The 230,465-nt window shown below is 39.6% G+C and overlaps 2 protein-coding genes and 1 long non-coding RNA gene across 3 annotated transcripts; 1 reads left to right on the top strand and 2 right to left on the bottom strand.

Moving 5' to 3' along the window:
- Nucleotides 1-4,646: 4,646 nt before the first annotated feature.
- SHCBP1L (SHC binding and spindle associated 1 like) lies at nucleotides 4,647-41,986 on the bottom strand. Its single transcript, XM_043567869.1, has 10 exons — nucleotides 41,423-41,986; nucleotides 39,586-39,735; nucleotides 29,692-29,906; nucleotides 28,389-28,475; nucleotides 27,865-28,083; nucleotides 18,487-18,592; nucleotides 8,611-8,764; nucleotides 6,700-6,950; nucleotides 5,829-5,951; nucleotides 4,647-5,017 (listed from the first exon to the last, which is right to left on the bottom strand). The coding sequence occupies exons 1-10, from the start codon at nucleotides 41,849-41,851 to the stop codon at nucleotides 4,769-4,771; spliced, it is 1,983 nt and encodes a 660-aa protein (XP_043423804.1). The 5' UTR covers nucleotides 41,852-41,986; the 3' UTR covers nucleotides 4,647-4,768.
- Nucleotides 41,987-95,111: 53,125 nt separating this feature from the next.
- On the top strand, nucleotides 95,112-225,697 carry LAMC1 (laminin subunit gamma 1). The gene is made up of 28 exons (XM_043568381.1): nucleotides 95,112-95,963; nucleotides 179,277-179,581; nucleotides 184,148-184,278; nucleotides 186,367-186,533; nucleotides 189,593-189,781; nucleotides 190,548-190,665; nucleotides 192,053-192,151; nucleotides 192,241-192,377; nucleotides 192,985-193,107; nucleotides 193,199-193,388; nucleotides 193,699-193,811; nucleotides 196,225-196,446; nucleotides 196,566-196,754; nucleotides 202,394-202,639; nucleotides 203,117-203,270; nucleotides 203,875-204,017; nucleotides 204,974-205,152; nucleotides 206,206-206,362; nucleotides 210,496-210,701; nucleotides 211,102-211,181; nucleotides 212,708-212,845; nucleotides 213,595-213,739; nucleotides 215,482-215,631; nucleotides 215,885-215,999; nucleotides 217,232-217,431; nucleotides 218,544-218,702; nucleotides 220,956-221,055; nucleotides 222,649-225,697. Exons 1-28 carry the CDS (start codon nucleotides 95,549-95,551, stop codon nucleotides 222,903-222,905), a joined length of 4,827 nt encoding a protein of 1,608 aa, XP_043424316.1. The 5' UTR covers nucleotides 95,112-95,548; the 3' UTR covers nucleotides 222,906-225,697.
- On the bottom strand, nucleotides 169,486-175,090 carry LOC122476098. Its single transcript, XR_006295389.1, has 2 exons — nucleotides 174,682-175,090; nucleotides 169,486-174,525 (listed from the first exon to the last, which is right to left on the bottom strand). It is a non-coding gene; the product is annotated as an uncharacterized LOC122476098 (long non-coding RNA).
- Nucleotides 225,698-230,465: the final 4,768 nt, after the last annotated feature.

The following is a 230,465-nucleotide window of genomic DNA, read 5'->3' as shown; positions in this document are numbered from 1 at the left end:
ACTACTTAGTGATAATTTAGCTTTTAGGAAAGAATCTACTTGGGAACTAATTAGGGTGACCAACTGTCCCAGTTTACCCAGGACTGAAACATGGAAACTACTAAAACTGGGAAAGTACTGTGCAAAGTGGAACAAGTTGGTCCCCGTAGGATAATCTTAATGGGAGATCATTCAGGCATTTCCAAACTTTGAAATCACATATTCCCTTCAAACCTAGAAATTATAGAGATGTTAAAGGAAATTATATAATCCAGTGTTTAACACTTCTCACTTTGGTAAACCTATGTAGTATCTTGCATACTAACCTATAAAAATATGAACTATGTATACTTAGTGGTTATTTTTAATACTTTAGTAATAATTGAAATGATTAAAATATTTTATCTTTGGGGCGCCTGGGTGGCGCAGTCGGTTAAGCGTCCGACTTCAGCCAGGTCACGATCTCGCGGTCCGGGAGTTCGAGCCCCGCGTCAGGCTCTGGGCTGATGGCTCAGAGCCTGGAGCCTGTTTCCGATTCTGTGTCTCCCTCTCTCTCTGCCCCTCCCCCGTTCATGCTCTGTCTCTCTCTGTCCCAAAAATAAATAAACGTTGGAAAAAAAAAAATTTATCTTTTTAAAATAATAGGAAGTACAATAGGATTTGATTAACCCTCTGATATAAATAAAATCTAAAGTTTTTTGACACTAGTAATAGTTCTAAGCATTTCCAAATTAAATTAGTATGCTAATGATAGCTGTCAATGGCTTCAGAATTTTATTGGTAAAAGTGCACCTTATACAAATGCAAAATCTAAAAAATGATAAAAAATTTTTGTAATGTTTGGTATTAAAATAGTTATAAGTTGCCCGAGTTTTCTACAGAACAAATGAGTGTTCTGTAGAAAAAGCAACATAATTTTGTTACAAGACCACTTTAGGCTTCAGTTTGAATAGTAAAGAATATGTGAAAAGAGACTTAAATATTACGCATGTCAGTGGTCAGAAGCTTCTGTGGCCTGAGAGGCTCCTTTGAGAATATGATGAAAGCTGTGACTCCCCACCAGAAGGCATGCACAAAATTTTTTACTTAAAAGTTTCACTAGATCACAGACCCTTCAACCCCCTATGTACTTCACTTTAAGAACACCTGATTCAGTTCAATCCACTGAAGTATACTACTATATTTGTATAGTCTTCTCGTCTTTCATTTTAATAGTTTGGAAAAATTATACCCCTGTCCTCAAATGTAATGTTTTCTGGGTGTAGCTGTTGAATCTAGAAGAGAACCCTTCGGGGCATTTGTCTTGCAAGGAATGGCAACTTTCTCCTATAATCAGAGCAACTTTTCTGTACCCCGTGCTGCCAGAGGAATGCCTTTCCGTCCTTTGATTTGTAGCCAGTTTCACTGCTGCTACTTTGTAAACTGACAGCAGGCTTTGGCATTGTGGGTCCCATTGTGCTCTTCAGTTGAGGTTCTACCCTTAGCTGCTACTGGCATAGTAATGAAATGGGAAGTTTCCACTCCCACTGCCAGTATTACAAAAAAGAAAAATGAGGTTCAAACTCATCCCTTTTCATTGCACACGACAGGCCGCTCATCTAACCTTGATTTGATCAGTCTTTGACCTCTAGAATCCTAACATTTTCATCCTCAGCAACTTTGATGAAATGTCCTTAAAAAGTCCTGGATTGTAAATCTCAGCCTTCAGCACAGGCAGAGACGCCCTAGTATCATTCTTTAAAACTATTGGGGCACCTGGGTGGCTCAGTCGGTTAAGTGTCCGACTTAGCTCAGGTCATGATCTCGCAGTCCATGAGTTCGAGCCCGGCGTCGGGCTCTGTGCTGACCGCTCAGAGCCTGGAGCCTGTTTCGGATTCTGTGTCTCCCTCTCTCTCTGACCCTCCCCCATTCATGCTCTGTCTCTCTCTGTCTCAAAAATAAATAAATGTTAAAAAAAATTTTTAAATAAAACTATTTAGCAGTTACTACTTAGGATACATGGTACTGTATGGGATGCAATGTTCCTAAGACCTGAGGCCTATATTCTAAGAAATTTACAGTGGAGGGGCACTTAGGTGGCCCAGATGCTTAACCAACTGAACTACCTAGGCATGCCCCCCCTCCCAAAACAAATGTAGTTTTAACATTGTTTTTGATACTTAGTCCAATAAGAGCCTTAGGTGGTCTATGTAGATAGTAGGGAAAAATTAAGTTTATAGCCAATTCCTGATTCATTTCCATTTATCTGCTGGGAACTGGAATAAAGTAAGACAACACAATAGCACTATATTATATAGAATTAGGTTCAATTGTAGGAGACCAGGAAATCCAAAGTAAGAAGTAAACAATACAGAAACATTTCTTCCTCATTCAAGAAGTCCAGAGGTAGTCAGTATAGGGTCAACAGATATTCCATGTTGGTTTTCATGGTAGGGCTGGTAGGTAGGTGTTCATGTTAGAAATTCATGTTTCTTCCATCTTGTTTTACCATTGTATGGTTTCCATTCAGAATCACCACATGGGCCAAGATAGCAGTTGTTTCTCAAGCCATTACATTTGAATTCCACCCAAGCAGAAGGGATAGGACCTTTCTACAAAGTTGTGCACATTATTCCAACTTGCATGTCTCCCTCCAGCTAGGATCTAATCACCTGGCTACACGTAACTGTAACTGAAGTTAGGCATTATGTCTAAATTGGATGGCTGGCTGGGGTGCCTGGGTGGCTTGGTGGTTTAAGCATCTGACTCTTGGTTTCAGTTCAGGTCATGATGTCGCGGTGGTGAGATCGAGCCCCCTGCCCCTGACGCTCCATACTCATCATGGAGTCTGCTTGGTGTTCTCTTTCCTCTCTCTGCCCCTCCCCTGCTCATGCTTTCTCCCAAAATAAACATTAAAAATAAATGAATTAGATGGCTTATGTTCCCTCTAAAATAGGGGTTTCATTTTCTAAGATACAAAAAATGGCCTTTTTCACAAAGCAGAAGAACCATGGATTTTTGTTTATAAAAGGAAATAAGCACTCAGCCTCAAACACTTATCTTCCTTCCTTAATTTGACTTTTACTGTGTGTTGCCTGTAACTCAGCGAAGGTGACTGTTGCTGTAGAGGATCTCTTGAGGCTGAGAGTTGAATAAGGCAAGGTTATTCTTCAGTTTCATCAGTAGCCTTTTTATTCTTTTACACAAGGTCTTGTTAACTGGGTGACATAATTTAAGGTATTGTCCACGGAGGCTTTAACAAGAACAGTCTTTCTATAGTGAATTTAATGAGCTATAAGAGGAGGAATTTTCCTTTCTAATCCTCTTCCTCCACTTCCTTGTTTTGGCTTCAGGAAGAGGTGATGGACAAAGACAGGATCTTTTGAGAGTGAGCAAAAAGCAATAGCTTTGTAAGAGCACACTGCTCACTCACGGGTCATCTGCCTTTTATCTGTTGCTGCCGTTGGTTTCCAGTATATTTCTCTTTTTTCCTATGCTCACTTCAGAGTAGTTTTTTTTTTGTTTGTTTTTGTGTTTGCTTTTTTTTTCCTCCTATTCTCATGTCCCTAAAGCATGTGAAAGCATTTTTTAGATTTTCTAAGAAATTTGATTGTTCACAAAGTTTTCTCCCTCCTTCACCTTCCCATCTCTCCTTTCCAATGTAACAAATGACCACAACTTTAAAGGTTTAACACCAGTTTATTATCTTACACTTATGTAGATAAAAGTCTGACATGGTGTCACCCTGGGCTAAAATCAAGATGGTGACAGGAACTTTCTGGAGGCTTCAGGGGAGGATTTGTTTCCCTGCTCATTTGGGTGGCTGGCAGGATGCAGTTTTTTGCAGTTGTAGGATTGAGATTTGTTTCCTGGATGGTTGTCAGCTGTGGGCTGCTCCCAGCTTCTAGTGGCCTACTACGTTCCCTGGGTTATGACTTCCTTCCTCCACCTTCAGAGGAGGCAACAATGGATTGAGTCCCTCTCCTGTTTTCAGTTTCTCTCGCCTCTCCAGTTGCACCACCCTGACCCACCCTCTTGCTTCCCTCTCCCACTTTTAAGGACAAATGTGACTAGATTGCACCCACCTGGATAATCAGGGACACTTTCTTCATCTCAAGGTCCTCAACTTTAATCACACGTGTAGAGTCCCTTTTGCCATGTAAGGTATGTATTCACAGTTTCTGGGGATTAGGGTGTGGACATCCTTGGGAAGGTCATTATTCTGCTACCACTTATCTTAACCAACTTTCTGGGTCAAAGGCAGACAAATCCTAATTCTCCTCAAAAGAGATTTAAAAAGTTTCCTCCAGGGGCTCCTGGGTGGCTCTTTCAGTTAAGCATCCAACTCTCGATTTCAGATCAGGTTGTGATCTCAAGATCATGAGATGGAGCCCCGCGCCGTGGGCTCCGTGCTCCTGCACCGAGCAAGCATGCAGCCTGTGACTGTCTCTCCCTCTCCCTCTGCCCTTGCCCATCTCATGTGTACACGCATGCACGCGCTCTTGCTCTCTTAAGAAGATGAAAACACATTCGTTTTGGAATTAAATAGTGATGATGGTGATACCTATCAAAAGTATACTAAATAGTGTGGAAGTATATACTTTAAAAGGGTGAATTTATGATGTGTGAATCATATCTCAAAGCTGTTATTTTAAAAAGTTAAAATGAATCATTCAATGAAAGCATTAGATGTTTAAATATTTTTTAATTAAATAGGTTTTGAATTTAATTAAAACTACCATTTCTGTGGGATATGAGATTTACTAAACAAATATCTGAAATATAAACCGTTAACATAAATCCAGATGCTTTAACTTGTGACTATTCTGATATCCCCCTTCAAGTTTGCTTCTATTTTATTGTTACTCATCTCCAGGTTCAGATTCTGCATTACCCTGGAGAGCATACTGTCGTCTTTTTTATCCCCTGAAGCTGCCCCTTTGTTGAAGGCTTCTGCTACGATAAAAAATTGTTCAGTTGGTTGAAGAATGCTTACACCATAGCCATTGTTATTGTAAATATGATTATTAGTCATCTTCAGTTTTGGTGTTGGAAGAACCTGTTAAATTATTCAAGGAAAGGAGTTTTTCAATAATTTCTATAAAAATAAAATATATGAACTCTAGAATTGTTGGGTTTACACGTGTCTTTAAAACAACTGAATCTCAGTTTTGAGCAAGTGATATTTTCTTCAGACTAATTAATGTAACATTAACTACAAAAATATTTACTGCAGAATTACTAAATGAAGTTTTCGGTTTAGTTTATACAGTATCTCATGAAGCTTTTAATATAAATATGAAAATGATTTCAGGTATAGAAAATGATAAATTTTCAAGTAATATAAAAATAATTTGAAATATTATATGTAAACTAGAGTTCTAAGGAAAAGCTTCATTAACTATATAAGTCTAGAGAGGGACCTAGACAGGTAGAATTTGTGAAAGTAGAAAGGAATGGGAAGGCTTTTCACTTATAAATTACTGCTATTAATGTTTTAATTGGCTAGCTTAAATTATTTTTACAAACTCTGGAAGTAAGATTTAAGTATTTCTTAATATATTTATTTTTTTATTTGCTTTACTTTCTAAAACATATTACAGATCTGCCCAATGAAAAATCTAAAACATTTTTATAAAAGCGTTCTGCTTTATCAAAGTTATCTGCTAAGAATCTAAGTTGAAATTATTACATTATAAACTAAAATTGTTTTATATCAGCCATCATTTAAGCCATATTTTTAATTATCTCTATTCTTTTCCAAATCAATGATAACACTTAAACTAAACTTTGTCTAGAAGTAGTATTTTGGTATCTTTATGATAACTATAATTCTTACAACAATTCTATACTACGAGATATGATAATACCTTCATATTAACTCCACCTAAGGTGCTTTTTGAATTATCACTGGTTCTGAGGTTATTACAGTGATGAATTTCATTCCTTTCCAAAATGGCTGTGCTCCCAGGATACAGTTCAACACCAGCACCCTGTAAATGAAAAGCAAATAAAACAATCTCAAAACACACATATACCTCTCCAAAATTATCTTCAGATTTGAAAATTGTAATTCTATGTCAGCACTCTCAACACACTAAGTTACAGAAAAGTATATGATAGTTTGTGTGTGTAATGATTTATTGTAGAGATAATGTTAGAAACGTTGAAAACTAGTACTGTTAGAAGATCATTGGGCCTAGAAGGAGGGTTGAGGTCACTAGTCACATTGCTCTCCCACCCAAATGAAGCCTCGAGAAGGGAGCCAAAAATCTCTTCAAGCAATTCTTTCCAGTGTTATAAAATTTTACTTTTATATACTCTAAATCCCTCAGTGCTGCTGAAAGTTAGTGAAAATTAAGTCATTCTATAATAGGGTCCTATTATTTTTACCCTTCCTTTATTTAATCTTGTTCAACTTTCCAGTCCTTTAATGAGCTTTGTGATTGTTATTTGAAGACTTTTTAAGTAAACGGTTAAATAACTGACCCATGATCTGTTTTACAGCCACCAATTCCTAGATTTTTAAAGAACCACACTTAAAGCAAATAATTGCTTACTTTGGATTTAGGCAGTTTGCTTTCCCTATAGGTACTATGATGCTGTGTACTTGTCCTGATTTTATCAGTTTCTAAGCTTGATTAGAACTCAATTCAGGGATGAAGTAACTACTATCCTTTGCACACTAAGACACTCAGTTATCTATTGTCAACATAAAGCTGTTTTTATAAAATGGACTACCTGGGCACCAGTTATTTCACTGTCTGTGATTGTCAAAGCAGCCCCTGTCAGAACACACACTCCTGTTCCTTCACATTTTAATACACAGTTTTCTAGAGTCATGTGACCAGACTCCACCACCACAATACCATCAACTGTGCCTTGTTGTATCAAAGATAGATGCATTAGCTTCACATTATCAGCTTTAGACACCACGAAACTGTCATGAGAAGGCTCAGATGTAATCATAATTTCCTCTCTTTTTCCAACTCCTGATTCATAGAGACAAAAACACATAGTTAAATCAGTGATCCCAAAGTTTAAAGTCCTTTAGTCATTCGGTAATACTTGCTATTACTAAGTTTTTCTTTTCATGTATTTTTAATAAACAATATGTATGTAAGTATCAGGTTGTTAACTAATAAGATACTTAACTATAATGTAATCTTTTTGTCCATTATTTTGATGCCATGGTGGGAGAATATTGGTTTATAATCAATAGAAATGTACCGATGGTATTTATTCAATATACACATTCCATAATATATTTTCCAAAATTTCCCATTACATAATCAGCAGTCATTTACAAAATATCTAAGATATAAAAGCTGTCTTACCATAACCTGGTTTTAAAGCCATAATAAATTACCATAACTAAAAAAGACTGGCAGAGATTCGTGAATTAGGTTAGAAGATTAATGCAGTCACGCCCACAATTTTGATCTAGGGTAGTCAAAGCAATCATCTACATTTAACATCAATCCAAAAAGAAGGGGTTGAATCTTCAAGAAGACTATAAGTTTTAAAAATTAAAAATATGTTCCTTATTACCCAAAATATTACTGGGTACAGTCATCAAGTTCTAGTGAAATTTTTGCTCAGATTTTTAAAAAGTTTATTTTGAGAGACAAGCAGGGGAGAGGGGCAAAGAGGGAGGGCGAGTCCCAAGCAGGCTTCACGAAGCTCAGTGCAGAGACTGATGCAGAGCTCAATCTCATGACCATGAGGTCATGACCTGAGCTGAAATTAAGAGTCACTTGCTCAACCATCTGAGCCACCCAGGCACCCTTGCTCAATTTTTGGACTGATAGGCAAAGCTTAAGTCACCTCATTCTTTTCTTTTGGCCACACAGTAGGAATATCCTTACTTCAATGTTAAAGGGCAGAATTAAAGTTACTAAATAGGTTCAGAACCTGAATGAAATTTAGTAAATTCTACTTTTCTTTTAAGATCTTGTTTGTCAATGTTTATTTTTTGAGAGAGAGAAAGAGAGACGGAGTGCAAGCAGGGGAGGAGCAGAGAGAGGGAGACACAGAATCCGAAGCAGATTCCAGGCTCTAACCTGATCTGTCAGCACAGAGCCTGATGCAGGCTCGAACTCACGGACTACAAGATCGTGACCTGAGCTGAAGTTGGACACTTAAACAACTGAGCCACTCAGGTGCCGCAGTAAATTCTATTCTTCTATTTCAGCCAAGTCTGCATGTGAACTAACCTTTCTGAGAAAATGCTGAGTATATTTTAATATAGCCTTACATTGCGTTTTCCTACTAAAGTCATTAGAAGTGCAATACAGACAGAAAAACTAGTTTGAGTAAAAATATAGATGGAGCAAATAGAAAATATTACAAACAGGTTTTTTGTTTTTTTCTGGTTTTGATCTTTTTTAGACTCTGTGCGTGTAGTGCTACATTATCAGGGGAAGAAGTAGTCTCATTGTTTTGCTCTGGTACATTATGCCCAAATAATGTCATCTGTACAGGCAATATACTCATGAACAGATGAGAAAATCTTAATTGTGAAAGGGCACATAAGGGATTTTTGTGTTACATAAACTCTTTAACAATTTCCAATAATTTGATTAACCCATGCTTATACAATTTCTCCAGTATACGTTGCTATAAAAAGACTGTAAAGGATGCCCTGCTAACCCTTTATAATGATGTCATCAGTCAATAAAGCAAGATTTACAGCTTGATATTCTCCTGGAAAAATAACTACTGTATCTCCACTGTAACAACTATCCAAAGCCAAATCCAAATCATCATGCTGTTGGAGAAGTGTGTCTGAAGATAAGTCCTTTACCTGAAAAGAAGAAAACAGTACACTCTTTAACAATGAATTAAATTGAAAACAGGTCATTTTATTAAAAAAAATTTTTTTTAATATTTTTTTTTTTTGAGAGACAGAGTGCTGGGGCAGAGGGGGGAGTGTGAAGGGCAAAGAGAGAGGGAGACACAGAATCTGAAGCAGGCTCCAGGCTCTGCTGTCAGCACAGAGCCCGACACGGGGATCGAAGCCACGAACTGTGGGATCATGACCTGAGACGAAGTTGGATGCTCAACCGACTGCCCAGAAAGCAGGTCATTTTAATCAGTTAACTTATTGGTAATGTGCTTTTCTCAAAGACTTATGGTGTATATTACACTAATATACTGTAAATACTCTGTCTTTATGTTCATTAAATGTTCAAAGTATTAGTCCATCAATTAAGGGAATGATGAAATGAGATTTTCTTTACAATCACTAATAATTTTACAGCCTTTAAATACTGTGTGCCAGAAGTCATATTTTGAGCTTAACATGTTACCTCCTATGCCTCACAACAGTTATTTGAGGTAAAGTATTATTCTTCCCTTATCAGGTGAAGGAAATTGAAACTCAGTGAGATTAAATGATTTGCCCAAGGACACAGAGTGAGTGAGTGGTTAAACTAAGCTTTAGATTCAGGTCTTTATGACACCAGATCTCTTTCTAATATGCTACTTTATTTTCTTTAACTCAAACTAATCCTACAATTTTGGAAAATCAACAAAACTTTATATATTAAATATTCTAAAACTAAAAATAAAAGGTGCCAAGAATTTGCACGGATAGTAGAAAAAAGGAGAGAACTTCTTTATTAGTGCCATTAAGAGTGAGGTACTTTAGGGGCACCTGGGTGGTTCAGTTAGTTAAGCGTCTGACTTCAGCTCAGGTCATGATCTCACACTCTATGAGTTCAAACCCCACATCAGGCTCTGTGTCGACAGCTCAGAGCCTGGAGCCTGCTTCAGATTCTGTGTCTCCCTCTCTCTCTGCCCCTCCCCTGCTCATGCTCTGTATCTCTCTATCTCAAAAATAAATAAAAACATTAAAAAAAAAAAAGTGAGGTACTTTAGAAATAAAATTTGAAAACTAAAAATATATTCTGAAAAAGCCTATTCTTTTTTTCCCAATATTAATGGCATTACCATTCATATATCTTTTTTCTTATAAAAGTGGAACTTACAAAAAACAAGTGAAAGCATAACAAAAATTGAAATTTTAACCTAAATAAAATGTATTTCATAAATGTATTCATTTATTCATAATACTAACATGCCATACCATACATGTACATGGCTTTGAATCCTGACTTTTCATTACAACATATTTTCCCATGTCTTAAAATATTTTTTCAAAGCCTAATTTTTTTTATTTAAAGTAGGCTTCATGCCCAGTGTGGAGCCCGATGTGGTGCTTGAATTCACAACCCTGAGATCAAGGCCTGAGCTGAGATCAAGTCAGACGCTTAACCAACTGAACCACCCAGGTGCCCCTGAAAGCCAAATTTTTAATGATTACATAATAATGCATCATATGGGCATATCACAATTTATCATAATTTAATTATAAAAGATTTCAAGCATCTTGGATACATTTTGATAAATTGCCCTCCAGAAAGTTTAATTAAAATTTGGTTTGAAAAAAAATAAATAAGATTTGGTTTGAGAACTCATTTTGCTACAAACTCATCAGCATGGCTGATCATCATAAAATATTTTACACTTATAAAATATTTGCCAGTTTAATAGGCAAAAATCCTCACTGCCTCATTTTAATTTCCATTCCTTTGGTAAGCATGAGTGAATATTTTTTCCAGATACATATGAAACTCATAATCTTTACCAAATCAACAAACCAGTATATTCATTTGGGCGTGTATTCTAAAAACTTTGGTGGCAGAGAGTACAAGGATTACCTCTGTAACTATTTTGGAAGAACTCTAGATTCCATCTCTTTAATTAATTTATTTTTTTCATAAAAATAGGAAACACAAGAGAGAAAAGTTTGATGGGGAAGATAATTTAGTTTTGGTGCCAGTTAATTTGAAGTACTGGGAGTCACTAAGTAGAACTATGCAGTAGACTATGCATATAAAAGTCTAGAATATAGGACTGAGATGTGTCTAGGTAGAAAGATCTTGGAGTTATTTACATATAATTTGAGCATAGGAATGGCTAAGATTAGCTACAAGACTACATAAAGAAGAAAGATAGCACTCCAGGACAGAACACTGAGAAACATTTAAAGAATAGGCTAGCTCAGTCAGTAGAATATGTGGCTCTTGATCTTGGGGTTGTGAGTTTGAGCCCCACATTTGGCGTAGAGATTGCTTAAATGAATAAACTTTAAAAAAAAATTAAAGAATAGGGAGAAACAAAAGAAGATCTCAAAACTGAGGAGTAGCCAAAGAGGTAGAGAGAAAATCGGGAGACCAAGATGTCATGAAAAGAGGTAGTTGATCATGTCAAATGCTGAAAGGTTAAATAAGGTGGTAATCCTTGAGTTGTGCTTACTGAATTTAGCCACAGCTTCGTCCCACATTGACCACAAGAGCATATGCACTGATATCCTGGAGGCAGAAATAAGATCACACTGAGTAGAGGCATGAAGGTGAAAGAAGTAGAGACAAGTGCAGATAAGTACTTCAAGAAATTTTGCTCTGCAAAAGAAGAGATAGAGATGTGGTATTTAGGATACATATTGTTTTGTTATTAAAAAAAACAATTGAATATGCCTCAATGCATTTAGGAAGGAAATAGTAGAGAGAAAGATATAAAAGAGAGGTGATGTCATAGAAATGATGAAATAAAGAGCTCCAAAAACTGGATCTTACACTGAAGCAAATATTAAGTTGGGGGGGGGGGGGAAAGAATCAACATTTTTGCAATCCTGGAACCTAACCAAACACGGCAACCAAAGGAGTGCTTAATGAAGAGGCTGTTAAAATTTGGTAAAAAGGTGTTGTGTTTTTGCTTACCTGCCTACCATCTCCTATTCTCCAGCCTGGCAGTGGAGACAACAGCCTATGTTTCTGTGGCTTGCTGGAGCAGGCATGGGGTGAAGGCAGTATGGAGCTTTTTCTTAAAAAAAATAGTGTGGCTGTGTATTTTGACCTGTCAGTATCTCAGGAGGGACTGACAAAGCTGATTTTTGTTTCACACCCCCTTCAGGAATGAGCGGCTTTATAGGCATCATCTGATGAAAGCATTTAAGATGCACTCTACTTATAGCTGTCTGCGGCAAAGGACAGAGGAAGGGGCAAGGAAAAGTCTGCACAGGAGGACGTTGAGGAGGAAGATTTTTTGGGGGGGAAAGAGCTGCCTCATACACTAGGAAATCCAAAGTGAAATGCACATGCCCAGGGCTAGATATATGCTCAGAAGAGATCTGAAAGGACCTTGTGCTTTTCTTCCCACTGATCACTGGGCCTGTGAAAGCAAGTGGTGAAAGCCAAGGCAGAGTTGTAAGCAGTCTGACTTAGCTTTGAAAGAGTCCCTTAGCTCAGAGCTAATGTGCACACTGGGAGAGATTTTTGGTTTTGTTTTTGTGTTTTAGCTGTAGGTGTTTATGGAAATCTCTGTCAGGTCTTTGGCTACCTGAGTAGTCACTTCAGTAGTCACTTCAGATGTAAATAGGTTAAGATTACCAATTAAAAGACAGAGACTGGTAGAATAGATAAAGAAATATGACCCAGGGGTGCCTGGGTAGGTCAGTTTGTTAAGAATCTGACTCTTGGGTGGCTCAGTCGGTTGAGCATCTGACTTCAGCTCTCGTCATATCTTACAGTTTGTGGGTTTGAACCCTGTGTTGGGCTCTGTGCTGACAGCTCAGAGCCTGGAGCCTGCTTCGGATTCTGTCTCCCTCTCTCTGCCTCTTCCCCATTTGCACTCTGTCACTCTGGCAAAAATAAACATTAAAAAGGAAAAAAAAAAATCTGACTCTTGGTTTTGGCTCAGGTCATGATCTCATGGTTTGTGAGTTTGAGCCCTGTGTTGGGCTCTGTGTTGGTAGCACAGACCCTGCTTGAGATATTCTCTCTCTCTCTCTCTCTCTCTCTCTGCCCCTCCCAGCTTGCATTCTCTCTTCCCCCCCCCCCCCGCCTCAAAATAAATGAATAGACATTTAAAAAAATATATGATCCAACTATATTATCTCTACAAGGGAATTACTATATCCAAGGATACAAACAGATTAATACTGAGAGGATAGAAAAAGGTATTCCATACAAATAGTAAACAAAGGAGAACTATGGTGGTTATACTAATATTAAACAAAATAGACTTTAAACCAAAAACTGTTACCAAAGACTAAAAGGGACATTATTTATTGACAAAAAATTTTAATTCATCAAGAATATGTAATAAGCATATATACACCAAACAATGAGGACCCCAACATATATGAAGTAAACATTAACAGAATTAAAGGGAGCAATAGTTGGGAGACTTCCATACTCCTCTTATGATAATGTTTAGAACATCTAGATAGAAGGTCAATAAGAAAGTAGAAGATTTAACACTATAACTTAGGTAGACCTGACACACACATATATAGACCTAAACATATATAGAGAACCCAACACAGAAGAATACATACTTTTCCTTAAGTGCACATATAACATTCTCCAGATACATCATAATTAAGCCACAAAGCAAGTCTCAATAACTATCTTCTCTGACCACACAAAATTAAGTGAGATATTGATAACATCAGGAAAACTGGAAAAATAACAAACATGTAGAAATAAAACAACACACCTTTAGACAACCAATGGGTCAGGGAAGAAAACCCAAGGTAAATTAGAAAATGCTTTGAGATGAATGAAAACAAAACACAACATACCAAAATTTATGGGATGCTGAAAGCAGAGTTCAGAGTGAAATTTATGGCAATGAGTACCTACATTAAACAAGATCTCAAATTAACAACCTAACTTAACATCTTAAGGAACTAGGAAAAGAACAATTTAGATTCAAAGCCAACAGAAGAAAGGAAATAAAGATTAGAGAAGAGGTAAATGAAATGGAGAACCAAAAAACAGTAGGATTAATAAAACCCAAAGTTGATTCTTTGAAAAGCTCAACAAAATTGACAAACCTTCAGCTAAACTGACTAAAAGAAGAGGGATAAAAACAGAAATACTCAAGCCAGAAATGAAAGTGGGGACATTATTACTGACTTTACAGAAATAAAAAGCATTATAAGAAAATATGAATAACTCTATACCAACAAATGCACCAAAGCCTCCTGCTTTGCTTTGCTTTTTCAATACTACTTTGGCTATTCGGGGTCTTGAAAAGACAATTTGGAATGGGATACCTCTCTTTCTCCTAGATCTGGAAGAATGGCTAATATTTAGTTTAGGCACTGGAACAAGTACTTATTTTTGCCAGGAATGATTGAAAATCCAGAGTGTATGGAAAGAGCCCAAATGTCCATCGACTGATGAATGGATAAAGAAGATGTGGTGTGTGTGTATATATATATATATATATGTATATATATATATATATATACACAATGGATTCTTACTCAGCAACAAAGAATGAAATCTTGCCATTTGCAACAATGTAGATGGAACTACATTGTATTATGCTAAGCGAAATAAGCCAGTCAGAGAAAGAGAAATATCATATGATTTCACTCATCGCATATGTGGAATTTAAGAAACACTATAGATGAACACAGGGGAAGGAAAGGAAAAATAAGATACAAACAGAGGGAGACAAACCATAAGAGACTCTTAAATAAGGAAAACAAACTGAGGGTGGCTGGAGGGGAGGTGGGTGGGGAGATGGGGTAAATGGGTGATGGGCAATAAGGAGGCCACTTGTTGGGATGAGCACTGGGTGTTATATGTAAGTGATGAACCACTGGGTTCTACTCCTGAAACCAATACTACACGGGATGTTAACTAACTTGAATTTAAATGTAAAAAAAATAAAATAAAATAAAAATAACATCTTAAAAAAAGAAAGAAAAGCCAGAGTGTTCTAAACCTAAAGACAGTCATCACAATTTGAGAACTTGGAGAATAAGCAAAGAGGTAAGGACTCATATTTAATTTGGTTGACTAAAAGGATATTTATGGCAGTAAGTGAATAAAGAATACAGAAGGACTAGGGATGGGCTGTGTTCAAAAGACAATAAGTTCAATAGAACTGCTGTATGTTACCAAGACATCCAGGTAAAGATGCTTACAAGGACATGTAGTGATGTTGGTCAGCAGAGAATACAAGCAAGAAAGGAAAGAGAAAAAATAATAAAGTTACTGAGAAATCATTGTGTGCCAGGTACTACTAGGTTTATATGTAACATCTCATATCATCCTCAAGAACTCCTATAAGATAGTGGTAGTAGTTTACTACTAACATTTATTGAGTACTTACTATGTACTGGGCATATTCTAAACATATTACAGATATGAATTCATTTAATCTTCACATATAAAATATAAATAAGAAACACAAACACTTTATAAATGAGGAACTAAAGCACAGATGGGTAAGTAACTTGTTGAAAATCACATAACTAGTAAGTGGCAAAGCCAGAGTCTGAATCCACAAAGTCTGGCTTCAGAGCCCATGGTCTTCATCATCATAATATACAGTTTTGACCTCTCTCTCCCTATTTTCGGGGGCTTTTTAAGTTTTTATTAAATTCAAGTTAGTTAACATAAAGTGTAATATTAGTTTTAGTTGCACAATATAATGATTCAACACTTCCATACAACACCCAGTGCTCATCACAAGTGCCCTCCTTCATCCCCATCACCTAGTTCACCCAACCCCTCACCCACTTCCCCCCTGGTAACCATCAGTTTGTTCTCTATAATTAAGAGTCTGTTTCTTGATTTGTCCTTCTTTTTTACCCTTTGCTCATTTGTTTTGTTTCTTAAATTCCACATGAGTGAAATCATATGGTATTTGTCTTTGATTTATTTCATCTAGCATTAAACTATCTCCTTCCTATGTTTATAGCAGCATTGTTTACAACAGCCACATTATGGAAGCAACTCAAGTGTTGGCTTGGCTGTCTAAATGCTTGGTGTGTTCATATATATAATGGAGTATTATTCAGCCACAAAAAGAATGAAGTCTTGCCATTTACCTCTCTTTTTAAAGCACTCTGCAAATAAGGAAATTGAGGCTCAGAAGTTAGGCAGCTTGCCCAAGATTACATAGTTATTACGTGGTCTCAGAAAGGCCACTTAAACCCTGGGCTCTCTGACTACAAAGTCTATGTCTTTTTACTATAGTACTTGTGAAGATCACCAACATAGAAATGGTGAAGCACGGATAAAACTTTAAGAAGAGAACACAGAGCAGGAAGAACTTTGAGTAAAGAATCCTCAAAGTTAAGAAGGTTAAATTAAAGGTTATGTACATAGCTCTGATGACTATCAGATTAAAAGATGTTGTCCACCTCAACAGTACATCTAAAACAAAAGATCTAAGCAAAGTGGAAGTTGATGATGCTGCCATCTCAGAGGAGTCTTCCTCACGATAATTATCCAGGTCTGCAAAATTCATGGATATTTACTTACACAAATGAAGACAGGATTGCAAACCACAAGATAAAAAAGAAATTTCTGACGCTCATATAGGAAAATAAAGCCAGAAACAGATTTAAAAACAAAAAAAAGGGGGCACCTGAGTGGCTCAGTCGGATAAGTGTCTGACTTTAGCTAAGGTCATGATCTTACCGTTTGTGAGTTCGAGCCCCACACTGGGCTCTCTGCTGTCAGCACAGAGACCACTTTGGTCCCCCTCTCTCTACCCCTCCCCTCAAAAATAAACAAACATTAAAAAAAAGATAAGTAAAAATAAATATGATAAAGTGAGGCTGGAGATAGAAGCAAAATCTATACCTTTTTATAAAGATTTTTACAAAGATAGTTGGTAGAGGGGCGCCTGGGTGGCGCAGTCGGTTAAGCGTCCGACTTCAGCCAGGTCACGATCTCGCGGTCCGTGAGTTCGAGCCCCGCGTCAGGCTCTGGGCTGATGGCTCAGAGCCTGGAGCCTGCTATCGATTCTGTGTCTCCCTCTCTCTGTGCCCCTCCCCCGTTCATGCTCTGTCTCTCTCTGTCCCAAAAATAAATAAACGTTGAAAAAAAAAATTAAAAAAAAATATTAAAAAAAAAAGATAGTTGGTAGAATAATTAATGTTATTGAATAATCTGATGTAATAAGCAATGAAAAGAAAATTAAATTTTGCTTAAAATAATAAAAATGGGTATGATAGTAGACAAGACCAGTATAATAAGCCAACTTTATCTCTCACTACTCTCCTCTTAGGTGTTAAACACCATCCTTGCTGGACTTCTTTCTATTCTTCATATATACCACACTCTCTTGTCAAACATGCACTCATTTACTAATTCAACAAAACTGCCATGTACCTACCATGTGCTAAACACCATGCTGGGTGATCGGATGAATGGTAAACATAACACACCTTGCTCTCAAGAAGCTCATGTTCCCATAAAAGAGACATTTTATAGACAGCCACAAAAAGTATTAAACACATAATGATAAGGGCAAGTGCAAGGTGCCATGGGAAAGGCAGTGTAATGTATTCTGGAAGGTTGAGAAAGCCTTTTTCTGTGGAAATACTTAAATTGAGACCCGAAGGATTTGAGTAGCTCTGTGAAAAAACATGGTGTACACCAGGATGCTGAGTTAGTGAAGGAGAACAGAAGTGGGTATATGAAGGATATGATTAGGATAATTCTCAGAAAAGTGTGACTAGCAGCTGGATAGATGGTGGTGCCATTTATTGGACCAGAGAGCTCTAGAATACAAACAGGCCAATGGACAAGATCATGAATTTAATTGAGGACATTTAAGTAGATGTACTTATGAGATAATTAAGTGGTGATAAGCAATAGGCATTAGAACATATATGTCTGGGGCTAAGAACAAAAATCTGGGCTATGGATACACATCTTATATTATCAGTATATATAATCAAAGTCATGGGAAGAAATCAGATAAATCATTTTAGGGGTAATATACAGTGGAAAAAAAAAAAGCAAGTACCAAGCATTTAGAGGACAGAAGAAGAAGAAGAAAAAAACTATAGAGACTGAAAACCAGGATAGTAACAGAAGACAACAAAAAAGAATATTTCAAAGAGAGAACTGTGAAATGCTAGGGAGCCATCAGGTAAGATGGAAATATTTACTCTTAGACTTAAAACATTTTTCCCTCTTGGGCTCAATAAATTTATGCTCATCTTTCAGTTTTCTGCTGAGTTATTTCTTCCAGCTAGCATTGCCAGAATTCCTAATTTTGACTTATATACCTATCCTATGTACATCCTGTACATCCTCCTATCATAGCTTTTATCATTCTGTGTTTAACTGTAATTGCCTGCTTACGTGTCCATATCTCCACAATTCAAACTTCTCAAATGTATGAAGAAGCAAGACTGTGGATCTGGTTCAAAGTTGTATCTCCCTCAAATTCAGTCTTTCTCATATTTGTTCCCTATCCTTCTCATAGCTACTAAACATAGCACCCAGCAACAAGGTCTGTATTCAGTAAATAGTTGTTGACATTTATTTAATACCTATTATATGCCAATCACTGAAGTGGATGTAATGGGAGAAACAAGGCATTAATGTCAGACAAGAACTTTACCCTCAAAGAACTTCTTTTCTGATTATATGCAACTACAACTTAAATGAACAAATAGAGATAAAGTGTATTTCTTACCATGTCAGTAGTTATCACTTTTGCCACAATATGTGTTATAGTCTTTCCAAAGTCTCTTTTTCCCTTCCTGCGCCTTAGGATTCTTGGAAAGAAAGGTCCATGAACTCTAGAGTTGAAAACATTTATTTATGATTAAATTAATCAGAAAAAAACTCAAGCTATACTTACTTAGAAAATAAAACGTGGCACCAAGCATCTTTGAGAAGTAGGCTTCGCTATTTTAAACTCTTTGAGAGCAATGAGCAACTTGAGAGCAATTGAACGATTTAACTTTTAGATAACTGAGTATTTAAACCCTTGATCTCTAAAATCTTTTCATTTTCATGGATTGTATGTATGTATGTAACCCATTACAATCAGTACCTGTCACCTCAACTCTTCAATACAGTAGAAAATTTTCCTGATTGCACTTTGATAGCCCACTGAACTGTGGACTCACAACAAAGCAAAGGTGGGTTATGTCTGCGATACTAAGGCATAAAAATGTGTAAGGACATGCCTAATTTTAGATACTGTGTTCAAGTAACAGAATGTTTTGTTTCAAAGGATATGGCCTCCATAGGTATGTTGGCTGTGGCCTCCCAGCACAACAATTCTAGCTTCTCTCTGAGTTGTGGGGTTTTGTTTGTTTGTTTGCTGTTTAGCACTTCTAATTAATTCCACTCTTTCTCTTCTTTCTGCTCTTCTTTACAATTCCCGCTTCCTATCACTTAATCATGTTAAGTGTCATCAAAAGAAAGAAAGAAAGTTTGAGTATAATTTATCATTACTATCAGCCAAAAGGGACACTCCTTATCCAATAGATGTAGACTTACTAATCTCCTTCGGTGTCATATTTTGGGTTCTCTGAAGCACATTATTGTTGGATACAAATGGGATGCAGCTTTCGTACCAATATTTTTCATCTTCAAAAGTTTCATTGAATATTTTAAAAGTAAACCCAGTCAGCATTTCTATACCTGTTTAAGTAAGTGGTTATGATCTTGAGAAAGAGAACCACTCGCACGTTTTTTCACCATATACCTGATCACCAGCTGCTCAAAGAGTACAGCATCCTATGTTCAAGAAATACAGTAGTTTATCATGTAAATCCTAGTTTTAAAATCAAAAGTATGTATCAGTGTTTTTTTTTTAAGTCAAATCTATTAAGGTATAATTTACACAACAGACACTCATTTTAAGTGAACCATGACATGAGGTTTCACAAATGTGTACACCCACTTAACTCAATCAAAATAACACAATATAGAACATTGCCATCACACTGACAGGTTCCTTCATGCATCGTTGCAGTCAATCCTCCACACCTATTCCCAGGCAACCACTGATCTACTTTCTGTTGTTAGATAAACCCTTTCTTGGGAGTTTTTAAATGATATTTTAAAGTGAAAACATATATGAGGTACTTTTGTGTCTAGCTTTTTTCATTCAGCCCATGTTGAGATCGATCCATCGTATTATTTTGTGTATCAGCATTTGGTTTATATTGCTGTTTCATTATTTGATTTTCTGTATAGAAGATCGTGTCATCTGCAAATAAGAGATAATTTTATTACTTCTTCCTTTCCAATCTGGATGGCTTTTCTTTTTCTTGCCTATTGCTCTGGCTGGAACCTCTAATACAATTTGAACAGAGATAGTAAGAGCAAACATCCTTGTCCTCTTCCTTGTTATCTTTCCTTAAGATCTTCCTGATCTTAGGAGGGAAACATCCATTCTTTCACCACTAGCTATGATTAACTTAAAGGTTTTTCATAGATGGCCTTGAACAGGTTGAGAAAGATCCCTTCTCTTCCAAGATTTTTGATAATTTTTGTGATGAAAGTGTTGAATTTTGTCAAATTCTTTTTCTGTATTAAAAGGTGCAGCTTTTGTTTTTTATTCTATTAATATGGTGCGTTATATGGATTCCTATTCATTTGTTAAGCCAATCTTACAACCCTGCGATGAATCTCACTTAGTCTTAGTGTCTGATCTTTTTAATGTATTGCTAGACTCAGTTTGTTAGCATATTCCTGAGGATTTTTGCATCTATTTTCATAAGGGATATTATTCCATAGGGCTTTTTTCTTTTTCTTGTGATGTCTTTGTAGTTTTTGTATCAGGCTAATAGTGGCCTCACTGAATGAGTTAGGTAAGTGTTCCCCCTTCTATTTTTTGAAAGTTTGTAAATAATTGGGTGTTAATCTTTGAAATGTTTGGTAGAATTCACCAGTGAAGACATCTGGTCTCTGGTTTTTCTTTGTGGGTAGTTTTTAATTTGCTAATTCAATCTCCTTACTTGCTATAGGTCCACTCAGGTTTTCTTTTTTGGCTTGAGTCAGTTTTGGTAGATTGAATGTTTTCAGGAATTTGTCCATTTGGTCTGGTGATCCAGTTTGTTGGCATGTAATGGCTCAGAGTATTCCTTAGTAATCCTTTTTATTTCTGTGCAGGTTTTTATGTGGGTGTAAGTTTTCAACTCAGTTGGGTAAATACCAAGTAGGAGCACTATTGCTGGTTCACATACTTAGACTACATTTAGCTTTTAAGAAACTGCCAAACTGTCTTCCAAAGAAGCTGTACTGGTTTTGCATTCCAATCAACAATAAAAGAGAGTTCTTGTTCCACATCCCTGCCAGCAGTTGATATGGTCAGGGTTTTTGTTTGTTTCTGATTTTGTTTTGTTTTTGGATATTAACCATTCTAATAGGTAAGTTATGGTATCCCATTCCTTTAATTTGCAATTCCATAATGACAATGATGTCAAGCATCTTTTTATGGGCTTTTTTTTTTTTAACCAGTTGCATATCTTCTTTGGTGAGGTGTTTGTTCAGAATGTTTGTCCCATTTTTAATTGGGCTGTTTGTTAGGATGAATTTTAAGAGATCTTTGTATATCTTAGATACAAGTCTTTTATCAGATATGTGTTTTACAAATGTTTTCTTCAAATTTTTGGCTTGTCTTTAATTCTCTTAACAGAGTCTTTCACACAGTGTTTTTAATTTTAATACAGTCCAATTTCTCAATTTTTTTCTCCCACAGATCATACTGTCAGTGTTTTATCTAAGAACTCATTGCGAACCCAAGTTCACCTACGTTTTCTTCTATGTTTTCTTCTAAAAGTCTTACAGTTTTATTTTACAGTTAGGTCTACGGGTCACTTTGAGTTAATTTTTGTGAAGATGTAAGGCCTGTGTTTAGGTTCATCTTTTTGTATATGGACGTTCAATTATTATACAGCATTATTTGTTGAAAATAATATTCTTTCTCCACTGAATTTTCTTTTCTCCTTTGTCAAAGATCAATCAACTATGTTTGTGTGGATCTATTTATGGACTCTATTCTGTTCCATTGATCTATATGTTTATTCTTTCACTAATACCAGGCTTTCTTGATTACTGTAGTTTTATAAGAACCTTAAAAGTGGGTAATATGAATACACCCTCTTTATTCTTCCCCAATACCGTGTTAGCTATTGTAGGCTTTATGCTGTTGCATATGAATTTTAGCAATAGTCAATACCTACAAAATGGCTTGCAAATTAGGATTGCATTGAATCTACACATCAATTTGGAAGGAATTGACATATCAACAATATTGACTCTTCCAATCCATAAACAGAGAATATTTGCCCATTTTTTAATATTTTTTCTGTCATCATAAGTTTTGTAGTTTTTCCACATATAGATCCTATATATATTTTATTAGATCTGTGTCTGATCTGTACCTAAGTATTTCATTTTTTTTGGCTCTATTATGATATTTTTAAAATTTCAAATCATTTGTTACTGGCATATAAGAAAACAATGGACTTTTGAATATTAACCTTGGTATACTCATTTATTAGTTCCAGGGTTTTGTTGTTGTTGATGATATGATGATGATGATTCTTTGAGATTTTTTATGTACACAATTATGTCACCTGCAAAGAGTTTTATTTCTTCCTTCCCAATCTGTGTATCTTGTTATTTCTGTTTCTTGTCCTGTTGCATTATCTAGGATTTCCAGCATAATATTAAACAGGAGTAATGAGAAAAAATATCCTTGTCTTATTCCTAATATTAGGGGAGAAGGATCCAGTTTCTCATCATTAAGTATTAATGTTAGTTATACGTTTTTTGTAGATGTTATTCATCAATTTGAGGAATTCTCCTCTATTGCTTGTGATGCTTGATATATCAATTATTGAAAAAGGGATGCTAAAGTTTCTCATGTATAATAGTGGATTTCTCTGTGTTCTTGCATTTCTTTCTTTTTTTTTTTTAATGTTTAGTTTTTTGAGAAATAAGAGAGGAGAGTGCAAGTGGGGGAGGGGCAGAGAAAGAGGGAGACCCGGAATCTGAAGCAGGCTACAGGCTCTGAGCTGTCAGCACAGAGCCCTATGTGGGGCTCGAACTCAAAGACCTCGAGATCATGACCTGAGCCAAAGTCAGATGCTCAAATAACTGAGCCACCCAGGCACCCCTCCATGTGTCCTTGCATTTCTATCAGTTTTTGCATTACATATTTTGATGCACTGTTTGTTGGATACATACATATTAAGCATTGCTATGTCTTCTTCGAGAGCTGGACCCTTTATCATTATGCGATGCCCTTTTTTGTCCCTGGTAATTTAACTGGTTCTTTCCAAAGTCTGCTTTGTCTGAAAATAATATAGTAATCCAGCTTTTTAATGGTTGTGTTAGCATGAAGTTATCTTTCTCTGACCCTTTACTTTTAACATTTCTAAGCCTTTACATTTAAGGTTGGTTTCTTAGAGATGACAGATAGTTGGATCTGGTGTTTTTATGCACTTTGACAATCTCTATCTTTTATGTATTTAGACCATTTGCATTTAAAGTGATTACAGATACAAGGGAGGTGGGTGGGGAATGGGCTAAACAGGTGATGTGTACTGAGGAGGACACTTGTGATGATGAGCACTGGGTGTTTTCTGTAAGTGATGAATCACCAAATTCTACTCCTGAAACCAATAGTATATGTTAACTAACTAGAACGTAAATGCAAATTTAGAAAAACAAAAAACAAAAAAACCAAGTGATTACTGACATAATCAAATTAATACCTACCATACTTCTAATAGTTTTGTTTGTTGTATTTGTTCTTTGTTACTTTTCCCTCCTTTTCTGCCTTCTTTGGTTACAGTTAAGCATTTTGTGATTTCACTTTCATCTATTCTCATCAATTATTTAAAAAAATTTTTTAGTGTTTTCCTTATAGACTGCAATATATATTTTAAACTAATCTTAGTCTACCTTCAAATAACACTAAACTACTTCATATATAATGCAGGTGCCTTTTACAGAATATTCCCATTTCTTCCCTTGGTATGATGTTACTGTCACTTATTTTACCAATCCATACGCTACTATCACCCAACTACTATTTATACCATCATAACTACTATTACTTTAAACAGGTATCTTTTCAATCAGTTGAGAGAAAGAAAAATAAAAGATTTTAATTTACCTTTATTTATTCTTTCTCCAAAGTTCTTCCTTTTTATACATAGATCTGAGTTTCTGACCCTTAACAATTTTCTCCTCTCTAAAGAACTTTTCATTTTTCTTGCAGAATGATAAACTCCCTCAGCTTTTTTTTTCTTTTTGTTTACAAGAGCTATTACCCTTTCACTTTTGAAAAATAGTTTCACCGGATATAGAATTCTAGGTTCGTAGTTCTTTCTTTCAATGCTTTGAATATTTAACTCGTCTCTCATCTTATTTTCATGGTTTCTTATAAGAAGTCCATTGTAATTCTTACTCTTATTCATCTGTAGATAAGGTGATCTCTTCCTCCTCAGTTTTTTAATGTATGGTTTTCTTCAAATATGAAATGCCTATAATATAGATTTTTTTGGTATTTATCCTGCTCAGTGTTCTCAGCTTCCTGGATCTATGATTTGGTGTCTGCATTTAATTTTGGGAAATTATTTAATTCAAACCATTCACCATTATTAATTCAAACATTTCTGCTGCTGCACTTGCTCTTTTTCACTTCTGGTATTCCAATTACACATATGCTGCACCCTTTGAAATGGTCTCACGCTACCTGGATGTTTTGTTTTTTCATTCTTTTTGCATTTGTATGAAAAAATTCTGTTGACATACCTTCAAAAGCTCACTGATTTCTTTCCTCAGTTTCATCCCATCTATTAGTAAACCCATCAAAGGTATTCTTCATTTTTATTTACGGCGTTTTTGATTTCTAGCATTTTCTTTTAATTCGTTCTTAGAGTTTCTATTTCACGCTTACATTATTCATCTGTTCTTGCATGTTGTGTCCTTTTTTCATTAGAGACTAACATATTAATTACTTTTTTTAAATTCCATCTGATTAATTGCAAAATCATTACTGAGTCTGGTTCTGATGCTTGCTTTCTCTCTTCAGGCTTAATTTTTTCTTGCCTTTTAGCATGTCTTATAATATTTTGTGGAAAGCCAAGCATGATATATTGACTAATAAAAACTGAAGTACTGCTTGCTGTAGCTGTAGGTATCACAAGCTTCAAAATCCTATGGTTTCCATATTTTTGCCTTTGAAAACTCCTCTTTAGACAAAGTTTGTATCTTGTAACTTTTTTAGGTATAATTCTGTTATTTTACTGGAGCCTGGCCTGGTGTGTTGTAAAGTAAGGTGGAGAGGAAGTGTTCTATAATCTTATGATTAAATATTAGTTTTTTAGTGGGTCTATGTCCCTGGGCTGTGACCTTCACAAGTGTGACGTTCACAAGTGTTTCTTAGTGCCCTCTTCCCAGAGAAGAAGGCTAGAGGGGACTGGAGTCAAGGAAATGCCCTTTCCCTAGGTGGGCAAAGGCTCTGGGAAAGTCTTTTCCCCTGGTAAATAAGTCTTCGTCATGGAGGTGGTCTGGGTGTATTTCACAATGGTAACTTTTCCCATCCCCAACCAGGGGCATAATGGGATTTTTCTTGGCTCTTCATCTGAGAACTTAGTGAGATTCCTGGAGGCAAAACCACAAGAGAAGTAGGGTGTCTCCCTAAGAACTACAGCCCACCAGGAGTTTCTCACTTGGGTACTGGTCCACATTCAACCTCCAGCAGTTTATCAAAATTACCCATGTAAGTGTTCTTACAGTTTATGGCTCTAGGGAGTTATCTATTCCAGGTAAGCAGATCTTGGCTGTGACTCTGAATTTACTTCTCTCCCCAGATTTCACGGTAGCAACTTGTCCTGTGACCTCAGTTTTCTTATGGGTCCAAGAAAGTCATTTTCAGTTTCCTCAGCTTTTTTTGTTTTCTTGTTTCTTGTTTTTAACTCATAAGCTCTTAACATGTCAGAGCTACATCTGAAAATATTTGGTTCTTTTTTAGTTTCCATTTATCTATTGAGATTCTCTGTCTACTTATTAACACCAAGTTTTCCTATAATTCTTAGAACATATTTATAATAGCTGCTTTGAAGTCTTTGTCTGATAAATTCAACATCTGGGCCCACTCAAAATCTGATTTTATTAACTATCTTTTTTCCTGGGTATGGATTCTATTTTCTGGTTTCTTTGCATGTCCATTAATTTTTGGTTGAACACTGGAGACTTTGGAAAATATATTCTCATAACTCTGGATTGTGGTATGTTCTTCTGAGGATTGTTAGTCTTGTACTCTAGCAGGCAATTAACTTGCCTGGGCTCAAAATCCAGCTGAAATATCTGTTCAGTTCTTTCAACCTCCATGATTCAACTACATACTTTTTTTTAAAGCATTGTTCTCAAATTTCTGTCCCCCACCAATGCTAGTATAGTTTAGTGGTCAGTCAAGAATTTGGGCAGAGTTTGTGCTCAAATTCTGGATCTGACCCCTTTTGCAACTTTCTTCTCTCAGGATATTCCACCTAAATTTCTAGCTGCTTTGCCAGCCTTTAACTCTGTCCTTTGCCACCTTGTCATAGTAGGACTTCATTTTTTGCTGCCAGAGCTATGAGAACTGGTGATCACTCTCAGACTAAAAAGCAAATCCCCACTTATTACCTATTCCAAGGATAAACTTTTCTGGCTGCTGCCTGCTTTGGTCATTTTACAGTGCCTTCAAATAGCTAGATATTTTAATATATTTTTGTCCAAATTTTATAATTGTTATCCATGAAAGGGTTTGACCAGTTAACTCACTCCACCACTCCCAGGCCTAGATTGTCTGTGATTATAACTTTTAAGATGAAAGAACCCCATTGTGGCCCTATGCCATTAGAATCTAAAGTCTAGTGATGTTAATTTGTATTCAAATCCAAATTTGTTGAATCTGGATTTCTAGATAAGTAGAATTAGATTTCAAAAATCTTACCTATATTGATTTCCCAAAGTAATCCCAAGGTTTTGTTACACAGGAATCCCAATAACAACATTAAAAATAGGGACTAAAATGGGATTCTTGGGGCGCCTGGGTGGCTTGGTCGGTTAAGCGTCTGACTTCGGCTCAGGTCATGATCTCACGGTCTGTGAGTTTGAGCCCCGCGTCGGGCTCTGTGCTGACAGCTCAGAGCCTGGAGCCTGTTTCAGATTCTGTGTCTTCCTCTCTCTCTGACCCTCCCCCGTTCATGCTCTGTCTCTCTCTGTCTCAAAAATAAATAAACGTTAAAAAAAAATTAAAAAAAAAAAAAATAAAATAAAATGGGATTCTTAATGATTAAAAAAATAAGTCAAATTTGAAAGAAAATACAAAAAGAAAAGATTTAGGCTAACAGTTAGTTGCTAGACATGTAAAGTGTGGCTCAAAATTCATAAGGCAAAGAATGCGTACAAGTGGGATACATTAAGAAGGGGTTTAACAATCTAGTATGAAATAGTCAGAAGTCCTTTGGCCCTGTTCAAAATTTTCCATTAATTTTGAAACCATAAGCAAGTATTCCTATTTCCCCTGTATCTAAAACAAAGACAGGAATATATACTTTACTGCATAGTAATGTAAAAATATTTTAATACATTTTGAAGTACTCTGGAGAATGATGCTAGTTAAATCTACATTGTTTTATTTATCATAAAAACAACTTATCAACTTAATGTTGGTTAGAAAAGAAGAAATTATGCGGCAGCCAAATTAACCAACCTTCTCCTTTACTTTGCATATTATATGTGGTGGAGATCTGCTTCCTCTTTTCTTAGGTTCTGGCCAAAATCAAGAAGGTAAAGATGAAAGATAAGGAAAGAACTAGATTGATGATACTTTTTTAAATCTGAAATTCCAATGATTTCAGTGAATTCAGTTATATAAAAATAATTTTCCAATACTGGTAGTTGTACTTTGTTCTTATCTCAAAAATTGGACATCTAATTTTATAATCTACTTCAATCAAGGGAACATATGATATGATATGATATGATATGATATGATATGATAAAAGAATGACCATGTCATCTTTTTGTTTAAAATGGAACAAATTATTACCGGAGGCGTAAATCTTCCCACATTTTCAATAATCCACACAGCATTACTATCTCATAGTATTTTTTCCAGCATTCAACGGTCTCTGCTGCAGATGGATCTTCCTTAATATTGCTCTGATACTCGATGAGTTCAACACGTTTATTTTTATACTTCTCCAAAGTCTTTTTGAAACGTTGTGCAATAGGACCAGGTATGGTTCCATCTTGTATATCACACCACCTGTAAAGTATCAACATAATTACAATGTTTATCTTACGTAATGTGCTGAGTAAGTTTTTTTTTAATTTTTTTTAACTTTTATTCATTTTTTGAGAGACAGAGAGAGACAGGGCTTGAGTGGGGGAGGGGCAGAGAGAAAGGGAGACACAGAATCCAATGCAGGCTCCAGGCTCTGAACTGACAGCACAGAGCCCGACATGGGGCTTGAACTCAAGGACCATTAGATCTTGACCTGAGCTGAAGTCAGATGCTTAACCGACTGAGCCACCCAGGCGCCCCGTGAGTAAGTTTTTAACTATACTTACAAATTAATTCTTTCTTCAATCAAAGCAGTATAATTCTCACAACTTTCTTCATCATCCCAGTCTCTCCAAAGAAAGTCATAAAAAAACCTATGATGAATAAAATTAATAAAAAGTGATCAAAAAGAGCCAATACCATGTATAGAATTAAAAAGACATTCTCATGTCAGAATTCTTTATATGAATTCTAAGAAAATACATATATATTTACAATTTTTAAATGTTTTATTTATTTTTGAGAGAGAGAGAGAGAGACAAACAGAGCATGAGCAGGGGAAGGGCAGAAAGAGGAGACACAGAATCCAAAGCAGGTTCCAGGCTCTGAGCTCTGGGGCTTGAATTCACAAACCATGAGATCATGACCTGAGTCAAAGTTGGACACTTAACTGACTGAATCACCCAGATGCTCCAGAAAAATATTTTTAAATAACCTTTCAGTGAACTAATATAAAAATAAAACCTTTATTTTTATTTTATTTTTTTTAAGTTAATTTGAGAGAGAGAGAGAGAGAGAGCGAGCAAGTGGAGAAGGGGCAGAGAGAGGGAGAGAGAGAGAATCCCAAGCAGGCTCTTCACTGTCAGTGCAGAGCCCAGTGTGGGGCTGGAACTCCCAAACCATGAGATCATGACCAGAGTCAAATTAAAGAGTTGGACATTGGGGGCTTGGGTGGCTCAGTCAGTTGAGCATCCGACTTTGGCTCAGGTCATGATCTTGCAGTTTGTGGGTTTTAGCCCTGCGTTGGGCTCGGTGCTGACAGCTCAGAGCCTGGAGCCTCTCAAAAATAAATAAACATTAAAAAAAATTTTTTTATTTTAAATGGACAGGGGCACCTGGCTGGCTCAGTCAGTGAGCACGTGACTCTTGATCTCAGGGTCATGAAGTGGGTGTAGAGATTGCTTAAAAAATAAATAAACAGGGGCGCCTGGGTAGCTCAGTCGGTTAAGCGTCCGACGTTGGCTCAGGTCATGATCTCACGGTCCGTGAGTTCGAGCCCCGCGTCGGGCTCTGTGCTGACAGCTCAGAGCCTGGAGCCTGCTTCAGATTCTGTGTCTCCCTCTCTCTCTGACCCTCTCCCGTTCATGCTCTGTCTCTCTCTGTCTCAAAAATAAATAAACATTTAAAAAATTTAAAATAAATAAATAAATAAATAAATAAACAAAAAAACAAACTTTAAAAAAAAAGGACAAATTTAATTCAGCAGTGAGTAAAAATTAAATCAATAACTATTATAAAGTTCTTATACACTTACATATTAACTTTTTGAATATGATAATTTTAACGTTAAGAGGTAAAAAGGTCAAATACCTTACAACTTCCAAGGCCAAAGCAATATCATGATTATCAGAATCTTGACCTTCAACAGGGTAGACTTCCAAGAGAGGTACACTGTGCTCCAGTTCTTCCAAAATCTCATTGACCAAACCCCTTGGAATATTTGCAATATTAGAAGAAAAGGGCTCAGCAACAGATACAGTAACTTTGAAACAAGATGATGAGCTTTGATGTGGTTTACAAATTACCTAAGATAAATATTATAAAATCTGTAGTTACAAATCAAAACAAACCACAAAGATTTTTTCCTCACACGATGTACTTACAAAATTTCTTCTTTTAAATTTTATGATTCCTTTAACCACACACACAAAGTCATTATAGATCAATATTAAATAAAATAACACAATTTTTCAAAGCCCACATTTTTTTAGTTCCAGTATAGTTATCAGTGTTCTATTAGTTTCTGGTGTATAATATAGTGATTCAACAATTCCATATACCACTCAGTGCTCATCAAGATAAGTGTTAATCCTCTCCACCTATTTCACCCATCCCTCCACCCACCTTTCCTCTGGTAACCATCTGTTTGTTCTGTTTGTTCTGTATAGTTGAGAGTTTTTTTGTTTGTCCCTTTTGTTTTCTTTCTTTGTTTTCTCTCTCTCTCTTTTAGTTTTTATTTATTTTGAGAGAGACAGAGGGAGAGTACATGAGAGCAGGGGAGGAGGGAGGGAAGGAGGGAGGGAGGGAGGGAGAGAGAGAGAGAGAGAGAGAGAGAGAGAGAGAGAGAGAAATCCTAAGCAGGCTCTGCACTGTCAGCACAAAGCCTGACTGACGTGGGGCTCGATCTCATGAACCATGAGATCATGACCTGAGATGAAATCAAGAATCAGACACTTAACTGACTGAGCTACCCAGGCGCCCTTCTCTTATTTTCTTTTTTTTTTTTTTTTCAACGTTTATTTATTTTTGGGACAGAGAGAGACAGAGCATGAATGGGGGAGGGGCAGAGAGAGAGGGAGACACAGAATCGGAAACAGGCTCCAGGCTCTGAGCCATGAGCCCAGAGCCCCACGCGGGGCTCGAACTCACGGACCGCGAGATCGTGACCTGGCTGAAGTTGGATGCTTAACCGACTGCGCCACCCAGGCGCCCCTTATTTTCGTTATTAAATTCCACACGTGAGTGAAATCATACAGTGTTTGTTTTTCTCTGGCTTATTTCACTTAGCATTATACTCTCTAGATCCATCCATGTTGTTGCAAATGGCAAGATTTCATTCTTTTTTTTGTGTGTGTGTGGCTTCATAATATTCTGTTACGCACACACACACCCACACATTGTCTTTATCCACTTATCTGTCACTGCACACTTGACCTGCTTACATAATTTGGCTATTGTGAACAATTCTGCAATAAACACAGGGGTGAATTTATCCTTTTGAAGTAGCGTTTTTGTATTCTTTGAATAAATACCCTGTAGTATGAATACTGGATCACTATTTCCATTTTTAGTTTTTTGAGGAACCTCCATACTGTCTTCCAATGGCTGTACCAGTTTGCATTCCCACCAACAGTGCAAAAGTATTCCTCTTTCTCCACATTTTCATCAACACTGTTGTTTCCTGTTTCTGATTTTAGCCATTCTCAAAGGTGTGAGGTAATATCTCATTGTATATCTCTGATGATGAGTGATGAATATCTTTTCATGTTTTCATGTCTGTTGGCCATCTGAATGTCTTCTTTGGAGAAATGTCTGTTCATGTCTTGTGCCCATTTTATAACTGCATTATTTGCTTTTTGAGTGGTGACTTTTATAAGTTCTTTATATATTTTAGATACTAACCCTTTAGCAGAAATGTCATTTGCAAATATCTTCTCCCATTCATTAGGTTATCTTTTAGTTTTTTTGCTTGTTTCTTTCACTGTACAGGAGCTTTCTATTTTGGTCAAGTCCCAATAGTTTATTTTTGCTATTGTTTCCCTTGGCTCAAGAGACCTATCTAGAAAAATGTTACTATGCCTGATGTCAGAGAAATTACTGCCTGTGCTCTGTTCTAGGATTTTTATGGTTTCAGATCTAACATTTAGGTCTTTAATTCATCCTGAGTTTATTTTTGTGTATGGTGTGAAAAGAGGTCCAGTTTCATCCTTTGGCATGTTGCTGTCCAGTTTTCCTAGCACAATTTGTTGAAGAGACAATCTTTTTCTCATTGCATATTCTTGCCTCCTTTGTCAAAGATTAATTGACCATATAGTTTATTTTGGGGTTTTCTATTATATTCCATTGATCTATGTGTCTGTTTTTGTGCCAATACCATACTGTTTTGATTACTACCACTTTATAAAGTATATTTCGAAATCTTGGATTATGATACCTACAGTTTTGTTCTTCTTTTTCAAGATTTCTTTGGCTATCCAAAGCCAATGGAATTTATAGTTCTGTACAAATTTTTGGATGACTTATTCTAGTTCTGCGAAAAATGCTATTGTTATTTTGATAGAGATTGCATTAAATCTGTAGATTACTTTTGGGTAGTGTGGACATTTTAACAATATTTGTTCTCCCAATCGAGAAACATGGAATATCTTTCCATTTTTTGTGTCATCTTCAATTTCTTTCATCATTGTTTTCTAGTTTTCAGAGTACAGGTCTTTCACCTTCTTGGTTAAGTTTATTCCTGGGTATTTTCTTATTTTTGGTGCAATTGTAAATGAAACTGTTTTCTTAATTTCTCTGCTACTTCAGTATTAGTGTATAGAAAAGCAACACATTTCTGTATACTGATTTTGTATCCTGAAACTTTGCTGAACAATCAGTTCTAGTATTTTGGTGGAATCTTCAGGATTTTCTATATATAGTATCAAGTCATAAAGTTTTACTTCTTTCTTACCAATCTGGATGTTTGTTATTTCTTTTTGTTGTCTGATTGCTGTGGCTAGGACTGCCAGTAATATGTTGAATAAAAGTGGTGAGAGTGGACATTCATGTCTTGTTCCTGACCTTAGGGGAAAAAGCTCTGTTTTTCACCAGTGAAAATGATGTTAGCTCTCGATTTTTCATATATAGTTTTTATTGTGTTGAAGTATGTTTCCTCTAAACTTACTTTGTTGAGGGTTTTTATCATGAATGGATATCCTTTGTCTTACTGATGTTATGTACCACATTAATTGATTTGTGAGTACTCAATAACACATCCTAGGAATGAATCCCACTTGGTTGTGGTAATATTTTTAATGTATTGTTGGACTCAGTTTGCTAATATTTGGTGAGGATTTTTGCATCCATGTTCATCAGAGATATTGGCCTGTAGTGCTCTCTCTCTCTCTCTTTAAATTTTTTTAAAGTTTATTTATTTATTTTGAGAGAGACAGACAGCATGAGCAGGGAAGGGGCAGAGAGAGAGAGGGTGAGAGAGAGAATCACAAGTAGGCTCTGCACTGTTGGCATAGAGCCCGATGTGGGGCTTGAACTCATGAAATTGTGAGACCATGACTTGCGTCGAAACTGAGAATCAGATACAGCTGACTGAGCCACCCAGGTGCCCCCCCCCCCTTTTTTTGGTATAGTTTTGGTATCTGGTTTTGGTATCAGAGTAATGCTGGCCTCCTAGAATGAATTTGAAAGCTTTCCTTCCTCTTCTTCTTTTTTTTTGGCGGGGGCGGGGATAGTTTGAGCAGAATATGTATTGTCTCTTTAAATGTTTAGTGGAATTCACCTTTGAAGCCCTCTGGTCTTGGACTTTTGTTTGTTGGGAGTTTTTTTGATTACCAATTCAATTTCATTGCTGATAATTGTTCTGTTCAAATTTTCTGTTTCTTCCTGCTTCAGCTTTGGTAGGTTATATATTTCTAGGAATTGATCTACTTCTTCTAGGTTGTTCAATTTTTTGGCATATAACTTTCCATAATATTCTTAGCATCTTTTGTATTTGTGGTGTTAGTTGTTATTTCTCCTTTTCTATTTCTGATTTTGAGTTCTCTCTGTCTCTTTTAATGAGCTGGCTGAAGGTGTATCAATTTTGTTTACCTTTTCCAAGAACCAACTCCTGGTTTCATAGATCCCTTTTATTGTTTTTTTTTTTTTTTTAGTTTCTGTTTCATTTATTCTGCTCTAATCTTTACCAACTCCTGCATTCTACTTGCTTGGGGTTTTGTTTGTTCCTTGTCTAGCTCATTTAGGTGTAAGGTTAGGTTGTTTGAGATTTTTCTTGCTTCTTGAGGTGGACTTGTATTGCTATAAACTTCTTAGAACAGCTTTTGCTTCATCCCAAAGATTTTGGATGCTGGTGTTTTCAATTTCATTTGTCTCCATGTAATTTTTTATTTCCTCTTTGATTTCTTGGCTAACCCATCATTGTTTAGTAGCATGTTATTTAACCTTCAGGTATTTGTGGTCTTTTTAGATTCTTTCTTGTGGTTGATTTCTAGTTTCACAGCATTGTGGTTGGGAAAAGATGGTATGACTTCGGAATTTCTGAGACTTGTTTTGTGGCCTAACATGTGTGATCTATTCTGGATAATGTTCCATGTGCATTTGAAAAGAATGCGTATTCCACGGTTTTAGGTTGGAATGTTCTGAATATATCTGTTAGATCCACCTGGTCCTGTGTGTCATTCAAAGCTACAGTTTCTTTTTTGATTTTGTCTGGTAATCTATACATTAATGTAAGTGGAGTGTTAATTATAATATTACTATCAATTACTTCCTTTATTTTTGTTATTAGCTGTTTAATGTATTTGGATGCTCCCATTTTGAGTGCATAAATATTCATAATTCTTATATCTTCTTGGTGGATTGTTTCCTTTATGATTATGTAGTGTCCTTTGTCTCATTGCAGTCTTTGTTTTAAAGTCTATTTTGTCTGATATAAGTATTGCTACCTGATTTATTTTCACTTCCAGTTGCATGATAAATGCATTTATGTCCCTTCACTTTTATCTGCACGTGTCTTTAGGTCTGAAATGAGTCTCTTGTAGACAGCATACGGATGGGTCTTGCTTTTTATTCCATTTTGTCACCCTATGTATTTTTATTGGAGAATTTAGTTTTTTAACATTCAAAGTAATTATTGAAACTGGACCATTTTCTTATACCATACACCAAAATAAATTCAAAATGGATTAAAGACCTAAATGTGAGATCTAAAACTATAAAAATCCTAGAGGAGAATACAGGCAGTAATCTCTTTAACATCAGCCATAGCAACTTCTTTCTAGATATGTCTCCTAAGCCAAGGGAAACAAAGGCAAAAATAAACTATTGGGATTTCATCAAAATAAAAAGCTTCTGCACAGTGAAGGAAACAAGCAACAAAACTAAAAGGCAACATACTGAATGATAGAAGATAATTGCAAATGACATATCAAATAAAGGATTAGTATCCAAAATATATAAAGAACTTACAAAACTCAACACCCCAAAACTGAATAATCCAATTAAAAAATAGGCAGAAGACATGAACAAACATTTCTCCAAAAAAGACATTCAGATGGCCAATCGATACATGAAAAGATGCTCAGCATCACTGATAATCAGGGAAATACAAATCAAAATTACAAGAAGATATCCCCTCACACCTGTCAGAATGGCTAAAATCAGCACTACAAAAAACAACAGGTGTTGGTAAAAGATGCAGAGAAAGGGGAACCCTCTTGCACTGCTGGTGGGAAAGCAAACTGGAGCAGCCACTCTGGAAAACAGTATGGAGTTTCCTCAAAAAGTTAAAAATAGAACTACTCTATGAACTCTGTGATCCAGAAATTGTACTGCTAGATATTTACCCAAAAATACAAAAATACTAATTCAAAGGGATACATGCACCCCAAGGTTTATAGCAGCATTATCTACAATAGCCAAATTATGGAAACAGTGTCCATCAATTGATGAATGGATAAAGAAGGCGTGGTATATATACACAATGGCCTGTTATTCATAAAAAAGAAAAAAATCTTGCCATTTGCAACGACATGGATAAAGCTAGAGAGTATTATGCTAAGTGAAATAAGTCAGTCAGAGAAAGACAAATACCATATGATTTCACTCATTTATGGAATTTAAGAAACAAAACAAATGAGCAAAGGGGGAAAAAAAGAGAGGGAGACAAACCAAGAAACAGACTCTTAACTAGAGAACAAATTGATGGTGACCAGAGGGGAGATTGGTGGGGGGATGGGTTAAATAGGTGATGGGGATTAAGGAGTGCACTTGTGATGAGCATTGGGTGTTGTATGGAAATGTTGAATCACTATATTGTGTACCTGAAACTAATATTACACTGTATGTTAACTAACTGGAATTTAAATAAAAACTTTAGGGGCACCTGAGTGGTTTAGTTGGTTAAGCATCCAACTCTTAATTTTGATTCAGGTCATGATCTTGTGGTTCGTGAGTTTGGTCCCATATTGGGCTCCGTGCTGACAGTGCGGAGCCTGCTTGGGATTCTCTCTCTCTCTCCCTCTCTCTCTGCTCCTTGTTTGCTTGCTCGCTCTCCCTCTCAAAATAAATAAATAAACCTTAAAAAAAAAGTTAAAGATTCTCTAAGCTTACTGATAGTGACTATACATGCTTTATATACAGATGTTTAAAAATCAACCATAATCCTATCAACAAAGGTAAACAACCACCATTGACCTTTTCCAGCTTCATTCTACATACTTATATAAGTTACATAATTGGATCGCACTGCATATCTAGTTCTATAATCTTTTATCTTACATACACATTGAGCACTTTCCTAAATCACTAAAAGTTTTTTGTTAATATAAGTTTTACAACTACATAATATCCTATCTTATATCATCCTTTATTTGACCAGCATCCTATTATTAAAGTTTTATGGTATTCCCAATTTTTAATTTTATAAATATCACTTTGATCCCTCAATATATAAATCTTTTTCTGCATTTCTGATTTCTGTAGAATAAATTTCTAGAAATGAACTTTTTCATTTTCATTTTTATTTATTTTTCTGTAGGGGGGGTCTATTTATTTTTATTTTTTCTAGCTTTATTGAAGTAACTGAAATATAATGGGTGAACTATTTTAAAATTCTTAATATATTTTGGCAAACTATTTTCTTTCTTTTCTTTTTTTTTTTAATGTCTTTATTTATTTTTGAGACAGAGAGAGACAGAGCATGAGCAGGGGAGGGGCAGAGAGAGAGGGAGACACAGAATCCAAAGCAGGCTCCAGGCTCCCAGCTGTCAGCACAGAGCCCGACATGGGACTCAAACTCATGGACTGTGAGATCATGACCTGAGCTGACGTCGGACGCTTAACCAACTGAGCCACCCAAACGCCCCTTGGCAAACTATTTTCTACAAAGGTTATAAAACAGTTTCCTTAATTTGTGGAGCACTTTGTAACCAAGATTGAAGATATGCCAGATTTCCTTCCAATCATATGTTTCCAAATTTTTTCCTTGTTATTGTGTGAATCTGTAGCAGGCAGAATAATGGCCCTCAAAGATATCCATGCCTTTATCCTGGGAATCTGTGAATATATTACTTTACATGGTAAAAGGGACTTTGCAAATGTGATTAAGGTTAAGGAATTGAGATGGGAAAGTTATCCTAAATTACCAAGTTAGGCCCATTCTAATCACAAGTCTTAAAAGACATGCACCTTTCCAACCTGCAAAGAACCAGAGAGATACGGTCTGAGAAAGACTTTGAAGTTGGATGAAGGAGACAAGTCATGGAATGCAGGCAGCTCCTAGAGGCTGGAAAAGGCAAGGAAACAGATTCTCCCCTAGAGCCTCCAGAAGGGAATGCAGCCTTGCCTACATCTTCATTTTAGCTTACTGGGCCCATGTTAGATTTTTTTCTATAGAATTGTGAGATAATACATTTGTATTGCTTAAGCCACCAAACTTATGGTGAATTGTTGCAGCAGCAATAGAAAACTAATAGAGCATCTAAAGAAAAAGACTCAGAGAATGAGGTCCGTAGGAATAATTTATTGTGACTTCAGAACAAGGAGAATTATATAGCACTGTTGATACTTCAATCCAAGTAAGATTAAAGAAGCAAAGGCAGACAAAACAATGTCTGAATTGTGCAGCACTACCTTAAAAAGGTCCCAAGAGCTAGCTTCACTGCCACATTATTCAAAGAATTAGAATCTGCCAATATACTATTCTGCTTTTCCCTGTGTTCTCCCCATTTTCTTCCTATCTTTCTAATGATTAAAGGTCTTTGGCAAACCCCTAGCAGATTCTAAAGCAACCTATCTGTGATCCTGCTTGCTACTTTTGGAGTGGAAAAGACAGCAAATAATCAATGGATTGCATGTAAAACCTTAGAACTTGATAGAATTTCTAGGTAATTTTAAGGATCTTTAAAGGTTTTATAGAGTAGAGCGTCTATCATGAAGTGTTGAGAAAAGCCAAGCCAACCATATGCTAGAATACCATCCTCTTTATTTCAGTCAGAAATGCCCTGCTTTAATGTGATGTGTGTATCAGGCTTCCACATAACTTGACTAAAAAAATCCCAAACTTATGCTACCAATATATATATATATTTAAGATAATGATATAGTACTACCTCCTCTTATTTTATCCACATGAAAAAGTCAGAGAAGTCATGAAAGTTCCAGGGAAAAGCTACACAAAATCTGGAGATAAGCAAACCTCAAAGAACACTAAAAACAGAACATTATTGAAAAATAAATCCCACGTTTCTATTATTTTTTTTGTAGTCTCTATGATTGAAAATATGCCATTCTTTATCTGTAAAAATACCACTAACTTACTTTTCCATAGAACATAGAATTGAATTGTTTTCAGGTAGTGTGCAATGTAATGAATTTCAAACACAAATTTTTCTTGTGACCAAAACAGCAGATTTGAAATATCTGAGGCAAGGATACCATTTGTGATTATAGATATTAACGTCTATACAAGGATAATTAATCTCTAAGGGAATCAAACTTATGACATCAAATATGCCACAATATTTAACCTATAAAATAGACTTAAAAAAGCAAAATCTTACCAGATGAAGTGTTGGAAGTTGATGCATTATACTAAAAGGGTACCTTTTCATAGGAAGAAATTTCAAATTTTACCAATAGTTTTCTGATCCACTATTTCTGTCCTAATCTAACTAACCTCATAATTCAGATAAATGAAGATTAAAGGGAAATGATGGGAAAAGGGGGCCCAAGTCTGTTACAGCCTAAATTACTAATTTTAAAGAAATGCACTTTTGAGGGGCACCTGGGTGGCTCAGTCAGTTAAGCATCTGATTTGGGATCAGGTCATGATCTCACGGTGCGTGAGTTCAAGCCCCACGTCAGGCTCTGTGCTGACAGCTCAGAGCCTGGAGTCTGCTTCAGATTCTGTGTCTCCCTCTATCTGCCCCTTCCCCACTTGCGCACTCTCTCTCCCCAAAATAAATAAACATTAAAAAAAAAAAGAAATTCACTTTTGTTATTTAAGCAACTGAAACTAAGCTAATAAATATTGTCTGATACAGTAGATTCCATTTAATGATTAACTGTGCACAGGTAAATGGATGCTAATATCCCCCTTTCTTTTTATTTATATTTTAATTTTTTTATGTTTATTTATTTTTTAGAAAGATAGACAGAGTGTGAGCAGGGGAGGGGCAGAGAGAGGGAGACAGAATCTGAAACAGGCTCCAGGCTCTGAGCTGTCAGCACAGAGCCCGATGAGGAGCTTGAACATACAAAACTGTGAGGTCATGACCTGAGCTGAAGTTGGACGCTTAACCAACTGAGCCACCCAGGCACCCCAACTTCTTTTTATGCTATTAATTTGCTTAGAAACTTAAAATGGACACAATCTTTGTCAATCTCTGTTTACGTATCAAAGCAACAAATTAGTAAGGTCATATTTTCGTCATAAAAAGAACTGATAATTTCACTCAAAAGAACAAAGATCAGGTAAAAATTATTTACCTCAACCAGTATACCAACAAAAGGGATAGAAGCTTCTTCATATTTCACAAAGAATAACTCAGGATTAGTCTTCCAGACGCCAAGCCATTTGTCTTTCAACTTTAATTTTTCTGACAGATATTTACTCATAGCCCCATCAGCATCTTCTGCCTAGCAAAAGAAAAAAATATATATGTAGAAGGATATGTATAAATATTTTTACTGATTTCTATTTATTTATTTTTTTTTTTAATTTTTTTTCAACATTTATTTATTTTTGGGACAGAGAGAGACAGAGCATGAACGGGAGAGGGGCAGAGAGAGAGAGGGAGACACAGAATCGGAAACAGGCTCCAGGCTCTGAACCATCAACCCAGAGCCTGACGCGGGGCTCGAACTCACGGACCACGAGATGGTGACCTGGCTGAAGTCGGACGCTTAACCGACTGCGCCACCCAGGCGCCCCTACTGATTTCTATTTAAATATGGGACCAATATACCCTTACATAACTTTAAAAACCTGGAAAGTCATAGATTTTAACTGAATTTATGTTTACTGGAAATATCATAAACATTAAAACCTTAAAAAGATCTATTCACTCAATAGAGTCATTCAGTGCTGAGACATCTACTTGTTATTTATATTTAAGTAATTTGTTTTATTAATCCACTGAGGAGGAAGAACTGCAATTATACCCTTAAAAATAGTAATTATCATATTAAAAATAGCAATTATTTTTTGAACTTTAGAGATATAATAACCTATTTAAAACATATTCATACATAAAAATTTAAGACAGCACTCCACTCTATAAACAAACAAGCATATTAAGCATTCAATAAATGCTGCCCATTTGATTTTTTAAATTTCAATTCAGCTACCTCAACTACTGTGAAACTCAGTCATTACACCTCTGCTTAATGACACAATAATTTATATATATAAACGTTTTTCAACTGCCTTTCAGAGACTTCATCTTCTCCAACCCTCAGTATCAGATATAATTAGGCCATTAATAGTGTCCTAGTTTTATTGTAATGGTGTTTTTATTTTTTTGTTTAAAATTTTTCTTAATGTTTATTTACTTTTGAGAGAGAGAGAGAGAGCGCGCAAGTGGGGGCAGAACAGAGAAAGAGGGAGACACAGAATCTGACAGAGCCCGACATGGGACTCGAACTCGTGAACTCGGACATCATGACCTGAGCCCAAGTCGGATGCTCAACCGACTGAGCCATCCAGGTGCCCCGCAGCCCCCACAGGTTCTTTACCTGCCCCATCCGTTGGAAATTAAGTTTCTATTTTTCAATTCTGATTATTATCGGTGCAATGAATAGCTTTGTACACAAAATCTCTTGCTATAACTTAAAAAACAACAACAAAATAGGTTAGAATCATCTTTGCTCTAGTCAGTGTTGCCAGGTACCGACGGATCTTGGATCCGAAACACCATTCCACATCGCAGACTCACGTCTGGGAACCGCGAAGTGTAGACCTGTTCAGTCCGGGAGCCACAAAGTGTCGACACGTTCAGTACTGTCCGGTGGAAGTCAAGGCTAAGTCATCGTATCTCAAATCGTCAAATGGGAAAACGTAAGCTGTAAACCTGGGCACCGGTGAGGCCTATCGATCTCCGGGTGTTGGAAGCTCCCAGAAAGCTGGGAAGCGCTCCACCGCGCCGCCCCCCTAATCGGTGATGGCCTTTGGGACGGAACTCCTAACGGTAACGCGCTGGGGCCGGGCCGGGTGCCCCGGGGAAGGCGGAGGCCCCGCCGACGCCGAGTCACCTGAACTCTGGGAACCGCAGGCTCTGTCGGTGCCCCGCGGGGAGGACCCCGCTTCCTCGCGCCGGCCTCTCACCTTACAGCCCTGCAGCACCTCGTCGCAGTAGAGCGCCACCTTCTCGTCGCGCCACATCCCCCTCATGGGGAACATGCAGACTGGGGGCAACGGCCGCGCCTCCTCTTCATCCTCCTCCGGCACCGACAGGAGGGGCTCGTCCTCCTCCACCTCCGCCCCCTCCTCCTCCTCCTCCCCCACCTCGGCCCCCTCGGCCCGGCCTTGGGCGTGAGAGGCCGGCAGGAGCTGCAGCCGCCTCCGGGCCGCCTCCCGGCCCGCCTTCGCCTTCACCGGGCGCGGGGACGCCACCACCGACCGCACCCGGGATGCGGCGCTCTTCAGGGTCCCTACCGCCCCGGTGGGCGCGGACACCCCTTTCTCGCCTCGCCTGTCGGGGCTGGCGGTCCGGACGGAGTCCTCCGGCCCGGGAGCCCTGGCCCCCGACGCCATCTCCCCACACCGCAAGGGCCGGCTGCGGCCGTTGGCCGCTTTTCCCGCCCGGAGCCCGCTGGCCAATGGGCCGGCAGCACCTGCGGAGCCCGCAACGAGCGCAGGGACCTCGAGCGGCGCCAGGCAGGGGTGAGTGAGGTGGGGGATGGGGTGTTCGGGTGGGGGTGGGGGCTGGGGGGCGCGGCTCGGGGCGGGAGCGGGGTGGGGGGACGCGCGGGGTGCTGCGGGGCGGGGCCGAGGTGGAGCGTGAGGCACTCGTCGCGGCGCTCCCGCTAGATGGCGCCCCCACGCATAATGCTCCCCCTACTGCGCGTCGCCGTTCCCCGTGGAACCACCCGGTGACAGAATTCTCCCCGCAGGGCCCTCCTACGTCTTCAGGGTACTTGTGAGTCACCCCCCCTCCCCCCCTCCCAGGTCATCAGGACCTAACTAATACACCTCCTACCACCATACACACACGCGTGTCTGTGCAAACACAACCAGAAAGAAAATTTAGTTTTTACACTGGAGACCATAGTACCTGTGTTCATAACCAAAGGACACTCAAGTGACAAATCCAGAGACCTAGATTTTACCCTATCTAGTCACACGGGTCCCAAAAGAAAGCTTGCTTTACATTTTGAACAAGACACTCATTTTCTGTCGCAAAGGATACGTTAGTCTATTTTCATGTCTCTGCTGTGCTGCTCAAAATTCTCATAAACGATTATTTTATGAAACCGTTCAACTAGACTCAAATTTCCAGCTGGAAATTTTGCTGTGTGCAAACTACAAATGCCCTCACAGTAGAGGTCTGCTCAAGATAACGCATTTTGGAGAAGAACAGAGACCACTGGTTTCTGTTACATTACTGTTAAAAGTACATGGATCCAGTTGGAATACTTTCTGTTTACACTCCAGCCCTGAAGTACTGTGCTAGGGCCAACAGCTCCCACAAAGAACAGCATTGGGAAAACACCTGCCTCCCTTCACACTTATCTGGAAGGACACTGTGTTAAGTTTGGAGTTTATTTTGAGGAAAATATTAGTATTCATGTTACTGTAGTTCAGGGAGTAATTACAACATTTATCATGTTTTGACTCTAAGTTTATTCCTTTTCTCAGGAGTCTTGGATTTTGTTTAAAATTGTACCTAGCCACAGATTTCACTCACCACAAGTAAAAACTAGATATGCTAGCATTTCTTCAAAAGCTTCCAAAACAAAATCCCCCAAAAACAAACCAAAAACACCCAAAAAACAAAAACCGCACACCACAAGCAAAGATTTGTAGAAACCTACTATGTGCCAGGCAATGCATAGATGCCAAAGATATAGAAATAAAAGACAGAATTCCTATCCTCATAATCTTTTCTTATTAAAAATTGTTTTTTAAATGTTTGTTTTTGAGAGAGAGAGAGACAGAGTGCAAGTAAGGGGAGGGGCAGAGAGAGAGGGAGACACAGAATCGGAAGCAGGCTCCAGGCTCTGAGCTGTCAGCACAGAACCCAAAGCAGGGCTTGAGCTCATGAACCGTGAGACCATGACCTGAGCCAAAGTCCGAAGCTTAACCGACTGAGCCACCCAGGTGCCCCTCTCCTCCCCTTTAAGGCCTTTTCCTTGCCAATAAAATGGTGAGTAACAGTTTGTGGTGGAGTTTTGCTGCTGAGGTAGTGCCTGAGGCATACCCCATCAAGGTTGAATCAGCATCTGCCTTCCTACAGCAGTTAAAACAATTCTCACATTTTATTAGTGCTTCTAACTAGCAGGGCTTTGGGTGGTACATGAGGCCTGCTCTATTCTCTGTCTTGGGGGGTAAAAACTCATTTCCCCTCTTTTTCTTTGGAGGCTTTTCCTTGAATTGGCTTTTCCTTCCCACTGAAGTGTTGGTTGTCGATCGGGGCCCCAGGTGGAAAGGGCAGGCTGCTGCCAGGTGTGTGTGGGCTCAGGACTAAGAGGTACAAGAGAATCTGTGGTGCCTGCATACGTGGGCTAGTGTCCACACCGGGTTTCATGGCCAGAACCTCTGGTCTTGTTTCTTACAAAGACCTGGCTATGGCAGGGGGGTGCCTGGCTATGGCAAAATTGAACTTGAGAAATCTAAGGTCCTGGACATCTTTCTTTATCTCTTGTTTCCAAGGATCTGACCTGTAGCCATTGTTCTATCTTGCTTCACTTCAAATGTCCTTCCTGCTTGTCTCAACCTGTCAAAATTCTCCTAGGCCAGATTCCAATACATATCTCTCTTCAGAACTAGCATTTTTCTCCTCTGTGCCTCTCAGAGTACTTTCTGCAGTATTAGACACACTGAAAACACTTCATGTACAGGGACAGATATTTTTTATCCCCGGTACTTAGCACAGTCCTTGCACATAACTAGTAAAAGTTTTAAGAAGTGTCCTACTACAGGAGTATAAGAAATATTTTTTCCAACATCTGAGTTGAAATGTGTATATGTTTTCTCCTCCCCTAAGATGTTACTTCCTTGATACCCACTCAGGATCAGGTTCTACTCATCTTTACGTCCGCTGCGGGACTTACATAGCATGTGGATTAAATTCTACAGATTAATGTGAATATTCACAGGCTGTTAACTGTCTTTGTGTTGGGCTGTGTGGGGGAGCTCTAGGTTAAATCCACAGGCTGTCTCCAATATACAAATGATGTAAGTTACAAAAGCTTTGGGGCACCTGGGTGGCTCAGTTGGTTAAGCGTCCCACTCTTGATTTGAGCTCAGGTCATTTTGGAGCCCAGCCTCAGGCTCAGCACTGACAGTGTGGAGCCTTCTTGGGATTCTCTGTCTCCCTTTCTCTCTGCCCCTCCCCAACTCACATGTTTGCATGCACATGCTTGCTCACTGGCTCTCTCTCAAAACAAACTTAAAAAGATAAATTACAAAAGCTTATTTTAAAATCAGAACTCATTATTGTCTATCAGAAAAATGTTTCTTATCAAACCTTCTTCTCTTCCTAGGTCACTATGAAGCAGAAAGTAGGCTTATAAATTCTTATAATCTTTCAGTCCCTGAACAGTAACCCTTTGAGATCTTTTTTTCTTTTTTGCTCTCAGTGGGAAAGAACAAAGCACTGATAAATAATAATAACAGCTGGCCGTAGGCAAAACAAAAATAGATAAGACTCACTGACATCTCAGAGATCCACCCAGGTTCAGAGTTCCCTTGATGTTTCATTATTATCTAGAGTAGGGACTTGGCGTCAGTAGAACAGATCTACTTGATAGAAGTACAGAGATGTAGTAGGGCCTGGAGTGTAATAAAACTAGCTCTGGGACTGGGGAGATGTACTGGAGAGACATTAGAGACCTGGTGGATTCACCTTCCTTTCCTCCTGGTGATGATCAACATGAATTCAGGGGACGGGCTGGGACCAGAATTAAGAGGGACTGGGGCAGCAAAGAGAAAAGAACACTTTTTTTTTTTTCATGTTATAGTTATGTATTGCTCATCCACTTTGGGCTGGCATTAGGTGCTGGGGATATAGCAAAAAACATAAAAATCTCTGAGCTTACATTCTGAATGGGGAGATAAAAAATAAACAATTTTTTAAAGTAAAATTCCCAAGAGAAACAAAACATGTCCACACAAAAACTTGCACAAGAATGTTCAGAGCAGCTTATTACAATACTCAAAAACTGAACAGAACTCAAGTGTCCATCAGTTGATAAACAGAAAAAGGAAATGTGGTGTAATCCACACAATGAAATATTATTTGGCCATTAAAAGAGATGAAGTACTAAAAACAAAAAGAAGAAGAAGAAGAAATGAAGAACTGATACACACAACGTGGAAGAACCTCGAAAACATGCTGAGTGAATGAAGTCAGTCACAAAAGCCCACAGAACATATGATTCCATTTGTATGAAATGTCCTGAATAGGTAAATCTGTAAGGACAGAAGCAGACTAGTGATTGCCTTGGACTAGGGGCAGTGGGATGGTTTGAGGGGAAATGGGAACTGATTGCTAATGGGTCCAGGAGTTCTTTTGGGGGTGATGAGAATGTACTACAATTGATTGTAATGAAAATTGTACAACTTTGAGAATACACTAAAAACCATTGAGTTGCATGTGTTAAATAGGTGAATTGTATGGTATGTGAATTAAAGGCAATTTGGAAAAGTAAAATGTATAGAGGTAAGTGCTATGAGAATGATAAAAATATATGGCAGGGAGCAGAGATGCGGGAGTTTGTGAGGGTAGGGCTGGGGATACAATTTTCACAGAGTTGAGAGGGGAGGTCTCACTCGTAGGTGGCATTTGAGTAAGGATCTAAAGGAGGTCAAGAGGAAAATCTTGGACTTTGGTAGTTGCAAGGGAAAGAAAGTTTTTTCCATCACCCAGTTATTTCCGGAGGGCAATTCAGGTATGTGGAACACAGGTAAATAAGGAGTAACTACAGTTTTTGAAAGTCCATAATACTACTAACGTATTATCTTCATGTTTCCTTACACGATAAGCATCTAAATAGGGCTGACGTTGGTCAGAAAACACTAACTGGGTACATCGGGGGATTCAGGAATTTTCGAAGTTTTGTATGACGGAGATTGTTTTTATCGTTTTGGATAGGATTCTGCGAAATGCTGTTGTATTTATTTGTTTTTCCATTTGTTTTTCTCGATTGAATAAACAAATAAATATTAATAAGCACTTCATTCAGCAATTTATTCCCAACTACTTTAAATTTTCCTCTCTTAGGACACTAACAGTTCCCTCTTCCTTAACTCTGTGACCTTAACTTTGAGAACAAATACTCTGATGGGACCCCCCTAGGTCAGCGCGGCTCTTTTGGAAGGCATGTAACTCCTCATTTTTGGCCAGAAGAGGGCACTAGAGAGCTTTTGGGCTGTTTGAGGGCCCCAATCCCAAAGGGCTAGGTGGAGCCTAAAGTGATCCTTTAGCCCAGCCAGCTCCAGCCCTGACTCAGAAGCAGACTGCACACCACTTTGCTGGAGGACAAGCGCAGACACATTTCTCTAATGTCTCACACTTCTTTAACCACACACGTGATGTTCTGCTACATCTTCAAGCTTTGGCAGTGTGTACTAACTCCCTGATACTTGTTTTGTGCTCTATTGTTTTTAGCTCTTTTTGAGGGAAATACAAGGTTGTAATTTAATTTTACATTAATCACACACACACAAAAGAATCACCAGACATGTTTCATGGCACATGGATTCCACTAAAGAGAGGCAATACAGGATATGGACAAGGAATAGCCTAAAACCACTGACAATACCTTCCCTGGTACAAAGCTAATGGCCCAAACTTGCCTTAATAATGCTCAGAAGTCTTACATTTCAATCTAACAGTAAAGGACACTAAGAATGACAATGACAATAGCTAATTAGCCTGTATTTTGAAAAGTACATAGATATTTAATAGTAGGGCAAATATTTTAAATTGATGATGGCCAGTGTAAGATACTCATTCTCAACCACTGTTGACAGGAGTAGATATTGTTAAAGACATTCAGGAAGGCAATTTGACAAAATCTTTCAAAATGTTCAATGTGTCTAACTTCAGTCCAGAATGCCATCTTTAGACATCAGTTGCCCAGAAATGCTGGTATATGTGCTTAAAGGTATATGTAATAATTATAGTGACGATAATAACATTTAGCACTTAATAGGTGCCAGATAGGTTGAAGAACTCTACATATATTGACTAATGTCATTCTAAAAATAGCCCAGCGATCCTCACTTCATGATGAGGAAACAGGGAGAGAGGTTAAGTAACAGCCATGAGTGTTGGAGCCAGGATTCAAATACAGGCAGTCTGACTAAAGAGTTTATGCTCTTAATCAAGACACTATGCAGTACAGGGTATTTACTGTAGCATTGCTTATAATAGTATAAAACTGGAAATGATCTACCTACGTCTGGTGGAATGCCTAAATCACTGATGATACATCCATTTTATCCAAATGAGGCCAATCTAGATGCCCTGACTTAGAAAGAGCCCCAAAGGCATATGGTAGGGAAAATGGGCAGGGAGGGAAGCAATTCTCAGACTAATGCATATAATATGATCCCATTTGTGGTTTTTTAAATTTCATATTTGTATTTGGACATATATACAAGCATAGAAAAAGGATGGAAAGACCTACAGACATCAAACTGTACTAACTGTAAGGAGGACAGTGGTTTTGAGGACGGGGGTGTTTGCAAATGGGAAATTTCACGTTTTACCCTGTGTAGTTCTGAATTACTTAAATGTTTAAAAATAAACTATATTTATACACTATAGGAATACCCTTTCAAAGAGGGAAAATGATGTGGGTAACAATAGAAGGTAATCTTAGCAAGCCGTCCAATCCACCCCTTCACGTCACAAATGAGGAAGCTGAAGTCTTAAGAGGTACAATGGAGCGTGTGCTGTTATATGTGCAGTGGCTGAGCTAAGCTATCGAGGCTGCCAGCTTGACTTCTGCCCCAGGGTTCTTTGCGTTGCACCATTTTGCCTTTACCCTGATAAAACGTCTGAAAATGATATGCACTGTCTTTAAAAAAATTTTTTTTTAACGTTTATTTATTTTTGAGAGACAGGCGTGAGCAGGAGAGGGGCAGAGAGAGGGAGACACAGAATCCAAAGCAGGCTTCGAGCTCTGAGCTGTCAGCACAGAGCCTGATGTGGGGCTTGAACCCACAAACAGTGAGATCGTGACCTGAGCCGAAGTCAGACGCTTAACCAACTGAGCCACTCAGGTGCCCCTGTTATACACTCTCTTAATGTGATTTTACAGTTACGTTTTATCTCAGAGATTTGTAATCATCTGGTCTTTAAAAAGTTTCAGGGGCGCCTGGGTGGCGCAGTCGGTTAAGCGTCCGACTTCAGCCAGGTCACGATCTTGCGGTCCGTGAGTTCGAGCCCCGCGTCGGGCTCTGGGCTGATGGCTCGGAGCCTGGAGCCTGTTTCCGATTCTGTGTCTCCCTCTCTCTCTGCCCCTCCCCCGTTCATGCTCTGTCTCTCTCTGTCCCAAAAATAAATAAACGTTGAAAAAAAAATTAAAAAAAAAAAGTTTCAGAAGGTATATAATGTCAGTCATTAGATCAATGAATATTTATTAAATCAAATAATTAGATATTACTAATTAGATGCTTTTTGTTACATGCCAGGCACTGCTGTGATGCCTGAAAATACAATGTTGATCAAGAAAAAAAAAAAGAAAAGGTGTCGCCCTCAAGAATTATGGAAACATGTTCACCACATAACCATATATGAAAAACCCCCAAAACATGAAGCTGTATATGCTGGAAGAAAATGCACAAAATTGTTAAAGGCATTGTCTGAGGAGTGTTAGGGTGTTTTGTGTGGTTCTTTACAGATTTCCATGTTTTATTTTTTCCAGAAGTTTCCAATTTGCATGTATTTCTTTCACAGTCAGAGAAATATATTTTAAAGAATCAAATAGCTCTTTGTCTGAGCTTGAAGCATGTTGAATTATATGAAAAGGGAAGAAGGTCATTATACTGGAGGAAATGAAATGTTTCCGGTGGGGAAGAAAGGCTTGGGCAAGCTGTTTTATCCCTGACACTAAACTGTGATTCTATGGAATTCTCAGAGAAAAGGCTTCTCAAAGGGCACTGCATGGAGGTGGGAGACATCTTTTGTCACACTACCAGCGAGAATATTAAACAATATACTTCAGGGGAAAGAATACTAGAAGCCAGGTACACACTAGCGGTTTAGTCCTCAGGCTTTAGAGACTGACACCTAGGCTCAACCCCTTTCTCGCTGTGCAACCTTGAGAAATATACTTGCCTTTCTGAACTTCAGTTTCTCCATCTATAAGTGGAAATAAGATAGATATCATATCATTGGGTGGTTATGAGAGTTAAATGAGATAATGTATATAAAAAGTTCAAAATTGAAAACAAAAATTAAAAAAAAACAAAACTTAAAACCATGGTTGTCACATAGTTGCGCTTAGTTTATGTTACTAATTCTCACTTCCGTGACCATCCCCCTCACCCCCACACACAGTCCACACACATATTAGCACTTGCACACTAAAAACACAGGTTATGCCAGAGAGAACATGTCGTCAATGCTGTTTCAGGCAGTCATGCAAATTAGTTCATTTACCCTAAATTGGACTAGAAATAGAACAGCCCTACATATTAAAATATAATGATAGGGAATGAACCCCATGACCTTTCCTTTCACATTATTGCTCAGGTGTCCTCCCTGCCCATAGAAATAGGTCCTGGGATGCCTGGCTGGCTCAGTCAGAAGAGCGTGCAACTCTTGATCTCGGGGTCGTGAGTTTGAGCCCCACATTGAGTGTGGAGATTACTTAAGACAATGAACTTAAAAAAAAAAAGAAATAGGTCTTAACATTTTACTATATCTATTGCTTTATTTTTCAAACTCCTTAAAAGTAACCAGTAATGGAAGGACTCTGAAGAACAATGGTCACATAGTAATATAAGAGAGTTTAGCCCCAAATGCCAGAGGTCCCAAATAAGCAAAGGCTTGGCTGCTCCCCTGACATGTAACCAGCCCAGCTATCTAATTTGAAGAGACCACATGGGCTCAGCATGGAGGATACCCATGGCACCCGTGGTGACTTAACCCTTACCCACTGTCCAGCACCACAAGTTTGGAGCTTCAGCACTTTGATACTTTGAGGAACCATTTGCCGAAGACTGTATCTTTGTGTAATAATGCAGCACGTGCTAGATTTTGAAGGAAAGTAAAACAGTTCATTAAACTACCAGTGAAATCATAAGATCACTTTCCAACAAGTAGTTCGACTGCTGAGAGCCATCTCGCAATCATGAAGGAAGCCAGACTGATGCAAAGCCAGCACAAACAAGAAACAGAAAGAAGGAAAGCCAGAGCCCTGATCCAACTATGCCTGAAGCTTGGAACCACTTCTGGACTCCTCAATTATATGGGCCAATAAACCCCAATGCTTTTTAAAAAATAATGGATAGTTTAAAAAACAATGGATAGTTCATATTGCATGTATTAGCGAAGCAAACAGATACTCAGTAGAACAAGTGAGTTTCCTATTCTGGTTTTGAAAACTTAGGGAGCATGAACTTATGCAGAGTCGCACCAAAGTTTTTGCAGTAGTGTGTTTGTTCCCCATCACTAGCAATTCCAAATTCGATTTCTTTTGGAATATGTTTTGGAATCTTAACTCAGATTCATTTAATATATATTACAAATCTAAGCCGTAGGTATGTTTTACTGGTGAACATATTTCATAAGTCAACTTATTGGTTGGAGGTTTGGAAGGCTCACCAAGTGAAGGAATTGCTGCTGGGTAAGAGGTGCCAGAGCACCGGCTGACCTGGGGCTCCTGCCAGATCAGAGCCGGCTGAGGGAACAAACACTGTTTCTAGGGTGTCACTCACCCATCTTTCTTCTGTGGGATTTGTTGCTGGAGGGAACATACCAAGCACTAAGGAAAGGGGAAGTGAGCTACATTTTAGATAAGGAACTGTTTGACTTAAACAGGATTTCTCCATGCCCTTCTCTTTGATCTCGGAGAGAATAAGAGGAAAGAAACATGCCAGTGGAGAGGTAAATGAGAAGAGCAGCCATGTCTTTGCCTCATGAATGCCGAGAAACTTGAGACATTGAATACTTCTAACTGGCTCTTGCTTGTTTAGAGTTAAAAAGCCCCCTTCCCCAATAGTAATGGAGAATTGGAAAACTCCAGGCAAGGCTAGTTCAAAGCAGGTACCAATTTGACTTATCAATGTAATTCATTTTATCTTGTAGCCTTGAAAAGTTAATGCCTTTTTAAAGAAGGTAGGATCAGAGGGTAAATAATGGAATGGCTTGAGGTATAATGATTGGGGATGGCTTGGGACATACACCCCCTCCTGGGTATAAAACAACCGGAGATTTCATTGCATTCGTAATCAAGTACATCTCCCCAGCCAAGAATTGAAAGCACTCCATGAATTGGTCCATGTTTCTTTTCTAGCCTTGTCTCCTTATCCCATACCTTTCATGCCATTTATTACCTTTGGGCTTTTGTTCAAGCAGCTCCATTCCTGCCTGGAATTTCCTCATGTCTCCCTTCCCCTAGTATCTGCCCTGTATCACAGTTGTTCATGTGTTTATCTTCCATGCTTGGTTTCCTGCTCAGAATGCAAGAACCATGCCTCTTTCAACTTTGAGCCTCCATCTATGAACTTTGCACATATTTTATATAGATCGTAGACTCAGTGCCTTCCCATTTTCTTATAGTATTATGTACTACCCATAATAATAGTTCCCCTTTATTCACTCAAACACTTTTTTAATGTTTGTTTGTTTGTTTTAGAAGAAATTCTTTTATTCTGATAAAAGGCATCTAAGAAAAACCTATAGCTAACATAATTCTTATTGGTGAAATACTGAATTTCCTCCTAAGATTGGGAATGTGTTCAGGATGTTTATTTTTGAGAGAGAAAGAGATGGAGCACAAGCAGTGAGGGGCAGGGAGAGAGGGAGACATAGAATCTGAAGCAGGCTCCAGGCTCCGAGCTATCAGCACAGAGCCCGATGTGGGGCTTGAACTCACAAACTGCAAGATTATGACCTGAGCTGAAGTTGGACACTTAACTGAGCCATCCAAGAGCCCCATATTCACTCAAACACGTTTTTTTTTTTTTTTTTTTTTTTTTTCAACGTTTATTTATTTTTGGGACAGAGAGAGACAGAGCATGAACGGGGGAGGGGCAGAGAGAGAGGGAGACACAGAATCGGAAACAGGCTCCAGGCTCTGAGCCATCAGCCCAGAGCCCGACGCGGGTCTCGAACTCACAGACCGCAAGATCGTGACCTGGCTGAAGTCGGACGCTTAACCGACTGCGCCACCCAGGCGCCCCTCAAACACGTTTTTAAAAGCTCTACATATATCAACTCATTTAAAGCACACAACACTGCTATGAGGTTGGTTACCATTATTATTCACAGTTTATAGCTAATAAGTAGCAGACAGAGATTTGAATCTAGAAAGTCTGGTTCCAGAAGAGTCTCATCTTTTCTGAGTTTGGTATCTACATGACAAGAAGATTAAATCAGAAATGACAAGCTGCTGGTTTTTTCTACTGTCTTTTTTTTTTTTTTTTTGAGTCTCAGGAAGTCTTAAATATCAAATCATTTTATCTGGAAATCTTGTGTAAAATTGGACTGGAATGACTTCAAGACAGTAAGATATGGATTGTGTTTTCAAATGGCATTTTTATGAAAAATCTAATTATTCCTTTTCAGCATCCAGAACTCAACCTAAGTCCCATCATCCACAGCTGTACCACTGTGAGCAAAAATCCAGGGCCAAAGAGAGACTGAGAGAATAAATACTCCTGGAAAGTTGTTTCTAGCCAGAAAGTAAATATGGTCAAACAATGGAGCATGGTTGTGGTATTTTTCAGATATGAGCTGAATTCAGCATGGTGTGTTACCAAGCTGAATTTACTCAGCACGAAATGTTCCAATTCACAGGGAGATGTGGGGAAGAACCCCAGTTTCCTTTACTTGCAACTGGAAATTTTGGAGGAAGATTAAGTTCAAAAGTTATTTTCCTCAGTCTAAAGTTTACTTTTGGGTTTTAAGGACTTCGTGGCTTCTCAGGACATCAAGGCAAAGCATGCTTGCCGTTTTCACTGTGAAGTTACACTAACTCCAGTGGTTTTTAGCAGCACACAGTATAAGGCTGCCTTTGTCAGCACGCTGTCAGAAATAGACGTGATTAAACCCTACTCAAGGTCTGATGTTTAACTTCTTAAAGTAAACATTTGCAGATCACGGTGTAGGTTTTACATATGACTTCAGGTGAAGAGGTAAAAGTATTAATGGTAAACTACACATTTATGTGGTCAATGTGTCAGTTCCCTACCTTAAAGGGTTGAAAGTGAATTAAAACTATGAATGAAATCAGTCTCTCAGGTTCTCAACTATACATTTGTAATAATTTCAAGAAAAATGTAATGACATAATTTCAACATGACACTATGATTTTTGAAATCTTAAAGTCTGCAGCAGAAAACTACAAAATCTTTAAAAAGTTATAAAAACATTTTAGGTTTGTTTTTTAAATTTCTAGGACTCAGTAGGAATCCAAACATTCTAGTAAGTTGCTAGATTTCTGGAAATAATTACCTGCAAGGAGATTAACACCTCTCAACTAGTCAATGGCCCAGCTGTATGCTATTGTTTGTTGGTAAAGGAGCTATTCATTCATAGAGCTGAACCCACCAAGCCAAACAAAGAGACTCTTGGTGGATGTTCAGGTAACCCCAAGCCAAGAAAAAAGGATTGCCTCATTTCCTCAAGGCTGAACTTTTGATCAGTGCTGTGTGGTCAAGCTACAAAGCTTTTAATGGCATTTCGGAAGCCACCACCAAATATCCTCCACTAAGGAAGCAGGGTAACAAGATCAATGGAGTCAGGCAGGAATTTAAGGAAATTCGCCTCTATTACTACAATATGCATTGAACTCTTTTTGACATCAAGGCTGATGAATATTTTACAAATAATAAAAAAGTATCCACTTTGGCAAATCTGAGGGCGTGATATGGGTTCGTTCATAACAAGCTTTTCGTAACTAAAATGCGGTTGAGTTTGCAAGATGCTGGGGTACAAGAGAGAAAAGATTGACAAAGCTCGTGTTCCTAAGGACCTTATATTCTAGTGCTGGAGACTGACTGTAACCATCTTTTTAAAAATATATTTTAACTAATTGTGATTAGTGTTTTGAAAGAAATAGGGTACTTAGGAAAAGATAACAGAGGGAAGCTAATTAAATAGGGTGATCAGGGAAGTCCTTCCTGAGCTGGGGACTTTTAACCTGAGATCCAAAAGATGAAAAGCCATTCATGGGAAATCGTGTAGGAAGAACAATGTAGGCAGGGGCATTTTGCAATTGCAAAGGCCCTGCAAAGGAAAGGGCCTGGCATGTCATAAAAGAACTGACAGAATTCTCAGATGCCGGAAGCATCAAGACCAGGGAGGGTGGCATGAAATGAGGTTGGAACGATAGGTGGATACAGGTCTTAACAAAGAAACTTTTCTCAAAATATTTCACTATAGGAAATATATCTTCTATCACATTCAGTAAACAAAACAAAATGCACAAAACAAAACCTACTCTTACAATGTATAATGCCTATCACATGTTCTATTCTGTTCTATAATTTTATTTTCAAATGCTGATCACTATTGGGGCACCTGGATGGCTCAGTTGGTTAAGTGTCTGACTCTTGATCTCAGCTCAGATCATGATCTCACAGTTTGTGAGTTCAAGCCCCACATCAGGCTCTGCGCTGCAGGCATGGGGCCTACTTGGGAATTTGTCTCTTCCTCTCTCTGCCCCTCCCCTGCTCATGCTACCTCTCTCTGTCTCTCAAAATAAATAAATAAACTTAAAAAAAAAAAAAAAAAACCTCACGCCAAAATAAAATAAAATGCTGACCTTTACCTACTAAATTGATTTCCTGACCGACTAATGGATTTTTGCAAAAATACAGATAAAGTTCCTTGTAGGCCAGGGTAAAGAGTTTGGAAAATTATTGGAAGTCTTTAAGGAAGGGGGAGCATGATTAATAAATAAAATCTTTTTAGCTGCTGTAGGAGGAATGAATTGAAAGATTACAAAAATGGAAGTGTGAGGATCATACATGATATTATTGCAGAAGCCCAGGTGAAAGATAATAGTACCTTGGGCTAGGGTGGTGGCAATCAAGATGAAGAGATATGTTCAGATTCAGGACATATTTTAGAGTTAGAACCTACAGGACATAACGATGGATTGGGTGGGTGAAAATGAAGGAGAAAGAGGCATCAAGAGTTAGTCCCAGGCTTCTGGTTTTGGTAACTGAAGAATGGTAGCACTATTTATAAGGATGTGGGGGACTGGAGCAGAACAAGGTATATGGTGAAAAATAAAAAACCCTACTTGAAACATATTAAGTTAGAGGACTCTGAGTCATCTAAGCAGTGAATTATACAGCTGGAGTTCGGAGAAGAAAGCTGAGGATCATTAAAATTAGGGTTTTAAACAAATAAGTGGTATTTAAAAAAATTTTTTTTTTCGACGTTTATTTATTTTTGGGACAGAGAGAGACAGAGCATGAATGGGAGAGGGGCAGAGAGAGAGGGAGACACAGAATCGGAAACAGGCTCCAGGCTCCGAGCCATCAGCCCAGAGCCTGACGTGGGGCTCGAACTCACAGACCGTGAGATGGTGACCTGGCTGAAGTCGGACGCTTAACCGACTGCGCCACCCAGGCGCCCCCAAATAAGTGGTATTTAAAGTCACAGAAATGGATGGATTCATCTAGAGAAGGTATGGATATTGAGGAGAAAAGGAAGGGCTCAGGAAGGACTTCCAAGGAGCTCCCCTGCGGAAAAGTGGGATAGAGGGGTTAGGAGGAGCTAGCAAAACCGATCAAAAAGGACCTACCTTGGAATATGAGCAATGTCAGCAGAGTGCACTCCCTGAAAACCACAGGGCAGAGTGTTTCAAGGAGGGAAAAGCTGTGTTTGAATACTGTTGAAGAACCAAGCATAATGAGAACAGAAAGTTTCCCATGTGGCACTATGGAGGCCTTTGGTAAACTTGACAAGGGTGTTTGAGTATAGTTGAAGGAACAAAAGCTATATTAAACCCTATAACCAAAATTTCCACTCCTCAGTTATTGGAAACAAGAAACTCTTGCATGAGTGTACCAAGAGACTCCTACACAAGATGGTCATTAACTACTTTCTCCTACACAAGATGGTCTTGTGACAGAGCTACCCAGGGGCCCCTCGTATTTAGACTTTTAATCTACCTAGAATTAATTTTGTGACCTGCTGAAATTCTTTTATTAATTGTTAAAGTTGATCTGTCATTTCTTTTGAATTTTTGCATACACAATCATGGCATCTCTGAATAATATGTGTCTTATTTCTTTCTTTCCAATCCTTTTACTTTTTCTTTCTTTTTCTTTCCTTATTGTACTGGTTATGTTCCCAGTTCTATGCTAAATAGAAGTTGTAAGAATGAGCTTCCTTGTTTACTACAAATCTCTGGGGAAAAGCATCGAAACTTTCACCATTAAGTTAGATGTTTAATGTATGTTTTGATAAATATCCTTTATCATATTAAGAAAATTCTAGTCTAGTTTGTAGAAGTTTTTCCTTGTTTAAAATCATGAGTGGGTATTGAATTTTATGATTTTTTTCTTTTGTATCTATTGTGATGAACATTTGGTTTTCTTCTATATTTTGTTAATTTTCAAATGTTAAACCATTCTTGCTTTCTTGAAATAACTCCAACTTGATCATAACGTATTATCTTTTTATATATCACTGGGTTTGTTTGCTAATATTTTGTTTAGGATTTTGTATATAGTTCATCACAGACATCTGTGATTTCTTTCTTTCTTTCTTTCTTTCTTTCTTTCTTTCTTTTGTTATATGTCCTCGGTTTGGATGTCAAAGTTTGCTGGCCTCATAAAACAAGTTGGGAAGCATATATACTTTTTTCATTGTCTGGAAGTGTTTGTAAGGTATGTTATTTCTTCTTTAAATGTTTCATAAAATTTGCTGGTGAAGCCAAAGGGCCCTAGAATTTTCTTTGTGGAAAGGCTTAAAATTAAGAATTTTTTTTTAAGAACTTTTTTTTTATTAGATTAAGACTTGGCTAAATTGTGTTTTTCTAGGAATTTGTTCATTTCATCTACGTTTAAAATTTTATTGTCATAAAATTGTTCATAATATTCTCTCATTGCTTTTTTAGTGTCCATAGTATCTGTACTGGTATCCTTTCTTTATTTTCTAATCTTGGTAATTTTGCCTTTTCTTTTCTTAATGAGTTTTCCTTAAATTTATCAATTTTGAGTTAAAGAAAATCAACTTTGGCCCTATCGATCCTTCTTTATTCTGTGCTATTTTTTATTTCTCTAAGTTTTGCTCTTATCTTTATTATTTCATTCCTGCTAATGTGGTGGAATTCAGTTTGCTCTATTTAAAAAAATTCTGAGATGTGTACTCAAATAATTAACTCTGTTTTTTCTTCATTTCCTGTATATGCTTTTGCTCATATAAAAATTTTCTCTATGCATGGATTTAGCTATATCCTATAAGTTTTCATATATGGTACTTTTATTATTATTTGATTCAGATGTTTTCTCATTTTAACTGTGGTTTATATTTTTTAACCCATGGGTTAATTAGAAGCATTTTGCTCCAGGGGCGCCTGGGTGGCTCAGTCGGTTAAGTGGCTGACTTTGGCTCAGATCATGATCTCACAGTCCATGGGTTCGAGCCCCGTGTCGGGCTCTGTGCTGACAGCTCAGAGCCTGGAGCCTGTTTCAGATTCTGTGTCTCCCTCTCTGTGACCCTCCCCCGTTCATGCTCTGTCTCTGTCTCAAAAATAAATAAATGTTAAAAAAAAAAATTAAAAAAAAAAGAAGCATTTTGCTCCATTTCTAAATATTTGGAAAATTTTTTAGTTATCTTATGGAATTATTTTTAGCTGTGTTTCACTATGATCAGAGAATATACTGTGTGGTTTCAGATTTTTTGAAATTTATTGAAATTTGCTTTATGCCTAGTATATGGTCTATTTTGGTAAATGTTCCATGTGCACTGGAAAAGAAAGTCTGTTTTTCAGTTGTTGGGTAGAGTGGTCTCAAACATCAATTCTGTCAAGGTGCCTGGGTGGCTCATTTGGTTAAGCGTCCAACTCTTGATTTGGGATTGGGTCATGACCTCACAATCATAAGATTGAGCCCTGTGCAGGGCTCTGTGCTGGGCATGGAAACTGCTTGGGATTCTCTCTCTCTCTGCTCCTTCCCCTCTCCTGTTTGTGCACATGCTCACTCTCTCTCAAAAAATAAAAAATAAAATAAAATAAAATAATAAAATAAAGTAAAATAAGATATCAGTTCTGTCAAATGTGTAGCTGTGTTGTTCACACTTTCTTTATTCTTATGGGTCTGTCTGTTCTACGAGTTGCTGAGAGAGCTGTGTTAAAATAGCCCAGTGTATTTGCAGATTTGCTATTCCTCTTTTTACTTATTTCAAATTTTGCTTTTTGTATGTTGAGGCTATGATATTAGTTACATACATATTTAGAATTGTAGTATCTTTTTGGTGGATTTCCTCTTTTATCTTTACAAAATATTCCTCTTTAGGTGTAGTAATATTTCTTGCCTTCATGTCTGCTTTGTATAATACAAAAACAGCTACATTAGCCTTTTTTGATTAGTGTATGATTTATCTTTTAACATCTTTTTATTTTCAACCATTCCATATGTAGCTAAGTTGTGTCTATTATAAGCAGCATATATTTATATATTTTAAAAAAACCCAGGGGCGCCTGGGTGGCGCAGTCGGTTAAGCGTCCGACTTCAGCCAGGTCCCGATCTCGCGGTCCGTGAGGTCGAGCCCTGCGTCGGGCTCTGGGCTGATGGCTCAGAGCCTGGAGCCTGTTTCTGATTCTGTGTCTCCCTCTCTCTCTGCTCCTCCCCCGTTCATGCTCTGTCTCTCTCTGTCCCAAAAATAAATAAATGTTGAAAAAAAAATTAAAAAAAAATAAAAAACTCAGTGTGTGAATCTTTGTCATGTAATTTGATTATTTAGACTTATTTACATTTAACGTTCTCACATTTGGGTTTAAATATAGCATGTTAATACTTGTTTTCAACTTTTCTTACCTATTCTGTGTTCCTTTTTCTCTCTTATTTTCATTTGGATTAAGATTTTTTTATTTCATTTTTTCCCCCTCAAATAACTTACTGATTATATATTCTTTTGCTGTTCTTCCAGTGGTTGCCCTGGAGACTACCATATGCACTTTTAGCTTTTCTTTTCATTTTTTAACTTGTGGTACAATATACGTAATATAAAATTTACCACGTTAGCCATTTTTAAGTGTACAGTTAACCGGCATTAAGTACTCACACTGCTGTGCAACCATCAGCACCATCTCCCGAACTTTTTTCATCTTCCCAAACTGAACCTCTGTGCCCATTAAACAATAACCCTCCATTTCTCTCTCCCCCCAGGCCCTGGAAACCACCATTCTACTTCCTTATATGTGAATTTTGACTACTTTAGGTAGCTCATATAAATGGAAGCACACAGTGATTTGTCCTTTTGTGTCTGGCTTATTTCACTTAATAAAGCCAAAGTTCATCCATGTTGTAGCATGTGTCAGAATTTCCTTCCTTTTTTGGGCTGAATAATCTCATCATATGCATATATGACATTGTTTATTCATTCATCTGTTGATGGACGCTTGGGTTTTTTTCTTTTACATTTTATTTTTTCATTCTACTGCTGAAAAACACTTGGGTTTCTTCTATCTTTTCTTCTGCCCATCTCTTCTTTCTTCTACCATCTGTCTTCTTCTGTGGCTATTGTGAATAATACCACTGTGAACACGAGTGTACAAACATCTTTCTGACTCTGCTTTCAGTTATTTTAGGTATATTCTCAGGAGTGGTATTGCTGGTTCAGATGGTAATTCTATTTTTAACTTTTTAAAGAAACTCCAGACTTTTCAAAGCAGCTGCACCATTTTACATTTCTACAACAATGCACAGGGTGCCAATTTCTCCACATCTTTACCAACATTTGTTATTTTGTTTGTTTTTTTGTTTGTTTTTTTGCTTGGTAGTAGCCATCCTAATGGTTATGAAGTGTAGTTTTTAATCTTTTGTTGTTGTTGTTGTTCATTTATTTATTTTTGGAGAGAAAAGGAGGGAGAATGTGAGTGGGGAAGCAGAGAGACAGGGGAGAGAGAATCCAAAGCAAGCTCCTGTCAGCACAGAGCTGGATGTGGGGCTTGAACTCACAAACTACAAATTCATGACCTGAGCTGAAGTCAAGAGCCAGACACTTAACCAACTGAGCCACCCAGGTGCCCCTGTAGTGTGGTTTTGATTTGCATTTCCATAATGATTAGTGATGTTGAACCACTGTTGACCCTTTAAAGTTTCAAATATGTAACTTTTACTTCTTCCCAGGTAATGGAAGGACCTTAGAACACTTGATTTCCTTTTTCTCTCTTACTGCCTATGTGCTACTATGTAATTTAATTCCAGATATATTTTTAAATTCCATGAGGCATTATTATTGCTTCATAAATTCACTATTGATGTATTTTCCTGAAAATAAAAGCTAAGAAACACGCTCTCTGCCACATTTGCTATCTGCTCTCATGTCCGTTTTTCTCCATTCCGCTGCTTTTCACCAGGATTGCATTTCCCAGGCTCCATTCCTGATTGATCTTGTTAGATTCATACAAATGGGAGGCACAGGCAAAACACTGGAAGGTAGCAGAAAGGGAGAAGTCAAGCAATTCTCCTTTTTCTCACTCTGCTTCAGGTAATATCTCCAGCAGTCACTCCCTGTGCCTTCTCTGTGGCTGTAGTTCCTACTGGGTGCCCCTCTTCTCTGGGATCCCAGCATCCACTGGGCACTTCTTACTGTGGTTCTAGCCCCATGATGCATGGCCCTGGCCTCTAGGCTCTGATAGGAACTCCCCATCCCATTGCCTCTGCCAAACCCTGGGCTGCCACACTGTCCTTGTGAGGCTTCTCAGGGCCTTCATCATTTACATAACTCTCTGTATTAAAGTCCTTTTGTTCATAGTTCTTAGAGTAGTTTCCATTTCCTGACTCTACGAAATACATTTGCTCACCACAGTATAGCGTTAAGAAGCTATTCAATAGTTATCCTGAACAGAGATCCAAAAAGAGGAATGCAATAAGGTGTGTGTTGATTTTAATTCTATTATAAACCTCGGAAGCCTCAAATCAATGTTTGCCAAATAGGAAAAAAATAAATACGTTGGTATTTAGGGGAAGGAAATGTTATTTTTAAGAATCTAAGCTACATATTTAAAACAATAGAATGCTTAAAAAAAACACCTTAAGAATATATAAAAATAAGCCAGTTTCCTCTGAAATACTGCATTATTTCCTTTATGGAAAAAAAAAATAGGTTAATACCTACCTAGAAAATTAAAATATTCAATTGTGTTTTTAAAAACAAATTTTAATTTATTAAGTTTTAAAATTTTTATTTAAATTAGGTGATAAAAAATTATGGGACACTCATTATGTGCTAGGTAAGTATTATGCAGCATATAGAATGAATAAGACAAAAATAATTCAAAAGACAAAGCAAAACACAGGAAGAAAAAAAAGCGCAAAAGAATGTCTGGAAAAGAAGTTCATGTATAAGATTACCCATCACTTAAATTAAATTTAACTAACATTTATATAATACCTATTCTATTTTATCATGGAATCAGAAGGAAGATTTAGTGTTAGGATACTAGTGATATAATACTGATTTCATTGTTTACCACTTTCCCTTTTACTCCCCCCATTTTTGCGACACTGGACTTACTGCTATTCTTTGAAGCATGCAGCAGAGACAATGCAAGATAATACATAAAAATAATACATAAAATACAAGTATGATATATAAAAATAACAAAATATATTGATGATGGGTGCCAAGTTCCTTAATTTTTGGAGATGCAGATATGGAAAAGGACAAAACTAGAATGAACACTTTGGATTCAATTGGAATTAGAAGTATTGGTGTGGGGGCATCAGTTAAGCTTCCCAGTTTGGCTCAGGTCATGATCTCGCAGTTCGTGACTTCCACCCCCTCATCAAGCTCTGTGCTGACAGCTCAGAGCCTGGAGCCTGCTTCAGATTCTGTGTCTCCATCTCTCTCTGCCCCTCCCCCTATCATGCTCTCTCAAGCTCTCTCTTTCAAAAATATAATAAACATTAGAAAAGGGGGGGTTGCACCTGGGTGGCTCAGTTGGTTAGGCATCTCAGCTCAGGTCATGATCTCATGGTTTGTGGGGCTCTGTGCTGACAGTTCAGAGCCCAGAGCCTGGTTTGGATTCTGTATCCCTTTCTCTCTGCCCCTCCCCCCGCTCATGCTCTGTCTCTGTCTCTCGTAAATAAATAAACGTTAAAATTTTTTTTTAAAAAGTATTGGTGTGAACTCACGGATTTCAATGTGTATAGACAGATATGAAAATACATATAAATATAAGATACATATATTCCCTAATTTTGGCCTAGAGCAGTAATGCCCCTCCCCCACCCAATACCAATAAGCGTACTAACTATCCAGAAGTTGACTTCCAAATACTTTTCCCCACTAAAAGGAATCAGGACTCTTTATAAAAATGGCTAATTCCAGAGTTGTTGCAGGGAAAGTAAAAGATGAGTCTGGGATATTTTATTATTCCAGACAAAAAAGAAATACTCAAGGAATGATGGGGACATGCCAAAAGGACACAGAGGTCAATTTGAACAGAGTTACCATTAGCTAAAATGGGGACCATACGAACATCAGAATGATGCTTGTAACAGGTTATGAATCCATGAGTCCACACTGATATAAATTAACAAATAAATAAGTTGAAGATTTGGTGAAACTTCACATAGTCTCAAAGTACCACTTTATAAAATGCTTATTAATTATATAGGGAAAAAGAGTAACTGTTAAGTGGAGAAGACTAGCAGATATCACCTTAATCAAGTGATCAGAGTTAAATGGAACAAATAAGAATTCTGTGTGCCTGGACTGGATGGGATGAGAACAGAGCATCACTCCTGGGATGTTCCTAACAAAGGTTCAAATACCTGAGACAATAATGAAATCTCAGACAAATCCAGACTCAAGGGAATTTTGCAAAATAACTTGCCAGTAATTCTCAAAAATATCAAGGGGCACTTGGGTGGCTCAGTTGGTTAAGCATCTGACTTTGACTCAGGTCATGATTTCATAGTTCATGAGTTCAAACCCCACGTTGGGCTCTGTGCTGACAGCTCAGAGCCTGGAGCCTGCTTTGGATTCTGTGTCTCCCTCTCTCTATTCCTCCCATGCTCATTCTTTGTTGCTCTCTGTCTCTCAAAAGTAGATAAACGTTAAAAAAATGGAAAAAAAAGTATCAAGGTCATGGAAGTGAAAGACTTAAGGAACTGTGGTACTGAAGGTGTCACCACACATCACTAGTAAATGTAGTAGGTGATTCTGTATTGAATTTGTTTCCTATGAAGGAGATCATAAGTTAATTTCCTGATTTTGATTGTTATATTGTGGTTATGAATTCATAAAGTATTCCTACTGTTAGGACATCAAGTCAGAAATTTAACTCCGAAATGATTTAGGAAAAAGTTCTTTGTAGTAAATCTGCAACTTTTCTCTAAGTTTGAGATGATAGCAAGATAATATGATGTATTCAAAGAAAAAGAAGGCAACACTCTCAAATTCTCTGTGTCAGGAATTCAAGCAGGACTTGGGCAGTTTTTGTGTTCTGGGTAGCCAAAGCAAGGGTCACTCACTCAGCTTCATTCAACTAGAAGCTGTGCTAGAAGTTCCAAGATAGCTTTACTCACTGGCTCCTCTGTGCTCCTCCGTGTGTGTCCCCATACCCACCCTCCACAGTGTTCCATCATTCAGGTGTCTAGCCCAATCTTTCAGTCTGATGGATTCCCACAACAACAGAAGAAACAACTCAGCCTTTTTAAAAAAATATTTATTTATTTATTTATTTATTTATTTATTTATTTATTTAGAGTGAGAGGGGAGGTGCAGAGAGAAGGAGAAAGAGAGAGAGGGAGGCGGAGAGAGAGAGAGAGGGAGAGAGAGAGAGAGAGAGAGAGAGAGAGAGAGAGAGAATCCCGTGCAGGTTCCTTGCTATCTGTGCAGAGACCCATGTGGGCTTGAACCCATGATCCATGAGATCATGACCTGTGCCGAAACCAAGGGTCAGTGCTCAACTGAGACATCCAGGCACCACACAGCGAGGCCTTTGAAATCTTCTTCATCTGGCTGGTGGTTGCATAGGTGTGTTCACTTTGTAAAACTTTCATCAGACTATGTACTTAAGATTTTTGTGTACCTTATAGTGTGTATGATATACTTCAACAAAAGAAGTAAAAATAACTTACAGTTATTGTTTTTACTGTTCTAATTGCACATCCTCCTTTTTTACCTTTCCAATTAACAACAGGTGATAGGCAAATTCTTCCTGGATTGAAGCTAAGAAAATAACATAGGCACATGTATTTGATGACCTTCCTTTCTAAATATCTACTAAAATAGTCTAGCAAATATAAAATGGATATGTTTTACGTAACCCTGGAAAATAAAGACCTATCCCACCTGCATATTTCAAAACTCTAGGAATTTTCACTGAGCTAACAGAAGCATGAAAAAGGAGCACTAACTTGTTGGCAGTTACCTTTAACCATTCTTTCTAGGGAGAACCAGAGAATGGCTTTGACTCATATCCTTTTTGCTTGCTAGGAGAACTGGCTGGTTCACAAATATTTATTAGCCTCCCACTCTGGAGGAAACCTCTTTACAGGTTTGCCCCCAGGGAAGGACGTGCCTGGTCCTGTACTCAAAACCACTCAACAAGAGGAAGCCTGCTTGGAAACTTGCTCCAGGGAGATTGCAATCTCTGTAGCCACAGGCTCTGCTCCTGCTCAAAAGAAGGAATCTGAGAATAAGAAAGAGAAATATATTTTAAACAAACCTAGTTAAGATAGATTGTAACTGAATGAGCACCAATTCATGGAAAATTAAATCTCATAATGGAGAACAAAAAGGCTGATGGAAATTATTAGATAAAAGGTAAAACATGGAATGCAGATGTAAGTAATCTAATGTTCTGTTCTGTATTGTTTTTTTAATGCGTTGCCAGAAATAAAAATAAAACAACCAAAAGAAATTTATAAATAGATGCTCAGACAGGATCACTGAAAAAGAGACATACAGCTAGATACATTCTGATAAAATTTACAGATTTCAAAGGTAAGGCAATTTTATATTCTTCAGGAAAGAGAAATACTTATGCACAAAAGAAAGATAATCAGACTGATAGTAGATTAGTCCAAATGTTCACAAAGATGTACTAAGAAATATTAGAGCAAATTATGGGATGCCTGGGTGGCTCAGTCGGTTAAGCATCTGACTTCAGCTCAGGTCATGATCTCACAGTCCGTGAGTTCAAGCCTGGTGTCCGGCTCTGTGCTGACAGTTTGCAGCCTGGAGCCTGCTTCAGATTCTGTCTCCCTCTCTCTCTGCCCCTCCCCTACTCACACTCTGTGTGTGTGTGTGTGTGTGTGTGTGTGTGTGTGTTTGTCTCAAAAATAAATAGACATAAAAAAATAAGAATTAGAGCAAATTAAGTATCTTTTCATAGAATTTATAGGTTAAGTCTTGGAGGAATGAAAAACTTCACAGTATTTAGTCTTCCTCTCCAGGAACATGATCTATCTCTCCACGTGTCAGATTGTCTTTTGTGTCTTTGAGTAAAATTTTATAGCTTTCTTCATTTTGGTCTTGCTCATGTCTTGATAGATGTAATCTTTGGTATTGTATGGATTTTTCTGGGTGTTTGTTTTGACATTGCTTGTTTATTTTTTTCATTATATTTTCTAAGTGATTATTACTAATACATATTGCAAAAAATAATGACCATTTTTCTATCCCATTTCAAAATTTATATTGCATTTTTCTTATCTTATTGCATTGCTTAGTGCCTCTAGTACAATGTTGATACTATTCATCTTTTTTTTCCTTACTTGAATGGGATTGCATTTAATGTTTTGCCATTAAATATGAAATTCACCAGAGTCTGGTAGCTGACTTTTATCAAGATATATTCCTGGCTTACTAAGGATGTTTATAGATACGGAATTTTTATTGAATTCTTTTTTTGTCATCTTTTGAGATAATCACTTTTATTTAACTTTAATCTGTTAATGTAGTGAAACTTAGTATTAGATTCTGTAAAGCTGATGCATCTTTATATTCCTGTGATAAACCTAATTAGCCAAAAGATATTCATCTCTTCATATACTGCAAAATCTAATTTGCTACTAATTGTTTAGCATTTTTGCATCTTTGTTCATTAGTGAGACTACCTATAATTTTATTTTTGGTGTGCTATAATTGTATTTTAGAGCTAAAACTGTGGGTATGCTAGATTCATAGAATGGGATGGAAAGATTTTTTTAAGCACATATTCCTGAACAGTTTGCACAACATAAAAAGTATTTAAACTATGAAGAAATTGTATAAAACTCATTAATTTTTTTAGAGTGATTCTTTGACAGATTCTAACTTCTTCTAAGGTTTTAATGTATTTATTGTTTCTACTTCTTCTTAACTCAAAAGTAACATTTCTATAGTCCTAGAAAATCATCCATTTCAAAGTTTGTCAAATTACTTTTGCATAATAATTAACAATATTATCTGAGGGCATCTAATCTTGCTTTAAGCAGTTGTGTCCCTTTCTTGTTTTTAATGGTGTTTAATGTTTTGTGGTCATTATTTTCTTGATTGTTCTTACCAAAAGTTTTTCTATTTTATTGATATTTTCAATGAAGCAGCTTTTGTTTTTCTCAATTGAGATTACATTTTTATTTTTGGTTTTGGGTCTTATCAGTTCATTTCTTTGTTCTTCTTTTTGTTTTAATTTAAAAAATGTTTTTAACATTTATTTATCTTTGAGAAAGAGAGAGAGACAGCATGAGTAGGAGAGGGACAGAGAAAGAGGGAAACACAGAATCCGAAGCAGGCTCCAGGCTCTGAGCTGCCAGCACAGAGCCTGACGCAGGGCTCGAACCCATGAACCGTGAGATCATGACCTGAGCCGAAGTCGGATGCTTAACCAACTGAGCCACCCAGACACCCCTCTTTGTTCTTAATTATTTATTGTTAATTATTTGGGTATACAGTAAAACCTTGGTTTGTGAGCATAATTCCTTACAGAAACATGCTTGTAATCCAAAGCCCTTGTATGTCAAAGCGAATTTTAAGAACCATTGGCTCAGTTGCCATCATGTGACGCTTGGCATCACGTACTACTCCTATTGCAAGACATCACTTGTTTATCAAGTTAAAATTCATTAGAGGGGTGCCTGGGTGGCTCAGTTGGTTAAGCATCGGATTTTGGCTCAGGTCGTGTTCTTGTGGTTCGTGAGTTTGAGCCCCACGTTGGGCTCTGTGCTGACAGCTCAGAGCCTGGACTCTGCCTCAGATTCTGTGTCTCCCTCTCTCTCTGCCCTGCTCACATTCTGTCTCTCTGTCAAAAATGAACAAACATTAAAAACATTCTAAAATTTGTTAGAAATGTTTGCTTGTCTTGCAGAATACTTGCAGAACAAGTTACTCACAATCCAAGGTTTTAGTGTATTTTGTTATTCTTTCCTCTAACTTCTTCTTTTATTATTTTTTTATTTGAGTGAGTGAGAGAGATAGAGCAAGTAGGAGAGAGGGGCAGAGAGAGAGAATTTTTTTTAAATAAAACCAAACCAATTTTTTTTAGGTTCATTTTTTATTTTGAGAGAGACAGAGCATGAGAGCAGGGGAGGGGCAGAGAGAGGGAGAGAAAAAATCTTAAGCAGGCTTCACTGCTCAGCCTGCAGCCCAACACAGGGCTGGAGCCCACCACCCTGGAATCATAACCTGGAGTCAAATGTTCAAACGACTGAACCACACAGACACCCCTTTCCTCTAACTTCTTGAGTGGAATATTTAATGCCTGTGTTTTATTTCAATTTTTTAAAATTGTCATCAAGGTAATACATACAAATCAATACATGATCAAGGAGTACTAAGGGCTTATATCAAGAAATAGTAGCTTTGGTGGCCGGCACCAACTACAGGCAGCCACACCTATCCCACCTGTCCAGCCACGGCTGGAACTGGGAGGAATGCCACCTGGACAGAGGGGCCCAGGCTGGGAGGCTAGCAGATTATTGGAATGAACATGAGAAATGGCTGTATCCTGTCCTTGTGTGCCCTCCAGCCTGATGTAGGTGCTCCAGGTGTATCTGCTGGACCATTGGCCTGAGGCAGGAACCTGGAAGCTTCCAGTGCCCTCTGCTCCCCACCCCTGGGGCCTACCTCACAGACCATGCAGTGCCAGCAGGTCTCCACATGGTGCTTGCACTAGTTGCAGGTGTAGACAAAGCAGTCCTGGCTCTGGGTGTGCAACCCCACCAGCATGCACATGGTGGACCGCTGGGCTCTGCAGAGTGAAGAGAACTCCAGGTGCTTGTCCCTCATGAAGATAAGGAAGGTGTCCCGCCTATCCATCAGATCGCAGGGGACGAGGGGTCAGGATCAATGATGGGAGGCAGGGAGCTGGTGGCAGGGCCGGCGATGAGACGGCTGTGAAACAGGCCATCTCAATCTGACTCTGGAACAAGAGGACCACATGGCACTGGGTCAACAGCAACAAACAGGTGAGTCAGGCTGGATGCCAGCAAGGCTGGTGATGCTTGAGTTAATTTACAACCACACAGAGTTCCCGATACAGCCCTTGCTTTCTCCTGCTTGTAAACCTCTGGTGTCTTCTCTGAAAATGATACAATGGGCCTAAACTCTATGTATTATCTTCCCACTGAATAATTCCTTCAAAATAAGTACGGTCTAGGTCAGGCACAGTTCGTGTCCAATGGATATTTCGCCTCAAGGTGGTCTACTCTAAAATGCAATCCATGGTTGAATCTCAATCTAATTGCAAGGAAACAAGTCAGACAAATCCAAGTTGAAGGATACTCTACAAAACGATTTTTGGCCTTGACTCTCAACAAAATGGTCAAGAAAGCTGGGAACTGAGATGTGGAAGCTCAACCTAATACAAAATCCTTGACTGGAGCACAAGGAGGTCTTCTTTCTTAGAAGGTACTTACTGAACTACAGATAAGGAAGATGTATGTAGCAAAACCTTAACAATTGATGAATCTAAGTGAGGCGTATGAAGGGGGTCCACTATGCAACTTTCCGTAAGTTTGAAATTTTAAAAAGTTGGTAGGGGTGGGAAAGATAAAAAAGCAAAACCTTCTTAGTTCTTGCTGCAGAAACAGCAAAATTTTTGCTTATTAAAGTTTGAAAAGACACAACCACCATTAATTCCCAGAACCATTAGTGTAAAGGCTACAACAGCAAGCTGGTATTGCATATCTATTTTACATTAATTAGTTTATAACTGTAAACTCTTATTAAACTAAAAAATGTAAAATGGTACCTTCAAGAGATCAGAAACTTGTGAGCAACTGCTATACAGCTCACTATATTCTACCAGTTTTGCGGAGACCGAAAATTGATGCAGACTGGCAGTCACACTTAAGATATACTGGGCAGCAGTGTTTGCATAAAACAAGGGTCTTAAGATAAGACACATTTCTAGAAAAAGAACATAGGGCAAGAGAGCACACCTCTCTAACAGATGCCAAAAATTAAAAGCATCAAGGGAGGACTGTGAGATGTGTTTGACCTTGTAATGTTGGGTTTAAGACTATGGCTCAAAGAAAGCACTCATAAAGCGAGGAAGAGCAATTAGAAAATATAATGTACAGGAAAGCATTGAATCTAACAAGTGGGGAATGCCTGTAACAACTCATTCAAAGTAGAGATGAATAAAACCATCAGGTGACCAAAAAAAAAAAAAAAAAAGAAAGAAAAAAGAAAAATAATAGCCTTTTCTCTATCACCAAATATAACTCCTTAAGAGCAGACACTTTCACTTTTCAAACTGTTTTGTGTTATTCATTTCCATCTTTTGAAATTATACTTATGTTGCTATTTCTTCACTTACCCATTTCAGACAGAATCTATAGATACCTACTATGGTAGTTGAGAATTTACCTCTGTACTTCCCTTTTTCCATTCTCAAAAAATTTTGTTAACCCAGGATCCAACATATATGTCATTCTGATGTGTAAATATTATTCACTATTGAACAAAATAATGTACTTTGATTATGTGTCCTTTCTGTAAATCTTTCTGGTTTTTCTGCAAGTAATAATTGCCTCGTTTTTATTTGCTTAAGTTTTTTCTGTATGTAGCTCTGTAGTAGTTTCCAAATACTACTACCATTTACTTTTCCAAAACACCTAGCAGGTTTTCCAAATGCTCTATCACATCAGATAATTTATAAGTTCCACTATTTTGCTTTGGTGCCCCAAAGTCCACCATCCTCCTACTCTGATATGAACCAATTTGCCTCTAGGCCTGGTGTGTAATTGCTAAGATGAGTATTTCTTTGTCATTCGCTTGTCGGAGATCTCGTATTTCCCAGCTCCCACGTGTACTGTTCTAGATGTTTAACAGTCTACAGAATATACTCTAGCTAGATTAAGCCCAAAGAAATTTACTTGATCTGTACAATCATTGAAAGAGCTGAAGGAGGAATCTCTAGGCCAACCTTTTCGGACCTCTGCCAAAGTCATACCATAAAACTGGGTAGTGGCTGACTCTGCCATGTTCAGGAAGCTGCTTCCACAATGGCTGGCGTGAGAACCAGGCCATTTCTGCCACATTACAGTTGCCCCCCAAAAGCACCCTGATAAATCAGGAGGGTCCCTGGGAATCAGTGTGCCACAGCCATGGCTGCTGGCTCTAGAACCATATCTCCTCTGTACAATGTGTATCAGTCTCTATCCTCACATAATTCAGGTCCAAGTCCCATTCTTTCAGAACGCATCTGCTAGGCCTAATGCACACAATCTGCATCTGGAACCTTAGCTGCAACTTAAATCTAAATTCTGGTATGAATGGCTTTCTGCTTTCCAACCTCTGCATTACAGGAAGGCATTGTGGGACAAGGGTAAAATAGGTGTTGTGCAAACCATTCTACAGCAAGTGTACTAGTCCTCTTGGACTAGTTTCTTCCCATACCTAAACCTTCCCATATCCAGTACCATACCTTCTTCCCATTCCTAAACTTCCAAGGACAATATATTCTCACTTAAAACAGCATAACTATACTTTGTACAAATGAGAACATCCTTACCATTTTTCTAAAAGAGGAGACCCCAAATCTTCTCAGTCACTGCACCCATCTGGGTGATACTCTTTCTTCCTCTAGTTCAGTCACCAACCTCTCTTGATAAACTATGACATGTGGACTAAACAGAGTCACCTCTATCAACACACTTTATATAAAAGCAGAGGAAAAAAAGGGGAGGGGGGAGGAAAATTAGTCATTATGTAGATTCCTGATTCAGATGCTTGATTTACAATGGGGTTATGTATGAATAAGCCCATTGTAAGTTTAAAATATCCTGTCAAAAATTCATTTAATACACCTAACCTACCAAATATCATAACTTAGGCAGTCTACCTTAAAAGTGTTCAGAACACTTATATTAGCCTACAGGTGGCCAAATTTTCTAATGCAAAACCTATATGTTTTAAATAAGTGTTGAATATCTCATGCAATTTATTGAATACTATACTGAACGTGAAAAACAGAATGGTTGTATGAGTATAGAACAATTGTGAGTGTGTTGGTTGGTTCATGATTGTGTGGCTGACTGGGAGATGGGCTCACTGCTTTGCCCAGCATCACAATAGGGCTGCAAACTGCATATTGCTGGCCTAGGAAAAGATCAAAATTCAAAATTTGAAGCATTATTTCTTTTTTTTTTTAGTGTTTTTTATTTATTTTTGAGAGAGAGAGAAAGAGACAGGGTGTGAGCAGGAGCAGGGTACAGAGAGAGGGAGACATAGAATCTAAAGCAGGCTCCAGGCTCAGAGCTGTCAGTACAGAGCCCAATGCAGGGCTGGAACCCACAAACCATGAGATTGTGACCTGAGCTCAAGTCAGACACTCAACCAACTGAGCCACCCAAGTGCCCCAAAATTTGAAGTATGATTTCTACTGAATGTGTAACATTGCTTTAGCACCAATGGCTTTATAGTTTACTCAGTAAAAGGTCAGAGCCATACACCTGACTATGGCACATATTAACTCACTCAAAAGTGCAGATAGTCCTGCTAAATGTTGTGCCTTTTCCTCAAAGTAGAGTTTTGTTGTTGTTTTTTTTTTCAAAGTAGAGTTTTAAGGTACATCATTGTATCTTTCCTTTTGGAGGGACTATTCTGCTATGACTCAAATAATTGGAATCTTTACTGAGGTAGCAGGGCTGTGCATTTTTATGGGATTTATCTACCATTCTTTGGCACACATGACGTCTGCTTATCAAGATAATGAAGGTGCACTACTGTCCAAATTAGTGAAAGCAAGCTGTTTTTAGTGTTCTCAGCCTAGAGAGAAAAAAATACACTTATCAATGAATAGCTGCATACATGATATAGTTTTTTTTTTAACGTTTATTTTATTATTGTGAGACAGAGCATGAGCATGGGAGGGGTAGAGAGAGGAGGAGACACAGAATCTGAAGCAGACTTCAGGCTCTGAGCTGTCAGCACAGAGCCCAACGTGGGGCTTGAACCCACCAACCACAAGATCATGACCTGAGGTGAAGTCGGACACCCAACCAACTGAGCCACCCAGGTGCCCCCATGATATAGTTTTTTGATTTGACCCAGTAAGGAGACCATAGGTACAATTGTCTACTCTTCTCCTTTTTTTTTTAAAAGTTTATTCACTTATTATTTCTGAGAGAGAGAGGGCACCTGTGGGGTATGGGCAGAGAGAGAGAGGGAGACACAGAATCTGAAGCAGGCTTCAGGCTCTAAGATGTTAGCACAGAGCCTGATGTGGGGCTTGGACTTATGAACTGTGAGATCATGACCTAAGCTGAAGTCAGACACTTAAGCGACTGAGCCACCCAGACACCCCTTCTTTTCTTTTTTTTTTTAATTTAATATTCATTTTATTTTCTGAGAGAGGAAAAGAGAAAGCAGGGGAAGGGCACAGAGAGAGGGAGACAGAATCTGAAGTGGGCTCTGTGTTGACAGCAGAGAGCCCAATGCAGGGCTTGAACTCACCAACAGTGACATCATGACCTGAGCTGAAGTCAGACGCTTACCCCACCGAGCCAACAAGGCACCCACAACTCTTCTTGATTATGCTGATGATACCAGGACCTATCTGTCTTCAGCCTCGGCCAATGTCAAGTTCAATGGAGATAAGATGGGGGACTACTATATCTTGTTTGTTTCAAGTCTTTTAAACCTTTTATAGCACTGATTTCTAGGATTCTCTTGGGAATGGAATGCAGTATTGCTTTTGATTTGCTGTTTTGATTGGGGGTTCTACTTAACTCTTTCTACCATAATAGACCTTACTACTTGGATTGGAAGCCAATGCTAGGATTCTACCAACTGCTGAGTATGCTATTCCAATATACATTCTGGAATAATGGAAGTAATTATAGGATGGGTTTGTAAATGTCAGGACCCACTGTGAGTTGCACTTCAGCCCAACTTCATTTATGACTTGACTCTATAAATCAAACTCCACTGGGTGACCATAGTAACATTCTGGGTTCCTAGGGATTCATGGCAGCTCATAGCCATTGGTGTTCAATAATTCTTGAGGAGTATTCCTCTTTCCCCAGTGTGCAGTTACCCCAGTAAATGACACAAGGCCTTTCAGAAAAATCCAGGAGCTCTGGGTTTGAAATGGACTCACTACTATGGTGAAGCGTCATGACTCAAATCAGGGTCTACCTACAAGACTTACAATTTTTTGTTTGTTTGGTTGGATGGTTGGTTTGGTTTGATTTGGTCTGGTTATATAGTATGCTTCTCAGTTATTTAGTCCTAAGGACTACGTGATCCATTAAGATTGCAGAAGAGTCTTGATAAAATTAGTCTATCCCTCCAGCCCTACTGCCTATTACAGCTACCATGGCCATTTGCCTCTGTGGTAAGTACTCCCGATTAGCGTTTGCATTCCAGGTTCCCATCATTCCTGTTGAAATTCAAGAGCTCATTTAAATGGCAGCATCTCCTTCCTTCATTCCCAGCCTAGAAGGACAGACACTTTAGCATCTCTTAAAAATAGTCTCATTTCCTTGACCATTAAACTTTGTATGCCGAAGTAAAGGAAATATCACTTGGTACCTCTGGAGAGGATATAGGGGGTTGTCTAGCAGGTCACACATGATCAATCCATTTCAAGATTGATCCACTCTGTGTCTCTGAGTGTTTAGATTTGTTCTTCTGTATCAGTGATAGTCCTAGGGATGGATCTACCTCTTGAGGGAATTTTGGAAATCTGTGGAACCATTAGATATCATAGTGATTAGGGACGTTGCCAGGGGCCAGGAATAGTAAATGTCCTGCAATTAATGGGACAGATTGACTCAACAAAGAATTGTACTGCATCCTGTACAATATTCAGTGGTCCTCTGGATATTACTGTATGTGAAAAATCTGTTTACAATAATTTGAACCTCGAGCCTAACTCCATCTAATATCTAAACAGACTACTTTTGCAATATTTTAATTGAAAATTTAAAATTTTTCTGGAAAGCAAGATTCATATAAACAAAGATATTATTATATTGTTTTTTCAGAACTTTATCAATACTTGTTTCACCATTTTGGAAAAATCCTATCACTGACTGCACTACTGCTTATGAACTTCAAAAGAATACATCTGTATCATCTGGAGAAGGTGATTCTGAATATAGATTCAGACTTAGGACTACTTTACAGTGTCTTCTAGTGGAGTTGTGCCTAAGCGTTCATACATTGAATTGATACTTTCCTTTTATTTCAGTATGTCACAGATAGACTATTATGTTGATTTAAAAAATGATATGTGTAAGTAGATTATATTAACTATGAATTTCAGTCAAAACAAAGGGGATATTACCAAAAAATATAAAAAGGGGACATTGGGTCTAATAGGGTAGAGAATCACTGTTTCATATAATACCAAAGAATTTCTGCTATCTCAATGTAACTCAGCACAGAACACTGTTAAATCAAAGCCAACAATTAGAACTATTCTCAGCTGCTTGAGTTAGCTCACTGAATCCAGAATCTCCCATGGATACATGCCAATTGATAAATTCAGCCCAGTCTAAAGTTATGTTCCTGCCTCCTGATCTAACATCCTTAGAATTTATTACCACACATGTTCACTGTCCAGGGTTTGGACAATGTAAACTAGCACTTAGAAGCAGCCAGCTTGCCTGACAGTTTTTGACTCCTGGTGAGTACCACCCTCCACCTTCCTGCTTAAGATCTATTGCAGCTGACATGACATCTGCTAGAGACTTGCCTTTAATAGACAATTCCTTCAAAATCATTACAGGTGGTAATTTAAGGTTTTTTTTTCTTTTTTAAATCACTAGTCCTTGAACTACCAATGTCCCTTCCTTTTCTCATTATGGTTTTCTGATAATGTTTCGTAGAGGATATGTCTACTTGCATGTTATGGAAGAAGACAAAAAAATAGAAATTTCTTTCAGAATAATGTTCTAGATGATTTTCGAAACTATGTTCTGCCCCTTTCCCCTTCCCCTCCCCATTGGATTGTTAGTCAACAAATATTTATGGAGAATCTGTTATGTGCTAGACATTAGGTAGGTGTCAGGGCAATAAGACTGGCATTGTCCCCGCTCCCATGGCATGTTAAAGGTACTGTTTCCTTCCTCATATTATGTAGACTTTTTCATGGTCTTCATTTCTTTATGCAGTCAGATCTTTCCAGACTTTTGTCAATAACAGTGGCAGTTGAATGGATCCTTGTTAATAACAATGACAGTTGAATGGATCCTTAGTTATCTGATTTTGGATCGTATCCAAGCATCTGCTAATTTAATTCCAAGAGCATGTATCTACTATATGTAAAACAGTGTAGGAGAGAGGGCAAATAAAATAGCTAGCATGTACTGAATGCTTAATAAGTGTCAATCACTTTTTAAAAAATTTTTTAAAAAAAATTTTTTTTTGAGAGAGAGAGAGAGAGAGAGAGCATGATATGCACATGCAAGCAAGGGGAGGGACAGAGAGAGAGGGATAGAGAGAGAATCCCAACCAGGCTCTCAATGCAGGGCTCAGTCTCATGAGCTGTGAGATCATGACCTAAGCTGAAATCCAGTGTCAGACGCTTAGCAGACTGAGCCACCCAGTCACCCCAAGTGTCAGTCACTTCTAAGGACTTTGCACGTATAACTTGTTTAGTCCTCCACCGCTTTATGAGGTGTTGCTGTAATTACTACCATTTTACAGATGAAGAAATGGAGGCATTAAGTGGTTTAGAAGCTTGCTCAAGGTCACCTACCAGGGATTAAATACAGGTGATGCATATCTGGGGCCAAATCTCTTAACTATGTACATGTGGTAAATAAGATACAAAGTTGAAAAATAAGACTTGCTTCAAACATCTTGCCATGGAAGGAAAGCTTTGAAAGATTCTTCAGGTTTTTTAGAATAGCTCAGGTAACCTCTCTGTTGACCTTTTTTTCCTTTCACCTTTTATTTCTTCTAGGGATTCACTTGACCATTCATGAAGTTGTGCTTCTTTATGTTGACTTTTTGATCTTATCGTTTATCTTCCCAATGAAAATGGAGAATTTCTTGAAGGTAGGAACCGTATTTATCTATCCTTTTATTTTCAGCACCTAATATACAATAGAGTATTACTAAATATAAGGACTAAATAAATGCTTATATTCAAGATAAATAGCAGAATTATTCATACTTAATATTTATGAATACATTTTGCCTAAGGGTACAATAGTGTTTTAAAGCCTTTGATTGAATAAGTCTCAATAACATTCTCATAGGAGAGTTAAACATTATTATCCTGTTTCACAATCAAGGGCTTAATTGTCAAAAGGTCAAGTGGCTCACAAGTTATAAAATCAGTCAGTAGAGGAAAAAACAGAATCTAACAGTTTCTTTCCTTAATACAAAAAGATTCCCCCAAAGTTAAATGAATTCTCATAAGGATACAAAAAAAAATAGTAAGATCTTTATCAAAACTCAAGCAATATTTAAACAGAAAACATTTACTTATGTTAACTTTAGGAGTACATTATTTTGAAAAGCAACTATGAAGATCATGTTGAGAAACTTCTTTCCATGCTATTTTTGTTTTCTACACATTATTTTAGTAATACGGGCTATATCCTCCCATGAGATCTACAGGGCGGATATGAGATAAGCCAGAGATGAGTTAACTTGTTTTGGCTTGAATAAGGAAATGTGGCTGCTCCAGATGCTTCCATGCTCCAAGCACATCAGATCTAGTAGGCAATAGAAACTGGGCTAAGACTCAAAGAGGGAGGCAGTTTTAGCTAATAACAAAGTCTACTCCTTAAGTGTTTCCCTAGACAAAGATTTTTTTTTGTAAAGAAAAATATTATTACAGCGTAGTTCTAGATTAGCTCTTCGTAAACAACCTTCAACAAAGGATGAGCCTAGAGTCTTGACTTTTTTTTTTAATATAGAAAAGTTATTTTTACTCTTCAATATGTCTCAGGGACTGCTTTCCCTACCTCTGTTCATGGCTTCACCATCTATTGAAATGACCAAGCTAGAAACTGCAGATTTATTCTGCATAGCTCCTTCTTCCTCACCCTCACATGTCAATGGTTTTCCAAGTCCTGCTCATTTTATTTTCTAAGTATACATATCTCTATTGCCTCTTCCAAAGGTCTAGCTTCTGTATGACAGTCTTCTAGATGGTTTTCCTGCCTCCAGTTTCATTTTTTCCTAGGTGTTTTTCCTCCCTAATCTGGTAAAGTTATTAACCTAAAATTCACTAAAGGCTCACACTTGCCTACAGATGAGAATACAACCTCCTTAGTAAGATATTCATGCCCAATCTTTATAATCAGCTATTTTCTTCTATTTCCTTGAAACCATCTATGCTAACTGCAAGTTCTTTCTTGCCATTCCCCAAACATCTCCAACATCTTAAGCTCTTTTATGTTTCACTGTCCTTGCCCATGATGTTCCCTTGGCTTGCAGAGTTCTTCCTCTGTATTCATCAGATGGCCAACTCCTAGACTTCTCTCAAATCCCAGCACAAATGTGGCCTCCCTACCAAGGATTTCTTGACTTTCCTATTTAATTAATCACTCTCATTTCACACCCATGGCAGAAACTCCTCCTTATCAGTGAATAACCTCATTATGCCCCACATTTCGCATCTCCTTACTAATGAGGTAGGGCCACATGTCTTCTTCTGGTCAAAGAGCTATGAGTACAAGTGAGAGGTGCCACTTCTGTTCCAAAACACTTAAGAGTTGGTGCATGACCTTCCAACTTTCTTTTCTCCCCTGGGAAACCATGGAGGAATTTTGACTAGATGGCAGAACCACAAGATAGAAATGGCCCAAACACACCACACTGAGGGAGCTGCTCTGGAAAGTCCTTTGAAACTGCATTAGAATTCATATAAGCAAGAAATAAACTTTTATTGGTTAAGTCACTGAGATTTGGTGCTTATTCATTACTACAGTGTTACCTCACCTATCTTGACTAATTCAACATTCTGCCTATCTCTATTTAGCCTTTCATTATGCTAAATTACAATAATGTGTTAATTATTTTTCTCCTATACTATGAACCCTCAAGGTCAGACCCAATGCCTTATTTTTGCATCTAACGTAGTGTAACAACCCAAACTGAGCTTGTTGAAAATTAAATTCAGTATCATCAAACTTTATCCCCAGATTTGTTCTTCAGTATTTCCTATCTCAGTAAATGACATCACCATTAACACAGTCACTCAATTCAGGATCTGGAATTACCTTTCTTTATTTTCTTTATTTTATTTTATTTTCATGTTTATTTATTTATTTTGAGAGGAGAAGGAGGGGCAGAGGAAGGGGGAGTGAGAATCCCAAGCAGGCTCCTGCAGAGAGTAATTTGGGGCTCTGTCCCACGAACCATGAGATCATGACCTGAGCTGAAATCAAGAGTCAGATGCTCAACTGACTGAGCCACCCAGATGCCCCTGGAATTACCTTTCTTATGTCTTCTTAATCATCTAAAGTCAAGAATACCTAGGAGATACTTATTCTACATTCTAAATATGCCTTGAGTTTGCCAAGTTTCTCCATCCCCTTATCCATCATCATCTATCTCTTGTTGGGATGGTAGCCACCAGCTTCCTAAATGGCCCCCTTCTATTGCTCCTTTACGATTCATTTTTCATCTGCAATAAAAGGAGCATGTTTTAAAATTTGCAAATATGATCATATTACTTCCATGCTTAAATAAGACCAGATACATATGAGAAATGTATTTTGGTTGTCTGAATAACCAAACACATACGTTCATACATACATACATATATATGTTATATATATAAAACATACATATATATTTCTAATAAATTGCCATATTATACCTCCCCTTGGATTTCAAGTGTGTTCGGGGAATAGCCCTGTCTTACCTGTTTCTAGCTGCTGACACACAACAGGCAGTACAAACTATTTGTTGAATAAACAAATGAATGAATGAATACTTGGAAACCAGCAGGTGCTCAACAGGTGTTTCTTGAATAGATAAATAGCCAACAGCTAGCTCATATATATTTAAGCAAATATGAATTTCAGTACATTCTGAAATGTTTTATCAATGCATATTTTAACTTTCAGTGCTCTTTCTCTTCTTTTATGTCAGCCCACAGCCCTTGAAACCTTTAAAATTCTAATCTGTGGCTCATTTATTCACTCTTTTATTGGGGAAGGAGGTTCTTTACATATTAATCTTATGTATTTATGCATCCGAGTTACACAATATCACTTAAAATTTTGTGTTATTTTGTAAATGTGCTTCAATAATTTTAACATTTATATACTCTGTCTTCTTGACTGAATTATAAAATCACTTAAAAGTGAAACTATGTAGGTGCCTAGGTGGCTCAGTCGGTTAAGAATCTGACTTCGACTCAGGTCATGATCTCACAGTTCATGAGTTCAAGGCTCGCACCTGGCTCTCTGCTATCAGCACAGAGCGTGCTTCGGATCCTTGGTCCCCCTGCTCCCTCTACCCTTCCCCTGCTCATACGTGTTCTCTCTCAAAAATAAATAAACATAAAAAAAAAAAAAAGAAAGAAAGAACTGACTATGAGTGGTGTTTTGAAACTCTTGCCTCCCCTCACAACCTTAACCCTTCTGGTGCCTAGCCTTCTGCCTAAGCAGATCACTTAGTTTTGTAATAGTAATTGAAGGATTGGCAAGAGGTAGCCTACAAGAGTGAAAGATGGTTGGGACAAATGCTCAGCAGGCAGATAACTGGAATGGATTCCTGGCTTTGCCTAAAGGTAGAAATGAACTTTGGGGCTGGCGTCTAGGGCTTGGGTCAGAGGTACAAGGTACTTGGTGTTCATCGTTTTCGTTTTGTTGGGCTCCATCCCAGCATGCATTTTTCCCAACAATTCAGTCAGTTGTGTTTGATGACCCCACGTTATGTGTAAGACACCCTAAAATCAATACATGGAAAATAAAATTGTTTCTCTGAGGTCCTTTTGAATATATTGAAATCTTACAAAAACCTAAAGTAAACTGCATTTATTCATTACAAATTAGTTAATGTTAAGATCTAACTTATCTACTTTTTTTCTTACACCCTTCCATCTCTCATTAGTATTAATATTTAAAACAAAACAAAAACAAAAAATCTTAGTGATCTGGAATCAGGTGATGTGGAATATTAAAGACCCATCTCATATGAATGAAATCAGACACAAGTGAATTTATTCTTTGTGTGTCACTGGCCATTGCCTTGATCCGCCTGTGCTAAGAAGGGCTCTTTCCTAGGCCGTTCTGGCATGGCAGTGGGAAACACATTCTATTCTATTCTATTCTATTCTATTCTATTCTATTCTATTCTATTCTATTCTAGCTCCAGTGCTGCTATGTAATTATATATCACAGATGAGGGGATAAGACTGATCAGGAGGGATGCCTGATGACAATGACTCTTTCATTCATTCAACTGACATTGATATGATGTTTTTATAATGAGCTATCTAAGAAGGAAGTTCCAGAATAAGAAATACTCCAGTATTTGAAAATAACGTAAAGCTGTCCTGTTAATTAAAATGCTCCTGTACACAAAATGAGGGAAAAGTATTATAATTCTCAGTTGTTACACCTTACTTTCATGAAAATGTTCAGATGTTATACATTTTGAGTGAAGAAAATCCATTCTTATAATTACTGAAATTAAAATTTGAATAAAATCACAAAGTTTTGGAGCTGGAACATATCTTACAGCTATAGGTAGATACGATTTTGGCATCTTGTTGTTGTGACTACTTGAATTTTTCTGGGTTACTAAGTTGTTACTTTTACTGGTATATTTTAGATATCAGTGAATAGTATATTGTGACAAATTTAGGCATATTAAGATATAATTTATTCCTATTTTTAGGTACCATAACTGATGAAGGAAAAGCAGGCTCATCTTCAGTACCCACACAGAGTCACGATTTCTAAGATATAGCAGGTTCACTTTGTGTCTACTGAAACAAAGTAAAGGTAGTATTTAACAATGGTATTAGTCAGGTCAGCTGCCTTAACACATACCATAGACTGAGTGGCTCAAACAACAGAAATTTATTTTCTCACAGTTTCAGAGGCTCAGAAGTCCAAGATCAGGGTGTTGGCCAAGCTTGCAGACAGCCACCTTCTTGATGTGTCCTCACAGGGGAAAGAGAGAGAGAGAGAGAGAGAGAGCACACCCATGTGTCAGTGAGTGAGCACTTGCTCTCTGGTGTCTCTTGTTTTTTAAAAATTTTTTTAGGGGCACCTGGGTGGCGCAGTCGGTTAAGCGTCCGACTTCAGCCAGGTCACGATCTCGCACTCCGTGAGTTCGTGCCCCGCATCAGGCTCTGGGCTGATGGCTCAGAGCCTGGAGCCTGTTTCCGATTCTGTGTCTCCCTCTCTCTCTGCCCCTCCCCCGTTCATGCTCTGTCTCTCTCTGTCCCAAAAATAAATAAACGTTGAAAAAAATTTTTTTTAATTTTTTTTAATATTTACTTATTTTTGAGACAGAGAGAGAGAGAGAGAGAGAGAGAGAGAGAGGGCAGGGAAGGGACAGAGAGAGAGGGAGACACAGAATCCGAAGCAGGCTCCAGGCTCTTAGCTGGCAGCACAGAGCCTGATGCAGGGATCAAACTCACGAATAGTGAGATCATGACCTGAGCTTGAGTCAGACACTTAACCAGGGCCTTAACCAGGGCCTCCCAGGTGCCCCTGTCTCATGTCTCTTCTTACAAGGGTACTAATCTCATCAGACCAGGGCCCCACCCTCATGACTTCATCTAAACCTAATTATTCCCTAAAGCCCTATCTCCAAATACCATCATATTGGGAGTTGAGGCGTTAACATATGAATTTTGGGGTCCACATTCAGCCCATAGCAATTATTTAAAGGCTTTTTTCTTTTTTCCCTTGAGCATTTCTGGCTATTGCCATGGTGCCAGTTTCTGGAGTGTGTTATTTTTTACATTCTGCTGGGTTTTTATTTCTCAGACTTTAACAGTTTGCTTTGACCTTCATTTTGTGACATACTGAGAAGAATTCTTTGGAAGTGATTATTTTCTTTTGCTGCTTAAGAAGCCATATGGAGTATTTTTGACTTACTTGCCTTAAGTACTAATTATATTGTATTCTTGCTTTATAGCCTGTAGTATTTTCTTTGCTAAAACTGCAGTGATGTCATAGAGGTCCTTTCTATTCAGACTGTACTTTCCACAGTTCGTTCCAGAATAAGTGACCAGTGCTTCCATTAGCACAAACGTTCACATGCTATTAAAAACAAAACAAGGGTGACTTATGCCTAAAAGCTTCTACTGACATGCATGCAATAGATATGCAAAAGACCATCTAGATCTTTGAAAGCAAATATCATTCTTGTATTCAGTTAAGACTCTGATGTCAAATTACTTCCTGGAATGACTTTTCTGTAAAATCCGTTTGAGTCAGTATTAATTCTTGCTTTGGAAAATCCTGTCCTGTGTGGTTAACAAATGGGGATAGTGAACACACCCTAAAGATCAAAGGTGAAAGTTAGTAGAAAACTATTATTACTTCAGTCAAATGTGATTGGAGAAAGGACTAAAAGTCCTATACCTAAAATTGTGGTGCACTAATACTTAAAAGCAAGTGAAGGACTCCAATTACCATATAATTCACTGGGCAGTTGAAGAAATGTGATGTGTGGGAAGAGGATTGTCTGGCTTTGCTGTAATTAAGCTGAGTGGGTTATTAGGTGACCCTGTCTGTGGACTTGGATGAAAATGGACCCTTTTCCCCTTCATGTGGAACTAACACTTACTAAGCCTTGTCACTACAGCATATTTATGAAGTCCTTGAGTGGTTTAACATTAACGTTTAACTTCTAAACTTTAATAATTCAGGTTGCAACCATGGAAAAAATAACCTGTGTGCATAACTTGAGGCAAATTGAACTTTCCTTCTCCTAAGCTGATCTTAGCTGTAATAGTCATTGTTTTGGCGGGTGTAATTCAAACTAAAAATATGTGTATTAAAAAAATTTTTTTTACCATTTTTATTTATTTTTGAGAGACAGAGACCAAGCGTGAGCAGGAGAGGGGTTCTTTAAAGACCATGAGTCTTTGAAGACAAAGACTCTGTAGCCAGACTATGCATGTTTGAATCTCAGCTCTGTCACTTACTAGCTGTGTGATCTTCAGCAAGTTCCTGAACCATTCCTATAAAATGGCATGATAGTAAAAATACCTACTTATAAAGTCATTGCAAGGATTAAATGGGGTTAATATACTTAAATGAATTGCTTAAAATGTCATTGCTACCTAGAAAACTCCAAATAAGCTGCTATTATTATGCACAGTGGTTAGGTGCATTGGCTCTAGTTTCAGACATCCAGAGCTTAAATCCAGACTCCACCACCAGCTGAATGACCTTGGGCAAGTTACTTAGTATCACAGTGCCTTAATTTCTTCATCTGAAAATGGGGCTAATAATAGACATGAGAACTGATTGAAATAATAGATGCAAAATGATTAGAAATGTCCCTGGCACATAGTAAGTGCTGAGAAAATATTAGCAATGGATATAATAATCACATTAGGGAGACCAAATTATATTCATGTCTCCGAAATACCAACTGAGATATGATATCAAATGAAAATGCTATATCCTGTTTCACCAGCCTCGAGAACAATTTAAAATCACATATTTTTAGTAGTAATGACTCCAAACATCTATCTGGCTTATTATGAAAATTCTTTCCTTTTCTAGGTCCCTATGTCATGGTAAATGCAGGAACCCAGGAGTTGTTACTCAGCCTCTATGGGTCAGTTCTGATGACTCCTCCCTGCTATTGAAAGGCCACTGTCTCTCCTGCAGTATAACCTCAGTGTACTGGGTCAGAGAGGTTCTGGTGCCAGCCCAACCTTTCAGTTTGCTCAAACCACAAAGTCCTTTTTCTCACCTTCCTAATGTCCAGCTAGGGGCAGACTCCATGATCCAAGCAAGACCATCACAATAATTAACAGTATATTTCCTAAGGTCCCAGTTAATTCAATTTTAAATAATGGTATAATAACAAAGATAACTAGAAAATGTCCAAATGTTTGGAAATTAAGCAACACACTTGTAATAACCTATGGACCAAAGTAGACTTTGGACAGAAATCAGGAAATATTTTGAATTGAATAATAACAATGATGGTGTGGCACATCAAAACTCATGGAATGTAGCTGAAAGTGGTGTTTAGAGGAAAATTTATGTCCTTAAACACACATATAAGGGGGGAAATGGCTGAAATTAATTATCTAAGATTTCAGTCAAGAAATTAGAACAGGAGGGGCACCTGGGTGGCTCAGTCAATTAAGCGTCTGACTCTTGGTTTTGGCTCAGGTCCTGATCTCACGGTTCATGAGTCTGAGCTCCACATCGGGCTCTGGGCTGACAGTGCTGAGCCAGCTTGGAATCCTCTCTCTCCCCCCCTCTCTCTCTCTGCTCCTCCCCTGCTTGTGTTCTCTCTCTCTCTCTCTCAAAATAAATAAACTTAAAAAAGTTAAAAAATAAGATATCAAACAAGATATCAAACTCAAAGTTGAAGGAAGGAGATAATAAAAAGAAGAAATGAGTAACATGGTAAATAAACAATAAAGAAAAATTAAAAAAACCAAAAGCTGGTAATTTATAATAATTAAACTGACAAATCTAGTAAGTTAAAGGAGAGAACATACCAATTTTAGGAATAAAGTTCCTGCCATCATTAAAAAGAGAATAAGGGGCGCCTGGGTGGCGCAGTCGGTTAAGCGTCCGACTTCAGCCAGGTCACGATCTCGCGGTCAGGGAGTTCGAGCCCCGCGTCAGGCTCTGGGCTGATGGCTCGGAGCCTGGAGCCTGTTTCCGATTCTGTCTCCCTCTCTCTCTGCCCCTCCCCCGTTCATGCTCTGTCTCTCTCTGTCCCAAAAATAAATAAATGTTTAAAAAAAAAAAAAAAAAAAAAAAGAGAATAAGAGGCTATTATGAATAACTTTATGCCAATAAATTTGAAATGTAGATGAGATTGACAAATTCCTTGAAAAATACAAGTTACTAAAACTGACTATAGAAGAAATAGAAAATTTAAATATTTATTTATTTATTTGTTTATTTATTTACCTATCTATTTATTTATTTATTTTTAAATTCCTTTGAGCTGTCAGCACGAAGTCTGCTATAGGGCTTGAACCCACAAACCATGAGATCATGGCCTGAGCTGAAGTTGGATGCTCAATCGGCTAAGCCATTCAGACGCCCCAATTCTATATTTAATTTTAAAATAATCCACTATTAAAATGTCTTCTCCTCTTTTACCCCCCCCACCAAAAACAAAAACAAAAACAAACAAAACCAGAAACAGATGGCTTCACTGGTGAATGGTTTCAAACATTTAAAGATGAAATAACACTTAAAATAATTCTTCTAGAGTAAAAAAATAGGGATACTTCCCATCTTGTTTTGTAAAGCCAACATAATTTTGGTACTAAATCCTGACAGGGATGTAAGAAAAGGGGGAGGGGGGATATAAGAGGGCAATTTCTCTCATTAATATAGATTTTAAAATCCTAAATATAACATTAGAAATTAAGTTCAGTGTAAGGTGAAAAAAATAATAGCATAACCAAACTGGGTTTAGTTCAGGAATACAAGGTTGGTTTAGCATTTAATAATAAATGAATGTAATTCAGCACATTAACAAACATATTAATATATGGTTTGGATAATCGAAAAGTCATGAGCATTTCAGTAGATGCAGAAAAATCATGACCAATTCCAACATTTATTCATAATTTAAAAGATAAAATCTCTCATCAAACTAGTAATATAATAGAAATTCCTTAATCTGATAAACAGTAAATATAGAAAATGTACAACAGATATTATACTTGTAAAATGTTGAAAACTTTCCCCCTGAGATCAGGAACAAGATAAAGATGTCCACTTTCACCATTTCTGTTCAACGTTATACTAGATGTTCTAATCAGTGCAAGTAGAGAAGTAAAAGAACTAAAAGGTATTAAAAAGGAAAATAAGAAATAAACCTGTCACTATACATAGATGACTTAATTGTGCAGATAGAAAATTTTTAAATGATTTACAAACTATTGGAAATAAAAGTGAATTTCGCAAGGTTGGTCAATTACTGGATATAAGGCCAATATAAGAAAATCAATTCTCTTTTTATATTCTAGGAATAAACAATAGGATAAAAAAAAGCAAATACCTAGAAAAATATTTAATTAAAAATGTACCAGTTTCTACACAGAAAATAATAAAAGAGTACCAAGATAACCTAAAGAAGACCTAAGAAATGGAGAGATATACCTAAATATCTACACCTATATTTGTATTATGCATAGATATTAAGGCATGGAAGATTCAATGCTGTATAGATGCCATTCTTCCCAAATTAATATATAGGTTGAATGGAATCATAAACAAAATTCAGGGTAGATTTTTTTTTAGTAGAAATTGATACAAGCCAGGGAGAGGGAGAGAGAGAATCTTAAGCAGCCTCCATGCTCAGCGCAGAACCCAACTGGGCACTTGACCCCACTACTCTGGAATCATGACCTGAGCTGAAATCAAGAGTCCGACACTCAATCAACTGAGCACCCAGGAGCCCTGCCAATTCTAAAATTAGGCGGAAATGCAAAGGGCCAAGAATAATCACTATGGTCTTTAAGAAGAAAAAAAAGGGGGTTGGAGAACTTACCCTACTGGATATCAAAACATTATTAAGCTACAATAAAACAAAATACAGATGTTTGAAACAGACTACTTGAGTGTTTGGTGACAAAGTTCATAGTGCAGCCTAGTGGAGGAAAGAATAGTCTCATCAATAATTGTGATTTAGTGATAGGGTTGCCATATGGAAAAAATATATTTTGATCTCTACCTCATACTGTAAACAAAAATCAATGCTAGGTGGATTAAAGACTGATTTTAATTTTTTAAAAGTTTTTATTATTTATTTATTTATTTATTTAGAGAGAGTGGGATAGGGGCAAAGAGAGGGAGAGAGAGAATCCAAGCAGGCTCCACACTGTCAGTATAGAACCCAACATGGGGCTCGATCCCACAAACTGTGAGATCATGACCTGAGCTGAAATCAAGAGTTGGATGCCTAACCAACTAAGCCACCCAGACACCCCTTAATGATTTAAATGTCGAAGATAAGACAAAATTTCCAGATCACAGCACAGGAGGATATGCTAATATCCTTAACAATTTTAAACAAATAGAAATAGCACTAGTCTTCAAGTTCAAAATTAGATTACATTTAAATTAGGAATTTCTTTCATCAAAGGACACCCTTAAATGAAATGGTATAATATCTGTGACTCTTGCTTCAGAATAATTAAGTGGTGATGGGAGGGGGCGAGGCGGGGTAGAAATATGAGAGCATAGCTGAAACAAGATTGGTTGTATATCTTGTTTTTGAAACTGGGGTTTTATTGCATACTTCTTCCACTTTTATTTATGTTTGAATTTTCCCATAAATAAAAGTTTAAAAACAAGAGACACTATTAAAAAGGGAAAAGACAAACCAGAGTGAAAGAAGTTATTTACAATACCTAGAACCAGGAAAGGGGCCTATGTCTAAAATGTATAAAGAATACCTACACAAGGGGTTGCCTGGGTGGTTCAGTGGTTGAGCATCCAACTTCAGCCAGGTCATGATCTCACACCTCATGGGTTCGAGCCCCGCATTAGGCTCTCTGCTGTCACCACGAGCCAACTTCAAATCCTCTGTCTCCCTCTCTCTCTACCCTTCCCCTTCTCATACACTCTCTCTCTCTAAAACATAAATAAACATTAAAAAAAAAGAATACCTACACATGATTAAAGAAAAGACATTCAACTCAATAGAAAAATGAACAAAAACAAGTGAGAAGGCACAAAAGAGGATTTTAACCCAAATGGTTAAAAAAACAAAGGGAAATGATGTCAGTCTAATTAGTAATTAAAGAATTAGAAATTAAAGCCACAATTCAATACTCACATTCAATGACATAGGTAATTTAACATTTGTTTATATATTTATAATATACACACATGTAATACACACACACACACACACACACACACACATACATACTGCAGTGAGAGGCCCTCGAGTTCAGCACCAGTACCATAATGATAACCTAGAATGGTGAAGATTAAAAACATTGACAACACCAAGTGTTGGTGAGCAGGTGGTGTAACCAAAACTCTCATACACAGTTGGTAGGTGAGAATTTTGGTACAACTAATTTGGAAAAGAGTTTAGGAATATCTACCAAATTTGAATATGCCTATCCCTATAACTCAGCAATTCCATTCCTAGCTAGATACCCTTAAACGTGTGTGTGTGTGTGTGTGTGTGTGTGTGTGTGTGTATCTCCAAAGGACAAGTAAGAATTTCAGTAGTAACAAGTAATATTATTCATAATAGCTGGAAACTGGAAATGACTGAAGTGTCAACAAACAATAGAATGAATAAATAATCATAGTTTATTTATGTTATAGAACACCACGCAATAAAGAAAAATAATGAACTATTGCTACATACATCAATATAGATGCATATAAAAAACACAGTATTGGTCAAAAGAAGCCACCCATATATAAAATACAAACTGTGTTATTTTACTTAAATAGCCTTCAAAAATGAGCAAAACTGATCTAATATTACTGTGGAGGACAGAAGAATAGATATCACATATGGGACTTGTGGGTTAGGGCAGGATGATTGTCGAGGGACAGGATGGGGCTTTTGGATTAGGACAATATTCTGTTTCTGGACCTGGGTAGTGATTACAGAAGTGTTTGTTTGCACTTTGTGATATGAGCTATCAAACTGTACCCTTTGAATTTCTGGGGTTTTTTGATATGTAGATTGTACTTCAATAAGGATGTCTATTAAAACAGGAGAATGAGAGGGAATTCTGATAGATGAAAAAGTCACTTCAGTGTAGCAGAATTGTGAGTGAATTAAAAAAAAATCTTGCTTTTAATTTGGTTGTTACAATAAATAAAATTTGGGTGGGAGGAAAAGTAATGTAGCCTTTTTTCAAATGCAAACTGGACATGGGAGACCCTTGAGTTCTGGGCCAAGACCACAATCATTTCAGCCAGAAAAAATTTTAGAGCTGCTATCAGAACAGCCTCCCAAAGAATCTTGCTCAAGAAGCTGTGAACTTCTAATTTTGAACAATATAGTTTCCAGGTACATCCTCCAAATAAAACCCCACAAACCTACTGCAATATATATCTGAGTAGTTGAATAAGGAAATGAATTATTAGACAATTAAATGTTGAAAGAAAACTAATAATAACTTTGGTTTTGAAAGAACCTCTCTTCTTTTTTTAGAGTTGAATTTTTAAAATTGAGGTATAATTGGGGCACCTGGGTGGCTCAGTGGTTAAGCATCCGACTTCGGCTCAGGTCATGGTCTCACCGTTCGTGGGTTTGAGCCCCGTGTTGGGCTCTGTGCTGACAGCTCCGGAACCTGAAGTCTGCTTCGGATTCTGTCTCCCTCTCTCTCTCTGCTCCTTCCCCCAATCGCGCGCGCGCTCTCTCTCTCTCTCTCTCTCAAAAATAAACAAACATTAAACAGATTTTAACTTGAGGTGTAATTGACATATAACATTAGTTTCAGGTATACAGCATAATGGTTTGATATTTGTATCTACTGCAAAATGGTCACCACAATATGTCTAGTTAACATCCATCACCATTTACAGATACGTTTTTTTCCCTTGTGATGAGAACTTTTAATATTACATTATTACATTGTGATGAGAGCTTTTAGGAGCTACTCTCCTAGCAACCTTCAAATATGCAATACGGTTTTATTAAAAAAAACATTTTTTTGTTTATTTATTTTTGAGAGACAGAGAGAGAGCAAGAATGGGGGAGGAGCAGAGAGAGACACACACACAGAATCCAAAGCAGGCTTCAGGCTCTGAGCTGTTGGCACAGGGCTCAAACCCATGAACCGTGAGATCATGACGCTTAACCGACTGAACCACCCAGGCACCCCCAATACAGTATTATTAACATTAGTCACCACGCTGTTCTCTGTGGTGGGGTGCAGTCCACATCTGGTTAGTAGAATAACAAAATTTTTGAGATGTGATGTTCTTTATTCCTTTGACAGGAAGATTTTGGGTTGGGGAGGGATTGGTCTTTGCTCCTCACTTTGAGAAATGTTTCCTTTTTTTATTGTCTTTATAATAAAGTTCTAATTTAAATTTTATAAATTATGATGTGTGTACTTCTCTCTTCCTTTTTAAACTAGCATCACAGTATAAAGATGTTTTAAATTGGGAACATGGGGCTGGGTGGGAAGAAAGGGCTTTACCTCATACACGAGGAATCCTGTCTTTACCTGAGCATGGCCACAGCAGATATCTTATCTTGTTATGCTTGGACTTGTACCAAGGATCCATGAAGGATCTATAAACCTAACACAAAGGATTGTGTGCGGTTAGTGTAACTTTGAAGAGGGATATTCTAATTCTCTTCCAGTATCACATTAATTTTCATCTAATTTAGAATTCCCATTTCATAGCCTAAAATCCTTGGAAGTTCAAGGTAGCTCTTCTTTACACTTGACCCTGATCTTTACACAACAGAATAGGAAATGGCACTGGATTGGGAACCAGAAAGTGCAGGCTCTAGTCTTGATTTTGCTGCTTACTAGTCTATAGTGATTACTGAATCTCTATGAGCCTTAGTTTCCTCAACTCTACATATTTAATATCCCCTGCTTCAGAGTTATTACATTTTTCTTGAAAAGCCTGAGACACAAGGTAAATATAGGCTAACATCATTATGTTAGTAGTAGTCATTGTTATCTTTCAATCTCATTCTAAATTTAAAAGATAAGGCATACAGTATAGTGGTGATTAGTCTTGGGAAAAATATAGGGAAGTGAAGTCAGAATAAGGAATGGGAAAATGAACACATTGGTAAGTACAGATTTTTTAAAAGGGCAAAATTTTGATGTTAAAAGGTCCAATAACCTTTTAAATTATTTTTCTATGCCACACACTCTCACTTTGGATATAGTAGACATCTGTTGTGTTTTTCTACTTGTAACCTGCCCTCTTCTAGAAACAGCAATCTCTTTCCTTGGAGAACTGCTTTTCCCAAACTCCGTGGTTTTCTGGTGGGCTGCTTAATGACATCACTCCATTCAACTGGCTAGAGGTGGGTATGCCTGGGGATTTGCAGGTGACCCCAGCCAGGAAAACCAGCATCCTTCCTTGACATTGTTTACATAGACCCTGATGGGGGAAATCTCTTTTCTCTGGAGTTCTAAGTGGGATTTTTTAAATCTTGGAACTCCTTTGTGTAATAAACAACTACATCCCCTCATTCTACCTTTCTTGCTGCCTAGACGCTGGTGGTTGGGGACTAAGATCATCTTTTGAGGGATCTGAAACCATTTCTCCCACATCTTTACACTTTGCTTCTAAACACCACATCTGTTTACTAGATAATGTAGTTTCTAAGCAGTTAAGAACATGTATTAAAGAGCCACAGATTTAAAAACAAAAACAAAAACACCAGGTAACCTTAAGTAAAAGAAAATCTCACACACACTTTTTTTTAAGTTTATTTATTTTGAGAGAGAGCGAGAGAGCATGGGCTAGTGCATGCAGGGGACAGGCAGAGAGAGAGAGAGAGAGAGAGAGAGAGAGAGAGAGAGAGAGGGAGAGAGAGAATATCCCAAGTAGGCTCTGAGATGTCAGCACCAGAGAGAGGCCCTTGGGGCTCCATCCCACAAACCATGAGAACCTGAGATCAAGAGTTGGTCGCTTAACCACCCAGGTGCCCCATTTTCACTATTCTTTTATACCAAGTCTATTTAGTCAACAGTAGAATCTCCAGGTACCTAAAATACTTGTTATCATGAAATAGTTAATAAGCATTTAAATTTTCCAAATTGTTTAAAAAATTGTTTTAACCTTTGTTTTGTTTGAACTAGGATTCAAACAACGGAGCAAAATGTTTTTTTTGTTGTTGTTTCTTTATCATTAAGCACATGGCCTGGGCCTGGTTACATTTTACCTCTCTTTGAAATAGTTATTTTCTTGAGAGCAATAGAATTTAGAAATCAATTCAAAGTCTCTTCATGCGCTTTACAAATATCAGATGAGGTTCTGGTAATGAAATCATGGGGCAGAAGTAATAGCTTAAAGTTATCCTTGGACATTAGAATCCAAAAGGGAGCCTTGACAAGCAAACACTTATGTTGATTTTGCAACCTTTGGTGTTTCCTTATCTTTATCTGTTTTGACTTGGTGGAAAACAAAAGGAGACCACCCTTTGGTTTCCCAATATGTAATAGAATATTGAAAATTTCTAATAGCAAATAAATGCATTAATATATTTCCTTAAATATATTTATTAAGAATATCTGTAGCTTTATTTACAACATTATCTTTGCCCTATAAGCCTTTGTTTGTTCTTAATAAAAGACTGAGAGATAGTATCACCCTCTCTAGGTATAAATGAATATGTTTATTTTGCTTCAACTCAAATATGAAAGGATTAAAAGACTGTTATCGACAGCCCCACAACTTTCTTCTCCTAAAGTGGAGGTGCCAAAGGATGAGGGGTGAAGAGACTTTTACCCATGTGTGATCTCTGCCCATCTCATCAAATAAATGAATATAAGTGATCCACATAACTGCGAAGCAAGCTCAGCATTTTGACAAGTCCTGTAGACCCCACCCCTGACAACCAGACCATTATCCTTAAAGTTCACCTGGAGCTAACACTGACCCCAATTATAGTAACCTAACATTTACTTATTTCCCATCCGTACTATCCCTCTATTAAAAAGAACTACAGGGTCCAAAACCGGGGTATGGGTTTTGTCTGTTTTAGTCGGGTTGGGTTTTTTTTTTTTTTCTTTCCTTGGGGGGGGGGGCATATATTTATTATTCTTACTTTACTATTAAGATCTGGAAACATTTTAAATAATAATAATAATTTAAAAAAACCTGTCTCATGGAGCATCCACTACCAGCATCCACTTTGCCTGGGGACTCCAAAGGTTTAAAAACCATCGACCCAGGCCATCCACTTTTACAGCTCCTTTCCTGGTCCTTGCTTGTCGTATCAGCACTGGGTAAGTGCCCAGGTTCTGGGCTGGGACTAAAACTCATGATCTTCTGGCTCAGGTTCTGTGAACTGAGTCATTCTGGCACGGAGAATATTCCGTGACTCAGCAGGCCCGAAAAGGAGGATGTCAGATCCAGATAATTTCGAGTCTTTTAAAGGCAAGATGGGGAACATAAACAACACAGTGGAAGAATTTCACAGTGGGTCTGCGTACCCAGGGGAAAAATGTCATTCCATTCCCAGCCCTTTCACTTCCTTCTCTGCCCCAGTTAAACGGCGGGTTACACTTTAATTTAGAGGCAGGAAATAGCTTCAAAAAATTCATTTTGAGGCTGCGACCAGGCCCTTTATTCTCCGAGGACTGTGTCAATTCCCTGGGCACCCCCGGGGCCTCTCCTTGGAAAGGGTTAGAGGCGGCCCCGCGCAGCAGGGGGCATTCCCGGGGCGGCCGGCGGGGGCCAGGAGCCCGCGGGCAGTTCCCACCGTCAGGTCCCTCGGGGCCCGGCCCCAGAGTGCGGCCGGCTGGACGCAAGGACCGACACCTGGTGGGGCAGAGCTCCGCGCTGTCGCGGCCCGGGTTGGCGCGGGCCCCAAAGGCCGATTCCGAGTGACCTCACCGACCCAGGTCGCCCCTTTAAGACTCCCTCCGTTGCCCCTTCCCCAACCGGAGTCTTCGGGGACACGGAGCCAGTGGACCCCGGCGCCCAACTCCCACAGGGCGCTGGCTCTCCTTGGCCTCCCCTTCCCTCCCGGCATGCACCGCCCCGCCGCCCCCCCTCCCCCGCTGCCCCCCTCCCGCACTCCCTAGCTCCCCGCCCACCCCTCGCGCCCCTCAAGGCCCCTCCCCCGCGATCGCGCGCCGCGGGCCCGAGCGCGAGATGCCGCCGCCCCCGCCGCCGCCGCCGCCGCGAGCCGCCCGGGCGGACGCTCAGTGCACGGAGCGCGGAGGGCGGGGGAGCAGCTACGGGGGCCGCGGGAGCTGTTGGGAGGAGGCCGGGGCTGGGCTTTCTCCTCCGCCAGACCCCACCCCACCCTGCCGACCCCACCCCCTGCTCCTTCCTCCTCGGGGGCGCGCGCTCGGGCCCGCGCTCGGAAGTCGGGGGTCGGCGCCGAGTGCGGGCAGTGTCCCGGGTGGGTGAGGGAGGCGCGGAGGCGGCGCGCGGGGCAGTGGTCGGCGAGCCGCGCGGTCCTCGCCAGCGGCGCCCACTGGCCCGTCTCTCCGGTACGAGCCGCCGCCACCGCCCGGCGCGCGAGTCCGGCCCCTGGGCCCCGAGGCTCAGCCCGCGGAGCGGCCTCCTGGGGACGCCGCTGGGCGAGAGGAACGCGCCCGCGCCCTTGCGTTCGCCGTGGCCCAGCGCGCGGGCGGCGGGATGAGGGGCAGCGAGCGGGCCGCGCCGGCGCTGCGGCCCCGGGGGCGGCTCTGGCCGGTGTTGGCGGTGCTGGCGGCCGCCGCGGCCGGCTGTGCCCGGGCAGCCATGGACGAGTGCACGGACGAGGGCGGGCGGTCGCAGCGCTGCATGCCCGAGTTCGTCAACGCCGCCTTCAACGTGACCGTGGTGGCCACCAACACGTGCGGGGCTCCGCCCGAGGAGTACTGTGTGCAGACCGGGGTGACCGGGGTCACCAAGTCCTGTCACCTGTGCGACGCCGGGCAGCCCCACCTGCAGCACGGGGCAGCCTTCCTGACCGACTACAACAACCAGGCCGACACCACCTGGTGGCAAAGCCAGACCATGCTGGCCGGGGTGCAGTACCCCAACTCCATCAACCTCACGCTGCACCTGGGTAAGCGGTGACAGCCCTGTTCCTATTACTGCTCGCCAGCAGCGCAGCCGCCCGGTCACCTCCACCCCGTGGCCCAGCCTGCGGGGCTCAGACAGCTGCGGGCTGGCTCTGTGCGTCCCAGCATGGGCCACACGTATTCCCTCCTCCAACTTCTAAACTGGATCTAGCACTTAACATTCCGCGAGGGCCAAGATGCTTCGCTCTAGCATCTCTGTTTGCTTTTCTACTCTTTCGAACTTAACCGGATTCTCGCTCGCTTAGCGATTCGCCGTTTGGGCTGTTTTGTCCCTCTTTTTTTTTTTGAAGCGTTAATCAGAAACCCCTATTCTCGCTTTTCTCCCTCCTAGCGGGGCCATCACAGCGCATTCTTGGGTCAGAGATAGGAAGGTCACCTTAAGCACTTTTATCTTGTTTAAATGCCCCTCTCCCTGGGTTTGAGCGTGATTGCTGTTTGCTCTATTGAATAAGCTGGAGAGGAAAGGGTCTCTAGTGCCGGGAATTTGAGGGAAGCAAATGTCTTTACTACCGGTATGGCCTACGTGTAATTAAAATATAAATTCACTTTTAAGGTTATTGTTCTTCAGAGTTGTTCAGCTTTAATTAAGGACCACAAAGCTGTTTCACTGCTAATCCTGGTACAGAGAAAACAAAAGAAAGTGTGCACTCACTGTAATTTCTGGCCACAGTTTGGTCCCTGGGTAAAAAGGCTCTCCTTACTGGATTTCCTTTTACTTTGATTCAAAACAAGTGTAGAAACCTTTTGGAAATCAGGAAAAGGATGTATAGAAAACTGTATTGCTCAGTAGTGGATAAAGATGGACATGTTTATCCTAAGGTATCAAAATCATTTTTGATCCTAATAAGTTTTTCTTCACTGAAATAGAGAAATAAGCAGAATAATTCATTATTGTGTTTAACAGTAAAATATGTGTGAGAAACTGGCACCTGATTTGCAGAGCTTCAATCCCTATTGCAGTGAAGGAATTGATTTTACTGGCCTCTGGTAGGAGAACATAGGACCCAAATAGTTCTTTTGGTCATGGTTTTGCATTTTTCTTTCCACTGCTCTCTGGCACATTAAACTTTACATAAGTGGCAAGATTCCAGAGGAAGAATATAACTTACAAAAAGTGCTTTGAAAAGTAGTCAAACTACTGTGTGTGGAGTAAGTTTTAGAAAAGGAGTGTTTAGCACTATTTTATTTCTAGACAAGTTACTAGGAAGATGAACTTTGGGAAAATGAGTTCATAAAGTGAAACTCTGAGGCACCTGTTTTCAGAGATGGAAGAAGCAAACTGTGCTTCAGTGTTTTAAAGGTATTGGAAATGCATAGAACCAGCAGCGTCTTGGAACAGGTGCCTCCCCAGGACAGCAAGAGTCCCAGGATCTTCTAAAACTTTGTGGGGATGCTGACTCTTTAGACAACTATATTCTCTTATGTACTGTATATTTTTAAGCAAATGTAATTTGACCAAAATTATTTTTGTTATTTTTAAGTTTATTTATTTATTTTGAGGGGGGAGGAGGGGCACAAAGAGGGAGAGAAAGAATCCCAAGTAGGCTCCATGCCGTCAACACAGAGCCTGATGCGAGGCTCATACCCCAGAACCGTGAGATCATGACCTGAGCCAAAAGCAAGAGTCGGACACTTAAGTGACTGACTGAGCCCCCCAGGTGCCCCTGTATCCAATTATTTTTGTTGAAATTTTAACTTATTAAAATTTCTGTGTTGTATTTTGAATGCCTACAGTCTTATTTAACTATTTTTAAATAGTAAAATTTCAAAGCAAAAGCATTTGCTTGATGTTTCAAAGTGCCTGAGATTCAATTGAAAATTTCTGAATAAGAATCTGTTATGTAGGTTAAAGTTGGGCTGTCAGTCTTGGCCTTCTGAGTTTTCTGCTGTGGGTACTATGTAGCACAAGGTTATTTCAGGTGATTGCAGAGGTGGGTAAATTACCCAAAGATTACTTCTTTGTTACAAAGGTAACTGGTGGGTAAGACAGTAACAGTAGGTTGTTACTGTTGGGGAGCAGATATATTAATTTTGAGTCATGGTGATTTAAAGGTCAAAAGAAATCTTAGAGGTCACCTAGTTAGGACTCTTACATGACTTTGTACTCTAAAAATGTTTTATGCTTGGACTTGTTTTTGCCGAAAAAGTCTTAGCTTTTGGTAATAATTCATGGTAAGTGAAGTTCATAAAACCAAGCGTTCAAATAAAGTTATTTAAAATAGTTTCCATATGAATAGTGCGATTAACTGTAAAAACATTTACTTGAAACTTTTTAGGTAGACAATTTCTAAAAATTTGAGTAGAACTTATTGTACTTTTTCTTGGATCAGAAATGATGTCCTGGAGGAAATTGTGTGTGATGGAAAAGGTGGAAAAGAAGGGAGACTTGTGTAGTGGGGTTGATGTCTCAATCTCTCTCTCTCTCTCTCTCTCTCTCTTTCTCTCTCTTTCTCTCTCTTTCTCTTTCTCCTCCCTGCCCCCCAGCCCGTCCCCTTTTCCCTGCTCCTTTTTTAATGACAAGGATATATGTACACATGCAGGTTATGGTCTATAATTTATAGAAAGGGCTTTATGTATCATTGTGTGTTTTCATGGTCAGCATATTCAGTCCCTAACTTTAGTTACTCCATGGGCTCTAGCTAGCTGTTTCCCATGAATTCAAGTACCATGACTGTTTGTGCATCTATTAAATCTCCCATCCAGTTCAAATTTCACATACCCTTAAGCAAGTGATGCATATTGTGCTTTGCCCTTACAGAGCCTGTGAAACTCGAAGTGAGCAGGGTGAAAGACGCAGGGCTAGCCAGCACTTTGCTCTCTTCCTTTTTGATGTTGAACTTAAACACAGTAAACTTTAAAATAAGCAGAGTGAGATTGCACTTAAGTCGTTATGAGAAACATACATGTTTTGGCATTAATCATAAGTCATTTTTTTTTCTTGTAAAAATAAAACATGACATGGTGAATTGAAACAGCTAAGGATAATGACTAGTGAGTCTCTTCCTCTTCAACTGCTAAGTTGTAGGAGACCACCAGTCAGTTTCTCATGTAGCCTTCCAGAAACTTTTCATGCATACACATGTATCTATAAAATTATATGTTATCCTTTTAACTGCTACCATTGTGTGTGTGTGGGGGGGGGGGTAAGGCATATTCTAACTGATAGCAAGGACCAATTAGATCACTGTACCATTATCAACACTAGTACAAAAGCCAGGAAAATCAGTGTTGATTCTGAAAGCAGCCATGTCTTAAGCACCATATACAGTAATCCAGGGTGCAAAGTATCCTCAGATATAATCACATAAAGTTGCTGTGGGAACAAGAATTGCATTTTCTGCCTGTTGTGGAGAGAAAGCTCAGCCAGGCACCCTTTTCTAAAAAGAATTCTTATTTTGCATTCAACTTCTGGATCTTCTTTCCTAACTTTCTATATGGATTATTTGACTGCTACTCAAAAGTTTGGCTTTTGTGTTTTATAAGTTATAGTAAGTTTTATTAGTATCAGTGGGATAGTCGATAGTAAGATTGTAGCTGAGGCTTTGCCTTATATTAAACAGCCTTTTTAATTAACTTGATAGTCATTGCGGATAGAAACTTGGCAGGCTGGGTCTTAATTTCGGAGGAAGGTAGCTTTCCCCCTTTCTGAAAACAATTAGATTAAGGAAGAGAGTGCCTATAAACCAACTCAATCAAAGTTTATGGAACTCCTAAAATTTACACCAAGACCAGATTTGTTTCCAACCTCCTCTAAGCTTTAGGACCAAACAGTGATTAAATGATACTTTTTAGCTAATATTTAGCTAAGTATTAGCTATGTGTCTATGTGTGTCTATGTCAGAATAATTGATATATAAGGATATTACATTTTATTCTGTTTCATTCTTTCAGTGTACATTTAAAATTAAACAGCTGTTTTTGTTTTTGTTCCCCCCCCCCCCCCCCCCCCCCAGGACAGTCTTTGCCAGGTAGGTTCTAACTGTGTCAGGGAATAGTTCACTCTGGTGACTTCACTGTGGTATTTGCGTACCCTGAGGGGACACTATTTTAGTTTGTCTCACAAAGGCCTGATTTACATTTTGCAGGTTTCAACTTGAGAAGTTAGGGAGCTCTTCTTTAATGGCCAGTGGTTGTTGAACACGGTTTTATAAAGTTGCTGTTGGCTCTTTTCCTTTTCTACAATTCACTGCTTTTTCTGTGTATAATCTTCTCCAGGTTTCTAAAGCATTCAGAGAAACAATTTACACTTTGGGAGAGAAGTTGGAACTATAAGCACCCCCCCCCCCCCCATTATTTTGTGTTTGGTCACATTTGTGGGAGGGTTGGTTTGACTATTTCAATTCTAAATCCTTTTAGGAAGTTGGATATGCCTTCTGCTATGTGCTCCCCCCCGCCCCCCCCCCCCCCCGTGCATATGTTCTCATGTTACTGCCAAATAGTCTGCAAACATTTTTTAAATACCTACTAAATACATAGCATAGTACCTGATAGAAAAGGTGTATAAGATTGAAGGTCCCATTTTTCAGAAGTTTACACTCTCTTTTAGATGGAATTTTTACATTCTGTTGTAATGACAATAGTAAGTCAAGAGTGCCTTTATAATAGTTTACAGTTTATGAAACCTCCAGTTTATTTTATCATTGATTAGATTTCTGCAACTCAGTGAGGGCAAAGATGAAGATTCTGAGGTTATGATTTGCCAAAAGTCATGGTGGAGGGGTAGGTTTTTGACTCTTTAGTCTAATGCACTAGGCCCTGTAGCTCTTAGCTTCTCTAACAGATCTCTCCAAAGAAGGACTACTTTATTCCAGGCCAGCTTTAAAATACAAGTTCATGTACACAGTGATTCAGAAATACCAGACTCCTTTGGTTTTCCTCCTTTTCACTCTATTCTTTTTCACTTATATTTTTGGATTCTCCACCCCCCCCCCCCCTGCCTTTTTTTCCCCATGCAACTCACTCTCCTTGAATGAATTCCTCTTAATCTCAAGGCTTTCTTTACTGTTTGCAAATACCAATTCTAAACTTGTATCTCTAGCCCAGCTCTTTCTCCAGTCCTGAAGACTTATTGGACATGGTCAGTTTGGGATGTCCAGAGACCATATCCAAAACTACATTCATTCCTCATTGTGTTACCCAACTCAAAGCTGGATCTCAATGAACACACTACTGTTTAACCCTGAGGCTCTTGACCCAGTCTTTTGCCAAGTCTCCCATAAAAGATAACCAGGCTTGATAGGCTTTCATCAGTAAAATTACTTTGTTTGAAGAGCAGATAGGATCCACTGCTGGAGGCAGGTCAGTTCTGGGCAACTATAACCCCACCCCTTTCTTTCCCACCCATCCTTACTATAATCTGTCCAAGATTGTGCTCTTACCTCCTATATCCAGCCACTGTGTCTCTTGACTCCTCACCTTTATCTCTACCTTATTGTAGCTTTCCATTGAATTTCACCTGGATTACTCCAGTAGCTTTCTAACTAATTGGTGGTCTGTCTGCCCATTTTGCCTCTTCTATTCAGACAGCCACACTTTGGACTGAGTGATGGTTCTGAAATGCAAATCTGATGATGTCATTTCCCAGCTAAAATTCTTCAGTGGTTCCTCAAACTTTTAGGAGAAAGTCCAGACTCCTTGGCATAGCGTACAAGATACTTTAGGATCTGGGCTGTTTTTTTTAACCTCTAGGCTTATGTTTTGTCATTTGCATGCTTTGGTTTGGAACTCCTCTGCTAGGTATCACCACCTACAGGAATTCTTCCCTAGTTTCTCTGTCTTTTTACCCTTTCCCTCCTTCTCTCAGGCATGGATTAGGTGTGGTGCTCACACCACCCTGTGGTATCTACTGTAGCACTTATCACGTGGTATTATATGTTTCTTGATTTGCCTGTTACCACTTTGAAGGCAGGGTCAGGGACTTAGTCTTTTAATTCATTTCAGTGTAACTAACATTAGTTAATTGCTTGTCATTCCTCAGTACCATACAAATTCCTGGATGTACAGTGATTCATAGGACATTGCCCTGACCTCATGGAACTTGTAGCTCGGATGTGGAGACCTGTATCTCTAGACTGGGATATTGGCAAATTATAGCATCCTGGCCAAATCCAGCCCAGGGTTGCCTCCTGTCTTTGTAGGTACCAGGCAAATGTTTTTACATTTTTTCATTCAAAAATCAAAACAAGAATGAAATTTTGTGACATGTAAAAATCATGAAATTCAAATTTTGGTATCTATAAGTTCTGTTGGAACACAGTGAATTCATTTCTTTTTAAATGTTTTATTTATTTTTGAGAGACTGCAAGTTGGGGAGGGGTAGAGAGAGGGGGGACAGAGGATCCAAAACAGGCTCTGCGCTGAGAGCGGTGAGCCTGATGTGAGGCTCAAACATCAAGATCATGACCTGAGCTGAAGTCAGACACTCAACTGATTGAGCCATCCAGGTCCCCCAGTGAATTCACTTATTAACCTATTGTCTATGCCTGCTTTTATGCTGTAAAGGCAGAGTTGAGTAATTGCAGCAGATACTGTATGTCTAGTCCCTCAAAATCTAAAATATTTCCTATGTGGGCCTCTACAGCACACGTTTTGTGACTTCTGTCCTAGATCTATGCATTCTGTGTTTAATAATAAGTTCTAAGAAAAAAGGTGCATGCACAGAGAGCATTCACTTACCATTTTGATGGAGGCTGGAATTTTTGTATCTCCAGTGCTTAGCAACATGTCTGGTGTAGTGTTCTGTAAATGTATGTAAGTTAGTGAATAAATGAATGTCTGAATTATAAGAAGTCCCAAAACACTGTACATTAATTTAAATTCTTCTCAGCAATATGTTGGAGTTTGTGTGTATTTTTATTAGGGTCATCTATTTTCTTGAGACGTATGCCACTATAATAGCTAATATTAAATGTGGTATATGGTTCTTTTATTTCTATAGCTTTACAAGATGCACAAAGTTAGGTGTGGAACTAACAAGGAGTTGAAAGATCTAGGATTGTCTTGTTTTCAGTAAAAATTAGACTTTTATATGATTTGAAATCATCTAGATAAATAGGTGTATACTTATATGAATATGCTATCTTTTCAGATTTGAATCTTACATGTGAATATGTATTTCTGAAATTTTAACATTAATATTGTGTTTTCTTTAGAAATGGGCCTACACATTTTACTTTAAAACATGTACTCACATGTCTATTGTTAAGATACCTTAAAGAGTTGGGGCGCCTGGGTGGCTCAGTCGGTTAAGCGTCCGCCTTCGGCTCAGGTCATGATCTCGTCCATGAGTTTGAGCCCCGCATTGGGCTCTGTGCTGACAGCTGGGAGCCTGGAGCCTGTTTCAGATTCTGTGTCTCCCTCTCTCTGCCCCTCCCCCGTTCATGCTCTGTCTCTCTCTGTCTCAAAAATAAACGTTAAAAAAAAAGATATCTTAAAGGGCAGTTGTGGGGAAAAGTTACAATGAAATATCTTGTTTACTTGTGTATGGCATCAGTTTTAGTTTCTCTAATTCATTGGGGTACAGTTGGAGGACAGACATCCTGAAATGCCTGCAGGAAAATGAAGAACCACGTTATAGTCGTTGGGCAGATGAACATGGTCACTTGTCTGGAGTTAACAGGCGCAGACCCAGCAGATGCTTCTCTACTGGCTCCTGGTCTCCAGCTGTACTTAATTGACAGCTCTGCCGCTGTTCTGTTTGAGTTTCAGAGAAAAGTGTCAGAGCTTAGAGCAGAGCTGTCTGTTTGTTTTTACTGTTCAAAATTCCCGAGAAGATTTTTAGGTTAAGGACTTTCTTCCCCTTGCTGCTCTCATGATTCTCTCCTTGCCTGAGTATTTTGTGAATTTGACTCTGATACGGCTTGTTGATGGTCGGTTTTTGTTGAATCTAATGGGGGTCCTCTGTGCCCTGGATTTTGATGTCTGTGTCTTTCCCAGGTTAGGAAAGTTTTCCGCTATGATTTGCTCACATAACCCTTCCACCCCTATTTCTCTCCCTTCCTTTTCTGGGACCTCTATGATTCTGATGTTGTTCCTTTTTAATGAGTCACTGATTTCTCTAATTCTTTTTTTAATGTTTATTTATTTTTGAGACAGAGAGAGACAGAGCATGAACGGGGGAGGAGCAGAGAGAGAGGGAGACACAGAATCTGAAACAGGCTCCAGGCTCTGAGCCGTCAGCACAGAGCCCGACGCGGGGCTCAAACTCACGGACCACGAGATCATGACCTGAGCCGAAGTCGGCCGCTTAACCGACCGAGCCACCCAGGCACCCCTGATTTCTCTAATTGTTAAATCGTGCTCTTTTGCCTTAGTTTCCCTCTTTTTTTTTTCTTCATTATTCTCCATAAGTTTGTCCTCTGTATCGCTGATTCTGTTTTGCCTCATCCATCCTTGCCGCCGCAGCATCCATCCGTGACTGCAGCTCAGTTACAGCATTTTTTATTTCGTCCTGACTAGTTTTTACTTCTTTTATCTCCTCAGAAAGGGATTCTAATCTGTTTTCGACTCCAGCTAGTATTCTTATTATCGTGATTCTAAATTCTGGTTCAGACATCTTGCTTGTATCTGTGTTGGTTAAATCCCTGGCTGTCATTTCTTCCTGCTCTTTCTTTTGGGGTGAATTCCTGTTGAATTCTGTGGTTGTGAAGATTGTTGTGTTAATCCTCAGATCAGTTTTCTAGGTGTGCAGGATGGTTTAGTGTTGGTCTGGCTGTATTTCCTGGACACAAGACACACACAAAACTTCCATGCTGTTCCGCCATCTTGGCTTCCTCCCCCCACCCCTCCCCAGAAGATTTTTAAAGCTAAGGGATTAATCTGTCCCTTCTCTTAAATTGTCGGTTTCGAAGGGTAAAGTTCCAAGATGACTGTGTGCTGGTTCTATCACCGTGCCTAAGCTGCTTGTTCTTAGATTTGTAAGAGGGCCTTGCTAGGGTCTGCAAGCATCTCCTTTCTTGTAAAATGATAAAGTTAGATGTTTGTACGTTAGGTGTTGCGCAATAAAATTGATAGCTTACTAAAAGGGGTTACCAGAAAACTCATTTATAGAAATGTCTCTGGGGTTTTAGAGTATTGTGCCAGACTTTGGAGACACTAATTAAGTACATCTGCTTTTCTTTCCATGGGCTCTTCCAGGGGGCCATCCTAAAATAACCGGGCCCAGTCAGCCTGGTGCCCTATGAAGCTACATATTCATGAATTAAAATAAAGCAGACTTATCTCTTTCTTAGACAATGGGGCTCTCAGATCTCTTGTGGGAGGAGAACCTTGTGGCAAGGCTGGGAGATGAATTAGGGGATTTACATGATTTCTTCTAAAACTTTAGGAGTTCTATTCCCTGGGCTCCCTTCTTTTACTCTGTTCCCAACTGTGTGGCTGCTTCCTGTTACACTGAAGGAAACATTGAATTTTTGTTAATACCACCTTCTTTGGATTTTTGTTATTTTATCTTTTTGTTTTGAAAGTTCTTGGAAATATTAATCCAGAATCAGTCTCCTTCACATTAAAAAAAAAAAATTCTTGAAATAGAGCATACAAATGGTCTCATATAGAGTTCGAGATTCCATAAATTTTGTTTCGGGATAATAAACCACAGAGTGTGTGGAGGTTTCTGTTAACCAAAGTGATTGTGCACGACAGTGACCACAGGGGAGCCTGCCTGTGTTTTCAGGGATGTGGTTAATGACCAGTCCTTTTCCTCCTTTATAGTTCTGACTTTATGTTCTGTATCTTGCATTGGGTGGAGGTTACATAGGTGTAGAATACATATGTGCAAATCCAGAGCCGTGCATTTGATATTTGTGCACTTTATTGTGTGAAATTATCCCTCAGACTAAAAAAAAGTTAAACTTTCCAGTCAGTTGTACAAAATAAAATAGAGATGGTTTTGTTTGTTTCTGATAGGATTTTGGCTTCAAATAGTAGAGCACAGAATCTGAGGCTTAATCATCTAAGATCTGTTTCTCTTACTGTCTTTCTGTTCTCTACCAGCAGTTGTTGGCCTTGGTAGGTGTTAACAGATACTTGTTGGGTGCGTGGACAGATGGTTTTAATTGAGGTGGCTGCAGAATGCTTTCCGGAAAGCATTCAGGTGAGCTTCATGGAAGGTCTCAGGAAGCGGAGTGTGGGGAAGGGTGCAGGAAGAGCAGCCGTCTTTGCTCCTCTCACATACCTTTAAGCAGGTAGTGGTTTTGGGTGATGCTTTTGTGGCTTGAAGTGGTAAAATCAGAAGTTTGTGGCTTTTGCTTGCAGGCTTAGAGACTCCTCTAAGAATGTCTGCGTGGCTTGTGCTTCGGTTACAATGTCTGGTTTTTATATAACTTACTATTTAATTTCTGTGGGGGAAATCTAAATGTTCCATAAATTACTTACAATGAAATGTGAAGACCCCATCTTCTTTCCTTTGACATGTTCTGAGTAGTGGCTTCCTCTCATTGAGCCTTTTATTTTTTTAAAGTTTATTTATTTATTTGAGAGAGAGGGGCAGAGAGAGAGGGAGAGAGAGAATCCCAAGCAGACTCTGCACTGTCAGTGCAGAGCCTGATGTGGGGCTCAAACTCACGAGCCGCGAATACATGACCTGAGCCCAAGTCGGACACTTAACTGACTGAGCCACCCAGCCGCCCCCTCTCACTGAGTCTTTTAGAATAAGTCCGAAGCTTGAATTGTGTGGCTTTTTTAGAGATTTATGAAGTTTTGTGAAGTATTTCCAACTAAGTGAAAAGAGCTAGCTACTCAAATTGGGATGAACTTATTAGATTGTAATTCTAATTAGAGGACAGAGGTCCACAGTAAATAAGGTGACCCCGGTGAGAAAATTCTTCATTTATGGCTGTTGTAATATGGGATGTGTGGGTAACAATAGATGTTGACACATGTTATCTTCAGGTAATTTTTAATGTGTTTGAGGAGAGGAGACAAAGACATTCACGCCCAGGAAATCAATGGGGAAATATAAGCATAGTAAAAATAATTCAGTTGAAACTTTTTCACATGAAGGAATACTTGCAGAGCACTTTGAAGAGTGTAGATTGAAGTTAGCCGGGAAGAGCTTCTTGGGTCTTGGAGAAAACTAGTGGATGGGAATTGGAGGGCTTTCCAGGAAGGGTGAGTTGTTTAAATAAAGATTTAAAAGTAAGCAGATAATGGTGAAGGAATTATGTGCTTTCATGGAGTAGTGGAGACATGTATGATGGGTTTTGAGGAGACAAGGATCCTGAAAACTGGGTGACAAAAGAAAGCAAGTTACCTTTCATTGAGTGCTCCCTCATACCTTTTTGAATACTCAAAATAATTGAGAACTGTTGTTACCCTCTATGGAATAATCACATAAGATGACTAGTGACTTCTCTGAGGTTGGGATCTAGACTTGTGGTGGATAGGTTATGCTCTTACTGTTCTACCATGTTAGACCCGATGAGTGATAGAGAACTAAAGACAGACCTTTAACTGGGAGTGAAATGAGAGTATACCAAACCAAAGGTTTCCCTGAGAGGCCTCTGCTTGAGGAGCTGTTCGTTTGGGTGGCTACTTTTATTTTGTATTTATTTATCCTAAACATTTGTTTATTTTTGAGAAGGAGAGAGCACGAGTGGGGAAGGGGCATAGAGAGGGGGGGACAGAGGATCCAAAGCAGGCTCTGCACTGATAGCAGTGAGCCTGACATGGGGCTCAAATTCACGAACTGTGAGATCATGACCTGAGCCGAAGTTGACGCTCAACCGACAGCCACCCAGGTGCCCCTGGATGGCTGCTTTTAAAAAGGGCCTTGCACTTGTTTGTAAAGAACAGGGCGTTATTGGCAATGGAAGAATTTTAGGTTTGGGGTACTTACACTAGCTTTATAATTTCGCTGTTAATGCTTCTAGGAATTTCTAAGGAATTTATTGAATTTCGGAATGAGACCCTGGGTTTTGTCAGTGTGTACTGATAGGAAAAGTGTACCACATACTCCATTTCTTGAAGGGTGGTCAGGGGAGTGCCACCTTATCTCCTTTCTGCCTTATCCACGACTCTTCTGGTTGTTGAGAACTGCCGAGTTTAGTTCGGTTGCTTACTTTATCTGACATCCTTCAAGATAAGACTGCTAGGTCCATCTCCAGGTTCGATTTCATTTCCATTCTGCTGCAAGCACATTCTAACTCTTACATGGTAGCTTTTTTGTTGTTCAAGTTTGATAACTAAGTAGGTATAACTAACCTTTTACTGGTTGATTGATACGTGACTAGTATGATCCTAGGAGATTTCTCTGCCAGTGTTTTCATCATTCAGGCTTAGAAAGTGATGCCCTTCACCTTGATTTTTTGTATGTGGTGATTTGTAAATCTGTAACTGTCTATTAAATCCATCTATCTTATCTGTGTATCTATCCTTTATTCAATTTATATCTCCTTAGTTTCTCCAGAGCATGCTGAGCTAAGGTTCAATCGGGGGATTCTTAGAAACCCTAATTAATTAATTAAATAAAACTGAAGAAGAGGTCATAGTTCCCACTTAGATTTTGTACTTTGTGCCTCTCTCCCACTACATACTATCTCCACTTCTTGAACTCAAGCTTCTAGGATTGGTTTTTCTTTACAGATGTGAGTTGGCTGATTGCATTTTAGTATTACTGAATCATAGTCTTACCTTTTCTGCTTTTTTACTGACTTGCTCAGTACACACTGTATTTCTGTGATACATGTGGTTACATCATCATATCCTAGTGATTAATGATTTTTAAAGGTGCATGCCCCTTTCTTATGGGAGGTTGGATGGGAGGGCACCCATTGCTACATTTGAGGGCTGAGTGTTGGGCTTAACATGCACCCACGCCCCTTTTTTGCCGCTTGGCAAAATATAGAAGCATAAGTATTTTCTCAAAGCTTTTCCATCCCTTTTCTTCAAAGAGAATGAAAGGATCCTATTCCCAAGAGAAGAACTTCACAGTTTTTGAAGAGGGGGTAGTGATATCTTGATGAAAATGAATTGAACTACTTTTATTGGGCTTTCTATTCATTAGTGGAATTAGGAAGTGATATTTCCGTGTTCTGGCAGCACAAATACTGATTAGAGGGTCTGTGCAGATGTTCTCAAGATCTGAGATCATCTTTTTATCAAAAACTGTTAAGGAATAAAGAGTAATTTGGCAATGTAAGATGACTGGATGTAGATCTGGATTTTTATGTTAGGGTGTAATTGCCTTGGTTTAGCATTTTATCTGTCCACCTGTACGTCAATGCCGTGGCCCCTCCCCCAGTGGCTCCTGCTTGTGATGGACCTTATTCTCATAGGACTGCTGACCTCTGTTGTTTTGGTGTCACTGAGTTTTTAGATTGTTGTTTTTTTAATGCCAAATCTGGACCTGGTAAAGATGAGTATCCTGAAAGGGCGTTGGTGGGGGGAGTGAGCTGGAGGAAGTAGGGGGGGTGGGGAGTTGGAAACCAAAAGAGCAATTGTGTAGTTTAATTGCTTTGGTCATATGATTGCCTTTCATGGGAAAAGGGACATGTTCTGCACGGTTGAGTGTCTAGGATTAACTTCTAGAGTGTCTCTGTACATAGTTTTGAATTTTTAGTGAATATTTTAGATAAAGTCTGTTGAAGACCAAATTTGTAGATCTCTACTACAGATTTTGAAAGTTTCTGGGAACATCTGTAATACAGCTGTAATAAAATGTGTTTACTTTATCAGGATTGCTTTAGAGGCTCAAGCTGGTTTGTTTACTGCTCTTTTCAGCATTTTTGCCACATGCCAAGAAATAAGTTAGCATCAACTCCTGGAGGAATTTGGGGTCATTCAGTTTTATGACCATTCTAATAAAGTTTTGGTTTTAAACTTATGTCCACTTTAAAGCTCTTATATCCTGGCACAAGATCTGGATGGTGCATTCAGAGTACCAAAAGATGGACCGAGTCTGGAAATTGACATACTTTCCAGATGTTTAGAGAATGTAGTCATGTTTTCTGTGTTGCTTTTTTTTTTTTTTTTAATGTTTGTTTATTTTTGAGAGAGCATGAGAGCAGGGTAGGGACAGAGACAGAGAGAGACCGAGGATCTGAAGTGGGCTCCACGCTGACAGCAGAGAGCCCGATGTGGGACTTGAACTCACAAAATGTGAGATCATGACCTGAGCCAAAATCGGATGCTCAACTGACTGAGCCACATAGGCTCCCCCTCTGTGCTGCTTTTTGTGTTTTCCTATGTGTACCTGTATCTGTGCTTTCCTGTGTTTTTATAGGAAAGCCCCTTGGGGAAGGGGGAATCTGCTCATTGGTTTGAGAATAAAATAGGTATTAATTTTTTTTCATGAAATATTTTGAGTTGGTATTGCCATTTCTGTGAGAGAAAGGAGAGGCAACTTTGTTCCCATGAGGGAGATTGTTGGGAAGGGTGGTGGTGGGTGAGACTCTGGAAGTAGTAACTGAAAGCAGACTTATTCACATCTCTAGTGATTTTAAATTATGAAACGGGTCACTAATGTTCTGAATCAGCAGCCTTTTAACCATGCCTGACTAAATAGACCTTGTTTTTGAAATTCACAGCAGTGCCTAGATCCCTGCTGTCTTTTTGTCCATCCTGCTAACACACAGCTGTTTTTGTTCATACATCATTTTGTGTTCAACTGCCTGGTTACTTCCTCAGGTCCCTTTTATGGTGAATAATGAACACATGGGAGTTTGAACACCCAAGTGTGTGGTTATTCAAACAGGAAGTCTCAAGGAAGCACAGTAACCTTGTCAGAGGAACAAAAGATGGAACTGGAAAGGCCATTGATGATTCCAGGCTTAAAACATCTGCCAGGAAACATCTGACAGTTTCTAAGATACACACTGCACCCTCCAAATGGGATGGTTTATTTGGAACTTGTTCCATTTGTTTTAAATGCTTGGAGTATTAAGCCCTAATCTAGAAATGGAGGTGAAAAAAGAAGTAACATGGCGTTGGCATTAAAGACAGGAAGGTGGCTCTGCCTGTGGGGATGACCGAGGGTCCTTGGGAAGACGCAACAACTCATCTTTACTGGAAGGAGCAATGGGCTGGACCCAGAAACGGTAGATGGGACCTGGCGGGGGCTGCCAGAGCTAATGGGGTTGGGTTAAAAAATGATTTTGTGCCAAGCCTTTGATTACTGAGCACAGGAGGAGCATGAGATAAAAAAGAATGTGGGTTCTGCATGAAGAGCGTGCAGTCTAGTGGGAGAGCAAGAATGTGTATATCAACAAATACACTCTGAGAAAAAAAAAGTGCCATACGAAGAAAAGGAAAAAAAAAAAAGAAATCCCGTGGGACTGCAAACGGGATCTGATTATAGCTGATCAGGGTAAGTGACTTCCCAGAGCATTTATCCAGTGACCTTTCTGATTCCTCCCAACCTTTGAAATTCCTTGATTATGTGATAGAGGACTTAGAATGAGTCAAGTAAATCCTGGTTTTAGATTAAAAAGTGAAAATTAAATCTGAAAGTTAAAGAAGGGGGAACTCTGGGTTGACAGCAGTTCACCTTAGGCAAGTTGGGTGATGTGGCAGCTGAAGAAAATTTGTTTTGGGCTTAATTAGAGGAAGCAATAGTAGTATTCAAGGGATACAGGTTCTGTTCTCTGTGTGACTGAAACTCTGCCCTTGGTTCCAGCCACAGTCAATGTGTCCACACAGCATGGGCGCTACATCTTTTCTTGATGCCATCCTTTTTTTTTTTTTTTTTTTTTTTTGGCTACCTTCTAATTGTCCTTTAGAACTTATGGCACATTACAACTTCAGGAAGACTGTACTGGTTTCTAATTCCTCCTGCCCCTCCACAGCACATGCATTATGTTGTTAGATCCATTCATTTCTAGAAATCCGTGAACATTGTGCATGCCCGTGATGTAAGAGGTACCATACTGTTTTCCGTTTCCCCTATTTGAGTTCATTGAGGACAAGACTCATCTATTGATTTCTTTTTTATATAAATTTTTAACAGTTTATTTGAGAGAGAGAGAGAGAGAGAGAGGGAGCATGCACAAGTGGGGGAAGGGCAGGAGAGAGGGAGAAAGAGAGAGAATCCTACTATTAGTGCAGAGCCTGACACAGGGCTCAAACTCACGAACCATGAGATCATGACCTGAGCTGAAAATAAGAGTTGGATGCTTAACCTACTGAGCCACCCAGGCGCCCCTCATTTATTGATTTCTTAATTCATTCACCTAACAAATATTTATCGAGTGCCTGTTGTGTAAAAGGCACCACAAAGTGCTGGAGACAGGGCAGAGAAGGTGACGTAGATCTTACTTTCTGGGTGAAAAGTCAGAGGACCTGACTTGAGGAGGGTTTCACTGGCTTTCTTTTTTCCATTGACTTTTACATCCGTAGTCTATAATATAGTAGTTTTCTTATAGTAGTAGATGGCTCAAAAGTTTGCCGAATGCATGAATTCCTATTTCTATGAGGGTATGGCCACAAGATGCAGATGAAGGTGAGAAAGGGCAGTTTTTTTTTCAGATTATCCCAAGATGGAGTTTGCCTTTCAGATAGGGTTCTTGAAAATGGACAGGTAGAATGGGATGGCTACTATATGGTGTAGCTTCCTCATCAGCATTGTTAGGTAAAGACTAAGGCCTAGTAGCAAAGAGCCCCAACAATAAAGTAGGTTTAAAAAGATTGAAGTTTTGTTTCTCTCTCACGTGGTAGTCCTGAGGTAAGTGGGCCGCAGGATGGCTGTGATCCCACAGACGTCCTGGGACCCAGGGTCCTTTCATCTTCATGACCTGCCATCTCTTAGGGTGTTGTCCTTGTGTGTGTGGTGTGGTTGAAGTTGGGTGATGGGCATCTCTGTGTTCCAGATGGGAGGATTCTGCGGAAGAGCAAATGCCTAATTCTTAAGACCGAGACCCGAAAGTGGCATACATCGTTGTATCATCTGTCATTGGAGGGCATTTAGTTACCTGGCCACCTCATACACACAGTGGAGGCTGGAAAATGTAGTCCAGTTGGGCAGCCTCGTACCCCACCATAGGTCTGTGATGGTGACCGAGAGGGAGAACTGATTTTTGCATATGGTTTTGGTATCTGCCACACTTGTACTCGGGCGTTGTTCTTGCCAGCTCCAGTACTGCAGTCTCCTTTCTCTCTCAAATTTTGGTCTCCCTGAAGCACCTTGTTCATAGGGTCTAGAAAAACTGGCAGATGCGCCCTTTGTGGACCCTCATATTCTAGGTCTTCAGGAGAAGACCTTAGAATAAAGGAGGTGCACACTCATTCTGCTCTTCTCAGTATGCAGCTTTCATACCCCACATTTGCAGAATTCATTTTCTGCTGAGTCATCACCAGTTTCCATTCTCATGGTCCCCTCTTGGCACTGAGATCTTACCGTGTTGGTGTTGAGTTTACCTAAACTGATGGGCTCTGTATCAGATCCATCTTGGAGGTGCATGTCCCATGCAGGATCATTAAGTCTTGATTTACTTGGCAGTGCTGAGCATGTATGTTTACACTCAGCTGTGAAGGATGAATCAAAGCTGTTTTAAAATCCAGATGTGTTTTAGGTATGAGAATTCCAGAAGTGCTAAAACTGTGCCTATTGTTTGTACCTCTCGTTGGTCAATTGAACATTGTTTTTTTTTTTGTGGAATCCTTTTAAGTGTATTTATCTTTTTCTTCAGTATGTCTTCATTGAGGGCAGGAACTGTGTTTTAACCATTAATTAGGTCAGCAACTTAGAGCTAGGTGCTGGACTTAGGGGAATCATAGCAAATTAGTCAAATGGGTGTTTCTACATGGAATGTACTCACATTTTAGGCTGATTAAAGACCATAATGGCCTCACACTAGTTCAGTTTGTGTTTTGTTGTCAGATGGTACAAAAATGCTCTTATGTTAGGCTTTTTTTTTTAAGTTTTTAATTTATTATTTATTTTTGAGAAAGAGTGAGTGCGAGCAGGGGAGGGGCAGAGAGAGAGAGAGAGAGAGAGAGAGAGAGAGAGAGAATCTCAAGCAGGCTCTGTGCTGTCAGCGCAGAGCCCAACGTGGAGCTCAAACTTAGGAAACTGTGACATCATGACCTGAGCCAAAATCAAGACACTTACCCGACTGAGCCACCCAGGTGGCCCTGCTGTTAGGATTTTTTGAATGTAGAGTCACAGAGATGAATGATTGTGGACTTGCATCACATTTGATTATATAAAGTATACTACTTTTTATAGATAATGATAAGATTACTGAAGACTAAAAATTTGGCACATAGTTGGCATTGGATAAATTTGTTATTTAAGTAAGTGAATAAGGTCCATTTAATAGAACTTTTATTTCCTTAGAAGGATGAATTTTAACAGGTTTATTCTAAGTTAATTTGAGTGGAGGGGTTATTAAATTATGGTAAGAATATTTAGAAGTACAACTATGGTATTACATAAATATTTTTCTTTTTTTTTTTTCAGCGTTTATTTATTTTTGGGACAGAGAGAGACAGAGCATGAACGGGGGAGGGGCAGAGAGAGAGGGAGACACAGAATCGGAAACAGGCTCCAGGCTCTGAGCCATCAGCCCAGAGCCTGACGCGGGGCTCGAACTCACGGACCGCAAGATCGTGACCTGGCTGAAGTCAGACGCTTAACCGACTGCGCCACCCAGGCGCCCCTACATAAATATTTTTCAAAAGTAGTAGTGGGTGGTTGAATTCTAACAAAAAAAATTACCTATTTTAAGAGAAAAGTATTTCTTTTCTCTATGGGTGTTAGTTCATTTTTTATTTTTTATTGTTTTGTGTAAAAATACAGTTTCATCTCCATTGTTTATGCACAGCTCTGTTAGGTACCTGGCTGCATTAAAGCCATTTCATTTGAGATACTTTTTGAATTGGAAGTTAATTCTGCTATTCATCTTGTTCTATGATGACTGTGTCCTTCCTCTTGCCACACTCTATGCATCTCCCTATCTACTGACCTACTTAGCAGGGCTTTTTTCTTTCTCTTCAGTTTTTTTTTTTTTTCTTTAGTTGTTTTAAATCAGTAATAAGTTGGTGTCTCTAGGAATCCTTGAAGAATCACTCATGTTGAGGTGACTATATAAGTGGTTATCAATCATTGCTTTTGCCTGTAGAGTTCCCCTCAGTGTGGTTTTTGCTTTCTAAAAGGTTGTGGTGTCCTTGAAGTCTTTTTTTTTTTTCTCCCCCTCCTTGGTCAAACTCACTGTCTATTTACTGAGAGTCCTTAGCTGTCACCCTTTGCCTAAAATATGTTGTCTTCTGGGCTTTATCATCCCAGTTTTTTTGGAAGGAAATTGCCTTCACTATAAATTCATTTCAACATTTTAGAAGGATGATGATACTTGTTGTACCACTCTTTGATAACTTGAGCATACCACTTTGTTCTGGAATCTTTTTAATGTGTATTTTGTTTCTTCGTATGAGCTCATTGAGGAGAGGAGCTATGTTTTAAACCATTAGGTCAGCAGTTTAGAGCTAGGTCCTTGAATTGTGAACTCATAGGCATTTGAATATTCTTTGGGAGACCATGGCTCTGGAAGAGTGTTGGGAAGAGCTATGTTTCCTAATCTTTGGAGAAAGACCACAGAGCTGTTTTCTCAAAATTTAAGACATCATCCTTGTATGGACAGTAATAATAGAAGACCTGCCCGTTTGTTCTGATGAACTTTCTTTCAAGAACAGGAACATAGCTGAAACCAACCATAAAATTGTTTCATTTTAAGCAGCCTCCTCTTCCTTTCCAGGATGCACAATGCCAAGTTAAATACCTTTCTTTTTTTAGAATAGCAGAGTTTCTCAGACGGACACTTTGAGTTTCTGTTTCACTAAATATAAAGTCCTGTAAAGTAGGTGTTTAAATTCCTTCTTCATGGCTTTTGAAAATTATTACGATGCAGTGCTTCTCTTGTAAATACTTAATACTGATGCCAGTGAACTTAAGGAATATTCTTTTAGGGAGAAAATCCTATTGTCACCTGGCCTACTGGTTCTCAGGTACTCGTCCGTAATAAATGGAATCCTCTCTGGAGTTTTTTATGTTTTGTTTTGAAATACATATGGTCAGCTGTGGATTAGTATGAAGTGATGTTTTTGTTTACAGGTAAATACAAGCTAAAACAGGTAATTACATTGTGCAGCAGATACTCTATTTTAGTGCACAGAAATCTGGAATACAAGTGAAAACTTCTCCATGAAGTGGATCAGTAACTGTAGGAACATTTCTATCTAACTTACCCATACCAGGTATCCACTATGCCCAATTTTGTGTTTTATTCTCCTGCTTTAAGAAGAAAATAGTTTTATCATCCCTAAATAATGTATTACTTTTTTGAGGGTTTTTTTTTTAATATTTATTTTTGAGAGAGAGAGAGAGCACAAGCAGGGGAGGAGCAGAGAAAGAGAGGAAAACAGATTCTGAAGCAGACTCCAGGCTCTGAGCTGTCAGCACAGAGCCCGACATGGGGCTCGAACTCACAAACTGGGAGATCGTGACCTGAGCCAAAGTTGGACGCTTAACCGACTGAGCCACCCAGGTGCCCTTTGTCTTTGAGTTTTATAAAAATGGTATATGTAGTCATCTGCGATAGCTTTTTTCACTCAGTACATTTCTAAAATGTAGTTGTAATTCATTCATTTTCATTCCTGTGTAGCATTTTCTTAAGTGATTATACTAATTAATTGATTTTCCTGCTGGTGGACCTTTTTGTTGTTACTGTGAGGAAAGTTCTAGGAGCATGCTCGTGCTTGTCTCCTGCTGCTTATGTGCAAGAATCTCCTTAACTGAGTTGGTGGGTCATAAAGGTACCTTCAGTTTTATGAGATAATGCACATTGGTTTCTACAGTCATTGTGCTGGTTTAGATGCTCACTAGCAGTGTTGGCAGACTGTCGATCAAGATTTGGTGTTGTGAGATTTGTAAATTTTACCTATTTGGTGATGAAAAGTTGTTTCCCATCACGGTTTTATTTATATCTTTTCATGTGTTAATGTCTTTCATGTTCCCTTTCCTGTAAAATGTCTCTTTGTGTTTTTTGACCATTTTTCTTACTGATTTGTAAAATTCTTCATCTATTCTGCATACTAATCCTTTATCAGCTACGTATTGTTCATGTTGTCTTTTTATTTTCTCTATGTTATTTTTTTAGACAGAATTTCTTAATTTTAGTGTGATTGAATGTATCAGTATTTTCTCTGGTAGTTATATGTCTTATGGAAGAAATCTCTCCTAGATTTTATTTTAGGGTCTTCTAAAGTTTTAAAATTTGCCTTTTATGTTTAAGTTCTTAATTCACCTGAAATTCAATTGTGTGTTGTCTTTCTTTCTAGGGCTAGTCCCTTTTAAACTTATTTTTCTTTTTAAGAAATAATTCTAGCTGTCTTTGGGCCTTTGTTCTTTCATGCAAATTTTAGAATCGGGTTGTCAGTTTCCTCACTGACACTATTTGGATCTTGATTGCAATTGCATTGACTTTATTCTTTTGGTTGAATTGACATTTTGATAATATTGAGTCTTTCTGTCCATGAGCATAGTATAATTTAGGCCCTTTTTTTGAATTCCAGTAATGTTTTATAATTCTCTCTATACGAGCTGTGCCTTTTTTTTTTTTGTTAGATTTAGTTCTGGATATATTTTATTATTATTTTTTTTTGCTATTAAAATTTTTTTTCTAAATTACATTTTCTAACTCTTGCTGATATACAAAAATGTAATTGGTGTTTTTATGTTAATCTTTTTTTTTTTTAAGTTTATTTTGAGAGAGGGAGAGAGAATGCATGGGAGGTGCAGAGAGAGGAAGAGAGAGAGAGAAAGAGAGAGAGAATCCCAAGCAGGTTCCGCACTGTGACAGTGTGGAGCCTGAAGTGGGACTCTAATTCACAAACCATGAGATCATGACCTGAGCTGAAATCAAGACTCTGTCACTTAACTGACTGAGTCACTCAGGTGCCCCTGTATATTAATCTTGTAGCCTCTTCCTTGTTCTAATGGTTTGTCTTTAGATTCTTTGATTTTTACATGTAGGCAATCATCATCTGTAAATAATAACAATTTTGTTTCTCTTTACCAATCCTTAACTCTTTATTTTTTCTTTTCCTTGTCGATTAGAATACTATACAAAGTTGCTGTTAAACATTACCCTTAAGGTATGCACTATGATTGTACAAAAGTTTTGCTAATTTGATAGATGAGAAGTGATTTTATTTTAGGTTACATTTCTTTTGTAATTGTGGAGGCTATTTTTATTTTGTTGCATAATATTTATTTTTATAAGCTACCTCACTTCCTTTTTTTGCAAAGAGATGTATTAATAAAAAAATTTTTTTCAGCTTAATTTCCAACTTTTTTGCTGTTAAACCATTTTAAGAAATGCTTTGGGTACAGGTTTTAGTGAATTAAAATAGCTCTAAAATATTAAATGTAGTCACATACAGGTATTTGGTAAAATCAGCTATCAAATTTGTTGCTATTCATACTGTTTGGCATGATAAGTGGTAATTTGGAAAATGAAAACATTGTTATAAAATTCACTGAAGAGTTGATTAATACATTAGTTCCCCTAAGGAATACAGCAAACTGTTTCAGTGGCAACTTTAGGAAGTATTTACAGAAAGACCTGGGTTTTATTTTGGCCTTCATAAATGAATCATTCTTGATTTCAGAGTTTGATAAGTTCTCAAGCTCCTGAGATGTTTCGGCCAGTCTTCATGGTTTTCAAAACATTAATGTGGGTCATACACTTTAAGCTCTTTTCCCTCTTTAAGTCTGTCTTAACACACTCTGAAACTTTGTTTATAAATCTGAGCAGTTTTAGAACAAAGAATGCTGGATCTATGCGATTTTGTAGAATGATTGTCTTGTACAATGTAAGATGTGATAACTGTGAGTCTTTTTAAGTTCTTGGGATAGATAAGCGCCATGTGTCATTCATCTGTAAACCCCACAGAAGTGGTTTTCAGAGGGCTGTGGTAATGTCTCATTAGGGGCATTTAGTGGGCGGGAGGCATGGAATATGAAGAGAGAAGAGAGGAGAGGCAGTCTTCTACAACAAAGAATTACCCAAATCCTGCCCAATTTGGGATTTCTCATGGGACATTTGTGCTATTAAAAAATCCGATTATAAATATCTGAGCCTAGAACATAACTCTGTCTTTACACATAAACACAGAATTTTCTTTTATATGATTTTGTTATACATAATTTTCCATGAATACAACCAATATATAAATAAATATTTTTTAAGCTTAGCATGAGTTCGTACACCAATTAGGAGTCATTCCTCAGTCACAAGTGCCTCTTCTGGTGTTCAGGTTGCTCATATAATTCATGTGTAGGTCACTCTGAATTTCTAGCACTCACAGAGTGATTCTGTGTATATATTTGTATATTCTTTTTTTTTTAATTTTTTTTTTCCAACATTTATTTATTTTTGGGACAGAGAGAGACAGAGCAAGAACGGGGGAGGGGCAGAGAGAGAGGGAGACACAGAATCGGAAACAGGCTCCAGGTTCTGAGCCATTAGCCCAGAGCCCGACGCGGGGCTCGAACTCACGGACCGCGAGATCGTGACCTGGCTGAAGTCGGACGCTTAACCGACTGCGCCACCCAGGCGCCCCTATATTTGTATATTCTTAAGTAGCCTTTTTTTTTCCTGAAACATGAAATGTAAAGAAAAGTGTTGATAATAATCAGTTGGTATTTTGAAATTTGCTTTTACAGCTCTTCCTACACATGACTAGTTACCAACATGCCTACTCTGCCAACATGTTTTTTCTTATAGAGCAATGAAAGCAGATTAAGATTAAGTGAATATTTTATAAGGAAACATGCTAATAAAGTTGGCAGATATACATCATCCTTCCTCATGTTCTCCACTTTGACTGCAATTTGTCCTAACATGTTATACCTACTCAGTTAAAGTGATATTCCTCTTTATCATAAAACATACGGGTAGACCTGGTCTGTCATTATTTTTTCTAACACCGGGTTTTACTGCCATGTCCATCTGTACTTTCTCCTTTGTTTTCCTGTATGTCTTGTACAGAATGGCACCACTCCTGTTTTTAAAAATGCAAACTCATTTGTTATAATAAGTAGGTACAAATGTCTGACGGCCTTGTTACTGCCCTCTAGTGTAGTAATCCCTGGACCTTTATCTGTTGAAATGGGTGTTTTAATTCTTCTAATTTCTGCTTTATATTATGGTTAGGGCCACACACACACACATGCACATGTCACTTAGAAGTTGTATATGTTGTAGATTGCATAATTTATGGATTTCATTTGGGGATGATAAAGGGGAGACATTATAAAATATTTGTTATAAAAGCAGGCATGTGTCTGCTAGGCTTGGGAATCATCGCATGGCACATCATCCTCATATGCGTGGTCTTCTAACCTGTGTCTTGCCTTCATGTTCTCCTTCCCCTCCAGTCTTTTGTACGAGGGAAGCCAGGGCATCTTTCTAAAATACCAAATGTCACTTCCGCAAGTGCAAACTCATATTAACTTTCTGGGGTGTATACTGTCTCACCAACTGGAGACACGGTAGGCAGGGGCTATACCTTAAATTTGTTTATGTCTCCAGGATTAACATAGTGCTTTGTGCCTAGTGTGTACTCCAGAAGTGTTGGCTGCTAGTTTTAGTCTGTTTTTCCCTCCCTCTGATAGAAACTACATGTGGAGAAAGTTCTCCATGTTTCCTTACTAACTCTTCCCATTTTTTTTGTACACGACTGCTCTTTAAATGGGTCTCAGCAGCGAATGTCATCTTAATATTTTCCCTGGCGAAACAGCATGTACACCGTACCTAGATGTAGAGAAGATGTACAGAAGTGGAAAGGCCTTAATACTGGTCTGATTGTAATGATTCAGAAGTCTTTTTTAACAATATGTTTGCCTGTGGTAAAAGTGGTCTTAGTTTTCAAGTTTATCTGAAAGGTTATGTCAACACTATATTCTTAATTTTTGTTTTGGTGACTATTTTCCCCAATTTGGAATTTGATTTATTGTGTACATTTTTGTTTTGTTTCCTGGTGGGGGAATTTGCTTCTTTTCTCCTTAAACACCAAACTCTCCCATTCTCAGCAAATTAAAAAAAAAATTATTCTGGAACTTCTCTCTTCTGTGTCTCTTGTATCTATTTTGTTAAGTTTATTTATTTATTTAAGTAATCTCAACCCTAGCATGGGGCTTGAACTCAGGACCCCGAGATCAAGAGTCAACATGCTGTTCTGACTGAGCCAACCAGGCACCCCCTTGTATGTGTTTTTTAACCTGGCTGCAAAAAGTTTGGGAGGTATCAGTTGTAAGCTAGATCTGTAGTGGGTAGTGTTTTCCATATGTTTCCATGCATTATTCTTTCAGATTCAGTGTTCTTGCCTGATACACTTAGTGTCCTGTGTGCTGCAGAGTCACCAGTGAAGAAGGTATTATTTTCTATTTGATCAGTGTCATCAGATTTCAGAGTTGCCATTGATCACACTGTATAGGATTTGATTACCTGTTATATTGCTTAATCTTCTTTTAAGAGACATTTTTGTCTCTATATATTTAACCCATTTAGAAATATAGATTAGAAATATAGATTACTATATATAGAATAGAAATATTATAGAAATATAGGTTACTTCTACATTGTTACTATTGTAAATAGTGTTTTGATGAATTTACCTAACTTTCTGTGCCTATCTGCTTGTTTTTTAGATTAAATTCTTAAAGATGGAATTATTGAATTAAAGCCCGTGAATATTTTTAAGGCCTTTAGTGTTCAATTCTTAAACTCTTAAGTAACAGCATCTAAGAGTATTGCTGTGGGAATTCCCTTTCCTCCTCTCCTGATGTGAGGTAGTCAAATGAATTTTTCTTCATCTGGTTTTTTTTTTAAGTCCCTATATTCAGTAGGTAGTAAATTATGGCTGCCTAGATGCAGCTCCGGTTTTGGGTGTTTTATCGGATTGAAGAGGACTGGAAACGCTTCGGCACTCCTCCCTTTGCGTGTGCGCTGGTGTGCGCTGGCGTGTGCTGGCCTGTACTTTGCATGTGCCCGTTGACCATAGGGACTAGCAGGTGTGATGATATGCCAGCTCCAGGCTCATCCTCTGAGAGGAGTGGCCTCTCTTTCCTTGGCCTCCTGGAGCCTCGGCTGCCATGTAGAGGTCCAGCTACCCCAAGACTGGCAGGCATGACATGGACAGGCCCTCCAGCCTCGTACCTGTCCCCATCGAGGCACTGGGCCTGAGCAGCTCAGCTGCCAGCTGAATACTTCCAAGTGACTTCAGTGAACACCATGTGGAGCACGAGAGTCACCCGGCTGAGCCCTTCCCCAGTTTGTGACTCACAAAATCATGAGATGAAAATGGTGGTAGTTACAAGTGACTGAGCTCGCTGTGCAGCAGTAAATAATTGGAAGAGTTACCGAGTCTAGAGTATTGAGTTGGAGAGCTTATTTCCCCAAGAGGAATCAACATTTATTCCTTCCCGGAATGGTTGCTTAGAAAGAACCTGTAGACTTTTGGCAGGCACTGTACTTCTAAGCTTCAGCTAGAGAGTAGTGGGAGGGGAGCCAGAAGTATCCTGAGGCTGTGAGAAGTGAAGCTTGGCTGAAGTTTCAAACCAAATTACTAACACAGGACTCTTGTGTCTGAGAGCAGACTCTTTTCTGTTCCGAATCATTTTGTGTCTACCAAATGGGAGGCGGGAATAGGGACCCATCTTTAAGATGATCTCAAGGAGCGTCGTAAGTGTGGGTGACCATAAGACAAGCTGTGTTCAGACTCTTGGTATCCATAGTTCCTGCCATTTCCTCGACCAAAGAGCTTCCGTTTCATTGGCTGCCAAAGAAAATATACATTCCCTGGTTGCTCTTCAGGGCACTCTGTAACCATAGCCCTAACTCCCGCCTATCTCCCACAGGTGTCCCATTAGCTACCTGTGCATTTTTACTGTGCTTTCATGCCTTTTCCTTGCTGTTCTCCCTCCAGAGGCACCCCACTCTCCATTCCTCATTCTGTCTTTCCCAAACAATGCCAATTGGTATTCTATTCATTCTAAAAGGTTTTCAGTTACTTTCTTTTTCTTAAAATCTTTCTTTTTTTTTTTTTTTAAGTTTATTTTGAGAGAGAGCACATGCACATGGGGGAGGGGCAGAGAGAGAGGGAGAGAAAGGGAATCCAGGTTCTGCACTGTTCGCACAGAGCCTGATGCGGGGCTCGATCTCACTAACTGTAAGATCAAGAGTTGGACGCTTAATCAACTCAGCCACTCAGGTGCCCCCAAATCTTTATTTCTTTATTCTTCCTGCTTGTGTCCTCCCTCCCTTACCTTGAACACAGTCAGCCTGGCTTTTGGGTATTTGTCTCATATCCCTTAGTAGATTATAAGCAGTTTTGAAGACAGAGAAGGTGTTATTTATTCATAATAAATGAGAGTGTTCATGAAATTATTTGGATTATTTTCTATATTTGCATTTTCCTCTCTCTTACTCAAGAGATTTCTTAAAGAAACTACATGAAAGTTCTTTAGGAGTTTAATGGCTAGAAACTTAAGAAATTATTGTCTTGAGACCATGTGGCTTTCCTTTTGCAAACATAGGTAAAGAGGCAAGAGACTTAGACAATGAGTATTCTGTACTTCCTAGTGTTGGCTGGAGTTCTCTGTAATTCTGCTTCCTGTCCAGGGAGGAGAAAGATCAGTCATTTCTGAATATATTTGTTTGAATTTATGATACAAGAATGCTATAAATTAAATCTCTTGTTAAGGTTTAGGTTTAACTGCATTAAATCTAAAAACTTGAAAAATTTGCTCAAAAACTTGAAAAACTTGGTTTCCTTGTCTATTTTTAATCAGTTTTTCCCAGATATATATAATATATATATTTCCCCATATATGTACTATATGCTGTGTATGTATGTATATATATATATATATATATATATATATATATATATATATATTAAAGAACACAAGCAGGGGAGAGGGGCAGAGGGAGAGAGAGAGAATACTAATAAGCAGGCTCCATGCACAATGCAGAACTCAATCCCACGACCTTGGGATCATGACCTGAGCTGAAACCAAGAGTCAGATGCTCAACCAACTGAGCCACCCAGGCACCCCTCCCAGATAGTTTTGACTGTAGCCCATTATAAGCATATTTTCTGTTGCCACCTAGTCAATACATATAACTGAAACAAGTTTTTTAAATCTTACCTTTTTTTCATATATTGTGCTTTAATATTTTCTATTCTAATTTAAAAAAAAATTTAAATGTTTATTTTTGAGAGAGAGAGAGAGCAAGCATGAGTGGGGGAGGGGCAGAGAGAGAATGAGACACAGAATCCGAAGCAGGCTCCAGGCTCCGAGCTGTCAGCACAGAGCCTGATGTGGGGCTCGAACCCACAAGCTGTGAGATCATGACCTGAGCCCAAGTTGGACGCTTAACTGACTGAGCCACCCAGGTGCCCCTCTATTCTGATTTTTAAAATTTTTTTTTTTCCAACGTTTATTTATTTTTGGGACAGAGAGAGACCGAGCATGAACGGGGGAGGGGCAGAGAGAGAGGGAGACACAGAATCAGAAACAGGCTCCAGGCTCTGAGCCATCAGCCCAGAGCCTGATTCGGGGCTCGAACTCACGGACCGCGAGATCGTGACCTGGCTGAAGTCGGACGCTTAACCGACTGCGCCACCCAGGCGCCCCTATTCTGATTTTTTTAAATACTGGTCTTGACCTTAGAACTTTTTTTTTTCTTTGTTTCAAACAATTGTGTTATTTGAAATGTACTCAGATAATAAAGGCTTGAATAGTAAGGGTCTGATTCTGAGGTTAATCAGCTTTCCTGAGAGAATTGGTGTTTTTAAAGATCACATTGGTGGATGAATCTGATCAGAACAGTCACATTTTATAAAGATCTTGTGTAATTCAAAATGTTGCATAGTAAAAGGTAGATTTTCTAATTGGGAAGAAACATAGGCGGGATCTATAGTCTTTGGTCAAATGATGCTTTCTATTTTCTTGGCATGATCACTGGTTTGTAGAATGTTCTCTCAAAGTAACAGCACTGCCAACTGAAGCAGTTAGGTTTTTGTATTTTTTCTATAAATAGTTTTATCATGCCCAGTTTTCTTTTTTAAGTTGTTGATTTTCAAGTGTATTCATAATACTAGCTTCATTATTAGTACCCACACTTAACAGTTATCATCTATTGAAAAGTTATGTGCCATGCATGGTGTTGAGTGCTTTTCTTTTTTTTTTATTAAATTTGTTTTTAATGTTTATTTTATTTTTTGAGAGAGAGAGAGTGAGCGGGGGAGGAGCAGAGAGGGAGACACAGAATCCGACGCAGGTTCCAGGCTTCGAGCCATCAGCACAGAGCCTGACGCAGGGCTCGAACTCACGAACCGTGAGATCATGACCTGAGCTCAAGTCAGATGCTTAACCAACTGAGCCACCCAGGTGCCCCAGGTGTTTTTTTTAAGTTCATCTTCAGAGTACACCAGTGGGGAAGGTAAGCTTTCCCATTTTACAGAGGAGGAAGCTGAGGCACATAGAGCCACACACCTTGTCTGTGGGGTCTGGTTGCAGAGCCCCCTTCTCTGAACTGGCCTGTGGTTGATCGTACCTCTCAGGATGAAATGCCTTGTATAAAATGTAGTTATACTGCTTAGGGCTTTTGGGGGCTTGTTAGTACTTGTAACTCATCCCTAAAATTTGAGAATTTGAGTTTCACTTCTAGCATTCTAATGGCAGTGACACTATACCACTGCCCCTAGAATATTGATGTTCTGGGATTATGTTAAGAATGAAACATAAGTAAGGGCTAAAGTAAGGTTCTTTTGGTATTTCAGTGGACTTGGTTGATAAAGGGTTCAAGATTCATGCACCTTGTTTATCTCATAGTAAATCCATGTTGAAGTTTCTCCTAGCTTGAAATTTTTCTTTTTAATTTTTTTTAACGTTTATTTATTTTTGAGACAGAGAGAGACAGAGCATGAATGGGGGAGGGTCAGATAGAGAGGGAGACACAGAATCTGAAACAGGCTCCAGGCTCTGAGCCGTCAGCATGGAGCCCGACGTGGGGCTCTAACTCATGGACCACGAGATCGTGACCTGAGCTGAAGTCGGATGCTTAACCGACTGAGCCACCCAGGCGCCCCTCTCCTAGCTTGAAATTTACTTAGTTGATAAACATTGAACTTTTGGAAAAATTCAGTGTGTACCATATGCCGGACCCCATAACTGGCTCTAAGATTACAAAAATGAGTGTAGAAAATTGGACTCTGTTTAATGGATAAGACATTGACTATTCATGGACTCCTAAAACCACAGGCCCCTGAAAGATTTTTTTTTTCCCACTTTGCATCTTCTAACAGTGGAAAAACAGGACAGGTTATCAGGGTTCCTTGTTCTTTGTGTTCTGTTGTGTTGCCTTCTCTCCTGCTGGCTTATTCCTTTGTTAGTGAGAATTCTGCTTATCATTTCTTTTACCAGTCTGTGAAATGTGGTGGTGGGTATTTTTAACCGTTTACTAGTGGTTGATCTGTGTTGTTGACACTTGCTAAGGATGACTTAGCCCCTTGAAGCCTATTTTCTCATTTGAAAAAGTGAGGTAATAATGACACCTATTGGTAGGATTGATGTGAGGATTAAAGGGAGTAAGTGCATTAATAGTGTTTACATGGTGTTTGCCACAAACACAAATACAATCAATGATTATTTTTAATGAGCTTAATAAAAGTGAGACTCTAGTTGGGGACTCTTTTTAAAAGGTATATTAACTATTATAAAGACACTATTGCGTTAAAAATCTTGTGTATGAAATGAGAATTGAGTACTGTTTTCATATATTTATGTCCTAGTCTTCCTTCTTGAGTGAGACTTGACTGGAATTGGCCCAGCCCTGTCTCTGGCTGCCCAGCACTACCGTTGGGCAGTGTGGCGCAGTGGAGAGAGCATGGGCTCCAGTGACAGATGGAACTTATTCCAGTCTTGCTTCAGCGGCTTGCTACCATGCAACCTTTGTAAAGTCTCCTCAGGTGTAAAATTTCTTAATTTTCTTGGGTATGAAAAGTGAATCGTAGTACTTTTCTTATAGGATTGTGAGGATTAAGTAGTGAATGCAGAGCAGGCAGTACAGCCCTCACCACCCTCTGCTTGCTTTGCCTTTTCTCTGACACTTGAGGCTCATCCTATGAACAACCTCACCTCCCCAGATGCGGTGTATTTGTTGTCCACTGGACAAGTGGCACTGTTTTCAAGCCTGACGTGAGCCGTCTTCATCCTGAGGGCTTCTTTACCGCTCCCACCCCACCTTCCGGATCGTACCCTCCCTCGTGAATGCTCCAGTACCACCTGCTTGGCACTTAACGAACCCCAAGAGGCAGCATAGAGGGACCTCAGAGACCTCAGAAGACATTTTATTGCCCACACTCATTTTGCAGATGAAGACACTGAAGCTCAGGCGAGATCGTGGTTGCCTAAGATCAGGCTGCCCACTTCTCCACTAGGGCCCTCTTCCCTCTCTGTGCTCCATCTCAGTTTTTGAGCTTATTTAAAAAAAAACAACAACAAATAAGTTATGTATGCAGCCTCTTCTGAGTGTGCTCAGTGTCCATCCTGCTCCCAGTCTATACACCTATTTTATTTAGGTGGTAGGTAAAATGTTTGAGTAATTTTTATTGAAAATCACAACACAAGTGTTAATCATAATTGCTAATATAATAATCACTAAGCACCTATTATGTGCAAAGCATTGAGGACTGTGACCTTTACAAGAAAGAGAGTCTGTGCCTTTGGAGAGCTCACAACCTCTTGGGCGCTAAGAAACCATGGGGATCGGGAAGATTCTGGAGCAGGACCAAATGTTCTTGAGCTTGCTAGTGTTCTGCCCCCAAGACAGATGCAGAGAAACACAGATTGGTGTTCACCTTGTTCTCACCTCCACTTCTCCAAGAGCAGGTATTTCGCAGAGGCAGGTATGTTTGTTTATATTTCAAAGCCATGGTGGTGCCCACCTCATAGCTTTCTGGAAGCTGCCAGGGACTTTATTTGGTCAGCTGTTGTTCCTTACCATTCCCTTAGCCATCTTTGGTGGGCAAACATTTTATGATACAGGCTGATGTCCAGTTTGACTGGGTCGCCTCTCTCTCTGGGAAACTTCCCAGGCCATCCCAGACCGTATAGAATTTCAGTTAAAAATTTTAACAGCTGTGGGGCGCCTGGGTGGCTCAGTCGGTTAAGCATCTGACTTCAGCTCACGTCATGATCTCATGGTCTGTGAGTTCGAACCCCACATCGGGCTCTGTGCTGACAGCTCAGAGCCTGGAGCCTGCTTCAGATTCTGTGTCTCCCTCTCTTTCTGCCCCTCCCTTGCTCATGCTCTGTCTCTTTCTGTCTCTTGAAAATAAATAAATGTTAAAAAAATTTTTTTAACAGCCGTCACACTGCAGCCTAAGCTAGCAGTGTTGGGAAGCTGAAAATGCACATACAGATCATCCACATTCTGTCTATTGAAGTTTCTCTTATTTTCTCTTCTCAAAACAATATTGTGTGCCTTAACCAAACATAGCATATATATTTTTTATGTGCACGCAAACACCTGAGAAGTAACTAAGTCATAGTCAAAAGTCATCTTTAGAAGGATTGGCTCTGGTTTAGCAAATAATAGCAGACTTCATCTCTTTCTAAAAATATGTCGTCAGTTTATGTCATTGAGTATATTTGACCCTTCTAAAAAGAGGCTCTCTCTCCTCTCTAACATGGAAGGACATTTATTTTTTTTTGCCTATGATGTGGTTTTCCAAAAGTTCATTACTATTGGCTGCTTCATTTCTGTTCTAAATATAGCAGATTCTTGCAAGTATATTTAAAGAGGCAATTTAAGGGTCTTAAGCCTGGTTGATCGTGTGGTTGTGAGTGGTCCATTGCAATATTTCACACTGACAGCATAGGGATATTGGGAGTGATGGAATTTGAAATGCTTTGCAGTTTTCTACATTTTTATGTCTGACTGCTTCTTGAAATGAATGCATTACTTTTTGTAGCAAAGACTCCTCTGTGGTTATTTTAATTTTCTTGGCAGGTGTGAATTTTTCTGGTATCTTCTTTGTAGTTATTTAATAGTAGAGAGCCCAAGTTTTGTTTGTTTGTTTTGTTTTGTTTTTTTGTCCCCAGAAGATAATCATCGAAGTGGAGAGTGATGGATTTGGTAATTCAGGAGTCTGGTGTGTGAATGAATCATTGAGAAACACGTTAAAGGATTCAGGCTTAAGTTTTGTAGTTCTACATGTCCCATTTTCCTGTAACATTTTCTTATGTCTCAGTAGATAAATATTTTATCTTTACTCATACTCATGTTTCTTGTTAACCAAATTATTTCCTAAGATTGTTTATGTAGACTTGAAGTATTTTTAATGTCTCTGGGTGTGGGTGTTCTTAAGTACCTCCCAGAAAACCTCCAGGAATTTTTGCCCACCTACTTGGTTTCCCTGGAGGGCGAAAGAAGATGATTAGTGGAGGAGAAAACCTCACAAAAAGCCACCAACAAAAAGCTGCCTACATGTCTGTTAAAGGTAAGCCCTATGGGCTGCAGTCTCAGCAGCCCCACGGGCTCTTCGGGTAAGGTAATATCTATGTCGTTCTGTTCTAGAACATGTACGGTTTTTTTCCCTCAGAATAAAGTCTCAAAAGATTTTCTTGAAAGATAGCTATGTTTCGACAGGATCTATTTTTGTCACGTGTCTCAGTTTACTGGAAGTTTAAAGTGGATGATTGCTTCCATTGTGTTCCCTGTACCCTATTGCTTATCTTGTGATTTTCTTAGAATCACCTGGTAGTGAAGTGGCCTCTGATTCAAGCCTTCACACGGAAAGCATCTATTGCTTAGGGGAGGCTGTGTTAAGAGAATAAGAAACCTGCTCAGAGGTAAAAAGGGGGGCTTCATTGTTGATTGCTTTATTAACTTGAGCTCAGATTTCTGCTCTGAGAGATGTTCCACAGAAATGTTGATGGAGGGACTATTAGTAAGTTATATCACGGTGAACTGTGGCGTCCCAGACCACCTCAGCCCTCGTGCCCTGGCTGACTGTAAGTGCCTTTATTGTAGAAGTGTAGTGGTTAAATAGGATGACGGTATGAAACGTCTGGCCCGGTGCATGGGAACTAATACGTGTTTCATAATGGTAGCGGTGATTGTTCTGGTAGTTTAACGGGGGCCAGAGGCATGGAGAGAAATGTGACCACTGTTGTATGTAGTAGGAGGTGTATTAGGGCTCTCCAGAGAAACAGACTCAATGGCAGATACACATCTACAGAGATTTATTGTGAGAAATTGGCTCATGCTATTAGGGAAGCAGAGAAGTTCCATGATGTGCTTGCTGCCTGCAAGCTGGAGAGCCAGGAGGGCGGGCGGTATAATTCCAGTGTGAGTCCAGAGGCTGAGAACCAGGGAGCCCCAGGTTCAACGGCAGCAGAAAACAGATGCCTCACCTCACGCTGGCAGACAGGCAGCAAAACGGTGAATTCTTCCTTTCTCTGCCTTTTTCTGTTCAGGCCCTCAGTGAATTGGATGATGCCCACCAGCATTGGGGAGGGCCGGCTGCCTTACTGAGTGCACGCATTCAAATGCTAATCTCCTCTGGAAACACCCTCACAGACACACCTAGAAATAGTGTTTATTTGGGGCACCCCATGGCCCAGTCAAGTAGACAGGTAAAATTAACCATCACAGGAAAGCTTTATTGATCTTGAAAGGAGAGTCTTTTAGAGCAAGCCTTTAAAATCTTCACATCTGGTCATGTCACTGCTTAAAATCATCCCTGGCACCTCATCACGTATCCAGAAGTTCAGGGTGACATGAATGTGCTTTCCCGCTTTACTTGTGGTGTTTTAGTCATGCTGAATCTCTTGCAGTTTCTGGAAAATGGCGTGCATTTTCATTTTTTTTCTTAAGTAGCAGCTGCCGCTTTAACCTGTCCCTCCACTCCCTATTAGTCATCCTTCAAGACTTAATTCAGATCCCATTTCTTTGGTGTAGTCTTTTGGATCGTGGTCTCCCCATGCCACCTTCCTTTTTGGTGAATCACTACTTGTATTGTGTTTCCATAGTACCCTCTACACAACACTACAGCAGTTACTAAAGTGTCCTAATGATTTGTTTAGTGTCTGACTCACTAAATAATCATTACATTCCCTGAGGACAAGGATCAGGTCTTAGTCATTTTTATATCCCTAGCACTAGATCGGTGCCAGCACGTAGTAGACGCTCATTAGATGCTTGTAGGTGGGAGGGAAGGAAGGAAGACAGGAAGGAAGGAAGGAAAGAAAGAAGGAAGGAACGAAGGAAGGAAGGAGTTATCCTAATGAGAGATTATCCTAAGTTGGTATAATAGCATGAGCAAAAATAAGCCTGCAAAATTAGCATCGTTTTGATGGGAAGAATGAGACAATTTGATTGGAAAGGATTTGTGTTGAGAAGTAAGCCTGTGTAAAAGAAGTTATGATCCCTTCACTTGGAAGGCTTTGCATATGAAACAGAAGAATTGAGATGTGTTACGGAAGGGAGCCATTTTAGGATTTTGTCAGAGGAGTGATGTGTTTACATAGCAAAGTTACAGGAAAATGAGTCTTGTGGCTGGATGGTTTGGAATGAGGGGAAGTTTGGGTCCTGGGGTACTCTTTAAATGATTGCAGCAATAATGAGAGCTGAGCCTAGGGTGATGCCAGTCAGAAAGGCAAGAGGAGATACATTTAAAACAACAAATCACAAAATTCTGACAAATCAGTTCTCTTTAAGATTTCTTACATTTTGGTTTGCCAGAGTTTTTGGGTTTTTTTCTTCCTCCTTTCAAAAGTGAAGTTTTCTCCATTTGATTCTTCAGGTATTATTGCCTAAAAATTCCACCCTAATCTGAAACTCTCTACTCTGATTTTTTCAAAAAGGAACAGAAGTTCTTTCAATAACTTCTGTTTTAGTTTAGTTTTTTTGTTTTTGTTTTTTGGTCTGGGTTCATCTCTGCTGGGCTGTGGGCCCAGAAGGAAACTTGGGAAATAATTTGTCAGTTCTCTTTGGCATTTACAAGATGTTCCTATAGTGTCCTTATTAGAGCATGGCTTCCTGACATTTTGATATGGTTGTCAATAAGAGTGCTTATTGAAAAATGGTGCCTATATCAGTTTTTTCTTTATTTTTAAAGACATCTATATCTTTTCAAGTTTTGTATCTTTGAGATATTCTTATAAGGTCTTTTATTCGTGGATTATGAAAAATGTCGAATGAAATTCTAATCAGACGTCAGTTTTGTTCTGTGAACTTGTACAATGAAAAAAAGTTATCTAAATGATAAACCTGTCTCATTGTCATTTAATATAGAGGGCCTGCTCTACTCCAGTCTTGGAGCCAGGGGTTCCACAGACGTTATGTTGAATGCTTCCCATACCTGGGAAAGTAAATATTTAATGATTTACTTTACTAAGAAAAGTAAGGATTTGGGCAGTTGTGTCACTGTGCATAATTGGGAAGTGGTGGGAAAGGAAAACCACATCTTTTTGAATATACCCAGTTGATGCTGTACATTTGCATACAGCAGTTCTCAAACTTTCTTAGTGATGGGACCCTTCATCCAAAGAAATAGACTTCCTGATACGTAAAATGGATAAGAATAGTGTTCTGTTGTATACATTTATTTTAATTGACATACTAGATTTCAGGTTGAGAGTTAATGTTTCAGTCTTCAGTCAGTTTCATCATATAGCTTATTTTTATGCATGTAAGATACATAAGAATTCAAATAAGAATTCAAAGTCTTGTGGATAATTCTAATAGCTTGTTTTTTCCTGTATCAATGTTATTGTTAAAAACACTAATAATTACAATATAGCTCTTTAATTGCTTTTTAAAATAGTACATCTGGCAGTTTCAGAGCAGTCTGATTACACTGATCTAGAAAACTGGAAGGAGAAATGGTAGGAAATTTTGTTATAAAGTTGAATTACTGGGGCGCCTGGGTGGCGCAGTCGGTTAAGCGTCCGACTTCAGCCAGGTCACGATCTCGCGGTCCGGGAGTTCGAGCCCCGCGTCGGGCTCTGGGCTGATGGCTCAGAGCCTGGAGCCTGTTTCCGATTCTGTGTCTCCCTCTCTCTCTGCCCCTCCCCCGTTCATGCTCTGTCTCTCTCTGTCCCAAAAATAAATAAACGTTGAAAAAAAAAATTTAAAAAAAAAAAATTAAAGTTGAATTACTGATCATACCTATTGTTGTCCACATTACTTACCAGTTAATGAAGTTCATGGCTGGGGGGTGGGCAGTAAGGAGCTGGCAGGGAGTTAGGGAATGCCTCCACATCTAGTTTCATTGTTTGGCAGAAAACTGTTTTTGAATATGCCTTATAATATTTTAAGATGTTCATGGTTACTTAAATCAAAAGACTGTTAGCTTTTCACTCAGTTTCAGGAATAGTTAAATTTATTTTGTTTTACATGTTGAGTACAAACTAACCTCCCTGCAGTCCTTACTATAGTAAGATTAGAGCTTGCTCAGTAGGACAGGCAAGTTAATGCATATATGTTTTATTTCAGAGATAGTTAATTAATGGAATTTATTAACCAAAGAGTAATTCTTTAAAATTCCAAGAGATAAAATTCCAAATTAAAGAGAGATTTTTAAATCAGTACATTGTTCCAGAGCAAATAGCAAGCTTAGGTATGAAAAAGAAAGTTGAAATTGTTGTATATGGGTATAGAAACCTTGGAAAATGAACGTTTCAAAGATGGTTTAGTGAAATTTTATGGCATTGCCCATTACTATTTGGAAGATGCTGGCATCTAATACTTAGTATTGACCACTTGAACATACTTTAGCAATTGCTTTTGTAGGAGCTATGCTACTCCTGAGGTCTTTCCTATCATTGCATTAAATAGTATGATGTAATGACTTATAAATCTGCCTTATACTTTTTGTAGCAGAAACATGTTACAAAAGCAAGCAAGACAGGCACATCTGTCTCATCAAACTGAATTGTTGTAAAGAGTTTGGTCAATTTCAGACATGGAATGAACTCAATCAAAGGGAGCTCTTGCTAAGAATCTTCCCTGGGTGGTGTTCTGAGATAATGCTATTAATTTTATTTTCATAATATTATGCTCATCCATCAACCTTAATGCTATATTATTTCTTCTCCTCCTCCCTTCTTCCTTCACCTTCTTCCTTCTCTTCCTCCTCCTCCTCCTTTCTCTTCCTCCTCCTTATTCTCTCCTTCTTCCTTCTCCTCCTCCTCCTCCTCCTCCTCCTCCTCCTCCTCCTCCTCCATCATAATGTTTGCCTGTCATATAGCTCATTCTGTGATATGAATGACTTTGAATGACAGAGTACTTAAATTTTTATGGTCAGGTTGTAAGTATAAAAGACTGTAAGTCCTAAAACTTTAAATCCGCATTAAGGTTTTATGAAGCAAAATGGGTAACATCTTTATTATTGAAAGTTGACTCTTATACTGTGGCAGATGCAGGCAGCCAGTGGGCAGCTGTGCTTAGGCTTTCCCTGGCATTTGAGTGTGACACACAAGGACAGTTTGATAGTGTGTGTGCTTATACAATTTTATACAAATGGACAAACCCAAAACTAAACTCGCATGAAGACAAAGCAGAACTATAAACAGTCTAATTAAAGACATATGTATAAGTTGAGATATATCACAGAGATGGAGAAGAGTTTTTCCAGTGTCTGCATAAAAATGAATTGTCTGTATCATTTAGTGCATTTGATGGTTAAAATTTTATATGCAATACATCTAAGTGTATGTATAGTCTTCAGAGAAACAAAACTAATAGATACATATGTGTACATATATGTTTATACGTAAATATATACACATAATGTTTAATATATATGTGTGCATAAGTCAATACATACATAAATACACATATATTGGTGTATGTTACATATGAATTTATTTTAAGGAATTGGCTCACATAATTGTAGGGACTGGGAAGCCTAAAATCTATAGGGCAGGTCAACAGGCCAAAATTCAGGTAAGAGCTATATTGCAGTCTTGAGTCCAAACGCTGGAAACTCAGCCAACATTTCTATGTTGGAGTTGGAGGCAAAATTCCTTCATCTTAGGAAACTTTAGTCTTTGCTTTTATTTTTTATTTTTTATTTTTTAAATTTTCTTTTTTTGAACGTTTATTTATTTTTGGGACAGAGAGAGACAGAGCATGAACGGGGGAGGGGCAGAGAGAGAGGGAGACACAGAATCTGAAACAGGCTCCAGGCTCTGAGCCATCAGCCCAGAGCCTGACACGGGGCTCACACTCACGGACCGCGAGATCGTGACCTGGCTGAAGTCGGACGCTTAACCGACTGCGCCACCCAGGCGCCCCTAGTCTTTGCTTTTAATGCCTTCAACTGATTGGATGAGGCCACCCATGTTATGGAGGCTCATCCTCTTTGCTCTGAGTCAACTGATTTAAATGTTAATCACATCTAAGAAATACCTTCACAGCAACATTTAGAATGGTCAAACACTTGGGTCAAGATGACACATAAAATTAACTATTACAGAGTGTATTTTTAATTGTAAGTTTTGAAGCATTAAAATAATTTAAAAATTAAATTTTGTTCATTGTGACTACTTCTCTGGAAGCCCAGAACTCTGACAGGAATGAAAAGTAGTTTGGTATGGAAAGAACAAAGAATTGTAGCTGGGCAAACTTGGGCTTAGACCTCAGCTCTGCCATTTACAATGGGAGACTTTGGTCAAGTTTCTTAAATTTGATTTTCACTTTCTCCATTTATAAAATAAGATTACTTCATCAGACTACTTTGATAATTAAATGAGAGAATGCTCATAAAAGTTCCAGTGTAGTGACTGGTGTATAGTGGCTTTCAGTACATGATAACTTAACATTGTGATTAATACTATAGACTTATATTCATACTGCATTTTAAAGTTTTTAATTTCCCTTTATATCTTTTACACTGTAGCCTTATGCACAAGCGTCCTGTTGAGCACTGTGTTGGCATTGTTTGCGAGGAAAAATGGAATCAAAATCCATCATCTTTAAATTTTATTCTTTTTCTAAAAGGACTATTATAATTGAACATCCAAGAAGCGAAGTGACATTATGACCTCAGAGTGTTGTTTGAAGATTAATGAGGTACCCTGAAGAGCATTTGCTACAGAGCTTGGGACCCTAAGTTATTTACTGTGTTTTTGAGCATCGGTACATAATTTTTCTGAAGTCATGGGTTATGGTTAAGTACATTGTAAGAGTGCATCCAAACTTAATTTCTTGTTTTGATATTAGTGTTCATTGAAATGGAACCATATTTATAGAAAATCTTTAAAGCAGTTCATATTCTTACCTAGAGCCTTACTAACTATTGATGACTTACTGACGGGCTTTGGGATTTTGTTCAGATTAAAAGGAATTTTTTTTTAATAAATTTTTTTTTCAACGTTTATTTATTTTTGGGACAGAGAGAGACAGAGCATGAACGGGGGAGGGGCAGAGAGAGAGGGAGACACAGAATCGAAAACAGGCTCCAGGCTCTGAGCCATCAGCCCAGAGCCTGACGCGGGGCTCGAACTCACGGACCGCGAGATGGTGACCTGGCTGAAGTCGGACGCTTAACCGACTGCGCCACCCAGGCGCCCCTTAAAGGAATTTTTGATCTATTAGGTTTTCAATTTTGTTTGGAATTCTTTTTTTATTTAATAAGTACATTTTTAAGGTTATAAAAGTACTTTTGATTTTTTTTTAATAGTGTGACTCCCCCTAAAGTTGACTGTACTGCTACACAATGTATTGTGTGCAATTCTTTTTTGCTGTAGTTCTGGACTATGTGTTCTGTAGTTTGTCAGTATTAAGCATAATAGTGTTGGGAGTGTATGATAGCAAAGAGGACTTTGGAAAGATCTGTCATTGGGGTCTTCACATGGGTGCTGCTGTTATTGAATGAATGGGAAAAAGAGACTTAACTCTATAGCTGTCGCTTCTGATGAATCTCCCAGGAAGAGTGGATTGGAGTCCATTAACCTGAGCTTCCTATAGCATAATGGGAAATATGCTTAGGGTCTGTTTCCTGGTAACCTCCTGACGGTTGTAAGGGCTAGATAGAAAGTACCTGGTAATGCTCAGTTTCTTACTTGAGGGTAGGGTTTAAAAAAAAGAAGTCTTTTGTTAAAATCTTTTTGCTTAAGATGATATATATGAATGGTTTTGTGTTGTGGGTTTCTTTTTATGAACCATGACACTGGATACAGTTGTCCTCATCTCAGATGCTTAAATGAACTTAAAGTATAAGATAATTATTTTCATGAAAATTGAAGTAGCACCTGGGATGTCACAGTCCTAGGTAAGAAGTAGAAGCCAGGACTCATTTATAGTACATCAGCATTGGTAGGTAAGGGCATCCACTCAGCTGAGAATGAACAGCATCCAAACCAGAAAGGTTTTAGGGGTATTGGTGCTCTTCAGATTCATCCAGGCCAGCTAGCAGCATCCACTGACTCCTAGAAAGGACCTGCTAAGCGCAGGCACTGTGCTAGTATTTTATGTGTAGTCAGAACTTCTCTAAGAAGCAGCTACTAAATTATCACAGGTCTACAGTCACACATCTAATACTCTTGGAACAAAACGTGTTTTAGAATTACGACTTTCTGGATGTTTAGAATATTTTAGCATGTACTTTATACTACATATTCCCCCTCCCTCAGCAGTTTTTGGCCAAGTCCCCCTTAATTGAACGTGTGACTATTTCTGTAGTGAAATACATAAAAATTCACACATAAGTGGGGATAATGACTACAAACAGCCCGGCTCTATGTCATTCAGGTCACATTTTGCCACAAATGAGTTTTCTACCAAAGGAGTTTGCTGTTAACTTAGAACGAAAACCGGTTTATAGAGCTTTGGAAGTTTCAGACTTGAGGAAAAGGCATCAGAATTTCTGTTTTTATAGTTAAGGAAGTAATGGCATGAAAAATAATTTTCCCAAGACACTTGAACTTCTACATTTACCACTATACCACTATAGTAGGTAGTATATGGTATTACATGGAATAAGAACAGATACGTACATATGATGTCATTTCATTTTTTTCTCTACCTTTTTTAGTCACCTGAGTGTTTGAATTCTTACACATCATTGAGTCCTAAAGACAGTATAAGTCAGTATTGGCTTTCCCATCTCATTCTTTTCCATCTAAATTAATGTGCATTTTGACCAGGTTTTAGTGCATTATTGGGAAATTTCAGTACTACAGGTGAAATTAGGAGATTTCCTATTTTAAATACTTTCGAAGGTTCTTTATAATTCATAGTCCATGGGGGTATTTTGTTTGTTAGATATTTTCCATTGGTGGGTTTTTATGAACCATCTCCTAACTTTATCTCTTTTTCACAAAATATAAAAATAGCTTATTTGGCAATAAATCAGTGCATGTTCACTAGTTTATATATAGACACAACAGGGTGTTTAAGATTTCGCCCAGTTTTCTAAGGGTTCAAAACATACTTGTTAGTGTTTTTCTTGGCAGTTACCTTCAATATAGTTAGTGTTTGGGGGAGAATTGAGAAAACTTAGAATAGGCTCAAGATGTCAGGGGAGAAGATTCTGAGGGCTATACAGCCCCACTGCCTGAGTTCTACTCCTGCTGCCGTCTCAGGCCTGTGATACTACTGGTTTTGAAGGGCTATCTGAAGGATTAAGTGAAGAGGTGCTTGCAACAGACTGAGCCTGTCACCTGGTGCATACTCCATGTTCACTGTCATTGTTATCCTGAGCAGAACTAAGGTTTTCTTCTTCTTCTTCTTTTTAACGTTTGTTTATATTTGAGAGAGAGAGAGAGAGAGAGAGCACGTGTGCCCAAAAGTGGGGGAGGGACAGAGAGAGGGAGACAGAGGATCAGAAGCAGGCTTTGTGCTGACAGCAGAGAGTCTGATGCGGGGCCCTACGACAGGGGGTAAGAGGTAAGATCATGACCTGAACCCAATTCTGACATTTAACCGACTGAGCCACCCAGGTGCCCCTTCTTTTTCTTGTTTTTTTGTTTGTTTTTTAATGTTTATTTTTGAGAGACAGAAACAGAGAGAGAGAGAGAAAATGAGAGGGGGAGGGACCGGGAGAGAGGATCTGAAGTGGGCTCTGCACTGACAGCAGCAAGCCCTATATGGGGCTTAAACCCAGGAACCGTGACATCACGACCTAAGCCGAAGTTGGACACTCAACCTACTGAGCCCCTTAGGTGCCTCGGGACTGAGGTTTTCTCACCTGACATAATTCTTTATCAGATTTGCATCTAAATTGAAGCAGTTTGTTGTTGATTTCACCTTTCCCCTCACCTTCAAGTAAGTGGCCCCTCAACCTTTTCCCGGCCTTCTTATTCCCGAGAGCTGTACCATGAGATCCACGACCAGGTGTGGCAGTGATACTCCGTTGAAGGAGGTGGGGTGTTTGGGGTGCAGAGACTGCAGACGTTCTCTCAGAATTGAGGGAATCTGAGTGTGTTCGTTGGTTTCTGCTCCGTTCTCTGGGTGCCCTGCCATTGAATCAGTGAATAAGTAGTCTTAGTGACTAAGCTTGCTAAGTTTCTTACTAGGATGTTTTAAAAAAATATTTAAGTATTTGAGATAGTCACCTCTGATGAGAAATGTACCAAAATACTATGGTCTGACAATGAAGAATGAATCCAAAAATGTTTCTTCATGTGACTCTTATTTCTTGACTAAGGAAAGAAAGCAGGACATGAGTTTACATCTAAGGTTATACTTTTAATATTCCAGTTCTGTAATTATTTAAACCGTATAGTATTTTGTAAGTTGCTTTAGATAATACGTATTATGTATGTCATATTGTTACAAATTTCAGTCAGTCCTAGAAGCTTATGTTTCAACGTTTTTTGTTTTTTTTTTTTTTTTAATTTTTTATTTTTGGGACAGAGAGAGACAGAGCATGAACGGGGGAGGGGCAGAGAGAGAGGGAGACACAGAATCAGAAACAGGCTCCAGGCTCCGAGCCATCAGCCCAGAGCCTGACGCGGGGCTCGAACTCACGGAGTGTGAGATCGTGACCTGGCTGAAGTCGGACGCTTAACCGACTGCGCCACCCAGGCGCCCCGCTTATGTTTCAATAAAAGTCAAGAATTTGTGGGTTCTTACTAGTTTACTTTCATGAGGGTGGGGTGATTGTTATGTGCAGGCCCTTAGTAAATGCTTTTACTTGAAGAAGTGATTTTAGGTGTTCTGTCCGTATAAAGATAATAAATTGTAGGGAAGCTTTTGAAGACTGAGTTGTGAATTTACAAAATATTTCTAGGGTAATGATTTGAAAATGCGACACAAATCCAGCATTCACAGTGAGTTTTTCTAATTCCCATACTCTCCCTTTTCTCTGTCATGGTGATCTTCATCACCTTTTTTCTTTTAAATCACCACAAAGAAAATCAGAATTTGTTGCCACATAACGCTACTTAATATTTAACATAGCCTGGTAGTTACTGTGGCTTTGTAGATTTTTCCGATGTGATGGTTTCTTATGCTTTTACAGAGTATGTCAGAAAGCCTTATTTTGAATAGGTTTGCAGGTTCATTTGCTAACTTGTCAGTAAATAAAAAGGAGACATTATCTCATTTTAAACATAAGTATGCATTATGAGCCGTTTTCTAGTCTGTATCTACTATTCAGTTTGTGTTTGATTTCAGATTGGATTCTTCTCATACTTTATGTAATGCTCTAGAGTTAAGCAAAACCTTTCAAAGAGAATGTAAACCAACTTGAACTAATAATGAAGTTAATTTATTCCCCTTTTAGATGAGCAGTTTGTTTGCCACTTAGCTTCTAATTCTATTGGGTGGCTCTTACTGGACTGTGTTATTTCTGTAAAATATAGAATCACTAGGAAATAGTGTGTGGAGGATGGATCTAGGTGGCTTCCAAAGGTGAGGCTTTTTTTGATGTAGAAACATTCTCAGCCTTAGAACAGAGTCAGTGAGGTTCTCGTTAAGTAGCAGGTGTCTTGATAGATGATGAGAGTTCTTACAGGAAATTTATTATAATCAGCAAAAATGTCAATCATGGTGACTGGAGGGAGAGTAGGGATAGATAATAGTTAAATAGCTTAAAAACATTTATGCATTTGAATATTTGTGCCTCAGATGATGGAAAGAATAACAGATGAAATGCACTTTTTAGGTTGTATTGTTTTTATCCTCAGAGTGAGAGTAGAAGTGGCAGGGCTGGAAAGAAGCGAGCATTTGCATCCACGGTTTTTTAGACGTCCTCAAATAGTTTTAAAACATACATCCATTGATAGAGTAGACATTTATTAGAAGACTATTATATGCCTGGGACTGCAGGAAATCCTGAAGATATGCCATTGAGGAACACAGCCTAGGAGGTAAAGTCTTAACTTTTAGAAAGCCTTTTCCAACATCTGTTGAATTATATGCCTTCCCTTTCTGTGTACCCTGAGCATTCTTCTCATTATACTGATCCGAGTGCTGTAAAACTCTAGAGGCAAACATAGGGTAAATTGTTGTGACTTTGGGTTAGGCATTGGTTTGTTAGGTATGACACCTAATGCATAAGCAACTGACGGAAAAAACAGATAAATTGGACTTCATCAAAATTAAAAACTGTGGTGCTACAAAGGGTATGATCAAGAAAGTGAAAAGATACCTTGCTGGAAGAAAATATTCACAAATCATCCATCTAATAAGGATCTAGTATTCAGAATTTATGAGCTCTTACAACTCAACAATGAAAAGATAAATAGCTATAGAATGGGCAAAGGATTTGAGTAGACATTTATCCAAAGGAGATCTGTGAAGAGACAGTAAGTACATGAAAAGATGGCATCATTAATCATTAGGGAAATGAAAATTAAAACCACAACAAGGTACTACTTCACACTCGCTAGGGTAGCTACAGTTAAAATAACAAGTGTTGGTGAGGATGTAGAGAAGGGAGAACCCTCATGCATTGCTGCTGGGAATGCGAAATGATGCAGCTGCCTGGGAAAGCAGTTTGGCCATCAAGGTATAAACACATAATTCTCATAGGGCCCAGCAATCCTACTCAGTCTAGCTGGGACATGGTAAGGTGCCCAGATATTTGGCCAGATGCTATTCTGGACCTTTCTCGGGTGTTTTTTTTTTTGGATGAGTTTAGCATTTGTATCTGTGGGCTTTGAGTAAGGCTGATTGCCCTTTGTGTTGTGGGTGGACCTCATTATTGAAGGCCATAACAGAAAAAAGACTGACATCTCTTAAGCAAGAAGGAATTACACCAGCAGACAGCCTTCAAGCTTCAGCTGCAACCAGTTCTTCCCTGGTTCTCCAGCCTGACGTTTTTTGGCCTTGAACTGCAGTATCAGCTCTTCAGTGGGTCTCCAGCTTGCCAGCCCACCATGCAGATTTGGGGCTCGCCTGCTACCGTAATCATGTGAGCCAATGAATTAACATAAATGTCTCTTTCAATATATGCCTGTCCTACTGGTTGTGTTTTTCTGGAGAACCCTGATTTATACAATGCCCAAAAGAATGAAAACCATGAGTTCACACAAAAACTTGTACACAGTGTTCATAGCCTCATTATTCATAATATCCAAAACATAGAAACAACCCTAATGCCCATTAACTGATGAGTAGATACACAAATGTGGTATAGCCATAAAATGGAATACTATTCAACCATAAAAAGGAATGAAGTACACACACACATTCCCTCCCTCCCTCCCTCCCTCCCTCCCTCCCCAACATGGATGAACCTTCTACACGTTATGCTTAAAAAAGCCAGACACAAAAGGCCACATATTGTAGGATTCCAGGTCTATGAAAAATTCAGAATAGACAATTCCATAGAGACAGGAAGTAGATTAGTGTTGCTAGTAGCTATGAGGAAGAGGAATGGGGAGTGACTGCTAGTGGGTATGGTGTTTCTTTTTGGGGTGATAAAAGTGTTCTGGAGTTGGGTAGTGTGATGGTTGCACAGCCTTGTGAATATACTAAAAACACTGAATTATATATTGTGGGTGAATTTTATTATATGAATTATGTATTGATTTAAAAAAGACCTATTCTCAGCTTTCACCAGGTATATTGTACTTGGCACATTAATCTAAATCTCTTGGGCTTTGTACATTTTTTATTTGCACAGTAAATACTGAGTTATTAATTCAGTTGACATGTCCTACGTACTCTAGGGAATAAAGAGATACGTCAAAACACAAATGCCAGCTTATATATTATAATAACATAACCCATATTTATGGATAGATTTGTCACTTATAAAAAATTTTACATACCTTATTTGATCCTTACTACAGTCTTGTGATTTGAGTAGAACAGAATTAATTGGTTTCTTATCTGTTTTCCAAAATCTTTTCATACCTTTTACTATGACATCTTTCTTCACAATAGCATATCTCAATAAATGCACTGTGACTAGAATGATTTATCCCCATTTTCTAGTTGAGAAAATCAAGACTCTGGGGTTGAAGGGACAGGCTCATCTTCCCACCCTGGGTGGGGGCATTTTGTTGCTGTGGAGTGGAGTCTATGCTGGGATCTTTCCATTTTTCCTCACTTGACCATGTACAAGAAAGATGATTATATGCCACAACAGAAGTTCTACCGGAGGAATTCTGAGGCTTGGAAGTGAAGGCAGTGAGTTGTGAATGGAGTTGTTGTTGTTGTTGTTGTTGTTTATTTATTTATTTATTTATTTATTTATTTATTTTGAGGGGCGGGGGGGGGGGGCGGGAATTAGCAGGGAAGGAGCAGAGAGAGAGAGAAAGCGAGAGAGACAGAATCCCAAGCAGGTTCTGCACTGTCAGTGTGGAGCCAGACGTGGGGCTCAAACTCATGAACCCATGAGATCATGACCTGAGTCAAAATTAAGAGTCAGAGCTCTGAGCTCAGCCCAGTGAGACTGAGCCACTCAGACACCCACAAATAGAGTTTTGAAGGAGTTGGTGAAGCAGGCATTTTAAAATTAATTAATTAATTAATTAATTAATTTAAATAGAGAGAGAGAGGGGGCACAAGTGAACAAGGGTGGAGACAGAGAAGAAGAGAGAATAAAACCCACAAGGAGCAGGGAGAAGGAGAGGGAGAGGGAAAGAGAGAAGTGGGGCTTACCTGATGCAGGGCTCAAGCTTATGAACCGTGAGATCATGACCTGAGCCGAAGTCAGATGCTTATTAACTGACTGAGCCACAGGCGCCCAGAGGGCATTTTTTGTCTAATAAGAGAATGCTTTTAATGTTTTGCTGTTGAGTTTGGTACTAGCTGAAGGCTTTTTGTAGATATTAGGTTAAGGAAGTTCCCCTTTCTTCCCATTTTAAGGTGCTGGAGACACTGGAGAAGAAGAATGCTCATCAGACACTTGTTACTTTTTGTTGGTTTTGCTAAGCTGGTGCTTTGGGAATGTAGTCTACCTAAAATGAAAAAGCCATTTGAAGGCAGAAATTGGAAAATACAGTCTTAAAGCCATTATGGTGACCAAAAGTGTTTTAGAGAAAATGATCTCAACATTGTGCTTTTCCTACTTTGATGATACCTGTTTGAATACCTTATGCCTGGGGTATAAAGGTTTTTAAAATTGTATTTCAAGAGTTTGTCAAAATTTATAGCATAAACTCTAAATATGAGTTTTGGTAGTAAGATAAACCTGAGTAGGCTTCGGTTTGGGCACATTTGGAGAGAAGTACTATGTGTGGTGTTGGTCAAGGATTCAGATTTCTACTGTGTCACTTCAGGAGGGTGTAACATTTTTAGATCTTAGTTTCCTTAAATCCTAAAAACCAGGTTCTTTCAGGGAGTAACTTGCCATGAATCTGGTAGTTAATCTTGTGGTCCTGGGGTATTTGAAATGATATCCAGGTGGTGGTTGTAGTTAGAAATTGTGATAAATCTGGGGCCCCAGAGTGGCTCAGTGGGTTAAACTTCCACCTTCGGCTCAGGTTCATCTCATAGGTCATGAGTTTGAGCCCTGCATCGGGCTCTGTGCTGACAGCTCAGAGCCTGGATAGAGCCTGCTTCAGATTCTGTGTCTCCCTCTTTCTCTGTCCCTCCCCCGCTCATTCTCTCTGTCTCTCTCAAAAAAATAAACATTAAAAAAATTTTTGATAAATCAGATTACTAGAAAGCTTATCAATTACTGGGTGAACCATAAGGGAAATTTCAGCAGTATTCCTGTTTTAGAAAGATTTCATAGGGAATGTCTGGAGAGTAAGCTTTTTTGCTTGCTTGTTTTTAAAATTCATGGTTGAACTCTGCCTGGTTTATATACTTTAAAATTTGATTGTGTGCTTTCACATTACAAACTGTTATACCTGTGTTGTCAGGACTTTAGGTCTCTTTGTATGCAGGCAGATAGGCATATTTTAGTGTGTCTTTCTTGACAGCTTTTTTTTTTTTTAATTCATTTTGGGAGAGGAAGGAAGAGAGAGCGGTGGTGGTGGGGGGGGGGGTGGGGGGAGGGACAGAAAGAGAGGGAATGAGAGAGAATCCCAAGCAGGCTCCACATTGCCAGTGCCAAGCCCAATGTGGGGCTCGAACCCATGAACCATGAGATCATGACCTCAGCTGAAACTAAGAGTTGGACACTCAACCAACTAAGCCATCCAGGTGCCCCAATTGCTAGAATTTCAAAACAGCATTGTATGTGTCTAGGAACAATAACTGTAGACTTTCTTTATCGCTGTTGTGCTAATGCATGTTCAAAGTGAGACAGATGGGACATCAAGATATATAAAACCTAATTATTAAATGGTGTTTGATGTCCTACTGTGTATGTTTAGAAGTAGAAGTGGAACTAGGATGGGGCATCCCAGAGAGACAGAATAACATGGGCAAAGGCTCTTAGTCTAAAAAGAGAATGGCCTGTTTGAGTACAGATCTTCCTTGACCTACACTGGGGTTATGTCCCAATAAACCCATTGTAAGTTGAAAATATCCTAAGGCAATAATTCATTTAATACACCAGCCTATTGAACATCATAGCCTAGCCTACCCTTCCTTAAACATGCTTACAACACACACATTCACCTACGGTTGGGCAGCAGCATCTAGCACAAAGCCTGTTTTGTAACAGAATCTTGAATATCACATGTAACTGAAAACAAGTGAAAAACAGAATGTAAGCGTTTCGGTTGTTGAACCTCAAGATCACATGGCTTCTAGAAGGTGCAGCTGGCTGCCTCTGCCCAGCAGGAGAGAGTATCATACCGCACACCAGTTGCCTGGGAAAAGATTAAAATCAAAATTCGAAGTGTGGTTTCTACTGAATGTGTCTTGCTCTCGCACCTTCCTAAAGTTGAAAAATCAAAGTTGAACTGCCCTCGATCTGGGTCAGGGACTGTCTATAATCTTAAGTAATTTGGGAGGACACAGTGGCTAGTACACAGTAGACTCTTCAGAAATAGTCACTCTACAAATCATTGAGGGAATGAACTGATGAATGAATGAATGAATGCACTGGATTATAGAGTGAGTGTAGGGTTAGTTAAGAGATGTGTACACTTGGCCATGAAAATCTCTTATGCCATGTATTAAGGAGCTTTTTTTTAAAAAATTTTTTTTAACGTTTATTCATTTTAGACACAGAGAGAGACAGAGCATGAATGGGGGAAGGTCAGAGAGAGAGGGAGACACAGAATCTGAAACAGGCTTCAGGCTCCGAGCTGTCAGCACAGAGCCCGATACGGGGCTCGAACTCACGGACCGCGAGATCATGACCTGAGCCAAAGTCGGTCACCCAACCGACTGAGCCACCCAGGCGCCCCTTAAGGAGCTTTTTAAGTCCAGTGTGCTTTGGGAAATTATAGAAAGATGTGAACAGAGGAACAAAATGACCAGATTTGTATTTTCTAAAACTTGGGTAATTTTATTGCCTAATAAATTATCCTTCCATAACCCCTTTATGAGGCAAATACAAGGTCAAATAGTTCAGTCTGTGATTCAGTAGTTTTATCACTACATCATTTACTCTCTGGGCTGTGTCTTCACCTGTAAGGGAGGCAGGTAGACTTGGGAATTTTTCTGTCCCTTCCTCTTTAGAACATCTGTGATTTTAATTAAGGGGACAGGCAACACTGCTACTGATGGGACTTCAGACCTGAGCCCTTTCTGTTGGGTTCCACCTCCTGGCTCTGGAGGCATCTCTCTGGGCTGTCATAGAGTTTAGATGGCTAAGGTGCTTTGTGGATGCCCAGATGTTCCTGGGATGCTTCCAGTTTTGTGGGTGATGGTAACATCTGTTTGTTCTTTCTTTGTTGTCTGGGTCATGATCTCATGGGTATAACCACCATTTGTATTTATTTGGTCACTTTGATCTCTGGGGCAGTGAGGTAAAAGCTCCTATTACATTTTTATAACTGTAAGTAGAATAAATGCTGCATTTACTTGGTAATTAGGGAAACCTTACTCTTTGGAGGTGATTAGGGGAAAAGGATTTAACAATTCCTTGAGATCTTAATGATATATTTTTAAATTTAGGTCTCAAGGAGAAGATGTGGTTTTAGGATTTTTTAAAGGAATTTAGGATTTTTTTTTTTTAACTTGAATTCAGTGGGGTCTTTCTTATCAGAATGTCACCTTTGGCAAATTTCTTCTGTTAATATGTAAAGAATAGTGCAACAGGTGGAAAGGGTCACTGAATAGTGGGTGGGGGTGAGTTAAAAGAAGAGAAATCCTACAGATGATGGCTGGTTGGATGATAAAGATGTGGGATTGTGTGTTGATATATTCCCTGTGGTGGTCTGTAAATTTGTGTGGGAGACATTTGTTCTCATTTCCTGTTTCATCACACCCTGCCACCTGCTGTGTCGCTATACAAAGTAACAGTACTTTTCAAGATTGCTGTTTAGGAAATGTGTTTTATGCGTCAGGAAGCCAATTTTGTTGTTGTTCACAGAAGGCTGATCCAGGAAATGTCTGTCAAGGCTCTAAATTTGAAAGGTGTGTGTGTGTGTGTGTGTGTGTGTGTGTGTGTGTGTGTGTGTGTGTGGTCAAGTTAGGGAATGAGTTACCTTGGAATTGTGTGTGCATAGATGTTTTGTCCACAGTGGGTGGAGGAAAATGCTTTACAGTGTGTTTTGTAGCTATTATCCTGTGGGATTTCTCACTTAAAAATTGAAACTGTATCCAGATACAGCTGTAATTTAAAATAATAATAAGGATAATACAGTCTGTATTTTTCTCTTTGTGGACACTGGGATGACAGAACAACTGTGTTGCTGTTTGAGGTAAACAGAGAGACTCTGTAAATCCATCTTCGTGATTCGGATTTGGTATTTATAAATTCACCTACTTGCTAAACGATATTTGTAATCCCCAAATCAATATTCATGACACTTTTGTGGTTATTTGGGGCCATGGGCAGAGCAGTGAAAAAGTAGGGGTCCCCTGGCAGGCTCCTTCTCAGCTGAGGTTCAAGTGGTGCTTTGCCTTCTTTCTTTAGCTCTCATACTGTAAACAAGAGTCCTTTTTAAATTTTTATTTATTTTTTGATGGGGAGAGACAGCACAGGATCAGGGGAGGGGCCAGAGGGAGAGAGAGAGAGACAGAGAGAATCCTAAGCAGGCTCCACAGAGCCTGATGTAGGTCTCAGTCTCATGACACTGACATGACCTGAGCCGAAATCGAGTTGAATGCTCAGCTGCCCACCCAAGTGCCCCAGGAGTCCTTTTCATGGTCTGCTTAATGCCATGTTTTGTGCTTTTTGTTGGTGATTTTGCTACCTTTAGGTAGCATTTTAATGACCCTCAAGTGTCTGTTGTTCTTTTTTTTTTTAACGTTTATTTATTTTTTTGAAGGAGAGAGAGACAGAATGTGAGCAGGGGAGGGGCACAGAGAGAGGAAGACAGAATCTGAAGCAGGCTCCAGGCTCTGAGCTTTCAGCACAGAGCCCGACACAGGGCTTGAACCCACAAGCCGTGAGATCATGACCTAAGCCCAAGTCAGGTGCCCAACTGACTGAGCCACCTAGGCGCCCCCATGTGCCTGTTTTCTTAAGTGGAAGAAGGCTTTGATGTGCTTTTAGGGAGAAAATACTTGTGTTAGATAAACTTTGTTCAGGCATGAGTTTATAAGTACTTTATAAATTTATAAGTTGTTGGCCATGAGTTCAATGTTAGTGAATCAACAATGTATAATAAATAAGGTGTCCTAGAACAGAAACATACATAAAATGAGGTAACGTATTGATCTGTTGGTGAAATGTTGTGACTAGAGGCTTGTAAGAACCTAGTCTTGTATGTCTCCTAGGAGCAAAGCATCAGCATTCACAACTACTTCATAGAACATACTTACCAGGAATAATGAGAATTGAGTCTATTTGGAGTAAGAGCTTATTGGTCTTACTCACAGGTCACATGTCTAGGTGAACATGGGGAATTTCTGTGCGTTTGAAAAGATAAAGTAAAAATCTCTTGAGAATTAAAGGACCTGTTTAATTTGGAGCTAAGAACAAATACTAGTGCAAAGGTAAAATTTGACTTTCTGAGTTCTTTATTTAAAGTTTGACCTTCTGAAGTCTGTTATTTGGGGGGCACCATCTGTGATCACATGACTGTGGTGAGCATCTGACTTTTGATAAAATCTTACTACAACACATTCCAGAGATTGGGAGACTTGGGGACATTTATTTGAAGTGGTCCTTACAAGGTCTGCAGACAGCTCTTGGACTGTCTCAGACTCTGGGACTTGGTCGTGGCTGACTGTGTGTATGTGTTGGCTTCATTCGAGTGTCTGAGGTGACAGTCAGGGAGCCACACATTCCACTGGTTTTCAGACACTATTTCTTTTACTGAGACCCTTCTTTATGGGGTATGGTCCTTCCAGAGCAACTGCCTGACTTGAATCTAGGAAACGGTGGGAGAGAATTTTCCCACATTACTAGCATTATAGAGCTGTGAGAGAATGGACTTAGATGTGGTGAATTGGATGACTTTTGGGTAGAGCTGGTTAGAGGACAGAGTCAGCTGGATATCATTGTAGCATCATTGCTACGTGGGGTTTTTCTTTTAATAGCACTAAAACTGAAGTTTTGTTTTTTATTTTTTAAAAATGTTTATTTTTGAGAAAGAGAAACAGAACATGAGCAGGGGAGGGGCAGAGAGAGAAGGAGACACAGAATCCGAAGCAGGCTCCAGGCTCAGAGCTGTCAGCACAGAGCCTGACATGGGGCTCGAACTCATGAACCATGAGATTGTGACCTGAGCCGAAGTCGGACACTCAACCAACTGAGCCATGCAGGTGCCCCTGAAATTTTGTTTTTTTAAATTCACCTGCAACCTTCAGTGTCCTTCCTCTTTGTTTTATTTCATTTATTATTGTTTGAAGAGTACTCTTTAAACCAGTCTTTGAGATTGAATATACATGGGAACTTAAAAAGAAAGGATTAGGCAGAGTGAGACTAAAAATGCCATTTGTGTAGTTTCATCTAGAAGATTCTCTCTGGCCATATGCTAAAGGAACCTAAAGGAGATAGACTCGTTTTTATATGAATCAGATAATCTAGGAGTTAGTGCCTAACTTTTGCAAGAGTTGGATACACCCCAAATGTTCAGCAATGATTTGCTTTGTAAATTATTTTCCATAAAAATTGTTAAATGTAAGTCAGCTTCCAAAATCTGTTTGAAATGGTACTTATTATGTACTGAATGTTTGTATCCCTGCAAATTCATAGGTTGAAGCCCTAACCCCCAATGTGATGATATTTGGAGGTGGGGCCTTTGGGAGGTAATTTGGTTTAGATGAGGTCATGAGGGTAGGGCCCTCATAGTAGAATTATGCCCTTATAAGAAGAGGAAGAGAGTCTAGAGTTCTTTGTTCCTCTCTTTTACATTGAGGAAACTGAGTAGGTAGCCTTCTGCAAGCCAGAAGAGGGTCCTCACCAGGAACTGAATCTGCTGTCACCTTGATCTTGAAATTTCCCAACCTCCAGAACTGTGAGAAGTAACCGTCTGTTGTTTTGTTTTAACAAAACAATACTTTGGGATTTCGTTATTACAGCCTGAACTCAGACAATACTGCATGTGTTAGGATAATATATTTTAACTTTATCCTTGGTTCTTGGTATAGAGCTTCAAAAACTCTGAATTTCCTGAATGAAGTGTTTTGTTACACTGATGGAGTGACTTATGGTTGTCTTTAGATAGCTTCAGGATGGGGGGGGTGCTGGTCACCAGAAAGACCAACAATATAATTAGAGGCTTGGAGCTTTGGGCCAGCTTGACCTCCAGGAAGGGCGTAGGGACTAGACATTGAGCTCAGTCACGTGGCCAGTGATTTAATGAGTCATGCCTATATAATGAAACCCCAATAAAACCTCTGGTTGCTGAGGCTTATTGGAGTGTCCTGGTTAATAAACTGATTATATTGAAAGGGTGACAGTCCTGGGTTCAGTGAGGAGAGTGCACAGAAGCACTGCATTTTCCCTACCCCCATCTCCCTCTATATGAGTTTCTGTTCAGCTGTTTCTGACCTGTAACAGGTATGTGAGTCATTCTGGGTTCTGTGAGTCATTCTAGTGAATTATCAAATCTGAAGAGGGTGGGGAGACTCTTGAATGTCTTCTCTGTTGGTCAGAAGTATGGGTGGTCTGGGGACTCCGGAAGTACAGCTGGCATCTGAAGCAATGGCAGTCTTGGGGAGGACTGAGCCTTAAATCTGTGGAGTTCAGTACTAACTCCAGGTGGTTAATGTCAGAATTGTATTGTAGTACATCCAGTTGAGGGTCAAAGTGGAATATTGAATTTATGTTTATCACAGTGGAAGGCTCACTACTAGCTCATATAGTTGATAGTACTTTATGTTGATGAATCTTTTAATTTTTGCCAATCAGATGTGTGCAAAATGGTATTGTGGTTTTATTTTTTATTTCCCAGATTTAAAAGCCTGAGCATGTTTTGTTTATTGGCTGTAAATGTTTGTCTACTCCTTATACTTTTAACTGGCTTTAGTTTCGTGCTTGGCTAGGGTTTCTAGTATGATGTCAAGGAGTTAGGCATCTTTGTTTTGTATTTTCATGGAATTCACCTTGCCATTGAGTGTGATGTTGCAAAAGGAAACTTACTCCTTTTAAATTCAAACACAACCTTAATCTCTCTTAAGTTTAAAAGAATCCTACTGAAATAATTTGTCCATGGGTTATATTTTCTTGGCTAATGGAAAATATTTTCCAAGAATAGATTATTAAAATTGTAGATCTGTTTGAGCAAGAATGAAAGAGTGTTACAATTAGGAAGCGAACTCTCAGATTATCTCAGAGTCATGCCCAGAATTTGAGTCTCTTCATAGGCGTGGGCTCCAAGTGGCTCTTGGCCCTATAGTCTTTCAACTTTCTTGATCGAGCACACTAGTAGTACAGTATTTCTTGGCATATATCCATAATGTATATTGACTAATTTACAATTGCTACACATATATGCTATAGTAATTATGTACATTACAGGTATAGTAAATGGAAAGTTTCAAAGGATAAGATCAAGCAAATGTAAATACAGTTTCTAATATTTTCTTCTCACACATCCCAATGGACCATCTTGTTGGCTCATTTTGGATAGCAGTGATCTCGCCTCCCTTGTCCTTCCCCCAGAGATGGGGAATTTGCAACTTCTAGAGTTAGCTTGCTTCAGGTGTGGTGTTAATTTGTGTAGTACAGTGATTGGAATGAACAAGCATTTGGTCAAGGAAATTCTCGTATCCTTGGAGAGTTTTTAAAACTTCCATTTCCTTTAAATCAAATCTTCAGATTCTGGGTGCTTGAAATGTTTTGGCTTGTAACTCTCAGCCGCCTCTTGTGTGGAGAGGAAGGGTAGGAGATAGGTGTACAGTCACAGTTTCTTAATCTCTTGGCACACTGGGACGTATGAAATCAGGGGATTCGACATCATGTTGTTTGGCCAGTTTCTATAAATGCTTCTGCAGCTGTCATAAGCCATGTATCACAAAACCTCATTCTGTCATTTTATCAGATCATACAGTTATTATAAAGAGAGAACTTTCTCCCCTTGGCAAGTTCTTTCCAACAGTGAATCTATAATATACATATGTCTCCACGATGGTTAAAAAAAAAAAAAGAAAGATGGATGTGAGGAATCCATTCACCGTTTGAGAGGCTATTTGCTTTCTAAGCTTTTTTTGTGATTATGAGACACACCTCATGTTAATGCCTTCAGTTCCATTTCATTTGCCTTTATCTCTGAGTAGGGAAGGATATTTTGTTTAACTGAGCTTTGCCATTTTTATTTTTTAGCAGTAAGGGCCAAAAGAATGCTGTCATGGAGATTTTGACGAAAAATGAGAAACATGAGGGCAAACACTGCAGTACTTCTCTTTTGTTCCATCACATGTCCAATGTCTATTTTACTACAAGGATTTTTAATTTAATTTAATTTAATTTAATTTAATTTAATTTAATTTAATTTAATTTAATTTAATTTAAATTTTAGAGAAAGAGCAAGCAAGCGATCAGGGGAGAGGGACAGAGGAGAGAGAGAGAATCTTAAGCAGGCTCCACACAAAGGGCAGAGCCCAATGTGGGGCTCAGTCTCATAACTGCGAGATCAAGAGTTGTACACTTAACTGACTGAGCCACCCAGGGGCCCTGGTGACCATTAATCTGTTCGTCATCCTTTGGCATTTCTGTCCACCACTCTAGGAAAACAGTGGAACCAAGCTGGGGCTTGGGGTAGTAAGGTCGGAGGGGTTAAACTACTTTTCTCTCTTCTCTTGTTCTGTGATGGCTGAGAACCAGCCTCCGTGCATCGGCATCTCCTTGCTTCAGGACCATTGTAGACCTTGAGGATGAGACACTGTACTTGTCTCACACTTTGTCTAAGACCACATCAGAGCAAAATCAGTCTCTACTTGTTTTCCTCAATTTTCTGCTATCTCAGTCACCAGTTCATTATGTGAATGTACTCTCTAATTAATGTTACAGTTTTGATCCCTGGTTTTTGAAGCTTTGATATAATTTTTAACAGAAAATCACTTGGCATTCAAAACATCAAAGCGCATGCAAAAAATGAAAAATTCATTTTTCTCTTACAGATCCCCATATGTCCCTCCCCACCATCTAATGCTTGTAAATATGTAAGCGCAGAAAAATATTTTAACTTTATGTCTAACTAATTAAAGAAGGTCCTGTTGATTTTAATTATTACCTAGTGATTGACCTTTTCGTTACAGTCTCTTGAAGTAGCTTGAAAAGCCAAGGATGTGCTTCATGAGTTCATGAGTTTTGGAAATTGGTGTAATAAAGAGGTACTCTGGAGAACAGCAAGGATTGCTTCTTTCTAATTTAAAGGGAACAGAAGAAAGGACCTAAAAATGCAAACAGGTACACTTACTGAAAGGTTTGGGGGAACTGGAGCTTTCTTTGAAGTACCTGACAGAATAATTCCATAGCAATTTTTTCTTTAAACACTGTGATCCCAGGGGCGCCTGGGTGGCTCAGTCGGTTAAGCACCGACTCTTGATATTGGCTCAGACGACTTCCTGAGTTTGAGACCTGCATTGGGCTCTATGCTGACAGTGCGGAGCCTGCTTGGGATTGTATCTCTCTCCCTCTCTCTCTGCCCCTCCCTGCTCACACTCTCTCTCTCAAAATAGATAAATAAAAGCTTAAAAAATTTTATAAACACTGGATCCCAGAAGTAATCTTAATGAGTTGTTTTGAACAGGGAGACTTACAGTTGTGGGGCATTGCTGACTGTTCGCAAGAATAACTTTTCCCATACCCTCTTCTGGGTTCCATCCAGTTGTTCTTTGACCTGTTGCTTGTGTTGACTAGCTCTTAACCAGTTTTCTGTCTCATCTCTTGGGAGTTTACTTATTTGGAGCAATAAAGTTGTATTTTGTTTTTTGTTTGCTTGCTTGTGTGTGTTTGCATATTTAATGTACTTTTTTCCTTGATACTTTAGATGTGGATTGAAATTATGAAAGATATTGGTTCAAAAAGGTTATTCTTAACAGAAACTTTATCATATTTGTTATTTTTGACTAGTTATGGATCCTGTGAATTTCTGCATCTGGAGATAAGGAGTTAACTGGAAAGATATGTATCACATTGGAATGTTAATTGCTTTTTTAAATGCATTTAGGTCTAAAAATTCAAGTAATGAGATAAGATCCTCAAATCCCCAAATCTGGAATCAAGGTGATAAAACTAAACCTGTAATAGAAGGAACAGTTTTAAACTCATTTTTATATTACAGTTAAAGGCAACATTGTGAGATTAAGGGGATCATGACATACAGTTAATATAAGAAGCTTTAGTGACATACAAGGGATATTGAAAAAGGAGAAATAGTAAAAATTTTAATCTGTGCCTCCTTCTGTGCAAAGGAGAGTCTTCCAATTTTAGATAACTGGTCTGATTATTTTTAGAATTATCTCTAGATCAAAGAAGGGCAGTTTTCTATAATTTGATAGAACTATTGCCTAGGAATGTTCGACTCCCATTTATTTGCTCCAATTTTCTGCTTACCAAGCAACCTATTGATCTTGAATTTTTGGTCTTCTGTGAGGACTTGCCCTGTGCAGATACCTGCTTTTATTATTTCAACAACAATAACAAAAAAACCAACCTTCCCCGAACTGTTTTGTTTAAAAACAAACATGCAGTTGTTTATGGTATAATCAGTTTGGTTGAGTTTGGTTAGCACAAGTCAGCTCCCAAGAGACTAATCATTTGATGGACTGATAAGAATTAAATTTCTGAATTTCTAAAGCTGATGATCAGATGATTTCATTTGAAATAACCAGTGTTACAGTCTTGATAATAGATTCCATGGAATTCTGTTGAATACAAATATAAATTTTTGTTTATTACTGTAGTCCTCTTATAATGAAGGGATATCTTATTGAATAATAGTAGTGCCATGGAAATATAAAAAAAAGTTTTTATTTTTCTGGCTGTTTTTTCCACAGGTGATATTTAAGATACCAACATAGTTTCTGTAGCTTCTTGGCTGGATCCTTTATCTTTGGTTACCCATTTCTGAGAGCACTAGGTTGAACAGTGAGGAAATATACATGGGCAAAACCTGGAGGTGTGGACACTTGTTTTAGCTGTAGGTCCTGAGGAGGTTAAATTCCTGGATTTATGTGGCTTATTCCTGGAGTCCTCAGAGGATCTGCCCCACCTTCCTCCATCTCCAGTTGTTTGCTCTGGACCTTCCTGTAGAAGCTAAGGCTTCCCTGTTCCCTTCTCACATTCTCAGACTGCAGCCTTGGGGGTCAGAAGTGTTGCGAGTACCCTCAACTACACTAATAGTCACTGGGTTGAGTACTGCCTTCTGGGAGCCAGAGATTTTGTTTCTTTCTGTTTTCCCCAGACCCAGGAGCTAGTATGCTAACTATGAACCATTATAGCTTGATTCTAATGTTTTTGATACTATGTTAATAGGGAAATCTATGTTGGCTAGACAATTTTATTAGTGTTATTTATGTTAGATTGGTAATATTTTATTTTTTAGTTTTTTTTTTTAATCAATACAGTCTTTATTTGGACTTTAAAAACAGGCCATAAGACAACTTTTTGGCAGTCCATTGTTCTAAGATTTTAATACTTTTGAATGAAAAATGCCTTGAAAGGCTATAACAAAGTTCATTTGGCTTCTAAAACAAGTCTTTAAGTGAAATTAGTAATGCTGGTTTTTTAATTAGTAGACTTTTATTTTGTTTTTTTAAAATTTATATCCAAGTTAGTTAGCATATAGTGCAACAATGATTTCAGCAGTAGATTCCTTAATGCCCCTTACCCATTTAGCTCACCCCCCCCCCACAACCCCTCCAGTAACTCTCTGTTCTCCATATTTATGAGTCTCTTATGTTTTGCCCCCTCCCTGTTTTTATATATTTGCTTCCCTTCCCTTGTGTTCATCTGTTCTGTGTCTTAAAGTCCTCGTATGAGTGAAGTCATATATTTGTCTTTCTCTAATTTCGCTTAGCATAATACCCTCTAGTTCCATCCATGTAGTGGCAAATGGCCAGATTTCATTCTTTTTGATTGCCAGGTAATACTCCATTGTGTATATATACCGCATCTTCTTTATGCATTCATCTGTTGATGGACACTTGGGCTCTTTCCATACTTTGGCTATTGTTGATAGTGCTGCTATAAACATTAGGGTGCATGTGTCCCTTCAAAACAGCATACCTGTATTCCTTGGATAAATACCTAACAGTGCATTTGCTGGGTCATAGGGTAGTTCTATTTTTAATTTTTTGAGGAACCTCCATACTGTTTTCCAGAGTGACTGAACCAGCTTGCATTCCCACCAGCAGTGCAAAAGAGATCCTCTTTCTCCGCATCCTTGCCAACATCTGTTGTTGCCTAAGTTGTTACTGTTAGCCATTCTGACAAGGGTGGGGTGGTATCTCATTGTGGTTTTGATTTGTATTTCCCTGATAATGAGTGATGTTGAGCATTTTTTCACGTGTTGGTTGGCCATCTGGATGTCTTCTTTGGAGAAGTGTCTATTCATGAGTGGACTTTATTTTTTTTTCAATATATGAAATTTATTGTCAAATTGGTTTCCATACAACACCCAGTGCTCATCCCAAAAGGTGCCCTCCTCAATACCCATCACCCACCCTCCCTGCCCTCCCACCCCCATCGACCCTCAGTTTGTTCTCAGTTTTTAAGAGTCTCTTATGCTTTGGCTCTCTCAGTGGACTTTATTTTTAAGGCTGGTTTGGATGAATAGCAAAGTCAAGCTGCTACAGAGATGTCCCATGTACTCCCTCTCCCCATCTATAAACACAGCTTCTCTCATGGCCAACATCCTCCACCAGTGTGGTACATCTGTTACAACTGATGAAACAACATTGACTATGTCAGTATCCCCCAAAGTGCTTAGTTTACATTGGGGTTCTCTCGGTGCTGTAAATTCTGTAGGTTTGGACAATGTTTAATGAAAATTAACCTCCATTACAGTATCATACAAAAAAATGATACTGCCCTAAAAATCCTCTGTTCTCCACCTGTTCATCCACAGTCTTCTCACAAATTCCTGGCAACCACTGATCTTTTTATTATCACCATAGTTTTTTTCTTTTCCAGGGTGTCATAAAGTTGGAGTCATACAATCTGTACCCTTTTCAGATTGGCTTATTTCATTGAGTAGCATGCATTTAAGATTCCTCTGTGTCTTTTCATGATTTGGTAGCTCATTTGTTTTTATCCCTGAATGATATTCCATTGTATGGATGTACCACAGTGTATTTATCAGTTCACTTGTTGAAGGACATCTTGGTTGTTTCCGGGTTTTGGTAATTATGAATAAAGCTGCTATAAACCCATGTGCAGGTTTTTGTGTGGATGTAAGTTTTCACCCCATTTGGTTAAATACCAAGGAGCACCATTGCTGGATTGTATGGTTAACAGTATGTTTGATTTTGTAAGAAGTTACCAGACTGTCTTTCAAGTGACTGTCCCATTTTGCGTTCCCACCAACAATGAATAAGAGTAGTAATACCTTTTAATCCTAAAGAGACTGATATGCTAAATGTATTTTTGATGACTTCCTTGCGAGGATATCATTTTGGCAAAGGACTGTGAAGTTTGAAGGGTCAGGGTAAGAGGGTTGACTGTGGTATGTGACACAATGTGCGTGCATGTGTCATATCCAGAAGTAATGAGTATGTTTTCCCCAGAAAAGTGCAACATCCTTCTTTTACAGATTGCCACAGCTCGTCCAGAAATTATCTTATGTTTTGGAGTCATTGTTGGAAATAGAATCATGCTGTTAGTGTGATTATAGCACTAATGTTCTTTCATTATAATAGTACTGATGATGAAAATATCTGTGGCATTTTAGGCATATGACTGGACCCCCAAAAGGTGTTTATTCTGGTTTGTTACTGTTTACTAGGGTGTATTATGATCTCGCCAACTGTATCCTAGTGCTGGGAGTTGAAGTGAAAACTATGACTTTGGACAGTGCTCTTTAAAGTCAGGATAGTTTCCTGGTTCCCTCAGCTCAAGCCTTGATGTGGACAGAATCATCATTTGTCTTGTTAATGGTACAAATGGGGCGAGGGCTCTCTGGCCTTGGATAGCACAGCTCCTGCAAAGTTAGCTAAATGCTCACATTTCTGCAGTCTCTGCTTCTGACTTCCAGTATGTTTGCTCTTCACTTGTATGGTGAGGGGACTTTGAAGGAAGCAAAGAAAGGCAACAGTTTTTTGAATTGGTACAAGACAAATAAGAGAAAAAAAAAAAGATTTTCCCCTCCATGTTATTATTACCATAAAGAGTATGTTCCATACTGTTGCTCTATAAGGATTCTATACTGATGCTTTTTAATTATATTTGCATTGATGGTTACTGATCTGCCTTTAAAGTCGACTTTCCTTTTTAAAATAGGAATAAAATGAGAAGAGGGGGAAAAGTCTCAAGCAGGGCCTTCTTCCACCCGGGTGCCTTATAGCTACTCCACGGGAATAGTACAAATCACACCTGCATGAGTGGCTGGCCTACCAGCTGTATGTTACCTGACTTGTCCTGGGATCTTCTGGGACTGAAACTTTGGTGTGGGTACTACTCTGTTGAATATTGGACTGTTCTCATACAGAATCCCCTTGGAACTATCATCATGCTTCTTCTGAGTCATAACATGAAATTTGCCATATGGCAAATTTGCCATTTGTGTAAAAGACAACCCTAATATCAGGCTATTTCTCATTTTCCCTTCAAGAAGATTTTTAAAACAGGCTTATGCCAACTTGAATATATAAACATTTTAGGAATGTAGGTGAAATAATCATTTAAAATATTTTATTTATTAACTTACATGTTATAAGTAACATATAAAAAATTAGGATTGTTTCCCATATTCTTACATCTTCTGGAGCCATTTTATCCCAATTCTTTGAATACGTCTTTGACATCAGTGATCGTTATAGTCTCATTTTAGCCATCAATCAGTACAGTTTCCCAGATCATATTATATTCATTTCCATGAATAAATTATTTATGACAGTATACTTTATTTTTTTTAAAGTTTATTTATTTTTGAAAGAGATAGAGTGTGAGCATGAGCGGTGGAGGGGCAGAGAGAGAGAGGGACACACACAATCCAAAGCAGGCTCCAGGCTCCAAGCTGTTAGCACAGAGCCTGATGCAGGGCTCAAACTCACAAACCGTGAGATCATGACTTGGGCTGAAGTTGGACGCTCAACCGACTGAGCCACCCAGGTGCCCCGCCCCAATAGTATACTTTAAAAATTTGTGAAAGAGTGCTATCATTGGAAATTGTAAACCATATGTACTGATCCATGTTATATTAGCATGCACTTTCCCATTTCTCCTCTTGGTTTATATTTTGGATCTTCACGATATAACCACTTATTCTCCCGCCTAATAAACTATTTAAAAAGCTTGTTATTTACAGTAAAGCCATACCTCCCAGGGATAATTACATAAATCTGGTTTAATCTCTTTGCCTCTTAAAAAACAAACAAAATAAAAATCTTCTATTATGAGTCCTACATAAGCTTCCAAAACTTGTATTATTTGAGGTCATTTCAAGCTAATTTGATTTCCCCACAGTAATATGTGGTCTAAAATGCAATAAGTGGGAAGCTTTGTAAGAACTAGAATACAAAGTAGTTCTTTCCTTTCTGAAAGGGAAATTTAAGGGAGAAATTCTTTTATTATATTAAGGCATATGGGGTATGTAGAACTAGTCTCTGTCCTTATCTGTACATGTATTCATAGAAATTCTCTGTGGTTTCCTTACAATGCTCCCTTCTTTTATTCTGGCATTAAGAATGGAAATGCCAGGCATTTTACTCATTAATATTCTAAAAACTCATATAGTAAGATTTCAGGAGAAGCACTGAAAGAAAATGCAGTTGAGAGTATATATTTTATTGATCTATTGTGTCAAAACCACCCGCTCGTATCTTATCAGTTACTCAGAAAAATCTACATTTGTTCATAACTGGTTTTTAAAAGTTTATAAAATCAGTCTGCCCTGTTTATGTCTTTGCTGAAACTTAGTACATCCTTCTTTGCGTTGCACTTTGACTTGCGGTCCCACTAGATGGTAAACTTTTTGACAGCAGAGAACACATTCATCCTTATATACTCCATTACTTCTGGCATTTAGGATGTGCTTAGTAATTAAATTAGAAAGTAGATGCCCCTAAAAGTTTATAAACTTGATTTATAAATTCTAGAGAAAACTGGTGCTCTTTGGTTCACCTTCACGCTCTCCCTTTGCTGTTGTTTTTACCACTTAGCCCCTTCCCATTTCCATTTTCCTTTCATTTTTCATTATTATATATAATTAATACTATTATATTATTATTAACATTAATTTAGGTTCTCCCTGGACATTTAAGAACTCGGAGTGTTTGACTTTTAGCACATGTCCACTTAATCTGGCTTTTTATGAGACCTCTAAGAGGGCTGAAAACAGTACCGAGTATAAGCAGGCAAATAAAGTAACTCCTGTCTCTCCACTTAAAACTATATAGACAGGCCTGTTTTATGCTAAATCACACACCTATGTTATATGGACTCGAACTTTTACTGCTGTGGAATGAAGGAAAATGGGGAAAAATCTAGAGAAGGCTTCCTTGACTTATCAGCATGGAATCACTGTGCAACAATGTGCTACATGACTGCCTTGCGAGTCTAATCCGCCTACACGCGTGAATCAATGGGGTCTTTGTTCTTGGCTTGCGGAAGAAGGCAGGAGCCAAGTAGTGGTGGGAGTTCAGTTTAGTTCCAGTGTTTTATAGATTGGGCTAATTTGCAAAGGGATCCAGACATTTGCTTTTTCAAGTGAGGGAAGCAAGAGCAGAAAATCCATTCTTTCTTGCTACTGAAGAACTTAATCTAAAACGTTACGTGTCATTTGTCCCTCATAGCTAGATGTGGACAGAGATGTATGATTATTTGTTTAGAGCCTGGAGATTGAACTGCTTCACTTTTTTATGGACATAAAAACCAAGAGCTCTCTTTTTCTCAGCCAAAGATGGGAGCAGTTATTTGAGAACCCTGTACTCAGTCATTAGAAACTCTCAACCTTAAAAATGGAACCTTAATTTCTGTTATCCTTTGCAGATTATTCAGTGTATTCTCCTGCGGCTGGGAATACAGGACTAGACCAAGTGCAGAATATTGGCAAAAGCACTGTGTATGTTCAGAAAATTATTTACTTCTTTATAGAACTGAAGTTAATTGGAAACCAGCTGATGTCATCATGTCTCTGATGTCATTTGTGTTTGTGAAATCAGTTTTTACGCATTTTTAACATTTCTCTAAAATGTCATTGTAAGAAAAAGTATTAAAAAGATCTGGTGAGAGAGGTACCATTAGAAATGTTGCTGACACGTAAGATTGTACAATCAAGCAAGATTGTAGAATCAAGATTGTAGAATCTAGATGGATGTTCAACTTTGTCTTGTCAGAGTTCTTTATTTTATGGGAGAACACAGATGTCTGATTGCTCCTTACTCTCTAATGTAGTACGTGTCTTACTTTGCATTTTAATTATTTTTGTCTTCCCTCATATATCATAGAATCATAGAATTACTTTAGGGCAAGGACTGAGTCTTATTTCATCCTTGTATCTTCAGTGCCTTAACTAACTGCCTGGCACGCAGTCCATTTTGGCGTATTTTCACAAAATGAATCATGGAATGAAGAACCAAACAGCAAATCAAGCTTTAGGCCACTGTCTTTCTCGTATAGGATTGCTGCTTATTTTACCAGTCAAATATTTTTCTCCCTTTAAAAGACAGTAAAAACATACCTCAAAGTAAAGGGATAGCTGGGGATAAGACAAGACCTCCTGGTCATCAAAAGGTCACTCTCATGCCTGGGGGAGAAGAGGGGGACAAATAAATAAAACATGCAAAAATAAAAGATAATTCCAATGATATCCAATGAAAAAGTGCCATGAGCATGAGATAGAACTGTGTTTCCCAGTATGTAACCAAGTGTCTTGTCTTTAGTAGAAATCTAACCCCAGAATCTGGCATTAGTCCATCTATCCCATGGAGAGGAGATCCTTGCTACCACCCTGAAGGCTTAGCCCAGGCTCATGGTTGAAGTTCTTCTGGAACCAGAGCTGCTAAAAAGAACTTCTTTGGAAGGATTGGTTCAGGCAGGATTGGTCTCAAGGATGCTGTGTCGATGAATGGGATCTTTAGCCTTTTAGCTTTAGGAAAAGGATTTTTTTCCCTTTGATCTTGTTAAAGGCTGCCACAGACAAAGGCTCTTTTTAAAATATTGTCCTGGTTTTAAAATAATTGGAACAAGGTCTTAAAGGGCATCACCTTAAACTTTGTCAGTATCCAGAAAGCATCATTTCATTGTAAAATTCTGACCTGCTGTGTAATAGATGAGTCAGTTTAGTAAACAAATATTTATCGAGCACCTGTTTTGTGTCAAGGACAGTGCCTGAGGGATTGCAGAGTAGTGTTTTCTAAATTGTGGGTTACAACTCCCTAATGTCATAAAATCAATTTAGTAAGCTGTAACTAGCATTTTATAACAAATAAAATGGAGAATAGAATAGAATGTCAAATTGCATCATAGATAATATTGTTTCATCAAACTTGAGTTTTAGTTCTGTGTGTATGTGTGTGTTCTGGGCTGCAATATAAGGTGGGGTTTTATTTGTTTTTACTATATGTCATAGTCAGAAAAACTTGAAAAATCCTTTAGTAGAGGATACCCAAAAAATATAGATTCCTTGCTTTTGAAAAAGTTACTCTCTTGTAGGATAACAGAAACTTACACAAAGGAGTAAATATTCAAGTACTGAATTCTGTGGTTTGGTTAGTGAGTGTCGGGTGTTCTGAAAAGTAATTGTCAAGTGTCATGGAGACCATAGTACTTGAACTAGACATGGAAAGATAGGTAGGCTTGGGAAAGAGTAACTTCAAAGTGAGAAATGGTATATGGATAAAAAAAAGATGGCAAGATTGGAGTAGAAGTTTTAGTTTACATTGGAGAGTTTTAGGATATGGTTTGAAGGTATAAAATGAAGCACACTTGTTCAGATTTATGGATACCTTGCAATAACATGCCTAAGGAGTTTGCACTGGATCAAGTAACTTGCAAGGATCAGTAAGCTGGGGAGTGATAGGATGTAGGATGGGTTTATACAGTTTATACAGTCCCACTCCTTCCCAATTCCTCTTTGGTCCTGGAGCTCTTAAGGGAATTTCTTCCAGGTGGGTGTCGGGTACCAGGGCTCTGGCATCAGATCAAAGAGAGCTAGAGAGGACTTTGGCTGCTCTCCAGAATGTAAATAGAAAGGTAGAAGAAGTCCCATTGTGGTGCGTGTGAAATACTCCCTCGGATGAGAACTGAAGCACTGTCTGTTTGAAATATGGTGAAGGATGGATTTGAAGAACATTTCTTCTGATACCACTGCTAAATGTTTGCTCTCAATGTAGAAGGAAAAGCAGATAAGAAAAGCTTATGTTTTTGAAGTGCTGGGAATGTGACTGACCTACCTGAAGTATGCTATGTAAGTAATTTGTGAGATGATCTCTTTGCCTTCAGCATCCCTTCACTGAATGTGGTATATACATCATTTATAAAAAGTTTCAGTAGTGATCATAAAAAATTTCTTCTTGCTGGAGAGGGACACTGAAATTCCTTATGATTTTCTAATTGAGAAACTTAAGTTTCTGGAATTATAATGTACATTAGTTTTTTTAATGTTTTATTTATTTTTAAGACAGAGACAGCGCATGAGTGGGGATGGGGCAGAGAGAGAGAGGAAAACACAGAATCTGAAGCAGGCTCCAGGCTCTGAGCTGTCAGCACAGAGCCCGATGCGGGGCTTGAACTCACAAACTGTGAGATCATGACCTAGGCCGAAGTCAGATGCTTAACCGACTGAGCCACCGAGGGGCCCCTGGAATTATAATGTACATTAAAGGGAGGATGCTTTAACTGGAAAAGAAGCATATTTGAACAGGACTACTTAATCTGTAACACTAAATGCACCAATAATTTAGATTGACTTCTTGTTGGAAGTTTTGATTTTTGTTGCAATAGATCGTCAAATGTTCAAAACTGAGGCTATACTACAGAATATTCAATGTTTAATCTGAGTCTTTAGGAAGAATAAACAGATGCTTGCATCTGGGAGTGCAAGAGTGTTTACAAATACTCTAGGGAGATTGTGGGGTGCCTGGGTGGCTCAGTCGGTGAAGCGTCCAACTTCGGCTCAGGTCATGATCTCACAATTTGTGACTTCAAGACAGCTCAGAGCCTGGAGCCTGCTTTGGATTCTGTGTCTCCCTCTCTCTCTCTGCCCCTCACCTGCTTGTGCTCTTTCTCTCTCTCAAAAATAAATAAACGTTAAAAAAAGTTTCAAAAAATCTAAGGAGATTACCTATACTGGATATTTGGTAGGGGGCATAATTTAATCAGGAACACAATAGGAAGTTCAAATACGGCCCACGAGAGATGAAGGGACGTGAAGAACACAAACTTTGGTTTCTAAAAGATAGTGTGTTGGGTGTGCATTTCCATTCCACTGCAAAGAGGGTGGGTGAATGAAAAATGAAGGGGGTATTCGTTGATACTTATCTTATGAAGGCATCTGCTTACAATCGGTCACTTGTGGAGAGAGTGCCAGCTGGCAGAGTATTTTCATGATGTAAATTGTCCATCCGCTCAGAAGAGCAGAAGTACAAGGAGGCCTGTGTAAAGGACTGAATTCCAATCCAGAGGACAATGGAGGGAGGTCCTCGCAGAGATCTAAATGGGATCTACTCGCATTTTCCACTTTATTTGCAATTATCAACATGTCATTTTTCCTGCTCTCCCAGCGATGATTGCTGTTTGAGCTGATTTCTCCATTTCCCTCCTTTCACTGCTGTTACTTCCAATTACATCTCCACTTGGGATGTGCTCCACGCCTGGAAAAATGGTGCTGCTTTTCACTGTACTGCTGTCTCCTCTGTCTTTCTGATAGGCTGATTTATTTTTGTGGGCTGTACCAGGGCTAAAGGTCATTACAGATGTGATTTTCAAAATGAATTACATCTCCATCCCCTCCTTTTTTAACTGCTCATCTTTTTGCCTGTTCATTTGCCAGAAAGGAAACAGGTGGCATTTTTTTTTCCCTATGAAGTAATACGTAATTCTTATATCAGATGTATTAGAATTGTTATTAATCTTGTAAAATTTCGGAATAAGCTTTCTTCATATATTTTTGTGGCAATACAGGGAAAATTCAATTTTCCTTGGACCAAATTTTCAGTTTGCCCTGCAGAAAAGAGGAAAAAGAGGTTTTAATAGAAATCTTTGTTCTTATGGTCTTTGATTTCTTAGATCAGGATTGGCAAGTGTTCTCTTTGAAGGGCCACATAGTGAATGTTGTAGGCCATGCATTCTCTTTCACCATTGCTCACCTCTGCCCTTGTCGCCAGAAAGCAGACATAAGTTCAAATGAATGGGTGTGACTTTGTTCCAGTAAAGCTATTTACAAAGTAGGTGGTTGGCTAGATTCAGTCTGCAGGCTATAGTTTGTCAGCCAAGGCTTGAGTGTGGAAGGAGATGGGATCAGTGACCTCAAAGTATTTCTTTTTTCTTTTTAACGTTTATTCATATTTTTGAGAGACAGAGAGTGAGTGGGGGAGGGGTAGAGAGAGAGGGAGACAGAATCCGAAGGCTCCAGGCTCTGAACTGACAGCACAGAGTCCAATGCGGGACTCAAACTCACAGACTGTGAGATCACGGCCTGAGCCGAAGTCAGATGCTTAACCGACTGAGCCACCCAGATGCCCCTCAAAGTATTTCTGAAATGAAAAAAGAAAGCACTCCCTACAGATGAGATGTGAATGTTGTGAGAGTACTTAAAATCCGGAATATCTGCGTGCCGCGGTGGCTCATTCGGTTAAGCATCCGACTTCGGCTCAGGTCATGATCTCATGGTTCAGTTCATGAGTTTGAGCCCCGCACTGGGCTCTGTGCTGACAGTTCAGAGCCTGGAGCCTGCTTCGGATTCTGTGTCTCCCCCTTTCTCTTCCCCACCCCTGCTTGTGTTGTCTCTTTTTCTCTCAAAAATAAATACATATTAATAAAAATAAAAATAAATAAAATCCAGAATATCGAGCCTGGATTTTTAGTGTTCTTAAAATTCCTCAATCTCCAATCTCCCCCTTTTCTCTCTGTCCCTTTTTTCTTCCCCTCCCCCTGCTCCTCTCCCTCTCTCTAATACTAATATGAACTCCTTGTACTTTGCTCTTAGGCCCCCCTTGACATATATAAATATAAATATAAATATAAATATAAATATAAATATAAATATAAATATAAATATAAATATAAATATAAATATAAATATAAATATACACACACGTATATATAATCTATTTTTAATACCTGAAATTTCTTCTCCGAAAAGTACATATTTCTACACTGGTATTTAACCAACAGAATGTAATACCCTCCCTGAAAATGCCAACATTACCTGGCACAGACTAGGGTTAAACAAGTTCTAGGCTTTTAGACAATGAAGAAAAAGTGTTTTCTTATCTTTTTGAGTGTACTGAAGCAGAAGTTAATTCTTTGCTTCCAGATTTGTTTCTTGCCAGTGAGAATTGCTGTTGGTTTTGTATCATTTTATTAAATACTACTAATTGTTGGGAAGAGGAAGGAAGAAGTAGAGAAGCCAGAGGGGATAGGGAATTTGGTTTACAGGGAATCTTGACCAGTATCTGCATGGAAAGAACAACACTGTAAAACCCCTGGCAGTAGGCGAGTTTTCTCAAAATAGAAATGTATATTTCCATGTGCCTGGGAAATAGGGCCTTGAGGATACAAGTTGAGTGATAGGAAACTGGCATGGAGGAAAATGTTGGGGAGTTTGGGTTCAACTGGTCCGTCGTCACCCAGCCTCCTCAGATGTGAAGTGAGCAAGCCCTGTGAGTTTAACGTCTGAATGTGTCTTAAGAAAGATGGCTGTCATTCTGGTTCACTGCTCATGCCTGCACAGTTAACAGTTGCAGTAAATTTCACCTTGAAATACTGACGTGTGAAAATCAGAGTCACCGTTCATGAGTGCCTAAGTTCATTCTGCAGGGCAGCACTAAGGTCAGAACTCTTTCCCTACCTAAATATTTGAAGCATGAGAACCAAGATGAAGAAGAGTTTACAGTAGGGCAATATTTCTCAAATATAACCGTACATAAAAACTCACCCAGGTTGCTTTTAAAAATACAGATATGGGGAGCTCACCTAGAACCTTTAAAAATGGAATTTCAGGAGATGAGGCTCAACAACTTGCATTTTTTTCAGAAGTTTTCCAGGTGATTCTGATAGGCAGTTGGTCCTTATCATGGGCTAGATTATGGGTCTAGGAAAGACTAGACCTGGGCTGGCTCTACTGGGGAGCATCCTTCCGGAGCTTCTGTGGTTTTGGGGTACCAGGTAACTTTTTAATCTAGATACTTACAGTAACCCTTGTCCATTCCATTATTTCTTCTTTCTGGAAGGAGATCTATGAGAAGTCTCAAAGAACTTTATTATGGACCAAAGTGGGTCTCTTTTACACACTTTCATTTATCTACACCGGGAAAGAGCCTCACTGCTCGGTGTAAATTCAGCTGCTGCAATGAATCGTTTTTATTGACATAACACATACTGTCTCCCCACCTTCAAAAGCAATTTCCTCTTGAACCCTTCCTTCTCTCCTCCACCTACCACCTTATTTCTTTATAGCAATATTACTCAGAAAATTGTTTTATTAGCTGTCTCCAATCCCTGCAGCCCCTCCCCACTGGAGACACACACACATACACACACTCACACATGCGTGTGCACGCACACACACATTCTCTGGCTTTCATCCTGTCATTCTACCACACCAGTTGTTGTCAAGGGCAGCAGTAAATCTCGAGGTTGTCGAATCCAGTGACCAATGGCTCAGTCTTCATCTTTCTCATTCTTTTAGGAGTATTTGACTCTGTTGGCCATTCTCTTCTTCTTAAAATGTGTTTTAAGACTTGGCCTCTGACAAGGATGCAGGGAAAGAGGAACCCTTTTGCACTGCTGGTGGGAATGCAAACTGGTGTAGCCACTCTAGAAAACAGTATGGAGGTTCTTCAGAAAATTAAAAATAGAATTACCCTACAACCCAGCAATTACACTACTAGGTATTTATCCAAAGGATGCAAAAGTGCTGATTCAGAAGGACACATGTGGAACTTAAGGGGAGAAAAAAACATGAAATAGAGGAAGGTAAGCAAAAATAAGATAAAAACAGAGACAGAGACAAACCATAAGAGCCTCTTAAATATAGAGAACAAACTGAGGGTTGCTGGTGGAGTGTTCAGGGGGATGGGCTAAATGGGTGATGGGTATTAAGGAGGGCACTTGTTGGGATGAGCACTGGGTGTTATATGTAAGTGAGGAATCACTAAATGCTATTCCTGAAATTATTATTACACTATATGTGAATAAACTTGGATTGAAATTTTTTAAAAAGCTGAAAAAAAACCTTGGTCACTGAAATTCTATTGATTTTTTTTTTTTTTTCTGCTTCAGTGGCTGTTCCTTTTTGAGTCTCCTTTGTTGGGTCCTTTTTTTCTTCCCCCACTTCTAAATGTTGGTATGTCCCAAGACCCTGTTCTGTACCTCTCGTTTATCTATATCCATTCTCTAGGTGTTTTTTTTATCTAACCCCATGGCTTTTAACATTATCTGTATGGTGGTGACTTCCAGATTTCTCTCTCTGGCTTGGAGCTCTTCTGAACCCCAGACTTGTATACATTAATTGTCAACTTGACACCTCCACTTAGAAGTTTTATAAGTATCTCAAAATATCCAGAGCTTAACTCCTAATTTTCTTGCTCTCCATCCCCACACCTGTTCCTGTCATATTCTTCACTAAATAAATGGCACCTTCATCTTTCTAGTTGCTTCCACCACAGCTTACACCTCACATGCAATCAGTATAACTGGCTCCCTCTAGCCTCAAAATGTGGCCAGAATCTGATCACCGCTCACTGATCCCAGCCTGGACCAACCTACCATTATCTTGTGCCTTGTGCAAAAAGCCCCTCATTAGCCTGCTTGTCTCTCTGTGGTCCCCTTTATAGTTTTTTGTCAGTAAAGCAACCAGAATGATCCTTCTAAAATACCAGTCAGGTCATGTAACTCCCTTGGACAAGATCCTCCAGAGGGTTTTCGTATCATTCAAAGTAGAAGCCCAAGTCTTACAGTGGCCTACAAGGCGTACATGATTGGCAATCCCTCCTTCCCGTCAGTTTCTCTGACCTCATCCCCCACACTTTCCTTCTTTTCCACTCTTACTTCAGCCCCACTGGCCTCCTCACCATTCCCCAGAATTTGCCAGGATTCTCCTGCCTCAGGGGTATTCGCATTTGGTTTTCCTAGAATGCTCTCTCCCAGAGGTCTGTTTTACTTCTTCGTTCTCCTCAAATGTCACCTTATCCAGGTCAGTGAGGCCATCTCTGGTGACAGTGTATTAAATGGCACTTCTCCTCCATGATTTCCACCTTGTTCTTCACTGTGTCATTTATCATGTAATGCATTACGTTTTTGTTTTGATTTGTGATTGTTATCTATCCCTTACCTACTTCACTCCCTACTGTGCTGTCAGCCCTACAAGTTTGGGACCTTGTCTGTCTTATTTTCTGCTCTAGTCCTATACTTAGAACAGTGCCACAATATGTGCCTAGTAAATATTTGTTGAATGAATGGAAGAATTTGGACTTGGAATTATCAAGAGCAGTTTGGCTCTGATCCTTGACCTAATGGGTGGCTGTGGCAAGAAATTAAGCAATTGTGAAAACTGAGAAAGATATTTTGGAATTTAACATATTTTGCAGTATTTGTAGTTGTTTCTTCTTTTGAGGACAGATACAAATAGTATGTAGGGAAAGACAGGGCCAGGTTTATTATGAATTAAACTAGAAAGTAAAAGGCATTGTAGCAAAATGAAGGATTGAGTATTCTAAATAGCTTGATGGACTTTCACTTAAACTCACCTAGCAAATAGTTGTTAAATAAAAGGACACGGTTGGTCAACTTTCTGTGACTTTGGGGAGTGGAGGGCTTATCAGAGTCGATCTTAGTCTGTTATTGCATCATCGTAATTGTATATGAGAATCTTTTCCCCCTTAGATTTTCTCACTATTCTTTTACCATTCTTTATTCTTCTGTTGATAAAAGACAAAAATTAGTCAATTCTTAATAGTGCATGGATGTCAAAGAACAAGAAATAGCCTCCCATAAAACTATGGTGTCTTTTTTCTTTTTCATATCTTAATAATTAGACTTTTTTAACGTATTGGTTTCATGCTGCTTATATTTCATTGCCTCTTTATTTCTGTTTCCTTAGTGTTATAATTAACTTCTTTATTTTCTTTATGTAACTCCATTAAATTCCACATGTCAGTCATTTCCTAATAGCTAGAACTCTATTGTTCAGCTGAGTGGATTTTTTGCCTCAGCTTGGCTGAGTGGGAGTAAATGCTGGCTTCATTCCTTTAGCTTGGCTCAAGGATTTCAGGCATGCTTGTGACCCACTAGCCTGAATTAGAGTCGGTACTGAGTCTTATAAACATGAGGTTTGGGTTAATAAAACATATGCCTAGTTCTTGGAGTGCAATTTTACTTGGCAGTTTTGTTTCTTTTGGTGAAGGTTTCAACTAAAATGATAAGGATATATAAGTGAGGATAAATTTGTTGTACGTCTAGATGATAGAAAATATCTGTGACCTCCAATAATAATTTGCACCTATTTGAAAGTACCGTCCAAGACTATTTGATATTCGTGTTAAGAGTCCTCTCTGTTCACACATTGGCTGTCTGATGATCTCATATTTAATTAGTGTGTTAAGCCAAATCACTTTTGACCCTTTAATTTGCTAAAACGTATATGGCATTTTTCGGGTATTGCAGTTGGGTAATACAAGCAGCAAGATTTTACTTTTTGAGGATTGCTGTACTAGGTTGGTGCCTTGGTCTTATTCAGCAATAGCACCAAGTTACCAGTAGTTTGTGGGGGGAGTGGTAGGGAGAGAGTGGAACTGTCTTCTTTGGCTTAAACTTTAAATTGGTACTTTATGGAAACATCTAGTTTCCCTAAGAGATTATGGGTTTGTCTTCCCCAGATCATGCCATTCAACTTCAAAACTTCTGTTTTCCCCTTAGCTCCATTGTTATAGCCACAGCATTACTTTTAGAAATAGCCTTTGGTACAGAATTTTAGCTTTTAAAAGAATTCTAAAATGATTATCTTCTCTGCTCCTTTATCTGCCTGCTTTGTATATTTGGGATTGAAACTGTCCATGGCCCAGCGCCACTAATCTGAGCATGCCTCTGTCGGGACAGTGGCACATGTGTGATAGGAAGTGCTCATTGCGTGTATTCAGGAAGTTTGCACTGTTGAAGCCTTTTGTTTATTCATTTGATAGGGATGCTTTCCTCAAATTGTAAATTCCATTGCATTCGCTTCAATAAATTCAATTTAAAATGACTGTTTGTCAAAGCTATGAAGGTTACTTTTCCTCGACTGTAAGTTGTGCTGATTTAGATATGCCTCGCACAGAATTGTCCCCTTGCACTGTTGGCATTTAGCTGATTTACAAGAGAGGGGGATGAAAAAGGAGCACCAAAATTTAAGGGAAAGAAGTGGGCTAATAAGTTTTTAAAAACCACCTATTTTGAGGATGAGTTTCAGGCCATAGAAACTAGCCTTTCAACGGGTGGTTTGGCCTGAGTTTTCTAGTGGTTGGCATGAACTCCGTGCACCATCTCACCTCCACACATTCTGTGTGTGATTGTTCCCCTTTATGCTTTCTGATCACCCATCTGTGTCCACTTGAGGATCCCACATTCAGCATTCACTTGGCCCTGGGTCATCTTGACGGGCCAGGCCGTATTTGCACAATCTGTCTGCCGAGGTGGAACAATAACAGCTGGTCCGCAGCTGTACACGTTGTCCTGGGAACTCTTATTTCAGCCAGCAGTTATACTAACAGAAATGAAAACGTTTTCAAATAGTTGCCTTCTGTGACCTCCTGTTTGTGTTAACTGTTTGGAGAATCCCATTTAGTAGCCTGAGCGTCTGCCATCTCTAATTGCCTTTATGCACCACAACCTTACTGAAGTTGTGTACTCCAAACGTCCAGTTTGACTTCAAGGAGAACAGTCACTTTCTGACTCTAAGGAGTTAGCACGTAAGAACAATAGTGAATCAGTGACTCCTGATTTGATACTTTAGAATGAACCGGTTCTCTTCGTTGAATTCAGGCCGTGGAAGGGCATTTTCAAGTTCTGGAAAATTCTGTATAGCCATTGTCGTTCATTACCTCACTGTAAAGGGGGCTGTTTCACAAGATCCTCATGGAATTCTTCTGAGCTGCACATAACAGAGAGGCATTTATGTTCCCCAGCAGTCAGTACTTGAATCCAATTCTAAGACAGGAAGGGTTTCTCCCCTACTCAGAAAGATTAGAAATACTTAACCACGTAGGAGGCTTAAGCAGAATTCCTTGGCTTGGCCCTGCGTGAACAAAGGCTGAATTCTCATTGTTCAGACACTCCCCCCCGCCCCCCCCGCCCGCCTCCCCTTCTCTCGTTCCCTCAGCCAGCGTGAACTGTAGGAATCAGAGCAGGAAGTAATAGTTAATTTTGTGTGCCTCATTCTAAACATCTGTACTTGAGTCTTTTTGTTTATGGAAGGAATGTGTAAGGGGGAGGGGGGAACGCAGTAGAACATTCAGAAGCTAAATATTTTCTTGAGGGTGTGTATATCTATGGTTAGTCTTCATGTGCATGAACGTGAGGTGAGTTGAGGGGAGGAGGGGGGATGTTCTAGTTGTATAGTTGCTGGAATACTTTCCAGACGTCTACTTACTGATTTTCTTAATTGTTTGGCTTGGCCTCTTTACCTTAAAGTCATACTGCCTACTTTTATATGCTCCCACAGTGTAAAAATAGTAGAGAAGCTATCATTGGACTAGGAATCAGGAGACCTGGTCCTGTGTCCTATTTATCTACCATTTAACTAGATCTTTTCATTTTGTCCACTGTGAAACGAGTAGGATGGATAGATAAAGAGTAGGGAGGTATGATGAGGGAGAAAGAGAGGAGGAGAGCGACTGTCCATGACAGGTCTTGACTGCAGCTGTTTAATGGAATAAAAGCCAGCTCCTTAGTTTCCCAGTTTTTGATTATCCATGACTACAGGTAATTGTGGATAGATAACTCAGGCCTTGACTCTTCCCCATTTTCTGTATTTGCTTCCCTATTTATTCAGATTAGATTCCAAATCCTTGATGTAATTTCAGTCCCCTTTTCTTATCCATAAAAGGGGTATGAAGTGGCTGTAGAAAATTGCACCCACACAGAGATACCGGTGCAAAGTCTGTACCCTGTTCTTGGCAGCCCTGTTTCTGCCCAGCAAGGATTCTTTTCCTCTAGTCCACTTTCTCTGTGGTCTCTACAGTGGCTCTTAGGAAGTCTCTGCCGTCTCTCAGATATTCCCACTGGCTTTGCTCTCAACCCCTTAGCAAGTACCTGTGATTTTCACTGCACAGAAAAAATAAAGTCATCAGAACTCTTTCAACTTGCATTCCTTAAAACCTACTCAGTCTCGGGCTCTGGGCTGATGGCTCAGAGCTTGGAGGCTGTTTCTGATTCTGTGTCTCCCTCTCTCTCTGCCCCTCCCCCACTCATGCTCTGTCTCTCTCTGTCCCAAAAATAAATAAAAAACGTTGAAAAAATTAAAAAAAAAACAACCTACTCAGTCATTTGCATTTGCTCCCACATATTAAGGGTACGGGTTTTCTCCTGTATGGAGCCAGTTCTCTCATTAGCACAGAATCCCATTCTTATTTCCCAGCCTTGTTTCCACATTCAGTCTTTCCCTGTCAGCTGACTCGACCACAACAGCATATAGTACAACCTCATACCTCCTATCTAAAAAAACGAAAAGGAAAGAAAAATCTTCCTTGACCCTACATTCCATCCCCTTCTCCTCATTCTCTGCCCCCCACCTTGCCAAATGTTATAGCAGGTGACTACACTCGTTGTATCTTCCATCCTACCTTTTATCTGCCATTCATCTTCAATCCCACCCACCCTGCCCACAGGACTGCTCTAAGTACAGCAGTGACCTGTTTGTAGCTTGAAGCCAATGGACATCTCAGTCATTGTCTTACATGACTCTCTTAGCATATTTTAAATACCAGTGATTATTCTTCCTCAAACCTTCTTGGCTTCCATGATATTGATGCTCTTACTTGTCTCCCTCTCTGGCCTCACAGCCTCCTCTGTAGTCCTACCATCTGCTGTCTGTGCTTTAAATGTTAATGCTCCTGAGAGTGATCTCAAAAGTCAACTCTCTTCTCACGCAGCACACTTGCTTCATTGGTCTCAACCATGCCCAACCTTCACCATCCATCTACATGCTAATCTATATATCTGACTCAGACGTCTCTCTTGGGCTTTCAGACCACTCACATCCAACTTCATACTAGACATTTCCTCTTGTTTAGATGACCCACAGACACCTCAGAACTAGTACATCCAGAATTGAACTCATGTCCCCATCCTGCCCTCTACCACTGCCTCCAGTCCTGCTTAACCTCCCCTGTCCTCTATTTCAGTGGGTGGCTCTGCGCTCCATCGACTTGTTTGTAAATTAGGAAACTGAATGTTATTTTAAATCCTTCTACCTTATTTCTGGAAAAGAAGCTTTGACAGTGAAACAACATGTCAACAGAGTAAAAGAAGAGGAGGCTTTCAGAGGTGGCTCCTGCTCCCTCTTACTCTCCATTGGTCACCAAGTTACTACTGCGGTCTGCTTCCTCCATCTCACCCAAATCCACTCATTTCTTTCCATTCCAGCTGCCCCTATTTTTAGTTCAGCCACCGTCATCTCTCCAGGATTATTGCCACATCTTCTTAACTATTCTCCCTACTTTTAATCCTGTCCCTTCCAACCTAATCTCTACCCAGTGGCCAGAGTGATCTTTATAAAAGTCAAATCTGATCATGTATTTCCTGGTGCAAATCCTTCAGCAGCTCACCATTGCCCTTAGGTTGAAGTTGCTCTTTAACATGGCCTCAGGCCTGGCCTGCTGTCCTTCCTGGTGAGTCCATCTCCAGCCACTCTCTCCAGTTCTCGCTGTGTTACACAACTCTGATTCTCAGTGATCACTCCTCTGTGTTCTCTGGGCTTTCATACATGCTGTTTCATTTGCCTTGACCACTGATCCCTGTTTGCTTGGGTAATTCCTCTACATTCCTCAGGTCCTGGATGTTGATGTTACTTCCTCTAGAAAATGTTTTTTGACCCTGCAAGTCCAGGTTAGGTGACTTTCCTCCATGATCCCAGAACTTTGTGCACTTGTCCTGTCAAAGCACTCATCACAGGGGAATTGCAGTGGTCTGCCTCCACCACTGGACTGACTCTAATTCGGAGGGCAGTGTACGTGGCTGTCTTGTCATGTGGCATGTGTGAGCTTCCTTTACCGGTTGCCGCAGAGCCCTTTTTCTCTTCCAGCTGTGGCCGTGGGTCGGAAGGAAAAAGGCAGCTCTGAAAACAAGGCTCAGTGAGTGCGGCCGGCACCAGTGAACTAGTTTGCTTCAAAGTTTAATGCTAGTAGCGATGTTGCTTACTCACCTTCTGCCGCCCGGTGCTATGTCTGTGGCAGCAGTGAGAGGGACCACAGAAGCCCATTTCTTTCAGAGTGTGGCTCTGTGATGCAGATTTTAGTCTGGAACACAACATACCCAGCTCCATTTTATCTTCTCTCCTTTGATCCAGTCTCCTGCAGGTTGGGTTGTTAAAGAACAATGAGATGTCAGAAATGGAGACAGAGAGAGTAGAAACAGCAAGGGTAATCTGTAATCCACAGGTTAGTGAGTAAGCCTTTGAGCATCCCAGACCACCTGTCCTGAAGAGAAGTCAATTGTTTTACCATTCCAGAATGTCTTAGATCATCTCTGGCATGCCATAGATACTATATTAAAAATCCACGCCCTCATTCAAAGGGAACACACCTTAACAGTTTTGATACAGCAGAGATAGAGGTTAAATTTTCGTTCTTTTTTTTTTTTTTTAATTTTTTTTTTTCAACGTTTATTTTTATTTTTGGGACAGAGAGAGACAGAGCATGAACGAGGGAGGGGCAGAGAGAGAAGGAGACACAGAATCGGAAACAGGCTCCAGGCTCTGAGCCATCAGCCCAGAGCCTGACGCGGGGCTCGAACTCACGGACCGCGAGATTGTGACCTGGCTGAAGTCGGACGCTTAACCGACTGCGCCACCCAGGCGCCCCTAAATTTTCATTCTTTTAACAAGACAGTTGCAAACTGCATTTTCATAATCTGTGTCCAGCAAAATGTAGTACTGCATCTTAGTGAGAAGAACCAGATTTGTGTCCCACTCTTTAGCAACTATACTAGGTAGTCCCTGGCCCAGTCAGACCTTTGCATGTGAACATATTCAGGATCCTAATTCAGGATTTTTTTTTCTAAACTCCATTATAATAATGCCTTATATTTGTATAGAGTTTTACAGTTAACCAAGTATACGTAAGATCTTAGTTTGTCCTTTCAACAACACTTTGAGGTAAATGGCTCAGGAGTCATCACCTTCATTTTTGCAGAGGAGAAAATGGTGGAACAGAAATCACACAGCTAGTCATTGAAGGAGCCAGGACCTGAGCTCAGGTCTCATAATGCCCAGTCCTGCGTTCTCTCCATCATGCCACACACCTTTGTGTTCAAAATTGTATGTGCGTTTCGTGTATATGGGGGACAGTTAATTAAACTTCTCTTTTAAGATCTAGACCGCCTAAGAAATAGTTATATATGGCTCATCATATTAGTTTATTGTAGATAATACTGGACTAAAGAATACAGCCTGGACACATGACTTACATGGGCTTTCTGCTCTCCCCCCGTCCCCTTCTCTCCAGCCCAGTTGAACTCACCCACTTAGTCCCGCATCTAGTAGTAGGACAACAGCAGGCCTCCCTGGCACAGAGGCAGACACACTGCCTTGCATTGAGGAGTCCAGGACAGGACCTTAGGCAGGCAGCTGGAGAGTGAGCTGAGGAGATTCCAGGCCACACGTGACCATCGCTCGTCCCCTGAGGATGAGCCGGTACATGGAAGTAAGAGGATGGCAGAAGTCTCTCCTCAATACTTCTGAGAGTGTGCAGGAGTTCCTCCTCTGTGAGCTTTGTAGGAGAGGACCGAGCTGGTTCTTCCTGTGGAGTTAATCCACTTGGGGAGGAAAGACTGTAAGGTCTTTGAGTGCAAGGACCTTTTATGTCTAACACATTCTGTGCCCCAAAGTGTATAGTGTAGGACTGAACATGTAGTTGTGCCCAATAAATACTTGTTGGCCAGTCTGTAATCTTCACTATAGCATGGAAGTTGCAGAGGATAAACATTGTCAGAGAAAGACCCAATTTGTGAATGAAAGGTGATTAAAAACAGTTGCACATTGTCTTTTTGAACCACCTGAAGGCACACTGGCTGGCAACCAAGGTGTCCCAGCCATCAGACCACACCCTGGCTGCCACAGGGAGCCGTCTGACCGGTGGCTCTTCCTCCAGAGAGACAGCAGCCCAGTTCCTCCCTTTTGCCGACTTTCCCTGCTCAGATCTTGCATATTCTCCTTTGAACATATTCAAACAAGTTCTTTAAACTCCCATTCTCCTTTTCTCTCTCTCCCTTTTTTTCTCTTTGTTCAGCTGCTAGAGGAATTTTTTTTTCTTCCTTTTCTACTCCCTGCCCCATCTCTTAATCACTGTCCTTTTCTCTTTCTCAAATCCCTGTCTTAACTTGGTGGATAAGTAGAAGAATAGTGCTGAAGATAGTCCTCCTGCATCAAGAAGTAACATTATAGTTAATAGAGTGAGTTTTTAAATACCTTGAAAGTTTCCAGAATACTGATCTAGAAAGTCAGCAAAAATTTTCTTTTCTGTTTTTTTAAATTAAATTGTTTATGCTGAAGCACCAGCATTAAGAATAAATGTACTTTTTAATTCAATTTTGCTTTTGTTTGATAGAAGTACAGTGCTACCATTTTTCATGGCAAACAAAATTTCAACAATGCATGTCCTAAACAAGCTTTTATGAGCCAACTTATGAACCCAACTATAACTTGTCATTTCTCAGGGAAAACGCCCACCATTTCCAGGTTTCCAATTGCCTAATGGACACAGCCAATGTGTCGTGTGTTCTGGAACCATCTTGGTCCAGGGTGCACAGGGCAGTTTGTGTTCTCTCTTCGTCAAGTTCCAAAGCAAACTGGGAAGAGAGGGAATTTCTTTGCTTCCTATGTATGACTTTTGAACGTCTTGTTTGTCTCACAGGAAAAGCTTTTGACATCACATACGTGCGCCTCAAGTTCCACACCAGCCGCCCGGAGAGCTTCGCCATTTACAAGCGCACACGGGAAGATGGGCCCTGGATTCCTTACCAGTATTACAGCGGCTCCTGCGAGAACACCTACTCGAAGGCAAACCGCGGCTTCATCAGGACAGGAGGAGATGAGCAGCAGGCCTTGTGCACAGATGAATTCAGTGATATTTCCCCTCTGACTGGAGGCAATGTGGCCTTTTCAACCCTAGAAGGAAGGCCGAGTGCCTACAACTTCGACAATAGTCCGGTGCTGCAGGTAATGCATCCAGAAGTTAGCTTTGCCTCTGGTTAGTTGTTCCATGTACCTTCGGGATACAGGAAGATGGATTGTATGGGGGCCTTTGGTCCCACTAAAGAGGGAGGGGGTGGGTGTGGAATCTACCCCAGCAGGACGGACAGGTGGATTTTATCCTGCTCTCCTGTAGATGCTCAGTATGGGAAGAAGAATCGTTTTGTTCCTGCTTCCCAAATGATGTTCTTCTATCCCTGTGCACGCACCAGTGATTTCTGGGCTACAGCTTCTAGAAATCTTGAAAGCCGAACAATTTTAACTTGGCTCTTTACTCACAGTGCAAACATTTTGCTTCTGACCTTTTGAAGAGAGTTTGAGTCTACCCATTGTTTTTGCATCCTTTCTTATCTCTTCTCTGATTTGACAAAAGGAAAAGTATTTTTTAGTGTTCGCAAGGGGGAACAATTGGAGCAATATCTGAGAACGCCGTCCTTCTTCGTAACCATGCAGGGAAATTTGGACTGGGTCTGTCTGGCTCTGTTGTCAGTCATAAAAACTTCTCATCATCTAAAGGCACTGGTGTTTGTGACAAGATATAAATTTAGGTACACATGGTATAGTGCCTGAACATCAAGATAGAAACTTTTCCCCATTTAAGCACAGAAAGAATTAAAGCTGTCCTTTTTCTCGGAAATTCTGTGCACATATTCCTTATATGCCATAATTTGGAATCTTTCTGTAACACAGAATTGGAGATGCTTCTGTCATGTGGCTGAAGTTAACATCTAAATGGGGACAGCCTGTATTAATTGACTGAGACAAAGACTGGATGTGGGTTTGCAAATGCTGTGTACATTTTATGAAAAGCTGTTGGGATTTCTAAGTAGGGAGTCCGCTCATTCTTCTGGGCTTCATGCTTTTGTGTCTTCTCACGCTTTCTCTTTGAAATTTATTATATTCAGAGACTTTCTAAATTGGTTGTATGGTTTTGCATGGTGTCAAAAGATGAGAATCTATTTATTTCTCTGTGGGTCCAATTCTTCCCTTCCATTATATTTCTGTAGTTTGCTGAGAGATTGTACATCTTGATCATGGTAAAGTCTGAGGTTATGGTGAGCAGTGAGTATGTCTGCAAAGGCCTTTGAGTAACGTGTTTCTTGCAATGGTGATAAGATGTATTCAAAATAAGTAGGAAGAATTAACTGCTTTTGATAGATGAAAACACAGAAGACTGAATGTCTAGGGGAGATGTGATCTACAATTTTCTTAAGCTGATCAACTAGCAAACATTTGCTAGCTTAGTTTCTTACTATCCAGATTATTCTATTTTACTGTCCTGCAGAGACAATGGTATAGTCAGCGGGAAAAAGCAGTGACGTAATGTGACTGTGATTTTATGGCACCTTTGCTAACTGTATGCCTTGTCAGCCTATCTTGAAGCGGTTCCCCCAGCTGTAGGGATTCTGTTTGCTACTCTCTTTTTTTTTTTTTTTTTTTTTTAAAGTACTACTCCCAGTGTGGGGCTCGAACTCATGACCCTGAGATCAAGAGTTACATGCTCTACCAACTGAGCCAGTCAGGCACCCCTGATGTTTGCTACTCTTTATGCCATAGGAACTCATTAGACTGAATGTGGTGAAAATGCTATGGGCATCTGTAATCGATTTGGTCAGTTGCTGTCATTATGCAAAAACATTAATTATGTGTCTCTGAATGTAAGAGGTCTGGATTTCATACCCAGTTGCCAAGGAGGGTTAGCTGATTTGACTTTAGCTGATAATGACCCTTTTTCCTCATTGCTTCCTGTGCCTCTCTCCAGAAGCTGTGATCTCCCAGATGGGAGAGGAGACCCTTCCTGGTTTCATTGTATATGAATATTATTAAGCATATACTGATTTATATTAATAGTCAACTTTTATTACAACACTTGCTGTAATGTGCCAAGCAGTGTCCTGAGCCCTTGAGATATATTAGCTATATGTACTCATTTAACCCTCATAATAACTCTACATGTAGACACTTTTAAAATTCTATTTATTTTTATTTTTATTATTTTTTGAAAGAGAGTATGCACGAGCAGGGGAGGGGCAGAGGGAGAAGGGGGAGACACACACACACACACACACACACACACACACAGAGAGAGAGAGAGAGAGAGAGAGAGAGAGAGAGAGAGAGAGAGACAATATCTCAAAGCAGGCTCCATGCTTAGCACAGAGCCCGACATGGGGCTTGAACTCCTGAAACTGCGAGATCATGACCTGAGCCACAATCAAGAGTTCGGCACTCAATCAAGTGAGCCATGCAGGTGCCCCTCCCTTCTTGGGACGGGGGGCAGGTAGACAGTTTTATTATCTTCATTTTACAGATGAGGCATGGACATTATTTATCAGGAGAGGTAAAGTAACTGATCCCAAATTGCAGTTTTAAGTAGCAGAAATGGGATTCAAAACCTAGAAAGGCTAGCTCCAGAGCCTGTTCTTTTTAAGATGCCCATTGTGAAAAAAATGACTTAAACCTAACTCTTGAGAAGCTTTTATTCAAGGGAAGCTGTTATAAAGATGAAGCTCGAAGGAGAGATAATAAGCATTAAACACAGAGATATGTTTAGCTATTTACATTACAGACGACTAAAAGATTCCTAGCATTGTGGCCATGAGTGGGAGTTGTTATTGGAGCTCCAAGTTTGCATGCGGTGGAATCATCATCTCTTCTCCTTTCTAATTATACTTGGAGGCTTCACGGGGATTAGCTTTTATGAGGCCTCGATGTTGCTCTGTATGCCAGGTGTTTGGCATGGTTTAAGCTGTGCTCCTTAATCAGGGGTGTGCCTCCCAGTCTCATGGGGAGCCTCCTGGAAACACAGACGCCTGCTGCTCTGCACTTGCTTGTTGCGTCTCCACTGTTGATGCCCACGTGTGGTCCCACGATAGGACTTTCCGTGGACGTGGCATCTTTGGGCGGTCATGTATAATATGCTACTCCAAAACTTAACAATTCTAAATGACCGTGACTTATTATTTCTCCTGATTCCGTATTGACCCGAGCTCTCTCAATGGCAGGTCAGCTGGGAACTGGGTTTGTCTCTCCCTGTGGCCTTAAAGCTTCAAGGTGACTAGACTAGGCTTCCTCGCATGATGGCAGAAGTGTTCCAAGAGAGTAAGTCCCAGTGCACAAGTGCTTATCAGACTTCTGTTTGTGTCACATTTGCTCATGTCCCCTAGGCAAAAGCAAGTCACATGCCCCAGCCTAGAATCAGGGTGGAAAGGGACTGTGCAGGGTGTGGGCACTGGCAGAATGATTCATTGGAATCATCATTATAACAGTCTACCCTAGAGGTAAACATCTGACTAAAATTAGCTCAATAAAAGGGCATTTATTATAGGGGCTTAGAGCTCATAAAACCTAGGGAAAAACTTTAACTTTCATTCTTGTCCTCTGTTATTATGGTACACCTACCAATTTGATCAGTTGTGGTTTCTTCAGATTTGTTCATTTGCTCAGCCTATGTATTTGAGCACCCACTGTATGCTAAGCACCAGGGAGACTGCAGTAAACAAAGCAGATAAGTCCTTCTCTTGTGGGGCTTAGAATCTTGGTGGTGATTAGAATGGTGGGCTTCTAGAATGATGGTGGTGGTGGCAGTGGCGGGGTGGGGGGAAGGTGATGGAAAGAGACAATATAAATAAAACAGGGGGCACCTGGGTAGCGTCTGACTCTTGATGTTGGCTCAGGTCATGATCTCACGGTTTGTGAGTTCGAGCCCTGCAGGGGGGTCTCTGTGCTGGCAGTGCAGAGCCTGCTTGGGATTCTTTCTCTTCCTGTCTCTCTGCGCTTCCTCCGCCTGCACGCACTCGCGCTCTCGCTCTCTCTCTCTCTCTCTCTCTCTCTCTCTCAAATAACTTAAAAAAAATTAAGACAGGAGAGTGAAATAGGGAGTTGGGGTGGGCAGCAATGTTTGGTTGGGTGGCCAGGGAAGGCCTCACAGAGAAGTGACATTATGGGAAGGGTCAGGACAAAACTGCATCTGATTGGCCCCAGCCAGCATAATGATTTATTATTTTGTACTTGGATGTCTCTCCCAGATCTATCAGTAGTGGACTAGGGATGGAGGGAGAGGTAGATGATGGTACAAAATGGGCAGGAGGAGACAGTGACCAGCATATCTAACACCACTGTGGTGCCCCACGAGCTCTGTGCTGGCTTCTCTGCTGGATTTGGGGTGCGGATACAGGGTGGAGAGAAGGGGTGTGTGTATGGAGTCCCTCCTGTATGCTAAGCCTTTAAAAGTATATTTCCTCTAAGCCTCTCAACAGCCTTGTGAAGAAACGATTATTATTCCTGCTTTTTGGGACTCTGAGTGATAACAACAACTTAGATCAAAAGAAGGGAAGAGTCCAGAAGGAGAAAAATACTAGGAAATTAAGGGAGTCCTCGAATAATATATCCGACTTAATGCTAGAAGAGGACATAAGTCACATGATATATTAACTGTTGGAAAAGTTTAGAAAATGTTGTTGCGTATATGTCCCTTATCTTCAGTTCCTTTACCTTTTTCCATTTTTTTTATTAATGTTTTTTCCCTCACAGGAATGGGTAACTGCCACTGACATCAGAGTCACACTCAATCGCCTGAACACCTTTGGAGATGAAGTGTTTAACGACCCCAAAGTTCTCAAGTCCTACTATTATGCAATCTCTGATTTTGCTGTGGGTGGTAGGTAAGTAAATCATTAAATAACTTTGAAAATGACTGGAGCTTTGGTTTAGAAGTGAGTGTAGCAACTTTCTTACAACCATATTAATTAATAATTTTGTTATTTCTATAACCTTGTCAAATCAGCGCCCTTGCTGAATTCTTGCTGGGCACCTCAGCACAAAGCGATGCAACAGGCACTCTGAAGCCACCATGGAAGCATAGGACATTCACCTGCTGAAAAGGACTTGACCTTCCAGGATCGTACAAATGAATGGGGCAGGCAGTGTATGAACGTGTGAAAAATTAAACACGTGTTTTAGATAAAAAGAGGCCCTATGTCAGAGAATGAGAACTCTCAGGCTAGAGAAGCAGATGGGAACCAAGCTGGGCCTTGAAGAATGGGTAGAATTTGGATAAGGAAGCAGGATAGGTGGGTGGGATTCAGGAGGGTGGGTGTGTCATGAGCAGAACTATAGGGTTGAGGGGGTACCTGGGTAGCTCAGTCGGTTAAGCGTCTGACCGGCTCAGGTCATTATCTCATGTTCGTGAGTTTGAGCCCCACGTCGGGCTCTGTGCTAACAGCCCAGAGCCTGGAGCCTGCTTCGGATTCTGTGTCTCCCTCTCTGCCCATCGCCCATTCGCACTCTGTCTCTGTCTCTCTCTCTCAAAAATGAATAAAGATTAACAACAACAACAAAAACAAAAAAAAAAGTGTAGGGTTGGGAGATTATAGGCCTACTCGGCTTAAGAAAAACCTCCTTGGTGAATATTTGGAGTAAATGGAGTGAAAGCTGATGGAGGCTGTAATCAATGAGAAATCGTGTACTTTTTTGAAGTAAGACTATGATATCTAAACAGTGGTTAAGATTAGTTGCAGGCAAGGTGAAAGAATGCCATCAAGAGAATTTATATTCTTGTTATGATGCTGTGATGTAGGTGTTAGATGACAAATATCTGGCATTAGGGTGGTGACAGTAGATTGGAAAGGAACAATTTAGGTGGATTTCATTGTGAAGCAAGAATTATCAGGCCTTTAGGCAAAGATGATTTTAAGGTTTAATGATTAGGAGAGTGATGGCACTATTAATGAAATAAGTGAAGAAGATGAGTTAATTTAGGGAGATGATGAGTTGTAGACATCTAAAATTTTAGGTTATGGGGGATATCTAAATTTGTGCATTAGTGAAGGATAGGATTCAGGAGAAAGATGAGAGCTAGGGATATAAATTTAGGATATATCTGGCATACTGTAGATGTTCAGGAAAGGTCTGAGTGTATTAGGACATAGTAGTGGAAGCTGTGGAACTGATTCTGTCTGTAAAGAAGCCAGTGAGGGAAACGTCAGGACACCAGAATGCGTGTTAATACCCATGGACATTTCCATGAGTCCTTAATTTATTACTGTGCCTGCATCCGAGGGATCCTTCAGGGATTCTTGCCCCAAACAACCTGAGGGAATATCAAGCTACCAGAGTTCCATATGGTAGTTGAATGTCTCTTACTACCTTCAGATCAGGTAAATCATTATGACAGATCATAGCTGACATAATTATTGACTTATAGTATGCCTGCACAATCCTAGGCACATAAATAAAGCAGCTTCTTGACCCTCTCAGTAACCCTGTGAAATTCACATTCTCATCATCCCTATTTAATAGCTAAGGCACAGAGGTTAAGCTACATTGGTAAGTCACAGGGCAGGGTTTCAAACATGTATCCTGGCTTCAGAGTCCATGCTCTGCTTAACCTCTGCACTTGGCCGCTCCTTGACACATGCAGTTGACTTCCGGAAGTGATCCTCCAGATGGCCTCAGAAATTGTTAGAGACTTTCTTCTTATGTCTGGTGAATGCCCCATCCCTGGTTAAATACAGATGGGGTGGTGGTGTTTTTTTGTTTTTTGGGGTTTTTTTTGCCTGTTTAATTTTAATTCCTACCTAAAAACTCAATCATTACTTAATTTTGCTTAGTTCCTCAGTTTACAGTTTTGAGTGGTAAAACTAAAAAATGTTCTGAGGTTGCTTTTAGTTCTCTCTGTACATCATTTTTTTGTATCCATTTCTGGGACTTTGTGGCTGTTTCGTATTTCTGAGTGCCTGTTCTCTTCCTAGGTGTAAATGTAACGGACATGCAAGCGAGTGTGTAAAGAACGAATTCAACAAGCTGGTGTGTAATTGTAAACATAACACTTACGGAGTGGACTGTGAAAAGTGTCTGCCTTTCTTCAATGACCGGCCGTGGAGGAGGGCGACCGCCGAGAGTGCCAGCGAATGCCTGCGTGAGTGCCCCTTGGCCTCCAGCTGTTAGATTATCTTGAGGGTTTCCAGAGTGGGGAGCAGGAATGGGTGACTTCCTTCTGTTCCTCCTTGCAAGGAAAACTCTGAAAGGCAGTGCTTCCTCCATCATTTGAGAGCATGGAACGGTAAACTTACACGCACATCAGAGGAAAATCCTAGATGAAGGCAATTGGCTATGGATATAAAGTATGCTCATTTTGTGTTTCCTTCATGAACACACATACCAGGGTGGGGGCAGCATCTCCAAGGTTTGGAACTTTGCATAGATCCAAATACTGGGCAAGTGTAGCCTCCTGTAAAATTTGGTTTCTCTAGTCTTTTCTTTGCTGCACATGTAGAATATTTTCCTGCCAATGGTCATTTACTCAAGCAGTCAGGATCATTGATTAATATGTGTCGGATATGTTGATTTCTAGACTAAGACTGCCGTTCAGGGGCCCCTGGGTGGCTCAGTCGGTTAAGCGTCCGACTTCGGCTCAGGTCATGATCTCACGGTCCGTGAGTTCAAGCCCCGCGTCGGGCTCTGTGCTGACAGCTCAGAGCCTGGAGCCCGCTTCGGATTCTGTGTCTCCCTCTCTCTCTGCCCCTCCCCCGTTCATGCTCTGTCTCTCTCTGTCTCAAAAATAAATAAACGTTAAAAAAAAAAAAAAATTAAAAAAAAAAAAAAAGACTGCCGTTCAAAGATGATTTTCCCAAATTATTTTTCCTTTATTTCACGAAAGAGCCCAATAGGGAGAATCTTCCTTCTCCTCCCGTGCAGATGTGGGTGGCTTTGGGAAGGAGAGTAGATTCTAGTATTTCTAGAAAAATGTAAAATGAAAAAGATTATACACTGTTTATCCCTTTGTGATGGCGTGGTTTATTTTGAACAGATAGAGAAAGATGTGTCAGGAGAAAGGAACCATGAAACTATGTGATTGTGATTTGCCAAGGACTTAAAAATAAGAAACTTTTAAAGCAGATATAATTTTTTATGACCTTATAAATATTTATCATCTACTCTTGATAAAGGAATAAGAAAGAAGACACTCCACACTCACTGGAATGGTTGGCAGAAACCTTGAGAAACAACCAATATTTTGTCTCATGACTATTTCTATTAGTTGCCTAGAGCAGATTTTCTTTTTATTTATTTTTTAATGTTTATTTCTGAGAGAGAGGGAGAGAGGGAGAGAGAGAGAGGGAAGGAGGGAAGGAAAGAGTAGGGGCAGAGAGAGAGAGGGAGACACAGAATCTGAAGCAGGCTCCAGGCTGAACTGTCAGTACAGAGCCTGATGTAGGGCTCAAACTCATGAACCATGAGATCATGACCTGAGCCGAAGTTGGGTGGTTAACTGACTGAGCCACCCAAGGGCCCCTAGAGCAGATTTTCTTATCTTCCCTTTTCCTCAGCAATTCCCAGATTTGAAGATAAATTGTGCAGCTTCCTCTAGAATTCCTACGTACTTGCTTGGCCTTCTCTTCTTTTACTGAACTGTAATATCTAGTGTTAGAAGCTACAGGATTAAGGTCTTAACAAAAAGAATGACATGCCCCTAAGATGTGACATTTAAATAAATGTACACATGTGTTTGACAAGTATTCTGTTCAATGATAGGGTCACATCTGGAGTCTCTCCAGGACCATTATGAGAAGAATAAACAACAGATTGCCAATTTACCACTAGCAGACAGGTGGTTTGCCTTCTCACCAGCTGATGGTAAAGGAGACACAGCACCTGCTTTACCTGGGGGTTAGGACAGTGTAGACAAGGGAACTGTTATGCTCCACATCCCAGACCACCAGACCTTTTAGCTGGGAATGGACCGAGTTGGGCTGGGGATGGGATGTGCAGAATAATCTAGAGAGGCTTGAGAGAAGAGAAATAGCAAATGAAGAAGAGAATGGGAATTCTACAAGTTACTTAACACAACTCTAATTTTTGCTACCAGTGATTCAAGTTTCTAAAAAGTATTCAAGTATAATTCTATTTAAAAAAACTGATTATAAAGAAGGGGAGGTGAAAAAAAAATCTATATACTCAAACATTTTTTTAAAACAACTTTATCTGAAATCAAATAAAACTTTAGTGCTTAAGATACTGCCTGTACTTTGTGTGGAATCTATAATTCTAAGGAAGAAAAACTTAATAGAAATAAAGAATTTCTGTGACTACATGTACGTGTTCTTAAAATGTAGTTGTGTGGTGTAGGGAATATATTTGGCATTGTGGTTCCCCAGTGGATGACTGTGTCTAGTGACACTGAACGTCCCTTCAGTCCTGCCTCCATCTGCAGGGGCACCAATCTTACCTCACGTGTCTCTGGTTCCCCCAGTCTGGCTATGCAAGTAGTCTGGCACTTTGAAAGTTAGTGTCTTAATGTATTTGAATTGTCTGAGGGCTGAAAAGTGAGGTAGATGAAAGCCCGCATATAAATTGGCACCTTGTTTTTGAAGCTGGTATTGAATGAAGGATAAGGATTTAGAAAAATTAGAATGCAACTTGGCTTTTATTTGCATTTAAACAATTGCCTAGAGATTCTAAGTACAGGAATTTCTTGTATTTTATGGTGGCCCTGGGGGGTTTTGTTTTAAGAAATTTTATTTTATTTTATTTTATTTTATTTTATTTTATTTTATTTTATTTTATTTTATTGAGAGAGAGTGAGAGCATGAGCGGTAGAGGGAGAGAGAGAATCTTAAGCAGGCTCCACACTCAGCGTGGAGCCTGACGGGGAGCTCGATCTCAGGACCCTAGGATCATGACATGAGCCAAAATCAAGAGTCAGGAGCTTAACCAATGGAGCCACTCATGCACCCCGATGGCATTGTTTTTGATAAGACCATTTCTTGGTAAACTGATAATGTGGCCATCTAAACCCTTTACTGACATACTCCTTTTTGTTTTTAAATGAACAACGTATCAAGTAGGTGGTCTTATCCTACCACCCTTTGGGCCACAGGGATATGGGAAATTATGGTTTGGTTTTCTTGGAGTCTTTAAAATGGTGTTTGGCTAAGGAACATGGATCTGACTTAACCCGTATGTTTTGGCCAACAGCCTGTGACTGCAATGGCCGATCACAAGAATGCTACTTTGACCCTGAACTATACCGGTCCACCGGCCATGGTGGCCATTGCACCAACTGCCAGGGCAACACGGATGGTGCCAAATGTGAGAGGTGCCGGGAGAATTTCTTCCGCCTTGGGAACAATGAAGCCTGCTCTCCGTGTCACTGTAGTCCTGTGGGTAAGTGACAGGCAGAGTCAGCTTCGACCTGATGGATTTAAACACAAAATAAGGGCTCCCCGTCTCCCCAGAAAATCTTTGTTTCCTAAGCATCTGCACAGGTTAGGTATGGAAGTGTGTACATTATTGTACCCCCCACCTCTACTCTGTTTAACCAAGTTTAGCTTTCAAATGATTTTCTGGTGTGTATAAAAGTGTGGGGTTGGCCTGAGTAATGGTTTTGTAAATAATTAGTAACACAATCCCAGAAACCAGTTTGAACTTTGACTGTAAAAGGTTAGCTGTTACGTGAGTTCTTCCTTGTTAATGACTTTGTTTAGTTTACAGTCCTTAGAGGGCTGAACTTTCTCAGTATGTTGGTGTGTCTTCAGAAACAGAGTGCTCTTAGTGTGTTCTACTCTTTCAAGAGTTTGACCTTTATTTTGTTGTGCCTGTATATACTTAAGTTCTAGACGTGGGCCTTAAGGATCCTGTGCTTGCCCACAGAGAAGGGACTGGTTTTGAGTACAGTTTATCGTTGGGTGCAGAGTGCCTTGTTTTTCAACATTGATGAGCAGGGTGTGTGTCTGGAAAGTTAAAATGTTATGGCTTAAAAGGATATTATTTTGAGACAATGAGGATTTAAAATTTGATCTTTATTCCCTCCGTAACCATCTAGAGATTACGTGTTAGGTTTCAGGCAGTGTTTTTAGTTACCTTTTTTTTTTGATTTGACATATTAATTTTACTTTCATACATGGTTGTTGATAAGCTCTTTAAATTTTAGGTTCTCTCAGCACACAGTGTGATAGCTATGGCAGGTGTAGCTGTAAGCCAGGAGTGATGGGTGATAAGTGTGACCGCTGCCAGCCTGGATACCATTCTCTCACTGAGGCAGGATGCAGGTAAGACTTTTCAAAACCAGGAAGAGGGGGCAGAATCTAAATGTAGTCGATTCAAAACAAGAGATCTTGTGGTTTGTATTAACATTTTTCCTTATAATAATTGTCAACAGGATTCAAAACTTCTAGCTCTAATGATGATCCAGGATTGGTTTGTAACAGAGATTAGGCAGAGTTTTTATTTTTTTATTTAAAAAATTTTTTTATTTATTTTGAGAGAGGGAGAGCACAGGCGAGCAGTAGAGGGGCAGAGAGAGAGGGAGAGAGAATCCCAAGCAGACTTCACACTGTCAGCACAGAGCCCAGCTTGGGGCTTGAACTCACAAACCATGAGATCATGCCCTGAGCCGAGATCAAGAGTTGGATGCTTAACCAACTGAGCTACCCAGGTGCCCGTAAACAGTTTTTTTTTTTTTAAGATATTTAAAGTAAATTGAACATTCCTTCCATGTTCTTCTGGATGACTTACCACCATAAATTATACTTTTTGCACTATGCCCTTTGTTTCCCCAACTGTTTCCATATGGTGCAATAATTACATGCTCTGTTGAATTCAGAAGTGTTGTTGAAAGGTTAGGTGAACAGAGGAAATATACGGATATGGAAAGGAAAGCTGCAATTTGGTCTCTATTGGTACATAAGTAAAGATTTGTAAACAGGAGTTTCTTGGAAAGGAAGAATGACACCATGATTCTGTTCAGATTACATTTTACACTAAACTGTATGTTAGAAGACATGCATCTAAGCCACCTTAAAAGCAATGTAATTTTTTTGTATCTCTTTTTCCTTGCCTAAGCAATAGAGAATCACAAAATGATATTGCAGAGTGTGCTTGAATACCATTCTATTAGCATATAAGAACAAATGGACGATTTATACTATAAAAACTAAAGATAAAGAGAATTGGATGGTCTGTCTTTGTAGACCCCCGAGCAATTTTTTTTTTAATTTGAACCCAAGTTAGTTAACATATAGTGTAATAATGATTTCAGGAATAGAATTTAGTGATTCATCACTTACATATAACACCCAGTGCTCATCCCAACAAGTGCCCTCCTTGATGTCCCTCACTCATTTAGCCTATCCCTCCCACCCAACACCCTGCCAGCAACTCTCAGTTTGTTCTCTGTATTGAAGAGTCTCTTACAGTTTGTCTCCCTCTCTGTTTTTATATTATTTTTTAAGCAGAGTTTTTAGTATAGAAATGTGATAGGTATTCTTAATTGAAACCAAATTCATATATAAAACTGATTTTAAGACTTTTCACTTTTTTATGTATTCCTTTTTTTAAAAAATAAAATGTATTAACATGTAAAACCAAAAGTTGGGTTTGAGTGTGGAATTTCTTTCTCATTTCTCTCATTGTTTTACTCCTTTTCCCATCCAATAGGCCATGCTCTTGTAATCCTTCTGGCAGCATAGATGAATGTAATGTTGAAACAGGAAGATGTGTTTGCAAAGACAATGTTGAAGGCTTCAATTGTGAGAGGTAGCTCATTCTTTCTCTAGCTGTATTTTTTTTTCTGATACCATATTTCAAGCACAACAAATTCCTGGTTATATCTTTATGTTTTTCAGGTGCAAACCTGGATTTTTTAATCTGGAATCATCTAATCCCAGAGGTTGCACACCCTGCTTCTGCTTTGGGCATTCTTCTGTCTGTACAAATGCTGTCGGCTACAGTGTTTATTCTATAACCTCTACCTTTCAGATCGGTAATTTGGACCTTCCCTTCTGTCTCCCAGAATTGTGAGACTAGACTTACAGCAGTTTAAAAAAAATTTTTTTTAATGTTTGTTTATTTTTGAGAGAGGGAGAGAGAGCGTGAGCAGGGGAGGGGCAGAGAGAGAGGGAGACACAGAATCCGAAGCAGGCTCCAGGCTCCGAGCTGTCAGCACAGAGCCCAACGCAGGTCTTGAACCCAAGAGCCATGAGATCATGACCTGAGCTGAAGTCAGACGCTTAACCAACTGAGCCACCCAAGTGCCCCAAGACTTATAGTAGTTTTAAAAAATTAATAATTTTGAGGATTTTTTTGATAGTGGTAACATTTTGTTTTTCACTGTACATAATGTTTTGTTTGGCTCTTTGTTTGGCTTTTTAATTGAATGAAAACATACGGCTTTAGAATGTACTGTAGTATAAATTTACGTAAAAATCAAAATATAGCTTGAGGGGTATAGCATATACAGGTACTGCTATAGGAGCCGTGTATTCAAACTGTTTATTGCTGACTTTCTATATATTTTGTGGTCTATAGAGGACCTGAATTCAGGATGTTTACAAGGTGATGGCACTTGTGTTCTCATCCTGTGCTTGCAGATGAGGATGGGTGGCGTGTAGAACAAAGGGATGGCTCTGAAGCATCACTCGAGTGGTCCTCAGAGAGGCAGGATGTCGCCGTCATCTCAGATAGCTACTTTCCTAGATACTTCATTGCTCCTGGTAAGTAAGACTGGGAAGCAGTCTGGCGCCACGTGTGTCCCTGTTTACTCTCATTGTTACGTTCTCACACACCACTGTGTCTGCTTTCCAGCGAAGTTCCTGGGCAAGCAGTTGTTGAGTTATGGCCAGAACCTCACCTTCTCCTTTCGAGTGGACAGGCGAGACACTCGCCTGTCTGCAGAAGACCTGGTGCTTGAAGGAGCTGGCCTGAGAGTGTCTGTGCCCTTGATCGCTCAGGGCAATTCCTATCCAAGTGAGACCACTGTGAAATACGTCTTCAGGTAAGACCGTCTTCTTTGGAAAATCTGACTTGACCAGAATTCTAAAAGTAGTTTCTTTACCAGTCTTACTGGGCCTTAAGGTGTATGTTGAAGAAAAACGTCTGGGTTATAAGGGTGATTTTGGAAAAGGAAGCCTTCCCTTTATTTACCTGTATCTTTGCAGTTGTATTATCAAACCAACAGATCCATTTCTGACTTGGTTAGATTGTCAGAACCTTGCATTGTTGGTGGCTTAAATGAATAAGAAATGCTTTCTCAGTACCCAGAATTTTCCTTATAGAGGTTAATATGGATCTTTCTTTCTCTCTAGGCTCCATGAAGCAACAGATTATCCTTGGAGGCCTCCTCTTACACCTTTTGAATTTCAGAAGCTCCTAAACAATTTGACCTCCATCAAGATCCGTGGGACATACAGTGAGAGAAGTAAGTTATGATATAATTTAAGAGAATTAAGAAGACGATTGGGTAAAAAGATCCACAATAATGTAAAAGTTTATCTCTAAAGTCCCAATACTATAAAACTTGATCCTAAAGAAGTGGTATAAACTACCTTGTTGTACATGTAAAAATAATGCATTTGTTTAACCACATTCAAGGACCTGGAGAAAATTTGCTAAAATTAATAAGTGGCATTGTTTTATAATGAATAAGCCTAATGAGGTTACTTTATATCTACATATATTCCCAGAATCCTTTTTTTAAATGTTTATTTATTTTTGAGAGACAGAGAGCATGAGCAGGGGAAGGGCAGAGATAGAGAGAGGGAGACACAGAATCCAAAGCAGGCTCCAGGCTTTGAGCTGTCCTCACAGAGCCTGACACAGGGCTTGAACCCACGAACTGTGAGATCATGACCTGAGCTGAAGTTGGATGCTTAACTGACTGAGCCACCCAGGCCCCCCTATATTCTAAGAATCTTGAGTGTAATTCTACTGATTCACGTTGCTTCCTCTTTATTTCTTAATGTGCCTTTAAAATTTTTTTCCTATAGTTTTTTTTTTTGTTTTTGTTTGTTTGTTTTTTGTTTTTTTAATGAGGACCTTTTTCTGTAGAAAGCTAAAGCTGTTTGGGTGGAGTCAGAGTGGTGGTGTGGCATAGTGAGTGACAGCAGCAGCTTGGATGTATTGGTTTTTGAGATGCCTACATGAACATCCAGATGAAGATGTCTTATAAATTGTTGGAAATATGGGTCTGGGCTTAGGAATAAGTTAGGGCGAGAGATCTGGAATTGAAAGGTTGACTACATATGGGCAGTGATTTTTAATTGAAAATGAGACCAAAAATAGAGAAAAAGTGCAACCCAGAAACATAGTTATCTAAGGACTATGCCCTGAGACTCAAGGGAGAAAAAAGAATTTTGAGGAGGAGAAACGATTAATGGGTTTATAAAGATGGCTCTGTTGGATTTTGGATTGGGTGACTAAGGAATCATTGGCAATTTTTTGTTTAAAGAAGGGTTGAAACTGAAGTTATATTGCAGTGCTTTGATAAGTAACTAGAAGGTGAAGCAGTAGAATAAAGCCAAAGAAGTTTGGCTGTAAGGGAAGGAAAAGAGGTGGATTACAGTTCAAGAGAAGTGACAAGATTAGAGGAAGAGTACTTTTTAGGATGGGAGACTTCAGAATGGTTACAATTGGACGCACCTTAACCAGTGGTTGTTTCTCATGATCTAACTGCTAACAAAACCCCATAAATATATCAAAGCAGTAATAGAAGAGATGTTCTTTAGCCTCAGGTTGTCAGGTTCTAAGAATTCTATAAACAGCAAGTGATATTTCATAACATAGGGAAATAAACTTGAAACATTCTGGAGCAGAATGGAAATTAAAAGGAAATATGATGAAATAAAGGACTGCCACGTCATAGGATGTTCCTGCTGAGGCCATCCCATTCTCTGTTGAGTTGGATGAACCATTGGTCTAAGCCAGTATAAGGCTTCCTCTCTTTTTTTTTTTTCTTCTGGAAATGGGGAAGCATTGTGATATATGGCATATTTGCTTGGGAATAATTGCATATTTGCCAAAGTAGCCCTGAGTATTAAAACTTGTATAGCAAATTTTCCTGTTTTATGCAGGGCACAAAGCATATGGAGTGACACTTGTCAGCACGTGCTCTTTGCTCTTTTATTCCTGAGCTGTGCTGTCAGCGCCTGCTTCTGTGGCAGGAGAACAAAAACACTGCTTAATGGCTATGGACTTCAACTCTTCTTATCCCCTGCATTCTTGCTCCAATCTTTTCTTGCCCCAGAATATTTCCCAGTGCTTTTCCTTTGTCACATTGGTGATTGAGAGAACTGAAGAATCCAACAAATCCGGTTGTTGTGTGTGTGTGTTTAAAAATGTTTGCTAAAAAAAAAAAAGGGGGGGGGCACCTGGGTGGCGCAGTCGGTTAAGCGTCCGACTTCAGCCAGGTCACGATCTCGCAGTCCGGGAGTTCGAGCCCCGCGTGGGGCTCTGGGCTGATGGCTCAGAGCCTGGAGCCTGTTTCCGATTCTGTGTCTCCCTCTCTCTCTGCCCCTCCCCCGTTCATGCTCTGTCTCTCTCTGTCCCAAAATAAATGAACGTTGAAAAAAAAATTAAAATTAAAAAAAATAAAAATTAAAAAAAATAAAAAAATAAAAATGTTTGCTATACTGCCCTTCCAAATACTTAATGCTAGGTACCCCACAAATGTTATGAATGCTATGTTCTAGTTATCTCCTCCAAAAGATGACTTAACTAATAGTTGATTTTCTCTGGAATTTTGTATCTGATAACTCTTTAGCTTTATTAACTTTCTGTAAGCTTTTGAAAAACAGAAGCCAGTTCAGTGATTCTCCTGCCCATGTCATACACAGGTGCTGGCTATTTGGATGATGTCACCCTGACAAGCGCTCGCCCCGGGCCTGGGGTGCCTGCAACGTGGGTGGAGTCCTGTACCTGTCCTGTGGGATACGGAGGGCAGTTTTGTGAGATGTGCCTCTCAGGTTACAGAAGAGAAACTCCGAGTCTCGGGCCGTACAGCCCGTGTGTGCTCTGTACCTGCAATGGACACAGTGAGACCTGTGACCCTGAGACAGGTGAGCAGATGGTCTTTGGTGGCTGCTAGACCTCCGTCGTCTAGCAGATGGATGGGAAGTGCTCACGGTCTCATGTGCTTGCACACTGGCCTGTTCTCTCATCCCCGCTCTCCACATAGGTGTTTGCGACTGCAGAGACAATACAGCTGGACCCCACTGTGAGAAGTGCGGTGATGGGTACTATGGAGATTCGACCACGGGCACCTCTTCCGATTGCCAGCCCTGTCCGTGTCCTGGGGGCTCGAGTTGTGCCGTTGTCCCTAAGACTCAGGAGGTGGTGTGCACCAACTGTCCCACTGGCACCACTGGTGAGTCCACTCTTCCGTAGGCTCTCAGTGTTCCATCCCAAAAATCACTCGGGAAGAGGAGCTCTGGGGGCTTGCGGACTTTTGTCTGTTGCTTTGGTTCAGTGATTATGGTGTTCTGGGTAGGCAAAAGTTTGGTTAGGAAAGAGATGTATTATCCATTTATAGAATGCGTATCAGATACAAATAATAGCCAACATATTTATGACCACATACTTCTCGGAGCACTTGACACATTCTGCCTCATTAATCCTCACAACCCCATGAGGTGGCTTTTGCCATGACCCCCCTGTCACAGCCAAGAAAACTGAGGTGCAGAGATATTAAGTTACATGTCCCAGCTGCACGGCTAGTCACTGGAAGAGCTCATGACCACTACAGTGTACTCTCCCCGACATGAGAACCAAAACTGGATTTTTAGTTTGTGGGGCTGTCCTGGGATTCTTGATATAAAGTGGTATTTTTTTAATTCTTTAAATTCTCTCTGTCTTTAAATAGTCCTTTTGGTGCATCATTTCCCATCACATTTAGTTGGGAAAAAATATTTGTATAGCTTTGGATAGACCTCTGTTCCTATTCTCAGAGTTTCTTTCTTTTTGATAAGAACATAAAACTAGATCTTTCTTAGCTACTCAAGGAACTGTCGTGCTAAGGACTCCAAATCTCACTGATGACCATTCATTCCTCTTTTTCCATTGACTTTAGCCCCCATGTGATAGAGAGGTTCTGGCTAGGCTTCAGATACGATTAAAAACTTTTTGTTCAAAAGATATTGCTGCAGAGCAGGGAAATAAGTAAAAAATAAAAAACACTGACCTAATAATTTGTATCTCTTGTATGTCATCAAAACATTGTTTATTCGTTGGGAAACATCAAAACACTTCATCTTCCTTTCACTATTCCACTGAGCCCACACTAAGCACAAGCACATTGTAACACAAAGAGATTCAATCATTTGCTTGAGGTAGTTGAGAAAAGGAGTAGAAACTAGTGTTGACTTTCAGGTTTTTTACTCTTTTCTGTGTGTATGTGTGTTCTAAAACAGTGGCCCAGCAGAGGCTCACAGATGGCATTTCTCCGACCTGATCTCGTTTCCCACCACCCACTGTTGCCTTCGCTGCTCCTGCTCCAGCCATCCTGGGCTTCTTGTAATCCATCAGATGAGCCAGACTCTATGGCCTGCCATATATGATGTTTTTTGTTTTGTTTTGTTTTGTTTTTAATTTTTTTTTTCAACGTTTATTTATTTTTGGGACAGAGAGAGACAGAGCATGAACGGGGGGGGGGGGGGAGCAGAGAGAGAGGGAGACACAGAATCGGAAACAGGCTCCAGGCTCCGAGCCATCAGCCCAGAGCCCGACGCAGGGCTCGAACTCACGGACCGCGAGATCGTGACCTGGCTGAAGTCGGACGCTTAACCGACTGCGCCACCCAGGCGCCCCTATGATCTTTTTTGAGAATACTTTACTCTACTTTCTTCCACTCAAACCTCACTTTTCTTGTCCAGCTCCAATCTTTTCCATGGAGTTGGGTTGAAACATCACTTCCCTAGGAAGGCTTTCCTCAGTGAACCCTCCCCGCACTACCACCTCAGGTTTTTAAGACCCTTTACTCTGCTGCCACAGCATAGCTCAAGATCCCACTTGCTTAGAATCTTTACTTAGATGTACCTGATAAAATGTTTTGATGAGAGATCCCTTTGCTCATTCTGTTGTTCCATTGGGTAGTCTGCAAGCATAAAACCAAGCTAAGCATTTGGGGGTATTCATTCATGGCAGTGCTGAATAATACAAATGGTGCACTGAGACGACTTGGGATACGTTGCAAAATGTTGTAAACCCGTTAGTCTATAACTAGATGCCTCTCACACAAGACTTGTGAAATACATTCGTCTTCTTAGTTATCACCTGGCTTGAAGGAGATGAGCAATAGCACTTCTTGAGGATGTTAATTGAGGTAGAGGTCCACCTGAAAAACAGCCTAGACCCTGTGAAAAATAATGCCATCGCTCGTTAGTCCTATTTCCTGCTTTACTTTTTTCATAGTGCTTTTTAACCACTTGATATTTTTCTGTTTATTCATTTGTTGTCTGTCTTTCCTCTCCTTCACCCCAGTTTAAGCTCTACAAGAGCAGGGACTTCTGTCTGTCTTATTCATTTTTGTATCCCTGACACCCCGAATAGCACTTGACATGTATACTTGTTGAATGAATGCAAATATTTTTTGGATGATGAATAGAGATTGCAGATGCAGGGTAAGGTGTTCCTCATTTAGAAGGCTACTGAAGAATAGAAATAACTACTGATAGTCCCTGAGATCTTCACAGATGAGATCTTCTTCACAACATCTTTAAAATGATCTTTTGGGGTAAATTAATAATAATATTCTTTTTTCAACACATTTATTTGAGTCCCTGGCTTTGGGAATGAAAATGCAGAGATGAATTAGGGATGGTCCCTGCTCTTCAGGGGCTAAAAGTGTGGAGGCAAACACAGATAATTTTTAGACAGTGTGGTTAGTTCAGACAAAGGAACTCACGTAAGAGGGCCAGAGGTGAAGGAGCAACACCTCCCCAAGGGTGGGGACAGAATGATAAGGAACAACTAAGGCCCAAAAAAGTACATTACTTGCCCAGAGTCATGTAGGCAATCCATCCAGGACTTGAAACTACATCCTGGACTCCGCGACAAAAGGGGATGGGTTAGCTGTCTCGTTGCTGGGAGATATTTTGGAGTGAAAGCTTCCCCTGGGCTACCATGCACCTCTGTTTTAGGTCATTTTTTTAATTGTTGTATTCAAAACCAGTTTCAAGGCATTTTAAATATACATCATATCTAGAATAGCCAAATTACCTGATAAAAAGCAAAACTGAAATGCTGTTCTGATCCTAGTCTGGAGAAAGCTCTTGGGTGAGGGTCTGGTAACTATGTATATCACAGACCAGAAGCTTCCTTTCCTCTCTTAGTGTTTCATTCCTTCCCCTCCTGCCCCACCCCCAGCTAGAGTTTCTGTTCACCTCATCAGTGGTCTCCATTTGCCAAATGCAGGGGTCAGTTTTCAGTCCTCATCTGACCCTGTCTCCCAGCAACACTGGACTCAGTTGACTGCTCGCTCTGCCCCAGACATTTCCCCTCTCGCCTTCGGTGACACTGCCCCCTCTTGGGTTTCGTTCTTTCCCTCTCCTCTTGAGTCTCTGTTGATCACTTCTGGTTCTCAGCCTGAGGCTTCCATGTCAACTCATCTATATTCTCCCCTCAGGTGAATGAGTCTTGTCCTTCAGGCTTCAAAAGCCTTTCTGTGCTTACTAAAAAAATCTGCGTCTTCAGCCCCGACTGTGCTCTCCCCTGAGTGGCAGCTACTTACTTGCCGTCTCTACTTGGCGGGTGGGCTGGAAGCCTTCCATTTGCCCCTTCACATTTGTTCTTTATTCTTCTCCACCCTGACAAGGCCTGTGTGCACCACATCAGATGGACCCTCCATTTGTGTCCAGGCAGCAGGAAGTACATACAGGAGGTCGGGGATGGGGGTGGGGGCAGAGTATTTATTCCAAGGCCTCCTCTCCATAGGGTCCTTGAGGCTGGTGACCTTAATCAAGGTCCTCAGTTATAGCCAGCCTTTTCCAGACAACCCTTTCTAATGTGAGACTCTGGTTAGCTGCTCCCTCCATCCACCCACTGAGGCCCAGGTCACGGAGCCCGACAGTCACTACCACAGGTGCTACACTCTCTTCAGGGATTCCTTACACCCATACTTGTATAGAGAGTATGTTTATTAAACTGTCTTTAGGTCTTGCTAATTTGAATGTGTCTTTCATTTTCTGCTGTCCTCTTGAGTCACAGGGCTAAAGGCATTTTTAAGCATATCCAAGCTACATCTTTGATTTCTTCTCTTTTTTTCTAACCCAACCCTGTCCTTTCCCAATCTTGTTCAACTGCATGAAAATACTCACATCCACCTAGTTGCCCAAGCTAAAATCCTAGGCTTATCTTTAATTCTTTCTTTCATTTCCCGGAAGCAGTCAGCCAGCACGTGTGATTGAGTCTATCTCACATCTGACCACTTTTCACTGCCTCCACTGCCACCACCCTGGTCTACACCACTGCCCTCTCTCACCTGGAATGGCCTAATTGGTCTCCTAATGAGCCTCTCTCACTCTGCGGCCCTGTAGTCCACTCTCACATGGCAGCTGGGATAATCCTTTTTAAATGTATTTCAGGTCACATCACTTTAAAAACCCTCTAATATCACTTTAAACCAGACTTTTTACTGTGACCTACATGATTGGCTCTTACTACTTCCATAAGCTCATCTTGTTTTTCTGGCGCATTCTTCCCTTGGATATTATCATGGCTGTTTTCTTCCTGTCTTTCCATTATCATCCCAAATATCTCCTCTTTGCAGAGCTTTCTCTAACCACCCAATCTGAAGTAGCCATTGCCCTGTCACTCTGCCATATTGCTCAAAATGTTTTAATTTTCTTATGCTTATCCCTATCTGAACTAATCATTTTTATTTATATGTCTGTGGATTGGTCTCCCCCAGCTGCAGCATAAGCTTTGTGAGAGTGGAGATCTTGTCCACCTTGTTCACCACATCATCCTGACAACCTAGAACAGTGCCTATGTAATAGATGCTCGGCAGGTGCTTGTTAAATGAATAAATGAACAAGCCTTTGTTTCTCCAAACAATTTAGGCTCATTCAGGCCCTATTAGCTACAAAGATATCAAGAACCCAACTTGAGCTAATGATAATGGAGAAGTGGAAAAGAAAAGAGGAGGAGCAGTGAGTTTAGTATGGTGGAAAGAGTCCTGGATTCTAACTGTTTGGTTGTGGGCAAGTTACTTAACCTCTCTGTTCCCTTAGGTATAATAGAAGCTGGTGGCAAATGACGATCTCTTTAAGTTATCTTCTAAATACTCTGATTCTGTACCAGTTGACACTGCTCAAACAAGGATTAGCACAAACCTTTTACTTTTTTAAGAAAGTTGTCCTGCTTACTCTGTTGTATGGGAAACTTAAGATATCGAGTGGCCCTTCATCTGTTTTAATATCATGAACAAAACAAACATGAATGTGCCATCCCTTGGGACTGGAGAGGTTAATAAACCCTGAGCCTGAATCATTTGCAAAGTACTTTTTTAAATGTTTGTTTATTTATCTTTTTGAGAGAAAGGGGGAGGGGGGAGGGGCAGAGAGAGATGGGGACAGAGGATCTGAAGCAGGCTCTGTGCCGACAGTACAGAACCTGATGTGGGACTCAAACTCACAAACTGTGAGATTATGGCCTGAGCCAAAGTTGGATGCTTAACCAACTGAGCCACCCAGATGCCCCACAAAGCACTTTTAATGAATGATTTCGGTTAGTCCCCAGGACAGCTGATGTGGAGTGGGCAGAGCGGGTCCTGTCTTTCTAATAACAAAATGGAGATGTGCCTGGAGTCATTCAGCCGATACTGGCACAGGGCCAGGACTGCAGCCCAGGTCTAGAAGCTTCTCCTGGGCTGGTGCCCTGTCAGCTGCAGCATGCCGCCTCACATCTGATGGTTAAACTAGATTCTTTGTGACCAGACTGTTTGTATCCAATGGCACCAGAAATGTCTAAGGCCCTTCTCTCGTAACATCAGATTTGTCTCATGTCCAGGTAAAAGATGTGAGCTCTGTGACGATGGCTACTTTGGAGACCCTCTGGGGAGAAACGGCCCGGTGAGGCTTTGCCGCCTCTGCCAGTGCAATGACAACATCGATCCCAATGCCGTTGGAAATTGCAATCGCTTGACAGGAGAATGCCTGAAATGCATCTATAACACTGCTGGCTTCTATTGTGACCGATGCAAAGATGGATTTTTTGGAAATGCCCTGGCCCCTAATCCAGCAGACAAATGCAAAGGTGATCTAGCCATCTGTCACGGTTGTACTCATGTATTCTGAGGATTCTTGTGTGGTCTCTTTAAATACTTCCAGTTGTTTGGTCTAACAAGGCACTGTTCAATAGAAATTGTGAACCTCTCGTAGTTTAAATTTCTCATAGACACGTTGAAATAAAGAGAAACAGGTGAAATTGATTTTAATGATACATTTTATTTCACCTAACACATCTACTATACTATCGTTTCAGTGACTAATGAATTAAAAATTATCAAGATGTATGTTCTTTTTTCCCCACGCTAAGTCTTTAAAATGTGGGATGTATATCACATTCACAGCACATCTCAAGGCCAGCCCCATTTCAGGTGCTCAACAGCCACAGGTGATTAGTGGCTACTGTATTGGTTCAACTGAAGTGTAAAGGGTTTGTTTGTATTGTTTACATTTTAGTCCTTCTCCCGGGCGATTTGCATCTTTTGCTCTCTGCTTCCCCCCTTAGCCTGTGACTGCCATCCCTATGGAACCGTGAAGCAGCAGAGAGGCTGTAACCCTGTGACCGGGCAGTGCGAATGTCTGCCCCACGTGACTGGCCGGGACTGCGGGGCCTGTGACCCCGGCTTCTACAACCTGCAGAGTGGGCAAGGCTGCGAGAGGTGAGACGCCAGGTGCCTTTGCTGGAAGTGATCTTTGCTTTTTTAATTGGGAGAGGTGAATTTTTCTGAGCTGTATGTAACGGTAGCCTTGATTTTGTTCAGGAGTTGAGTGCCCAGTTGAGGCAGAGTATCCTTAGAGGCAATCCTGGACAGTTGTAATTAAGCTAATGGGAGAAAAGAGTGGAATGAAGCTTCCCCAGTTGTGTCAGAATCACCTGAGCAACAGTTAGAAGACAACAAATCACATGGTGCTCTCTGATGCACTGAGAATCAGGTCCTCTGGGGCTTGCAGCCTGGGAATTGCTCTTTTCCAAGCTCTTGGTCAGTACATATGCGGTGCCGGGTTGGAGAGCCACTTTGTAGTGGTTTTAGCAGTGAAATAACTGTATTTGTGGGTTAGGTTAGAAAAGGAGGTTCTCAGTAGAACCCCTGAAAATTACTTGAACCTCAGGCGCTTAATAGCCCATAACATTTTGTCTTAATAGCCCTTTACATTCTGTTTTCTAATACAGATTACATCAGTTCTATGCTGAACAGAGGTGGGGGGAAGGTTTGCTGAGAGTCCGTTTTTCTTACCTGAGAAATGTTGTGTGTTCATTTTCAGGTGTGACTGCCATGCTTTGGGTTCCACCAATGGACAGTGTGACATCCGCAGTGGCCAGTGTGAGTGCCAGCCTGGCATCACCGGTCAGCACTGCGAGCGCTGTGAGGTCAACCACTTCGGGTTTGGACCCGAAGGCTGCAAACGTAAGGACTTTTGGGGGCATAGAACTCAAAGTCTTTCCTAATGCCAGTTAGAACTGCAGACTTTGACAGCCTACGTCTGGCCCCATGGCTTGCAGTCAGGGCAGTACCTAAGCCATCATCAATGAATATTAGCCTTGTCTCATACTCTGGGGATTGGGAGCTTCTCGGGTTCCTTTGCGGCCACCTTATTTACATCTTCTTTTATATCATTTCTGATTCTTTCTCCAGTCTTTTGTCTTTCCGAGGGGAGTCTCCCTTTGCTTACTGGACTTTCCCACTGTGCTTAATGAAAAATTTTTATTGATCGCATTCTGAGAGCAGATAATGAAATGGTGAGAGACTTTGCTCACAACTTGTTGGTCGACTTACCGGCTGCAGTTCCTTCCCACCCTTGGGGCCCTTTTGGTTCAGTTACATCTAAACATCTGCTTCTCCTTGGCATAAACACTTGCCTGGAATTAGGCCTCAGAACAGTTTGGTGCTTTGCTTTTTCAATTCCTTCATTTCTCCTGTGGAATGTAGCATAAATCATTGACCCAGTTCAGAGAACAAAGCAAGTAAACAAACTATAAAATAATGCAAAATAAGTATTAGCATTTGGGTTTTCTAGTTCCTTAGTGAGAGAAGCATTAAACAGCAGAGAGATGAAAGTAGAGAAGAATTCTTGAAGTGCAAAAAAGGGCACTGACTAGTTCAGTAGACTAATTTCTATAATTATTAAGTAACGTAAAATGTGCCCCCTCCAAGGGATGTACATTTTACTTTGAAACTCACTTTTGCTTTAAAAATTTCTGTTTTCTCTGCTAAGTAGAATTAACTGTTCAAATTCTCATAATTTGGCCTGGTTTTAAAAAAATGTCTACTTATAATGCCTTATTGATATCAATCTGAGTTAAAAGAAAAACTCACTCTTCCTTCTTTTCCCTGTCATGTACTCTTTTCCCTTTATTCTGCAGCGTGTGACTGTCATCCCGAGGGATCTCTTTCACTCCAGTGCAAAGACGATGGTCGCTGTGAATGCAGAGAAGGTTTTGTGGGAAATCGCTGTGACCAGTGTGAAGAGAACTATTTCTACAATCGGTCTCGGCCTGGCTGCCAGGAATGTCCAGCATGTTATCGGCTGGTGAAGGATAAGGTAAGCTGTCCACCATGCATTCATTTGTTCACTTATTCACTCACTCAGCAGACATTGAAGGGGTGCTTCCTGTGCACTTAGCTTTGGAGAACAGATGGTAAACAAGGTAGACATGGTCCCTGTCCTCCAAGACTTATGTTCCAGTTGGGAGACAAATAATAAAAATTAAAGAAAAAAAAGTACTAACTGAGATAAGCACAAGAAAGGGTACAGACAGTAACTGGAGGAACTACTTTCTATAAGGCCTCTCTAAGGAAATTTATTTAAGGTGAGATCTGAAGAATAAGAGAGAATAAGTTGAATGAGAAGTGACAGGTAGGCTGTTCCAGGCAGAGGGAATATGGGATACACAGGCCTCAAACGTGGAGGTTGTCTGGGGCTCCTGAACGAGGAGGGCTGGTTTGTGAGAAGACGGGAGAGGTTGGTGGACATAGCTCATGTTGCACCATGTCAACCTTAGATTTTACTCCAGATCCAGGGAGAATGCACCGAAGGGTTTTAATCTAGGAAATCCAATTCATATTTTAAGAAGAACACGCTGACTGTTATGTGAAGAATGATAGTCAGGAGTGGGGTAGAAAGGGAAGCCTGGATTGAATTGGATAAGTATGTGTGTTTGGGGGCAAGGACAGGGAAAGAGAAGAATCAAGGAAGCATGTTGGGTTTTTTGCGTAAGGTAGCTGGAGGCATTGGTTATTGAGATGGAGATGACTCAGGGAGAGCAGATTTAAGAGAAGAAAATCAAGAGTATAGTTTTGGATGTTGAATTGAGAGATACCTATCAGAGCCAAGTGGAGGTATCAGGAAAGTAATCTAAAACCTAAGAGAGAGGTCAGAACTGGAGAATCATCCACATGTAGTGTTTAATGTCAAAGGAATAGACTTGATAGTTTCTCTCTGGAAGCCAGAACAATAAAGAAAACTACCTGTGTTACCTGTTCAAAAGTGGACATAGGTGGAGTGTGTAGACTTGCGTATGTATAGAGTGCCCCTTGATGATTATTCCTGCAGGAAGTCCAGCTGGGTTCTCTGTATGTTCTTCATCATGTGCAGGTTGCTGATCATCGAATGAAACTCCAGGAATTAGAGAATCTCATAGCAAACCTTGGAACTGGGGAAGAGGTGGTGACAGATCAAGCCTTTGAGGACAGGCTAAAGGAAGCAGAGAGAGAAGTTATGGACCTCCTTCGAGAGGCCCAGGATGTCAAAGGTATACATGTTTAAACAGTGGGTAACTTCTGCCAGATGGCCCAATCTTTAGACGTGGCTCCTAGTTCAAGGTTAGTTAGTACAGCTTTACAAAATTCTCGATTTCTTAAACTATTTGTAGAATATGAATTTTTTCAAACAATCTGTGAAAATACAAGAACTTGTCAACTTAATGTTTTTGGATACAGCAAGTGAAAAGAGTTCTCCCAGCACATCAGAAACTATTAGATGTTAAAATTCTAAGTGTTTTATAAATCTATTCTATTACAAAGTGTTTTAAAACAGTTTTTAAAAATCATGAAAGGTATGCATTTTGGGTGTACATTATTTTAAGTAGAAAATTTGAACTTGGATTTTTTCTGTTATTCTAGTGAGTCAGGATTTATTTTATGTACTGCTTTATTTCCTTAGGACCCTCATAAGGAAAAAGTGTAGTCTTCAAGTATTGACTGTTCTGTTTAATAAGTGAACAAATGTTCTAATAACATCATGTAAAGTACATTTTATACTGTGGTGTATTTAATGTCCTTTGCAATTATGTCACTTCTCTGTACATTATCTGTACCATATTATGATGAGATAAGCTGATTATGTCAGCTTATCTGATCATAAGCAGAGAAGGAGTTGGTTTAAGACTTAGAAAACTATTTCAAAATACTTTATTGACTTTAAAGGAACTTGAGTTTTTAAAACTTTGAAAGTAAGAAAAAGTTATTTTAAAATATTTACTTTTAAAATCACTTTAGGGGCACCTGGGTGGCTCAGTGGGTTAAGCATCTGTCTCAAAAATAATAAATAAAAACATTTTAAAAAAATCACTTTAATGTTTTTTAAAAAAATTTTTTTTTCAACGTTTATTTATTTTTGGGACAGAGAGAGACAGAGCATGAACGGGGGAGGGGCAGAGAGAGAGGGAGACACAGAATCGGAAACAGGCTCCAGGCTCTGAGCCATCAGCCCAGAGCCTGACGCGGGGCTCGAACTCACAGACCGCGAGATCATGACCTGGCTGAAGTCAGACACTTAACCGACTGTGCCACCCAGGCGCCCCCCCAAAAAAATCACTTTAATGTTTTTAAAAATTTTTTTAATGTTAATTTTTGAGAGAGAGAGACAGAGCACAAGCTGGGGAGGGACAGAGGGAGTGGGGACACAGAATCCAAAGCAGTCTCCAGGCTCCGAGCCATCAGCACAGAGCCCAATGCAGGGCTCGATCCCAGAATCGCGAGATCATGACCTGAGCTGCAGTTGGACACTCAACTGACCGAGCCACCCAGGCACCCTTGTTTTATTTTTATTTCTTACTCTGAATTAAGCTTTTTTTCTAAATTTGGACAAATCCTTTTCTACATTTACTGAGTGCCTATAGTATACCACGCATTGTGCTAAACACCAGTTAATGAAAACATGAACAAGATACTGCTCCTTCTATCAAAGTGTTCCCCATCTGACTAAGGTCACTTTTGTCTAGAGCATCCCATCGTTGAGGTACAGGTGTTCACAGATACTCATAGTAAATGTGCATTAACATTAGTACATTTGGAACCACAGTGATTGACCTCTTCATTGAGTTTATGAATCTACCCATTTGGAGTTAGAGAATCTTCCTATCAAAGTACAGGTCAACAGAAACTAAATATAGTCCTTATTTCTTATTGTAGATATCCCTAATGTATATAATTTTGATTTTATAAAATGAATGAGGAAGGAAGTAATTTGGATGCATCTGGTTTGGGCCAGTTTGTTGAATTTTTATATGAGAGTCCAGAAATCATTCTATAAGGTAAATTTTTAGAAATTTAAAAATAAGTTGAGGCGCCTGGGTGGCTCAGTCCATTAAGCATCCAACTCTTGGTTTCAGCTTGGGTCAAGACCTTGCAGTTCATGAGTTCAGGCCCCGTGTTGGGGTCTGTACTGGCAGTGTGGAGCCTGCTTGGGATTCTCTCTCTCTCTCTCTCTCTCTCTCTCTCTCTCTCTCAAAATAATAAATAAAAAAAAAAAAGAGGTCAATAGTTTATGTTAACTTTAGTTGTGTTTTGTGGTATTGGTACATTTTAAGTGTTAAACATAGAATAAGAAGAACTTAAATGTTTCCTGTTGTGTTTATTCCTGTTCTTTGCGTTTTTAGTATGTTCATTTGTTGGCAAAACCTTTTGGCACACGTTTTTCCTGTAATGTATTCTCTTGAAACAACAAATTCCCATTGAAGAATACTGCCATACTCATTGAAGAATTGAATGCAGAGTTATCATTAACTGTTGATCAGTCCATTGGAGAGCTGGGGTGCCAACACCAGGAGCACATGGGAGCAGTCAAGAGGCAAGAAAGCGGGGTCAGCCAGCATTGATCGCATCTTAGTGCAGCCCCAGCTAGGTCTAGCTTCCTCTGGCCTTGACTGCCTCCTTTCCTCTATTAGAGCAGACAGTCCCATTGGACAGAAGCTTTGACAGAAGCCATGGCCGTCATGCCTCCCCTTGAACCACTTGCAAGGCAGGAACATAATGGGCTGCTGCTTCCCGGGGCTTGGGTAGCACCATAGCTGGGCTAGGGTTAAAGTCTGCTCCCACTAAGGCTTGGTTTCATGGAGTTCCTGGCTGACCTTTCTTACTTGGGTTCAAACTAGCCGAGAATAAGAATATCTTCACAATGATTTATCCTTTCAGACCATTCCTGAGTGTTTATTTGTAGTTTAAACTTGTGTTTATTCTGCAGCTTTAAAAGGAGATTATATGGTGCAACTAGGTTTTGCAATTTGAAGGCATTTCAAGTGATCCTACCAGTTGCATTATCTATTCCCTTTTCAGTTACTGTTGTTTCTCTTGAGCTGGCCAGAGAGATTGGTATCTGTTACATTCCTGAATGTCTAAAGGGAAGGGGCTTTTATAACTTCATTGGCTGCTTGTGCTTCCTAAGTCTAAATGATTTTCTACGATTTCGACACTTTGTCTTTTGTTGTTTTCTTAAAAATCTTCAGATTATTAAAGAAGTGGCTGATCATTCAAGCAGGGTCACTGTCTATAGTTAGGCAAGAGTTTTGCACCACACCAACTGTGCATGAGTATTTGGTGACCCTGCCTACGTGGTTGCTGTTTTCCAAACCTGTATTCATCTTTATTGATCTTAACCGTGACCTCTTCTCTTTTTCACATTCCTTGGAAAATTTAGATGCCAACTCTGAACATCATGTTGAAATAAGAACTGGTCAATTTTGCGTAGGACTTATGTATACTAATATGTGTGTTAATATAATGTGTAATCTTAGGACATGTGCGAGTTTTGACAGTGCCAATCATATTTGCATGGGCTTATATTTATCTTTTATTAGGACATAGGTATGAGATTAGGCTGAATGGGCACAATTAAAAAACAATTTGAAGAACTCTTCAAAAGCAGAAATCAGTATGAAAGAAATGACATGGGTATTCCAGGGGGTGGGAGGTGGCAGCAAGTCTGTATTTAGTTTAAAATACAAAATGAACCTATTTTTAAATTTTTTTAATGTTTATTTATTTTGAGAAAAAGCGAGTTGGGGTAGAGGCAGAGAGAGAAGGTCCAAAGCAGGCTCTTCACGGTCAGCATAGAGCCCGACACGGGGCTTCAACTCACAAACCATGAGATCATAACTTGAGCTGAAATCAAGAGTTGGATGCGTAACCAACTGAGCTACCTGGGCGCCCCTAAAATACAAAATGAATTTAATCGGCCACACTTCAACATCTGTTTTGAACCTGGTTTTTTCCTAGTTTAGAAAAATGTCTAGCACTCAGAGCTGGTAGTGCTTTTAATATTTTTATGATTAAATCTGGCATGTGCTGGAATATCAAACTTTCCTTTGTCAGACATTTCTTGGGTGTCTCCTTTTTGCTAATCACTGTGTAAGACTGGGAATGAGTAAGAAAGAAGCTCACAGTCAAGTGGAACCGACAGACACACAGTTGGAGACAGTGTTGTAAATGCAACAGTGGAGGTACAACTGGACACACAGTAAAGACTGACCAGTCCTGCCGATGGGGTTAGGAAAAGCTTATCGGAAAGATCCGTGTTTGGAAGAATAAGGTTTTGCCTCAGCTTTCATGTAAGATATGTCCCCTGCTTCAGATAATTTATGGACTTTCTTCTGCACTGCCATTGCAGATATAGACCAGAATTTGATAGATCGCCTCCAGAGATTGAATAATACCTTATCCAGCCAAATTAGCCGTTTACAGAATATCCGGAATACCATTGAAGAGACTGGAAACTTGGCTGAGCAAGCACGTGCCAGGGTAGAAAGCACTGAGCAGTTGATTGAAATTGCGTCCCGAGAACTTGAGAAAGCAAAGATTGCTGTTGCCAATGTGGTGAGTGATTGGGAAGGTCTGAGGTTGGGTTGTAGGAGTCCCCTGATAATTTGTAGCAAGTCTGTTACTGTCCGTTGAATGCTTCAGTTAAATTTGACTTATGTCTTTTTGTCATGGACCAAGAAAGCCACATTGCTCATAGTTGTCATTAAATAGTTATCACAAACTGGATAAAAACCAAAGGACATCTGGGCCATTTCTCTAGCTTTGTTCCTTCTATAGCACTAGGCAATTTAGACTTCCCTTATCCTTTGATGAAAACAAATAGTAATCTGTAGCCAAGGAGGCTAATAATGAGTAAAGATCTTTTAATTAATGAGACATTCTTTCTGCTAAATAATACTGATACAAATTTGGTTTTGACACTTGCTTTGAGATTAGTGATTTATTTCCTTTTCAGTCAATCACTCAACCAGAGTCCACCGGGGACCCAAACAACATGACTCTTTTGGCAGAAGAGGCACGAAAGCTTGCTGAACGGTAACCTCCAGATCTCTGTGTTTTCATGGTTAAGCTAGAACTTTCCTTACAGTGTGTACTTATTGTCCCTCCTTTACCCACACACACTTTTCACATATCCCACTTTGGTAAAGTTTGCTCTCTTTTCTGAAATTAGAATATTTACTTTGAATATTTGAATATGATGCTTTGGAGGGAAATTGTATTTGCACTTCTCAAAGAAAACCATAAAATTTTTAGATGTTTAATTTCAGAACCTTTAAGTTGATAATAAGCTCAGTTGAATTTGTTTTTTTTAATTTTTAAGGTTAATTTTTAGCAAAAATGCTTAACTCTCATATTTTAAGAGACAACATTTACTAACACATAGTACATTTGAAAATTAGCCCAAGAAAACAGACTATTTCATTCCTGATTTTTTTTAAGGTTTTTTTTTTTTAATTAAGTGTAAGGTAGTTTCGTAGGAAAACTGTAAGTCATAGGAGAGTATTAAATTGAAAAAAAAAAGCTGTTAAACAAGTTGCTAGAATGTAGGCTTATTCACTGCTGAAGTTCCAGTGCCTAACACAATGTCTAGGATACAGTAAGTGCTCAATAAATGTTGAATGCATTGCACACCAGCTCGCAGACCTCATGGTGCTTAAGTAAGCCCAGCGTTAGAATTTTAACCTCATTGTTCAAAGCGATTACTTCAGCTTCTTGCTTTAACATGTGCTCTTTCTATTCTTTGTAAATGTAAATGTGTGAGCTGCGTAATTTAGTTCATGGAACATTCATGGTTTCATAGCTAGATTTTGTGATTAAAAGATGACAGCTGAAAACATATGGAAAACTCCTAAGATAATTAGGTCTTGAAGATAAAATAATTTGGTGTATTTCATACAGGAATTTTGAAAGAAAGCTTATCATACCAAAAAAAAAAGAATGACCACATATGGCAGTATGACACTGTAATAGAAATTTTAGAGCTGACAAAATCTTAATGACTTACCCAGCTAAAATTCGCATTATTTGGCTGGATTTCCTGGTGACATGTTTCTTTCCATTGAGTGTTGGGTGACTTTTCCTGGTCAGTGATTAGGTTGCCTGTGCAAAATCTGAATAGTCGAATCTGTTTCAGGACTATGTAGTAACTGAACCAGAGTAAGGATTAAACATTAGATCTGAGGTTTGTGCTTATGACTAGATGAATGAGTCCTTGCTAGGATATATGGTTTTATAGATAAATTATTCTTAAACAATTATACTTAGAAGTCATTTTTTTGAAGAAATATAAACATTTGCCTCTATAAACTTTATAGGAAAATATTGCTTGGAAAATAACCTCTGGGAAAATGCCATTTTCTCAGATTGTTGAATGTTATTGTAAACCTAGCCCCATTGAAATGATTGCAAAATTCCAAATTTATAAGATTTTTCCAGTATTTATAGAGCTCTGCCCACGTTGGCGTTTGTATATATAGTAAGGTAAGCGTTACCTAAATTCTGCTGCTTTCTCGATTAAATAGTTCTGTTTCATGGTTCCTTTTTTCTTTTATGTTATCCAGCCATAAACAAGAAGCTGATGATATTGTAAGAGTGGCAAAGACAGCTAATGAGACATCAACTGAGGCATATGATCTGCTTCTGAGAACACTGGCAGGAGAGAATCAAACAACACTGGAGATTGAGGAGCTTAATAGAAAGTGAGTGTCATTTAAAAGTGGCTTCTGGCCCTTCAGTTGTTGCAAGCAGCACCATTTCCATGAAAAATGAAATGCTGATGCATTCGGGACATGCATTCAGGCAGTAAGATTCCTTTTGTTAATCATGCTTTTGAAATGGTGCAGTAATTAGAGCGGGGATATAGAGCTACAGAGATTTTATTTGATCTAATTCCTGTAACTACAGAGAAAGGTAACACGACTAGCCATGATACTTGAAATTCTGCAAAACTGAAAAAAGAAAGAGGAAATATCATAAAGTAGAGAAAATACACTTGAGCTACAAATGTTTAAAAGGTATCCGAAATAAGAAACTATGTGGTAAACCATATGGTATAAATAGAAGTGATGAGATGAAATAAAATTTAAGCGATGTTGGTTTTAAATAATAGCATTTGCTTGTGGCGCCTGGGTGGCTCAGTCAGTTAAGCATCCGACTCTTGATTTCAGCTCAGGTCATGATCTCAGAGTTTGTGAGAGTGCACTGAGAGGGCAGAACCTGCTTGGGATTCTCTCTCCCTCTCTCTCTGCCCCTTCCCTGCGTGCGCGCGCGCACACACACATACACACACACACACTCAAAATAAATAAATGAACTTAAAAATAAAATAGCATTTTCTTTAAAGTTGTAGAAATTCTATTGCAGTGATTTGAACTGGAATTAATGCAGTTAACATTGAGATGCCAGAAGCAACTCAGTTTTTCACTCAGTCACATCTTTTGTTCCTTAGGTATGAACAAGCAAAGAACATCTCACAGGATCTGGAGAAGCAAGCCGCCCGAGTGCATGAAGAGGCCAAAAGGGCTGGAGATAAAGCGGTGGAGATCTATGCCAGCGTGGCCCAGCTGACGCCTGTGGACTCAGAAGCACTGGAGGTACGGGGTGGACAACCTGTATGCACAGGGATTTGGTTGTCACCGCCATCACCCTCCACAGCACGCACCTTTGCCTCCCAGACACATGCACACCGCACACACCCCTCACAGTCTGGGTGAAGGCTATTCTGACTGCTCTGTGATTTTCATGGGTACCTTCCTCCTCCGTCCTCCACCTAACTCAGTGGCAATATCGGGTTCTGTTTTAGATATGTTAACAGAACTTACCGAGATAAAGAATCCCGTGATTGAGGTGCCTGGGTGGCTCAGTCAGCTGAGATTCTGACTCTTGGTTGCAGCTCAGGTCATGATCTCAGGGTCGTGGGATGGAGCCTTCTGTCGGGCTTTGTGCAAAGCATAGAGCCTGCTTAAGATTCTGCCCCCCCCACCGCTCTCCTCTGCTCGCACTCTTGCTTGCTCACTGTCTCTAAAAAACAAACAAAAACAAAAAAACCTGTGATTATAAAGATTAAACATCAAAGACTCTTTAGTGATATTAATCACTCCTAAATCTTTAATATAAATCCAACTTATTATATATTTGTATTTATTAGAGCCAGTACACCAGGAGTGTTACTCCCAGGTACTGTCTGCTTGAGAACAAGAGAGAAATTGAATAAAATGGTTTAAATGAAAGAACTCTTACCAGGATGCTGTTGGGCAGGTGAAATATTTGGGGGATTGGTAGTATTTTATTGCATCTGTACTCCAGTCATGAATCCTGTTCCCAGGTTCTGTATAAATTATATATATCTATGTTATATACACTTGAAATTTATTAAGTATCACTTCTTACATCTGAGGTGTTGTTGATTTTTTACCATAACGGTTTAGCTAGGTCTCTTCAGACATGTATATACTGTATGATCTCACATATTTGAAATTTGAGAATAGGCAAAACTAATCTATGATAAAAACCAGACCAGTGGCAGCTGCATTGTTGAAAAGGGAGGTATGGAAATTAACTGGAAAGAGATACAAGGGAGTTTCCTGGTGTGGAAATATTCTATATCTTGACTGGGGAGTTGGTTACACAGGGAAATATATTTGTCAAAGCTCATTGCAGTAAGTGTTGTGCCTTTCACTGTGTCTAAAGTATACCTCTGTTTTTGGAAAAAAGGTCCAAAAAATCTTGACCTATGCTGCTCTTTTAAAAATATCTGTTGAGTCTCTCTGCCCCTCCCCTGCTCACACTCTGTCTCTTTCAAAAATAAATAAACATTAAAAAAATTTTAAAGGGTGCCTGGGTGGCTCAGTCGGTTGAGGGTCCAACTTCGACTCAGGTCATGATCTCACGGTTCGTGGGTTCGAGCCCCGCATCGGGCTCTGTGCTCAGAGCCTGGAGCCTGCTGAGGATTCTGTGTGTGTGTGTGTCTCAAAAATAAATAAACATGAAAAAAAAAATTGGGGGCACCTGGGTGGCTCAGTCGGTTGAGCATCTGACTCTGGCTCAGGTCATGATCTCACGGTTTGTGAGTTTGAGCCCCGCATCGGGCTCTGTGCTGACAGCTCAGAGCCTAGAGCCTGCTTCAGATTCTGCATCCCCCCACCCCACCCCAACCCACCCCCGTATCTCTCCGCCCCACCTCTGCTTGTACTCTCACGCTTTCAAAAATAAACATTAAAAAAAAATTTTTTTTAAATATCTATTGAGTCTTAAGTGTTACAGAGTTACTAAGGCTAGCTTTTCATCAGTTTCATTGTTTTGTCTAAAATGTCACAATCTTATTTGCTTTTCACAGAAGGAGGCAAATAAAATAAAGAAGGAAGCTGAGGATCTGGACCATCTGATTGACCAGAAGTTAAAAGATTATGAGGACCTCAGAGAGGACATGAGAGGGAAGGAACTGGAAGTCAAGAAGCTTCTGGAGAAGGGAAAGATTGAACAGCAGGTTGGTTTGATTTGCAGGTTGCTTCCTGTCTTGAGGCAAAATTTGAAACCGTGCACGCAGAAGCTCTGCGATGTTACCTCAGGGCCCAGGGCAGCAAGCCCGAGGGTGTTCGGAGGAAAGTCTGTGGGGCACCCAGGGCTAGCTGCTGTAGGCGGGCGGGTGTCGGGGTGGTAGCTTGGAGGTGCCTGGTCATTAGGAGAAAAAAGGGCTTTACCTTGGAGGGTTCATCCCCTGATCTGCCATGTGTTTGTAGACTGCTGACCAGCTCCTAGCCCGAGCAGATGCCGCCAAGGCTGTTGCCGAAGAAGCTGCTAAAAAGGGACGAAATACCTTACAAGAAGCCAACGACATCCTCAGCAACCTGAGAGGTAGGAGCAGGTCACATAATTGGGTAAATGTCTATGCTTTCTTCACTAGGGCGATTTCCGTTTTGTTTTTGTTTTTTTTTTTACCATGAGATTCTTGGAACATCTACAATATGAAAGATAATAGTATAATAAACCCCATACATAAATCCTTCATCTAGATTCAACAGTTATGATTTTAAATATACCTACCTCATCCCCCAGCATCCACCCTAGTTTTTTTATGCTGAAGTATTTCAAAGAAAAATCTCAGAGCTCATGTCATTTTACCCCTTTATACCCCAGTGTGGGGGAGAAGAAAAAAGGAAATTTTCTGATGTTAGAATAATTCATGTTATCAAGATATGCCTATTTAGCTGGCTCATGTTGGTAAATAGAGATGATTTTTAATTTTCTCTGCCAAGTGCATCTCAGTGTTTTTATCTTCTTTCCTCACGCAAGATAAAAAACACATGTGCTCAGTTCACAGTATAGTGCTGGACTTGCCTCTGATAAACTAGCCCATAGGTTCTATAAATATGGAAGCTTTACCAGATAATGGTTGAGGGCTCCTGGTGGCTCAGGTGGTTAAGGATCTGACTTCGGCTCAGGTCATGATCTCATGCTTTGTGAGTTTGAGCCCCGCATTGGGCTCTGTGCTGACAGCTCAGGGCCTGGAGCCTGCTTCAGATTCTGTGACTCCCTCTCTCCCTGTGCGTCCCCTGATTGCATGCATGCTCACTCTCTGTCAAAAATAAACAAACATTAAAAAAAAAAATAAAAAAACAAGAAAATGGTGGAGTATATTGGCTCTGGTGTCAGTGGGATTGAGTTAGAATCCCTGATCCCCCTCTTATTTCTGTGAACCCTTGGGGGAAATTATCTACCTCTTTAATCCTCAGTTCTCACTTACAAAAATGACACAGTGCCTGCATCACAGGCACACCAAAAAGCTCTTAACTCCATAGCTAAGACATAGGAAACACTAAATAAACTACAGCCTTTAACATTGGTTGCAGTGGTCGTAATGGCATACTCAGTGCTTTGCATGAAAATAAACTTTCCAGAAACATGTTCATTCACAAGAATCTGAAGCCTTGTGCTCTGTTCTTCTCAAGGCTGCCCATGCTGGTTTTCATTTTTCTCTCCTGGCTTTTCATTGTTCATAAAACAAATTCCAGTTGCAGCTTCCTGAAAGGTTCCCTTTTGGCTTGTTGAGAGTTCAGTTCAAATGTGTTCCTTGAACTTGATTTTAGATTTTGACAGGCGTGTGAACGATAACAAGACAGCTGCAGAGGAGGCTCTAAGGAGAATTCCTGCCATCAACCAGACCATAATTGAAGCCAATGAAAAGACGAGGGAGGCACAGCTGGCCCTGGGCAATGCCGCTGCGGATGCCACCGAAGCCAAGAGCAAGGCCCACGAGGCCGAGAGGATCGCCAGTGCTGTCCAAAGGGTGCGTGCTTCCCCCTTCTCCCAGATGCTCTTTGCTCATGTACTTCTCTAGTCATCTTCCAGGTTCTGTCCAGACCCCTAGAAGCCTAGCAGGCTTCTTCCTCGAATTCAGTAAAATCACCTTAAACTATCCTTATTCATTTTTTACTAGGCAGTAGAATAGGTACACACATTGACTGAAGAGGGAGAGTCAGAATCATTGAAATCATCGAAAGAGCCCTTTAACATTTCTTCTGTTGTCTCAGTGGCAGGGTCTGTATTGTGAGTGGAGGATGGCTCCTGGACCCACAGAGCCCCTTCCACACAAACGTCAGACTCTTCTCAAACACAGTTCTTTGACATGGACAGCTGAAATTTTTTTCAGCCTTATGTAGAGTGCCAAGTCCGTCCAACTCTGAGGCCCCTCTTCCAGACGGATGTTGTATCTGAGCCCCTCCTATTAGCTTCCACTGCCAGGATTCCTTCTACTCATTGTAAAGAATAATCTCTTTAAGCTGCCTCTTTCCTACTTAACGGTTAATCTGTTTGTTTTATTTAAAAGAGAGACTGGAACAGATTCTAAAATTATGTGTTTGAGAATCATATACATTTTTTTAGTTTGCTTAGAATAGTTGGTTTAGGGATTAATTACATTTTATAAAATATTCCTATTTCGGGATCATGGTCTTTTTGTACATTGTGATGAATTGCCAAGTAGAACAAGGCTACATTTGCATTAAAAATGCATAATTTGAAAGTGTCTAATCCATGTGATGTGGAGGAGAATGTACACCGTGTAAATGTTTTATCATTTGCTAGCCACGCAACCTCAACTAACAATGGAAATAACAGAACAGGAAGTATTAAGGATAAATGAGAGGGTGCAAACAGAAGTATTTTATAAATTGTAAAATGCTATTATGTTAGGTGGTAAGGCTGGCTTTTCTTTCATTCCTGTTATTTGGAACCCAAATAAATGATAGTGTAACTCAACATATGGTATAATTTACTGCTCCGTTCTTTCTGGATTGTATTTTTGATCCATTTTACAGATTATAAAAGGTGTGGGAGCATACTTTAGAAAAAGGAAAGCTTTTTTTTTTTTTCATTAGTAGTTATCTATTTTATGCCTAGAATGCTACCAGCACCAAGGCAGAAGCTGAAAAGACATTTGCAGAAGTTACAGACCTGGATAACGAGGTGAACGATATGTTGAAACAACTACAGGAAGCAGAAAAGGAGCTGAAGAGAAAACAAGATGATGCTGACCAGGATATGATGATGGCAGGGATGGTAAGCAGTTTGTTTTGGCCTATTTGCTTCTGGAAGGAAGTGAAGGGTGATCAATAAATAAGATCCCCATCTTGTTAAGAAATGTCTCTTTCGTATTGACTTTTGTTTCTCATTGCGTTTTGGGGCCATGAATTGGCCTAGTAGCTGACATAGAAGACAAAGAATTTGGACCCCCTGCCAGGTTGTTGCACAATTGTCCTGTCCCCAAGCTTCTCTCAACTAAAAGCAAAACATTCTTTTACACATTTGAAGCTTTAGGACATTAAAAAGTACATATTTATATTTTTGGAGGGATGCTTCATTGATGGTATAAAATCAAAAGGAGTACAACGAAAAGTTGATGTCCTTCCTACTCTTGTTACCCCAGCAACTTGCTTTCTAGGGGCAAAGACCAGTTTCTCATGTTTCATTTTTAAAGATGACAAAACATACCAAACTTACTTCCAGTTTAATTTTTTTTTTTTTTTTTTTACCTTTTGTGATGTTGTTGGTAACAAAATTAACTCATTGAATGCATGGCCTAATGAAGAATGAGAGTCCGTTTTTCTATTTTATGCTATATGTTGCTTTCAAAAGACTTTGATGGAGTCACAATAGAAAGAACTTTTCAGTTCAGTCGGATTACAATCACAGGAATGATACACATGAACGTGTTTAATTGTGCACTTTCAGTGCAAGCAAGGGACCTTTCTTCCACTTTTGAAAACCAGACTTTCTAGTCTGGCTCATTTTCACCTTGGGACAGAAAGGAGAACTATGATCCTGTTTATCTAGGCAAAGAAGACTCTAGGGAAGTGATATCAGGAAGCATCCCTTTGCAAATACCTAATTTTATTGTGCTTTTTGGGTTTTGTTTTGGACTGCCTTAATTTTCTGTAGCAAAGTTTATGGCTGAAATGGAAATTACTATATAGTAAAAAAAAATATCTGTTTCTCAGATGTGCTGAGCATCTCTAGATTTCATTTTTAACGTGGTTTTAGAACATTAGATTCAGAGACTGTTGAAAGAAGGAAAAGGATATATTCTTAATGAGCTTCAAAGGAAGGGTATGGATTCAATTCAAAGGGTGGAAGTGGATCCATCTTTTGTTTCTTTTGGTAAATAGCTTCCAAGGAACACAAAGCACCCTCACATACACTGTCCCACTTACATTTACGTCAGTCCTGAAAGACACAGCGTCAAGCCACTTTTGTTTAAATATTTTTCTTAACCAGAAGAGCAAAGCTTACAGTTGTCCTGGAACAGGAGGCTGGAGACCACAGGTTAAATGCAGTAGTGTCGCTGTCCACAGGCCATAGCAGTCATTTACCCCTCTCCTGGTATACACACAGAAAAGCCTATCGAGACTAAGAATGGCTGTGATTTCAACAGAGATTAATCATTTATCTGTGAAGGTTTTTTCCTCTTTTTCTTTTTAAAAATCCTACATTGTTTCTATCCAAAAACGTTGCATTATCTTGAGCCAAAAACTAGGAAAAACAATCATGTGGTAGGGAACTCAAAGCCACTCATTTATATCCTGGCTAGATTTATTTGTGAGAGCATCTGTTTTCTGATATTTAGACACTTCCTCTTCCATTGCCATTTCCCATGACTCATGCACAGTGTATTTGTTCAGGTTTCATGGAACTTTCCCAAATATATTTACCTTTGGTTGATTTTAAAAATGTAAATTGTATTGCCCCAGTTTGTGTGGGTACGTGCACACCCGTGTGTGCGCACAGGCACGTGTGGTTGCAGGGGGCGAGGGTGTTCTAGAGGGTGTCACTTGCTTATGAAAATTTTTTGAGAATACAACATTTCTAATCAAGTTTCTAAGATAGTCAAGTCTCTAAGAGTGTCCTGAAGGACATATTTCAGTTCTAAAATGTAGTTTTTATATTCATCCTTAAAAATAACTTGTTTCTGCTTGATGAATTATATTATGAATATACTGTGTATTCTTGAGTGAGAAAGTGGGGAAAGGAAATAATATTGGTCTTTTTGAAATACAAATACACTCAGTGTAGGCATGCGGACTGCCTACTCATGACAGTCATATGAATTAAAAATAATATTTCACCATGAAGATAGGATCAAAAAAAAAAAAACCCTACAGTGAGAGATTATAGTTTCATGAGTTAGGAAAAAAGCATCTGAAAATTGGACTTGTTGGCTGATTAGGGGCTGATTCTTCATTTCAAGAAGATGAAGACACACCATTGGGACTGTTGTTTTCATCTGTCCTTCTCTCTGTCCTTCTCTCTGTACAGGCTTCACAGGCTGCTCAGGAAGCCGAGATCAATGCCAGAAAAGCCAAAAACTCCGTCACCAGCCTCCTCAACCTGATTAATGACCTCTTGGAGCAGCTGGGTAAGTAGCTGGAGAGCCATTTTAGGCAGGATCTCTATTTTGTGCATTGTTTGTTCTTGGGGTCTGGTATAGTTGTCACAAAAGCAGATATTATGGCATGAGTATTGTGTGAACTGAAACATGACTTTAGGTTGTATTAATTCAACAAATACTTCTTCCGTGGCATATGATCTAAGTACTGGACTCTGACCAGGACTTCTAAAATTAGGAAGATAGGTTGCCAGAGTTGCTCATTTATGGTCGATGTTTATGATACATTGAATAGCTCATTCTGCTGACAGAGTGTCTTTAAAAGATTTAGAGTGAAGGATTTCAGTGGCAGAATAAAAGAACACTTTAAACTGGTGATGACTTCATTGCCTGGAATTCTCTTCATTTGCTAATTAAAAGGATAATCTGACAGTTTTTTAAAGAGTCAGATTATTTGATTATTCTCTTACTGATAGCATAAGGAAATATGAGCATGTTGAAATGCTCTTTTAATCTAGTTTAATAGGGAGCAGACTTCATTATAGGACAGATGTACTTTTGTCACAAGCCTTCATTATAAAGTGATAACAATCCAGCCAATACAGCTTTGTAGCAAGGCATTCTGTTTTAATTCGCCAGCCTTTAAGGTTTGGTCACTTTTTCTTTTGGAGCAGGGGGAGGTGGGGGGGGGGGAGGTATATTTTTTATCTGTCTCAAATACCAAAAATAATAAATAATGTGCTAACAGATGGGTTTTAAAATGACAGGAAGCTAGAGGAGGTAGCTTTTTGTGGGAAGAGCAAGATTTTAAAGTTAGTCAGACTTGGGTAGGAATCTTTGTTTTGTTGCCTTGTAAACTGCAAACTTGGGCAAATGAGTTAACATCTGAGAATCACTGGCATTAGATGGTCTCGTGAGAATTTAATCAAGTACAGTATGCGTAACGTGCTGATCACCGTGTGGCTGTCTGCTCTCATTAATTATGGAAGCAATTCCTTCCAAAAAAAACTCTTTTTCTTGCTAATTTTAAAGTGAAGCCTTTGCTGAAATTATTTCAGCATTTCATCCCTGGCCATTTTCCATAGGAGGACTCCAAGTAGCGTCTAACTCCTAAAGGCAGGACATGACTCCCAAAACCAATGCAGCTTCCCTGGAATCTAAGAGCTGAGGGCGTAGAGTTCAGCTTAAAGATTCTTATGTTCGTCAGATGGCATTAAAATGGCATACAGATAACAGTTATTGCCATTTTTATGTTTATATATGTAATCAGATGACCTTCAAAACCACAAGTGAGACTTAAGGTCTTGAACACGGCACCTGTGTATTTAGAAAGCATTTCACAAAAACTGTTTTCTCAGAAAAAAAAACTATCCAGCCCAGTATCCGTTATATATAGGCTCTGACCTGTCCTAACTTAGCAAGGTCAGCATTTGTCGTTGGTCTGCATTGACCACACCCTTGTACAACACGAACAGTCTACACATCACACGTGCAGGCCGACTCTGCTTGGGGGTGGCTGGGGGTCTGTGTTTATAGAAGAGGTGAGTGGAGTTACTTGTGGAGTAATGTGATAACTCTTACTGAATGCATCTATTTCCTTCTGTGTCCCTTCCGACTCTACAGGGCAGCTGGACACAGTGGACCTGAACAAGCTGAATGAGATTGAAGGTACCCTGAACAAAGCCAAAGATGAGATGAAAGTCAGCGATCTAGACAGGAAAGTATCTGACCTGGAGAATGAAGCGAGGAAGCAAGAGGCTGCCATCATGGACTATAACAGAGATATCGAGGAGATCATGAAGGACATTCGCAACCTGGAAGACATCAAGAAGACCCTACCATCTGGCTGCTTCAACACCCCGTCCATTGAAAAGCCCTAGCGTCATCGCGTAGGGCCGGAAGGCAGCACCCCCCGACCAGGGAGCCGTTGTGAGGCCATAGAGTGCCTTAACACAAAGATGACATTTCTCAGACCCCCACTTCTCTGCTGCTCTCCACCACTGTCCTTTTGAACCAGGAAAATTCACAAAGCTTAAAAAGAAACAAGTCAGATATCATGAATCGGGAACAAAGGGTTTTATCTGATAGTCTCTCTTCCACGGAAGGCACTCCCTTACCCACACTTTCCCTTCCGAGTTGCATGAGGACGTGGCACCTTACGGTATCGTACGGTGGCATAAACGCTTCGTGGGAACCATTGTCCGCCAGGGCTGAGCAAGTAGCCCTCCCCTTCTCACTGATACCAACAGAACTCCTCAGTCTCAGTACTCTTGTTTCTATGAAGGAAAAGTTTGGCTACCACTAGTAGCATTGTGATGGCCAGTATATCCAGTCTATCGATAAAGAAAATGCACCTCCATCTACTACCCCTCCTTCTTTTAAGCAAAAGGAAATAAACATCCTGTGCCAAAGGTATTGGTCATTTAGAATGTCAAGAGCCATCATCAGTTGTTTTAGCTATTTTGAGTATAGGACACTGAGCCATCCACGGGTAAGGATGCAATTATTTATGACAGTCTCCAGGAGAATGAGGCTGCAGAAGTAGGCTGAACATTTTCTTGTATGTTAATAATTTGACTAGGAAGATAAACTTTTTTCAGATCTTTGGGCAGCTGATAAATCTGGATGGGCAGCTTGCACTCACCATAGACATCTTCTGATATTCCTATAAATGGAATTTATACAGAAGTAATAGGGATATGATAACCACTAAAGTCTTTGTCAAAATCAAACCAATTCTTAGAGCTTTTTTTAGTACATTAGTCTTGGAACTAGTGCTGTTAATCCGGTAGAGAGAAGTTGGCCCCTGAGATCTTGACAGACACACACAGAACAAGCCTCCTCATCCTAGTCTTTCCTAGCAAAGGGATGAAACTTAGATGCAGCCTGTATTGTCAGGATCCCACATACCCATTTTTCTTCCACTGGGGAGAGATGACGCCTTTGACCCTTATCCTCAATTAGCTTCTGACGTTCCCAACTTCTAGAATCTCTCTAAACAGTTTGCCAAATCCTGGTGGCAAATACTTGCACTCAGTATTTCACACAGCTGCCAACACCATCTAGCTCCTGCACTTTGTGATTTAAACCCACTCTAAACCTTCCCTCCAAGTGTGGAGGGGAGACCCATCGGTGGAGTTGCCTCGTGGGCTTCTCAACTTTTGATCCTCAGCTCTGTGGTTTTCTTGCAAGATCACAGTGTGACGATTCCCTGCCACACAACCCCTCCCTCCTACCAGCCCACCTTTGAGATTCATATATAGCCTTTAACACTATGCAACTTTGTACTTTGCGTAGCGGGGGGAAAGAAACTATTATCTGACACACTGGTGCTATTAATTATTTCAAATTTATATTTTTGTGTGAATGTGTTTTTTTTTTTATCATGATTATAGAGTAAGGAATTTATGTAAATATACTTGGTCCTATTCCTAGAATGGCACTGTCTGTTCACTTCTTCCCTCCATTTTTCCTCCTCACTGGCACGTGTCTGGATACCTCCTGCCCTGCTGCCTACAATTCTTTGCGTTGCATTTGTTCCCCGTGGCTCTGCTCCTCGCCTTGTGTTTGCAGCATCTTCATTTCCTAATGTCGATATTGACCTGCTTTCCTGCCACACACAGCCGCTCAAAAGAGGTACCTCACACCCTCTTCCACTGCAATCCTGTGACCTTAAACTGTGGCATGCTGTTGTTCCTAATGCCCGCTCCAGGGCAGGTATGTCAGGTTGACAGAACATGGTGGGATTAGGACATTTTGCCCATTGGTATCTTCAGCATCGATGTGGGTCAAGCCAGGAACGAGCTAGGAATGCCCTGACACTTTGAACCAGATGGGTCATTTTGATAAGGGAGTGCACGATCACTGAGTGCTCGTAGGGCATCAGGGACAGTGTGCACAGACAGGTAGGATGGGAGCAGTCATGCCAGTCCGTTCTCCCCTTTCCGCCTCCGTGCATACCGGAGTTGACTACAAGCGTTTCGACTTGGCATACCCCTCGCTTTCCCTCTGCTGCTTCTCCTCGGCCTCTCCTACTGTGTCCCAAGGCGCGGGTCTTTCTTGCCAAGTTTTCACATCAGTGTTCCCTAGCCAGCTCCTCTTATTAAGTGGCCACATCCTAACAGAGACATTTTGTTCAAGGTTACAGGACAATGACTGTAGATAGACTGCCAAGATAGTTTCCCTCTGGCCCATGGGTCAGCCTCACACACCAGTAAGTCTTAGGCCACAGTGAAAATTGGGTTTTTGTTTTTTTCTTCATTTTGTTTTGTTGCTTTCCTCCTCCATCTGTGTAGTATATTTTTAAACAGAATTTTATTTTTAAAATAAAAGCTCTTTATAAGGCAATACCTTCATTACACTCCTGCGGTATACATGATTTTATTGTATAGTTCCAGTTATCTGTATTTTACATCATAAAATCGACAGGGTGGCTGCTGTGGAATGCTGGGTGTCACAGGGGACACAGACAGCTGTTCCCTGGAATTGTTTCTTCTAATTCCAACTGTGGCCCTTTTATATGTGCCTTCACTTCAGTTGTTTGCCTTAATCTCTACAGTCTTGCTCTCCAGGGTGGTGAATAAAATGCAACACTTGGCATTTTTTTTATGTTAAAAAAAAAAACAAACCAGTATTTTATTTATAATAAAATCTGAATATTTGTAACCCATTATATTTGGTGTGGCCTGAGTGTGGTACTGGGGACACAGGATGTTTTAAAAAGTTGAAGAGAAAGCTGTTCATAATATCTTATTGGGGTGACTTATTTTCTTGAGAACAATCCAATATGTGTGTATATATGTGTGTGTATATGTATCCATATAATGTATGTGTGCGTATGTGTATCTGTATAATGTGCATATGTACGTGTGTATGTATCTGTATAATGTATGTACATGTGTATAGATGTATCTGTATAATGTATCTGTGCATATGTTCTGTGTACAGATAACATGTAAGTACATATACACATACACATATATATTTATATTTACCCTTCTCAGATAGGGATACTTTGGTGTGGTCCAGAAGTAGGCAAACTTTTTCTCTAAAGAGCTAAACTGTAAATACTATAGGCTTTGTGAGCCATACAGTGTCTATTACAACTACCGTGCTATTGTAGCAGGGAAGTGGCCCTGAACAGTGTGTAAATGAGTATGGCTGGAGTCCAAAAACAGTCATGGGCCTGTGGGCTGCCATTTACCAGACCCCCCCCCCACCCCGAGACTCTTAAAATTATTTGGGTGTCTTAAGTTAGCAGCTATATGTAACAAGTTGTCTTTCTCCCTTTAAATATGCATATAACTTCAGCTAAAGGGGGTTCTTCAGATGATGGAAAACACTCTCAAACATAATGGAATGAAGAGAAAAAGGAAGTAATGTGCTGAACTGACAGGCCAGAAGTAGCTCCTTGTACCTCCCTCCTTCTGGGGGGTTGACCAACGGAGTAACCCAAGGCCGGGTGAAGAGTTGGAGAACTACGGACACAGCAGGAAGGCTTCAGTTTGCTCTTCTGTGCTCGTTTGTGGCCCTGAGTCCTTGTGGACAACATGGCACCTTCCCAGTCATACATCCTTGTAACTGTGATACCTGTGAAGAACCTGAACTCTGTTCTCAGTTGGACTTGCTCAGAGAGAGCTTTAGAGGGCACTCGTTACTAGGTTTCTCACATCCCCTGCTCTTAACCCCAGATTGTAGGGGCCGATTCAAATGCAAATACATCTTTGTAGCTACTGTGTCAGAGTGATGAATGGGATTTAAAAATTCTTCTCATTCCTTTTGTTAGTTCAGGGCCAGGGGTTTCTCCAAAGTTGGTATCCACATAATCTGATTCAAAATATCCCCAAAGGTGTACTCCTTAAATAAGCATTCTTGAACCCTGATAAATCTGAATTCCCCAGCTCACTTCAGTAAGCTCCACATGGAGAGTCTCAAGAATACCTCTGGCACCCAGGAAAGCCATGAAGTAGAAAGGCAGATGGTACGGGCTTCATAGGGCGAGGGAGGACCCATCCCAAGGAAAGATCAAATATCTCCAGGTCCATAGTTCATGGAATAGAAATAAGACAATTGGACATAGCAGGTAATTTTGCCTGTTCACACTAAGCAGGTTTTAATGAAGTATTAATCACTGGAGTGAAAAATAAACTTCCTAGTAAATCTATCAGAGGCTCCAGTGGTTCAGAAGTCAACAACTAGCGTGCCTGCTTTATATTTGTACCGAGTCCCCTGAATGATTCTATCTGTTCTACACAAATGATATTCTAAATAGAAATTAATTATATGCTTAAAGGGAAATATTTAGCAGAAGTCAAACAAAAAGCTAAGAAGTTCCTGGTTGGGAATTCAAATAAGAGAAACCTCATCATTTCAGGTGTTCTTCTAACACCTCCATGTCATTTCTTTAACTCTCCTCCCACCCATGTTCTTTCTTTCCCCGCTCCATCCCAGGAAAGCCTGAGAGGCCAAGGGGTCACCTCCTCTGTTGAAATTGGCCAGTCCTTCCCTGTGTCCACCATCCCTCCCAGCCTAGCCTTGTACTGGCTTCTAACACGGCCCTTGGACACCTGTTTGTTGGGCAGGTGCCTCTCCCCCACCTTTTCCCCCAACCTCCCTCGTACTCCCCCAAATCTGGATCTGTGTGTTCATGTCCACATCCCCAGGGCCAGGAGGCATCCAGCAGTAGTCGTCACTGGGTTGTCAAAATGGTCTAAAAGTAAAACCAGCCTCTCTTATTTGCCTATTCTCCCATTTCTGTTACTTGAGCGGAGAGGGAGGTTTGTGGGTACTTGTTAGTGCCCTCTGCCCTCCTGCCAGCATCATTCTGCTCCCTCGATACCCCCATCTAGGGAGGGATTTGCAGGAATAGAAGCAAAACCGCTCTCTTTCACCAAGCGGCGGAATGCCCGGCACACACAGCTGGTGTGGCTCAGTCTACAAGGCCCGTTGCTCTGCATCCCAGCCTCACTCCAGCCGTTCCCAACACTGTGGGTGTGCGTCTGCCAGTTTACCCACAGCCCCTTTTGTACATATCTCTGGCTTCTGGTCCACGTTGTAACATGAATTCCTTTTCTTCTTGAACTCCTGGGAATGGGCCTGGTAAACTTCAACAGCTTGGTTAGTGTTTCATCCTGTTTGCATATGTACCTTCGAAAGACTGGTGATCTAGGCCATGCAGATACTGCTTATGATTAATTCAGTATAGTATTTATTTCTATAAAAAGTTGAGCATCAGGCCTCGATCAAGAATGTAACCCTCTGATACGGCGTTGTTCCCATGAGTATGTCCAAGTCAAGTTAAGTGATTCTCCAGGAAACGTGGCTGGTCATACCTTCGAGGACACCTCTCCATCCTCCCATAGTTCTTTTTCACCATGGCTAGTAACAGAAAACTCTACTTGAACTTCAGACTGATGCTTTTGAGCCCATGGTGTCCGCCCTTGTACTGAGATCCTTTGTTCTTTCAGTAACCAAACGCAGTCATCAAATTATGCCGTAGAAACCAGTGTTAAGAATTTCTAATGCAACTCCTTTTTGAATATTCTGTGTTGGCCTTCTAGGATGTAGAATCCAATTTTCCTACTCTTCTCTGTCAGTTGATCCCAGCCGTTCCTTGCATGGGCATTTCTTTCTTCCTGAGTATGGTTTCTAAGTTGAGGTTAGTGCAGAGTAAGCTGAAGTCCAGCCATGAGCAGAAATGTCTGGGGAAGATGTGCTGTCCTAGTGCGGATTACACGTTCCTGGGTTGCTGAGCCAGCGTCCGAGATAAAGGCTTGGGAGGAACAGCTATGATTTCAGTGATTACATGATTTCAGTGATTACATGTTTAGTGCAGTCAGAGACATTTGTGTTACAACTTGCTCACCACTCTTGGCTCAGACAGTCTGCTATCTGTGCTGTCTCGGTCAGGCTGATACAGAGGCTCAGACCTGGTCAGAGAGATGAGTTTTGCCACATAGATTTCAGACAGGCTCCCCCCTCCGCTTACATTTCTGAAAGACTGGGGAAGGACTAACACTCTCAAGATATCTTGCATTGTATATTGATCTTTTAAAAGGTACTTTCATAATGTTTTCTTTGATTTGCCCCTGATTTGATGAGGGTCTTCATTTGACCAATGAGGAAACACAACCGTGGTTTGCTGCTGCATCACCTTAAGCACTATTTTAGCATGTTGCTTTATTCTCTCGTGATTTTGATGTGTTTTCCTTTTAAGAAAGAGTCAGGGATAGGAACATAAAGCTGGCTCACCAACATTACCTTCACCTAGCTTCCTCTAATATTAACATCTGATAAAGCCATGGTACATTTCTCAAAACTAAGAAATTAATATTGGTGGAAGACTTAACTATAGTCTTTTGCCTGCCTTTAAACACCTTTTTCAATACCCCATTTTTAAAGAAATACTGGGGGCTCCTGGGTGGCTTATTCAGTTAAGCATCTGACCTCAGCTCAGGTCATGATCTCATGGTTCCTGAGTTTGAGCCCCACGTCGGGGTCTGTGCTGACAGTCCAGAGCCTGGAGCCTGCTTCAGATTCTGTCTCCCTCACTCACTCTCACTCTCTCAAAAATAAACATTAAAATTTTTTTTTAATTCCAAATTTTAAAACAAAATGAGAATACTCAGCTTTGATACCCAAGCTATGGGGCAATAGGAGTGTGGATAGTTGATTTTATTTTCATAATACAATCAAGACTGCCCAGTGTATAACATATTCATAATTAACTGCAAGCAATGTCATTAAACAACTTGTTAATGTCCTGAAAGCTTCAAAAGAGATTTTTAAAGATCCTTCAGAATGAACATTCTTTCATAACAATATGCCACAAAGTATATTAGAAATAGAAGATTTATAAAGATCACATTTAAAATTTTTTGTTATGCCATTTCAGACTTACAGAAAAATTGCAAGAATAGCCAAAAAGTTCTTCAATAGTCTTTACTCAGATTTCTCAAATGTTAATATTTTACTACATTTGCCTTTTCTCTGCTCTCACTCTTGCTCTCTGTGTAGAAAGAGACAACTGTTTTAAGTTGCAGACATGATGCCTTTTTACCCGTAAATACTTCAATGTATATTTCCTAAAGGAAAATTTCTTACATAACTACAGCACAATTGTCAAATTCAGGAAATTACCATTGACACAACATTATTATCTTATTTACAGCCATTATTCAGATTGCACCATTTGCAGTGGGCAGATAAACGGCCCCCAAAGATGTCCACATCCTAATCCCTAGAGCCTGTGAATGTGTGAGGTTGCACCACAGAGGGAATTAAGGTTTCTGATGTCATTAAGGTCATGAATCAGCCAATCTTGGAATAGATTATCCTGGGTTATCTGGGCAGGGCAATATAATCATAAGGATTCTTATAATTGGAGGAGGGAGGCAGAAAAGGAGGTCAGAATGATGCAAAGGGATAAGGACTCAACCTAT

The sequence above is a fragment of the Prionailurus bengalensis genome, chromosome E4 (genome assembly GCF_016509475.1).
Source record: "Prionailurus bengalensis isolate Pbe53 chromosome E4, Fcat_Pben_1.1_paternal_pri, whole genome shotgun sequence".
In the NCBI taxonomy this organism is placed as follows: Eukaryota; Metazoa; Chordata; class Mammalia; order Carnivora; family Felidae; genus Prionailurus; species Prionailurus bengalensis.
Note: the sequence above shows the minus strand (reverse complement) of the source record. Positions and strands in the feature narration are given on the sequence as shown.

Excerpts from the sequence above, each read along its gene's own strand:
- SHCBP1L (XM_043567869.1), bottom strand. The coding sequence starts at position 41,851 with ATGGCGTCGGGGGCCAGGGCTCCCGGGCCGGAGGACTCCGTCCGGACC. Across the intron at positions 39,736-41,422 it reads AGGTGCTGCAGGGCTGTAAG|GCAGAAGATGCTGATGGGGC; the intron begins GTGAGAGGCCGG and ends TTCTTTTGCTAG. Across the intron at positions 8,765-18,486 it reads AAGTGATAACTACTGACATG|GTAAAGGACTTATCTTCAGA; the intron begins GTAAGAAATACA and ends TCTTCTTTTCAG.
- LAMC1 (XM_043568381.1), top strand. The coding sequence starts at position 95,549 with ATGAGGGGCAGCGAGCGGGCCGCGCCGGCGCTGCGGCCCCGGGGGCGG. Across the intron at positions 202,640-203,116 it reads TCCAGCAGACAAATGCAAAG|CCTGTGACTGCCATCCCTAT; the intron begins GTGATCTAGCCA and ends TTCCCCCCTTAG. Across the intron at positions 217,432-218,543 it reads TCGCCAGTGCTGTCCAAAGG|AATGCTACCAGCACCAAGGC; the intron begins GTGCGTGCTTCC and ends TTTTATGCCTAG.